This window comes from Desmodus rotundus, chromosome 1 (genome assembly GCF_022682495.2).
Source record: "Desmodus rotundus isolate HL8 chromosome 1, HLdesRot8A.1, whole genome shotgun sequence".
NCBI classification, from domain to species: domain Eukaryota; kingdom Metazoa; phylum Chordata; class Mammalia; order Chiroptera; family Phyllostomidae; genus Desmodus; species Desmodus rotundus.
The window spans coordinates 51638037-51881829 of record NC_071387.1 but is presented as its reverse complement, the minus strand read 5'-3'; the positions used below and the strand labels follow the sequence as shown (position 1 = coordinate 51881829).

The 243793-nt window shown below is 41.6% G+C and overlaps 1 protein-coding gene and 2 pseudogenes across 3 annotated transcripts; 2 read left to right on the top strand and 1 right to left on the bottom strand.

Moving 5' to 3' along the window:
- Positions 1-1315: 1315 nt before the first annotated feature.
- Positions 1316-219239, top strand: LOC112299563 (histone-arginine methyltransferase CARM1). 3 transcript variants are annotated; one of them, XM_053924192.1, is made up of 13 exons: positions 1316-1713; positions 73293-73418; positions 112649-112755; positions 113614-113718; positions 134750-134860; positions 174720-174897; positions 180569-180659; positions 198881-198962; positions 200074-200159; positions 202652-202741; positions 204549-204686; positions 214950-215039; positions 218600-219239. In XM_053924192.1, the coding sequence occupies exons 1-13, from the start codon at positions 1518-1520 to the stop codon at positions 218607-218609; spliced, it is 1410 nt and encodes a 469-aa protein (XP_053780167.1). In that variant the 5' UTR covers positions 1316-1517; the 3' UTR covers positions 218610-219239. The 3 variants fall into 3 exon arrangements, with proteins under 3 accessions (XP_053780167.1, XP_053780172.1, XP_053780175.1); XM_053924197.1 differs by lacking the exon at positions 218600-219239 and having other exon boundaries at positions 214950-215043; XM_053924200.1 differs by lacking the exons at positions 214950-215039; positions 218600-219239 and having other exon boundaries at positions 202657-202741.
- LOC112299799 (large ribosomal subunit protein eL22 pseudogene) lies at positions 207172-207561 on the bottom strand (annotated as a pseudogene).
- A 1859-nt stretch (positions 219240-221098) lies between the features above and the next one.
- LOC128781528 (small ribosomal subunit protein uS10-like) lies at positions 221099-222151 on the top strand (annotated as a pseudogene).
- The last annotated feature ends 21642 nt before the right edge of the window (positions 222152-243793 follow it).

The window sequence follows — 243793 nt, the reverse complement described above, 5'->3', positions numbered from 1 at the left end:
TGCATGGACTTACTCTCCTATCTGCTCTGTTTAGAGGACTTATGCCTCTTGTAAATGGTGACTTTGGGGGAGTTAACCTTTGTGCCTTAGTTTCCTCATCAGTGAAAATGAGGGTAATAACAGTGTCTCCCACAGGGAAGGGGAAGAGTAAATGAATTAATGTATGTAGTGTGCTTAGACCAGTGCCAGGCATGGAGTGAGCACTCCGTGTGACAGACATTGTCCCCCCAGCTGCCTCCGCCCTTTGGTTATCTGCTCATCCCTCATTCAGATGATGGGAGTTTGGCAAGGCTTGCAGTCTCCCCATCCAAGGCACAAGTCGGGTAGATCTATCGCAGCAAGCCGGTCATCGTCGAATGACCCGAGCTGCCTTGTAGTTAGTTAGAGAAGGAGCCTTGCCTTTGCCGCCAGGTTGAATATCAGCGCTGCTCCCAGCACGTGACTAAGGCCCGTCTGTAAGTTGGAGACAAAACCATCTGGTCAACTTTAACTGAGTCTCTAAATATAGGCATGAACAAAGCTTGGACTTCCCAGTGTTTTAGTGAATCATGATATTTTGAGTTTTTGCTCAGGTTAGTCTAAGGTGAGTTTCTGTTCTATGCATTAATGTGGGGTGGGGGGACTGCCATTTTTTTATTGTTGTTTAAGTAATGGAACTCCAGATTTCTTGAGAGTATGGTGGGGACATGATATATACTGCCCCTTTATATATCTATGTGTATCCATAGATAATGGAATATTACTCGGCCATAAAAAGAATAAAATCATATCATTTGCAACCACACGGGAGATAAACAAGGTGTGACTTGGTTCCCCAGGGTTTCCAGCCTTCATCCCTTGACGCTGGAGCCAACTGCCCAGGGTGGGTAGCTGCTGGAGTTAGGCGTCAACCTTAGGACAAGGGTCCCTGGCCCTCCGACCCTCTTCTAGGGAAATGCTCACAGCCCAGCAACAAGTTTTCAATGCCAAGTGAGTGAAGATGCAAGCGAACATTCGTCACTCATACCCAGCGAGTTTCCCGAACCCTGGGATTCCCCATTACCTCCCTACTGCTGTCGGGACCCTGTCAGTGAGGAAAGAACGCGGCACTTGGGCCCGTCGCGCCTAAGCGGGCGCCAGTGGCCCCAAAACCTCCACTGGTTTTCGGAGAGCCCGGCCAAGGCCGGTTCCAAACAGACGCCCGGGCGGGCTGAGCGATCCCGGCGAACAGCAGGTGTCACCCTTCTGCTTCCAAACCCTAACTGCCTCCAGGTGCGCCGCGCGCTCTCCAAACTTGAGTGTTCTCAGCTGCGTCCGGGCGGAGTGGCTGCGCCCACGTGCGCGTCCGCCGCGCGCTCCCGCGCCCCGGGGTGGGGTGGGTTGAGCCGGGCGGGGGTGCTGCAGGTGTCCGAGGGGCCGCGGGCGTCTCCCTGGGCGAACTCGCAGGGGAGGTGAGGAAGGTGGCCAGCCCCGCCAAGTCCCTCCCCTCCCGCGGCAGTTTCTCGGGGCGGCCCGGGCGCGCTCGAGGCGCGCGCACCATGGCCGCGGCCCCCGCCCCGGCCCCGGCCCCGGCCCCGGCCCCCGCCCCCACCCGCCGGCGCTACCGCGTGCAGCTGCGCTTCCTGACCGAGGAGCAGCTCTTCGCCCCCGGGCCGCTCCTGCCCCCCACCCCGACGTCGCTGCTGCTGGAGGTGCAACCAGCAGGGGAGGAGGCGGACGCCACGGTGACTGACGGTGAAGTACTGGGCGCCACCCGCCCGCGCGAGTCCCGCGCCGGAGTTGCGGCCCGTGGGCGCGCGGGGAGAGGGTGCGGCGGGCTGGAAGGGAAGTGCGAGGGAGGGCGGTGAGGGCTCCGCGCGGGTGTGCACCCGGACAGCGGGCTCAGGGCACCGCGGGGCGACCGCCCTGTCCCGGAAAGGCCCGGTCGGTACAGTCGAGCCCTTATTGCTCTCAGAGAATTTGGGCGCCGCGGGGAGCGGGCCCTGGAGAAGAACTAGGCTGGGCGGTAAGTTAGAGGTGTCAGAAGCTGGGTCCTGAGAAGGGAGGCGGGAGTTGCCCTCTCTGGGAACTCCTTCGCGGGCAGAGTAGGACAGGAACAGATGTCCCCTTACGTCCAGGCCTGCCGCACCTGGAGTTTCTGAGAGCGGAGTTGGAAATGTAGGGAGCGCCAGTGGAGGGGGGCGGGGTGTGTCCCTGCCCGAGCGGCTGTCGCAGCCGGTGTGGCGTCTGCTAGGCACTACTTTTTGGTTCAAACGCTGCTCTTCACCAAGGACGTGCAAGTGCAGTCAATCACCTGGGTTCCTGCAGCTGCAGGGACCTGAAAGGGCTGCTTCTGGTTTTCGTAGGGTCTCAGGCCTTCCTGAGACTTCAAGGAAATCTACAGAACCCGGCCCCAGAAAACGCACTTACTTGCGCGCTGACCCTGCATACAAATAGGAGGGCTTCACCCCTCCTCCCCGCAGCTTCTAACTCGGTTGTGGTTAAGTGTAGGCATCAGAGCCGGAGGCAGCTGCAAGACTCCAAAGACTCCTGGGGTTTCTTTTCACCCTAAATTATAAGATGTCAAGTTCAAAGTCCTCTGCACTGTGGTGTGGTTCCACTGGGAATTTCAAATAACTCACACGTCCCGTCTAAGGCCCCTCGGTGACTACCGGAATACAGATTCGCTGCTGCATCTCCAAGGCCTTAGAGCAGAGGCACACAGTAGGCACTCAATAAGTGCTGGGGAATGAAAGAAACCCTGGGGATGCGTCTTCTCCCTTTACGTTAATCTGGGATGGGGAGGTTTGGGTATTTAAAGAAGAAGGATTAAATACCATTTGACTAATGTCTTAGGAAGCTTGAGGCTTGGCAAGGGATCAAAAGGCTGACTCAGCAATTCACTGACTTCCCTTTTAGATGAAGAAAGAAAAAAGAGTAGCTTTCAGTGTTTCTCCTGGGAATTCCGAAACACCAGCTGCCAAAAAAAGAGTCCAGTTTGCCTCTTATGGTAATTTTGTTTAGTCCGTAGCCAGGCACAGAGAGAAACAAAAGTGCAGACTTGAGATTTACACATTACTTGGTGTCCTATGAATTTCTTTCCTGCAAATGTGTGTTAAGAAATATCCTAGGGTCAAGGTAACTGAAGACGCAGACTCCAATGCATTACCCATTGGCTGGCCTATGAGGATACAATTATCTTACAGACAGGAACAAGCTTCCCCTCAATGCAGTAAATTGAGTCTAGCGATGACCTCTGTGGAATGTGTTAAGTCAGACTAAGGGAAATGGAAAGAATAATTAAAGTTAAGGCAGGTAGTCATTGTCAGCAGATTTTAACTAAATTCCTTGGAAAATTTACTAATAAGCAGACGCCTCACTCCCTTAACAAGTTGGGCCCTAAAATGTGTTCTGTATATGATCACCGTTATTGGAGCTTGCTACTCTTCTATGGAGAGGTTTTGGAGAGAGATTATTCTGGAGTTTGTTTTGTATTTTTTAGTAGCTCATTTTATTCTGTGACCAATTAGACCCCTGCAGATGGTGGCCAGGCAGAGCGAGCTTAAAAACAAATTCTAATAAACTGGTAGAAGAAAGATTCTGCTGTACACAAATGTTGGAGATTTAGTAGCAGAATTTTGAATGGGGAGGATATCTCCCGGAATGAAGATTGGCCCAAATTCCCTAACGGGCTTTGAGAATGGGTCTGAGTGTGCACCTTTAGAAAGGTACAGTTTCGTAGCTCGCATGTGCAACCAGTTGGTAGATAAGTGTATTGTGGAGTGACACTGCCTGGGTTCAGACCCTGGCGCTGTGTCTTACTAGCTGTGCTGCATTTAGCAAACTACTCACCCTATTTAAGCTTTGGCTTTTTTCATCTGTAAAATAGGGATGATAATACATGTCCCATTGTTAAATAAAATAATACGTACATCATGCTTGGTACAACGCTGGGCATATATTAAAAGGCTAAGTATTCAATATTATTATTTATATTATATTTATGTTCTGCCCCCCAAAACATTTTCCTTAGGCTGTTCTGAGGAATAGCTCGGCTGTAGTTTTGTGAAGATATTTCAAAGAAGACAAATTAAATCTTGGAGAAATTGAATAATCTTGCAGATTTCCAATCTCAATAGCTTGTGTAAAGAATGGCGCAGAACCAGACAAATCAATCTATTCCCTTTCGAGCCTCCAGTGTTGACAATGATTTTATGACTGGAACACACCAGGCCATCCACCAAGCCATGCACTCCAGCTGGTGAACTTGGGGAAGACATTCATTCGTTCATTCCTTTTCTTACATAGTTCTTGAGTCCTTATCCTACCAGGAGCCTGCCTGAGAGAATGTTTGATTCATCCTCCTGTCCCAGAGCTTTCCATAATACCTGGTCACACAAGGCATCGAGAAAGGTTTCCTGAGTGAATCGTGATCTAAATCCAGAATTTTTAAATCTTACTAAAGTCCAACTTAAAATACTGCGCATGGAGGGTGATCTTCAGTTGCCCCCCGATGACTGAGACACTGACTTGACTTACAGTCCAGAGGCATGTCTTACCTACAGCACGTTAATTGAAAATTTGAGGTGCAGTATGGTCAACAGTCAGGAGGTGACTGCTGTTGGCCAGCCAGCGTATTCCTCACAGTTTCTAAGAGGAGGGGGCACACCACACTTGGGCGGGCGCATGATGAGAAGCTCCAGAGTTGCTCAGGAGGCAGAGAGAGACAGCGGGATTGGGGGCAGGAATGGGCAGGGCTCGATGAGCAGGTTTAGATGGGCTAGTGTAGATAATACCCGTCGGCTCTGGGGTGTAGGGGCTGTGCCTGGTCACGTGGTGGCTAGGGCTGTGGATAGTAGCCCTGGAGTATGAGCCAGTCAAGCTGGTGGTTGAATGTGAGCTCTGGATTGGTTGGTATTTGAAAAGTGTGCTTGCAGGTGAGTTGTTTACTGTCTCTAGGAATTGGCTCACTGGGGAGGGACAGTCTCTCCAGGGGCAGCCAGGCCCCAAACGTCAAAGCATCAGAATACAGAAAATAAAAGATGTGGTTAATACAAGGGAGAATTAGAGTGCAGGGGACTAGTAAGTGGATAGGGTGGGTGGGAGTGGATGTCCGCTAGGCTCAGAGAGTGTCTGCAGGTGCGAAGGGCCTGCAGATAAGGACTTGAGTTCAGCTGATGGGAAAAAGTACATATATGTTGTTTTCATGCCTCAAGTGTGTGAAAGAACTGGAAAATGAAGGGGAAACAAAAGACGGGTGGGGCGTGGGTCTGCTTTTCACCTCTCTCTCTAGCTCTCCATCAGCCCGTGCTGGGGGAGTCGAGAGCTGTGACTGCATCACACGAAGGCTAAGGGTGGCGTGGATCTCCAGGAGAGAAAAGAGAACATGCTTCCCTTTTTCAGTTTAGAATTGCCTTTTACTTAATCTGTAAGAGTTAGGAAAATATATAAATAAGCCACATAAATAATCAGGTAAAAAAATGCAGTGGTTTTGTCTCTGAGATATTGTAAAAGGGTTCTAGGTTGGGTGTTTTGTTGTTGTTGTTGTTCCCTAGTAGTTGCTCATCTCATTAGAGGTGGAAAAAAAGAACAGAGGCAAAGGCAGAGAAAAACATCCTTTGTATCACATGGGAGTTTTAACCTTCCTTCATTAAATTCTGTGAAAACAATTATTAAGTTGAGAGCCAAGGACAGAATCCTGAAGTCAGTCACCTACATACCACATAAGCATTCATTACGTTTCGTTCAACAAATCTTTAGTGAACATGTATCTGTGCGGTCTAATCACTGTGCAAATGATGAGTCAGTTGGACAAAGACCCATCTTTATGGCCCTAATATTTTAATTGGGGGAAGACAATAGCCAAAGACACAGCAAGATAATTAATTTCAGATTGAGATAAATGTTTTGAAGAAAATGAAGAGAAGGAAAAAAAATTGAGACAGACAGGGAAGCCAATTTAGATAGTGTGGTCAGTGAAGGTCTCTCCAAGGAAGTAATATTTGATCTGAGGCAGGAAGAATGAAAGGAGCCAGCTCAGCAAAGAGCTGGGGGAAAAGTGTTACTGGCAGAAAGAAGGACAGTGAGCAGGCGCTGAGGCCAGACGGGAGGAGGCGGAGTGTTTGAGATGGCCAGTAGAGCTGATGCTTGTTAAGAGAGATGGGAGGTAATGTGAGTTAAAGTTAGCATCCCAGTTATTGGAGCATAACAAGCTACCTCTAAACCCTGTGGCTTAAAATAACTATTGTGTAGTGCTCCCAGCCTCTGTGGATTAGGAACCAGGCTGGGCTTGGCTAGGTGATTCTTTCACTCCTTGTGGCCCTGGCTGAGGGTTCTCATTGGCACTCAGCTGGTGGCCAGCTTGGTCTGGGAGAGCCAAGAAGGCTTCCTTCACCTGAGCTGGTATCTGGGCAGGTGTGATGGCTAATTTTTTGTGTCAATTTGGGTGGGCCCTGTGCCCAGATATTGGTTCAAATATTATCTTGAATGTTTCTGTGAAGGTGTTTTTGGGTGAGATTACTTAAATTGATGACTCTGAGTAAAGCATGTTACCCTCCAGAATGTGGGTGGGCCTCAGCTAATTAGTTGAAGGTGCTAATAGAACCAAGACTGATCTTCCCTGAGCAAGAATGAATTCCGCCAGCAGGACTTGAACCGCAGCACTGGCTCTTCCCTGATCTTCCCCCTGCCAGCCTAGCCTGCAGATTTTGAACTTGCCAGTCTCCACAGTTGTGGGAGTCCATTCCTTGAAATATATCACTTTCTTTCTATATGCACACATCTTCTGGGTTCTGTTTCTCTGGAGAGCCTCAACAAATAGAATAGAGTGACTCACTGTAGAGGCAACATGTAGTGTCTCCATGTGGCTGGGCTTCCTCCTGCATCTATGGGTTCCCTCGCCCCGTAGACTTCTTCCCTGGAGACTCATGCTTCCAAGTGGGAGTTTTCTGGCAGGTAAAGCAGAAGCTGCATTACTTTTAGTGACCCATCTGTGAGAATCAGTTGACATCACCTGTGTCATACTCTGTTGGTCAAAGCAGTTACAAGCCTGCCCAGGTTCAAGGGGAGAGGATGTAGACTTCACCTCTACATGGGAGGAGTGCCAAAGTAATTGAGGACAATGTATTCAAATTCGATGAACCAGGTCATGTGAGATACAATATTCTCTCTCTTTCTCCCTCTTTCTCCCTCCCCAACCCCCTTGTCTGCCTTTCTCTCTCTCTGGTTTTGGAGGGGCTATACTAACAGTCCTCTTTATCATAATCACTGAAAAGCTGATCAGAGAGCATGAACCTTCACGTATACCACGATAAACTCCCTAATTCTTTCCTCCTAAGTGAGCTTGTCCCCTACTCCAAAGGGAAGGGGAAAACCACACACATCGTGGCCTACCACTGTGGCAGCGCAGCGCTGAAAACACCGTCTCTGCAGGCAGGCAGACCAGGAGGCAAGAGGGCAGGTGGCGGGGCCGGGCAGGCTCCTGTCTTTCTCCCAAAATCCTCAGTCAGAGATCCTTGGATGGGGCGAGTGAGGTGAGGAGAGAGGCTGGAATTGTCCTGGGACACAGAATGTCTCAATGCGGCATGAATAGCTTTTGTGCTGGGACATTCTTCATTGCGAGAGATATTGCAGAGTGGTGAACACCCTGGTCCTCTCCCAGGAAATGCCAGCAACCCCCGCTCTTGTGCCCCAGTTTCTGTGACAATGAAGAACAACTTTCATGCATGCTAGCAAAACACCTTTCATTTGGACACAGGAGGGGGGAAAAATGCAGAATCCTTCTCCTGATGCTCCTCCCCCATCCCTGCTGCCCAATCACAGACTTGGAATACTGTCAGGCTTCTCCATCTAAACCATCTGAAAATCCCTACCCAGATCTTCGGCAAGGTGATCCCTCCCCTCACCTGCAGCCTTCTGCTTCTGTTCACAGTCCAAGCCCACCCTGCTACCATTTAATCCCAGCAACTACTTAGATATTGTTACACTGAAGAGTTGTTAAAGCATGTGAAATACAGTCAGAATCCTGCCAGCCAACTTCTTTCTTTCATTGTTATTTTACCAGGAGCAACATTTTCATGATTCCGTTATTAGCTTTCCAAGAAATATATATAATGCAACTAAACTGAGACTTTCAGCTGGACCTGGTTTTGTGTCCTGGCATTCTGGGGCATGTCAGTGAGCAGAAAGCGTTCCCTTCCTCTACCAGGCTGTAATGGCACCGCGAACGGACAACAAGTGGAAAACCACCCAAGGCCCTTGTGCATCTGAGTCTAAAGACACCAGACGTGAAGACAGATGAAAAGACTTGTTTTCCTGGTCAAAGACCCTTTACGATCCCTTTCTCCCCCCCCTCCCCCCCGCCCTGTTTCAATAGTGGTACTAAGTTGGGGTCTGTAAGCAGCTGATGAAGACACCTGTTCAGAGACAGGCAGTCCGCTGATGCTTACAAGTCAGCGCCGCTGGGAAGAAGAGGCATGTGGATGTTGGGAGTAAACTGCAGATAGCATCGCTGTCCCCTCATTTTAAGAGTTAGTACTCGAAACAAAGAGGTTATCGAGCAAGGAAAGGAAATAGCACTGACATCATATTTGTACTTTGTGTTGTGACTGGCCACTGGATATTTGAAATAATTACTTTAAAAGCTAAGCCTTATCACCATGTACCGGATTAGAGCCTCCCCTGATGACGAAAATCCCTCTCCACTCCTTCCTCCCTCCCTGGGGCTGGCAGACTGAGCACTTTCACCCCTGGCGGTTTGAAAGGGAATTGTGGAGTGAGTACTTCTGTCCTCGATATCCCATCTTCTCAGGATCTTCCTCCCTCATAAATTCCTAGTGCTGGGGTCTTTTTTCACACTCCAAAATTCCTTTTCTTTCTAGCCTGTGTTTCAACCTGAAGAATTTCCAATAAAAGCCTTTTCCCAGTGCATCACTGTTTTAATAAGAGACAAATCCTTGTCTCAGAGGAATGAATGACTTTAGATTCTTGAATAAGGTCTTTTTATTTCCAGGTCGGAGACATCACAGGGTATCCCAGATCACTTTCTGATTATTATTTTTACCTCTTTTTTTTTAACCTAAGCTACTCTTTCTTTGTAGGTGCTAGACACATTATCTCTAGCCTCAGAAATATCAGAAGTATCAAAGTTAGTTTATTGGTTCATTTCATCTCAGACATATTGTCCTCAAAACTCCCCACTTTCCGTGATTCCCATCTAGTGTTTACTGCCCAGTCTTTAACCCTGCTAAAGCTGGACTTCTAGCCACAGGTCCAGAGTTGCAGTTTCCTATAGAATAAGGAGACATGTGCTTATTGTTTGGAGAGAGCTGGATCCTTCAGGGAGCTTAGAAACTGTAGTGAGAGGGCAGAGAGACTTGACAGTATGGCTTTTGGCTTATTTTAGACAGATTTGAGGTTTCTGAATTCCAGGCCAGCCATCTATGTAACATTGTATGACTTTTCCGTTGTTGTTGTTATTTGCTTCTCACCATTTTAATCTGCTTTATGATTAGGCTGCTGAGGTGATTGGATCAACCAGATCAGTTCCCCCATTTATTAGCTTTGTGGCCTTGGGCAAGTTTACTCAATCTGCTTGAACCTGAGTTTTCTCTCCTGGAGGCTGAAGTAATTTATACCTCATAAAATTATGCAAAAAATAAACAGAATGATGAAACATTAAAAACCTCAAAATGACTTCTATTAGTTTTCAAAGGATAAAAAGTCAAAATTATCAAATAAAACTAATCCAAAAACATTTTACAAACAATTGGAAAGCAAAACTGCCACTTTTACGGAGCTGGCATTTGAGTGCCATTCGGAAAGCGTCCGAAGACTTTGTCTGTGCTGGACTTGCCACAGGACTGGGTGCGAAGAGTGTATTTTGTGATTCTGACAGATTCACATTTGCAATATGACGTCAGGTCCTGGCTGCCGGTTTGTTGGTGGTCACATTCGGTTCCTCAGCACCTAGGCCTCTCCAGCTTGTTTCATCAAAACCGGCAAGAGAGAGTCTGACAGCAAAATGAGAGTCTCAGTCTTATGAGCGTGCCTTTGTTATAGCTGTTGGTCACTCAGCTAGTCCACACTTGGGGGGAGAGGAGTACGTACTGGCAGGAATACTTGGCTCACTGAGGGTGGTCTCAGAGTCTGCCTGCCACAAGGAACGAGCAGAACAAAGTCGCCACGTTTAAAGGGCATATCTTCCAGTACCACTGAGCAAGCATCAGCATTTTTGTCTGTGCTGGGCTTCCCTTAGGCCAGTCTGAGAAAAAAATACACCTGTAGTTTTACAGGTGTATTACCGGTACAGGTGCATTTTTTTCCTTTACACCTGTACAGGTGTAGTTTTTCCTTTACACCTGTACAGGTGTAGTTTTTTCTTTACACCTGTACAGGTGTAGTTTTTTCTGTACATCATATTTGTAAAAAAAAATACAGATATATGTTTTTCAAATTGCTAAAAATACAAATTGCTAAACACCACGTGAAGAATTTTTCTTTCTCAGATTAGTTATCAGATACAGTCTTGGCCCGAAACTCTCAGGGAGTCTGCAGTCAAATTGCAGAACTAAAACATGGATAGAAAAGCATATGACCTCTCTCAGCAGCTCCGCACTGATCACGGAAACAAAGTGAGCTCCAGTGTGCTTTTGGCTACTGGAGCCTTTGCTCTGCTTTGGATGGCCGGATGGAAGAGGCCGCTGTTTATGAAGAAGACAAATCCCATTGCAGTAACTTCTGTTTAATTTTTAGGCAGCTTTCCTTAATCATGACTTCATTCCTTTGTCTTTGGGGCTTAGCTAGCTTTTCTTCTTTGTGGGGAAGAGATGCACTGAAGATAAATTTTGCCTTGTGTTTATGTTCTTATTAAGTACTTTTATTAAGTCACTAATGGGAGCCAGAGTGAGCTGCTGTTTCAAATGCTAGCAATTAAAGTGATGTTTTATAGAGTGAAATAAAGAAGTTAGTACAAGATGGGAAAGGAAAAAGAAAGAAGGAAGGAAGGGAAGTGGAAAGGAAGCTGGACCCTTACTGTGGATTTTTCGCCTCTTCCCAGATAAGCAACTGGCACACTCCTTGGACATTGTTGTTTTCGGTACAGTCCATGTTTTAGGGCTTTAATTCAGTGCCCAAAACATGTTTTACAAGCCTTGACATTGACCCAGTCGTATTTGCCATATATGTTTAGGTGCTCCTATGTTGGGTCCATAAATGGATACGAGACTTACATTCTCTTGTTGGATTGATCCCTTTAACATTATGCAATGTCCTACTTTGTCTCTGACTATATAGCCTTTGTTTTAAAGTCCGTTTTGTCTGACATAAGTATCACTACCCACATTCTCAATGTGGCTGACTCTGTAACATCAACCCCTCTGCTGAGGAACCTTTCCTTGGCGCTGTTAATGTGCTCTTCCTTCTTCTGGGAATGCTATTCCATGCCCGCATCTTCATCTCAGCCTTTCGTATCGTCGGGTCCTTCATACCCTCTACAATGTTCCAAGTTTGCAAGTCACGTTTCAGAAAGGACTTTTCATCGTGGAAGCACAGCCTGTCCTCCTGCGCCCACTGCCGTGGTGTTGGCCCTCTTGCCTTCAGAGCAATGATCACAACCTGCAATGAGAAATTTTTTAAAAATTATTTACTCTTGGTTAAGGTTGAAGTTGGGATCACAGGCTAGAAATCATAAGAGTATTTCATGAGACACCTTCAGAGGAGGGGAAGAGGTTGAACCAAATTTACTTTCAGCTTGTGTGTGCCTTTTATTCTGAATTGGGTCTCTTGTATGGAGCACATATGTAGGTCTTGTTATCTTATCCATTCAGCTACCCTATGTCTTGAAACACCATTTTATATCTTTTTCTATGAATTGTCTGTTAATGTCTTTTGCACATTTTTACTGAACATTAGTCTTTTCTCCTCATTTTTAAGATTCCCTTATATATTAAGGATATTAACATTTTGTTATATATATGGCAAAATTTTCCCTGTTTGTCAGTTATGTTTTGAACTGTAAATGGTTTTTTCCTGCATTATATTTTATTAATAATTTTTTAATTTGCACCAGTATTTTGAGTTCCAAATATGTTTTTCCCCATACAGGTAAAAGAAGAATCATGCATGTTATCTTCTGGTGCTCATATGATTTTATTTTTTATATTTAGGTTTCTGATCCATCTGGGTTTTATTCTTGTGTATGATGTGTGTGATCTAGTTTTATGTTTTCCAAATGGCTGACCAGTTGTCCCAGAATCACTCATCAAAAATTCATCTTTGCTCTGATGGTTTGAGAGGACATCTTTATATTATAGTTCCAGATACTCTTGGGTCTATTCCAGACTTTTATTCTGTTTCATTGACTTGTCATTATCTTCATGTTTGTTTTCTTTTATTCCTCACCTGAGGGTGTGTTTATTGATTTTAGAGAGAGAGAAAGGGAGAGAGAGAGAGAAATATCACATCAATGTGAGCAAGAAACATTAGTCAGTTGCCTCCCGTATGTGCCCCAACTGGGGGTATCAAACCCACAACCTAGCTGTGTGCCCTGACTGGGAGTCGAACCTGCAACCATTTAGAGCATGGGACTATGCTCCAACCAACTGAGCCACCTGGCTAGGGCTCTTCATGTTTTAATTACTGAGACTTGGTGGTAATTTTTGTTGGATGCTTAAGGGTGCTATTCCTGCATAGCTTTTTTTTTTTTTTTTAGTGGTCCTCTGGCTATGTATTGCCCCTATATAAACTCTCATATTAAGTCATCCAGTTCCACTTAAACAAAAAGTTTGTTGATACTCTTTGGGGTTGTGTTAACATTTTATAATAATTTAGAGTGACATCATTACAATGTGAGTTGTCCTTTCCAAGAACAGAGGAGGCAATCTTTAATGTAGTCACATATTTTTGTATCTTTCAGGAGTGTTTTAAAGATTGCCTTATTTAGTTTTTACAAATTTAATGTTGAATTTAAGTACTTACTCACCATTGTTGCTATGCAAATGGGGTTTCTCCCATCATATCCACAAACTAGTTATTGTTTCTGCATCTAAACACAAGCAATTCAATTCCATCATGTTAGTTCTATATTCTGCAAGTATACTGGATTCTCTTTATTACTGGAGAAAGTGTTACCATTGTTTCCCTATGGTTTTCTAGGTACATGATCATATTATCTGCAAACAGAAATTGCTTTCTTTTGCCAATTCTTATTCCTTTCATTGTCTTGGTTAATACTTCCAGGATGAGGTTGAATCATAATGGAGATAGAAGGCATATTTTATTTGTTCTTAATCTTAGTGGAAGTGCTTCTCGTATTTTCCCATTAAGTTGGATGCTTGCTTTAAGAATGAGTTACATATTTTTTATTAAGTTGAATTTTGTCCAAAGATTTTTTTAACACCTCTGGAGATATTCCTATAATGTTCTTCTCATTAGATCTGTTAATATAATGTATTATTTTTCTGGATTTCCTAATAGGGAAACAAACTTGCACTCCTTAAAAAATTGTTTATTCATGGTTTTTTAGATTTTTTTGTGATATTGGATTTTGTTTACTAATATTAAGTACTTTTGCATTAATATTCATAAGGGATATTGGTAATGACTTAATAATTATGCTCTCATTAGCTTACTTCCTTAGAAGAATGGTGATGCTCTGGAGTAAGTTACAGAGCACTGGGTCTGTCTGGTCGTCAAATGTGTAAGACGACCCTGCAGACCATCCAGGCCTGTGCTTCCGCGTGGGCAGCCCCCTCAACCTCCTCAATTTCTCTGGTGCAAACTGGCCCATCGAACCTTCTCTTTCAGTGAAGGGTTGTTTAAAGTCATAATTTAAATTATTAATTCTGTTCCTTGTTTTGTATATTCTTTCAGGGCCTCCATTTATATCTAACTGCATTATCTTTGCCTACATTTCATTTCAAACACTTTCTCTTTTATTTTTTATATTTCTTTTTAAAGCATTTATTCTCTTGGTATTCTGATTTTCTTCAATGCTCTTATTAACTTTTTGTTTGAATATTTTATTCCTTAGGGAGTTCTTATATTACTCTTCATTTCTTATATAATTTAAACTATTCCTTCTATGTTTTTCCTGAATTTAATCAACCCCTTGTTTTAGTCTGTTATTTTGTGTCCATTTCTGTTTTGGGTTTTAAAATTTCTCTTGCAAAGTGGTTTGGTTTGCTTTTCAAATCCCCAAATGCTCACTTGAGACTGTTTCATTCCTTTTCAGTTAGTGGAATTTTCATCAGCTGAATTAATTTGATTCTCGTTTCCAGCTATATTTTTATAGCAGTTATATATACATGAAAACTCTTCGTGCCTCGGCAGGTCCGTGCACAGGCCGGTGGCTGGCGGCGGTTTCAGGGGTGCCTAGTTCAAGAGTGCAGTCCGCTAGCGGGGCCGCCCGTGGGCCACTTCCTGGATGGCTCCGTTTAGTGCGGAACCAGGGCCCTCGGGGCGGGACTTGATCCTCGTTGTGTTCCTTCTTTTTCGTTTTTAATTTTGCCTTGTTTGACCACAAGTGTGCTTTTTAAAATTCCTCTTCAACGTGTGATTGGAAAGGATGCGTCTTTAGTTTAAACTCCTTGTCTTCTTAAGTGTTGTTACCTTTCCAAAATTGCCTCTTGACACAGTGTTTGCAGGACGTGTCTTCCCGGTGTTGAGTTTCCTGATGCACAGGACCAGTTTGTATCTCCCAGTATTTTCCCCCGATGGGGGACTTTCTCTTCACCGTGATAGTTTCAGGTCAGCACCGTGCCTGCCGCTAGTTCTTCCTGCTCTTTTCTACGCCATTTTTCAGGGATTGCCCATGTAATCCCCAAGGGTTTACAGTGGGAGGAGGGAGATAACATACATGGGTAGTTCATGTTTATTTTTGTAGTTGGAGGTATTTTGAACTTTAGACAGTAATTGCTTCTTATGCCGAAAGCATGAGTTTTAGTTCTTCTTGCTATTTTTGTTTGGGATGGTATTTGGGGAGAGTAGAATGTGTACCATCACCATTACCTCAACTGCCCAGAAAATTAAATGTTAAATAATATTGTGCCACCACATAAAACATTTCTAATGATGACCAACTGTGAGGGCCCCAATTTTCCACTCTTGTCATTCTCTAGGACAGGGGCTTCAAAGTCATTTTCACCGGGAGCCACATCAGCCTCGCGGTTGCCTTCAAAGGGCCGGATGTAATTTTAGGACCGTCTAAATGTAACTACTCCTTAACAGTTAAGCGAGAGCTCTGTGCTGTCCCTGGGTAGAAACAAGCTGCGCGGCCGGATAACACAAAGTGGAGGGCCGGATGCGGCCTGCGGGCCTTGTGTTCGCCACCTGTGTTCTAGCACATGGTGGACGTGTACTGTCATACCTGAAACGACACAGGAAGACTGAGAATGTCAGAATCACAGACGATGTAGGTGTGTTTGGAGGTCTGTCCAGCACCACCCACCCCAGCAGATAACTAGCTAAAGGTGGGAAAATGTGAGACGTAACGGCAAAGCAGAATGTGGGGCAGCAGTTCCATGTGCAGGGGTGTCCAGTGAAGGCTCGTGCTGAATGCTGTTATGAAGAGACGGACGTGGGTTCATGGTCCTTTCCAGCCTTCGCTGCTCCGCCTCTCAGGCCTCAGCTCCTCTGTGTTAGTTTCTTGTCTCTTGTTCTGTAAATACTGTGTTACTGGTTTCTTCAACAGAAATTTTACTCTATGAATTTAAGAGCTAGTGATCTCCAAAGAGATAATTGGGAGGAACGAGTTAAGAAGTGTTAAGGGCAAGAATGTACCTTTTCATGTACCGGAGGCTCTAGGTCCACCGACTTCTGGCAGCAGTCTCAGTTTCTCTGAGGTCAAATCGTCAAGAGCAGGAATCATATAAAATAATTGGTTATTTTTGATCCTGGTAAGCTGGTAAAATGGTACAGGCACAGAAAAGTACTCAATAGTCAATTATAAATGAATGAAAAACTATCAGAAATAATGAAAATGACTGTGGCATATCATAGTCTTGTCACTGGCTAATGACAAAACGTGCTGCTTTGGGATAGGTTTGTGCAAAGGCCACTGTTCTGCTTCAGGTGGCACCAAGCCCTACTGTTTTGGAATCTAAGCGACACGGAGAAAACTTTCTTCTCTAGCTTTCTGAGGAACTTTGTTAGTCAGACTTCAGGGCTGTGGGAAACGTGGGTGCTGTCCAAAGATTGCAGATACGTGTGGCCCTGAGTGAACTATACTAACCGACAGCATAACAACACATTTCAGAAAGAATTTGGGGAAAAAGTGTGTGAAAACTTAGAGGTGATCACATTAAACGATGCTTTGTTAGGGTGGACATCGCACCTTAGCTCACCAGCTTCCCTTCACTCGTCACATTTTACTATTTTAGAGTTCAGGCTCACACTCTTATTAGGAAGAATTCACTCCAAATGGAACAAAATTGGCTCATAATAGCCAGGAGAAACTTGATTAATTTTTGAGAAAGGTTACAAAAATTCTCTCACTGTAATAACAGTTGAGTAAAGCTGATATGGATTCTAGGTCCCTATTTTCCTTGGGAAAATTACACTTTCTGACCCAGAAGCTGCATGACTATACCCACTAGAACTAGAAATGCAGAAATGATTAAGACACAAGCCCTGACCTAACAAAGCTGTAAGTAAAGGACAATATCATAGCCTAGGGAAATGCAAAAAAGTAGAACTACTGAAATGCTTTCACACGAGATAATGTACTACCATTCTACACAGAACATCAAGGAATCAAATGTTTTATGAAACAAACAGATAAAGTCCTCTTGTAAATGAAAAAGGAAAAATCATGACTATTCCTGGGAGTCAAGGGACAAAAATTGTGTAAGTTAGCTAAGTGAGGGCATTCTGAATTTCTCTAAGGAGAGTGCAGCACAGCGCTGAAGTGGGCGCTGGGAGCCGAGCTCTGGCCTGGCTCTGGTGAGCACCAGGTAGGTGAGCCTGTCGATTCATTCCGCCACTCTGAACCATGGTCTCCTCTACCGCGCTTATTATCCTATAGAGTAGAACGTTAATATTCAGTGCCTGGAGTGGGCATGTGCTCTGCTCTTCTGAGAACGATGTCCCTAAATATCTAAAGAAAAAGAATTTGTATTCTGAAGGACTTGTCATCTGTGGAAACAGGATAAGAAATTTCCTTGTCTGAGGAAGGAAAAAATATGAAATCAGAAATAAGTCTCCCTGTGAGGAAAAACAGGCATTATCCAAAGGAAACTCATGAAGTAATTACACAGAACTTCCCCCCACCCCAAGCACAGAGAAGCATTATGAAGGTTCAGACACTAACCCCTCCCCCCATGACTGGGTTTGCATCTCAGCTCTGCTCTTTCCTCCAAATGTGTTGGGCCAGTCTCTAAATTGTGCCTCAATCTTTTCCCAAGTACTTACAGGGTATCTCACAGTCATTTGAAGTATTTACAAATACCTTAGGATCTACGGTATCATTAGCCGGACTTGGTCAGACTAAGAGCAGTACACACAGTTCAGATTCACTTTCCTCTTCCCTTTCTAAATACAGGTTTTCATTAACCTTTGATTTTTCTGAGACCCGAAATCGAAGGCATGGGTGTTCTCTCAAGCCTGTCAAGAGTGTATCCCCATGTCATAGTAGGGGACTTCAACACCCAACTGCCATCAACAGATAGACCTTCAGAAAGAAAATCAACAAGGGAACAGCAGCCTTAAATGACACATTATACCAGATGGGTTTAATTGATATTTTTAGAACATTTTATTCCAAAGCAGCAAAATACACATTCTTTTAAGTGCATACATGAAATATTTTCCAGGATAGACCTCATGTTAAATCACAAAAGAACTCTCAGTAAATTTTAGGAGATTGAAATCATATCCAGCACCTTCTCCACCACAATGGTACAAAACTAAAAATCAATTACAAGATAACAAACTGAAAAACCCACAGATGTGGGAAGCTAACTAACATGTTATTAAACAATGAATGGGTTCACAACAAGACCAAGGAAGAAATCAAAAGATATACATATGGAGACAAGTGAAAATAAAAACACAACAACCCCAAATCAAAGGGACACCACAAAAGTAGTCCTAAGGGGAAAATTCACAGCAATACAGTCCTACATCAAGAAACAAGAAAAATCTCAAATAAACAATCTAACCTTATACCTAAAGGAACTAGAAAAAAAAATAAAGTCCACAGTGAGTAGAAGAAGGAAATAATAAGGATCAAGAGGGAATAAAACAAAGTTTAAGAAATGCAAAAGCTCAACAAAACCAAGAACTTATTCTTCAAAAAATAAGCAAACTTAGTTAACCTTTAACCAGACTCATCAATAAAAAAAAAAGAGAGGACACAAATAAATAAAATCAGATGAAGAGAAGTGACAACTGACACTATAGAAATAGAAAAAAGGATTATAAGAAAATACTATAAACAATTATACACCAAGAAATTGGACAATCTGGACTGAATGGTTAAATTCTTAGAAACATACAATTTCCCAAAATGAAACAAGAAAAAACAGAAAATCTGAACAGACTGATTACTGTGAAATCAAAGCAGTAACCAAAAAAACTTCCGACAAAAGTCCTGGACCAGATGACTTCACAGGTGAATTTTACCAAACATTCAAAGAAGAACTAACACCTCTCCTTCTCAGACTATTCCAAAAATTTCAAGAGTAGGGAAGACTCTCAAGTTCATTTTACGAGGCCAACATTATCCTGGTCCAAAACCAGATAAAGACTAAGAAGGAAAATTATAGGCAAATTTTCCTGACAAACATAGAATAAAAATCCCTCAACGAAATATTAGTAAACCAAATTCAGCAATACATTAAAAAGATCATACACCATGACCAAGTGGGATTTATTCCTGGGATGCAAATTTGATATGCATCCCAAATTGTGATATACCACATAAACAAAATGAAAAATAAAAATTATGTGCTCAAATCAATAGATGCAGAGAAAGCTTTTGACAAAATCCAATACCCCTTTATGATAAAAATTCTCAGCAAAGTAAGAATAGAGGGAGCATTCCTCAACACAGCACAGGCCATATATGACAAACCCATAGCTAAAATCATACTCAATGGGGAAAAACTAAAAGCATTTTCCTTAAGGTTAGAAGGAAGACAGCAATGTCTACTTTCACCACTCTTATTCAACATGGCACTGGAAGGCCTAGCCAAAGCAATCAGACAAGCAAAAGAAGTACAAGCCATCCTAACTGGGAAGATGACATGATACTACATGTAGTGAGCGCAAAGATTCCACTAAAAACTGCTAGAACCAATAAATGAATTCAGCAAAATATCAGGATACAAAATATTCAGAAATCAGTTGCATTTTTATGCACCAATAATTAACTATCAGAAAGAGAGATTTTTAAAAATCCTATTTACAATTGCATCAAGAAAATACTTAAAAATAAATTGAACCAAAGAGGTAAAGACCTGCACTTGGAAAATTATAAGACATTGATGAAAGAAATTGAAGAAGATAACAGGTAAATGGAAACATATACCATATTCATAGATAGGAAATATTAACATCATTAAAATGTCCATAGTACTCAAAGCAATCTATAGATTTATCACAATCCCTATCAAAATACCAATGGCATTTCTCACAGAACTCGAACAAATAATCCAAAAATTTATATGAAACCACAAAAGATCCCACATAGCCACAGCAATCTTGAGAAAGAAGAACAAAGTTGGAGGTATCACACTACTTGATATCAAATTATATTACAAGGCTATAGTAATCCAACCAATATGGTACTGGTATAAAAACAGACACATAGATCAAAAGAATAGAGAGCCCCAAAATAAACCCATGTCCACATGATCAATCAGTGTATCACAGAGGAGGCAAGAATATACTGTGGGAAAGACAGTGTGTGCAGTAAGTGGTTCTGGGAATATTGGACAGATACATGCAAAAGAATGAAACTGGACCACCTTCCTAAACCTATATAAGGATCAACTGAAAATGGGTTAAAACTTAAATATTAGTCCTGAAACCATGGAACTCCTAGAAGAAAACATAGGCAGTAAACTTTGACATTTCTCTTAACAATATTTTCTCCTGATATATCTTCTAGGGCAAGGGAAACAAAAGAAAAAAATAAACAAATGGGACTACATCAAACTAAAAAGCTTTTGCATAGCAAAGGAAACTATCAACAAAATGAAAAGACAGCCTAAGGAATGGAAGAAGAAATTTGCCAATGATACATCTGATAAAGGGTTAATACCCAAAATTTATAAAGAACTCATACTACTCAACACCAAAAAATCCCCAAATAATCCAATTTAAAAAAATGGGCTGGGGACCTGAATAGACAGTTCTTCAAAGAGGACATACAGATGACCACTAGACATATGAAAAGATGCACCATGTCACTATTCATTAGAGAAATGCAAATTAAAACCACAATGAGATATCACCTCACACCGGTCAGAGTGGTTATCATCAATAAATCCACAAACAACATGTCAGCAATGATATGGAGTAAAGGGAATGCTCACACCCTGTTGGTGAGAATGTAAATGGGTACAGTAACTCCAGAAAACAGTGTGGGACTCCTCAAAATATTAAAAATGGAACTGCCTTATGACCCAGCAATTCTACCTCTGGTTATAAATCCAAAGGAACCCAAAACAATAATTCAAAATTATATATGCACCCCTGTGTTCATTGCAGCGTTATTTATAATGGTCAAGATATGAGAGCAACCCAAGTGCCCATCAATAGACAAGTGGGTAAAAAAGCAGTGGTACCCATATACAATGGAATAATACTTGGCCAAGAAAAAAACAGTGTGATGATTGCTGGGGAGACGGGGGTATAGGGGACTAAATGGTAATGGAAAATATGTAATAAAGAGTAAATAAAAAATAATACTGACGCAAACAGAAAAAGTAAAATACATAAATTTAAAAAAAGAATGAAGTCTTAGCATGTGTGACAGCATGGATGGACTTAGAGGATATTGTGCTAAGTGAAATAAGCCAGTCAGAGAAAGACAAATACCGTATAATTTCACTTATATGTGGAATCTAACGAATAAAATAAATTAACAAGCACAATATAAACAGACTTGTAGATACAGAAGACAAACTGATAGCTGCCGGATGGGAGAGGGGTTGGGGTGCTGGGTGAAAGAGGTGAAGGCATTAAGTACAAATGGACAGTTACAACATATTGCCAAGGATGTAGAGTACAGCACAGGGAACATAGTCAATCATACTGTGATAGCTGGCTGGTGCCAGGTGGGCACTGGACTTACTGGGGGATCACTTTGTAAGTTATATAAATGTCTAACCAATATGCTGTACACTTGAAACTGATATAACAGTATTAAAATGTCAATTATAATTGAAAATAAAATTAAAAGAGGAAGTTATATAAAATCATGACACTACTTTGTGCTACTTTATGAAAAACAAAAACTGAAAGGATAAGTAGCATGAATAATTTATTTTAAATGCAGTTTTAAAAATTGACCTAATTAGAAACAGAAACTCTAAACAGAACAATTATCACAGAGGAAAATGGGGCAAATATTTAAAGAGTTCCCCCAATAAAAGCAGCAGACCTGGGAGTTTCACGAGTAGTCCACCAAAATTCTTCTAAGTCAAAACATTATGAGTAGTTCAACTATTCCAGAGCAGAATGGTTGACATCTTTCAAATTTGTTTTATGAAACATTATTACTGATCCCCAAACTGATGATTTCATAGAAATGTATTAGTTATAAAAATTGCTAACCAATGTTGTTATGACTATTGATACAAAAACTTAAAATGAAAGTTACTTAACAGATTCCAACCGAGTATTTTAAAAACAACCAATTAGGTTTCATTCTTAGACTATTGAGAAACCATTAATTTGTTGTATTAATTGAGCTAAGGAGAGAACGAGTTGTATGATTTCCACAGATGTGGCGAAGACACTTGCCTGCTCCAGGGCGTCCTGCTATGCTGTCAGGCTCTGTGCCCAGTGCCCCCGGCGGGAGGTGGCGCCCCCAGGTGGCCTGCCCTGCTGTCAGCCTTGCTCCTGTGCACCCAGAGGAGGCCCATAGGAAGGAAAGAGTGGATGAGTGTGTAAGGACTCCATTTGTATCTGGGGCTTCCAGGGATTCTAAACTGTCATGTTACTTCACCTGTAGTCTTAAAAAACCCATTACTCTTTCAGTTGATTTTATTTCCTGCTTTTAATATTCCCCCAGTCTGCCAGGAGTAAAACAACTTGTCTCTCCCATCTCTCCTCAGACGGATTTGTCAACTTTTTAATTTCAGTTTGCATGGTTGCTTTGTAACCTCCACCTTAGGTTTTATAGAGAGAAATAGAATATTACAATGTTATAAGTATACACACACACACACACATATGTGTGCATATATGTCCATATATATAATTGGCTTGTGCATTTATGGAGGCTAAGAAGCCCCATCATCTTCGAACTTCAAGCTGGAGACCCAGGAGAACCAGGGCTGTATTCAGTCTGAGTGACTGTCTGAAACCCAGGAGTACAAAGTGCAGGAGAGGATCAATGTCCCAGATCAAGTAATCATTCAGGAAGGGCTGAATTCTTCCTTCCACTACCTTTTTATTTTATTCAGGTCCTCAAAGGATTGGATGATGCACACCACAGTGAGGAGGGCAAACGGCTTTGCTGATGCCACCAATTCCAATGCTAATTTCATCCAGACACACCCAGAAATAATGCTTAGCCAACTATCGGGACACCCCAGTCAAGCTGAAATGAAAACTTAACCATTGCTCACACACATGCATACTATATATAAATGGTGAGGGTTGGAGTGATGTTCTTTACCCTGGACTCGAGCTATGGTTTATTCATCAGTATAACAACAACTAATTGCGTATAACTCTCCTACCAACAGACTCATTATTGGCTGAAACTAGACATATCAAGTTACATTAATTGGAAGATTTTCTATTTTTTTCTTGTTTTCTATGTATAAAGAATTTCAATATTTACTCTTGGTTACTCCCTAGTGGTAGCATTTTGAAAACAACTGAGAGTATTTATTAGGAAATTATTTGACAGTATTTTGGGTCTGAAAGAGGAGCTCTAATTAATAAGCCAGTACACAGAACAGAAACAAATCCTTTGAAGACAAATAAATCTTGCCATACTAAAGACATATGAAGGAGAAATCATCAAGCTTTTTGTAAACAGAATACATTTCTGAGAATAGTTACTAACCTGAGATTTTCACCTCAGAGACTTCCTGAGGACAGCTAGGGCTTGCTTTGTGTTACCAGGGTTCTTGCTCCGTGTGAATATTGGGTTTAGGGAGAAGAACACAACACAAACCAAGTAGATGCAAAATTAAATGCCAAGCTGGACGATTGAAAAGTCCAGTCTTTTAAAAGTGCATACAGCCAACAAGACTGTTGAAATTCATGGTGCATCTTACTCTTAGTCTCTCCTACCCTCTATTCAATAATTGTTTCTCTGGGTTTCTGATTTTTGTCATTTATTTATTTATTTGAAATTATTAAAAAAAAAAAAAACTTTGCTTCTGATTTTGGTTCCTCTTAGCCATCGTTCTCATGTCTAATTTCGGCCTCACCTTCACCACTTCCCGCAGTTCTTGTTTCTCTGAGCGGGTCCGACAGTCAAGTGCTTCTGTGGGTGAACACCCCTCATGCAATCAAGCCCCATTCCATGGCCAATGTTCCAAATCAGCTCAGGACTTCTACGCTTCTGCCTTTCCCTCTGATAGTTCACATCTCTATTTCACGGTGGCTTTTTCTGGGCTAGTTTACCTTCATCTAGATCAGTCTTATACGTCCTCTTTCACTCAGCCTGATTGGTGTGTTGATTATCCAAACTATGTATGTGTATTATTACCCTTGTGTCGATGCAATCTGTGTTTGTCTCTGAGGAGGCATTAGTGGGTTATCTGCGGTATTGCTCTCTGTCCATTCCATTTCCTCAGCAGACTGTAAATTCAGCACAGGCAAGGTTGAAATTTAGCCCATTGCTTAACTCGAGAACAAAGCTCAATCTCGTGCTTCTTGGGAGGAAGCAGTAAAGCCTTGTATGATTCCGGTGCCCTCATTGTGAGCTATAATTAAGGTATACCCTCTAGTAGTCGTCTGGAAATGCTTGAGTCTAGACATACTAGGGATGATAATGAGTTGGATAAAAAGTGATTTTACTGAGTTTTTGAAAGATAATACACATGGCAAGCATCAATATTAACTATGCTTATTATCTTTTGTACAGTTTCCTTTGGGAATAAAAAAAAAGTATGTCCATAATTCTTTAACCACCGAGGACTCTTTGATCATCCACATTTATCACTGATGACATAGGTGACTGACACTTCTTTTAAGTCGAACAAATTAACTGTGACACTTGACACACTTTCAGAATGCTACCTCCTTCCTCGCTCTCAAGTCTGTTAGATCAGGCAGGCTGTCTTCTGAGTGGATAATATCTAATCAAACGTAGGTACTGCCTCCATTTTACTTCTTCCTCTTTTTCTTTCTAAGTTAAACTTACTCACCACCTAGAATTTTCACGATTTTTCTCTTTTCCTCACAGTTCTTGAATGATGAGGGTCTTAGTTTTTGGACTGCTGTAACGAAATGCCATAGAACAGTGGCATAGACACGATAGAAATTTATTTCTCACAGTTCTGGGGGCTGGAAGGAGTTCAGGGTGCCAGCACAGTCAGGGTCTGGTGAGAGCCCTCTCTGGGTTACAGAGGGCTGGCTTCCCATTGTATCCTCACGTGGCGGACAGAAGGGGGTCTCAATTGTCAGCCCCCAGTCCCATTCAGGAAGGCTCTGCCCGCATGTCCTCAGCAACTCCGAAAGGCCCTACATTCTTATTCCGTCATTTGGGCGTTCGAATTTCAACATGTGGATTTTGGGGAGACACAAACATTTATAAATGGCAACGTTATGCTTTTGAAACAACTAGATCTTAGGTTATGTGAAAATTTTGGCTGTATATAGCACATTAAACTTCAACTATTTTTGAAAAAAATTGCCTTAAAAATCAGTTTGGGTCAGCATCACCTGGTCCGTTTTCATTGGATAATCTAATTTTTTAAATCCTGGTGTTTTGTTTCTCTTAATCATGTCATACCAATTTGTACTTTAAAAGTTTTCTGTGTGAATCAAAAAGTGTTATTTAGCAAAGGCAATTATTTGATTACCTCCCCGGTGCTAGTCATAGCCTGGCATTTAATCTGGCTGAGGTCCGCAGACAGCAATTTGAACAATCAGGGTAGTTTTCTGTAATTGCCATAAATCATATCATTAAACATGGCAGACTTTCCCTCCCACAGATTTTTTTTTTCAGTAACAGTTAACTCCTGAACTCCGTGTGAAAGCCAGATTTCACTGTAGTCAAGTCAATTTCATAGTCAGCTGGCAGAATATAAAGACACTGTCTGTGTTGGAAAAACACGTATGTCCAAGAGCGAAGCTTAAAGAGGTCACTTTTACTTTAAGAGATGTAAGGCTCAAATGAATATGCCACACGCGGAGCCCATCTGAAAGAATAATTTGTGAAAGGATTATCTGCTACAAGGCTGTGTATTTCCTAATGGAGAAACAGACGGAGAGCAAGATGTGAGGCATACTTATATGGTTACATTTTGGTCATTTATATAAAACATAGCTGCTACTGTATTAAGGCTTCCTGTGATGAAAAAATATGAAAAGAGAAAATATTTTATTTTCTTTATTATTTGTTTGTTAATTTGCCAGAGACAGAGAGAGAGAGAGAGAGAGAGAGAGAGAGAGAGAGAGAGAGAGACCTGTTGTTCTACTTATTTACGTATTCGTTGGTTGGTTCTGGTCTGAGCCCTGACCGAGGATCAAACACAGCAACCTTGGTGTATCGGGACAATCCTCTAACCATCTGAGCTACCAGGCCAGGACCAGAGGAACTATTTTAAAAGAAACATATGTTGCCATTTTATGTAAGATCATTTTACAATATGTCCCTTTTAAATGCAAAAAATTAACAATGTTCAAGGCCCTCCTATCTTAAAACTTTTATCTTAATACCGCCCTGCCCAGCGCCTCCCATGCTCGCAAACACATCCCTGGTCTGCGCTGTCGGCTGCACTTCTCTCAGACACGCAGCCGGCGCTCAGCCTGCCGGCCTTCACTGGGCAGCAGAAAGCTCCGTGTTCTACCCTAACCACGTCAGTTCTGTCGAGCATGTGTTTTTCTCATTACCGTTGTTTTGACCATTTATATTTTGTTCCATCTCTCTAAGTCTCTTTTGCTTTGTCTATAAGTTCAATAAAATAGCATAGTATTATGATTATCTAAATTGTACTTAAAACGGTGCCAATTACTGATTAGGACTTACACTAATTTCATGTCTCTAAACCCTTGATAATCAAAGAATGTCCCGGACTTGTGCTTCTTTTAAATTTCTTTTGAGCTTTCTTCCCGTTTTTAAGTTACTCTTGGCTCCATTGCATGCTGTACCGGGCCCATGGAGGTAAACCCTCTGGGTCTCGCGTGGCTCAGACTGTTCTGTCCCCAGATTAGTTTCTGACTACGGGCTCTGCCGTTCTAGCTTCACGATGATGCCCTCAGACGCTCGGACGCATCGCCACAGTCTTCTGGTACTAGGTGTTGTGTCGAGGAGCCTGCTCTCAGTTTATCCTAGTTTTTTACGGGTAATCTATCTTTGTTTTCTGTGTAGTAGTTTTATCTTTCTTTCTATACATGGTATTTTGAAACATTATGAATCTTTAAAAAAATTCTTGTAAAATTTATCTTCTTTACCATTTGGTAGCATTTTACTTTTTTGGTTTTTATACCATTTTCACTATCCCCTCATTCCATTTCAGACATCTTTTTTTATTTCATTCCTTAATGACTTTCCTTATTATATAAATACAATATCTTTTTTCCTGTTAACTTTTTAAAAAGTTTCTGAACACAAAGCTATATTGAAAAGTGGGTTTGATGAATAACTAACACTCCCCAACTAGATTCAGCCATCGCTAACATTTGGTACAATATCCTTCGGAACCTCTATGTGTACATCAAACCTCCTAAAATATCCTCCTCTTTTTAGTGAATTATTCCTCTTTCTTCTGGTGTCAGTTGTTCTAATTATTTCTGTTGGACATTCTCTTTTGTGCCATTGGTTTTCCTTAGTTGTTTATATTTTATATTAGTTGTTTATATTAGTTTAAGTTTAAAAAAAAAACCACTAGATTGATTGGCAGGTAGGCTGACGTGAGTTTGCACTGGTTTGTGTTTCTTCCCATTTTGCTCAGTGAGTGCCCTGGTCACGGGCTCTGGGCAAGAGGGTGAGTGTGCCAATTGGCAGGCTTCGCCTTCAGTGCCGATTGCCAGAGGTACAGATGACTCCAGGACTTCAGTGTGGTTGTTACTGGGCAGAGTGATCTTTCCTTTTTTCCTCTGACGTGTCTGTTGTGTGATTCCAGAGTTATCATCAGCTTTGTTTGCTTGTCCGATACACTTCTACATATAGGACCATTGTAGAGTTAGAAGAAGGAACCTTGCTCTGCACAGATAGAAAGATATATTTAACAAGAGCGGGGCCTGGGTTTCAGCCCCAGGTAAATACCTTGCAGGGAACCTATGTGCAGCACACAGCCCACGCACCTGTATGTGATGGCCTTACCTATATCCAAGACCTACGAGCCTCCCCAGAGTGGAGTTCACTTTGGAAAGCTCTGTAAGGGTGAAGGGAGATAGACGGCAGGCTATAGTAGCCTTTCTAGTACCCACTCCAGTTCCCACCAATATACAATTTCTTCACCGCTGCCAGCAAATTTTTCCTAGTATTTATAAACGTAATGTTCTCACTTGTCCAACAGCAGGGGGAGGGGTGCGTGTGCAGCTTCAATCCTGAGGGAAATGACATGAATAGATCATGGAAGTCATGGGGGGGGGGCTGCTGGAGGGGAGGGACAAGGAAGGGCTAAAACAGAGATTCAGTGCTCATGTGTGAGGCAAGAGGTGCCAGGGTAAAAGTCGGGAGAGGGTACAGGGTTAGAGACGGTGTCTGCAGGTTCACCTCAATGGAGGTGAACTCTGAAGCCATGTTGTTAGCGAACTCCACGGGTTTGCCGCTTGGCTGTCTATTCAAGAATGAGATGGGGTTGCCATTAGGCAGTTTTATTTACTTGCAGCAGGTGAAGGAGGGTGTTCACATCCAGAGATCCATCTCCCTGAAGGGAGGCCTAGCCATTGCTCATATGCACTATTTAGTTAATTCCTAAATTAACTAAAGAGTTAATTTAGTGATTTCCTCATCAGAGTTGACTACACTTTCCTGGCTGGGTTCCTGTCAGGCTCATCTTGTTTACAACTGTATCTTCAACACACTGTGCTGCATTCTGACACTGAGCGAGAACTGCCCAGACCTCGAGACCCTTGTCCTGTCCAACAACGAGGGTGAAAGAAACTGAGGGGGTGGGTGCAGGAAGTACACCCTTGACAAACACACCAAGGGTGGGAAAGGCAAGAAGGATTTATGAAGTTAAGAGAAGAAACAATTTTAGGCAAGTAACAACAATTCCCACCTAAATTGCATTTAGCTCAGTGAGCAGCCTGGGTTGTATTTCGGTGGGAATTGTTGTTACTGTTGTTATAGTAGGTAGTTGGGAAGTCGGTATGCCATGTTATGTTATGTTTGTCCCGCATTTATAGCTTCAGAGTTTCTCCATTCGCCGTAGGTCAGAGTGAGAACTGTTATGCATGACTTGCACTCGCCTGCAGGGTCTGGCCACTGCTTGGCCTCCAGCTCCCCCACCAACCCTAGTGCTACTGTGTGCTCCTGCGTTTCCAAATCCTTTGTACGCTGTTTGTCCAACACCTTGCACACTGTTTTCTCTCGTGTCTATAACTGTAAACATAAGATTTTATCTAATTGTTTTTTATCAGCCTGAAAAATATGTTTGCCTCCTCTTAGCCTTAGCTAGAGATCTCGTTGCCACTAAACCCATTGCCATGGTGAGTTGATTTGTTCCTCCATCCTCTTCCCTCTGTATGTTGCCCTTAAATTATTATTGCATTTGTTCAATTGCTCTTAGAGAGCTATTTCCTTCCAGAATTGTCCTCATCATGACGTCCACATGACTGATACTTAACAGGGAGGCACTCAGTGATTGTCGGCTAAAAGGATAAATGAGGTCCACGCCCCACCCATTTCTAACCCTTCATTCTCTCACACACCCTCCTCCCTTTTGGCCCTCTTTTATATTAACAACTTTAATTCTTCAAACTCAGAAAAACCCATCTGAAAGTAAGTCAATCAGATTGAAAGACTTACCTTCTCAGAGGATACAATAGCAGTCTATTTATTCCTTTGTCCATTCAGTACACACCGTGTGTTCCAGGTACTGGCAGAAACACTGGGGGTGAACAAAAGCAGACCCAGTTTCCACCTTCTTAGAGCTCACTGTTTAGTGAGAGAAACTGACACTAATCACATGATTGTACAGACAAGCGTGATCATGTTCTCCAGAGGAAAATTCCGTGGCGCTGAGGGAACCTCTGGTGGGGCAGTAGGTAGTTGGGAAAGTCATGGAATACTGCTTCTGGGAAAGTGACTCCTGAGCTGAGATTGAAGAGCCATCCAGCAGGAGGAAACAGCACATGCAAAGACCCTGAGGCTAGCACAGGCACTAGAATGCATTAAAAGAGGCCAGCAGCCCTGGCCAGATGGCTCAGTTGGTTGGAGCCTTGTCCCATATGCCAAAAGACTACAGGTTCTATCCCCGGTCAGCGTACCTACCAGGGTTGCGGATTCAATCTCCGATCAGGGTTCACATAGGAGATAGCCAGTCGATGTTTCCCTCTCAGATTGATGTTTCTCTCTCACTCTAAAATTGATCGATATAGCCTCAAGTGAGGATTGAAAAGAAAAAAAAGAGGTCAGCAGGGCTGATAGTGAGGAGCGAAGGCGGCGAGCAGTCGGTATCGGCATCGGCACACTGTGTCCTCTGGGCCCTGCTCAGCAGCTTTTGCCAGGGACCAGGCTGCCTGAGTTTGCATCGTGCTCCAGCACTTACCTCCTGGGTGGCTCTAGAAAGTCTCTATGTCCCATTTTTCTATGTGTAACATGAAGATTCTATTAGTACCTATTTTAGGATTCAGTGCGTTAGTATGAACAGCATTGGAGCAGGGCTTATTAGCACATAGCACTGTGATAACTACCCGCGGTTGTTCTCTCTCTCCTAGGCACGTTACCGAGATGAGATGCATTGAGTACTTACTAAGTCATGAAGTCATAGGAATCATATACATGTGAAATATATATATATATATACACCTCTGATGACATATATATACACATCTATATATATAAGATACATAGATGGTCTATACAGACATATATTTTATATGTGTATATATGTGTATATATATCTGTTATCAGTATATGTCTTATATGTATCATCATTGGCATAAATTTATTTACATGCATATATATTTATCATTGTAGGTATTTATATGACTATACATATATGCACACACATACACACATATGTATGTGTGTTATTTCCATGGCTTTGTGTAAATGCTTTCTTGTATCTAATCCTACCCATTTTTATTTTGGTGATATGCCTGTGAAAGATATTTTATATTGAAAACTAGAGAGAGAAGGGAAATTGAAGGATTGTTTCTCTGATTTTCCCTTTAAAAACTGTAATTTTCAGACTTATGAAGGTTTTGATACAGTTAAAACCTCTGTGTAAAAGGATTGTTTATTCCTTTCCGTTTTTCACCCCTATTAAGAGCAGGGAGACCCTGTAGGTGGCATTTTCCTGTAAGCTGAGAAGCAGAGCGCTTCAAGCACCTGCATACATTGATCTAGCACGTCTTGACCCCTGAAGTCGAGGTAAGCGTGCAGTAGCAGAAATCTCGCTGATAAAAACTCCCTTTTTCAAGTCACTAACTGCTGCTAAGACATACTTACATAAAGGGTATAAAGGGATTTCATTTCAAGCATCATTGAGTTGTGTAGGTAAGGATTATACATAATTTGTTTCATTGGAAGTGTTATTTAAGTGGTCTTATTGATTTTCATTGGTGACCATATATAACTTGTAACATTACTTTCAATGATCATTTTGATAGCAATTGTGTTAAAATAGCAGCCAAAGCACAAATAGTAAAAAAGAGAGATTTCATTTAGAACTCCTTTTTTGCTGAGTTTTGTGCTATTTGGTGAAAGTGGAGCCTGTGTGTGTGTGTGTGTGTGTGTGTGTGTGTGTTCTACAAGGATCACCAAGTGTAGTGTCTTTGAGAAGATATTAGCTTCTGAATACATTTGGACCATGAAACAATGTTACTCTTTGTCTCCCTTTGTCATTGTTAATTAGGGAAAATTGCCAGACTCCCCAGTGGCAGCATGTCTAATTTAATAACCTGGGAATCTGATGCTTGAAAATATAATGAAGTGTACTAAATACCGTGGCCGTTTTATAATCACTGATACAAAACATATTGTAGCTAATATTTACTGATTAGAAAAGACTTTTATAAAGCACAAAATATAGGCAGATGAAAACTACAGCTCTATCTGCATAATTTAATATAATTACCCATCAGGAAATTGTTTTTGAGGATGGGCTGGCTAACAGGCCAGATTTTGAAGATGAATATCAGTCAACAATACCATGCTAGGTTTTTTTCTTAATTATGTAAAACACACACATACACACCCACACACACACACAAATAAATTCAGTGGAGGTCTTATTCTTTGAGAAAGTCTGTACCATTTGGTTTTCATCAGCGGCCTAAATGATTATCCTAACAGAACAGGCCATTTTGTTCGGTGTTTTGGTATCTTGTAAATACCGCCTGAGCCAATCAATATTTCTACTCACTTTAGCAAAGCCAGTCTCTCCCAGTATTTTTGTTATTTTAAAATATTACGTAGGTGGCATTGTGGAATAGGAGGACTTATTTGTACTGAATCCGCAGTTTAGTCTTACCTAGTTGTGTGACCTCAGAGAAAGATGGAATTTGGCAGGTGACTTGACCAGGGGATCTCAATTTCCTTATCTGAAAACACAGGTACGTTTATTATGGGGATTAAGTGAGATTTCACTGTAATGCATTTTACCTGACACGTCATAGGTAATCAGATAATGTTTTTTTCCCCTGCTACATTTCCTTCTGAGGAAGTAACCGTGGTGTGGGAGCAGTGACACATGAAGACTGGGCGTAACCCATGACTCTGAAGCAAAGACACCATTTGTCTGAGTGTATGTGCCCGTGTGCATGGGAGATGGTTAAGTGTGGCGATCCAGAACTTGGAGGTGGATGAATTCAAGCATGGGGGAGCTTCAGTCCTGGCTCTGTTCCTTATGGGTTTTGTGATTCTGGGGAGATTTCTTAATCTCTGGGAACTTTATTTTCCTGATCTGTAGACTGAGGACAGTAATAGTACCTAAGGGGTTAAACAGCAAAGGCTGAATACATGGAAGAACAGAGAAGCTTCATGCAATCAGGGACACGTGGGTGTTTTCCCGTGCCCTTGTCCTTCAGGTGTGCGTCTCTCAACGCTCACATCCTTGTGAAACCTCTTGCTTCACTGTTCTACCCCTTATTTGTGATGTTGACATCATCTAAAGTTTCCGTGCAGTAAAACGTGGATTTTTATTCCCCATTTAGCAACCAATTTGACTCTGCAGATATTGTAAGGATAGTTTTACTAGTTCGAATGGATTTGTGGTTGGTATTGGAATCAGATTTTCTTCCTGTTAATAGTAAATGGGTTGGAGAGAAGGCCGAAAGTAATGACACAGATTACTCCAAAGAATGAAGACGTACGTGTCTGCATAGTCTCTCCAACATTACAAATTTCGGGGTAGTTTCAGAGATTTGAGAAGATAGAGGCTCCAGCGTTTTGTGTGTTTCCAAACATGTTCACATTTTTTCCTCGGCATAGACCAAAGCCTCTGCTTGTGTCATTTGTTTCATACACTTTCCTCGATGAACATTTATTGAGCACTTAATAGGATACTAAGGTTTGGGTGTGATTTCCACACCTAACGTGTTCAAAGTTGGGGGTGGAGAACAGTGGGCACAGGCACAAATCATGCTGCAGTGCCCTGCGTTGGGTCAGTGTCAGAGGAGTGCAGAGGTGTTATGGGGATAGCAACAGGGGTTCCCCTGGCCTGGCCTGGGAAAGAAGGAAGGGAGAGTTCGAGGTGATGAATAGGGGTTGGGTCTCAATGACAGACGGTTCTACACTCCTAGGAGGTATTTAGAAAATGTAGACCGGGGGTGTCAAACTCATTTTCACCAGGGGGCCACATCAGCCTCTCAATTGCCTTCAAAGGGCCAAATATACACTAATTTTAGGACTGTATAAATGTAACTACTCCTTAACTAGGGGCAAGGAGCTCGGTGCTGCCGCCGGGTAGAAACAAGGTGCCAGGCCGGATAAAACAAGGTGGAGGGCCGGATTCGGCCCGCGGGCCTTGTGTTTGCCGCCTGTGCTGTAGAGGCATTTTTGCTCGTCACAGTGATTAGGGAGTGGCATTACTGGCCTTGAGTGAGTGAGGGCAGTAATGCTAATTGTCCTTCAATTTACAGGACAATCCCACATGGCAAAAATTTTCCTTTCCAATGTCAGTGGTGTCCTGGTTGAGCAACATTGAGGGCTGAGGGGAAACAAAGGGAGTGGTATTTCTGTCCTGTGTATTCTGTAGGGTGGGGGGAAAGATTTGCTTTGAATTTGCAGCAATTGTGAAAATAAAGGCAGTTAGAAAGCGAGAATAATTTTTTTTTCTGCTTGTTGCTTCTGTTGGAGTGACTTGAACTGGTTTTTCAGTGCCGCGACTTTCCCAAAGCCTAATTGTAATGATGCGTGTTGGCTTGAATACACTCTTGGAGAATTAGTCCACTTACAACACTATCAGAAGGATGAAAACCCCAGGAAAGAACATTTCCTGTTTTTATTTTTCTTTCCACAAACTGCCAAGTTAAGAAGGGGCCAACTATAAAACAGTAGTGACATTCTGAACCAGGAAATCTGTTTTTCTTTGCTTTGATACATTTTAAAATAAAATAGATTTGCTCAGACATCTAGAGCCATTAATAGAGTTGTCCATGGCTATGGCCTAAAGGAGAGAAGACAACAGAGAAATAATTGAGTTGTGTACAAGCAGGAGGAGGAGGAAAGGAGCCTCCGGCCCCAGGGTATAGCCCGTGTTCATGGAAGGTATAGCCCAATAATGAGAGGGCAGACAAGGAGCCACAGTATTTTGGCAGAAGTGGAAGTCCCATGATGATACATGCAGAGGTTCATACTCTGCTCTACTACATCCCAGCTGTCTGCAGAGGTGTCGTGCAGGTCAGAGTTGGGGACAGGATGGAGGAGGTAGACAAGTGGGAAGAGGAGGAAGGAGAGGTGGGGTCAGCCAGTCCCTCCCATGGCCTTTCGTTAGCTGTGTCTCTGGCTACGATGGAAATAAGAGCTCTGTGTAAGATTTCATTTTAAAAGAAGAATTATCCTTTTAAAACTATTTGAAAACCATGCATATTGAAAAGACCATTGGAATGCTCATTTCCATGTCAGCTAATCATTTCGAAATTAGGCTGCTGTGCAGGTTTGGTCAAGTGCCTGGGCCTCTCTGTGCTTCTTTTTTTTCCCTTCTCATCTGGGAAATGAGGAGTTCAGACGAAATTTCTATGTTTCTTCCAGCTTTAACAGTCTGTGAATTTTTGAATGTATTAATCGGTTTACTGTGCTGTCTGAAGGAGAATGATCTGGTAGCCTAAGTAAGGGCTCAGTCATAACTGCTGACAGAAGAAGCACACGGAAGACCTAGGAGAGTCTAGGTTTCTGATCTGAGAGTTACAAGAGCTGTGAAATGAAAATGAGGTTATTTCTGGAAATTCCGTTTCTTGCATTCACAGGTGCTAGTGGTGTCATTAAGGCAGAACATCTTGACAAAGAACAGGAACCCTAACTCATCGATTTACCCCATGTTCTAGTTCCAGTCCTTACCTGGGACAATGAGTGGGCCAGCCTTCCACTGGGTAGATGGGTTGGCTTTTCTGGAGTAACTAAATTTTTTATAATGGGATGGTCAGAAAAAGAGTCCTGTCAATTCATGAGAAATGCTTTTAGTTAGTTAGATATAGGTACTTGGAATATACATTTACTTTTTAAAGAATCCTTTGATTAAGCAATCCTCTCTTTATGGCTGTGCTTCCCATGCAAGGGTTTGGAAACATTGTTTAGCCTGGCTACTCTGACAGTCTGCTCCACTCATTTGTTTCCCATTTTCCTGTTAGCATTTTAAAAGTTGTGTTACTCATTTGACCTCCATTCATTTTAGGCATATCGCCCCGGCTGCAGGTTCAGGCTGCGTGTTAAGGAGCAGTCCCTCCAGGTTCTGCTGTCATCTCCTCTATTTGCCGGGGCAGGTCCCTTGGCCATTGCCCAGTAATTTAAAATGGTTTTGCAGGATTGCTGGGTTTTGGCTTGCTCTCTGCTTGTTTTGAAATGTACTGGCTGGCATTGTAGAAGTTTGTTCAAGATGATCTCTTCATTAAACAGAGAAATGAAATGTCCAAGGAGAAAAGCAGAGCCTAGCGCACCTTTATGCTGTGATTTCAAGCCCACACATTGGCATTTGATTTAAGCCTCACATCAACCCCATGAGGAAGGTGTTATTATTATCATCGTCACCGCCGTTATCATTGTTATCTCATAATTATAGCTGAGAAAATTGAGGCTTAGAGAAGTGAAATAACTTACCCCAAGACTTATAAGCCAATTTCTATTGCTTAGTAAATTTTCTTAGCTAACATCTATTTGGTGTTTGTAGAAATTATAAAGGTGTATGGCATATATTCTTCAGTCACACATGCACTTCTATAGTCTAACCTCCCAGAGATCTGTACTACTATAAATTGCAAGGAGAGTGCATAGCTTTTATTGGATTAATTCACACTCAGGCCTGATGAAATGTCTTAGACACCAGATGGAGTTTGAGTATTATCGTGTCAAAGCTTTGGGTTGGGCTGGCAAAGGAAGCACAGCCTGAGCCGCAGCCCCTTAACTACCGAGTGCACAGCCACTGAGGCCCCTCAGTTATGTTTTGTGATTCCGCAGGCGGTCGAGGACACTCCATCCAGTTCCCTTCTTTTGTTACACCTGAAAACAGCCCAGAAACCTGGAGTCGTTATTTCTTGCAGTGAGTGCTCACAGACCAACAGCGAGAGAAAAGGATTCATCAGACTTTGCTTGTCAGCCTTTCTATCAGAGGAGCGAGCGAAGTGGGTAGGTGGGTTCAAGTGATGTGGTTATCGGTACTGGTATGTTTCCATAGCCCAGCACGATGACTCCCTTTGGAACGTTGTCAGTATTTAACATTGCCCTGACGCGGAACTCTGCAGTGCTCAGGGTTGCCCGTATTCACAGGGACCCAGTAAAATAGCACATCGTGAAGGCGCTATTGCTGGTGTGTGCCAAGTTCACCTGGACTCTCTAAGGAGGTTTGCCACAAGTTTTTCCCTCTTTTGACATCATCAAACCTTATAAACAACCTGAAATTCTTATCAGAAGTAGGTAAGATAAATTATAAATGAATAATTTCCACAAACTGTGTACAGGGCTCAATACCTCCCTTCTAGTGCGTGCCTGTACTTCAGTTTATGCCAGCTTTTTGCATTTTCAACATATTGCTCAGTTGTTATTTTTTTAAAGATTTTATTCATTTTTAGACAGGGAGGGAGCAGAGAGGGAGAGACACGTCAATGTGTGGTTGCCTCTCGCGCGCCTCCTACTGGGGACCTGGCCCACAACCCAGGCATGTGCTCTGACTGGGAATCAAACCAGCGACCCTTTGGTTCACAGGCTGGCACTCAGTCCACTGAGCCACACCAGCCAGGGCCATCAGTTGTTATTTTTAATTTAAGTTCATATATGTGCTAATTGTCTCAAAGTTTTTTAAAGCACTGAGTAATGTTCATTTTCCAATATAAAGTTTTGCTATTTTTTGTCCCAGTGTTGAAGTACGATAAACTCATTATGTAAGGAAAAGAGGAAACTATAAAAAGGTGGAAGGCAGACAAAACCAAAATATTCCATAAGACAATCATCACTAAAACTTTGTGTTTCTATGTGTCCTTAAGTATTTTTATACATATTTGTTTTTATAATGTATATAAAATTGGTGCTCCGGTTTTTCATTAATCATAACAGTAATTTTCCATGCTGAAAAATAAGATCCTTTCCAAATGCCATTCTAAGCACAATAAGTCTATGGTTTTGTACTAAGAACTTTGCAACATGATTTTCAGCTATAAAATAAGGAAGAGAAGGGTTATAAATATTTTTAAGGTCATAGAGTTTCAGCCAATAGCCTATTTCATAATGATGAGATAGGAGGAGCTGTAAGCACAGTGCAGGCACCACCAGACAGGGTGGCCAGCAGCCTGTGAGCTGTGTCAGCGCCCGCTGTGGCCCCTGCCACGTGAGGCATTAACCTCTCCAAGTAGGAGTCTGAGAGTGTCCTGGCGGTGTTGGGGCAGCAGCTCCTGACCAGCCCAGAAGGCCGTACCAACAGGCTGGCAGAAAATTCGTTCTGCCTTTCCTTCTAGAGTCAGGGCCAGGACAAGGACACCTGCTATAACAATGATTATTCTGGGAAATGCTAACAAATACAGTGACAAGTGTCAAAAGTAAAAAAAAGAAAAACAAAATTTATAGATGATTTAGTTGTCTATCTAGAAAAACTCAGGAGAATCGACACAAAAATTAATATTATCAAGAGTTAAATGACCAAATTAAAAATGAATATAAAAAAATTAATGTTACCACAAATCCTCAATTTTTAAACATAATACTACTTTCAAATATTTTCACCTGAACATCTCTCTATAAGTACAATGAAACTTCTTTTGTCCCCAGATATTCTAATGTGAAAATTTTATATCGTGAGTGAATTCCATAAACCTCAAACTTAGATTTGATCAGTAATGTTTGCCTGTACTTGCTGTGTCACACATCTATTCACTAATCTCTCCATTCATGAATCCACATTTGTGTTTTTGACACATTTCAAAATCATCTGTAGATGTCAGTATATTTCATCCTAAATACCTCAGTGTGCATACTATAAAGTTCAGTATTTCTTTACCCTTACTTTCTCTGTTAGTAAATTTTACATAAAATTCAGCATGCCTACTATAAAGTTCAATATTTCTTTACTATTTGTTGGTAAAATTTACATAAAATAAAATGTATAAATTTTACACGTACTATTTGAGTTTTGACAAAATCTTCCACCCATGTAACCCAATCCCGATCAAGCTAGAGAGCATTACCATCACCCTAGAAAGCTGCTCAGCCTTGCACCTGTCCCTCCTCCCAGAGGCAACCACTGTTCTGCTACATTGCCCCTTGAATTAGTTTTGCCTGTCTTCTACGTGGAATCGCGCTGTGTGTACTCTCTTGTGTAAAGCTTCTTTTACTCAACATAATATTTTCGAGATTCATCCATGCTTTTTTGAGTATCAGTACTTTGTTCCTTTTTGTTGTTGGATCATATTCTAATATAGTGAATATTAATATACCTCAGTTTGTTTATGTATTTTAATTGATTTCCAGTTTCTGGCTATAAATAAATAAGTAAATAAATCTGTAAATATTCTTATACATGAAATGGCTTTTGATGGACATTTATTTATCATGCAGAACTATGTAGGACTGGAGATTCAGGGTCATAGAGTGGGTATTTGTTGAGTCTTACAAGAAACTGCCAGGCTTGTTCTAAACGGATTGTACCACTTTGCATTCCCCCCAGAGATGCCTGAGAGATCTGGAGGCCTCACGTGTTCACCGAAAGTGCATCAGTCTTCTTAATTTCAGCCATTCTGGCATGTTTTAGGAGCGTCTCCTTGTGGTTTTAATTTAATTCTCCTGATGACTACTGATGTTGAGAACTTTTTCAGGCACTTTTTGCTATACATATTTTCTTTTCAGAATTATCTTTTTAAGTTTTTTGCCTGTTTTGGAGGAAGTTGTTTTTTTATGATCGAGTTGTGGGAGTACTCTTTAAATCCTGGGTACCAGTATATTACCAAGTGTATGTTTTGAGAATGTTTTCTTCTGGTCTGTGTCTTGCCTACTCACACTTTAGACCATTAAGTGTGATGTTTTTGAGGTGGTTTTGTAGATGCACTGTATCAGATTTAGAGGTTTTTTCTATTCCCAGTTTGCTGAGAGTTTTTCTAGTCAGCGATTATTGGATCACTCCCATTTCTGTTGTTGTTGTTCATTGAAACGTTGCAGCATTAATGTGGTGAATTGCAGGGATTGAATTTTCAGCAGTAAACCAGCCTGACATGCCTGGAAACCCTACTTGGTCATGACACCCTGTCCCTTTTTCATACTGCTGTTTCAGTTTGCTTTTATTTGGTTAACAAAATTTGCATCTGTGTTCATAAGGGAAAATGATCCATAATTTTCTGTACCTTTGCTTCTTTGTCAGAGTTATTTTGAATAAGCATGACAGTTATGTTGCCCTCAAAAATTATTTACAAGGTATTCCTGTTTCCTTTATATTCTGAAAGAATTTTGTGAGTTTGATGTTATTTTTTTCTTTAGAGGCTTGGCATCAAATTCAGCAAGAAGACCATCCAAGCCTGTGAGGATGAAGTGTTCTTTCAGGTTTTTAATAACAAATATAAGTTCTTTACTGTATGTAGGGCATTCAGATTTTTTATTTCTTCTTGTGTTAGATTTGGTTAGTTGTATTTTTTGACATATATCTTCACTTAATCTAAATGTTGAATTTGGGAGTTTTAAAAATAGATAGTAATTGTGATTTATTTTCATTTTACTTCATTGTGGTCAGATAACATAGTCAATATAATTTATGCCTTTCAGAATTTTCTAGATTTCATTTATGGTCCACGATATGGTTATATTGGCGACAGTACTTTGTGTACTCGGAAAGAATGCATATTCAGCAGTTTGGGGGGGTGTGTTCTATAAATATCAATTGTGTCAAGGTGATTGATAGTGATGTTCATATCACCTATGCTTTTACTGATTTTTTTGTCTATTCTGTCAATTTTTACTTCATCTATTTTGAAACTCTCTTACTAGGCACATACACTTTTATTATTATTTGTCTTCCTGATGACATGACCCTGTTACATTATGAAATTTTTCTATCTCTAGTAATATCTTTTTGCTGAAATACACTTTATCTATTGGTATACCTTATCCACACTTATGCTTACTGATTGCATATATATGTATGAATTTTTATTTCTATTTACTTATTTATTTTAAAAATCGATTTACCCCAACATATCTGTATCTTTATATTTAAAGCATTCAATTCTGATAATCTCTGTTTCTTAGGGTATATAGTCCATTAACATTTAATGTAATCGTTGATATGATTGCATAGATGTTTGTCGTTTATTGTTTCTTTGTCCCCTCTGTAGTTTGTTCCTCTGTTCCTTCTTTCTTGCCTTCTTTTGGATTATTTAAATATTTTTAAGAAATCCATTAAATATATCTTTTTGCAGTTTTGGGGGTAGATTTAGGAATTATAATATGTTTTAAGTTTTCACAGTCTACTTAGAATTATTATTGTACCACTTATATAAAATGTAGAAAATTTGCAGCCATACCGTTTTATTTACTTTCCTATTGTTTACATTATATTTGTCATATGTATCACATATCCATATCTTAAAAACCTTAGAACACAGTGCTATAAATCTTATTTTAAATTATCATGGCTATTTTAAGCAATTAAGAGAGAAATGATATTTTTATTAAAACACATATATACCATTTCTGAGGTTTAGCCTATTTTATAGCCTAACAACAAAGTCTTATAGTTTTCCATTGTCTGAAAATATCTTAATTTTCCTTTCTTTTTTGGAGGATATTTTCTCTGGATATAGAATTTTAGGTTAGTGGCTATATTTTTTGTTCCTTTCAGTATATTAAAGATGTCCTACTCTGTTTGAATTCTATTGTTGTAGACAGAAGTCACTGATAATTCAAACTTCTGTTCCCCTGAATGTTATGTGTCATTTTTCTCTGGCTATTTTCAAGATTTTTTTGTATATTTGCTTTTCAAAAGGTTAACTAGGCCATTTTTGAAGTTTATTTTGTATTGCTGAACTTTTTATATCTAGAACATTGTCTGCTGACAAATTTGGGAAAAATTCCCTCATTGTTTTTAAAAATATCTTCTCTGCTCTATTCTCTCTCTCTCCTCCTTCTGATACTTAAATTACACAGATGCTAGATCTTTTCCTATTTTTTCCTATTTACCGACAGTTTATTGAGAATTTTTTCATAATTTGTAAAATACTTTTCATATTGGATCATTTTTATCCATTTACAAGTTTGCTGATTGTTTTTCTCATTCTATTATCTGTAAGATCTTAATTTCAAATATTTTATTTTTAGAATTTTCTTTGCTGTTTTTATAGTTTCTATTGCTGTAAATTCTTCCCATCTTTTAACGCATTATAATGATATATCCTGTTATTTTCTTGAGCATATATAAGGAGCTGCTTTAAAATTTTTCTGCTCTGAAAGCAGGGCTAGAGCTGAGCAAACAGCATTGTTCCCTCTCTGACCCCTCCCCCACATAGAGCACCACAACGCAAGGAAGTGGGTTGCCCCACCCTGGTGAACACCTAAGTTTCCACCCATTACAACATAACAGGTGCACCGAAACAAAGAAATATGGCCCAAATGAAGGAACCAGATAAAACTTAAAAAATAGAACTAAGCAACAAAGAGATAGCCAACCTATCAGATGCAGAGTTCAAAACCCTTGTAATCAGGATGCTCACAGAAATGGTTCAGTATGGTTGCAAAATAGAGGAAGAAGTGAAGGCTATACAAAGTGGAATAAAGAAAAATATATAGGGAACCAATAGTGACGGGAAGGAAACCAGGACTCAAATCAATGATTTGGAGCAGAAGGAAGAAATAAACATCCAACCAGAACAGAATGAAGAAACAAGAATTCAAAAATACGAGCAGAGGCTTAGGAACCTCCGGGACAACTTTAAATGTTCCAAAATCCGAATCATATGGGTGCCAGAAGGAGAAGAGGAAGAATAAGAAATTGAAAACTTATTTGAAAACATAATGAAGGAGAACTTACCTAGTCTGGCAAAGGAAATAATCTGGATTGCCAGGAAGTCCAGGAAGCTCAGAGAGTCCCAAAGAAATTGGACCCAAGGAAGCATACACCAAGGCACATCATAATTATATTACCCAAGATAAAAGATAAGGAGAGAATCTTAAAAGCAGCAAGAGAAAAGGAGACAGTTACCTACAAAGGAGTTCCCATTAGACTGTCAGCTGCTTTCTCAAAAGAAACCTTACAGGCCAGAAGGGGCTGAAAAGAAGTATTCCAAGTCATGAAAGGTAAGGACCTGCATCCAAGATTACTCTATTCAGGAAAGCTATCATTTGGAAATGGAAGGGCAGATAAAGTGCTTCTTAGATAAGGTCAAGTTAAAGGAGTTCATCATAACCAAGCCCCTATTATATGAAATGTTAAAGGGACTTATCTAAGAAAAAGAAGATGATGAAAACTATGAACAGTAAAATGACAACAAACTCACAACTACCAACAACTGAACCTAAAAAACAAACTAAGCAAATAACTAGAACAGGACCAGAATCACAGAAATGGAGATCACATGGAGGGTTATCAGCAGGGAGCTGAAGGAGGGAGAATGGAGGAAAAGGTACAGGGAATAAGAAACATAGTGGTAGGTTCAAAATAGACAGGAGGAGGTTAAAAATTGTGTAGGAAATGGAGAAGCTAAAGAACTTATATGTATGACCCATGGACATGAACTGGGGTGTGGGGGGTGGATGCTGGTGGGAGGGGTAGTGCAAAGTGGAGGGGATTAAAAGAGAAAAAAATGGGACAACTGTAATATAATAAAATATACTTTAAAAAATAAAATAAAATTTGGTCTGCTAATTCCTCATCTAGACAATCTTGGGAACATTCTCTGCTGAGTGTTTTTTCTTGGTGAGCAGATTACTTTTTTCTATTTGTAAATTTGTAACTGTATTGTGTACATTGTAAGAGTTATATTGTAGAGCTTCTGATTTTTGTAGTATTGTTTCAAAAAAATTTTTTTTTCTTAAGCAAGGAGGTATCTTGGTTAGATGCACACTTCTGATTTTTGTTTGGAAGCCTAAATCTCAGTTTAGTTCATTTTGCTTCAACTAAACTGTTTAGCGCTTGTCCTCTGTGTGTGTGTGATTTAGCTGTCAGCAGGTATTTGTACAGTCTGTTCACAGAATCGGTTCTCCTTCTCCGGCTGTCTTCTTTCTGGGATTATCCCCTCACTATGTAGCAGCTGTGGTTACCCTAAATTGTGTTCTCTTCTTATTCAATCCAGACTGACTACTTTTTTGTGCTTTCAAAGTTTTGCTCACCCTGCGTGGCACAGATTGGGGGTTTCTCTCAGGCTAGAAACTCCGAAAAGTAGAGAAGGAACACAATGCCATTCCTTTCTTCCAAGGGTCAACTCCTGTCTGGTTTTTGCCTTCTTTTGAAGAAGGTTTTTTATATTGAATTTATTGGGGTGACATTTGTTCACAAGACCATACAGTTTGAAGTGTACAACTCAACGAAACATCATCTGCACGCTGTGTCATGTGCCCATAACCCCAAGCAAAGTCTGTCTCTGTTCCCATTCCCCCGCCCTTTGCCCACCTCCACTGTCCCCCAACTGTCCTTTCCCTCTGGCTGTCGCCACACTGGTGTCTGTGTCTGTGTTATGTATATATATTTTTACAGCTATTATTTAGAATGGAAGGGTAGATAAAGTGCTTTCCAGACAAGGTAAAACTAAAGGAGCTAATCACGACCAAGCCATTATTATATAAAATGTTAAAGGGAAATATATAAGAAAAAGAAAAAGAACAAAACTATGAACATTAAAATGGTAATAAATTCATAACTATCAACAAGTGAATCTGAAAAAATAAACTAAAGTAAACAATCCGAACAGGAACAGAATCATAGATATGGAGATCACATGGAGGGCTATCAGCTGGGTATGGGAAGGGGGAGAATGGGGGACAAGGTGCAGGGATTAAGAAGTACAAATTGGTAGGTACAAAATAGACAGGGGGATGTTAAGAACAGTATAGGAAATAGAGAAGCCAAAGAACTTATATGCATGACCCATGGACATGAACTAAGAGGGGATTGCTGGAGGCAATGGGGGTACCAGGTGGGAGGGGATAAAGGGAGAACAATTGGGACAAATGTAATAGCATAATCAATAAAATATATTTAAGAATAATAAATATTTTTTAAAGACTGGTATACGTAATTCAATGGATACAATATAACACCTGTACACAGTGGTGATAATGTCCTATCAACACTACAACCTAAGAAAAGATATACATTTGTACTTCTGATAGTAGTTGATTAAGCTCCTGTAGAACTGGCCCTACCCATCTGGATGAACGTGGCTTCTTTAAATCCTTGGTTGTTGGACTTCCATACAGCTCGGTTTTCTGATGTTCTGGGTGGTATTTGTTTTGAAATTTAGTAATTTTTGCCGTAGTTGTGCAAGGAGGTGAGGCATGTTTACCTATGCCTCCATCTTGACCGGAAGTCTGTACCAGTCTTTACAAGTTCAATCTAATTTATTCAACGCTCCTTAAACATGGAAAACTAAGCAGAAGTATCCTAGGAGTGGTGGAAAAGGATGACGCTTACTTCCTGGACTTTCATCGTCATGCTTCTCTTAGTGACATGTTAATCCTAATGTATGTCTCATGTTTGGTAGGCCTTGGTCCTAGACTTCTTCCTGTAGTACACAAATGTATTTTCATATTTTGTTTGCTCTTAATTACATAGTTTGTTGTGAACAGTTGTATGCACTGATATGGCAGCCAGAATTAAAGCCTATGACAATGAAAAGGAGTGAGAAGCCGTTAGCTCGCTGAGGGGTCAAATACATGACCTGGGTCTCAGTAATATCGTGGTGTAACTAACAGGTGTTTTTTTTACTATGGAAATCCCACCCTCATTCTAGTTTTCATCTGTAGCATAGCACTCATAATAAGGATAATCATAATTGTCGCTGACATTTGTTGAATGCTAACAAAATAGCATGCCTTGTGCAAGGGCTTGTGCAGAGAGGTTGAGTGATGTACCAAGTGACCCTCAGAGAGGGGTACAGCTGAGGCTTGAACTCACAAAGTTTGCCTTTAAAGCCTATGATCTTAATTGTTTACTAATCATAGTCAGCACGTGCTCTGCAACCTCTAATTCCTCTCGCACATATCATCGGACTGTATAGTTCATTCTGTATCTTTCCTGAGGGCAACATCTTTGTCTTTTCCATCCTTCTATTTAGGGTAGATAACAGTGACTTGCACGTAGCGGGTGGTCAGTAAATGTGTGCTGACCTGAGTTGCTCGTGTTCCATTGTTGCAGTCTGTCTGGTCTGCTGTTGTAATCTCTCACTGCACTTGTATTTTCCCTTTGTAATGTTTTTTATATCAAGGTGCATTATTCTTTATAAGATTGCTCATCTCTCCAACTATATCATGTATATTTTATAAATACATATGAGATAAGTAGATTCCAGGCATTTAACATATTTAACATGTTGTATTACATATTTATTTATTCATTCATTATATTTTTAGTTCTATTATGTGGCAGACCTGTGCTAGACTCTGGGGATACAAATATGAAAAAAAAGGCAAATTCCCAAACTAGAATTAATAACTATGCCTCTACTCACTGTATTTCTAATACGTCTTTTCTCTAATTTTGTTTTTCATCTTGAATTCAGTGTCCTTTGTCTAGATTATGTTTAGCCCATATAAATCTAATCTGAAAAAACTGTTATACTACTATTTTGTCAAGCAGTGTTTGTTCTCAGTGAATTCTGGAGAATACGGTGGCAGTGGCCGGCTGGTGGTCACTGGCACGGATCACTGAGCATCAGGAGACATGTCAGCACTTCACGTTTAATGCTCGGACTTCAGGACAGCCCTGCTGAGTCTTTAGATGGCAGCTGATTGTCCCTTCTTTGGATGGGCTCTAACAGGAGACGGTGCTCTAGCTGGCTGTGTGTCATATGCTCACACACATCGAAAGACCAATAACCTCTGCGTGAAGCCTGTGATGGGGTTACAGAGGGAGGAATGAAAGACCTTGCTAGTGAGCACGAGGCTGTCTGTAACTGTGTTTGCTCGGTGCACACATTTCACACCCTTTACTCCCAATGCGCCACCCGGCACTTCTGCTGGCAGGTGTTGGCTTTTTTATTTGAAAATATTGGTGGGTCTCCACTCTGGGGGAGGACTGGTCCTAAGGGCATGAACTCCCTGCCTCTCCTAACCTACTCTGAGCATGAGCTGGGCATGTATCTGAGCCACAAGCTTTCAGGTGAAGAAGAGACACAGAGCTCGTGGTACAAAGTCATTGGCATCAAGGGGAGGCATTCTCTGGGCTGCAGGTGATCGCACACATTTGGCAGGGGACGAACAGCATGTAGTACAGAATGTATTTGATATATACATCCAGTAAAGGTGTCTTATCTGGAAGATGTAAGGAACTGCTACAAATCAATGAGAAAAAGAGAAACATATCAATAGACAAATGGGCAAAAGCTTAAATAGGTTTTTTACAAAAGAAGGTATCCAAATGACTAATAAATGTAAGAAAAAGCCCTTATCCCTTAGGAGCGGACCCTTACCCAACTTGGGAAGGGTCCTTATCCAAAAGGGAAGGACCATCCCCTCCCCTTCCCTTCCCTTCTTCACAGTTTAGATACTTGGAGTCAGTCGAGCAAAAGAGAAGTACTAGAATAGGTGGGCAAAGGATAGGTACTTAACATAGAAAATTGTGGAAATTATTTAATGCAGAGGGAGCTGTAACTAACTCTTAAGTAGTTTGTCATGAACAGAAGAGACCATACTTAATGAAGAAGAAGGTAAAGACTAATAACAATAGCTAATATGATTTAAGCACTAAGTCTCGGAAACTGTTTGTGATGTTGTATATATAACAACTCTTACACCTTCCCAACAACCTATATTGTAGTTACTCTTATCACCTTTACACAGGTGAGGATACTGAGGCCAGAGGGATTAAATAATTTGTCCAGGTACCAGTATATGGTAATTGGTACAGCCAGGATATGAACTCTTAACTCCTGTAGTTCTTAAATAAGAAATAAGAGTTTAGACAAAGAAATCTTGGAGGCCCCATACAAATGAATTTGAAATCAGTTTTATATATAGTGTGGGCAAAAGTAGGGTTAGGTTGTTCACATGGAAAATAGTACAATAATTAGTAAGTAATAATACAAGAATAAACTCTGTTCATGTACTCACAACTATAAACCTACTTTTGCCCCGCCCTCTGTTATGGAGGTCCTTAAGAAAGTTTCAAGGGTGGGGGTAGTGGGGTGACAAAAAATGTGTGTTGGAAAATTCACTCAGTATCCATGGGGAGAATAAATATTACCAGGCAATTTCAGAGGCAGGAATATCAGCTATTTATCTGTTCCCTATTTAATTACAAGTAGGAAATGATGGCGAAAAGGGTAAGAATATGAACTTGCCAATATCAAGGCAAGGGCAGCAAACATAGGGTGCTGTGCTGTGTACGCGCGCAGGCTGGACCACAGGCTTGGTTCTAAGCCACCAACACGAATGTGAAAATACAATCAAGTCACAATCTCCATAAAATACCTGCTGAAGACAGAGGAAGAGGAGGAGGTATAGAAGGAAGGATGAATATATGATATACATCTTTCTGATTTGGCTTAATATATAGAGGTAGACATTAGAATGTCAAGTTTGGGAGATAATATTTTATAAATATTATTACTCTTAACTCATATTTTCATAGATATTGGGGAATACAGAGTTCAAAACAGTTTCTGAATAAGCTCCTTTTGTGCAGCCATTGATGTAGCCAGTTGAGTGAAGAGTCATATGCTTTAACTATCAGCTGAGCAAGGCATGCAGTTGATGTTCTCTTAAAATGTTGCATGCCTGGATAGAACTGGCCTGTCTCCTCAGCCTGTTCCATTGCTCACCTGCGCACTCATGCACACATGCTCTGCTTGGGAGTGAACTGCAGGGCAAGGGTTGAGAGTAGAGACCCAGAGGCAGGATCAATGTTATTGTAAGGAAAAAATTTCCATCTGTGCTAACAGAGGCAATACGTTCAGACCAAGCAAGACCAAGAGGTCTACTCCATATAGCATGACCACGTAAAGTTTAGTCTGGAAAAATTATTAAAGCAGGTGCAACCAAATATCCACGACAGTCACAACTCATTAAAACGTCCAAAAGGCCACGTTTGAGCAGGACAGCCTCCTGGTGTGTCTCTCAGATTAATTGTTTGTGAAATGTAAACCAAAGTGACTGAAGTGATGTGCTACATGGAGTTATTTGACAAAGACCAAGTGGTAGTTTATCTGAAGCTTTTTGTGGTGGCACTGTTTACACAGTAGGATCGATTTCTTCTGAGGGCTTACCTTGCTTATAATTAGAAAAGAAACCGTGAAACAGTACGCCCAGCTACTTCAAAAGGATTATCTGATCATTAAAGGACAAGTTTAAAAGAGCATGATTTAAAATTTTGAAAAGAAATAGGTTAAGAGAAACTTTATTTATGAAAAAGTATTCATGGAGATAATTCCTTAGATCCCTTATTTTCTCAGTTGCTGAATGAGGGGAATTTGACAGACATCAGAAACCAGGGTCTGCACTGAGAGTAAGCAGCTTTTCATCTATAAAGATTCCCTGCCTCTGGAGGCAAAGAACAAGGACAGGGGAACAGCAGAAGTCACAGACAGTCTTGCACATACCCATTTAGACTTCCCCGGATGTGATAAAGAGTCTGATGTAGTCTGAAGTGGACTGAGTACTTCCCTTCTGACCCGCCCTTCTACTCTCTTTCTTGTTTGGGGGTAGACCCACCCGAGAAACCCTGGTGTGCAATTTTATCAAGAAACCAACATATGGTTTGGAAAGCATTTCCAAAAGTAAGAAAGGTTATACTTCTGGAGAAAAACAATTTTAAATACCACTTTTGGGGGCTGGACTCGGTCAGTTAGAACACTTTTATCAAATGCTTAAGAAACAGATAATTCCAATGTTATTAAAACTGATCCAGAGTTAGAGTATTTTGGTCAATTTCTTAAGGTATGATGTTTATTTTCAGTAGGTTGGCATGCCTCTGATAGTCAAACATGGCCAAAAGGGCAAAGCAGCCAGAGATGCATCTTCTGAAGGAGAAAAATGTGAGAATATACTAAATTCTTAACAAATTAAGTACAGTAGCTAATTAGAACATAATTAACAATATCCAAGTCAGATTATCAATGAAATTTAGGAATAGTTTAACAGAATACATATGAATAAAATCTTTCACTTAGCATTTTAATAGAATAAAGAAGAGTAAAATATAAATAGATGCTAAAAATTAATTGAATGAATTTAAGCTTCATCTATGATAAAATATTAGTAAACTTAGTAATATTAGTAAAAATATTAGTTATTTTTAAAAACTTCCTTAATATAGTAAAGAATTTTTTATAACATAAATCTATAACATATTTCATATTAAATAGTCATGCTTCCCTGGCCAGTTTGGCTCAGTTGGTTGGGCATCGTCCTGCAAAAGGTTGCTGGGTCAATTCCTGGTCAGGGGACATACCTGAGTTGTGGGTTTGGTCCCTGGTCGGGACAGGTATGGAAGGCAACCAATCGATGTTTCTCTCTCCCTTTTTCTCTCCCTTTCTATCCCTTTTTCTCTCCCTCTTTCTCTCCCTTTCTTCCCCTCTAAGTAAGTAAGTAAATAAATAAATAGCCATGCTATAAAGATTTTAATTTAATATTAAAAAATGTGACATAGTTGCCTACTCCCATTCTGTTTAGTCCATTGTATCAATGTTGTTTTGGTCACTAAAATAAGGGTGTTTTTTTTTAAAGGAAATTATAAAGTTATCATTGTTTTGAAATGCTAGATTATTTACCTAGAATCAACTGAAAATGCTATTAGGTATAATAATAAAGTTTGGTAAAGTTACCAGATATAGGGGGAAAATGTTCCAAATATTTTAATGGAGTGCTTATAATATTCTAGGACATAAATAATAAATAAAACCATTAAGCAGTATAAAGCTATGTGGAGAATGAAAATAGGGTTATGTGACACGGAATCATTGAAAGACTAAGGGTGAATGGTGGGGAGGTGCATTATTAGGAGGTGATGTTTACACTGATACTTGAATGAGGAAAAGGAGCCAGTCATGAAGAAAAGCACTTCTCACCTACGGAACTGAGCTAATAAACTTGTGTTGCTTCAAACTGCAAGGCTGTGGTAATGTGTTTGCCAGCAGTGGATAAGTAATACATAAGGGGTGTCAGGGGCCTGCAAGAGAAGAGGAGCCATTAACGATCTGCCAGTTTTCTGTCATAAAAGGTGAGGGGAACTTCAGATCCAAGATTAAGGTTATGAAGTAAAAGACCAGGGGTCCAGTATAGGGGTTTTGGAGGCCAAGGAATTATGGGATACAGGGTCAGATAAATGAATGACTTCAGAGGCTTAAAATTATAGTATTGTATGAGGTTAATGAAAGTGTGAGGTATAATGGAATAAGTCTGAATGTGAGGAAAGTTAGCAACCAGCTGGGAGGTCAGGGGCCACTGGGTCATTGTTCTCTTCTGCAGTCCCAGGCGGGTGGCAGCGAAGAAGTGGGTAAAGTCTTCCTGGAGAACTGTTCTCTTAGTGACTGGAACTATGAAGTGTAGAGTCTTAGTCTTTCTGGAGAGTTTGATGTAGGGGGTTGGGAGAGAAGTGATCTTACTGGAAGCAGGAGGCTAGGAACAGCCTCTTCCTTGTAGAGAGTGTATGGAGAGACACAATAGACTGAAAAACTTAGCCCGTAGTATAATTATAATGTATGTGCTTGGCCTTAGTTTATAAAGCACAGAAAGTAAGTCTTCCAGGTGGTAACCTGAATCTCTTTGCTTTCAGTGTTGTAACTTTTCAAACTGCTGCTTAAAATCCTTGGTGACCATAGCTAACATCATACTTCATAGTGAAATACTGAAAATTTTGTCCCTAAGAACACGACAGGGATGTTCACTTTCACCAGTTCCGTACAACATTGTACTGGAGCTTCTGTCCAGGGAATTTGGATAAGAAAATGAAATCAAAGGCTCCAGATGGAAAAGAAAGAAGTGAAAATATTTCTATATGTATATTAAAAATTTGAAGGGACACACACATTAAAAACACAGAGCTATAGGTAGTTCAAGGTTGCAGTATATAAGATCAGCACAACCAAGTCAGTTGTATTTCTATATACAAAACAATCTGAGGATAATATTTTAAAATTCCAAATTGTTTGAATGAAATACTTAGGAACAAATTTAACAAAAGAAATGTGAGATTTGCACATTGAAAACTAAAAAACATTGTTGAAAGAAATTAGACAAATGGAGAGCTATCCTGTGTTCATAGATTGGAAGACTCCACATTATTAAGATGATATTGGAAGACTAAATATTATTTAGATGACAAAACTTGCCAATTTTATCAACAGAGTCAGTGAAATATCTATCAAAAATCCAACTGCCTTTATTGCAGAAATGAACAAGCTGTTTCTAAAATATGTATGGAAACGCAGAAGACCCAGAATAGACAAAAACAGTCTTGCAAAAGAAGAACAAAGTTGAAAGACTCATACTTCTCAATTTCAAAACTTAGTATAAACCTATAGTAATCAAGACAGAATGGTACTGGCATAAAAACAGATATTTAGATCAATGGACCTAGAATTGAGAGTTCAGAAATAAACCCCATACGTTTATGGTAATTGATCTTCGGCAAGGGTGTCAACTCAATTAAATGAGGAAAAATAGGTTTTTCAGCAAATAGTACTAGGACAACTGGATAGCTACTGTGAGGAAAAGAAAAAGAATTTGGACCCTTCACCATGTACAAAAACTAACTCAAAATATATGACAGGGTAAGACTGAAAGCTGTACACCTCTTAGAAGAAAACACGGGCTTCAACCGTGAATTAGGCAATGGTTTCTTAGGTGTGATACTTTAAAGTACAAAATACAAGTCACTACGGAAAAAACAGGTAAATTGGACTTGATCAAAATTTAAAAACTGTATGCATCAAAGAATATTATTTTAAGAAGTGAAAAGAACAGAGAGAATGGGAGAAAATACAGGCAAAAGATTTGCATGGACATTTGACGCGGATCCCGGCCAGCAGGATCCTGTGTTGTGGCAGCAATAGACAAATACACACGGGCTACAGAAATCCTGTGGAGAAAAAGGGACGGTGCAGCCACTCTCCAAGTGAGAGAGGGCATGAGGGCCAGAGAGAGCCCAAGAGAGAGTCGACCCCTGCCTGGACAGGCTTTTATTGCTTTTCTGGGCACATTACATCGAGGATGGTCCTCATTTACTATGCACAGGTTCACTGTAGGTGATTACCTTTTACAGACAACCAAGGACAGAATGCTGCTAATTACTTCAAAGAGAAGGATGTTACAGATCAAGGGGGAAAGTGGATGAACCCGTTACACTCCATACTTGGGAGGTTTAGCACAGACTTTAGGAGGTTAAAGATACTCAGTAAACATTTGCTGCCTCAATCCAGGGTGAGGGAGTTTTAGCAAAAGCAAGTCTCATAGCAGCCTAGGTACAATGCAGGCCTGATTCCCCACGGGAGAATCTGTCCGTGGGCGTGTGTCCTGCCTGCCGAACCTTGCACCCACTGGCTTTTCCAAGTGGGAACTGGGCTCCATTTCCCACGCATGGAACAGTTCCCTATAGACATTTCTGTAAGGAAGATATAAGATAGCAAATAAGGACATGAAAAGATATTAACAATCCTTAGTCATAAGGGAAATACAAATCAAAAGCACGGCAAGATACCGACTTCACACCCATTAGGATGGCAAAATAATAATAGAATAAAACCGATAATAACTATTATTTGAGAAGATGTGGATAAATTGGAAACCTCATGCATTGCTGGTAGAAATGTAATATGGTGCACCTGTGGTAGAAAACAGACAGTTTCTCAAAAGGTTAAACATAGAGTTACTAAATGACATAACAATTCCACTCCTAGATATATCCCAAGAAAATTAAAAGCATATTGTAAAACAAAAATTGTATAAGAATGTCTGTAGCAGCACTGTTCGTGATAACAAAACAATGGAAATAACCCAATGGACGAGCAGATGTGCTGATGAATGCGTAAATAGTGGCTTATCCACACATTGGAATATATTCAGTCATAAAAGGAATGAAGTACTAATTCTAGGATGGATGTACCTTGAACATATTACGCGATTCCATTTATTTGAGTCCGGAATAGGCAAATGCACAGAGAGACAGAAAGTAAATTAGTGGTTAGCAGGGGCTACAAGGAGGGATTGGGGGGTAACTGGTAATGGGTATACGCTTTCTTGTGAGGATGACAGAACGTTCTGGATTTAGTGGTGATGTACAACCTTATGAAGTAAAAATACCACTGAATTGTACATTCTAAAATGGCGAATTTTATGGCATGTAAATTACATCTTAAAAAATTCCAGGCTTATTATCATGATGTGCTGAAGATTATAGTTTTAATGACCTGAATGCATATGAACTCCCGTGTAGCAAGCTTGAATGTGTGCTAGAGACAGGTTCTCGTCAAGCCGGTGGACCCGGGAGCATTTTTGAAACTCAGAAGTGGTGCACAGGCATGACTTCTGATCGTTCTGCCATGAACCCGCTTGGCTTTGTAAATTTGTTATGCTTTTTAGAGGCGGTGGCAGCAGAGTTCCTAGGGCCTGTGTCTTAGTCTCACGGGTGCTGGGAGTCAGGGGCTGCACGTATTTGTGGAGATCAGCTGTGGTGGAAGGCGGGTGGTCCTGGAGCCAGCAGCCACTGTAGTAGCGTTACATTCTCCCATTTCTGAGCCTGGCAGAGATGGTAGCTGGGAGGATCATTTGGGAGGGGTTGTTGTGGGGATCATTCCTTAAAGATCAGCCTAGAAGCTTCGTACAAAGCCCTTCCAATGCTTTCCTGAGCCCCTGTTTCTTTGAATCAATGTCTTTTTTCTCTAATCTAGCCAGAATAATTTCTGTTCCTTCATTTCTAGCCTGATGGCTGACCATGGGGTATGCTGCTCCTGCCAGACACTTACCCTGCTTTTTCATGCCTCTGTGCCTCTGTACCTGCTGTCACTTCTGCCTGGGCCGTGTCATTCTCACTTCTCTGTCTAGTCGTTTCCAAAGCCTCCCTCACTGCCGGGAAGTGTCATCATCTGGAAGAATCATCTCCGGGAGGTCTCTTGGGACTTACCTCCCCGCCCCTCCATGTCTAACACCATGCTATGCTCTGCTCATAAGTTGAGACTGTGAGCACCCGGAGGGCTGAACCTTGTCACACTCTCTTACCCTTTCACTTAGCACCAGTGCTTGCTTTTCAGAATTAGATGTATGCATTTGAACATTCCTAGTATTTGTGTGTGTGAATGTGTTTGTAACATATAAGGACTAAAGACCAGCTTGAGAAAGAAGAGTACTGTAATTATACATAAGGGAAAAGATAATAAATTGGGGCTCTCCTGTAGGTCCTTGATGGAGTTCAGTTATTCTTTAATTTAAGTTACTTCTTCAGTGTAATTTAAGGGCCCATTAAATAAATATTTTTCACACAACTCTGAATATAGTGAAATTAGGGCATACTTTAATCTACTTATACAAATGGTAGGGTCTACCACCTAAGTTAAAAAATTCCTGAGGTATGATCATTGAGTAGTAAACACATTCCAAGTTACTACAGATATATAGTATATTTTTATAAACATATGGACATATATTTTGGGGAAAATATTTCAAGTGTTGCAGATCTACAGTCTGAAGGCTTGTCCTGTTTGATGTCGCAGTGATGGAAACTTTAGATTAGAAATACAGCAGAGGGCCCCGGCTGTGTGGCTCAGTTGGAGTGTCATCGTCCTGTGCACCAAAAGGTTGTGGGTTCGATCCCTAGTCAGGGCACATACCTAGGTTGTGAGTTCCATCCTCCGTTGGGATGCATACAGAAGCAACTGATCAATGTTTCTCTGTCTCTTGTCTTTCTCTGTCTCTCTCAAGTCAATAAATATATCCTTGAGTAGGATTAAAAAAATAAATATGGCAGAGCAAAAAAATGAGAGGGAAATTTTTGGCCTATTTGAGAGTGTGGCCTTAGTCTGTGAGTGGTTGGTCACTCAGGGTCCCTCATCTATACATACCCATCAAGTTCTGGATTTATCAAAGAATGAAATAAAGATTGAGTTTTTTGAAAAAGGCAGATGCACAGACAACCGTGTAGTGAGAGCCAGAGGGTCCGGAGGGTGGGGAGAGAGTGGAGGTGAGCAAAATGGGGGGAAATGGGGACAGCAAGATAATAAGAAAGGCAGATGGCAAAGTTCGGAAAGCTCAGTATTCAAAATACGGCATGGTATTTTAAAATAATAGTGAATTGGGAAGAGATGCATAAATACCATACTATTTATGAAATTACACTAATTTCTTTGGAAACCTATGTGAATTTTTAAGGAAATGTGGGAAGACAGGCACACTTCTCACTCTTTGTGCTACACTTACTGGGTTCATTGTCAAATGCATTCCAGTAATTCCCTAGACTGCAATTTCATTTTGGTCCTATACATGCAGAAGATTCCTTTTATGTGCCTTTCAATTCAATAAAATATTAAGTAATTATTACCACTTCAAGGCATATGAGAGATATGCGATGTTTCTCTCCTTTTTTGTAAAAATAACTTTTACTTTCTTCTATTATTAAAAAGCATAGCTTTTTATTAATAGATATTAGTTACTGGGAAATCAAAAAAATGGAGATAAGCAAGAAGATAACCTGTAATTTTACCTACCAGAAAAAAATACTGTTATAGCTTTTAGACACTTTTCTAAGTGTATAATTTTTCCTTATAAAATTAGCATTGTACAAAACATTTTATTCTTTTAGAATACAAGAGGAATAGCTATCCATGTTAACATTATTTTTGGCAGTTTCACGATGTCTCTTTATGTGGATTACCGTGACCTATTTAATTAATCCCCTATTGCTTGACATTTAAAATTTTCCAATTTTTCAAAAGTACAAGCAGTACTGTGATGAATAGAAATGTAATTAAATCTTTTCACACAACCTTTATTATATTCTAAGGATAAACTTGCCAAACTGAAATTACTGGGTCAGAGGGCATGATAATTGTAAAAGCTTTGATATATTGGGTTGGCCAAAAAGTCTGTTTAGTTTTTCTGTAAAATAAAAGACACATTTTTCATTTTCACTAATGACTTCATTGATTTAGATATTTTGAGTATGTCAGCTCTCTCCTGCTATTGTCTTCTGGTGGGTAGAGGCTGCTAAACATCTTCCAATGCATAAGACAGCCCCATAGCAAAGAATTATTTGGCCACAATGTCAATAGTACCAAGAAACTTCACAAACCTCTTCTGACATATTTGATCAGTCACAGCACCTTCTCCATACACTGCACAAATCTTTTTTTTTTTTTTTGCATTTTGGTTGCATTCTTACCTTTCTTGAAATTATAAAGCATGATATACCCAAAATGTTGCATATCTTCTTCTATCCTTAATATTAAAATGACTGCACAAAAATTCACCAATTTTGATGTTTTTAAATGCACACCGGTACGACAGCTGCCACAATGCAGTCTAACAAAATTGTTTTGAGTGATGTTAAAGACAACTAAGCACTATTAGAGCCATCGTCGGAAAAAACTAAATGAACTTTTTGGCCAACCCAATATATTACCAAATTGCCCATCCAGAAATACTATCATTTACATTTTCATCATACAAGTGTTATTTCTCTGTATTTTAACCCACATTCACTAAAAACATTGAAAAATATCCTCACAAATTTAATAGATAAAAATTTGATTAATCTGTTGTTATATATCACAGCATATTTCCAGTTTGTAATTTGCCTTAAATTTGTGAGCTTTTAAAGAATAGATTTTCAGATGTATTTGGTTTTTGCCCTCACGGCTTCTGTCTCATGCAGTATCATGTAGTATCATGCTTGGGAAATGTATACAAATGTTCTTCAGGCCAAGTTTCCGTAGCAGTTTACCTTTATTTTATTCTATTACTTTACTGTTTCACTTTTTGACAAAAAATCTTCAACCTACCAATCATTTTGGGGGGAAGAGTAAGTCATAGATATACAACTGTTTTTATTCCTCAAGTGTTGACTCAATACTCTCAACACCTTCATTGCACAAACCATTCTGTCCCCACTTGTGCTTTCTAAAGTTAAAAAGTAATTCAGGTGCTTAAAAATCTGCCTTGTGTTCTATAAAACACACGCTGATCTAAACATTTAAGAATCTTTCTATGACTGCAGTAAAAATGCAGGCTTTGTGTCATATAGAGTTTTTAATACCTTTTATAAAAGAATTCTTGGTTCCTTTATCAAGTGAAGGAGTGGGGCAAAATTATTAAATGACTGACAGTGAGGGCTTCTTAGCAATCTTGTTACCCTTTCTTTAAGCCTAAATTTCTTGGAAAATTCTAGGCAAGATCTGGTGCATTAAACAGCATTAGAAAAATATTTTCTTTATTTAAAAAAATTTATTGTATTTTTTCCATTAGTACTTAACCCCCTTATACCCACCTCCTCCCTGCAATTACCACACTGTTGTCCATGTCCCTGAGTCCTTTTTCCTTTCTGCTTGATCCCTCACCACCCATTTCCCCCCACCCAATAACTGTCATCTGTTCTCCATCTGTGAATGTCTCTGTCTTGCTTGGTAGTTCAGTTTGTTCATTAGATTCCACGTATAAGTGAAATCATATGGTATTTGTCTTTCTCTGACTGGTTTATTTCACTTAGCATAATGTTCTCCAGGTCCATCCATGCTGTGACAAAGGGTAAAATTTTCTTCTTTTTTATGGCCGAGTAGTATTCCGTTGTGTAAATGTTCTAGTTGTTTTATCCACTCATTTACGGATGGACACTTGGATTGCTTCCATATCTTGGCGATCGTAAATAATGCTGCAGTGAACATAGGGGCGCTTATGTCCTTGTGAATTAGTGTTTTGGGTTCCTTCAGATATATTCCCAGAAGTGGGATTGCTGGGTCAAAATGCAGATCCAGTTTTAATTTTTTGAGGTATCTCCATACTGCTTTCCACAGTGGCTGCACCAGGCTGCATTCCCACCAACAGTGTGCAAGGGTTCCCTTTTTTCACATCCTTGCCAGCACTTGTTGTTTGTTGATTTATTGATGATGGCCATTCTGACAGGTGTGAGATGGTATCTCATTGTGGTTTTAATTTAATTTAGGACATTGCTGGTAGCAATATTTTATCTGATATATTTCCTCAGGCAAGGGAAACAAAAGAAAAAAAATAAACAAATGGAACTACATCAAACTAAAAAGATTTTTCACAGCAAAGGAAATCATCAACAAAATAAAAAAGACAACCCATGGAATGGGAGGACATACTCACCAATACATCTGATAAGGGCTTAATATCCAAAATCTATAAAGAACTTACAAAACTCAACACCAAAAACAAACAAACAAGTAATCCAATTAAAGAAATGGTCAAAGGACCCGAAGAGATTCTTCTCCAAAGAGACATACAGATGGTGAATAGTCATATGAAAAGATACTCAGCATCACTAATCATCAGAGAAAAATGCTTTCTAGTTGCTCCCTAATTGTAAAAGAATATTTAAAATATTCTACATTTTAAAATTCTAGATGGCTTATCTGTCTCCTTAGTAACAATTTTGAAAAATAGAACACTAACTGCTTTTTTGCCCTTCTTAAAAAATTAATACTGCTAAGGAAAACTGGAAATGTCTCCTAAAATCACTGATTATGATGAAAACTGGAGTAACAGCTGAATTCACTCAATAACTGATTAGATCTCTCTCGTTTTTACCTGCGCAATATCGCAGTCTCTAAGAAACGTGCATTTGCGGCGTCACCGAACACAGCACGCAAATATCTTCCATTTGACTAGACAGTGTGCGATAATTTTCAAAGGTTTTTCTGTTTATTCTCTTTGCTAACATTTGAAATTGCTAGTATTTTAAGTTTAGGCCAATCTGGTAGATGAATATGAAGTGGAATCTCATTTTGGTTTTAATTATATTTCCCTAATTAAGGTTCAGCTTTAAAAAAATGTTTATTGGTCATTCCTCTTGTGTAAAATGCCAATTAAAGTCCCGTGCTGATTTTTAAAAAAAGAAATATGTATTTGGTCGTTCAGAAGAGCAACATTTAGTTCCCTCAAATATTTGGTCTTTATCCACAGTGTCTGGCTCACAGCTCCCCAAATCCTTAGAATTTCCTGAATATTGAGAGTGAAAGTGTCTTTCATGATAGTAGTGAGGTGGCTTTGGAATGCACTTAAGGATGGAGGCTGGTTGCCAATGGAGTCCACCTAGAGGATTGGGACTTTCAGTCTCACCCCTTAACCTCTGGGGAGAGCCGAGGGGCCAAGGGTTAAATTAATTACCAATGGCCAAGGAAAATCAGTCATGCCTGTGTAATGAATGCTCCATAAAACCCCCAAAAGAAAGAGTTTGGGGAACTTCTGGTTTGGTGAACACATGAAGGTGCTGGGAGAGTGGTGTGCCTGGAAGCTTCTTGCCACTTTTCCATACCTCTCCTTGTATCTCTTCCATTGGCTGTCCCTGAGTTGTATCCTTTAACATGAACTAGTAATCTATGAAGAAAAAATGCTTCTCTGAATTCTGTGAGCTGCTCTAGTAAGTTAGTAAAACCCAAGGAAAGGGTCGTGGGCACCTCTCATCTGTAGCCAGAAGGGCAACCTGGACTTGTTTCTGGCATCTGAAGTGGGGGCTGGGGGCAGTCCTGTCAGACTGAACCCTCAACCTGTGGGATCTAATGCCATCTCTGGGTAAATGGTGGCACAATTGAGCTGAATTCTCGAACAACCTGCTGATGTCTAGAGAATTGCTTGCAGGTGTGGAGACCTCCCCACCCCCGCCCTGATACCTACACACGTTGGAATTAGTACCAGGAATTTAGTTTAACCTCTATGTACACAAAACAGCAAATGTATTAAATTATCTATTTCTCAAAGATAACTGAAGCGATTATTAAGCTTAATTTAGTGTTAGAAAATTCCTTTGGAATGGGATAGAGATTTAGTCAATAATCGAATGGTTTTAATAGTATTTTGAGGTCTTGTGTTCAGATTTAGGGATTAAAATTTTTTGTTGTTGTTGTTCAAGTGGCGTTGTCTCCATTTTTCCTGCTCCACCCATCCCTGTCCCACCCATCCCCACCTCCCACCCTCGATCCTACCCCCTTTGACTTTGCCCATCTGTCCTTCATTCAGGTTCCTTGACCACCCTTCCCCTATTTTCCCCCATCACCCTTCTCTCCCCTCTTTTTCAAATAGCAAAGGTGCTGAAAATGGAGGCACATGTGTGAAAAGGGACGACTGAACAGGAAAAAATATGAGAAGGAAATGTGTACTATGACACAAAAGATAGGATGGGCGTCCCCGCTTTTGCATGGTTAGAGCGGTCCTTCTCAGACTTGTTTGTGTGAGTCATCCTGGGATCTTCATCAGATGCAGGAGTCTACATACTCTGATTCAGCACCGGGTAGGCCTGAATCAGCATTGCTGACAGGCCTCAGGTGAGGCCAAGGCTGCCGATCCAGGAGGCACACACACGTTGAACAGGAATAATTTAGAGGAATATGACTTTGACTTCTTTTCAGGCTCTACAATTCTAGGCTTAACTAAGTAAGGGATTCCTCATTTACTTGGTAAAGAGACACTTTGGGCTTCGTTTTTTCAAGTATGTTTCTATTTCAGTATGCAAATCGTCCACACTAACAACCAGAATCTTGACCTCAAGTAAATTAGTTACCCCTGAAGGTAATAAGGATGGTGATAGCATGTGCTCAGGGTTTTGCAGGCCGAAATAATAGAACTACACCATAGCCAGTGGGACTTCGCTAATGCTGGACATGAAAACGTTGTTACAAGGGATGCGAGAGAGACTTGTGCAATCTCGTCCACTGGGTACAGAGACCAGTCACCGTGGAGTCTGTGCAGTAACCCGTCCAAGCCACACACGAGCTGCTTCTGGTTTGCGGAGAGTTTCTGCTTTGCCTGACCGTCTTTCGGTCCGTTCTAGGCACAAGAGGCTATGTAAGTGTGAATGTGTGTGTGTAAACTGGCAGATTATCTAAGGCTTTTTTAATGTGGTTTAAGGCAAATATAACCAGTTATGAAGAAATTCCAACTTCCAGTTTTCTACTTGCAAGGAGGTTAATGGAAGATGTTGAAGTCTAGTCCCAGACCTACTTATTAACTAACTGTATGGTCTTGAACAAATCACTTTACAGCCTGGGCTTCAGGTACCCATGTATGAAATGAGTGACCTGGGTAAGACGACCTCTAGTGTCTTTCAGGTCAATGATGTCATCCTAAGAGCTTGGTATAAAATCTAAACTTGGGCTTTGAACCTTTTATTTCCATGAGTAATTAATACATTTCATATGCGAGGCCCAGAGGGTCAGCTTTCTAAATGAAAAATACTTGCTTTATTGCTGATTTTGAAAAGTGTTTATAATGGGCCAACCTTCTTCCTCTTGGCACTTGTCAGTGTAGTAACCACTCCTATCGGGTTGATTTGTCTTTCACTGTCCGGCTGCCTCAGTGATTTCTCTTTGATTTGGGATACGGAAGTTTCACCACAATATACCTCAATACAAAATTTCTTTTTCTTTATCCTGATGGTAACTCATGCTTCTAGTATACGAGGATTCATATTTTATGTAAGTTTTAGCATGTTCTTATCCATTGTATTTTCAAGTATTATTTATCCCCTAGTCTCTCTCTTCTCATAGAACTCTTCCTAGATATATATTAGTTCTTCTCATTATATTATCTGTCTCGTAACTGATTTCATGTTTTCTGCCTCTGTGTCTTTTCCTGGGGCACTTTATAAGATTGCCTGTGGTGTATTTTCTTTTCATTAAATCTTTATTCAGCTGTTTTTAAACTCATCTATTATTTTAGTTTTTTTAATTTCTAAAATTTCTATTGGGGTCTATTGCAAACCCGCCCATGTTTTCTTCATCTTTACTGTTCTTTCCTTATTGTGTCCACTTTCCCATGTACCTCTTTCATTATTTAAAAGACACGTTACACTAGCAACAAATACTCCGAACAGGAAATAAATGATCCCATTAAAAAATGTTTAATTCGTACACATTTTTCTTTGGATGTACACTTAAGCCTTCTCTATTCTAATATTTGAGAAATACTTTCCTATGCCCTGGCTTATTTTGAAATTCGCTATTTATTCTTGAAAAAGTTTTTATTTGGGTATGAAATGTTAAGTAGGGATCTGTGTTAGTTAGGATTCGATTCAGCTGCGCACAACAGGAGACTCCCAAATGACCCTGTCTTTAAAAAATGGAAGTATACTTTGCCCTCACATAAAAGGAACTCAGCAGTTTCCAGTCCAGAGTTGGCTCCAGGAAACTTTCAGGAGCCTAGCTTCAGTTCAACTCACTGCTCTGTCACCTATCTAACTCCACTCATACAAATCGTTACAAAACGGCCCCGGTATCACATCTGTAGAAAAAGGATAAACTAAATTTTTTCAAGTTCTTCTTTTGTATCACTTGTTTAAAAAGCAGTCCTCTGCACATTGACTTGAAATGCTATCTTTAGCAAATACTAAATACTTAGATAACTTTATTTCTGAGGTTTTTCCTCCCATAAACCCATCTTTTTGTTTAGTGTTATATCAGAACTACACAGCTTTCATTTTGAACCTTTAATTTCTGGCAATACTGTATGTGGCTATTTATTTACTGCTATCCGTCCCCACCATAAAGAAAGGAAACCCATGGCTCTCTTCGTCATTTACTTTTCTTGGAGAGAATTTAGAATCCCAGGTTAATTTCCACTCCACATACACATACACAACATTAAAAATCTTGGAATTACAGGCAACTTCTAGACTTTGCATTTATTTGTCTTCTACACACCTCAGCTTTTGTAGTTCTGTTCATATGGTCTGGCCCTTCACATTTCTTGCTAAATTTATTTCTAATGGTTTTATAATTTTGTTGCTATTTAAAATAGACTTATACATTTAACAATTGTCGGGGGAGGGCTGCTACTTAGAACAACTATTTGGTCATTTTATTTTGTAACCAGTTTCCTTTCTCAACTCTCTAATTAGCGTTAAGTTTTAAGTTGATTCTCTTGATTCTTTCAAATCCACAATCAAACCACCTCCTTTCTAATGTTTATTTTCATGCTTGACTACATTGGCTAGAACTCTGAGAACAATGTCAATTAATAGAGCTTTGTGCAAACTCTTTGGTTGGTCTTATTTGTATCTTTAAATTAATTTCAAACTTAAGCCCAATATTGACTTTTTGTTCAATGCAAATATTCCTTATTGTAATAAAGATTTACCCCAGATTGCTAAAAGTATTTTAGTGAAAGCTTTTCTTTTCCCCCCTGCTCTTTTCTTCCGCATTGATAAAATGTATTACATATTTTCCTTCAATATGTTACTACAATATGCATATTAATGACTAGAGGAGTTGCTGTGTGGGACCTAGAGTCAGACTGAGTGGGTTCCAATCGTATTTCTACCTTATACGAGCTTTGTAACTGTGGCACTGTTCTGCTTGCTATCTCAGTCACCCACCTGGGAAGTGTGGGTTAGAGTAATACCTCAGGGTTGTTTCGAAGACTGGATCTTAATGCATATGAAGTTCTCAGAACAGTGCCAAATAAATGGTAAGTGTAAGCAACAGCATCGTTATTTTTGTAGCGTTTGGGTTAACCTTATATTGTCGTATTATGCTATTATTTTATTTATTATAATATGAATAAAATCATAGTTATAGAAAGAATAAATAATATTCCTAAGGAGATAAAACTAGTAAATGTTCTACCCAAGATTTCAACCTAGGTCACCTCCTTCTTCCTTCCCTACTCATAATGGAATTCAATATTCATTTTGGGAGTGTCATTGCCAAGTTTATTATTGTATTACATTGGCTTTGTAAATGATTTAGGCAGTGTTCCATCTTTTCCTCTGTTCTGGACCAGTGTTAAGTAGCATAGAAACGACCTGTTCCTCAAGTGTTTGATAAAATATTACCTGGAGGCCATCTGGGCTCCGTAATTATTTCAGAAGAAATTCTACAGTGCTTCAAAATTATTCTCAGAGCCAAGTCAGAGTCTTGATCTATACTTAGGGAATATTTAGTGAATATGTATTTAGAGAATATGTACTTAGAGAATATGTATTGTGCGTAAGGGATTTAGTGAATATGTATGGTGTGTAAGGGATTGTGCTGGGGAGTATTGGGTAAAAAGACAGGAATAAGGCATCTGAAAGAGTTTACAAGCTGGTTAAGAGGCACATAGAGGTTCAAAAAGATCAGGTAAACAATATATGACAAGAAATTAAGATAAAGAAAAATGTGGAAAATAAATAAAAACAAAAAACTAAACAAAAATGAAAACTAAAAAGAAATTAAGATAATGAAAGAAGGCTATGCTTAATCAGTTCTTGGAAAGGGTAATTCTTGAGGGCTGGAGTGATCCCATACCCCTTACGGAGCAGGTGTGGTTTGAAGTAGGCTAAGCGTAGCTAAGATTAAGTAGTAAGAGAAGGGGAGATGAACACCTGATCACTTTGAAAGCAGGATTTCAGCGCTCATACACTGAGAAATTTTGAAATACCTTTGTCCTTTTCTCCTTCCCCTTTACTTGTCATAGGGAGCAACATAACACAGAGCAATGAGAATAGACTTTGGAGCAATCCAGGTGGAGGTGAACTTAAGCAAATCGCCCAGGGACTCTGAGCCTCAGCTTTCCCATTGATAGAATGCGCATGAGGGTCCCCACCTCATGCTGTGGCAGTGTGGAACAAATGAGATAAAAATGTGAAAAACGCTCAACAAGGGTAGCTGGCTGCTCAGTTGCCCCATTTCTCTTTGTGTTTCAGGCCACTATTGTCAGTCAAAATGGCAATATGAATTGCAGCAAGTGGAAGGCTTTTAAAATCCCTACTCTAATCGCACTATGCAGATTAATGCATTAATACTCATTATTCTACCTACAAACCATGTGGGACTACGTACTCCTCATTTCCAGATCTACCATATTCATTCATGACATGTTCATTCACTAGCCTTTTACACGTGCTATTCCTGTTGCTTGGAATGACCTCTTCCCCTTATTTCCTTTCTATGTGGAAAGCTCTTATTTTTCTTACAAGGCTCGAGTCCAGTGTAATGCCTCCTATGAGGGATGTCCCAGGCAGAATGAGTTGCTTGTGTCTCTAGGGTGCCACTGCGTTTCAACAGACCCCTTCTCCTTGCACTGCAAGCTCTCTGAAGGCTGTGACTACAGTTTCTTTTTGCATCTTTTTCTATTGCCAACCAACAGTGACTGGCTTATAGCAGATGCTCATAAATGTTAGCTGCATGTGCACATATGAATGAATCCCCAGACCGAGGCTTGCAGACATCTGGCTCCACCATATCAGCTGCAGGGGAAAAACACAAATGAATCTCTAGAACAGCTCTTGACAGCCAAGTTGTTATTTCATACTCTTTCATTGGAAGCTCATGCTTTTTTTGTTGTTATAGCTGGTGAAACCACATCAGAACAATTATCTCCAACTGAGTGAATTCAAGAGGATAGTTTATAATCTCTAGAAACCACAAGGAGAAAGCTGGTGATCTGAGAAAACTCTACCCAGAAAGAACGTAGATGCCACAATATTTAGTTTCCCTAAAGAAACATTCACAGTGAAATTAAGTTTAAATCTGAGAGGAGAAGCTTATTTAGGGAGTGTGAAGAACTTTACATTCTTATGGAGAAATAAGAAAGTGAACTTTTTCTTGACCTCATATCATAATTGGAAAAACATTTTATAAACCAGAAGATCTAAACACCATTTGTCAGAGTTGAAAAAAAATCAGCTAAAAATACCAAGAGTTTGATTGTCAGGTTGACATCCGTAATGCTCTGAGACTTCACTCTCTTTGTTTCGTGCGGTTTAGGAAGTGATCTGGACCTCAGTGGCGGCATTACCTCAGCTTAATTCAGCAAGCGTTATCAGTCATAATCTGTGTGCTGAGCGCTGCGGCGGAAACAGTGGACAGACGTTTGGCAGAAAGAGTTGAGACTTAAAAAGAAAAAGATCTCCTTTTCCTAGAATTCCTAGTAACCATGGGCTCTCTATCCCCTGGTCACTTTCCTATCTTGAGAAACTCCCAGGGGAGCTGAAGCATTACTCAGACAAGCATTGCAAATAAATTTGAGAGAACAGTATGTTCCTAGAAAAGCTGTGAGGGAAGTGACATACTCTTTCATTAAAGGCAGAATGAAATGTTACTTCCTTCTGATTTGAGAATATTGGTCACAGAGGTGTTTAAAATTTCATTATGGAGTTGGTTTCAGTGTTTATTTGTTCTTCTTTCTGCTATGATCATGTGTAGATAGAAGGATGTGGAGTAAAAGAGAAAATGTTAAAATTTTTAAAGCTGATTCAGAGGCTCGAAAGATGAGCAAAATTTGTCCTTTTCATTTTTAACAGTGAATATGGTGGACGGGCCTTCTGTGTAAGTACTGGAATGATGCCGATGGTGGTTTTAGTCACATTGACTATTCGTGGTCCCTGCTGGGCACCGGTCCTCCCGGGGAATCAGAGATAAGAAGGACACACTGGCCATGGACAGTCTGACACCTTCCCAAGTGCACAAGAATGGGGTGCCAGTGAGAAAACAAGCTAAGTACTGTGAGAGAGGAACGAAGGCTGGGTTTAGTGAAGTGAGGGAGACAACACATGTCGGTTGTGGGGCGATCAGGAAGGGTGCCATTTGGAAGGCACATTAATAAATTAGGTAATGTTGGTGGCAGAAGGGGAGCTTTATCACTTCAGAAGTCCTGATATTTTATTTCACATCTCTACTGACACCAGAATTCTGTCCTTTTTGGAGAGCAGCTGGTAGTCAGTTTGGCTGGAGTATGGTATATGTTTAGGGAGTTAGGGGTTAGCTGGGCAGAAGCGGGAATGGCACCTGAGGGGCTCCCAGTTCCGTGCAGGAGAGTCTGTACTTTAATATTCAGGGGGGGAATCTTTGAAGGTTTGAGCAGAGCGTTGCAACCACTGCACATGTGCTTCATTAATTGAAATCTGGCGGCTTGGAATAGTGTGAACTCATTTTCAATTGCAGGAGCAGATAGCAGAGGAGAGATTGTCACAGTTGTCTGGTTAAGACGTAGTGAAAGCATAGAATGAGCAAGGTCAAGAGATTCAGGTGAAGAGTTCTTAGACTCAACAACAAAAAATGATTCATAGAAAGAAAAATTGATAGATTGGATGTCATCAAAATTTAAAACGTTTGCTCCATAAATTTCTCATAAGAGAAAAAGAAAGACAAACTAGAGAATGGGAGAAAATATTTGCAAACCACGTATTTGACAAAATACCAGTATCTACAATACACGAAGAACTCTTAAAGCTCAATAGTAAAAAACAAGAACAGTCCAATTTGAAAATGAGTAAAAGGCATAACAGTCACTGTGAAGAGGATATACAGATGGTAAATAAGCACATAAAAAGATGTTCAGCATCATTAGCCATCAGGGAAGTGCAAATAGAAGCCGCAATGAGATATCACTGCACAACTATAAGAATGTCTAAGGAAGAAAATGGTGACAACCCAAATGTTGTCAATGATGTGGGGGAAAATGGCTTGTTTGTCCATTGCTGATGGGAATGTCAGATGGAACAGAATTGGGTAGTTTCTTATGAAACTATACGTGGTCTGTCCAGAAAAAATCCAGCCATTGTTAATATAGTGAGAACTGTGCAACATTGATGTAACCTGACAGCCAAGGAGAATGAACTGGAATGCACATGTGTGAACAATGACAACTTCACTGTACTAGTCACTGGGGGCGGTAGATGTCATTGAGTGAGCGTGTGGACTGTGTGGTCATCACATTCAAAATAACTGAGCAAATAGAACAATGAATCTGCATCAAATTTTGTATTAACCTTGAACATTCCTCTGTCGAAACTATGTGGATGATTCAGAAGGTCGCAGCTATGGGCAACTTGTGATTGACAGCTTGATTGATTATGCTATTACAGTTGTCCCAATTTTCCCCCTTTTGCCCCGCTCCACCCAGCACCCCCCAACTCCCTCAGTGATCCCCACACCGTTGTTCATGTCCATGGGTCATGTGTATGTGGTTTTGCCACTCCATTTCCTTTACTGTACTTTACATCCCCATGGCTGTTCTATATCTATTTGTACTTCTTAATCCCCTCATCTCTTCACCTGTTCCCCTACACCCTCCTCCCACCTAGCATCCATCAAAATGTTCTCTGTATCAATAATTTTGTCTCTGTTCTTTTTGTTTGCTTAGTTTGTTTTTTAGATTCAATTGTTTATGGTTATGTATTTATTGCCATTTTATTGTTCATAGGTTTTATCTTCGTTTTCTTAAATAAATCCCTTTAACATTTCCTATAATAACAGTTTAATTCTTTTTGTCTAGGAAGCTCTTTATGTGCCCTTTGATTCCAAATGGTAGCTTTGCTGGTTAGAACAATCTTGGTTGTAGGTCCCTGTTTTTCATGAGTGAATATTCTTGCCAACCCTTCTATCCTGCAAAGTTTCTTTTGAGAAATCAGCCGACAGTCTTATGGGAACTCCCCCATAGATAACTAACTTCTTTTCTCTTGCTGCTTTTAAGGGTATCTCTTCATCTTTAACATTTGGCATTTTAATTATGAAGTGTTGGAGTGGGTCTCTTTGCATCCATCTTGTTTGGGACTCTGTGCTTCCTGGATGTACATATCTATTTCCTTCTCCAAATCAGGGAAATTTTCTTTCATAATTTTTTCAAATAGATTTCCAATTTCTTGCTCTTTTCTCCTTCTGGCACCCCTCTGATGCAAATGTTGGAATGCTTGAAGTTGTCCCAGAGGCTGCTAATACTATCCTTGTTTTTTTGGATTCTTTTTATTTCTTGTTGTTCTGATTGGTTGGGTTTTTTTTGTTTTTTGGTTTTTTTTTTGCTTCCTTATGTTCCAAATTATTTATTTGATTCTTGGCTTTATTCACTCTACTGTTGTTTCCCTGAAAATTGTTCTTTATTTCAATTAGTGTATCCTTCATTTCTGACTGGATCTTTTTTATGCTATTGAGGTCCTCACTAAGTTCCTTGAACATTTTTATAACCAGTGTTTTGAACTCTGCATCTGATAGGTTGCTTATCTCCATTTCGTTTAGTTCTTTTTCTGGAGTTTTGATCTGTTCTTTTATTTGGGCCATGTTTGTTTCCTCATTTTGGCATTCTCCCTGTGTTTCTTTGTATATATTAGGTAGAGCTACTTTGACTCCATGTCTTGGTAGTGTGGCTTAATGTAGTATGTGTCCTGTAGGGCCCACTGCCACAGCCACCCCTATCATGCAAGCTGGGTACTCAAGGTGTGCCATTTGTGCTGGCTGAGTACACCCTCCTCTTGTAGTTGAGCCTTGGTTTCTATTGGCAGGTCAATGGGAAGGATTTACCCAGGCCAGTCAGCTGCAAGGATTGGCTGTGACCACTGAACACCAACCTCCACCCTCTGTGGAGGATCAGCTGTGCAGGGGCAGGGTGGTGGTTTGACATGGTCTGTAGCTGTCCACTCAGCTGTCCTGTCAATTCCCTGCACAGGCCCTGGGGTTTCCTGGGTGGTCCAGGCAAAGGTCAGCCCCCACCTGGGTTCTGCCTGGGGCCACCCTGCCTGAGGTATAGAGCAATCTGAGATGGTTGCTACTTGTGCTGGCCTCGGAGATTCCCAGGCAAAGCTAACCTGTGAATCTAGGCTGGCTACTGTTAGTGCTGGGCCTGGGGCCACTTAGCAAGAGGAATGAGGGCTTGGGGCTCACTGAGATCAGCTGTTGCTTGTTTGAGAGGATTTAGGAAGTTGTGAAGCATGAGCCAAGACCAGCCATTCATATGGAAAAGCCACTATTAATAGCTGTAAGTTGGGTGGGATGGAGTCTCAGGAGATCCCTGGTGGGGCAAACAGTGTGAGCCAGGGTGACGGAGTCTCAGATATGTCACCTACTTGCTGGCTCTGTGGCTTTGTTGGGGGAGAGCTCAGAAAAGGGACAGTGGCCTCTGCCAGCCTTTTGATCTGGTAGAAAGCTGTCCCCAAGCTCTCGCCTTGATGCCAAACACTTAAGTTCTTCCCTGTCACTGGTGCCTTTCAAGCTGCTCCCCTGGTGCTGGACCTCAGAAGAAATGAGTCAGAATAAGTCCTTGGGACTCTAGAAGTTTCTTCTACCAACTCAATCCCCACTGGTTTTTGCCGCCAGAGGTTGTTGGGATGTATCTTCCTGGCACTGGAACTCTGGGCTGGGGGGCCTGGTGTGGGGCTGGGACTCCTTGCTCCTGAGATATCCCTCCCGAATTTCTACCCACCACATCCAGATGTGGGACCAGCCCATTCCTCATCTGTGCCCCTCCTACCAATCTGGATGAATGTGGTTTCTTTAATTCCATAGTTGTCAAACTTCTATGCAACTTGATTTCTGACGATACTGAGTGTTGGTTATATAATTTAGTTCTAATTTTAATGTGGTTGTGCAAGGAGGCGAGCCGTGTTTATCTATGCTGCCATCTTGGTGTGTATCTTTTTAAACAGCTTTCTACAAAGATAAACACAATATTAAATTGCTAAAATGATATACCTGCTGTCCTGCAACCTGAATACAGAGGTAACATGTTTAACAAATAAGTGATGGACATTTTCTAGCCACAGTAAACACCTCTAAGATGCACATCCTTGAATATACATCCATTCACACTTTATCAATAAAGTGCACTTACAAGAATTTGTTATGCATAGAATGTCTAGCAAAGAGTACATAGATTTAAAATTTTAAGCCATATGAACAGAATACATTTCAGGAATATACAAATTTACATTCCCAGTAATGATCACTCATTGTTTTCTTACAGCCTTTACAATATTTGATATTGTCAACATATATTTTTCTAAATTTGCTGTTGGCATTTTCTAGTTGTCTATTGCCTAATGACCCCTCTTACTAAGTTTTTAATAGAAATACTTATCTTTTAGAGCTAATTTTATATTGGGGATATTAAGTTGTTATGTATGTTGAGAACCTTTTCCTAGCTTATCACTGCTTTATAATTTTATTTCAAGCATTAAGAATTTTTTTGCCATAGGTATATTCTAACATTTGAAGCAGTTACCAGTGTTTTCTGGACACTATGGCATACTTAAAAAGACTTTCGCCATCATATTTAAACAGGATAGGGAGGGGACAAACAAAAGAGGATGCAAGAGTAGGCATTTTGCAATTTATGAAAGTAGGAAAAAAAAACAACTCAATTTATACCCAAATTAAATCACAACCAAACAAACATTAACAAAGGAAAAAGTCTGAACCTATCCGGTTAAGGAGAATTGAGTCATATAAATTTTGAAATATTTTATCTATTCTGGGGTGGATGCTATCAATACAGGGAGCTATGCTTTCACTGTTTCAAAAAATATTTAAGTACTAGGGATTCTGCTAGGTTTTGGCTCAGAGAAAAAAAGATAATGAACCCAAAAATAAAGTAAAATTGCCGCTGCTCACAAACAACTCACAGAGTATAATAGTCGTGTTTGTACAAGGAACTTAGGAAGATTGGATTCTTCATTCTATCTTATCCTACTTCAAAATCATAAGAAAAACAATTGGTAAGTGCTAAAAATCCCAATTTCTTGAAAAAATATTTCTTGTGATTTTAAGAAAACATAGCCCCGGCCTCGCTTCTTCTGCATCTGTATTCACGACCGCCTCCATGCAAGGAGCCACCGATGCCTTTGAGACAGAGACTGGCTGCAATAGCAACCTGTAATCGGGTTTTGTGCCAGGAAAGTGTTTTCAAAACATCTGCACTATGTAACCAGCCAAGACATTTCATGAAAAGTATCTGTGAATGCCTCCATCAGGAGGTACTCATTCATGTGAAGTAATGGTTGAAAACATTTGAAAATATTTGATCATCTTAACTCTGTGTGTGTGTGTTGAATGTGTGTGCACAAATGTGCATATGCTTACATGCAACACTGGAACTTTATATACAGTTGTGTTTTTAATTATAAGTTAATCCATTTACTGCCGCTGATTTTTGTAAGGAAGAATGGAAGACAAAGGTAGGGGCTAAGATCTGCTTGTTAATGAGAAATAATAATTTACTTCTCTTATTAAGTCTGTTATTGTAATAAGATTTTTTCAATTATCTAAATTTTATTTTTGATTTTAACAAAAAGTCTATGAAATTAGCATCAATATTTTTATTTTACATAATGAAAAAAATGTGACTCTGTGTGATTAGGTGATTAAAGATCCTCAGTTAGTAAATATCAAAGATGAAAAGATTAAGGCAAAACTCAAGGTCATTGCTTTTTGCACCACACTGCAGCAACGCCAGGGCTAACAGCATTCGTGAGTTAGTAACCAATCACCTATGGATGAATCCAATGAGACCCCAGCAAATCACCACGGGCCCTTCTTGCAGACTCCAAGCTCCCTTTTTGTTCACAGTTGCCTCAGCACATACAGTAGGAGCAACATGGGGTTTGGAGTAAAATTCAACCCTGGGTTTGAATTCCAGCTCAGCCCCTTATTAGCTGTGCATGTTTGGACCTAACTCTGCCTTGTCTTCACCTAGGAACATTGGCAGTGGTAATGCTTGCCATTGAGATTTTTATGGTATCTCTGGCACATAGTAAATGCTCAAGAATCACCCACAATGGCATTACCTGGACTCTCCTAGGATGGCATCAAGAGATACAAAATGATTTGGGGAATGTAGGGTTATGGGTAATGGAGCCCTGGACGTAAAGGCAAAAGCCAGTAAGTGCCCATTTTGAGAGGTGTTAACCCACCTTCAAAGAATTGGTATTCGGCTATAGTTATATTCACCTCTTTTTATCTCTGATCCTCATATTCCCATATGTCCCAGGAGGGATTGTATTAAGAGAAGAAATGGGGGGTGGGGTGGGGGGCTGAGAACATGAGAGAAATGTAGGAATGGCATTGGTGAACCTTTTTGCAATGCTTAAAATGGATTTTCCTAATTCTTTTTTTCCCACCTTTTATAGCTGATGGCGTCTGTGTCTTTAAATGCTTACTCAACAGAGACACCGAATGTTGCCGTGTGGGGAAGGAGTCCATCCTGATTACTCTGGGCTACAACAGTGCTCTGCTGAAGTTTGAGTCTCACGCTGGTAAGTTTTGTCATGACCCCCGTCTTCTCTGAAAGTGAATCTCCTGATTCATTGACTTCTCACTGTTACTGATTGGTTGGCTTTGGGCAGCATATTTCCTGATGTGAATTGTCATGATTGAAATGATGATTTAAAACTGATTCTGGTGCTTACTTGATGCCAAGGCTAGGGAATACTAAGCCTTTTCCTAGACTATGAGTACGTCCTTATCCTTAGCCCCCCTTTTAGTCCTCCATCCAGAGCCGCGGGAGAGGCCACCGAGTATTGTCCAGGTCTTCACCACTGTTGTTGACTCTCCTTGGAGATGAGGTTGTTTGCAGAAATGTGAATTTTGGTTTCAGTGTCAATCAGAATGACCTCATCCTTGTCTTTGGGTCTTTGAATCACTTGCTGAACATTTTTATATTCTGGACAACAAATGCCAAGCAACAGGGAGGTAAACTAAAGTGTAACTAGAACCATTGTAAGAAAGGACTACAAGGCGCTCTGGAAGGTTTCCAGCCTGATAAGGATGATTAGGACTGATAATGCCGCGGGTCTGCCTTCGATGCTCAGTTGTCATTTCTTTAACTTAGATATAAATTGTTCCATCTTATGTTAATACAGTCAATGAAAAGTGTTAGCAATGGTACCTATTCTCCTCTGGGTAGTTAGGATGTCCAAAATTGTTTCATTATGGTAACCACGTGAGGTAAAAGAAGTTAACATGGTTTCTTGTTTCCAGACTGACTCAGAGTCAGCCAGAATGTGGAAGCTGTTTTATCATACACCTATTCATCTATCACTCCATCTTATTTTCATGGTGCATTTCAGAGTCAGTTATAATATCCAGCACATTTCACCCCCTTATATAATACTTCAATCTGCAGATCATTAACTAGGCCTTATATTATGTTTACGCTTTTCAGTCTTTCTATTGTGGTTAAATTTATGTGCATTAAAGTACCCAAATCCTCGAGAATGCCAGCATTTTAACAGTTACCTTATGCCCTTTCCTAGTTACTACTTATTCTCATCCTTCCCGAAATAATCACTGTTTTTATTTTTTCCCTTTTATGAATTAGCTTTGTATTTTCTAGAACTTCCTGTAAATGAAATTATTCAGTATATACTCTAACCCATGTTGTTGTAGATATCAGTATTTCTTTTTTATTGCTAAGCAATAGTCACAGTTTGTCCATTCTCATTCTGATAGACATTGAAACTCTCCACATTTGGGCTATGAGCGATGAAGCTGCTATAAACATTCTTGTACCAATCTTTTTTTCCAAAGTGATTGTACCTTTTTACACTCTCATCAGTAATGGACAAGAGTTCTGGTTGTACCACATCTTTGCCAACACATGGTCTTTCAGTCTTCAGTTTCTACCACGCTGATGGTTTCCTCCTATCTCATAGTGTTTTTAATTAAAATTTTGCTGATGACTGGTGATGTTAAGCACTTTTTCATGTGCTTAGGAATTAAAATCGGTTGGCTGTTACTAATTGGTTGTTTATCTGTGGAGTTGTTGTTTTCTATGTATGAGACAGCTGTGTTTCAGGTAGATCATTTATGGATGTCACTGTCTGGTTTGTAGCTTTCTTATTTACTCCCATAGTGATATCTTACGTTAAGCGGTTTTAAAATTGGATGAAGTCCAGTTTACCATTTTTACCTTTTTGTTTATTGCATTCTGTGTCCTGAGAACACTTTGCCCACCCTCAAATAGCAAATTATTTTTTCCTACATTTCCTTCTAGAAGTTTTATAGCTTTGTATTTTTGGAATATAATCCATCGTATTTTTATATGGTATGAGGTATGGGGCTAAAGGTTATTTTTAGACCATATGAATAAACAGTTATTCTAGCAGTGTTTGTTGAAAAGACTTTTGCAAGTCACATGACTGTCTGTAGACTTAGTCTGTGTTGGAGCTCTCTACTCTGTCCATTGATTATCCCTGTGCCAATCACATGGCCTGAATTACCTTTAAGGTAATAATTGAAGTCTGACAGTTTGTCTTCCAACTTGGTTCTTCTTTGTCAAGGTTGTTCTGGATATTTTTGATCCTTTGCATTTCCATATAACTTTTATAATTAAATCATCAATTTCTACAAAAGTGCTTGGTCTATTTATGCTTGAGATCGATCAATTTGGTGAGAATTGTCATTTTAACACTATGAAGACTTACAATCATTGGTGAGCTGAAGACAGTGCGTACTGCATTTCAAGAGGCCCTTATTAAAGTTCCAGGAATTTGGTAGCTTGAAATTAATGAGCTTGAGAGAATTTACGACACAGAATTTGCAAACTTCATAAACAGGGATCTCTCTTGTTTTGCGGGGGCAACCAATTGTTAAATTTTTGCCAACATCCCCTAGCTTCCAGTTCAGGAATAGAGTATTTCTCTCCATTTATTTAGGTCTTTGATTTTTCCACAGAAATGTTTTATAGTATTCAGTGTGGAAGTCATACACAATTTTTGACAAATTTATTCCTCGATGTTTTGTTTTTGAACCTATTATAAATAAAATTTTGAAAACACACCATTGCCTGCCACAATATATAATAGTTTTCAATATTAATCTTGGATACTACAGTCCTTTAAATTCCCTCACTCGTTCCGTAGTTATAGTTTAGATGCCTCAGCACTTTCTACACTTTAAAGAAGGTGTCACCTACAAACAGAGACAGCTTTGATTCTTATCTTTGTGTGCCTTTTATGTTTTTCTTGACTTTTTGAAATTCTTATGACATTCTCCTGATTATAGGGGAAAGTCACCATTCAGTGTGATGCTTGTTGTCTGTGTTTTGTGGGCGCCCTTTATCAGATTGGGGAAGTTTACCTCTTAGGTTGCTGGATGTGTTTTATCATAATTGGGCATTAAATTTTCTTACTTTTCTGGCTTTATTGAAATTGTCGTATTCTATGAATTTGGTGAAATGCTTATGAAATAGTTTGTGTAGAACTGGTATTATTTCTCCACTAAATGTTTGATGGAATTCACCCATGAATCATTAAGGCTTGAAGTTTTATCGATGGGAATAATAATACAGATATAGGAATCTTCAGATTTTCTTTCTTGTGTCAGTCTTCTATTTTACATTCTTTCACAGAATTTTTTCATTTCATCTAAGATGTCAGATTTAGTGGCATTTTTTTCATAATTTGCATGTCTCTTAATTTTGCAGTACTGTAATAATATCTCCTGTTTCTATTTTAATATTGTTTTTGATGTCTTCTCTTTTCTTTCTTGATCAGCCTAGTCAGAGGTTTATCAATTTTATCAGTCTTTTCAATGTTTGGTTGCACCATTTTCTCTATTGTTTATCTGTTTTCCATTTCACTGATTTCTTTAGGAAATGGAAAATTGGGGCGGGAGGAACCATGTAATGGGACATAACTAAGCTAAGAACAAGATGCTATTTTTACTTTGTATTATAACCATTTAACCTCTTGTCTCATCTAACACACCATCCACTTGAGGAAGAATTTAATTGGATCATCTTACTGATGAGAAAACTGAGATTTCAAGAAAATCAGTTACTTTTTCAAGGTACTATGACTGATATGAACTGATGAAGGATTCAAGTCCACAGCTAACTGGCTCCTCCCATGCCACCACACATCCTCCCCGATGAGACAGGTTTAGTTTTAAGAAAGAAAAAGCCAGTGAAAGAACAAGGAGTGGCTGTGCAGTATAAAGAGGAATAGAAAACCTTCCTTCTTATGTGTTCACACATAGAACACTTAGTGTTCAAAAAAGTCACGATGATTAACTAAATAGAATGTGTATTTCCACAGTGTCCATGTTTCAAGCCTAGGGTACTGTTCAGAGTTGGTACCTAGAGACTAAACAGATCTGAGAATTTTACTTTTTAGAGACTTTCAAATTGGACTGCCTTCTTTTTCTGAAAAAAACCTTTCTTTGAGTCTTTAAATTACAGTGCAGTAGACAAAGTCCAAAGATAATGGGATACATTTCACTCCCTCTCACAACCAGTGGCCTCGCACTCACTACCTGTACTGCTTCCAGCCGTCTCCTTGGGAGAATCTCAAATAGCCTGGATGGTCATGAAGCCCAGAACCAACACGGCTCTTTCAGTGTTGGGGTCAATGACTGGAGTCTATTGATCCGGCACGAAGGCCCTGTAAGTAACATCTGATGCCTTCTCTGACAAGGAGAGTGAACTGACCCTGTTCATTACATTCCTTGATGCAGAGGTGTTGCCCTCAATGATGAAATGTGGATTCAAATGACTAAGGTTCTACTTAATTGTTTATACCAATCAAAAAAGCAAGAAGGAAAATTTCTAAGTGGGGAGATTATAGGTGGACTAATTCTGATATAATTCTTTAACGGTTCAGTGTATAACCTGTGTTTCAGGAATATACACAAACACTTTGGCCCATCTTGCTTTAGAACCCTGGCTATAATTTATTAGTTTCATTTGTTCTGTAGGAAGAAAAAAATAATCAATACCAAGAATTTCAGTCTTGAGAATTTTCCCAAGAGTGCCTTAAAACTCCTTGCTATTCTGGAGTTCATGTGTCTTTTGATTTCTGCTAAGAGTAAATCCCAGCACCAAATGGATTAGAAGTACAGATTTTTGCAAATTAATGGTTCTCCTTAGTTTACTTTAATAATAGTTTTCAAAACCAATGACTACCCCTGGGGGACTGGGGTAGTCTGATTGCCCGTCTGATTTTCCTGGCCCTAGTCACCGAACAGGCCGAGCAGCTGATCCCTCCTTCTGGGTCTGTCAAGGCAGGTTGGGATGTGAAGGACCGGAGTCCACAGCTGCAGGCAAGTAGTGTGGCAAGTGAGGAACGAGCTGGCTGTGACTCAGTGGGTCCCAGATGGCCCAGTTCCCAGGTGGTAATGGGATCTTAATTGTCATTTGTCAGCCTGGGTGTTGACAGAAAGCTGTCTAGTGGTGTCACTGTCCATCAGACACGTTTGTTAAATTTTTGAGATGTGCTCTGCTTGGATAAGAGGATGAGGCCTTTGAAATGTGAGGCTGCTGTTTTACATTTAGAAGTGAACAGCTGCCAATTATCTGTAACTTGGGTAAGAAAGAAAACCCAACTTTATGGGGGAGTTTACCTGTCGTGATAATTAGGCATCGCTAGGAAAGGAGTGATCAAATATCCAAATATACCTATGAGGAATATTTCTTTCCTCCTTTCCTTCTTCAGAATTGTGACTCAGTGCTTTCCAAGCCTGATTTGGTTACCAGTCAAATAATCTCCAGTAATCTCGAAGGCCACTGTGAAATCCAGTACATTAATATTCATTGTATTTTAGAAGCAGCGGGGATATTTCATAATGACAGATGTCAACAGAGAAAAAACTACTAATTAAATGAACTTCATATCTATGACATACTCACTATGAATGTAGTAGATATATGCAAGGTTTACTTCCTGTTCATTCATTCTTCAAATATTTATTGAGAGTCTGTTATGTGCCATGCACTTATTTATGTGATGAAGATGTAGTACTGAATAAACAGAAGTCTTTACAAATATATGGTAAACACTTTAACAGGACACAGAAAATTAATGAATGAACATATATAGTGAGTTGTGTGTGAGAAGTGCTGAAAAGAAAAATACACCAGGGGAAGAGGCAGAGAATGGCTGGGGGTTGTGTGTATACTCTTTGTGGGTACTTTCTGAGGGAAAGCCTCACTGATTCAACATTTGATTATAAAATAGAAGTGGAGAAGGGAAAGAGCTGTGTATGTCAAGGCTACGGTGGTCCAGACAGTGGAACAGAGCCACCAAGGCCCCAAGGCAGGATGTGTTTGAAGAATGGCACTAAGAACAGAGGGCCTAGACGAAGTGAATTCAGAAGGACAACAATGAGAGCAGGGAACTGGAGGGCCCCATCAGGTGAGACCACGGTTAACATCCTGCTCTATTCTGAGGGAGACTGAAAGCATCAAGCAGTGGCCTAGCTTTGTCTGAGCATTATTGAATTTTTATATATTTTTAAAGGTATGTATTTATACCTTCTCTAGTAATTCTCACAGCGGCCCTGTGAGGTTGGTGTATCATTACTGTTTATCCCTATTTTTAAGCAAAGACACTAAGGCTCATAGATTTGAAGGAAATTGCCCCAGGGACGAAAAAGGAAATGTAAGGCCGGTGTTCTTTCAACAGCTCCCAAACTGCCCCTTCACTCTTCATTGGTTGACATTTAATCTAGAAAACGCAACTCATATCATTAACTAGATGATAGCACAGTGTGGAAAGTCACCTGTTATCAACTTTTCACTAATGGAGAAAAAGACGTAAAGATACTGGTGGACCATATTCTGGGAGTTTATGAAGCATGGGAAAATTTTTTTTTCTTCTTTCTTTTGAAAAACATTTCCAATTTAGGAGTTTCATGAACATAACTGAGCACTTCTGGATACCTTTTAAACAGATTCATTAATGGACAATATTTTGTCACACCTGATGTGTTTATCTGTGCATGTGTGTACCTATGTAAACATAACTTTCATTTTATTTCTGAAACCATCTGGGAATAATTTGCATATAGCCTACCCCTCTACTCCTTAGTACTTCACAGGCATAAGCCATAAATAAGAATATTGTCTTTGGTAAGCATAGGAGGTTGACCCAGTTCAGGAATTTGACGTCCATGCAATATTTATACTGTCCCAGTAAGGCCTCTTATAGCATCTTCTTCCCTCTTGCACTACATCGGTCTACATGTCACATGTTTAGTTGTCTGTCTTCTAGACTCCTTCAGTTTGGAAGAGTTCCTCGCCCCTTTTCTTCCTTTGATGACGTGGGGGTATTTGGAGGATGGGGATCAGTTATTTTTTAGAATATTCCCCAATCGGGGCTTTTCTTATGTTTCCTTAGGAAAAGGTTCAGGTTATGCATCCCCACTCAGAAAACCACCTGCCTGGTATTGTGCCCTTCTCAGGGTGTCACCTCAGGAAGCAGTGAGGGCTATCTACCCCTTGTTGGTAGTGTGAATTTTGAACACCAGCTCAAGATATTTTCTGTTTTTTCCACTGTAAAGTTACTGTGCTTTCCCTGTTAGAAATAGACAGGAAGGAATCTGGGTGAAGGTACTTTGGTCTCATGCGCACATCCCATTTTTTAATCACACAGCCCGAGTTTAGTATATATTTATTACCCATTGCTTTGGATATGAAGTTGACTTTTTTAGTCCTGCAGTCTTACTAAGTCACTTAGTTTGTGTAGGTTTCTTTTATAGATCCCTAGGATTTCCTACATCAATGACCATACCATCTGTGATTTGAGACCGTTTTCCTTTTTCCTTTATCACCTGTCTGTTTTTGTTTCCTGCTTACCGCACCGGCTGGGCCCTCCAGTGCAGGGATGCAGAGAAGAAGTGAGAGTGGGAGTCCTTGCTTCCTCATGATCTCAGGAGAAGTATTCAGTTTTCACCAGTAGTTGTGGGTATTTTTATTGATGTCCTTTATCAGGTTGAGGGAAGTCCACTATATTCCTAATTTGCTAATAGTTTCTACCTTAAATTATGTTTCAATCCAAGGTAGAAACTATATATGAATCAATGAAAATGATTGTCACTTTTATTTTTAGTTTGTTAATATGATAAATTAAACTGATTGATTTTTGAACGTTGAAACAACCTTGAATTTCCGAGTTAAATCTTTTTGTCATGATGTATGACCCTTTTTGTATAGTGCTAAATTAGATTTGCTAGAATTTTATGAAGAATTTTGTGTCTGTGTTTCTTAGACATTGCTTCATAGTTTTCTTAAAATCTTTGTCTGATTTGGGTATCAGAGTAATAACAGTCTTACAAACTCGGAGCATGTTCCCTAACCTTTTGTTTTTGTGAATTCTTTGCATAGAATTTGGCATCATTTCTTCTTTAAACATTTGTTAAAATTAAAAATCAAACACAAATAGACCTTGAGTTTTTTTGTGAGAAGATTTTAAGTACAAAGTGAATTTATTTAATACATATCAATCTATTTAGTGTATCTTCTGTTTATTGAATGAGCTTTAATTGTTTGTCTTGTATGGAATTTGTTCATTCATCTAGGTTGTCAAACTTCTTCCTATTAAGTCATTCGTAGTATTCCTTTATATCAGTATGATCTGTAATATGTTTTTTCTTTCACTTCTTGTATTGATAATATGTGTTTTTTATTAATCTACCTAGAGGCTTATCAACTTTATTGATCCTCTCAATGAGACAGCTTTTCAGTTCATTCATTTTTCTCTATTTTGTCCATTTTCCATCTTACTGATTTTTGCTTTGGTCTTTATTTTCTTCCTTCTCATTACTTTGATTCTCTGATCACTCTTTTCTCCTTAACTTCTTAAGGTACACACTTAAGTCATTAAGTTGAGTCCTTTCTTTTTCTAATATATGCATTTACTGCTATGTATTTCTTTCTGTATGCTCTTCTAGCTGCATCCCATAAATTTGGTATATTGTATTTTCCTTGTCCTATAATTCAAAATAATTTGTATTGTTATTTGTTCTTTGGCCTATGAGTTGTTTTGATCCATATATTCTTTAGAATTATATTGTTTGATTTTCAAACATTTGGAGATTCCAGGTCACTTTCTGTATTTTTGTTGAACTCTTCTGTGATATGAATGAAATGTGGTTTGTATAATATCAGTGGTTTCAAATTTGTCGGAGTTTGTTTTATGACTCCCGGTCTGGCGTACTTTGGTGAACGTTGCATGTGGCCTTCAAACGAATATGTCTTCCGTTCTTATGGAGTGGACTGTTCCCTCAATATCAGTTAGGTCAAGTTGAGTGATCTTCAATGATTCCTGGTCTACTTATTTATCAGTTAGTGAGAGAAGAGATTTGGAGTTACAACTATAACTGGATTTGTCTGTTATAATTGTTTATGACCCTTTACAATATGAAAGTTGATATTCTATTGAGTATATGTGAGGTTATGCTTCAGATAATGACTCAAGAAAGCAAAATGTAAAAATCCAAGTTTCTAGGAGCTGTTTTTCCATTCTTTTATGAGGAAAACTCATACTTCATTTAAACCCAGCTGGAGCAAGCCTGCTCCATGCCTCCCTACTCTCAGTATTTATTACAGTAACCGTATTCTCTGGTCCCTGTTTCCTGCTGATCACGTGCACAATATATCTGCATAATACTGAAATATTTATGGTTGAAATGACATTATGTCTAGGATTTGCTTTAGAATGTCTAGCCAAGGAGACAAAATATATTTGGCAGTAGAAATGAATCAAGATTGACTAGAATCTTAGTAAGTTTTGAATCTTAATGACAGAAATCTTTATATCAATCTATGTACTTTATATACATTTGAAAATCTTCATACTAAAAGTTTTTTAAAAATAGGTGGAAAAGTCCATATGATATCAAGAGCTACGAACGTTTCTCCAGGAAACAAATCTCATTTACCTGTAAGTTAGTCTACCCGCTGGTCGTCTGAGGTGCATTGATCCAGAGTCTGGAAGCTGCATGGAAATGCTCTCGTAAAATACAGTAGCTGTGGCGGGAAGCTGAGGTGACGGAACAACAGAACCGGAGAGTTTTTATAATTGGGTTTTACTGAATTTGGCTGATAGCTCTTGGAAAGACAGAACAAGATTATTTAATGAAGGACAGTGAGAGCTCAAATTACTATTTACATTCTCCCCTTCACCCCCCTGTTCTTCTTTAAAGTGCTTTCCAATGCTTTATCTCATTGGAGGGTGTCAAAGGAACATATCATATAACAGGTTAACACAAAAGAAAATGTTTAAATGTTTTTAAAATATTTAAATTTATTTACTCATAAAAATTGTCAGTGCACTGTGTCGGTGTTGCTGTAGGGAAGTAGGTGGGCACCATGTGCACCCCTGCAGAGCATAGGTTGTAACACCCTGTAGTGGGCACTTCGGCAAGACGTTGAAAAATTAAAGTGGGCCCATTATTTGATCTCATTTCTAGTAACTTAACCTACAAACATCCTCATAAACAGGAGAAATGAAATTCAATAAAATATTAACACTGATTCATTGTTTGTAACAGCAAAATACTGAAAACCACCAAAATGGTGATTTGGAATACCATGCAGATGTTTTTTAAAAATCTCTGCTTATTTTGAAAAGTGCTTCTAGATGTACTATTCAATTAAAAGTTTTAAAATGTGAGGCATTATTTGTACCATCTGTCAGTCAGTTAAAAATATTTATTTGGTGTTCAAAACCCTCAACACTTAAGGTACTGCACTGGGTGCTAGGCATACATTTCCTCTCATGCATTTTCTATTTTTTGACCACTTTGTTACCAGGCAAGAGCCTCCCTCCCCCAATCTTCGCACCTTCTCTTCGCAAGAGAAGACTCCCCGTGGTTCCCAACTAACCACAGGTAGTGATGTCCCCAAACTACTTCGGTCCATGTCATCTTAGGATATGTTAGTGTATCCTTATGGAGTCATGCACAGTACAGGAAGAGGCAATAGGCTATATTAAACCCATCTTGGGGAGGGGAACTCTCTGGAAAGAATTTATTGATGAGCCAACATGTTGGTTTGCCCATTTAAAAAACTGCCAGATCTACTGAGATGTGTTGCCAATGGCAATCTTACATCAAAATTGAGTTAAAATCTCTTCTAGGAGCATGAAATACAGAAACCACTCTACTGAAGTAACTTGCAGGCGGCACGTGTTCAGACCAGTTTTCAAATTTCACAATGTAGCTGAAGCGTAATACTCAACCTCTTTATAAACAAGTAGTGTTATGGAGTATAACAGCCGAATTCAGCAGCGAGAATAGTAACATGGGGAGAGATTTCTCTGAGGAAAAAATTTAAGATGTCGAAACATTTTCTCCAATAGTTTGTGTGCTAATGCAACATATTCCCAGCAACTCACAGATGCAATAGTGGTGCCTGCAGTTCGTGCAGGACACTGCCCATCACACGGATGTGTGGGCGAGGGGAGGGGGCAAAGTGGTGCCTCCGGGAGTCCCCGGAATGAGGAACTGAAGCAATATTTGCTTGGTAATGCCTATAGTTCTTCTAATATCTTGGTCATCCCCTTTCACTGTGCGGGGGCCAGAAATTGGTTAACCTTTTAGCATTTCTACAACCCACACCTATATATAGGTACTGCTTAGTGTTTAAGGATTCTCTTCACATCAAGCTGAGTCTCCTTTTTCTTTTAAATTCTCACACAACTTAGGCCTGGGTTTTCCAACAATGACACCACTGACATTTTAGGCTGGGTGATTCTTTGTTGAGGGAAGCTGTCCTAGGCACGCTGCAGGGTGCTTAGCAGCCTCCCTGGCCCCCACTCACTGGATGCCAACAGCACACCCTTCCCCAGTTGTGACAACCAGGTGTCTTTAGACATTGCCAAACCTTCCTTGGGGGGAGCAAAATCACCCCTGGTTGAGAACACTAACTTGCAAACCTCTTGAGGTTTCTGTGGATTTGACTCTGGAAATAAGGATGGAGATCAAGGTTCACCAAATAAATAAGCTGCATTCTGTTGTTGTTCTTTTTTTTTTTTTTTTTAATTTCCATCACTTGTTTGACCAAGAACCACGGTGTGCAAGCTTAGGGCCAGAGGACTGAATTTACCAGGAGGTGAATTACAGTTGGCCTACAGAGCGATTTTGTCTTTAAATTAGGCTTGAAGGCTTTTAGACTAGGTCTGTACTCTCCACTCCAGGTTCTTCTTACCCATCCCCTCTGCTTTCTGAAGACCCACACAGCTGGCCTGCTTCCCCTGTGGATGTAGCCTGTCTGGCCCATGAGGTATCCGAGTGTGCCCCCTCTCTCCAGAGGAGACCTTGGAGGAAGGGCGAGGACTGCTGTGTGCTCTTGGGGCACACTACAGAGCCACCGAAGACCACTTAACACTTGGCCTGAACTAGGAAAAAAACAAAACCAAAATTCTTCCTTAAGACAGGAAGTTATCCTGATATACTGATTCTGTTAGAAAATAAGACAATTTACTGCCCTTTGCTAAAGAATTGTAGTAAATAAGTCTGTGGTGCTTCTGATGAGTAATGTAGCTCCAGGGTTGTGCAGCTCACGTTCCACGCGAGCGTCCACGCAGTCTTACACGTTCACGTTAAGTAAGGTCTGTATTTCATGGGAAAAGCTAGGTTTAGCCTTCACGGGGAGTTTCGTGAAATTTGATCAGATTTCATAGAACAGGTCATCGAGAGAATGGGGAAGATCACAGTGAGAGGAAGATCACTCTCAGCTTCTGTTCCCCGTGGTCGAAGGAAAATAACCGGCTCTTTCTAGTAGGCGTTTTCCAACTCAGACCCTATCCTAAAACAGTCTGGGGGGTGGGAAGGGTGAGACTCAAGAAGGGGTGGCGGAGCAGGAGAAGGCAGTGAAAACAGAAGAGACTGTTAGGTGGTGGTGACGGCAAGGGAGACACGGGAGTTTCTGCGGCTGCTAGGACCGCCCTGCCCACGCAGAAGTGATCCTGGGAGACCGTTCTTTCTAGGCCTGAAAGCTATTTCTCTCATTACTGACTAACGTTACCTAGCCAGGGTTCTTAAGCGAGATGATTCCTTCATTTTTATGTTCTTAATTCAATATTCATTTATTGCCTTTTATCTTTTCTTCATCTTTTTAAATGTATTCATACAGTAAGTGTTTTTTGAGCACTTAATATGAGCTTGCAATATTTAAAAACCCCTCCTCTCATGGAGAGACCATCTTCTAAATGTAATAACTATGGGTGGGGTTTGTCCAGAAAGTATCCAGCCATGCACTATGGTAAATAGAGACATCTATTGAAGAAGATACAAGATACATAAAACATTGTACATAGGACAATGATGCCTCAGTCCCCTTCAAAGTTATTCCCTCCTTGAGGAAACCTGGTTCACTGGTAGTGGTTTGAATCAAGTCATCAGCAACTGCAGCATGATGTTCCTCCTGCTCTGTGATCAGAAGTTGCGGAATAAATTTTGCAACGGCATGTTTCATGCCAAGATCTGTGTCAAAATCTCAGACACAGTAGTTTTTGGAGTCCCCAGATCAGCTGGTAGTTCTCGCACTGTCAGTCACCGATCTCTGTTGATTGTGGCCCACACACCTTCAACGCTCACAGGTGTTCTGCTTGCTGCAGGCCTTCCAGAACGTGGATCACTTTCAGCAGATTCTCAACCATCTTTGAAGCGTGTGTGCCACACTTTTATTTGTGCTGCACTCATTGCTTCATCCCCCAAAGTCTTCTGAATCATCCGAGTAGTTTCCACAGAGGGATGTTCCAGCTTAACACGAAATTCGACACAGATTCATTGCTCTGCTTGCTTAGTCATTTTGAATGTGGCAGCCACACAGTATACATGCCCACTCAATGGCATCTACCACCCCCACTGACTAGTACAGTGAAGTCGTCACTGTTCACACATGCTCATTCCAGTCCACTCTCCTTGGCTGCCAGGTTATGTCGATGTCGCACAAGCCATTCTTGTTATATTAACAGTGGCTGGACATTTGCGAGACAGATCTCGGTTGAGTGCCAGATGGGTGCTCAACTTGTCGTGGGGATCATTTCATAAGGTTTATAAATGTTGAATCGCTGTTATATGCCTGAAACTAGTATCATTTTTTAAAAAAACATATTCTAATTTTTGATAAATCCAACAGTGTTAAGAGTATATCATTTTACTAAAACCTTAACAAAATTGGATATTGTAGGTTTTACTAGTTCAGTTGTTTTAAAACAGAAAAAAATCAGTGAATCATTTCTATTTGCATTTCTTTGCTTTCTATCCATGTGAAACCAAGGGGGATTTTGTTAGTATCCCAGAGTTTTATCTCGGGACATTGGGTGGCATCATATCTCTGCCATTGTGAGAGCATCTACTCTGGCAGTGGCTGTCTTCAGAGCTGCTCACAGATACGCCTTCTGCTTGTCCTTGCAGCTGTATAATAGGGTTCCACTTCCCTACTCCCTTGGAGTTAGGTGTGGACACATGACTTGCTTTGGGCAATAATGTAAGTGAGAACAATGTGTCATTGTAGCCTGAAGGCTTTACAAGCCAGCATGGGACTCACCATGTTGCTGTTTTCTTGCAGCCACAGTCCTGGGCACTTTCTAGCCAGGGCCCTTTGGTGAGAATAACATGAAGCAGGGCCCTGCACTGAGCTATAGTGAACGTGTAGCAAAAATGAGAAGTAATGTGGTTCTAAGCTATTGAGACTTGGTGATTGGGTGTTAGGAAGCATAACCTGCCTGTCCCATCTGCTTCCGCAGTGTGACCCGTCTGCCTGACCTCGTTGCTGTGCCGGCATACCAGTGCGTAGGGCTTCTTCAGCACCACAGAACACACAGCAGACCTCACAGTCAAGTGCTTTTCCAAACAAGGAAAGAGTGTGGTCGTATTTATGTATAATCCATTCAATTCCAGGCAACAAAGTGGGTGACAACACTGTGCCATCTGCCAGCCCAAATTATTTTTGTCATCTCAGATTAAAAATTGTTCTAATATTCAGCAGGGAAATGACTTAATGCAGGTAGGCTTTGGGCAACATTTTAAAAATCGCTTTTCCTCCACGACAGACCCATAAAAGCTAATAAAAAAAACCCCTAACATTTATTGATCATTCATTATGCTTCTGGGGTTGTACCAAGACAATCTCCTTTATTTCTCCTTGCTATGTGATGAGGTCAGTGAGGCTCAGGGTGAATGTCACTTGTAAGGCCGTTCAGTAGTTAGTAGCAGCACTAGGATTTGAACCAGGTTCTGCAGGGCTGTGCTTCAGCCACTACACAAGGGCTGCATTCTTTCGTCAAAGACTTTCTCTATGCCCCCAAGCGGCTACGTTTTGATTCTGCCAGGCCCTCATCCTTCATTTTATCACCTTTCCATCTTACCTGCTTTTGCCATATTCTGATCAGAGGTCTTTTTCCTATCCATGATACTTAGCAAAGAGTCACTGCAGGCTCAAGACACGAAAATCAGCGATACATAGTTGCCTCCCTCTAGCAACTTATACTCTAAAGCAGTAATTTTCAACCCCCCCTTTTTTATCTCATGAAACACATAAACTAATTACTAAAATTCTTTGGCACACCCCAAAATCTATTTTTTGCCAATCTAACCAAAAAAAAAAAAAAAAAAAGGTATCATTTTGATTCCTTCACACTGGACAACTATTGTTGTGTTGGCTGTTTTCTTTTTTTAATTTGACATCTAAGGGAAAAGAGGTCAGTGCCCCTGACTAAGTAGTCAGGTATCACATGTTTTAAAAATTCTTGTGGCGCACCAGTTCAAAATTGCTGCTCTAGAGCAGGACCCACCAATAGAAATACAGTGTAAGTCACAAAGCAATTCACATATGGTAATTTTTTTAAAAAAATAAGTTTTTCTATTTTTTAATTAAAAATACATATAACATAAAATTCACCATCTCAATCACTTTTTAGGCTTACAGTCCGATGGCATTAAGGATGTTCCTGTTGTTGAGCAGCCACCACCAGAGCTCTTTCCACACATGGAATTGTGAGGGGTCTAATAAACACATTTTAAAGCCAAAATAAACAGATTAAATTAATTTTAATAGTATAGTTTAACCCAGTAAATCCAAACTGTTATCAGTTAAACATGAAACAGTGTAGAAAATTATTGAGCTGTCTTACATTCTTTTCTGTACCGTGTTTTTGAGACATCTGGACGTGGACTCGCCACGTGTCAAGGGCTCCCCCGCCCTCTGTGGCTAGCAACTGTCGTGTTGCACAGACGGGTCTGTGGGGAAAGGTAAGGCCACAGACCAATTGTTTCCAGGCAGTAGGGAGAAGATGGGAGGACCTGTCTATGGGACACTGGAAAAACAGCCACGGGTCACTTAGCTTAACCTGGAGTTCTGGGGAGGCTTCCAGAAGAAGACACCTGGGTTGGGCAAAGAAGAGTGAAAAAGACTAGATCCAAGGTATGGAGGTGGGCCATGCCAGGAACTGCTGCCGGTTCGCTGCGGCGAGCGCAAAGGGCAAGGCAGTGGGAAGTGGAAGGAGATGCAGCTTGTCAGGCACAGTGGGGCCCAGTCATGATGGGCCTTGTATGGGAAGCCAAAGAGTGTGGACCTTATTTGCATGACTCTGCAGTTTTACAATATCCGCTCGTGTACATTAAGTCACTTGGGAGCAACATCATCAGCCCTGGAGGTTAGCACTTGTGTCCAAGACTGCTAATTGCCTCCTCATTCTATGAGCTCCTTGTTCTGCATTATCAGAAGTCCTATATTATTAGGAGTGGCAATAAGGGTAGCTAAACTGTGCACCTCCCAGGCAGTTTTACTAATAAAGATGACAGCTGAAGTTGTTGTATAGGATTTTTGGGAAATCTCCTTAACAGGGGCTGATTCAGATTAAGTATGCCATTTATCCATTGCCCCTTTCAGATTCTTGCTGCTTGGAGTATAGAAATAATTGCTGGAGCTGCGGCAGTCTCTTTGTGACTGTGAGATACCCTGAGGATGCCAAGTGTGCTCTGAGCACCTCAGAGGAGAAGGGTACATGGTTCCTGTGTCCATACGACTGTGGAACTGCTGTACCAGCGCTGGTCTGCCTAGTTCAGGACTTGTTTTATGTGAAAGGAAATAAGTCACACTCATGTAAGTCACTATTATTTGGGGTCATTTTGTTATATGCAAACAAACCTAATGTTGAATCATACAGGATACATAACCCATCAATTAACTCTTCAAGTTATTTTGCAAAGGAGTTTACCAAGGATCTGAAAAAGTAAGTGACCTGATAAGGTTCATGCCGGGGGTTAGTGGTGTCAGAGACAAAACTCAAGCTGGGGGATTTATTTATTCTATCACTGTTTTTCAAGGATGTGGTTTCTGCTACCTCCCCCTTTCACACTGCACATTTCAGGGTAGCCATCAGGGCGGACAGTGACTGTGGAGTCCAGGTTACAGTTACTGACAACCTGTATGGAGTATCTGGTAACAACCGATGTGATGACCACTTTGCCCCGGCCTCTTCGTGGTCCTTGGTGTCCTTTGCCTTGACCATCTGGCAGGAGGCCCAGAAAACATATGGGCAAGCAGTTACCATCTCCTCCCCTCTTTTGAGCGCACCCCCACCCCGGGGCTAGTTTCTTGCCCTTAGGGTTCCCTCTGGCTGCTTCCACTGGGTCGTTCTGGCTATGCTAACAGAAAGCTCAACCAGGCCTTCTCGACCTGTGCGTACAGGATTGTGCAGGCATCTGGCTTGCCCCCTCCCTCTCTGCTCTGTGCCTCTTGGCTATGTCACTGTTCAATTAGCATCCCTAGCACAGGGTGGTGATACTCAAATCTGTCAATTCTGCAACTTGTTGGCATCTCCACAGAGAGCTCAGCAGGAGAGGAGGTTGCTGACTCAAGGCTTAATGGGATTTTCTTATCATCTGAAGAGCTCAGTCATCCATAAGATCCTTATTACTTACAAGTTGGCCAAATCAATCAATGGTTTATTGAGCATCCTCAGTGACCTTCAGGTCTACCTCCTCTGCCAGCAAATGGACTGGAGCCAAGAGTCTTGTGCCTGCCTCCCTCGTCCCAGGTATGGCCAGGTTGCGGCCAGGGCCTTCAGAGAGGGAGGTGCTTTCCGGCTGACCTGATCCTCATCGCGCCACGATTTCTCTCACCTTGGGTGCCAGTCTGCCTGCACAGCTGGGCACAGAAAAGTGTCTGCTGCTCGGCTATGTATCTGGAGATGGGGTGAATAAACTTTTCTCTCAAAGGCCAGCCAGTAAATATTTTCAGTTTTATGAGCCGTACGGCCTTTGTCCTGAGTAGGCAGCTCTGACACTGTGGCAGGGAGGCGGGCAGAGACAACAGCTGAAAGCCTGAGTGTGGCTGTGCTCCAGCAAAGCTGAATTTCGGGGCACTGAAGTTAGAATGTCATACAATTTTCATTTGTTGAAATACTATTCTTGCTTTGATTTTTAAAAACTATATGGAAATGTAAAAACTGTTCTTAGCTTATAGACTGAACAAAAATAGTTTGCCAACCCCTGATCTAGAGGCAAGGTTATATGGTAGTTAAAAACCCAAGGGTTTTTTTTTGGGGGGTGGGGCATAAGTCCTGGTGTTGTCACCAGTCAGCTGTGTAACTTAACCGTAGTTACTTCATCTTTCTAAGTTCCGTTTCCTTGTCGTGGAGATAATTCCGGTGTGTACTGCAGAGGACGCAGCTGGATTAAATGAGATACTGGATCTCCTGTAGGGAGCAGCCCAGCACACTGTTCAGGGTCTGTGGTGTGCCTGGTGCCGGGCCGGTCACTACAGGAGACCCGCAAACGAACCAGACACAGCTGCACTGTCCAGGAGCCTGGAGTCCAGCGGGGAGATGCCGCACAAGGCGCAGTGACCATAGCTGCAGGAGAGGCACGGCAGGGACAGTTTGTCATCGTGATGTTTGCAGTGCTGCTTCTGGGGCTTTGGAATGCTCAGGGCATTTGCTCAAAGGAAGAGCAGCCCCCTGGGACTGCCGTGGTGAGGCCAGGCCCTGCACCTCTGTGAGTCTCCTGCCACCTGCAGTGGCTCTGCGGCACTGGGCGTCCTCTCCCCATCCCCCTCACAGTGCCTCTGCTCTTCCCTCTTCTCAAGGCCTCAGCAGCCACAGAGGCAGAGCTGCCACTTTTTATCTTTGTAATGTGACCCAGCTGACCAATGGCCAGTATCACCTTGTTGCTGAGTTTCTGTTAAATGGAAGTTATTCTAATTCAACGTGCACAATTTGGCAATAAGTCATTTGCAAGCAAGGTACGATACATGGTAATTGACACTCGCTTGTGTTTGCATTACTGTAACTTCCACTTAAAAACCAATCTTATCCTTACCTCTTTGTAAGATTACTTGTTCTGCCCAATTTGGCCCCCAAGTAGAATCTTAACTGGGCTTCTCACCTGGGGACCACCTAGGCTATATTCCTATCCTTGGTTATGGAATTTCTTTAACTCAGGCCTTAAAGACAGAAGATAACAAAGCAACTCACTGTGCATAACTGGAAGCCTTCATATGGTTTTAATGGCATGTACTTTTCTAAATTGTTTTCTTTTATGTAATGTAGAAATCACAGACACACATCTGAAACTATTATAATAAATAGGGATAGTCAGCTGACTGGACCTCCAGAAAGAGGAGGTAGATTCCTTAGCAACAGCGGTGATCCTTTTCAGTTTGCTTCCTGAAGCCTTTAGGAATTGACCTCACCTGTGAATCCTTTTGTGTCCCACGCTGCTCATATCCTGTGCTGTTCTGTGCCAAGTTGATTTCTCATGCTCTTGAGTCAGGTATTTTATGCCAATGGCAGAACTTTCTCTGTAATTTGACTGCAGTTACTGAATTTCAAGCTTTTAAAGTAGTGATCTTCCCATTCTTCCTTTTTGCAAACCCTTTAGGAAGATCCTTTTCTTCCAATACACTTCAAAACACCTGCTGCAGCTGCTAGTTACTTTGGGCATTATTGTACTTCTCTCATTTTTGCAGCTACTGTTTCTTTCTGCTCTGTCCACTCCTTGATTTGCCTTCTGCTCTGACAGCAGGAAGGGTTTTCGAGGTTATTCTAGAATTCTGAAGTATGAAAGGAACTTGCAAGTTGAGTACGGCGCGGAGGGCTTACCTGTGCAGGGCTACTGTGCAAAACAATTCCAGACAACACCGTTCTCTTCACAGTCCATGTAAGTGTTTTGTGCAGCGCACAGCCTGCAGGGTGGTACTCAGCTCCGCTGGCTCCATGGACAGGACCCACTGAGCTATGGTGCATACTTTGTCTGATACTGCCTTTTTAGGGAGGGGTTGGGCGGGTGGAGGTGAAGGAGGAGGAGGAACGGAGAGTAACGGCACTTTTGTAGAGCTTCTTTTGTGCTAGGCACTCTTGAAAGCACTTTACATGTATTAACACTTAATCCCTAAATAGGAGATTTTTCCTTACGCACTGTAGTCGAGACTGGCTCCTACAATGCTTCAGACCCTGCCCTGGACAATGCAGAACAGGCCAGAAACAGGCTTCCTTCCCTCATGCAGGTTGCAACCTAATGAATTTTGATGGTACTGATAAAAAAGTCAACTATGATATTCATGGCAGGACCAAAGCAAAGAAAATTGCTAAATTGTCATCAGACCCTCCTCAGAAAGTCCACACAGGCTGCCTGTTGCATGAGATGACCAATCCAAGTTCACAATTAACATTACATCACCAAATGGCGCTTCCGATGAGCTCTAATTTTTCTCTGTAAGGCCTTATCTCTGCCCCTGACACTGGAAAACCAGGCAGCTTCCAGGCCTGCACAGACTCAAAAACCTCCCTGCTGGGAGCTTTGCTTCAGGCCACTACCCTCCCCCTCCCTGCCTGTCCAGACTCCTGTGACCTCTGGCCCACCTGTCACATCTCCAAGCACAGGCTTCCCTGAGGAGTGAGTACACACCACTCTGTCTCCTTGGATTTGGGGTGCAAGTTATCCTCCATCAGTTTACATGTAAGAGCACGTTGCCTTGTAGGTGTGTGTGCGTGTGGCCACCTAGTCCTTGAGGGTGGGAGTCGATTTCTCATTTTGGTTGTAATTCCCCCCACGGCCCCGTTCCATGCATAGGGCCCACAAGTGACAAATAGATGCTTTTCACTTAATTTTTTCAAAGAAACACAGATTCAGAATCCATTTATTTACACAAATATAGCAGTAAATAATATGATAAAAATGAAAACTTCCTGTATTTGATACAGCACTTTCCTGTAATGTTTTTTACATTTGGAATTTTTGATATAATTATTTTAAATGTTAGCACGTTTGTTTTTTTCTCTTAAAATTACAGGATTCCTCATTAAGATTTTTGCCAGAATTGAATCAACAGGTTAACAATCTATATTTCAAAAGAAAACTGCTTTCAGATAATTTTCCCCATAAATACTTACCCGTATTTTGCTGTGTATAATGTGCACCCATGTTTTTGGCCCAAACTTTCAGGAAAAATCTTTTGTTTTAAATTTTTAATTCAACTTCTTTACTTGTAATCAGATTTGTTTTTTGTGTTATAAAGGAATTTTAGCTTTTATTTTTGAACATACTATGGTACAAGAAATTTTATGTAACAAATAAGTACAAAACATAAGAACAGATACAAGGTATTTCAAATACTACCCATGTATAATGTGCGTCCTTCTTTTTCCCTCAAAAATTTGGGCAAAAAAGTGTGCATTATGTACAGCAAAGTTGGGTAAGTTGTGGTGAGCTCTGTTGTTACCTTTACTGGTGTTCTGTCCAGTGTGCCATCAGCACCACACTGTCAGCCTGAAGAACTCCCTTTAGCATTTCTTACGGGACAAGTCTGCTAGCTATAAATTCCCTGAGCTTTCGTTTATCTGGAACTGTCTTAATCCCACCTTAAGTTTTTGGGTTTTTTTAAAATTTCTGGACTCTTATTTTTATTTTTTATCGTTCAAGTACAGTTGTCTCCATTTTCCCCACTTTGCTCCCCCCACCCCAGCCATCCCCACCTCCCACCCTCAATCCAAAGCCAAATAGATGCTTTTTAATAAGGAGCTGACTCACTGCCAGCACTCTGGCGCCCTTGGCTCAGGTTGTTCTGACTCATGCAGCCTTCCAAGAAAAGCTGGCTTTCCTGTCTTCCTTCCCTAGTGCTGGTGTGAATTTCAATGCCAGACCTTCAAAGAAAAACCCGGAAAGGGCCATCCTACCCTTCTATAATTGTGAAAAAACAGATCCCCGGTGGAGGGGAGCCCTAGGGACTGCTTAGATAAAATTCACACCTACGTCTACTCATTTTCCTTTAGTAAAATAAGATCGCTTCCAACCTGCGCTAACACTGAATACTTACCGTATTTTATGTATGGGGGGTGGGCAAAAGCAGGTTAACAGTTGTTCATATGGAAACAGACATTCAGGTTATGATTATTACAATCACTTTATTAATTCTGTTTCACATACTCACAACTGTAGACCTACTTTTGCTCACCCCTGTATATGTATATTTATTTATTCAACAATCCTAGGAGTAGATGTTATCATTTTCACTTTACAAAGGACAAAATAGAGACAAAGAGAGGATAAGTAACCTGTCCAAGGTCACAGAAGTAGAAAATGGTAGAGTCAGAATTGAAAGCCAGATATGCTACTTTGAGTCTGAGCTCTTGGCCTTTGCACAATATACTTTTACACCAGAGATTTTCAGCCTGTGTGCTGCCTAGGGCAGAAGGGACGCTGTGGTCCAAGGTAGGGCCTCTGCCCTCTGCTGGAAGATGCTGGTGTCAGCAGTCCAGCCACTGCTGCTGCAGCTGCAGTGGTGGGGGAGGAAGCAGCATGGCCGTGTGTGGGGGGGTGTTGCATGGGGGGCCACTCATAGCCGGGGCTGTGGAGAAGCAGAGCAGCAGCTACGAGATCATGGTGGTGGGGGCGTAGAGTGAGGCAAGACAGCTCTGCTGCAGGTGTTTGCCCCCTGTATTTGGGAACTACACTGCGAGCTTTGCGATAGTCGAGCACTGCACTGAGCTCAATATGTGGGACACTTCAGGTTCCTCTTACTGTGATAACGTTCGGTCCATGGCCTATCCTGATTCAGATGCTGTATTCATCTGCTTTGATCTTAGCCAAGTAGAAACACTGCACAGTGTCCTTAAGAAGTGGCAAGGTGATACTCACAAGTTTTGCCCCAATGCCAAGGTTGTGCTGGTTGGCTATAAACGGGGGGCCAACCTGGCCGTACTGAGGGAGCTGTCCAAGCAGCGGCTTATCCCTGTTACACATGAGCAGGGTGCTGCACTGGCCAAGCAGATAGGGGCTGTGCTCTACGTGCGTGCTCCCCCTGCTCCTCCGGACGTAGCATCAGGGATGTCTTCCAGGTGGCCACAGCAGCCTCCCTTGGCTGTGGACATAGGTAGCTGTTCCATACTGACTCATGCCAGGAACTGCAGCAGTCCACTCAGCTGGCAGAACGGGGGATAGATAAGGCAAGATACACAATGATGGAGTCAAGAGTTGCAACTTAATGTGAGGAACCTGGGCAGGGCGGAGTGTCAGCGGGGAGGGGTGGTAAAGGGTAAAATTGTTCCTCTGCCTGCGCTCTGGCTTCCTGAGCTGACTTTGGCTGGGACTTCAGGGCAGGCTGAGTGAGCACTACTCCTAGGCAGGAAACCCAGAGGCAGAGGGTACCACTATTCCTCACATCTTCATCACCCTCCTCTCCACCAGAAGCTGAGGGAGCTAGCAGGGCAGGCAGCTGGGCCGGGAGCTGGGATAGGGCGGAGGGGTTGGGGAAGCTGGCATCAACCAGTGACCTGGGTTGAATATAAGTATATGAAGGCTGCCTTCTCTCCCTGCTCCAGTCCCCATATCCTGGTCCCGGCTTCCTTCCCTAAGGAAAAAATCCATTCTATGACCTCTTCTCCTCTCCTCTCACTTCCACAGCTATTCTCACTTATCCTAACCTCCAGGTAACATACACTAAATTAAAAAGCAAGTTGAGAAGCCCCTCCCCACTTATGCCTACCAGTCCCAGGCCCTCCTTCTCTTCCCCCAACATCCCCAAATAAAGCCCATGTTCATGGAAAACAGATGTAAAACATGCAATAGCTGACTATTTGGTCAGAGGCGCTGACCTCTTTTCCCTCAGATTGTCAAATAAAAAATGACAACAGCCAAAACAATAATAACCATATGGTGTGAGTGAATCAAAATTATACCTATTTTTAGTCAGATCAGCAAAGTACGTATTTTTTGGTGTGCTGCAGAATTTTACTAGTTAGTTTATGTGCGCCCTGAGGTAAAGGTTGAAAATTGCCAATATAATGTATAGTTCAAGTCCTATGTTTTCTTATTGGTTGTCTGGGTGACCTGTCCATTGTTGATGGTGGAGTATTGAAGTCCACTACTATTACTGTATTGTTGTCTATTTCTCCCTGCAGATTCCCTATTATTTGCTTAATGTGTTTAGATGCTACAATGTTGGGTGCATACAATGACCTTCGTTGCCTGTTTTCACAGTTTTTGACTTAAAGCCTATTTTGTCTTATGTAAGTTTAGCTGCTCCTGCTCTCTTTTGGTTTCCAGTTGAACAGCTGTCTCATTACTTTGATCCTATGTGTGTCCTCAAAGGTGAAGCCGGTCCCTTGTAAGTAGCATCACACTCAGGTTTTGGTTTTGTTACCCTTCCATCCACTCCGTGCCTTCGGTTGGAGAATTTGGTCCACTTACGTTTAGGATAATTATCGATAGGCAGGCACTTACTGGTGCCCTCCCATTCGTTGTGTGTGGCTTGTTTCGTAGTTCCACTGTTCCTTTCTTCCCTTGATGCTGTGAACTGATGATATTCCATAGTGGAATACTTTGATTACCTTCTCTTTATCCTTTGTGAATATTCGGTAGGTTTTGCTTTATAGTTACCATGAGGCTTACATAAAACAGTTTATAAATATAACATTCTGTTTTACACTGATAAAAGCTTAATTTCTGTCACACAAAAACTGTACCTTCTTTCTCCTCCCCTATAGTCAGTTTTAGTTTGATGTCCATTTACCTCTTTTTTTGTCGTGTACTTGTTAACAAATGATTGTAACTCTAGTGCATTTTAATGCTCTTGTCCTTTAACCCTTATACTAGAGTTAAGTGGTTAACACACCACCATATTACGGTATGAAGGTATTCTGAATTGACTGTGTACTTATCTTCACCAGCATGTTGTATTTTTTATATATTTCATGTTACTAAGTAGTATCCTTTCATTTTATACTGATGAATTGCTTTCAGCATTTCTTGAAAGGCATGTTTAGTGGGGATAAACTCCCTCAGCTTTGGTTTGTCTGGGAAAGCCTTTATCTTGTCTTCATTTCTGAAGGATGACTTTGCCAGATAGTGGGGATCTTGGTTGGTAGCAGTTTTTTTTCTCTCAGCTCATTGGCTATATTGTCCCACTCTCTCGGCCTATAAGTTCTCTGCTGAGAAATCTGCTGATGCTGTAATGGGGGTTTTCTTGCAAGTTGTAAGCTGCTTTTCTCTTGCTGCTTTTAAAATTCTCTGTATTTGATTTTTTTTTACAGTGTGTCTTGGACAGAATTTCCTTAAGTTGAGATCGTTTGGTGACCTGTGAACTTCATGAACTTGATACTCAAATTTCTCTCTACATGAGGGAAATCTCATCCATTATTTCTTTAAATAAGCTTTCTGCCAACCCCTTTATTCCTTCTGCAACTGCAATAATTTGCAAATTGTTTTTTTAATGGAATCCTAGTATTCAGATATGCTTAGTTTATTCTTTTCCCTTTGTTTCCTAACTCACGTTCTTTCTTTTGCTTAGTCTATTCTGCTGTTGATGTTCTCTATTGCATTTTTTTTCATTTCATTCATTTTTTAGCTCCATACTTTCTATGTGACTCTTTTTTATGATTTCCATCTCTGACAATCTTCTTATTTTGTTGATGTATTATTTTCTTTATTTTGTTAAATTGTCTTTGTATTTTCTTATACCTCATCAAGTTTCCTGAAAACAGCTATTTTGAATTACGTACGGGGTACGTCACAGATCTCCATGTTCTTGTGATTGGTCACTAGGAGATTATTGTAATTCTTTAGTGATGTCATGTTTTCTTGATTTTTCATGTTCCTGGACATTATGTGTTGTGTCTTCCAACTGAAGTAGCATCATTTCGTACAGTCCTTACTAACTGGGGGCGTTTTACCTTCCATCAGCCCTGCTAATGATTCTGAGGCTGTCTCAGACCATCTATGAATACACCTGACCATGTTTCTTGCCCCCCTCTTGTGGCAGAATTCTTAAGCTTAAACTCCCTTTTTTTGATCCTGCAATGCACCAAGCTGAGTGCTTACAGACTCCCTTTGTTCTCCTAAAGGTGGTACTAAAGCTTAACCTTGTGGTTTCTCCCTGGCCCACAAATTTGGGCCAGTTCTCTGGATGTGCTCGTTAGCTGCCTGTTGTCACTGCCACCTTCGGGAACTTGCGCAGAGAGCTGGCCACAGGGTGGAAATGTGTGTGGAAGAGGTGCATGGAGCACCGGGGATGTCTGTAGGCTATTTGGAGAGATCGGTGGGCAAATGTATTACCAGTGGCTTATGGACAGACTTCTTGATGGAGTCCATGAGACAGTAAGATGTGTGTCCCTTTAATGCTCTCCAAGAGTCCTGTCAGGCGCTCTCCCCGTCTCTTCCCATCCCCCAAGTCATGCTGCTCCTGCTTCACTACTCTGAATGTGGTGAGAGAGAAATGAGCCTCTTTGGCAGTGTCCTGGATAGCTGGGGAAGCCAGGTGCTCACTTACATGCTCTCATTTTTTCCATGGTAGCAATCAAAGGCTGAGGAGACCTCCCTTGTCCTTAAGCTGTGTTGGCTGGAGGGGGGAGTAATGCAGGTAAAGTCAAACTGTTCTTATTATCCTCTCTCATGCATCCAAATCTGTACCTTTTTGCTCCAGCCATGTGCTGGCACTTCTGTGCTGGAAACCTGGACTTTCACAAAGACTCTGTCATCCATGGGTGATTTCTAGGACAGCGTTTTCCAGGGGTTCCTGGACCATGGCTCAGAGGGGCTGGAGCTGGGTCATGGGCCACTGCAGGGTCCACAGCTGTGACCAGGATCTGTATGTCCACTACCCTCCTGGGTCACTTGATGTATGGTGCTGGTCCCACAGCTCTCACAGAGGCACTGTTGTCCATGGATGGACACCAAATGATTATTACTGGTGGTGGGGGTGGGGGAGGCGGTACACTAATGAGCAATGTCTCATTCAGCTGTGATGTTCAGATCACTCTAAACTTGATGTTCCTGTTGTTTTACTGTGATAAATCACACAGTATAAAATAGACAGTTACTTGGTTTATAAGAATAGCGAGGAGTCAGCTAGAGTAATTTTTTATAATTTGGCTAAATTTTGCCAACCTAGAATAATAACTAGTGTTAAAAGAAACATCTCCAAAGAAAATTCTGTAGTTATACCCACAGAATCCATTTCTGTCATGAATTCATAACATTTGGAATCAAAAATATTTCCCTGTCTAGCCAATCTTTCTGGCTTCCGCTAAGTCATTTCTCTGTTACTTACGTTACATTGATGTGCTACATGTTAATTTTATCTCTGCTCCTTTTCTTCCCAGCCATCCTTGATTAGTATAGACAGCATCTTCCAAAGTAGAACATGCCACTCAAGGATTTCCTATGTTTTAGAATTCCCCACTTTCTGGAGTATAGATCCTGGTATTGGAATGAACACTGGCCTTGCTAATTTGACCCAGAGGAAACTATGTCTGTAGCTCTTCTTCATGTGTACAGTGGAGATCATCACACCTCTTGGCAGCAGGGATTGAATTTAGTGAGACCATAAATGTGAAAATACTATCAAATGGAGCAGTTCGTCAATGTGTGCTTGCTTTTTAACCATGGCTGAGACTGGTAGCAGGAAGCGTCCCTCTTCTCGGCTCCTGATTGCTCTCTTGTGTTTCTCTTCCCTCACGCTCTGTCCCCAGCCTCCTCCTCTTCACTTTGGTTCCTGGGCAGCTGCTCCTGTGAAGACAGTGCAGCTCCCATCTGCTTCCAGCATATGGGACCAACACTGTTGCTTCCAAAGTTCTTGTATTTGCTGTTCAGAGCAGGGTTGGTTATTGTGTAGAAAGTGAGGCAGAAAATTGCCGAATGATTTAACCAGTGTTTGTCTTCCTATAAAATGATGGAATTAATAGATCAATCTTTTTATCTATCATTCATCCGTGCATGCATGTGCCAACATTTTCCACTGAGAATTTTAGTTTCCACACCCATTTATACAAGTCCAGGGGAAATACAGAAAGCACAGAAGACCAAGGCCAAGAGGAAATTAAAACACAAATCTGCCTATTATAAGACCCACACATATTACTTCCAAACCATAATTTTGGCTCTGAGTGTCTTGGCACCCAAGCAAAGGAGGAAACACTATTGATCTACAGATTTCCCAATGTCCGTAAGGGAACAGTGGCAAGTGAGCAGAATATGTCAAGCAAAGCTTCTTTTGGCATTTAGATCTGAAGAAAAATTTTCAAGTGGCTTCCAAATAAGATTTGGAATATCCTCCATACCAGAGCATCAGGGTTCTAAACTCAACACTCACTCTAGAGCTGAGTGCAGTTAAAGCTTCAGGTAAGCCACACATATAAAAAGAACTGCTGGTTGTAGTTATGAAAACATTTTTGATAACCACTATCCTTGGATTTAATTGTCCTGGTTTTAGGTCTGTGTTATCCACCATTCCGTATGAGAATAGTGCGGATGGATGTCAACCAGGAGGCATTCATTCAGCTATTGCTAAATCCATGGTTGCTTGTAATTGAAGTAGATGGTCGGGTCCGTTTGCTGGGGGATGATGGTAATGCAGTGCAGTGCTGTGGGCACGCTTCCTGATTGGAATTGGTCTTCACCTGTAGATGTCACACTCCTGAGGGCCCTAGGTCACCCACAATTACAGGGGAAGGTTAGGGGCATGGGTGGGCTAGTAAAAACTCACCTTCACAGATGAAATAGCACTGTAGGTCAGTCCACAGTAACCTTATCCATATGAAAAGAGGTTGTTTGGGAATGGCAGTGACTAATCCATAGGATTTTATCTAACAGCTCTAGACTCTGAACCTGCCCTGATGAGTGTCTGCACAAAATGGGCAAATAAAGGAGGTGCCATGAAACTCCACAACTACTCCCATAAGCTTAAGGTGAAACAATTGATGAAAAAGATAGCGTGATAAAGTGTGTTTGACTCTCATTTAGCTTTTATGATTTCGTTGTGCTTACAAATAGAAGGGAAGTAATGGATATTTTACATTGCAGACTTCCTGTCCACTGAGTTTTGTAATTGATCCTTGGGGACATGGGCACACAGACTCAAATGCCTGCAGTGTCCAGGCAGGTCATGAAAATGCATAAAGTGAGCTGATCACAAATAAAAGAGAAGAGGACAGCTGTGGGGAACTGGAGATGTGGTATTCATTCAAAAGGTGGCATCGGCCAGCTGCCCTCACGCTGATGATTGCCACAGAGAAATTCAGACCCAGGGAGATGGCTGCACAATTTTAGCCAGAAATTCACATTTTCTATGAGCTGTTTCTGATTTTTAAGACACACGATGGTCAAATTTTAAAATGCCTGGGGGCTGGATGCAGTCTCCGCTCAGTCATTTTGCACCTAGCGGACCAGCTATCCAAGCGTGAGAGAGAAAACGAGAGAAGAACAGGGCTAGGAAGACACATGCACATCCATGTCCTTAGACAGTTATGCATTCATGTTGTCGAACAAACTACAGGAGGTATATTTTGATTTCTTAAAAATTAAGATAAGACTATTAGTTTCTTATAAGACAGAAAAACTATGTAGTTCTTATAGTTAAATCCATGTTTGACCGGGAAGAGAGCTAGATCTTAAAAGTGCATTGCAAAACAAAGAACCTACTTGTCCTCTGAACTGAATTTTTTTGTGTGACTTGAAATCTCAAGTCAGCCCAGGTACAAAGTCCTGTCTTTCTTTTGCCTTGCACCAGGTAGAGAATTTCCCCACTGAATTTATGGGTAATTTTGTCTTACTTGTTTTCAGTTAATATACAAAGAGAAAGCCCAGAGAGATTTCTTTGTCTACCAATTATGCTAAATTTTCACTTGGCAAAATGAAGTGCCCAAACATTGTATACTCAAGCTACAGGCTGCTACTTCAATTTTTTAAATTTTATGTCAGGTTATACTGATGCTTATAGAAAGTTAGGGTATGTTTTGAGAATGCAGCGAGTAGGGCATAGATAGCCATAAAAATGTTGATTTAAGTTATTAAACATCATTTTAAAAACTGTGTAAATCTAATCAGATTGGGAATGTGCCACCTTTTTGGTGTTCACCTGTGCTGCTTTGCTTGCTGGGAGGCGTGCTAAGGCCTTGGAAGCCACGAAAACCAATTGAATAGTGGATTATGCTGCCACATAAATAAATTAGTCCCTCTGTGAATATATGTTAAATGCTCCAGAAGGTGCATTCTGACCTCACTTAGTGAACTGAGATACCATTTGTCTTTCTCCAAGTCTGGTGACCTTCCGGTGATTAGGTGGCTTTGTGGAATTCAATTTTGATCCTAAGTAATGTAAACATAGGAGGCTCTTCACTGTAATAGGTTTAAAACAACGGTAGAGATGAGCCAAATGGCAAATTGGCAGATTCACCTCTAGAATAAAGTATAATGTAGGTTAAAACACACATATACACTTGAAATGAGTACAACATAAAAATTGTTAGTAAAGCCAAAAATCAAACCAAATCAAAACAAAACAAAAAGAACTTCTCAGTAAACTGCCAATGACTCAGAAAAAATTGTTGCAAAGGGAGGGGGGGGATTTCTGTTCTAGCCAAGGCTATCTATACAAAGTTTGTAGCTCAAGTCCAAAAGGGGAAGTTACTGTAAGGGCATGTCTAGTGGCATTTGAGGCAGAAGAGCAGAGTCCTGAACGATTGAGGGGAAGCAGGTATCCCTTGAACTATCTCCCTCATCTGCATCTTCTTGTCTCATCCTGTCTCTCAGGCCCTTCTTCTCCTTGTGTTTAACCCAGGATGGCCACCTCCCCTGAGACTGCATTTCCTTATAGTTAGGATGACTCAATTATTTATCATCCAAATCAGGACTCTTTTTGAGTGTGAAATGGAATATGACCAATAATTTCTCCAAGATACAGGCCTAAGTTGGGCAAAATAAGTTGTAGATTCACACCTTCTCCACTCCACCCACTTTTGAGCCCTAGAGCTGCTGTCTGTTTATTAGTGTCTGGGTTTCCTGCTTCAGGCTGAGCTATCTCCTCTGAAGAGTAGCTCACCCTTAACCAATCTGCTGGGTGGAATATGGGATCCAGTAGTGGAAACAGGGCACCAGGAGCTGTGAGCAAGACTCAGGGAGTGTGGACAGGAAAATAAAGCTGGTAACTCTGGCAATGTCATATGTTCAACATGGTATACAACCAGAAATGTCGGGTCAGTTGCTCTGTAGTGATCTTCCACAACAGCAGTCTGCAAAACCAGTGTCTAGGCTAGCCCAGGCTCAGAGATTGCAGAAGCCAAGAATCTAAATTTCTACTTTCCATGGCTCACTGTCCCTGAAGCACAGATTTTCTAACTCCTACTTTCCCTGTTTCACCTTAGTCCATACCTCTTTTTCAGTGGTGGTCACCTGTGGTTTGGCCTGTCGTTAATATACTTCCCTTGCTTCAGATAACAGGAGCTCAGTTTATCTTTGGGTTTAGATAGGGCCAACTCAAGTCTTATTAACTGGCACTGATCTCTGGCTATAGCAACTGATACGGAGATGGTTCTTTAATTTAACCTGGTTCCATGAGACTCAGTCTGGGGCTCTTGTTGGAATATTTTGGAAGTCCTGAGCTTGCCGAGCTAGTAGAAAGGCAGTTCTGGAGATGATGATGGTCATCTAGTCCTGTGAGGGGGATGCCTGCCTGAACGTGAAGCTAAAACAGAAATAGGGAGCAAGAAAGAGGGACATAGAGAGAAATAGTAATAGTGAAAGAGAAAAGGGGGGGAGAGAGAGAAGGGAAGGGAAAAGAAGGGAAAAGAGAAGGGGAAGTGAGGGAAGGGAAGGGGATTGGGGAGAGATAAGAAGAGAGGAGAGAAGAAAATATTAATATCATTCAAACTCCTGGACACAAGCATTCTTGAAAATAAAATTTTAATCCTGGATTTTTCAGTTTTGTGAGCCATCAAGTTCCTATCTCAGTTAAACTTAGTTGAGTTTCCACCACTTGCCAACAACCGTTTTCACTGATACCCTTTCTTTAGAATCTGGTTTCTGCTCTGGCTCAGTCAGTTATTCCACTGGCCAAGGCTGACCCCTGACGCTTCTGCTTATTGGAGACTGCACAGCTTTTAGATCGCGTGCTTCCACATTGACGGGTGATGTGTCAGGGCAAGTGCACTAAGATCCCGCAGGGATCAGAGACCTGGCTCAGCATTCAAACATGCGAACAATCTGTCCTTTCATGAATGGTGAAGCTCGCTCTTTTACTAATGTTTAGGTCACTGCTGGTCATCTCAGTAAGTGTTTGACTGGTTTTGAAGACGTGCGTAGAAATTGCTTTTGAAATTTGACAAGATCCGTGGCCCAGTTGTTTTGCATAAAATTCTTGACACTTAGAGATGTGACAAATACACAACATACTTCCCTGTAGTCTTTCCCAGTGCTTCGTGCCGATGCAATGATTTTCAACCGGTGCGCCACAAGAACTTTGAAAACCTGCAATACCTGACTATTTAGTCAGGGGCACTGACCGCTTTTCCCTTAGGTTTTCATATACAAAAATGACCACAGCCAACACAACAATAGCTATCTCGTGTGAATGAATCAAAATCACACCTATTTTTTTGGCCAGATCAGCAAAAAGATATATTTTTTGGTGTGCTGCAGAATATTAGTAATTAGTTTATGTGTGCCAGGACATGAGAAAGGTTAAAAATTGCTGTACTAATGTTTTGGTTGCACAAAAGTAGTGTTAGGTAAGTGTTAATATAGATTGCAAATTATAGGTTTGGTTGCTAATTGTAAGGCTTCAAGAGAAGAGAAAAGCCAAATAATACATTGAATTTCTTAGCGCTTATAAGTACCTTTGTTTTCAGAGGGGTTGATTTGGCAATTGCTTTCAAGGAATGAAGACAAATTCTTTTTTTAAAAAAAAGGATCTAAAAGCAATAAAGGAGACATTAGCTTGCAGTTTGGAGAAGCAGTCCATTTTTCTAGTTTTCTCACGTATGCAATAGAAATACAGTGTCTCATAATAATGCCATCTATCTCTGGTGGGCGCTCAGAGAATCTGCCTCATTGCTACATCCTTTTACTACTTTCCTAGGTTAACCTGCTTACACGAGGCCCTTCTTAGGACCACCCTTGTGTTTATTTTTACTCAGCAGCAGAGTTCTTGCAAGTATTTATGGTTAAAATGTATTCATTTTTCTCTCCTGCTTCACCCCCCACCACCTGAAACTGAGATGCCTTTCTCTGGGAATGTGGGCGTGTATACACGTACCGTATATCTGTACAGAAAATTTCCTAAAATCCAGTTTGTAGTTGCCCCACTTTGCGAGTTGGGATGAAGAAGGTATGGAAACTTTCTTGTGCAAATATTATGTTCCTCTTTGTTAAGAGAGACAAAAGCATAGTAGTATTGCAATTTAGGAGTTCAGATGGTGAATAGATTTTGACTTAACATGGATTGTAGACAAAAGATAGTTTGGTTCTGCCAGTGATACCTAACTAGAAGAAATTTTTGATTAATTAAATGTCTCTAAAAGATAGAGCAACTGAGACCAAAAAGTTAAGTTCACCTCTGATTAGGGAATAAATGAGTCAATGAGAAAAATAAACCATCAATTCTAAGATAATCACTTTGGGAGAACTGGACCAGCCAGGAGGTGAGATTCAAAAGGGATACCAAAATAATAATAATAATTAATAATAATAATAATAGGAAGACAGAAAAGGGGAAAAAAGAGTGTTTTCATCCTATCATTCATTCAATGATATTTATTGGATACTTACTATGTGCCAAATATCGTATTAAGCACTAAAATTTAGTGGTGAGTACATCTATTGACCTTCATAGACTCTACATTTTTACTGGGTAAGACAAAAAATAAACATGCAGACAAATTAAACAGTAATTACTATGCCACGTGATGTGCAGAGAGCTCATAAAGGGCGGTGGAGACAAGGCCATCACAGCTGCTGGCACCACATTCATCCTGCAGGAACGATGCCCTAGGGTGCTGCCCTGTGTCTCCAGCCCCAACTGGGCAGGAGACAGGGGAATAAATGCAATCCATCCTTAGCTATGTCCATTCTAAGGGCAAAGCACCTGGATCACAAAACCAAAGGAAAGAGAACTGAACGGGGCATGTGGTCAACGTTGTTCTTCTTTTTGTATACTAACTGTAGGAAAATAGCTAGCTCCCTTAGGTGCCCAGTGAAAAGAGCTTTGGCAAACTTGAGCTGATAGACTGGAGAGAATTAAAATAGGCTGTCTATAAATTATTCAGGATAGCCCAAAAGCAGTTAGTTCTGCAACAATGTCCAGAGTTTTTCCTCCCTCCCTTCCTTCCTCCTTCCCTTCCTCCCTCTCTTCCGCCCTCCCTCCCTTCCTTCCTTCCTATTCAACATCATTCATTCTCTATTAGTTTCAGATGTACAGCATAGTGGTTAGGCAATCATATGAAACACTAATCATAAAGAACCTGTGCACCCCTATGTTTATAGCAGCATTATTTACAATAGCCAAAGTCTGGAAACAGCCCAAGTGCCCATCAGTAGATGAGTGGATAAAAAAGATGTGGTACATTTGCACAATGGAATACTACTCAGCTGTAAAAAAAGAAGGAACTCTTACCCTTTGCAACAGCGTGGATGGACCTAGAGAATATTAGGCTAAGTGAAATAAGCCAGTAAGAGAAAGACAAGTACCACATGATTTCACTTATATGTAGAATGCAATGAACAAAGTAAACTGACAGACAAATAGAACCAGATTCATGGATGCATGGAACAAACTGGCAGGTCTTGGGCGGGGACAGATTGGAAGGGATCAGCCGAAGAACACATATCCATATCCCATGGACACAGGCAACAGTGTGATGTATTATTACTTTTGAAAATTCTACACCATGAGTATCACATTGTCAGTTGTGGATTTTCTGGTATAATTTTGGGACATGTGGCCAGAACAGCTGAGGCAGGCAGGCAGGCAGATATTACCCTTTCTTGGCACAGAAAGGTGCTAGTATCTAGGTAAATAATTTTTTTTTTTTTGTAAAGCACCACAGACTGTATCACTTGTAAATAGAAGCTACTTAAGAGAAGCAAGCAAACAAAAACAGATCTCTTCAATATGGTCTTTTTTAAGAAAAACAAATGGTATGTCTCAAGAGTCTTTACTGATCCCCGAATATAACTACATGGTACATGGTAAAATTGAGAAGTAATGGTTCATCAAGAAGAAACCTAAGTCAACACTGAGGATCAAAAGGAATAATTATGGCCTCAGCATGGAACCACCTTGAGCTTGGTTAATATCTGTATGGTAAAGAAGATTATATCTGTGTATTTATGGAGAAAATTCAAAGACTATTTTTTCTTCTAGGATTTTTATGCTTTCGAGTCTTACATTTAAGTCTTTCATCCATTTTGAGTTTATTCTTGTATATAGCATAAGAAGGGTGTTCAGTTTCTTTTTTTTTTGCACATATCTGTCTAATTTTCCCAACACCATTTATTGAATAGACTGTCTTTTTAAACATATTTTACTTATTTTTAGACAGAGGGGAAGGGAGGGAGAAAAAGAGGGAAACATCAATGTGTGGTTGTCTCTCAAGCACCTCCCACTTGGGACCTGTCCCGCAACCAAGGCATGTGTCCTGACTGGGAATCAAACCTGTGACCCTTTGGTTATCAGTCCAGCACTCAACCCATGGAGCCGTACCAGCCAGGGATGAATAGACTGTCTTTACCCCATTGCATGTTCCTGCTTTCTTTGTGAAATATTAACCATAAAAATCTTAGAAGGAAACATAGGCAGTAAAATCTCAGACATTTCTTGTAGCCATATTTTTTTCGGATATATCTCCTCAGGCAAGGGAAACAAAAGAAAAAATAAACAAATGGGACTACATCAAACTAAAATGTTTTTGTACAGCAAAGGAAACCATCAACAAAATGAAAAGATGCCCCACTTAATGGGAGAACATATTCATCAATGATATATCTGATAAGTGGTTAATATTCATAATTCACAAAGAACTTATAAAACTCAACACCAAAAACACAATCCAATTAAAAATTGGGCAAAGGACCTGAATAGACACTTCGCCAAAGAGGACATACAGATGGCTGATAGACATATGAAAAGATACTTCACATCACAAATCATCAGAGAAATGCAAATTAAAACCATAGTGAAATAGCACCTGTCAGAATGGCCATCATCAATAAATCAACAAACAAGTGTTGGTGAGGATGTAGAGAAAAGGGAACCCTCATGCCCTGTCGGTGGGAATGCAGATTGGTTCAGACATTATAGAAAGCAGTATGGAGCTTCCTCAAAAAATTAAAAATGGAACTGCCTTTTGACCAAGCAACCCCACTTCTGAGAATATATCCAAAGAAACTCAAAACACTAATTTGAAAGAATGTTCGCACCCCTATGTTCATTGCAGCATTAATTATGTTAGCCAAGATTTAGAAGCAGCCCAAGTTCCCATCAGTAGATGAGTGGATAAAAAAGCTGTGGTACATTTACACAATGGAATACTACTCAGCTGTAAAAAAAAGGAATCTTACCTTTTGTGACAGCATGGATGGATGTAGAGAGTATTAGGTTAAGTGGAACAAGCCAGTCAGAGAAATACAAGTACCATATGATTTCAGTTATATGTGGAATCTAGTGAACAAAATAAACTAAAAAACAAAATAGAAACAGATTCATAGATACAGAGAACAGACTGGCAGCTGTCAGAGGAGAGAGGGGTTGGGGGCTGGATGAATGAGGCGAAAGGAATAAGCAAAAACAACCCCCAAACTCACAGACACAGACATAGACACTTTCCTTATTGTGATTTCCGGAGGGAAAGAGGGGTGGGGGGAGGTAGGAGAGGTTAAATGGGTGGATAATGGTGATGGAAGGAGACTTGACTTGGGGTGGTGAACACATGTTATAATATACAGATGATGTATCATGGAATTGTACCCCTCAAACCTATATAATTTTATTAACCAATGTCACCCCAATAAATTCATTAAGAAAAAAGGACTATTGGTTGAACAAGTGAATTTACTATAGGCTTTGAAACCCAAACAGTGAGTCAAAGGGCTCACTGACCGGTGGCAGAGCCCTGCAGGCGGCCTCTGGGTGCTCAGAGGGAGTTGGAAAGGTGTTGGGACACCAGAGCTGCTTAATGTTATCCAATATTGTTTTTCTAGTATGTCTGAGAATTTTATTTTATTTAACTTTATTTTATTTTCTTTTTTGGTGAAAACATCTAAGTTCTCTCTTAGCAAACATCAGTTATAGTACAGTTTTAGCACCTACAGTCACCATGTTATGTGTTAGCATCTCAGACAGACCTCACTCGTCTCAGAGCTGAACGTGTGCATGCCTTTACCACCGTCTCCCTCCTTCCCCTGGCCCGGCTCCTGGCGACCGCTCTTCCATTCTCTGTTCCTGGGAGTCTGGCATTAAAACGTACATCCGTTAACAATGAGGTCAAGGAGAGACAACTCAATGACTTGGAAAGTTATTCATAGAATTTAAATAAAAAGATATGGTTGTAAAATAATATGCAATTTTATAAAGAAGAGAAATCTTTACACACACACATATCACACCTCAAAAGAACATACCGAAATGTTAATAATAATTAGTAGCTTCGTAGTAGGATTAGTAGTAGGATTTTTCTTTTCTTTTTTTATTTGTTGAATTTTGTAACTTTTTAATATTTTTCATGTGTTGGTTTTATAATTATTTTTAAATCATTATTTACATTCTTTCCTTTATAAGGACATAATTGTAAAAGGTAAAGAACTGACAGAAAATTTCATAATGGAGATAAATATAAAGAACCATTCTATTTTTGTGAAAGAGAGATCCATCCATATGGGGACACTAGCTAAATAAGGGTTTATAAATTGGAATGAGCTGTATAATGTAGTGAAACATTGATTGTTCGGAATACGTTTTATCTAATCCTGATTTATATTTCCACCAAGATTCCCTCCCTTTATGCATCTCCAAGTTTCTTTAGTGTAGATGGCATTCCCTTGAGCAAAAGGAGCTGTGTTAGGTATGTTTACTTAGTTATTCTCCAAAAAGGTGTGTTTTAACTGCCCCCACATGGAATAGCTCCAGAGCTTCACAGGGCTGCCTCACCAACTGGAAACAGTTTCACCAAATTCATTAGTCATTTCTCCAAATTTACATTTTAGACCTTTTATTGGGTGGCTGCTCTGTAAGCACCATGTTTTGAAGAGATAAATAAGATAAGTAAGGCTGGAGCCCCTAAATCATGCCCTAGAAGTGTGATACAGATAGGTGGGCATTTTTAAGATTGAGAAATTCAGGAAAATATGAAAGCCAATGGTAAGCTGAGAGGATGAGATCAGAGCGAAGGTTGCCATCCCTCGCCAACACGGAGACTGACTCTGGGGGCTTTCGATGAAACAGACATGCCTTGTCCCACTGCCACAGCATTGAATTAACAGATGTGGGATGAAGGCTCAGCATCCAGATTTTGAAAATTCTTCCCAGGTGATTCTGATTCATAGCCAAGTGTGGAGGCCCACTGTTTTATAGCAACTAATTCTGCCCGTGGAACGAGGAAATGCTGGTTGAACTGCATCTTGGAGGATAATTAGGAATTTGATGTCAAAAGGTAACCTAAATGGATTCCAAGTCCAGAAGCCAGGCCAGGACCAGGTTGCTATGGGACTGTGTCAGTGCCTCAGCACGACAGATGCGTGGAGGGTTGCTCACGGTGAGCAGAGAGTGCTGGGCATCAGGGACCCAGTGTGGGCTGTGGGACCTGGTCACAACTCCAGGTGGAGACAGAAGAGGCCACAGGCAGGGAGTGCCACAGGGCAGGATTTGAGAGACATTTTTATGGCAGAAGTCACCAAATTTGACAACTGTACATGCTGTGTTATCTATTAGTAACATCACTTCTGAGTTTTTTTTGAGCCTTCACTTTTACATTTTTTCCTGAAATAGAAAGTATCCCCTTGTATTCACATATCCCAGCTATTTTAACTTTCCTCTATATGCCTAGAGAATACTGTGGAAAAATAACAACCCCGTCACTATGTAATAGAATGAGATTTCATATACATGTTCATTTACATTCACATATATTTTGTATTCACATATACATCCTTTTTTGTGTTATCAGTAATCGCCTTCCCCAGGGCACATACTGAGAATAAGCCTGGAAGCTCTGGGAGCACAGTGGCGGGGAGAATTCTGTGAGCCCGTCGCTGTCTATGTTCCATTATGCTCTCTTGACATTTGTGGATGGAAATATGTCTGACAAGTGTAAATAAGGGTGTCACACCCTGGAGTAGTAGCCATTTCCACCTTGCCATTCCTTACCATGCGTGTGTTCAGAGATGAACGTGCTGTTATAATCTTCCAATATTTTCTCAGTTGGAATTTTGTAGAGTGCAGTGGTGAGTTCTGTGGTTTCCAAGGTGTAGACACATATTTCCTTCTTTCTCCTTGCAGAATTCAGCGCATTTTCAAAAACCTTGAAGAGATGCCGGGATGAAAAAAAGAAATACTCAGTGTTTAGCCAGAGGACAGAAGAGGCATCTGCCACACAATACTTCCAGGTCAGGGGAGTTGCCCCAAGCGGAATTGACTTGTTCAAGGTGACGCACACCTGTGAATACACCTAAGCAGCGTGGTGGGTGGAGAGGAGATGATTGATACTGCATTGCAGTGGTTCTGAAAGTATAGCCCCTGGGCAGTGACAGTACCGTCACCTGGATTAGAAGACCCACTCTGTCACCTACCGAGTTGTCAGGACTTGGGCAAGTTTCTGGATGTTTTTGAGCCTCAGTTTCCTCAGCCAAGGAACATAATTCATCCGATTGTTGTGATGATTTAATCTGAGGTTAGGATGTATGTGAAGCACTTAGAGTGGTGCCTGGCAATAGAAACTAACAAATGATGGCAGTTACAAAGAAGACATACTCGCTGTCACTGCTCATGGACCTGGGTGCACCACTTCCCCGACCCCGCTGGCCTCATGGGGTTATCACCATCACTACCTTGGGGCCCACCCCACCCTCAACCAGCAGTTCTTTCCAAGAGCTGTTTTTCTCTCTCGGCTGATGGGACTCATTGGCACCATCCATTTTGGCCCTAGCCCCTTTCTCTTATCTCTATTTTTGATCTGTGATCTTCCATAACGTCGGCTTTGGGAAGGGCACGCATGCACTTACCTGGTCAAAATCTAGGCCTCAGACTGTTGTCTGGAGTGGCTGGCAGAAGCCTGGAATCTACTTAGAGTTCTAAGCCTCAGAAATAGGGCCAGCAAGGACGGTCACCGCCTCTGTCAGAGCCTCAGCTTCCCTGGGGGTCAGGCTAAGCTCGCCTGGCCCAGGGTGGCTGTAAGAACCAGGTGCTCTTGAAGGTGCTGCCCTGTGGGTTGTTCACTCTCTCTCTCTGTTCTCTTTTCCTTTCAGTTTTATGGCTGCATTTCCCAGCAGCAGAACATGATGCAAGATTTTGTGAGGACAGCCACCTACCACAGAGCCATCCTCCAGAACCACACTGACTTTAGAGATAAGGTAACAATGACAGCAGGTGATCAATCTCTTATTAGTGGTTATTTACTGTGTTAAGAAGTCTTGTGTCAAAAACTAGAATCAAAATTAAGCTTTCATAGAATTCCCATATGACCCATAAATTCCACTCCTAACTATATACCCCCCCAAATTGAAAGCAGGTATGCAAACAACTGTTTGTACATGAATGTTAAGCAACACCACTCACAATAGCCCCAAAGTGGAGATAGCCCACATGCTCATCAACTTATAAATAGAAAAATAAAACATGGTATTGCCATACAACAGAGTGTTATGAATGTTACTTTTATTCCCACTACCCATAAAAAAGGAACGTAACGCTGATACACGCTTCAACGCGGACGCACCGTGAAAACATGCTAAGTGAAGAAACCAGTTACAAAAGCTCGGATGATTCCATCTATAGGAAACATCCAGAATAAGCAAACCCATAGAGAGACAGCAGACTAGTGGTTCCCAGAGGTTTGGGGATGGAGAAATCGGGAGTGGCTGCAGAGTGGGTACAGGGCTACCTTCTGGGGTGACGAAAATGTCTTGAACTTGATAGAGATGATGGATGCACAACGTAGTGAATGTGCCAAACACCACTGAACTGTGCCCTTTAAAATGGTTCATGGCTAATTGCATGCTATGTGAATTTTCCCTCAGTCAAGGAATTAAGCTTTGAGTGAAACCCTGGAGACTGTATGCACTGTGCTTGGGCGCACAGAACAGGCTAAGAGCTTTATTGCTACATAAGGACTAGCTCTTAGTTTATCACTTTACTTCATTTTTTTCATAGATTTCACAAGTCCCTGCATTTATTTCCTTCACAAAATGGATCTGAATGAAGAATGATTGTGAGCACGTTATATAAGTGTTGTTCATTATTCTTCTACCTGTTAAGCAGACCAAGTGTTCAAAATACTATGCAGTTCATCTTAAAGATTAGAGTATTGTTCAGTGGAATCAGCAGTCATGGAATTTAGTTTCATACTTTCCCCGTGTGTGGTCTTGGGCAAAACGCTACATTTCTCTGATCCTCACACCCTAGTCCACTGCCATAGGAATTGTAGATCTGTGGCCTTTGGGACTGCAGTATTAATTCCCCAGGAAGGGTGTGTGGAGCATTGAAATACTGATGCAAATGACTCATGCCTCCCTGTGTCCACGTCCATTTGCAAAGTTGTGTAGCTGCTGCTTTCATCAAGAAATAGTCTAATTTCCCCCCTATCTCTGTGCTGTTCTTGCGATGAACTTTAATCAGTAGAATATGACAGAGGTGACATTGGGTGAATTTCAGCCTAGGCCTTTAATGAGCCTTGTGGCTTCCAGTCTCGCCCACTTGGAACACTGAGACCACCCTTCTGTGAGGAAGCCCCGGCCAGCCTCCCGAGGCTGAGAGGGCACAAGGAGGACTGCGGCCGTCCAGGCAATGGCCAGCACCAGCGCCAGACCTATGAGTAAGGCCATCTTGGGCCTCCCAGCCCAACCACCCCTCCAGCCAAATGCAGAAACATGAATTGGTCCAAGCGAGACCAGAATGGGGAGAAATAGTAAATTGTTTCCAGTTTAAGCCACTTCATTGTGATGGGTTTGTGATGCTGCACTAGCTGAGTAAAGCAGAGATGATGAGTGAAAAGTCGTGACCAATGGGCCTCCGGTTGATTTGCCTGCAGCTTTCTTTCCTCTGCCATCTCCATTCTACTATTAAGCCCATCAGAAATTTTTTTATTTTGATTATTGTACTTTTCAATTCCAAGTTTCCGTTTGGCTCTTCTTTGTGTCACGTGTTTCTTGACTGACACTTTTCTACTTTTCCATTGATTTCAGCAGTGTTCATGATTGCTAGTTGGAGCTTTTTTTTCTTTTTATAATAGTTGCTTAAATGTTTTTGTCAGATAATTCTAATGTCTGTGTCACTGCTGTGTTGGTTTCAGTTGACGATCTTTTCCAGGGAATTGAGATTTTCCTGATTATTAACGTGCCAAGAAATTTTAGATTGCATTCTGCAGATTTTCAATATTATGTTGTGGGACTCGAGGTCTTGATTAAAGCCTATGGATGATGTTGATATTTTTCTTTAAGTATTCATTCAACCCGATTGGGTTCAGGTTGTGAGTTCCGTGCCACTCGTTGGTCTTCTGAGGCCCCTGGTTCTTACCTCAGCTCAGTTTTCAAAGCCTTAGCAGTGCTGTTTGCGTCTGTCCCATGTGCACATCACCCAGTGGTCAGTCCGGCACCTAGGCAGAGTTCTCAGTTCTGGTTTGCTCACTGGGAAAAAGCCATGCATGTATAAGTTGCGGATAAACCAAGGAATTTATGGATACAAACCCCCCCCGCAACAAACCCTTTATGGGGTGGAGGAACTTCCTTCCTCTCCATGATCTCCCTGGTATTTTTTGGTTCCCTGGGGACACTTTTCAGTCTCTGGGCCAAAGAGCTCACTCTGCCATGCACTTCTGTGAGTTTGCTTACATATTGGCCAAAAAGAGAGAGAGGGGACAAAGAGAGAATAAAAGCAATGGGGGTTAGTCCCAGCCTTTGGGAATGATGGCAGCATTGGCTGCAGACGAAGGTTGCCCTCTCTAGTAATTTTGGCTCCTGAAGACTGATGTGACTACCACAGTATTGCTGGGGGCTGGGACATCGAGGAGGAAAGGGCAGGGGAAGGGGAGGAAAGCATGGGTGGGGAGGAAAAAAAACCCGGGCGTTTCCACACTCTGTCTGAGCATTAGGGTTTCCCTTTCTGGATGTTGGAGCCAGAACTAGAAGGCATCTCCCGGAGCTCTCTTGTCTGCACACTGGTGCCTGTTTTTGGTGTGTGGAGTCCAGGCCCTGAGTTGGGCGTCAGGGGATATGATTCAGTAGTATTTCCTATTCTGGTCTTCTTTCCCAATCTACCTGCTACTGTTCACTTTTCAGTCTTTAGGTAACTGCTTCATGTGTTCTCACCAGGTTTTGCAGCTGTACTCAGTGGGAAAGACAGGGTGAAGTGGCTCTCTACAACTTACCCAGGACGGGACATTTCCTAGAAGACAAATCTGGGTACTTAGGTGGGGTGAGGGTGACAGTAAGAGACAAAGGCAAGACAAAAATGGCCGTATTTGGCTAAAGGGTCTTATATGTCTTGTCATTTGTCTGGAGGTGCCAGGACCCTTGCTTTGCCAGGGGGCTTATGTCTGTTGAACAGTTAAGGAAGGTAACATTTCCTAATGAGGAGAGAGGAGAAAAACTTGTTTCTTTTGATACCTTCCCTGTTACTCAAGATTGTTAGTAAGCAGTCTAATTGACCTAAGACAGGTTTCTTGCCAATTAAAAAATAAAAATTCAACCTGAGCTATTAATCCATGGCTTAAGGATGATTTCAGGAGGTAATATTTTTATTTACAGAAACTTCCCTCCTTCTGAATTTGTTTAGTTTGAATCTATAATGTATTTTCTATTATCTATAATATATTTTCTATATTATTTATAATCTGATTTTAATTTTGGTTATAGCTTTTAAAGATGGCTCCCCAAACTACTGATCATACTAATTTGCATTAGGTGACTCTTTCTCAGAATTTCACACGCACTGTGTTACTTGACCACTTTATTTGTGTATCTTTTCATCTCCATAAATGAAGATATTGGACCAGGTCTTCCTTAAGTCCACTTCCAGCTCTAACCTTGTTTGATTCTATAAAATACCCCTTTTCTGCCAGTCTGAAATGGGCTTATCTGCCTGTGAAATAAAACAGGCACCCATCTGCTGGGGTTTATGAAGGTGATGATTAATCACATGGTTGATAATTAATTATATCCCTTTCTCCCTCTGAGTTCTGAACTGATTTAGAAGTAGACACAGATGTCAGGTAGAAATCATAATGCCAGCTTTATTGTTGGAAATGCTGTTCAGAATACAGTGTTTGGACCTGTGTCCAAATAGAGATCCTTACTTTGTTTTTCCTCCAAAATAAAATTTTCTACCCACTAAACAGCTGGTCTCCCCAGACTAGTCCAGACCCTGCCCAGCAAGCCTCCACACAGGGGACTCCAGAGTTCATGCTTGAGTAGGGAGTGGGCAGGCTGGCCACTACTGAGCACCGGGCTAGACAGGCTTAGCCCTGTGTCTCAGTCAGATGGGTCACCTCTGTCATGAGGAAAGAAGGAAGAGGTGATGGCTGTTCTTACTTCCATACTTCCCACTCCTGGGTGTCAATGTCCCCTCCCCTCTGAAAACTGGAAGGGCACATTGTCCTGGTTTTAGTGTCTCTGGAATCCCCTCAGCCCCAGACAAACCAGGATGGCTGGTCACCCTAACTCCAAATCTACCACAACTCCAGATCCTTAAAAATCCTTTTTTGTTAGCTTAATTATACTAAAGACCATTCTGAATAACCTGTGTCCGTGGATAGTGTCCATGGAGGACACTATCTTTTCACTAAACCCCTGTATTCTTTCCCATTGAGACTGCTGACCTAGAAGGGAATGATTAATACCAGTGGCTATTATTTATTGAGAAACTCAGTATATGCAAGCACCATGCTAAGAGCTTTCCATACATTGTTTCTGTCTTAGTCAATTCAGGCTGATATAACAAAAATAGTACGGACTGGGTGCTGTAAACAACATTTATTTCTCATAGTCCACGATCAATGTGCCTGTGGAACTGGTGTCTGTTTCCGGCTCATGGATTGCAGCCTTATTGCTGCATCTTCACAGGGCTGAGGGATAGAGGAAGCAAGCTCTTTCCTGTCTCTTTTTATAAGGGTACTGATCCCATCACAAGGGCTCCACTCCTGAGACCTAATTACCTCCCAAAGGCCACATCTTCAAATACCATCACATTGGGGATTAGAATTTTGGAGGGCACAAACATTCAGCCTATACCAGTTTCCTTTCATCTTCATTACAGCTGCATTACTAATATTTTTACTGTTTTAAAGATGAGGGAACTGTGGCCTGGGAATGTTGATAACTTAGGTACTTGATTTAGTACAACTAGTAAATGAAAGGCCAGGATTTGAATCCAGTTAGTCTTACATTAGAGCCCACACACATAACTTCTGAATGGTACTGTGGGAAAGCTGGCTAAAATTACCAAGGGAGACTTTGGTTTCTTTGGGTTTAAGGATGGGGTGAAAACATTGTGGTTTCTTAAACCTCCTTGTGTATGCATGAGGCAGCATTGCCCAGTGGTTATGTTCATTAGTTCCGGAGCCGGGATGCTGAGTTGAAGCTCCAGCTTTGCTACTTTCCATGCACCTGCCTTAGACCTTTACCCTGTTTGCCTTGCAATCTTGCGCAGGTTGTCTACCATCTCTGGGCTTCAATTTCCTTATCTATTGAAGCAGCTACTTCCTAGAGTCCTTGCAAGGTCAAGTTGATTCTGTGCATATGAAGTGCTCGAATACAAGTTCAGTACATAGCAGCAAGTATTATTATTACTGCTGATTTGGACGTGGTGCTGTAGTTTCCACCCCTGCTACCATTTTAAACCTTTCAAATTTTGATTTTTGCATTCTGCCTTTTCCATGCAGTATTAATGAAAACCCTTTGTTGGACAGACCACTGCTGGCTGAGAATTCCATTTGGAATCCATTCAAGAAACTGACCCTGCTGGAACCCATCCCATTCCCCTCCTCAGAGTTTCTGTTAATTGCCATCTGGCTATTTTTAGTTTCTCCAAGTGTGTGCTGGGTACAAGCAAGGGAGGTCTGTCCTGCTGAGGGTGTGGGGCTGTGTGAGCTGTAGGGCTTTAATCTGGAAATGTTTTGACACTTCATTTGTCAGGGCACCAGTTGCTGGAAACTTGTGAAAATAAGCAGGAGCTGGGAGTTAGTTTTTGGTTTTGCTTTGTTTTTTTGTTGTTTTTTTTTTAAGTCAGTGTTTTCAGAGGAGAGAATCCCCAGTCGCAACACCTGCTTAGTGCATCCAAATGTTGGCTTAGGCAGGAGGGGTTCAGGGATTTGAAGCCTTCAAATAAAACAAATAACAGCAACAAACATGCAAAGCAACCTGTTCAGATTGTCAGCTGATATTCAGATTTGCAGAGCCTGGGCTTAAGGCTCTCCCAATGTGAGCTTCTTTTGGACTTAACTGCCATCGGTTTGGTCAAAGGCCATTGAGTTCATTCTAATCCTGCTGTGAAATTCTCCTCCCACTTTAAAACACTGCACACTTTGGGTTAACCTGGCACACCAATGGGGCCTGACCTTAATCATTGGCGGGAATAAAGGCTGCAGCACAGACCTTCCATGTAGTCCTGTCTGCACGTGATGAAGTAGCTTTTGCTTCCTTACATTTTTTTAACCTCTTTAATGAAGTATGAATGACATTCAAAAAGGTCTACATATTTAATGTACACAACTCAATGAGTTTGGAGACAAGTATACATCTGCGAAATCACCACCACATTCTTATCCATCACTCCCAAAAGTTTCCTCCTGCCATTTATTATTATTATTATTATTATTATTTTTATTATTATTATTATTATGTGATAAAAACAACATAAGATATACCTTCTTAGGAGATTAAGTATGCAATACAGTATTGTTAACTCTAGGAACTATACTCTGCCATAGATCTCTAGGAATTAAGAATTACATTATTCATCTTGCCTAATGGAAACTTTGTACCCTGTGACTAATACTTTCCTGTCTCCCCCTTCCCCCAGTCCCTGGAAGCCACGTTCTACTCTCTGCTTCTGTGAGTTTGACTATTTTAAGTACCTCATCTAGGTGGAATCCTGTTGTTTTTGTCCTTTGTGTCTGGCTTATTTCACTTCGATAATGTCCTCCAGGCTCGTCCATGGTGTCACAAGTGGCAGGATCTCCTTTTGTAAGGCAGAATAATATTTTATGGTGTGATATGCCACATTCTCTTTATCCCTTCTTTCCATTCTTTGAATTCTCCACTTCTCACTCCTAAGCATCATTGTTAACTGTAGGGGGGCTCCACTGGCAGAGACCTTCCTCCCCCCCATCTGCCACCGATGAGAATAAGTCTACCAAGACATGATCTGTTTGGGGAGGAAAGGTGGCAGATCTCTCAAAGGAGAAGGGCCAGGAGCCTATTGTTCCTCAATAGGCTTTTATTGGGTTTAATTTGCATAGGAATACAGGGCATATACATAAAGCTCAATCATTGTCAGGCAGTAATGATCAAACAATAGATAACAAACAAAGAACTATGAGGGCTTATTCTGAGTCAGGGTCAGTTAGCTAAGGGTTATAAAACTTTGGGGAACAAACTCATTTCATGTTTGGACCTTTATCATTTAAATTGAGGGTGTTAGCAAAGTAGGTTCCATAGGATTTTACGCATTCTTTCTGAGGCCTGATCCCTGGGGAACCGCCCTCTCCAACACAGGGCCGCACCCACCTTCGGGCATTGTTTCAGGATTAAGGCATTGTGTCAGGCTTAAATCAGGGACTGGGAAGTAAGGCAGCCAAGAGATTAGGAGACTTCTTGCCTACAGAATGAGGACTCAGACTATGTCAAAGCCGAGGGGCGAGGGTCTATCACCCCCTTTGTCTATAGCCCCCCCCAAGTCCTTCCCTGAGGGCCCCTTTGTGACCGTGCCTGTCTTAGGTCGCCTCTTCTTTGAGGAATCTTACCTGTCATTGGCTAACAAGTCATCTGCTGGGGGCCAACCAGGGTGAAGTAAAAGGGGACAGAGGCGTTGCCCCTACCAGAGAGATAAGCTTTGTCTCCTTAATGGCTTATGGTCCCAAGGTCTTTTTACTCAGCCTCAGCCATAGGGGACTACAGCTTCTGAAACCAGGCAGGGCGGTTCCCAACAGTTAATCTGGTGACAGAACCCTAGTTCAGAGCTGTGTAGGGAAGAGGGAAGAAAAGAAACTACTCTCCACTCTTGCTTAGGTCCTTTGCATTTCCTATCTCCGTTAATCTCATTTAATCTTCGCGTGTTAGACAGCTGGTTTAGAAACCAACTCTGCTAATTTGATTTTTTAAAAAGATTTAAAAGGAAAAAAAAAAAATTTCCTAAAAGGATAGAGGAACACTGAGGAACTAGGCTTAGAAGCTGCCAAAGCAGAAAGAATTTCTAAACTCATGCTGCAGAATTGACCTCAGGAAGGCAGCAGTGCTGCCTGGTGCACCGCCGTCCCAGTGCTGCCTCGGGCGCTGGCCTCAGCACCTCCCTCTGTCTCAGCACCTCCCTCTGGTGTGCTGCAATCTGGCGGTAGCTGTGACCTCACCCGAGTGAATTCTGCGCTGCCCCAGTCCTCACTCTCTGAGCTTCTCGTACAACGTGCATCTTGTTGGCAGAGCCTCAGTCATGCCTGTGCTTTAGCTGTGAGGGTGCTGGAAGGAAGCGTCAGGCACCTCAGCTTCCCCAGCTGGAGGCTGCTGCTGCCTCGCAGGCGGACATTCCCCAAACGTAGGGAGGGGTCAAATGCAGAGTGGTACAAAAAATTACATGTGCTTGATGGTCTAGCATTATTAGTAAAGCGACCAGATCTACATCATTTTAATTAACTCGCTTTACTGTTCACATCTACTGAGTGGTAGATCTATATGCAAACTCAGGTCTGTTTGTGTCAAAGCCTATACTGCAGGGTGATTTGGGGAGCAACAGAAAGCCATTATGATAATCAAACTGGTATTTTATTTATCTATGTGATTTTTGGAATGTGTATGGGGTGGGATTCATGATAATGAAAAACAGTCTCCTGCAGAAATATGTCTGTATATACTTGACTCTTGAACAGCACAAATTTGCATTGCCAGGTCCCCTTATATGCAGATCTTATGTAGCCAGCCATCTGTATCACTGGGTTTTGCATCCATAGTTGGGAATTTTTGTATGCAGAGGGCCAACTGTATGCATTGTTCTACATCATTTTATATAAGGAACTTGAATATTCATGGATTTTGGTATCTGCAGGTGGTCCTGGAACCAATCCCCCACAGATACTGAGGGAGGACTATTTATTTATTGAAAAAAAATGAGTATATCTGTGTGCATGTGTGTTTTTATGGTTTCATTTTCCATGTGATTTGGGTTTGGGAAGCTGCTTTAGTTTCGTAGGACTGCCATAACAAACTACCGCAACCTGCGTAGTATAGAGCTGAAGTGTGTCGTCCCACAGGTCTGGAGGCCAGAGTCAGAAATCAAGGTGGCGGCAGCCTCTGAAGGCTCTAGGGAAGGTCCTTCCTTGCCTCTCTTACCATCTTTGGTTGCTAGGAGTCCTTGGTGTTCCTTGACTTGTAGATGCATCACTTCAATCTCTGCATCCGTTGTCACATGGCATTCTTCCCATGTGTCTGTGTCTCTGTGTATGACTTTCTCTCTCCTTATGATGACACCAGTCATATTGGATTTAGGGTCCACCATAATCCAATATGATATCTTAACTTCATATATCCATAAAAGACCCTGTTTCCAAATAAATTCATATTCACAGGTTCTGGGAAGACATGAATTTTGGAGGACACAGTTAAACCCAGGACAGAGGACAGGGCTCATGTTAGGACCTGTATCATAAGAACTCACCCCTGGGATTAATTCTCTGTAATAGAGGTTGAAGAGAGAGAGATAGGAAATGAATTTGTTTTAACTGATCTCTTTGGCTTCTTAGCCCTAAGAGGGCCTCTACATGTATTTCCTGGTTGTGAATATGAAGCAGATGGCATGTCTGTGCCAGGGTTCTCCTGAACTTGAATAGACTCTGCTCCTGAAAGTGTACTGGAGGAAGATAACAGAGTTGGCAGAGAAAAATGATTTCATTTGGTATGAAAACGAAGTGCAGCTTTCAAGGAGAGCCAAGAAGATTGAATAAACAATGATCATAGACTGCTTTTAGGGTATTTGGGAAAGAGAGAACTGAGGCTTTAAAGCAATACATGAATTTCTAGTCAAGATATCTGTACTGAAAATCCCAATCTGCGGCTTTCAAGTTGATGACACGTGACCTTAATCTTTTTGAAGTTATTTTTAAGTTGAGATAAGAACACTTAACACTTGGTGGCTGGAAGAGTTCAGTGAGCTGCCATACGAAGAGTCTCAGGACGGCGTCAGGATGCTGTGGGCCCAGCTGGGGAACCTGAATCGGAAGTCGTTGGCACTGCATGGATGTGGCTGACCTGGGCTTGTTGGGATAAACTAGGTTATGCTGCTGTAACAATCAGCCCTTAGATTTCAGTGATCTAAACCAGCAGATCTTTATTCCTTGCCTACGGTCCACATCTCTTGTGGGTTAGCAAAGGGCTGTGCTCTCATTCTCACTCCAGGATCCAGGCTGAAGGAACAGCGTCCTTGTGACACATACTAGTTCCTGTTGCAGAGACAAGGAGAGAGGGGCAAATGTTCCTCCTGAAAGTGACCCATGTCACTAATGACCATTTTACATGGGCTAAAACAAGACATGTGACCACTGCTAATTTCAAAGGGGCAAGGGAGTGCAATTCTACTCTGTACCCATAAGGAGAACCAGAAGTATTTGTTAAATGGCACTAATGACTATCATAACAGATGGCACTTTTGCAAAATCATTAAAGAAGGGACAGATTGCTAAGGTGATATTCTCAGCTCATCATCTGTGCATGGGAGAGAACCAGGAACACGAGAGGGGGTTGAAGGATTAATATTTCACTGACAGGGTTTATTGGGTAACTTACTCGTAACTTCTGCCTGGTACATTGGCTACCCCCTAAATGCGAGGCATTTTAGAAAGTTCCTAGGGTTGCATTTCTGAACCTTTCACATTGCTTCTGAGACAGCACTGTGCAGGATCAACTACTGACTTTGCAAAGGCTATAAAGAAGGCTCTATACAACTAACTTTTGAAGTAGATGACTTTTTTTTTAATATTGCTTGCCAGGATAAGAACGTATGTAGATAAAGAAGATAAAGTCAGTGAGAATGGTTAAATTGGACAAAACAATCAAAGAATAAGCAGTTCAAAGTACTACACTAGAGCCTGTTTTTTTTCTGGCAATGAACCAGGAATTGCGTTCCAGGGAACTCAGAGCTTGCACCCAAATCCTCTTTTCATTTACTTTCCTCAGTCTGAGGCATCAACACCATCACTCAGCTTCAGAGTGGTGGGGTAGAAGTTCTGGAAACCCGGAAAAGACAGAATCCCAGAAAGCTGTCAATCAATATGGTGAATTGTATATAGCTGCCACCATTTCTAGGTTCCCTAAATCACAGATAAAAACAGGAGAAAGGGAAAGGGGCACGAGGCAGGGAAGGAAGGGACAGTACGTGTCGGCACGGCAATCACCGAACCGGCCGCATTTGTGAAAACTGTTCCATGTCACAGAACATCTACAAAAAGGCCATATGAAGCCACTCCATCTTCAGATAGTTCGTCCAGGGGAAGAAAGGAGAACAAGTCATCCTTTGGCTGCCACTTCCCCTTGGTCCAAGGTGTTGGCTCCCTTGCTGCTCTAGGGTGCACACGCACGAGTGCCACATGGGTTCTGTAGCGTGGCCACAGCAGCACCAAGGAACTCTGTGGTAGGGGGCGAGGCACAAAATGCACGTGGCATGGGCGAGGTGAGCACTGTTTTTTTGTGCCATGAGGAACTAGAGGAAGGCCCTGCAGCAGACTCCTTGGACAGTAGTGACCGTAGCAGCAGCCGGGGCAGCAATGAAACTCAGCTCCAGTCTTGAAAGGTCAGCACAGGCGATTTCTAGCGCCACTCTGGCCAGAGAGCAAGGCAAGTGTTCCATTGTGGCGCGACACAAAAACTGAATGCATGTGCAGTAGTCGCCCCTTCTCCACGGTTTTGCTTTCTGAGGCTTCAGTCACACACAGTCAACTGGGGTCCAAAAACATTAATGGAAAGTTCCAGAAATAAAGAGTTCATACGTTGTAAATTGCACTGTGTTCTGACCAGCATGATAAAATCCCGTGCCATTCTGCTCTGTCCTGCCCACGATTTCACTCACCCCTTTGTCCAGCACATCCCTGCAGTGTATGTTCCCGCCTGTTAAGTCACTTAGTGACTGTCTAGGTTATCCGAATGTCACGATACCACAGTGCTTGTGTTCAAGTAATCCTTATTTCACTTAACAATGGCCCCAAATTAATTCACATATTTTATTACAGTATATTGTTATAACTGTTCTATTTTGGTTTTGTTGTTAATTACATAATTGTACCTAATATGTAGATTAAATTTTATCATAAGTATGTATGTATAGGAAAAACACACACACACAAATATATATATGGTTCAGTATTATTAGAGGCATCCATATGTTCAGAGGGTCCTAGAATGCACCCCCTGTGGATGATGTAGTATAAACATCATCCAAGCCAGGAACCTGGGTCGGGGGTGGGGGGTGGTGGACAGTCTAGACTTTCTTTCCTTTCCAGTCTTCAAATTCTTTAGCATCTGCTAACTCAGCATCTTTACTTTTCCATTTCCCTCTGTTCCACACTAATTCTTAGTTCTCTTTCTTACTGTATCTTTCCTAGAATATTGCAAAAGTTTTCCAATTAGTTTCTCCACTTACAACAGTTAAGATATCTTTGGCTTCAAGTAGGAGAAAATTCCCACTCAAATTAGCTAACACAGTTGGAGACAGTGTGACAAGGAGGTGTTATAATCCAATTACTCTGAGCATCAAGTCCAAATTTAACCATGTTCAGGAAAGAAGAGGCATCTTCTCTCTGTATCTGTATCAGAAGGGAGGAAATCTTTGCCAGTGGCCCACCTGCAGACTTCCCTTCAGGTCTCGTTAGCAGCACTGTGTCACACACCCAAGTGTAAAGCCATCACTGGCCAGAAGAATGGAACCATCTATGATTGCCCTAGACCAATCCGATCCCCTTGTTAGGACTGGAGGTGGATAACCACATGGAGGAGGGTAAATTCTCAATAAAATTGAGGTTCTGGTAGAAAAGAGGAAGGGTCTGATGTTGGTTGGGAACCACCCGCATCTGCTCTGCTACCTCTGATCTTGTGCCCTCCGACCTAGGGTCCGTCACCAGAATGCTGCTGCTGGAATGTGACTATGCAAAAATTATAGTGTTTAAAACTTTTTCATGATCCCTGTTTGCTTCAGGATCAAGTCTTAGTAGTTCTTAGCCTTCTGTACGAGACCATCTATGATCAAGCATCTGCCACTTTCTCCAGTTTTTGCTCTTGCCATGTTCATGTCTCAGCCACACTCCTACCTCCCCCTTTAAAGCACACATCACGCTCCCACAGAACTTTCCTGTCTTCCTGCTAGGACTGGCTCTGTCCTTCTTGGCTGCCTTTTTTCACATGGATCCCTCTTCCTGGAGCTCCTGCCCCGCCCGTCATTCAGATGGTGCCTCACTGATTCCCCTTTCAATTTTCACTACCCAGGACACCTCAGATCTTTCCAGAACCTTCGGTAGAGTAAAGCATCCTCCTTCGTACTCTAAATGTGCGCTCTGTATAACCCTAACGTTGCCCCTGCACATGCTGTTGTACTGCTTTCTCACATGCGTCTTTCTCCGTACCAGACAGGAGTAGGCTGCATTCATCTTTGTGTTCCTTGAACCTAGCAGCGCTTGGCAAAATGGGTAAACAGCAGATGCTTAGTAGATGTCTGATGAATGAATGGTGAGCCTACGGGTGTAGAGCTGAGTGACCTAGTCTGAGTCTATTGGCAGCCTTTGAAGATGAGGTAAACTCAGAGTGATCAACACACATTGTATTTTCCCATAATACAGGAGGACAGGAGTTGGAGAACTGGGAGAAGAGTGGTTCAAAGATTGGTGATGGGTTTACTTGTCCTCTGCCAGAAGACCAGGCAGAGTGAAACAGGGGTGCTCATGAGCAAGAATTCTCATTATTGAAATACAGGCAGCCCTTTGGTTGAAAGCAAGGTTCACTGCACAGCAGATGTAGAGTTCTGTCTTATGTGGAGCTGTCTCTGCAGAATTTTCCTGCCATAATTAAACTACTAATTATCTGAATTAGATGCAAATCTAAGGTACAAAATCCATAAAGAGATCTCTTCTGCAGCCCTTGAGATGGTTTGGAATTTTTCTTCTCTAATAAAATCCAGAGTTAGAGTTGTGATGGGCTGCAAAGGCTGTATGCGCCGTGCTTATTCTGTTACTGCCTAGAAGTTGTTCAGTCAATGGTTTGAGCATTGGAAGGGTTGGCTGTGGTCCATGGGAATAGTCAGCCCCTTCCAGGTAGCAACGATGGTGAAAGTGCGTGACACTGTGCAGGGCATGGGATGCATGTAACTTTGGGGTACGTCTAAACCTTCTGTGCGTCTACAGATGTAATCAGATGATGGCTGGCAGAAGCAGCGATGGCAGTGGAAGTGCCCAGGTGGGTAGGACACAGAATTTAGGAGTAGAAAGCACACAAAAATGGCAGTGGGGGTATTGCAATTCAGAGCAGCCATTGACATGCTCAGGAAAATAAAGGAAAAATCAATAAATAATAACTGGCGTAACTGGAGGAATTGATTGTGAGATAATCAGGACCTTCATATTGAAAGAAAATTATGAAAATGCTGGAGTGAAAAAGGTATTATGACCAATATTGCTATAGCATGAACAGTACAAAGAATAACTTAGAACTGAAGATGAGGGGAAAGTGGCTAAGAGCATAGGTTTGAAATAGATACATTTGTTTTTATCTCGTCTCTGCAATTTATTAAGTATAGGACTTTAACTCCATCTTATTCTCAGCCTCTTTATCTACAACACAGAGGACACGTCCGTGTCCACATTATAGACTTGTCCCCACAAGTGAATAAGTCAATGCCTACGAACTACTAAACAGGCACAGCACATAATAAGTATAAAACAAATGGTACGTAATGACTTTATTTTTACTCTATTATCCAAGGATTGTTTTTTGTTTCACACTTTCATAAGGATCTGGATATTCCTTATTAATTTTAAGCTGGTAAACCCAATTAAATAGCTTTGAACCCGCTTGGAACCTTTTTAGCCCTGTCCAAACATTTTGAGGATTTCTTTGCCCAGGAAACAACAAGAGCATGTAATTAAAATCATCTGTACAAGTGAAATGATGATCGTAACACTGAAAATTTTTAAACTTTACTTACAAATAAATTCATAGAACTTTTGGCCACTGATACATGGACCAGTTGTTGACTTTTCCCTATTAGTCCTGGCAGGGATTTCGCACCATTTTCTGGCATTCCCCCATGTAAGCCCCAAATTAATCATGTCTGCAGTTACTGCCTCTGCATCCCCGGGCAGCTGAGGATGAATTCTCTCTCTAGAGGAACATTGTGCACAGAACTCACTGGATTGTAATACGGTAAATGGCAATGTCAAGAGTAAGTTATACTTTGAAGGATGCTTAAGATCCCTAAATTGGCATAGATGGGCTATGCTGGTAGAAGGTGCTTTCTCAGGGAGGTAACAGATTTGCGCCATATTTTCTAGACCGTGACTCTGTTCCCCATTTGGGGTACTGAAACACATTATTATTTGTTTGTTCAACAAAGATTTAGAGGGTATCTCTATTATGTGTCAGACCCCATATTATATCATAGATTCAATGATGAGAAACAGATGGTGGTCTATCCCTTAATAAAACTCACAATCCAGAGGAGGATACAGGTATTAATCAAGTAATCAGCCCTTGAATGAAACAGTATGACTGTGGTGAGTGTTATGAAGGAAGAGTATAAGGAAGTGGTGATAATGAAGCACCAACAGGAGGACTTACCCGGGAGAGGAGCAAAGATTAGGGAAGTCTTCCCTGATGAGGAACTGTCTGGGGTCTGAAGGATGAGTTGGTATACTAGCCAGGGGGCCTGCAAGGAGAGAGGTGGTATACCTGGCACAGTGGTTTAGGAAAGTTAAATAATGGGACTATTTACAAAGATGTGGCTAGAGGTAAGGGAATGAACATGGGGTGGCGAGACACCCTGGCACTAGCAAGAGTGGGTATCTGTTACCACCATTAGGCCTAAAGGGGCAAAGGGTAGGGTGGTTACTGGAAGCCTGAGAGAATGGTCATAGCTCTAAGAGATGGAGGCCCAACAAGAGCTGTGACTTTGGGGCGGGGGGGGGGGTGCACAACCAATCTGTGGAGATCCAGGAAGGAAGAAGCCAGGAGAATAAATCATGTGACCTCACTGTCCTCCCTCCTTCTGGCCTCCTGTTGTCTTTTCTCTTGACTGATCCCAACTAGAGCCCAATGGCAGGGAAGCCCAGTGGTACAGTCTATGTAGGTCAGACTCTTGACAAAGAGCAGGATGGAGAAGATTAGACAAGAGGTTTGGTGGAACTAATTGAGGAAATCTAGACAATGGGTATTGAGTAGGTTAAATTTTTTTTTAAATCATCATAGTCTGATACCATAGTATAGTGGGGAGCACCCCAGGCAAAGAGAACACATGTGCTAGGATCCCACATCAGAAAGGAGCACAGAACCTTCCCAGATGGCCACTGTCAGGGCAGAAGGCTGCCTCGGATCATTAGAGGAGGAACCCAAGGGACATGCTTGGGTTGGAGTCAAGGAGGAAAGACAGAGATCAGGAAGAGAGCCGGGGTAGAAAGTGTCAGGTCTGTGAAGGGACTTGAAGGCCAAGAAATAAATAGGCCAGGAAGCAGAAGAGAAGGTTGGGTGAAACTGTTCAGGATATAAGGCAAGGGCATCCCGAGCACATCCTGTTTGGGTGCTAGCTTTGGGGTGCAAGAACGCTCCCAGAGTCCAAATGGCTGGCAAAAGTTATAAGCCTTTTCCATAGGCATTTCAAGGTAATCTTGGAAGTAGGAAACTGCCATATTGAGCCATCCCATTCAGTCATTTAGTCAGCAGATATTTATTAATGCTTTTTATGTTTCCAGTGCACTGGGTATTAGGAGATCAGTGATGTGATTCTTGTCTTTGAAGATCTCAAAGGCTAAGCAGGGAAGATAAATGTGTAAAGAAATATTTGTGATATCCTATCATAAGTGCTACTAAAGAGCTACATCCCAGGTGTGAGAGAGCCCAGTGTAGACTGACTGGGGACGTGAGGTAAAGCACCCCCGAGATTTGATGTCTGAGCTGGGTCTTCAGTTCTCCAGGTAGAAAAATGAGAAGTATTCACCCAAGGGAAATATATTTGTCAGTATATGCCAGCTACTGAAACAAATGATTCCTAAATCTCAGTGTTTAACATAATAAAGTTTAAGTCTTTTTTGTGTTACGTCCAGTGTGTTCTGAGTAGCTCTTCCCAAAGTGTTGACACAGGGATTCAGGCTTTTTTCAAATCCAACAGGTGATTTCCAATGCCCAGCAGAGAGCGTGGGGAAGGTTCCCAAAACCCTCAACCACCTTGGTCCAGATGTGACACTCATAAGTTCCCCTCACATTCCTTTGGCCAGAACTAGTCACATGGCCGTATGTAGATGCAGGGGGGTGGGACATGTAGTCCCAGCTGGGCAACTGCATCCCAAGAACTCTACTCTAAGAGAGCATGAAGCTTTTGGTAAGCTGTTAGCTGCCTCTACCATGGGGGATTGCACGTGCCGGAGCCTGGAATCAGCGAAAGGGACACAGTTGCTGAGCCTAGAGAGCATGGGGAGGAAGGAAGAAGAGAATTACAGAAAAAGAGGCCAAAATAGTCAGTTGTTGCTGGATTTCTCAGGCCCAAGGATGACAAACCAAAGAACCCTGGACCTTCTCCACCTACATGGAACCACTGGAGGTGGTTACCCAGGGCGTGATACGATTAGATTTACGTATCTTCACAGTTTACCCTTCTCTCTCTCTTCTCTCTCTTTCTCTACCCCCACCACCACTCCCTCCCCACCACTCCCTACACAAAAAGTGAGCCATGATGGTGCAGATTGTTGAGCACTGGTTTTTCACTCCATCTCTGCTACTTACCAGCCTTGTTGCCTTGGGCTGAAAACAGTCTCTCTAGGGCTCAGTTTTCTTATCAACAAATGGGGACTCAACTGTGTGCTCTCCATCCCAGGGAGGCATGAAGATCAAACAGAGTCAGCGGACTGTCCTTTGGAAACTAAACTGCTTTGCAGTTTCAAGGGGATTTTATTACTCGCTTTTGCCTCTGCCGGAGGGGAGATAATTTTCCCTAGGGCGAGAATGTATAACATCATGTCTGCCAAGGTCCTCACACATACCCAGTTCTGTGCTGGTCTACAAACGGTACAATAAAAAATGGGCTCAATATAATCTTCTGTGAGGACAAGAAAATACAACTAGAGGTAGCTTCAAGGCTTCCTTTGATGTCATGCAAGAAAGCGTAACACAATTTTCTGTGCTAATGTTCTCTTACCTCCCAGTCTTGGAAACGCCAGCTGGAAAGGGCTGAGGTGGTATATCTCCATTAAAGCCTTAATGCTTGCTTTGGTCAATGGTTTTTCACCAGAGAATTTATTCTCAGCCTTCCACAGCTTTGCTTCCATTATTGCATGGCTTACATAGAGAAGGCAAAATGTCCCTCCTCCTCTTGACCCTCTCCCACCAGCCTAGACTGAACATTCACTTATTACCTTTTTAAATATACACACAGGCTGGAAGTAGCTGGCCTCATCTCGATAATACTAGCAAAAGATCAGATTATTTTTCAGGGCTTATGCCTTGAAAAAGGTTCTGAAAAGAAAAACAAATAGGGTTAATTTGGCTTGAAATTAGATAGACGTAAAGTATTTGGAAATTGCCTCGGTTTGTTATTTTTTACCTGTAGATAACATCTAAGTCTATGAAAGCATCTTTCTACCTAATGAACTAATTTGCCAAAAGCTGAACCATATCAGGCTCCCTCCCATCTCTGTCCCTTTTGTCTTTTACCCCATTCCCTTTCTCCTATGTCTCTGGCCTGGCGGTAAATATTTCTTTGGTTTTTAGTCTGTAGGATCAAGAGAACTGAAAAACAGCTGCTCTAAGTTGTGCCTCATGATACCCAAATGAAAGGGACCAAGAGCTCCATTCACCCATTCTAGGGAACCATCACCAGACCACGCAGGTGCAATGTCTGCTAGCTCTTAATTTTATATCCATGTTTTTTGTATTGAACATGGAATCTGAGGTGTTATATTTTTAATTGAAGAAGGCTCTGGAAAGGTTTTTCTGGATGCATCTTTTTTGACGGTCATGGATTATGACCTCCAACTTAACAGCTCCCACTCCCTAAATAGCACTCATGGGTGTTCTTGCAAGGGACCAGGGTTCATGTGAAGATGATGCATTTCCTAGGGAGGATGAGGAGAAGTGAATATTGGTATTTCTAAAAGTATAGACAGCCTGAGAGCAAATTCTGGAGACTGGGTGACATTTAAATTGGTAATGCTCCTAATTACCCAAACCCTAGGAAACCATATGGAATACAGTCACAGCTCTAGAATTAATATAAGTGAGCACTGTGAACCCATTACTAACAGCATGTTCTCTTAGAATAACGGCACAGGATCTGTGTCAGCACAGTGTGGCGCTGCAGTTAACACACACGTGCACGTACACACATCCTCTTGAGATTTCCTGATTTTTGGAAAATTTTTCCTGCTATCAAAATTTAAAAAAAAAAACCACCTTTTCTAAGTTTTCCTACAAAAAATAGTATTTCGCCTCCTTGTCAAACATTGCCTAGTGGTATTCTGTGTTAAAATGTCATATTTACATTTTTAATGTTGGTAAAACAATTCCTGCATTGAAATCCTTAACATCAAATCCTTATTAAGCTAATTAATGATGCTTTTTAGCAAATAGATTCTTTTTGCAAATGTAGAAGTCTTGAGGGAAGTAAGTATAAAGAGCCTCACATGACACTAAAAGCAGTCCTTTGAATTATCAAACCTCCCAAGCCTCAGGGGCACAACCACCTTCGTGTTGGTCTTCTTGGTTATCTTCACCGTTTGGGTTCTCACCCTCCTAAACAGTTTGGAGAAAAACAAATGAGGTAATTAACTGCTCAGTAGATTAGGTCATTCATTACTTCTACTGTGAAATACTTTGTAACCTAATTATTTTATGTTAGCATAAGCATCCCCATTCATTACAAAATGCCGATCAATAAACAAGCTAAAAAAGAAAAGCACGTCATATTTATAAAGATGAACTTAAGTAAGCGGTGTACGATTTCATAGAACAGGAGCTTGGAAGGCATAAATATCCAGATTCAACTCTTCGCTCCCGCACTTGCCGCTAGGTGTGACCTTGGGCTGGTTCTTCAGGGTCTCTGACTTTCAGTTCCACTTGTCTGTAAAGTGGGCATCGTAACGCTATCTACTCCTATGTTTATTGTAAGGAATTACAGCCACACTAAATGGCTTGCTCAAAGCTAGTTGTAAAAGATGCTAAGAATAGCAGTCACTGATGAGACAGAAATGCAATAACCTGAAATTTCAATGATCAGACAAGGCCACGGCGTCATCCGTGTTTGGGGATAGGGGCCCAGTGTGTACTCTGCACCTCTTGCCTGTCAGCATGTAGGTGCAAGTGAATCATGGTTTCCTTGATGTAGCCCCAGGTCTGAGCACAGAGAATAAAGGAAAAGTTTCTGTAGATTCTGTCCACTGCCTTGATGGCCTCCACATAAACCTCCCCAACTTTGTGGAGGGGGTCTGGGGAAAAACACACACGTCACTTTAGGATTTTTAGAGGTGTTATTTTCAGTTATTTCTGAAAAGTTTATATATGTATACAATTTAATATATAATGATATATATAATTCTAAAAATTATTTGAGACAGTGTTCACTTTGTTCATGGACTGATTAGGTAAGCAAGCTCATTCATGTCACTCTGCTTTTCTTGGCCCTAACCATCCTAAAAGCAATCCATGCTCCTAGAAAACTATAATAATAATAGCAGCAATTTGAAAAACACCAAGTATGTGCCACATGCTTTGTATACACTTCATATTACTTAATCCCTGCAGCAAACCTTAAGAAGTGGATATTAATAACCCTGTTTAACATATGAGAAAAAGGAGTCTCTCAGATTCCTGACTTGGCTGAGGTAAGACTACTTGTAAATATCAAAGCTAACGCTAAGTCTGATCCCAGTGCTAAGGTTGGCGTGGTGCCCACAGCCAAGTGCCTGTTTGTGTTCTCACCCTGTTTTGCATTCTCCTCTCCTTCCAGGTCGTTCTAGATGTTGGTTGTGGATCAGGAATCCTGTCGTTCTTTGCTGTACAGGCTGGAGCGAGGAGAGTCTATGCAGTTGAAGCCAGCTCCGTAGCCCAATATGCTGAGGTGAGTGATGTTTCCACGGCAGCTCCTCACTAGGTCTTCGGTAAGCTTCAGGGGACTTGGTGATGGACTCTTCCAAGTAGGTAATGCAGGAGAGTTTTTTAATACCAGTTTGATTTTTTTTTTCCTATTAAGACATTACTGGTGAAAGAGTCCCACCTCGTTCTAGTAATTAATAAGAAAACAATTATTTAAAAAATTTCACGAATTCAAAACCATGACACAACTTTCTCCCCATTGACCAGGTTATAGGTGGGCCTGAGGGAGATGAATGTTTTCTTACCTTTAATGACCTGCCAAGGGGAGGAGCCAGACCTCCCTGGAACTAGGTTTATTTTTTTCTTAAGTGCTGTACAAACAATAGCTGCACCACTCACTTTAAAGTGTACGTTTGCTTTCAGGGGCTATTGCTACATGGTTGAGCACAGACGTCTCTGCTTCAAGGAGCTGTTTCGAATTTTAGGTTCTAACTGGAGGACAGGGGATGATTTGTTTTAAATATAGTGCTCTATTATCATTACAAAATATGTAAGAGAGAATTACAAAGAAAAATACAAAGAGAGAATTAGTCCAAGTCAAGCGTCGGGTAATAACGGATTTTGGTAGCATTTGGATGTAATAGTAACCCAATCAAGCTGGTGCGTTTGGATGTGTATGTCCTCAGGTGAACAGGGTGATGGGCTTGTCACTCACTTGTGAAGGAGGCCTGGGTTTTAATGAGGGATAGTATGACAGAGAGGGGAAAGCTGGGCTTCTGCTTCTGCTGAACCTCTGGTAGCCCTGAGTGGTGTTTGGTTTGGGTTGAGGAAGCAGGGAGAGACCGAGGCAAGTAGCCCAGTAGGCGCGCCGGAAGGAAAGACCGCCAGGGCCTCACGGCTGGCATGTCATCATGCTCATTTTCCTTCTTCCAGCAAGTCTTGGATAAAAATTGTTTTGGTCATTTGCTGCTTTGACGATTTTGAAAAGCCACTTTTATTAAATAGTGGGTGTACACAAAATAATGTTTGTTGAATATGTGCAGTGTAAAGAATAACAGTACAATAAATGTGTGCACACACCTCTTTTAAGAAACAGGCTGTTGGCACTTCCGGGAAAGGTCCACGTGTCTCTGCCTGATCATTTCTCCTTCCTGCCCTAAAGAGAGGTAACTTCTATTTTGAATTTGTGTTTATCATTTTTTTGTTACTTATAGTTTTACCACATATGTTTCTGTCTCTAAAAACAAACACTTATGAACTTTCCGAAAATGGAATCATAATATATGTGTTCTTCTGCAATTGACTTTTTTTAACCCAACATTATGTTCTTGAGGTTCATTTGGTCAGTGCATACAGCTGTTCTTTATTCCTCTTCAGTGCGGGTAGCGTTATGCTGTATGCAACGCTGCCAGCGGTTGGTTCCCTGTGCTGCTGGCAGACTTTAGATGGCTTGCGTTCTAAAAGTGTTGTTATTATGAGTCCACTTGCCCCGCCGCTTCTTTGCTGGAGTTTCTCAGCACATACGCAGCAGCACAGTTGTTGGGCCATGGGGCAGGCTTGCCTTCAGTTCTGCTCTATTATGCGACATTGTTTTCCAGAGTGGTTGTATCAATTTTCCCTCCCTCCAGAAGGAAATGAGAATGCCATTGTCAGGCAGCTTTGCTAGCACTTGATATTGTCAGGCTTTGGATTTTGCCGATCCGTATTTATGACAGGATATTGGTGGTTTTAATTGGTACTCCCGCGTACTAATGACTGAGCGTCTTCGCAAAGTGTTTTGCGCATTTCTCCTGGGTATACCTGTTCAAGTTTTTTACAGCTTTCCTCTGGATTGTTTTTCTGATCTGAATTCATTTGTAGGGATGATTTATATATTTGGATGTTAATCCTATGTAGTTTTACGTGTGGAAAATACCCTCTCCCAGTTTGTGCCCCGCCTTTGCTCTCTCTGTGGTCCTAGTAAACTGTAAATATGGAATTCTAAATAAAAGAGAAGAGAATATAAACTTATATAGAGTAACCCCCCAGATAAAAATGCCTCCTAGATTTTAATAGATCTTAAAATGCATTCGTAAAGATGAGGAGCTGAGTGCAGAACTCTGTCTCGGGTGCTGCTTATTCATTTAATCATGTTGCATTCTGTGGCACCCGTGATTCTGTTTGTTGGGGAATCTAGGAGAAGCAGCACGATTAAGGTCACTTCTGTGTTCCGAGAGCTTCTGTTATGGAAAGAATCTGACCTTGTGGCTCACATCAGACATTTCCCGTTCCCTCCTCCCCCCAAAAGAGAGTGGCATGATTTGGGGATTTTCTTTTTTTCATATAGTTTGTTTTCTCATACAAATTAATGTGGTCTGTGACACATTAGATATTTATTTTCAAAACTATAAAAATCTAATACTCTCGACTGTAGTATTTTAAGGGAAGAGAGGAAGAAGTTAACTAGAGATGTTCTTGCATTCCCTAGCCTTTATCCTGTCTCCATCCCCAGCAAAAACTCTCAGTAATCACCAGCACGCCATGGGAGGAGCCATGATGGAACTTCCTGTGCGATTGGTTTCTCCTAGAGCATACTCATCCTGATTAAACACATCGGCAGGATGGTGCAGAGTGGGGCTCCCCTCATGGACACTTTTTCCCAGGGTGCAGCCGCTATATAATTATAAAGGCCTCTAGCAGGAAGCCAATGCAGAGAAGAAAAGAGAACTAACATAACATTTAAAACTCTTAAAAGTATTTAAAACTTCTTAAACTGTTAAACTATCTAAAACTTGGAAATAATTTCAAACTTACAGATAAGTTATAAAAATAAAAAATATTTCAAAGGCTACCCAAACTCTCTCTACCTGGATCCACCTGTTGTTCACACGTTACCCCACTTGCTTTATTGTTCACTCTTGCTCCCCTATCACCACACACACACATGTTAATATATTTCCATATGTGTAAGAAGTGACAGAGACACACACACATATTTTTCTGAGTCAGTTATATACAGTATAATCCTTTATTCTTAAACAGTCCAGTGTGTTTGTCCTAAGAATGAGGCTATTCTCTTATGCAACCAAAAAAGGACCTATTTTAAGGTGAAAAAGAAGCTGTACAACGACTTGTCCACCAATCAAAAGGTGTTGGGGAGGCCCCGGCGTGAGCAGAGAGACTATTGCCGCGGGCATTGAGGCGAGAAGACCCTATACCTAACTGCTTGTGTAGTATTTCCAGAAAGACTTGGTTTTTTAAAGCTTTAAAAATCAATGTCCTGTTGAATTCCAAAGCACCATAGTGTGGTTTTGTCTTTGGTTTTAGCTTCTGTAGAGGATGTTTGTGTTGCTGTGTCTTTCTTTTCTGTGTACAGATGGGGGTGGGTTGGGAGCAGGGGCAGCTTTCCAAATGCTGTGGGGACTGCAAGGCGTCCTTGAAATTCTTGCTGGTAAGTTTCTTTCGCCCGGGAGGCCTTCCCTGGATGTAGCCCCAAGGACAAGCTAGTTAAAAATGCATTCAGCACCAAGGATGATTACAGTCTTCTGAAAGTGCGAATTTAATGACAGCCTGGCCCCTCTTGATGAAAACTGGGGCCTGCGCCATGCCCCTCGCTGCTGCCGTGGGCGTCACGAGGTGCCCCCTGAGGGCTAAGGCCCTTCCATACCGGTGTTGACGATCTGTACCAGCTCTTGGTTTCTGCTTCTCACACTGACACTCGTCTGTACAATTTGTGGGTGGCAAAATGCGAGTGTGAACAGCCCACAAAAGAGATTCACTCTAAGAATAGGCTTTTATAGCAGCTCAGCATACAGTGCATGGTGCTCCTTTCGACCTTTTCATTATTTGGTAATTGAAGCAGCAGACATTTAATTCTTCCCTCTGGAGTCTTCATTAAATTGCTTGGAAAGGATAAAATTGCAACAAGAAAGAAAAATGTACAAATTTAACTACCATTGCCTATCCCTGGATTCTTCTTCTCACAAGAGACTTCTGGGCTTTAAGTAAACAGAATAGTTTCAAATTGTGTGGGATTCGATTTTGGTTGCATTCGGCGGCTCAGCCTGATTTGGTGAGGGCCAGCCCTCAGATGACAAGATGGTGTGAGTGACTCTTTGTCTGGAGGGCATGCACATGCAGTCATTTTTGCAAAATGGTCATGAACTTGCCCAGCTACAGCCATGTGCTCTCACCCTCGGCCCCATCTGACATTTCTGAGTCAGTAATAAGAGATCATCTTTGTCCAAGGAACAGGGCAGAACGAAAGGTCTTCCATGGGCCCCAGCTGGGAGCCGGTGCATGTCAAAATGGCAGCTGTCTCCTGCTCTTTTTTCTTTTTCCTGTATATGAAGCACAGAGCTAAAGCCCCAGAGCATACGGACCAAATGGGGGGTGGGGGAGGCATTAATTAAACTTATATACATATACAGGCATGGAGGGGGTACTCCTCGATTTAAAATCGTACCCGAATACATGTTCTGTCTCCCCATCTAGATGATAAACTCCTCGGAGAGCCAGGAAAATGAAAGAGTAGGAGGGTGAACAATCATGAGTAGATTTATGTGTTGTAATCAGCTTAAACTGACAGTAAAACTCTCTGGCACTTAGATTTAACAATGTTCATAATCATTTGGGGGCTAATTAGGCTGTACTCGTACACAGCTCCTATATATGCCTCATTAGCATGATTTTTGAGGAGTCAGACCAAGTACTTTTGGGTCATGGTAGAAGTAAAGGCAAGTGGAATTGGATCTAAGGTGACACTGCCTTTCTGGACCCACTGGGGTCATAATCGAGGGGTGGCTGTCCAATGTAAGAGCCACTAGACACAGGTGGCTATATATATATATATATATAAATTAATTTTAAAAGCAGTCAATTCCTTAGGCACACTGGCTGTGTGTCAGGTTCTCAGTAGCCCCACATAGTTCATGGCTACTGGCCTGGACAGTGCAGGTATGGAACGCAGAACACGTCCCTCATTGCAGAACGTTCTCGTGGGCAGCATTGATGGAGAGAACACAGATGGCCAAACTTCACTTTGCTGGCCTATGATGTCCAGGCTGACCACTGTGTTCACGGCCAGGTTGGGTCTGGCTTGACATTAAGTGAGGCCGCAGTCCCAGCCCCTCTTGCTGTGGGCATTGTTTATCCTTTCCTTATTGATGTGTAAGATCCAAGATCTGTCACAGAGCAGGTTCCCCAGGAAACAGACTCTAATACAGGGATTTGCATGCAGGAAGTTTAATGCAGAGGGCTCTCAGAAACCTGCCCTGGGGGGAAGTGAAGGAGCAAGACAGGACTGGGCAGAGGAAGGGGTTGAGTCACAATGTAGTTGTAATAAAGGGCTCAGCCCATTCCACAGGGAGTTCCTGGGCTGGGGGAACACTTCTGAGTTGAACTACTTTAAGGCAAGTGTCTATATGTTTTACATTTTTTGATGTGTGCTCCCTCAGGAAGGGATGTGACTTTGGTAAGGTGGTGCTCTTGGGCAGAGGGAAGTTTCAGAACAAGACTCAGCTGAGAGCCATCATCTGCCAACATTCCCAGCAGCTGGGAGAGCAAGTGCCTCGGTCCTGAAGGCAGTGTGTTACTGGCTGATTTTTCTAATGAAGGGAGATTTGGTATGGTATGCCACAGCAAGCACTGCGAGTTCAAGATGTAGGGCTCTAACCTTGGGCTACTGACAGGAAGCTGATGGAAAATAAAGGTAAAGATACTAATAGTAAGTCAAGGGAGAGAGTTGAAGTGATGGAACACATTGGATGGTACGGAAAGCTTAGGCGAGGCCACAGGGTGATTGTTACGTGTGCTTTCAGTAGGAGCAGAAACTTCCTAGAAACTAAGTGCATCGATGTTCTCTGTATAATTCTAAGTCCTGAGAGGACACGGGGCGCATATAAGACATCTCTTCCCTCAGGTAGTTTAGCACCCAGTTGGGTTTCCAACAAGTGAAATCCTCGACATAAGACAGTGAATGTTAAGGGCACATGGAAGGCAGAGATGAGAAGTGCTGCTGCAAGGAGCAGTTGCCGTCGGCTGGGCGGGTTTGGGAGGCCTCAGAGAAGACGGGCGACATGCTGAAGGATGAGAAGAAGTGAGGTGCTCTTTTCATTTTTCACCTCTTAATGCCGACAATGAGATTTTTGAAAACCCTTGGGTCCTCATGGGGTTCCTCACCTCAAATGTGTTGATAATCTCTGCACAGATGCTTTGAAGGCCAATGTTTAGAAAGGCACCTGTAATTTTTCATCTTGAATGCTAGAAAGAGCATAATGTTTGAAGTTTTCTAATATCAATTTATTCTGATTTCAACTCTGAGCCGGGGGTTTCCTCCAGTTTCTTTAGTGTCTGCAGTAGCTAACTTCTACTTCCTTCTCTGTCATAGACACCAAATGCCTCCTTCACTGCCACCAAATGGGAAGTCCACCCGGCTCATCAGTACCTTTTATATTTACCCTGACAATGAAGTTCAAAGGCGGCAATGAGGACTCTGTTCAGGAAGCAATAATAGGCATGTTTTCATAACTGAAGTTTTACAGTTTAGGGTGCGTTTCCACATCCGTAAACGCATACATCTTAAGGAAGCGTCTGTGAGGTGCTTGGAGCAGATGCTGTGGTTCCCATATTACAGACGAGGGGGAGCTGCAGAGCAGTTAAATCATGAAGAGGGGACGTGACCTGTGTGTGAGATACAAGGCCTCGCCGCCACCCCCTCTGGAACACGCAGATGAGCAGGGGCTAGTGGTTCCTTTGGAGGTGAGGAGACAATGTTTGACTACAAACTGGAGCGTCTACCCCTATAGATAGTCCGTCCAGGGTCCAGGAGAAAAACTGTCTTACTCTTCTCAATAAGTCTACTGTGAAACATGTAACAGGCAGACAAATCTGCCATATAAGAAGTAAATCCTCCTTCGTTGGAAATATCAGCTAGTAACACACATAACAACAGAGGGGCAGTTTAAAATAGTCCACATGAAATGCCCTCAAACCCCACCCAAGGAATAAGAACCCTTTCTAGAGCTGGATTTGTGATTGACAGGGATGGAAGACAACTTGGGAGAGAATATCCATGCCTCCTCTTCTCGCTCAACACTCACTTCCTGTAGGGTAGGCCCTGACTACCTTTGCCAGGAGTAGAATTGAGGGTGCAAGTCCAGACACTGTGCCGTTGTCTTGATTTACAGCCTAATGGCCCTGACAAGTGTATTAGTTTCCTACTGATGCTGCAATGAAGTAACACAAACTTAGTGGCTTAATACAAATGTGTTACCTTACAGGTGGGGGGAGGTAAGAAATCTGACATTGGTCTAGTAAAATTAAAAATCAAGGTGTCAGAAAACTGTGTTCTTTCTGGAGACTTTAGAGGAGAATTTGTTCCTTTCTTTTATTCACCTTTAGGGGATGCCCAGATTTCTCGGCTAGTGACTGCATCACCCTGACTTCTGTTTCCATCATCCCGTTTTTTCTCACTCTTACCCACCTGCCTCCCTCTCACAAAGATCCGTGTGATTATATTGGGCCCACCAGGATAATCCAGGATGATTCCAGCATCCTTAATGTAATCACACCTTCAAAATCCTTGTGCTGTGTAAGGTAACATGTTCACAGTCTCCAGGGGTAAGGATGTGGAGATCTTTGGGGGTTCATCATTCTGTCTGCATTGTAGATTATAATGGTCCCTCATGAAGATAGTCTGAGGATTAAATAAGAAAATCCATAAAAGATTGGCACGGTGCCTGACACTCTACCTAGTGTTATTCGTGTCACTGAGGTTATCGTCAATGTAATTCTGGGCCTCATTTTACCTCTGTGCGAATCAGCTGAATGATAGCAGGGAAGTGGGATCACCCGGCAACAGCGGAAACATGGGACCAGCTGTAGTACATTTTTTCAAGAGCATGTTGTTTAAATAGCATTTTACGTTGTTCTTTATTACTTCCTTTTTTAAAATGAAGCAAAACATTTCAAGATGTAGAGGTTCTGCACAGGTCTCACCTCTTCTCAAGGGTCCGGCAGGCTGGGCAGGTCAGTGTGTTGAGCAGCCTCAGATACTCAGTTTGCAGAAGAAATTCATAACTATTCTTAAGGCCTTTCCCTAGTAGGTTCTTCCTTTACTGACCTGAATCTACTAAGTCCTCCTCAGATGACCTCGATATTGGTGACTCTTTGGGGGGAATACAAGTTCTTCGGCCTCAGAGAATAACACAGCAGCTCTCAAACGAGGAGGCATCAGGATCCCTTGCTGGGCTTCGGTAACAGTTTCTGATTCCGTAGTTGTGGGACATGGACTGAGAATTTGCATTTCTAATAAGCTTGGGTGATGCTGATGCTTTTGATTAGGGGACCGCACCCTGAGTACCACTGGAATTATGTGACATCAGAAATGAAACAGTCCCTAAAAGGGAGTATCCACAGTGTTTTTGGAAGACGCACCAAAGAAACCTTTCAGGGACTGAAAGAGGGGAAGGAGTTTGAACAGCAACATTGAGCCTACCTGCCCCAAGCCCCCTGAAGTGAGAGCAGCATCACCTTTTTAAAGCTCGACTGAGGTATAATTTGTATTTAAAAGTTGTGAACAGTTAATGTATATATATTGAAGAGTTTGGCCGTATAAATACACCCATGAAACCATCACTACAACCAAGGTACCAACCATATCTGTCACCTCCCCAAATTTCCTTGTGTTTTTATGCTTTTGTTTGTATGTTTGTTTGTTTTAATAAGAACACTCTTAACATGTTTTAAAGTATAAAATACTGAATTGTTTATTACAGATGCTACATTGTACAGACAACCTTTAGGGCTCATTCATCTTGCATAACAAAAGTGTTATGCCCGTGACAAACAATTGTCCACTTCCCACTCCCCTGGCTCCGGTCACCCAACATTCTGTGCCGTCTCTATGAGTTTGACTGTGTTAGATGCTTCATGTAAGGGGAATCATGCAGTATTTATCCTTCTGCAATTGGCTTATTTCATTGAGCGTTATGTCTACATTCATGTCACAAAGGCTGAATAATATTCTGTCGTATATATGTACCATATTTTCTTTTTCAATATCTTGGCTGCTGTGAATAATGATGTAATGAACATAGGGGTACAGGTATCTTCAAAATCCTGATTTCGCCTCTTCTGGATATATACTCAGAAGTGGGATTGCTGGATCATGTGGTAGTTCTATTTTTAATTTTTGTGGGAAATTCACGCTGTTTTCCACAGTGGATGCACCATTCTGTGTTCCTGCTAGCAGTTTATAAGGGCTCCAATTACTCCAAATCCTCACCAACACTTACCTTTTGGCTTTTTTTTTTTTTTTTTCTTCAAAATAGCCATCCTAACAAGTGTGAGGTGATATCTCATTGTGGTTTTGATCTATGTTTTCCTGATGGTTAGAAGAGCAACAGCCTTTGTATCTGTTTCACTTATTGGGCTTCTGAATCAACTTTTCTTTGAAGAAGGATCTGGAAACCAAAACAACAAAAACAACAACAACAAAAACCCTTTTTGCAACTGATGTCCAATCTCTTCAGTTGACAGAGGTGACTTAGAGAAGGTAAGGGATTTGCCCAAATCACAGTTGTCTTTCACCTGAGGGATGCTGTCCTCACTTCCAACATTAATGTGCTTGTCATCTCGATATTTAAATCATAATTCCAGCAACTCCTTATCTCACTTTGCAGCTTCCACAATCTCCTCTCCTTAACTGAAAGCCTTAACTCACAGCCACTCGTCTTCTTGTTCCTCTCTTTTCCCCAGCAGCCCCATTGTGCACAGCAGTTTTTGCCCCCTGTTTAAGGGCCAATTTGATTCTGGGCATTAGAAGAGAAAAGCAGCATGTTTGCAAAAAGTGCTTATTGACCTAAAGCATTTTTCTGCCCTGGAAGCTACACATTTTAGGGGAATTGTGATTAGGCCACACATTTTCCTGGCAAGCAGAGCAGGGAAGTTGACACAGTCTGTAATTTAAATCCACCTGAATAAGAAGGCCATCGTGTGAACTCTTCCAGGGAATGAAGCAGAAAAGCATTCAGATGCTTGATTACTAATCATTGCTAACAGTGTCTTGATGCCTTAGAACTCAATAAATTTGCTTCACATTCACCCCCCAACAACCCCACTTTACTTTTCTCAGCCAGTTCCAGGTAGCTCAAGAGTCTGGCCCTGGAAGAAGCCCCACAAGAGAGAAAAGAAACAAGATCGGTGTTTGGCTGTGTGAGATTCTTCAAGACCAGACGAATGTCTGAAGAGCAAAAAGTTCACTCAAATCAACAGGTTGGCTTCCCCACACAATGCTTAGTAATCACTTTGACTCCTTATTTTCCACGGAATTGATGAATCCACTTTCGCTCTGGGCAAATGATACAGCTGTCATGTAGCCTCAGATTGGTGTCCAATCTTGCTCTTTTCATCTACCGTCGCTGAGGAAATGATAACTGGTTCTGCCACCCGGGTTACTTTTTAATGATCTGAAAGACCGCAAGGAGCCAGCATTTCTTTTGTGCAGTTCCTCATTCAACAACCTAATAGCTGTCTGAAAAGAGCTTTCTTGAAAAGCAAGGAAAGTTTGCTCTTCTCAGGCAGAAGCAGTAATCCCGCACGATTCTCTGATTAAACTATCACACTGTGCATATTACTGGGCGCCTGACCTGCTTGAAATGGACTTACTGCTGAGGTTCCTCAGTATCTGCACTGCTGCTTTCCTGCCAACACACCGCAAAATGACAGATGAGTATCCCACACTTTAGAGTGAATGGCAAGTAAAGTGCCCAAGAAACTGCTGGGGCCCAGCCACCTCCTGGGGCAATGCTGGAAGGGGGAGCATGTTTTTCTTTAGGGTCACCCTCTGTGCAAATGAACTTCAGTCACAGGTGAAACCAAAGCTAGCACCACGGGTGACCCAGTGCTGGAGCGAAAACATGCAGCACAGTGTCCCCTCCGCCCCAGCAGACTGGCAGCCTCTCTACCAGGCACCAAACTCAGAGGTGAAAGCAGGAAATGGTTCTCTTTCCTTTCTGAATTCTTATTAAAAACAGAATATTTTAAACCTCAAAACCTCCATAATGTATCTAAGAAAGCAACTTCCTAGGCTTTGGAGTGGCCAGGGCGTACAGCAGGGACCCAGTCATTACCGTGTATAGGTATCTGCGAGGGTCTGGTTGTGTATGGTGATTGGTGAACATTTTTATCAATCCCACCAACATACACATATGGATTTGTTTTGGAAATGATTGTATGTACTACAGTACTCACGCATTACATGTTATAAACATACTCCAAAGTGAAAATGATGAAATACTACTATACGAAGTCTGTCCATAAAAAGTCCAGCCATTGTTAAAATAATGAGACAAGGTTGTGGTGACATTAGTGTAACCTGGCATTCAAGGAGGATCGACTGGAGTGTGAAATGCATGAGCAATGACAACCTCACTGTACTAGTCAGTGGGGGTGGTAGGTGCCATTGAGTGAGCATGTGTACTGTGTGGCTGTTGCATTCTAAATGACTAAGTGAGTAGAAAAATGAATCTGCATCAAATTTTGCATTAAACTTCAACATTCCTCTGCAGAAACTATTTGAATCATTCAGAGGGCTTTCGGGGACGATGCAATGAGAGCAGCACAAATAACATTGTAGCACAAATAACAGTGTAGCACACACGCTTCAAAGATGGTCAAGAATCTGCCAAAAGTGATCCAGGTTCTAGAAGGCCTGGAAAAAGCAGAACACCTGAGAATGTTGAACATGTACAGGCCACAATCAATAATGATCAGTGACTGACAGTGGGAGAACTGGAAGCTGATCTGGGGATTCTGAAAACTACTGTGTCCGAGATTTTGACTCAGGATCTTGGCATAAAACGTGTTGGGGCAAAATTTGTTCCTTGGCTTCTGCTAGCAGAGCAGAAGGAACATTGTGCTGCAGTCACTAATAACTTGATTCAAACCACTACCAATGAACCAGATTTCCTCAAGAAGGTCATAACCAGAGATGCTTTGTGGGTCTACTCGTATGGCTGTGACCCTGAAATGAAGGCCTCGTCGTCCCAATGGAAGTCGCCTGGTTCTACACACCCAAAGAAGGCATGGCAAAGTCACAGCAAGATTAAGACCATGTTAACTGTGTTTTTTCATTGGGAAGGTGTTGTCCATCACTACTACACCCCTCCAGGCCAAACAGTTAAGGAGTACTACCTCAATGTTCTTATCAGTTGAGAGATGTAATTCCGATGAAAATGGCCATAGATACGGGCAACTGATGATTGGCAGTTTCATCAGAACAGTGTGCCTCCTCGTGCATCACATTTTGTGCAGAGTTTTTTGGTGAAACATCAAATCACCCAGGTGACTCAGCTCCACTACAGCCCAGATTTGGTGCCCTGTGACTTCTGGCTTTTCCCAAAACTAAAATCACCTTTGAAAGGGAAGAGATTTCAGACTGTCAGTGAGATTCAGAAAACTATGATGCAGCAGCTGATGACAATTCCAACAAAGGATTTTGCAGAGAGTTTTGAACAGTGGAAGAGACACTGGGAGAACTGTGTGAGGTACCATGGTGCCTGTTTTGAAGGGGACTGAGGCCCCATTGTCCTGTGTACAATGTTTCTTGTAGATTGTATCTTCTTCAATGACTGTCTCTATTTTTCATATTACATGGCTGGATATTTTATAGACAGACCTCATACACCCACAAATAGCTAAAACTTAAAAGGCTAACAGAAAAGCCTCATACCTTGTTGGCGGGAATAACAAATGACACGAGGACTTTCGAAAACAGTCGGGCCATTTCTCACAATATTAAACATGCACTCTGCCTATGACCCAACAATTCCACTCCTTGGCATTTACCTAAGGGAGATGAAAATATAAGTTTGCACAGAGATCTCTACGTGAAAATATGGAAGCAACCTGCATGTACATCAACAGATGAAAGGACAAACCAATTGTGTGTCCGAACAATAGAATACTATTAAGCAATAAAAATGAATAAACTACTTATGCACATAATTGTGGATGAATCACAAAGACATTATGTTAAGTAAAAACCCAGATACAAAAGAGCATATAAATTTATTTGTATGAAATTCTAAAACAGGAAAAACTAACCCATAGTGACAGAAAGCCGATCAGTGGTTGTCTGAGGCTGGGTGGTGGTAAGTGGGGTACAGGGGGGTCAGGACTGACTGTAAAGAGGCATGAAGAAAATTTGGGGGTAATACATATTTTCTATATTTTGATTGTGATGGTGGTTACATGGGTATATATATATTTATTAAAATACATTAAACATACATTTGAAATTAGTGTATTCATTATATGTAAATTTTTCAAACATTGAGTAAACATGCTTTTTATTTATTTTTTTAATCCTCACCCAAGGACATGCTTATTGATCTTAGAGAGGAAGGGAGGGGGAGAGAGAAGGAGAGAAACATCAATGCCAGAAACATGTATCGGTTGCCTCATGTAGGTGCCACCACCAGGGATCAAACCCACAACCTAGGCGTGTGCCCCTACTGGGAATCGAACCAGCAACCTTTTGGTTTACAGGATGACCCTCCAACCAACTGAGCCACACTGACCAGGGCTAAAGGTGCTTATTAAAACAAAACTCAACTTCTGTTCACTTTTGTAGTCTTGTCTGTGCAAGAAGGGACACCCAGAAAAAACTGAAATTATCTTCTGGAGGGTGGGCCCCTTTTAATACAGGCCTCCCCTGCTAGGTTGGTGTTCTGGGAACCCATCTGTATCAGTGCTACAGCTGGCGTTGTTGTGAGAGGCTGTGTTTGGCTTCAGTGAATTTTTTTGGAAGATTCTTTCAACTTGTTTGCCCATTTCCTGGTGGGTGATTTATGATCACACCTGCCCACACCACACCAAGTGTTCAGCAGTTTTTGACCAAAAACAGCTTGACCCCCATGCCCCACCCTCCCTGTTCACCTAATCTCACTCCAAGTGATTTGTTTTTGTTTTCCCGGATGAGAAAAGTCCTCAAAGGGAAAATGTTTTGCCGATGTGGAAGAGGTAAAACAAAACGGCAGAAGCACTAAAAGACACCAAAATTGATTAGTTCAAAAATGGCTTTGAGCAGTGGAAAAAAGTCTTGATTTATGTATTGCATCAAATGGAGAGTACTTTCAAGGTGACTGAAGTTTAAACATGTAAGAATAAACACACATTTTTAAATAACTAACTTCCGGGCTTTTTTCGGTTACCCCTCTTACAGGAAACAGAAATAAAATTATTGAAAAGGAAGGAAAGGATGAGATAAGTATGAAAATCAATAATATTTTAAAGTATACATATTTCATTAATGATACACAAAAACTTGTAGAATTATGTGATTTAAAATATTTAGTATTTGGAGACAATGTGATTGAAGGGTCTAGTTCTATGTTGAATTTATTCTGATGTTTGGTTATGAGCGATTTTGCCGGTGGAGTGAAAACATTAAAAAATATGTAAATTCAAATGGAAGAAAGGCAAAATGGGTAGAGCTAAATCACAATACTCATTTTTTAACCAATCTATGAAATTAGTTAATACATTTCTTTTATTTTTCTCATGTCAATCAGAAGGTCTTACAAACTAATTAGAAGGTGTCGCATTTTTACAGTTTTAAGAATGGGTTTTTAATTACTAAAATTCTTCATTTGGAAAAATTAGAATATTATGTTTCCAAGTTTTTTAAATTTTGCAGATATGAGACATTTATGTCATTTTCAGAAATAAAATCTTGTATCAATGAAATATTCCAAACAACCATTTCACAATGTTCTTCCCATAGCAAGAGTTAAAAAAAAAAAAAAAGAACCACTTCTCAAACTGTTTTACCTACAATCTTATCTGCATAAGATTATCTTCTAAACTGAAGAATGTTGTGTTTAAAATTCTGAGACAGTGATCTCCATAAATTACCTGTCACTGTGAGGAACTTGGGAATGGGAGACTAGACCCAGCCTGTTGAGCTTCAAACTTTTTTTTCCAGGCAAATCAGATCTGAATTTAACAATGATGCACATGACTATATGGGAGCAGCCAAAAGTCATTTCTATTTCAATGCAGAAGGCATTAGATAATTTGTGAAGTAAATTCATCTCCTTAATTATGTTTGCTTACACTGACCATAAAATGAGTGGCTTGTATCTCTGGGCATAGTATGGACTGACCTTCAGAGAAGGTGCTCGAAAGTGAGACACCAATACACATGGTTTTAATGACGACTACGGATACCCTACAAAGAATGTAATTCATGTAAGGACAATAAAAGACCTTCTAGTTCAAAAAAATGAAAAGGAAAATAGTATGTCTCTCATTCATTACTGAAAGTCATCTTTACTTTGGAAGGGCAAATTGAGTTTAATGTTTTCAAAGTGCTTGCTAGATAGAGTAGTTCTGACAACTACTTGTCATTACAGAAAATTTTATCAAATTACCAGTCTTGTCTTTAACAAGAAAATTTCATGATTCATCTGTAAGTGAGCCAACTCCTCCAAATACTTTGCTGTGAAATAACCAGTGAAAGCTCATTGCTGTTAAGATTTTTGAGGACATTCCCATGTTATTACAAATTTGTAAACAGTCTATTGTCTCTTAGAGGCCTTTTTAAAACATAAAATGTTCACATTGATGACATCCCATAGCACCATTTTAAGGCCAACTACTTGTCTGTAATACCGTGCTGATGTGTGATGCTGTGAATGAATTGCATGCATGGGACTATCTCTGAAACGTCCTCTTTATGTGCATTTTAGAAATTCCCACCAAAGTAACTTCCACTGGTGGTACACAGTTTCCCATGAAACACTGACATTGTTAAAGATCACGATTCTTCTCCAGTGTCTTGCTTCAGCTGGCTCTGAGAAAATCAGTTGTTCTGGTACCTATTATTCAAACAGAATCTAGAATATAGCATCTCATACTAGGAACATTTGCCTGTAATACAAAATGGATGTAGCAAACCTTCTACCTAGCCTGTTGTTTTTTTCTGAATGGTTTCATAAAATCATCAGTAATGTTTTCTTTGCATTATCAATAATATTTGCTAATAGATGCATGCATATTAGTGTTTTGCTATATTATTTCCATGTATTATTTCAGTCATTTCTACCACAGCAGAAAGAACAAGTATTTCTCATTGACAAATGGCTTTTATCCTTTGTTATTATGCAAGGAACCTCAAAAGTGGCTTATACTTTAACTGGAACATAATCAATAGAAGAGAAAAGCAAACAAAATATAACCAGTGACATTGAAGTTAAGAACAATCTAACAATAGCCAGAGGGGAGTGGGGAGAAGGGTTTTCAGGAACTACTATAAAGGACACATGGACAAAACCAAAGGGGAGGGTGGAGGTGAGGGAGGGAGGTGGGTTTGGCTGGGGTGAGGTGGAGGGGTGGGGAGAAAATGCAGACAACTAATTGAACAACAATAAAATAATTAAAAACAACAAAAAAAGGGACTTATATAGAGAGAAATTTGGGGAAACTTTATGCAGAACTAGGTCAAATAATGCATGCCTTTAAACAGTACTCAAAATTTGTTTTTTAAAGTTTGGCTTCCTATCTCAGATGATAAGCTGTTTAAATGTGTAACCTGTCTGCATACTTTTCACTAGCACCGTATATAACCTTGAGCTGAGCTTTGTTGTAAATGATGTGTCGTGTAAATATATATTTCAATAAGTTTCCTTAGCAATTTTGAATTTGGAAGCTGTCTTGTGTGAATTAAATACCTGTGTTTTTTGCATCGAAATGAACCTGACAAGAGCTAATAGCCAGAGGGTCAGGTCTGCCATTGAATTGTTTGCTTGTTTTTTGTGTTAGGACTATACGGACATCTCTTGGATGCCTTAACCCTAAAGAGGGTGATAGGATGCTAAGTAAGAAGAAAATGGGTGACTGTAGCTCTTCAGTTTACTCCCTCCCAACACACCTTTGCTGCCAGGCACGTGACTGGCAACAGCACGTGGATGCTAAGAGTGTCGGCTCTGGAACCGGTGTCTGGGTGAAAGCCCGGCAGTCCCTTTTACGAGCTGTATGGTCTTGCCCAGGCTACTTGTACTTTCTGCACTTTGGTTTCCTCATCTGTAAAATGGGGATATTATTAGTACATCCGATTATCGATTCCTTTCCCTCTTTGTCCATATTTTGGGCTGGCTAAGAAGTTCATTTGGTTTTTATTCTGTAAGATGGCTCTAGTAGCACTTAGTTGTCTTTAATTTCATTTGAAACATTTTTGTTAGATTGTATTGTGACAACTGTCATATCAGCGTGCATTTAAAAGAAGCTTATCAAAGTTGGTGAGCTTTTGTGTGGCCATTTTAATATTAAGGATGAAAGAAAATACACAATTTCAGCATATTATGCTTTATTATTTCAAGAAAGGTAAAAATGCAACTGAAAGACACAAAAAAGATTTGTACAGTGTATGGAGAAGGTGCTGTGACTGACTGAATACATCAAAAGTGGTTTGTGCAGTTTTGTGGTAGAGATTTCTTGCTGGGTAAAGCTCCACGGTCGGTCAGACCAGTTGAAGTTGATAGGGATCAAATTGAGACATTAATTAAGAACAATCAATGTTATACCATATAGAAGATAGCAACATATTCAAAATATCCAAATCAGTAAACTTATTGGTAAAAATGAAAAAAGGTGTCTTTTATGGAAAAAAACACATGAGCTTTTTGGCTAACCCAATAACATGTCTACCTTCAAAATCTAGAATCCATCCACCCTTCCAGGCAAAGCTATCTTTTACCTAGAATAGCAGAGTAGCCTCCTAATTCTCCTTCTTGCTTCTACTCTTGTCCCTCCTCTTCTGTTCTCCATGTAGCAGCTGGAGGAATTCTTTAAAAGTGTGAGTCAGAACCTGGCACTTGTTCACTGAAACTCCCCAGTAGCTCCCACTCCACTCTGAATTAAATCCACAGTCTGTGACGTGTCCTGCAAGACCCTTCACCCTGGCCTCCCACTCCCTCTGTGAGCACCTTTCCCACCAGGCTTCGCCCTCCCTCCGCTCAAGCCTCTCCAGTCTTGTCCCTTTTCTCAAAAACAGCAGGCGCGCTTCTGCCTCATGGCCTTGGCTCCAGCTGTTCCCAGGCAGCCACAGGGCTGGCGCTCACTCCATTGGGCTCTCTTCAATGTTACCTTGGAACAGAGGTCTTCCCTGATCACTCAGTCTGAAGTAGCACCTCCCTGCGTGTCATTTTCTATTACTTGACCTGCTTTATCTTTACTGGTGGCACTTTGATACTTAACGTATTTCAAATCAGTAACCTGCTTGTTTGTCTGCTACCACTAGTCCCGTGGTTCTCAGCCTGGGGCGATTTTACCTCCAGGGGGACATGTGGCAATGCCTGGAGACATTTTTGATTGTCACACTGGTGGTAAGGGGTAGAGAGGTCTGAAATGCTGCTAAGCACCTAAAATGCCCAGGAGAGACCCTGCCACAACAAAAAATTATCTGGCCCGAAATGTCAGTATGTGTTGCTGAGGTAAGAAACCCTGCTGTCGACTGTAAGTGGCATGCGTGCAGGGACCTGGCCTATTGTCCCCATGGTCCCCAGTGTTTACAACCAGCCTGGCACATAGGAGGTGCATAATCCTGTCTAATGAGTAAATGAATACAAATGGGAGTGTGGCGAAGCCTTTAGCATAGTGTCTGCGATAGGAACCATTCCCCTCAACAGCAAGCAGATGTTTATTGAGCTTTGCAGTTGCCAGGCACTGTGCTAACTTCTGATGGGGTGACAGCAGGGTGGCGGGGAGCAAGACATCCTGGGGCTCTGCTCCCTTTAAGGTGACCTTTATGTGGACGTGAATTTTAGCTGTTCTCGTTAATGATTGTCATTGTTTATTTTTTAATTTAATTTACATTTTTTAGAGGAAGAGAGAGACAGGGAGGCAGGGAGGAAAACATCAGTACAAGAGAAACGTCAATTGATATACTCCGGAACACACCCCATCAGGGGATGGAACCTGCAACTTAGGCACGTGCCCTAACCGAGAATTGAACCCACAACCTTTTGGTTTATGTGACGACGCTCCAACTAACTGAGCCACACCAGCCAGGGCGATTGTCATTGTTTATTATCAGTCATCCTGGCACTTGCTGTGAGACCGTGGTTTCTTGTTTGTTTGGGTTTTTAATGATGTGGTATTGATTTTTCAGAGATGCTCTGGAAAACTTGGAAATTTTAGGTTTGCTAGAAGCAGCCTGGCAGAGTATAAATAAGAGCTACACAATTGGGAATCGAACAGCCTACATTGCTGTTTGGGCTGTAGCACCTGTGTAGGTGTCTGTCTGGACAGGCAAGGTTTTTAGCAAGGCTGCAGGAACAAAGACTCCGACTCCTCAGGCCTAACGACTACACATGGCCTGTTCTTTTGCTCACATGCACGTCCGTGGATGTGGCTTATTTGATTGACTAAAGCAAGTCGCACGACCAAGTCTCTTCCCCCATATGAATGAAACACGGGGAAGGAAGAGAATATGTACGGGCAATAGGGAAGACAGGTAAGTTTCTTCAATTTCAAAAATCAGTCCAACTTTGTAAATTTATTAGTCAGGCTTTGGTTGCAAATCACAATAGGATAAGTCACAATGGCTTAAGAGAAAGAGAATTTATTGGCTCGCGTAACCAGGTAGCTGAGAGGAGTGACTACTGATCCCAAATGAGGTGCACTCACTCGCTCCCTCCCTCTCCCTCCTTCCGTCCCTCTCTCCCTTCCCATCTCTTTGCCCACCCTCACCGTGGCCCACCTCTCTCTGTGTTGGATTTATTTTCCTACTGTAGACAGCCCATCCCCATGGGGAAGGGGTGACCACTGACAGCCCCTGAATAACATCCTTTCACATCCGTGAGTGAGAAAACAAGTGACCTTCTCCAAGTCTAGAGGAAAGGGGGAGCGATGATGGCCTCAACGTGGATCACATCCCACGTCTATGGCCAGGGTGGGGCAGCTGGCTGTACCTGGCAGCCTCACAGCAGCCCCACCTGATCAGAATAGGGGAGTAAGAACTTCCCAGAATTACCCAGGAGGAGCAGGTCCTGCGCAGGTGAAATCAATCCTGGGCTCCAACACATATCTGCCTCAGTCTAAATAAGATAAAGTATATGAAAGCCTTTTGTAAACTGTAGAGCATTGTCCAAATGCTAATTGCTGTTATTATTCCTTTCAAGTTGAATAAAAGCCCCATTATTTACTAGGGTAAATCAATGCTGGTGGAAGGCTGGTATTGTTCTGCACACTTACTTAGGTGAAAGTAAAGTTGCAATAAATAGGCGAGAGGTTACCAGCAAATTGAGTGAGTCAATGACAAAAACGGGTTAGTATTAAACCTTGAATGAAGTTGCACCTGCAGGTCAGCTATAGAGTGATAAATGTGAAAGTTCTGCAGTATGCATTTTCTGAGTGCTGCCATGTCCCTGGCTTGATGGTAGGGGCTATTCTAGGAGAATAAGGCATAGCCCCTCTCTTGAAGAATTCTCTTTTCTCTAGAAGAACTGTAACCAGATCCCAATAGCTCAAAATATGCAGATTATGTCAAGGAAGGATCAGGACAAATTGACTGAATTTTTCACTTTTCCTCCTGATGCCTTGACAGCCTGCTTCTCAGGCGTACTGAATGATGTTTAATTTAATTCATGTGCTCGAGGCAGCACGCTCTGCGTTGCAGCTGTGCACAGTTTGTTTGAAAGGGCTTTCTCACCAAGGCCAAAGGCAGGCAGCACATTGCCGTGACACCTTGATGAATGCATCCTTTGGGAAGGAAGCGCCCTTCTAATGAAGTCACAAAAGAAATCTTCATATATGCATCCTTGGAAGCCCATCGGAGTGCATGGGTAAGTGCAGCAAAGTACTTCCAAATGACCCTGTTGAAGGTAAATGAGGCCAATGCTAGGCAGAGTTTTTAAGTCTGACTACTGTGTCTCCAAGGAGCATTCCTATAGCCATCTCCTGGTGCACGAATACATGTGCATGCACACACATAGGCATGCACACACGTGTGCACACTGTATCCATCTCTGTTGTGAACCCTACTCCTACTTCCAGCACCCAATGCCTCCTACTTTTCTAGTCAAAACAGGAAAGATATTTGTCACTTTCCCTTGTTGAGTCAGCTGGGTTACTTTTGCATTACTGATTTTTACCTTCTCAATAGGCACTGCATTTTAGGCCTTGAATTCTAACTGTGGTGAATGACAACTTCTGAGAAAATGAGTGCCTGTTGGGGGGAAGGGTGAGGTGTCTGGAATCACACCTCACCGTATTGTGACAACAGTCCTGATGGAGAAATCTGGTTCAGTCTTTATAGCGAGACTAGGGAACAGTGATACGAGATTCGTGTCTTCACGAGCCTCCCACTTCCCAAAGCCTTAAGTGGCTGGGGAATTGGTCCCAGAGCTGGTATCACAAGGCCCGGTCTCTTGGTCTTGACTCCATTCCAGGAGCCAGAGCTGCATCAGAGATAGTGAGAGTTCACTGACAGCATCTTTCCTTTTTCCTTTATCAACCTTGTATTAGTTTGCTAGGGCTGCCATGGCAAAGTACCACAGATTGGTTGGTCTAAACAACAGAAACTTATTTTCTCAAAGTTCTGGAGGCCAGTCATCCAAGATCAAGTTGCCAGCAGGGTTGGGTTCTTCTGAGGCCTCGCTCCTTGGCTTGCAGATGGTGTGTCTCCCTGTCTTCGCATGGTCTTTGCTCTGTTTGCGTCTGTGTCAGGAAGAGGGTCTGTGTGTTCGATTTAGAGCCCAGCCTAAGGATAGCATTTTAATTTAATTACCTCTTTAAAGATCTTATCTCCACCTTCTGAGATACTAAGGGACTAGGACTTCTTTTTGGGTTGTCCCAAAGTTCATTTGGTTTTTTCCTTACGGTGGCTCTAGTAGCTCTTAATTGTCTTTAACTTAATTCAAACACAATTTTGCTGGATTATATTGCGACAGCTGTCATATCAGCGTGCATTTAAAAAACTTATCACAATTTGTGAATATTTCTGCAGCCATTTTAATTTTGAAGATGGAAGAAAATATGCAGTATTTTCAGCATATTATGCTTTATTATTTCAAGAAAGGTAAACACGCAACTAAAACACACAAAAAAGATTTGTGCAGTGTATAGAGAAGGTGCTGTGACTGATCGAACCTGTCAGAACTGGTTTGCAAAGTTTCTTGGTGGAGATTTCTAGCTGGACGATGCTCCACAGTCAGTCAGGTAGACCATTTGCAGTTGATAGTGATCAAATTGAGACATTAATTGAGAACAATCAACATTATGCCAGGTGGGAGATAGCCAACATATACTGAAAATATCCAAAGCAATAAAATTATTGGTGAAAAATGTGGTTTTTATTTTGTGGAAAAAACCAAATGGACCTTTTGGCCATCCCAATGTGAATTTTGGAGGCACACAATCAGCCCATAACTACATACCCCCTGCCCTGTATCCTGACTGATGGTCTGGCTACCCCACTTCCCTTAACTGCCTAATCCAGGGCAGGCCTGGCTGACCCAGGTCCCCTATTGCCAGATGGGTGGAGCCAGAGACAACTAAATGGTTTCCCTCCCCCCAAGCCAAAGAGACAAAGCCAAGAAGCCCTTGGAGCAGGGGGTGAGAAGCTTGGCGGGGTTGAGGTGGTCTTCAGAAGCTGAGGTTTAGATTTGAGGAATCAGGGAGCCAGGGAGGGCACAAATGAGGAATGATAAATCAGAGTGGCGACAAGGGGCCCTCCGGGCCAGCCACAGACTTAGCAGGCTCTCGCCCATGGCTGCTTACAAGAAGTCTGTGGCATGAGAACTTGAGACAGAATGGGCATTAACCCAGCCTTGCATAGGGCTTTCTCTTCCTTGCCTTGTTGATTCATAATTCTTTGACATTACACACATTGCTTTCTCTACTCAAAATCTCCTCTGCCACAGCATTAACCTGGTAGCTCCTGCATGACCATCTAGATTTTACTAACATGTCACTTCTGATGAAAATCCTCCCCAACTCGGTGCATTTTAATTTAGCTGTTCAGAGATCCAACCAGATTACTAAATTCCATGAGAACAGTGACACACCTCGTACTTTTTGTGTCCCCGCAGTTGCAAATTCTCAGCAAATGCTTACTCAGTGAATGTTTTGAATTAGGTTGCTCTCAGTCTGTCTTTGAACTCACTTGGCTTATGTATCCCTTCTGTGCCCCTCATTCTGTCTTACACGTAGGGAAGTCTACAGTGCGCTCAGTGCTTTGAGACGTTTAAGCAGGTTAATGAAATGGTTGAGGATGCAGACTCTGGTGCCAGGCTACTTGGGTTTGAAGTCCTGCTTTATTGGCTAGGTGGCCATGTTAGTTTGCTAGGGCTGCTGTGGCACAGTACCCCAAACTGGGTGGCTTAACAAATGTGTCGTCTCCCAGTTCAGGAGGCTAGAAACCTGAGATCGGGTGTTGTCAGGGTTGGTTTCTTCTGAGGGCGGTGAGCAAGGGTCCTAGCTTCTGGTGGTTTGCAGGAATCCTTGTCATTCCTTGGCTTCTGTTGCATCACCCTGATCTCTGCCTCCATCTTCACCTGGTGTTCTCTCTGTGCACATGTCTGTGTCCAATTTCCCGTTTTTACAGGGAGACCAGTCATATTGGATTAGGGGCCCACCCTACTGCAATATGACTTCAACCTGACTAGCTTCATCTGCAGTGACTCTATTTCCAGAGGTCACATTCTGAGCTACTGGGGACTGGTGCTTCAGCTATATTAATTGTATGGGAAGGGGGACACATTCAACCCATAACAGTGACCCTTGGCCAATTACATAGTTTCGGTTTCCAAGTTAGTAAAATAGAATAAAAATATAGTCTTCCTTGTAGGGGTGTGTGATTAAGTGAATTAATACTTGTAAAGCACTTAAAATAGTGCATGGTACCTGTAAGCCCTGCCTCAGTTCTGGCCACGTGTGTCTATCTCCTTCTCTCACCTGCAGTGGTGGGGACTCTGCCTGGCCACACTTCTAATGGTGTCCCATCATATATAGTACAACACAGGGTGGAGCACTTTGTACCTGATATGGAATCTTCACACTGAGTTCATTAAACCAAACATAAATGAGGGTAGTCCTGGCTGGAGCTGAAAGTCTATCTGGACTTGTGTGATTTGGTACATTTGGTAGATGACACTTTATCATGCCATTGGCATAGTTGGTCCCAAAGGCTTGTCCTGGGAGGGATTAGAAAACCCTGCTCTTTCTTGGTCTGATCCTGGGGTTTCCTCCTTTCTTAGAAAGGCTTAGGGCATTTGGTGTTACACATACAAATGCCATCTCACCTCCAGGTATAGAGAGACCGTCCAGCTCGAGCGTCTTACCTTTAGTTACTGGCATAACTGAATGCCGCAGCTCTGTGCTGCTCTGCTCGGTTGTGATATTATCAGTGCAAGGCGGGAAAAAGAAGGGAAGAGCTATGTGATATTTCTTCCTCAGAGTCCTGGGTGGGCCATCTGGCAATCTTTAAATCTAGGTGCCAGATTGAATAACATGCTTTGGGTGACTTTATAAATGTATTATTCAGGGGAGATGTTGTTTTAACCTCTGCTTCACACCACTTCCTAGCTGGTGGAAATCTTTTCTCTCCTTTGCTTGAAAATTGTGTGGAACAGAGCCCAGTAGAGACTAATAAATCAGCACAAGGATTTCTCAGCTGGTCTGTATAGCACCTAATGATGGAAAAGGTAGATCATTTATTCTGCATGAAGCCAGGACAAGAAAATGATGTGCAAGTGTCATTCAGCAAATATGAGGCGCAGACTGGGGTCTGACTGAGACAACAACTCAGATCTTCCTCTTACGGCAGCAACGGTGGCGGTCACGTCCATGGGGGAGTCCAAGTGCTGGGGAGAGAAAATGCTGGTGTGGAGCACAGTGAGTTCAGCTTCTAGCCTTGACTGGGTTGCTTATTAGTTCCTTGAAATTGATAAATCACATTACTTTCTGGGGTCTCAGTTTCCTCTTTTGCACAATGAGGTTGTTGAATTATGACTGTAATCTTTCTGAGGTCCTTTCTCTGCTTTCACTTCCTCCCTCACATTTCATAAACCTGTAGACCCAGAGTCTTCTGACACCAGGCTAAGTGGTAACAATCACTTTAGTTTCTGACAACCAACCCTTTCATTACTCTCCTGGAGCTCAGTGCCAATATTCGCGTATTCTGAATTGCATTGTCTCAAACAAGTTCAAAGCTTGGATAGGAGCCTGAGCCTGTATTACAAGTGAATCAAAGGAAAAAAAGGGACGCGTGAGGTCGACTCTTTTTTAACACTGAGCAATTATCTGAGTGGCTTAGCAAAGAAGGGGCCCCACCTGTAAGATGGAAGACTGTTCACTATCATTGTGCATGTATGTTACAGGAAAACTGTGTCTCTACTCACACCACTTCCGACCCCAAATGTGTGGGCTTCTCTTTCTCCCTGTACCAACCAATCTTCCAATTCTCCGGGCCCCAACTGGGCATCATATAATTTATTTCAATTCTGACACTAATTACCTGGAATTAGTGCCAAATTACACAGACTTGAGGGCTCAGCCCCATAAGGACTGCCCTTAGCTGCAGACACCAGTCTGCGCACCACATGCAGACATGTGACGGGTCCCCAGGGCACCCACACTTCTGTCCATCTTGGCTGCTAAGTCAGGGATTCCCACAAACCCAGTCAATTTCAATAATTTACTAGGAGAGTTCACAAAACTCAGGGAAACATCTATCTGTGTTTATTGATTTATCATAAAGGATATTATAAGGATACAGATGAACAGCCAAAAGAAGAGGTTAATAGGGAAAAGTGCTGAAGGGTCCCACCCACAGGAGCTTCTCTCCCTGTGGAGTCGGTGCGTGCTACCCTCCCAGCACGTGGATGCCTTCACCAACCCGCCAGCTCTCTGAACCCCATTTAGGGGTTTTTATGAAGGTTTCACTATGTAGATATGAGGGATTATTAACTCAATCTCCAGCCCCTCTGCCCTCTCCAGAGAATACAAATGGGGCTAAAGTTCCCAGTTTCTAATCCTGGCTTGATCTCCCTGCTGACCAGCCCCCATTCTGCAGCTATCCAGGAGCCAACAAGGAGTCATCTCATTAGGACAAAAGATGCTTCTGTCACTCAGGAAATTGAAAGGGATTTAGGAGCAGTGTAGATGATGCTCCTATCACCTCTATCATTCAGGAAATTACAAGGGTTTTAGGAGCTCTGTATCAGAAACAGGGACAGAGGCTAAATATATGTATTTCTTATTATGTCACATTAGTGTCTTTGTGAAGTCTTGGAATAGAACAGAAATAGAGAGAAGGAAATATAAAGAGTGAAAAGCATCTCTGAGCCTCACCTTTAACTCAGTGCTTCTCAGCAGGAGGATAGAGGTTATTGATAATTGACAGAAACAGATGAAGGGTCTCCCAGAAATATGTCAGTGGGTCACTAGCTGAAAGATCTTGCTGGAACATTCTGAAGGAGTAACAACTCAGTTAAGGCACCAACTGGCTGGGGATGATTTTTTTTTTTTTTTTTTCAAGCTTAACTTACGCAGTGTGCTGTTTGGGATCATGTTGGAAGAAAGAGGCTTTGCAAGGGTGGAGTGAAATGATTCACTCTGCCCAGATTGTCAGTGGCTATTTCTCTGAAGCAAGAGGGAATGTGGATGTGAAAGAAGTTCTGAAACCTCCAGTCTTCCTAAACAATCCCTGTAAGAAGAGAGGTGGGGTGCAGAAGGAGGAAGAACACACATCAAGACCCAGATTCTAAGAGTCTAGTCTCTGGTTTCTAAGAATCGAGTAAATGTGCTTTCGTTCAACCTAGGTTCTCATGAAAGTCCCCATGTTTTCATTCTCTAAGTTCCTAATTACGTTCATTTGGTAATGAAGGTCTGCGTGAGCTCATACGTTTTGTTAGATCAGCTTTGGTTGTCATAAATTCTTCCATCCATGCATAATGCTGCTGGCTTGACCTTTCAGAGCAGCTTTCTTAGACTAGGTATGGTTGTTCTTAGGAAGGACTGGAAAAAACTTTTCAGAATGCCTTGGCTACATTTTTACAACATATGCATTTTATCAGCCCTCCCTACAGAGGAGCGATTCTATTTATTCATCTGCTGTCTCTTCAAAGCTCTGCCGAGTGGGCTGCAGACCAGGCCACTAGATATTCCCAAGTCACTGGTTGCTCTCAAAGCCAACGATGGGCTAATTAGCTGAATTTCACATTTGAAGAAAAACCATCTGAGAATATGAAACATTTGGATTGGTAAAATTGAGACAGTTTTTATCTCACATAACATTTGGTGGAAAATAAATCCAAATAACCCTAATTCCTTCATATTTAAATGGTTAAAATATCACTTTGTCAGAATTATTTTATAGACACACAAATTTTTGTCAACAAAGCTCCTCACTTTGATTTGGCCTATAACCTGTTTACTTGTATTATTTTTCTAACTTCAAAATCAACAAAATCAAGCAAATAGTTTGTCAGCCATTAATATATATTGAAAACTCTAACTTCAAATAATCCTTTGGTATAAGTTTTAAAATCACTTTTGCTATTAAAAAACCTCAATTTATACAACAGTTTCTTTAGTGACTAATTGCTCTAAAGAAACAATAAGCTTGATAGAATTATGTAATCATTTTGAATTTCAGTTTTTATATCAATAAAGTTGAAATAAAAATGTCTCTCTTATAGTGTTGTGGAGTAGATATGAGACAAATGGGACACAGTTTGTGAAAGGTAAAGGTCTCTATTACTGATTTTACTAAAAGCAAAGCAACTGAATTACAATCACATGAACATGTAATTATATGACCTAAGTTTAACTGTAGTTATGTAGGCACATGACTGCATGCTGTTGATATATCTACCCAGAGGAGGCAAATCAAAATTAAATTTTGTATTGCTATACTATTGTTTAGCATTCTTATAGAGCCCATAATTACACTGGACACTCATAGCCCTCTACACCCTGAAGATTGCTCACGAGTAGGAAAAAATTCTTCAATGGAAAATTTCTCATTTGTATAAAGGGAGGTGTAGGCAGACGAGGAGACTCTTCATCCTCCCACACAGTCCTCTAGCACGCATGCTCCCTCGGAGCCCACAGTAACCCAAGTGTAAATAGCAACGGGTGGAAATTGATCTGAGTTCTCAAACTACACGGTTCTGTTATGACTGTTATGGTTGAGAGGCTCCGTGGGCTTAACAAGACACCCAAAGATTTTTAATTTAACTTTTTTCAGTTACACTTGACAGTCAATATTATTTTCATGAGTTTTAGGTGTATAGCATAGTGGCTAGACATTTATATAATTTATGATGTAATCCCCCTGATAGTCTAGTACCCACCTGGTACCACACATAGGTACCACAGTAGTATTGACTGTACTCCCTCTGCTGTACCTTACAACCCTGTGACTATTTTGTAAGTGCCAATTTGTACTTCTTAACCCCTTCACCCTTTTCACTCGTTTCTCCAACCCCCACCCCATCTGGCAACCATCAGTTTGTTCGCTGTATCTGTCAGTCTGTTTCTGTTTTATTATTTCATTTATGTTGTTCTTTAGATTCCACAGAAAAGTGAAGTTGTATGGTATTAAGAAACCCACATTTATCTGCTAGTTCATCTCCACATACCAGAAAACTCAAATCAACACTGACTTAAACACACAAGAGCTTTCCTATCTCATGTAAAAGAAGTCTGTTGGGTGGCGGCTCCACAAAATATGTAGAGCCCCACGCTCTTTGCATCTTCCTTCTACCTGTCCTGGTGTGTGTCTTATCTCCTGAAGGTCGCCCTAGTATCCAAGCTGTCTGCTGTAGCTTCAACCACAGATTCATGTTCTAGGCAATCGGATGAAGAAAGGAAGGACTCAAAAATGCCTTTCCCTAGCCGTGACCGGTGTGGTTCTGTTGGTTGTACATCATCCCACAAAGTGAAAGGTCACCAGTTTGATTCCCAATCAGGGCACATGCCTGGGTTGAGGGTTTGTATGAGAGGCAACCAATAGGTCTTTCTCTTTCTCCTTTCCCCTCTCTCTAAAAATAAATTTTAAAAATCTTTTTCAAAAATGTCTTTCCCTAGCTTTTTCTCCTTATTTTAAGGAACCTTCCTGGAAGTCCCTTCCTGGCAATTCACACTTACATTTCATAGGCCAAACTTAGCCACACGTAGCTTCAAAAGAGGCTGGGAGTTACAGTATTTCAGTCTGTGCATTGTTGCCCTCAGTAATTGAGGTATTTTATTAGTAAGATAAAAAGGTAAAAGTGGATTTGTATAAGCAATTAACAGTTGCCACACAAAGTTTAAATTTTGGGGGGCTTTCTGGGGAAAAGAGAAAGGAAAACCTTTGGTTAAGGAGAATTGCTGCCTGGTCACCTGACCAACTGTCTTCATCCACACTCTCCCTCTTACTAGAAACCGATCACTAATAGCCTGGATCTCTGACCACTGGGGAAAAAGAAAAAAGGAATGATAGCTAGCATCTATTATGCTCTTGCTACTTGCCAAGCCATGTATAATCACATTACATGCATGATCTCATTAAGTTTCAGAGCAACCCTAGAAGTGCTAGTATTATTCTTATTTTCCTTATATGGAAACTGAGGCTTGAGATTAGTTTTACAAAGGTTACTAAGAAGCAGAGAAGCAGAGACTTGAACTAAGATCTGTCGTATCAGAAGCAAATACTCATAACGAACATGCGGTATGGCAGTCCCTAATCTCTTTGGCACCAGAGACCAGTTTCCTGGAAAATGGCAGGGCTGAGGGGTACCGAGTGGACAGGAGGTGGAGCTCGGGAGCTTTGCTCACCCTCTGTGGATGAGGGGCAGAGTTTTGCTCACTGGACCACTGTGAAGGGGGGTGCAGGGAGATAGGAGGCGGAGCTCAGCAGAGCTTCACTTGCAGTTGGGTTCCTAACAGGCCGCGGACCCTATTTGTCCACAGCCCTGGGGTTGGGGACCCCAGCTATACCACACCACACCTAGAAGAGAAGGAACAAGGAAGAGGAGAGTTCATGAAAATGTTACAGAATAAATCATGTCTCGGAACTAAAGTGAAAAAATGATATATTAAAATATATGTGACTCATACAAATATTAAATAAACATGCGTGTAATACTTTATTTAATTTATCAGTGGGCAAACCAGGAAGATGTTGAACCTCAACAAAGGAGAATTCAGAGAACCATATTCATATAGGCAAGGAAAAAAGTTACACATAGATGCAAGACTGGCCTATCCACAGGGCAATCATCAAGTGCATTCCACCAGATGCAATTTCTTCTTATTTCTAAGGACAAGAATTACTGGCATCATTATCAGTTTTTCTTACAGAGTTGTAAAATAACTCTAAGGCACTGAAGGGCAAAGATAACCTGGAAGGGAATGCTAGACAGGACACTCAATAACCTTTTTGTTCATTTTAAAACCTCATAATCTAAAATGTTTTTCTGACACACCAAAACTACCCTTTCGCCATTGCCAGATATGCCAGCATTTAGAGAGACCTAAAAAATACCCCCCAAATTCCTTTTAACCAATTCCCTTTTATTTACCTGCTATCAGAGGACCAGCAAAGAGTTTGGAAAGGCAAAGAATGATCTTTTCTCTTTGAACTACGCCTGTGTGTTGGTAATAACTTTCCAAACTAAGATGGAAAGTGAACCATGGGCTGCCATGTCACCATTGGTGAGGAAATTAACAAAGACTTCTTGGGTGCCTTCAGTGTGCCGGATACTCTGCTAGCTGAGCATAGCAGACGTGGCATCTGCTGTCAGATACAGTTCGAAAGAGAACACTTACCTACCAATGGAGGGCAAACGTGCTGGCTGACAGGATGTACAAGGGTGCAACCCTGCTGCCCCCACCCCCCAGCTGTGAATCTCTTCTATACACATTACAGTATTTCTTAGTACCTGCTGTGTGTATAACTTGGTCAAAGCATCCTTTCTAAGTCTAGACAGCTTGTCTGCTTCCTTGATGCTCTTCCCCAGTTTTTGAGCATTCTGGAAGATCATCAAAAGGAAACAACTATGTCTATTAAAGTTGTCAGGATGGTTTTTGTTGTTGTTGTTTGTTTGTTGTTTTTTTGCTTGTAGCCAAACTATAGGATTGGCAGCACTTCCCTCACAAAAACTTCATGTGACTTCCTTCTGTCACCTTCGGAGATTCTGCAAGTGATAAAGGGGCATATAATTACTCAGTACAAAGGAGCTTCTGGACTCCTCCAACTCTGTCCTTAAGTCGTCCCACAGAGAAACGAGGAGATAAGTCCCTTTCTTTGAGTCTGTCCCTTCCTCCTTTCCCGTCCCTCCGTGTCTTTCTTCCTCCTCTCTATCATTCTCTTTTTCACTCTGCATGTTGTCCTCTTTGCCCTGCCAAATGGTTCTTACTTGCACAGGCTTTTTTGTGCTCCCATCTCCGGCAGGTTCCTCCAGGGGCCCATTTGCTCTTTCAGAGCAGCAGCTTTCAGAAGGCTGTGTTTTTTCACACTGATAATTAAGCACCGGTGGCCCTAGAGGGGCCACGTGCACTGCTCAGTGCTGTGATCACCTTGATTACAGGTGGGGGACCGGGGTGCACTGAGGAGAGGGGCAACGGGAGAGAGACAGTGCTGTGGGCGTTTCCTCTTTAGATCCTTCTCAGAAAGGAGTCAAGCCATAATGCTGCTATCACCAATAATACTTATGAACTAAACTTGTTGAAACACATTCACAAATACAGTTGCTTTTGTCCACGTCTGTCCCTGCTTAGCAGCATGTCCTTAGTTGGACACTGACCTTCCTAGGACTCAGTTTTCTGAATTATAAAATGATGGGTTCAGAACAGGTAGTGAGCAAAGAACTTTAGCTTAAATCTTCTGTGTAAGGAAATTAAAGCCAATGAACTTTTTAACAGTAAGCTTAATATTGCTTTTTTAAATGTTGAGCAGATGTTCAGAATTGCTCATTCAGGAATGGGGCAGAAGAGACATATCAAAGAAAGATTGGTAAGGTTTGAATGGAACTAATAGCTTTGGGAAGTATTGTAATTATAACAATTGAATCTTCCCATTATATAGGAATGATTTATCCTTCGATTTTTTGTGTGTTCTTTTCACTTTCTCTCTTCAATGTCCTATAATTTTGAGAGGACAGGTCTTTCACGACTTTGCTTATTCGAATTGACAAGCACTTATTTCTTTTCCACGCAATTGTAAATAGGATTGCTTTCTTTACTTCTTTTTCATTGTGTATTAGTGTTATGAATATGACAGATTTCTGTATATTCAGTTTGTATTTTGTTTTGTAATGAATTATGTTATTAATTCTATTAATTTTGTTGAATTCTTTTTTGGGGGGGTCTTTTTCCATTTTTTAAAATTTTATTATCATTCAAGTACAGTTTTCTGCCTTTGACTCTCACCTCTCTCCCCAATCCCAGCCATCCCCACCTCCCTCCCCTGATTCCACCCCCTTAGTTTTGTCCATTTGTCCTTTATAGTTCCTGAAAACCCTTCACCCTTCTCCCCGCCATTATCCCCTCCAACCTCCCCTCTGATTACTGTCCATTTGTTCTTAATTTCAATGTCTTGGGTTATATTTTGCTTTCTTGTTTGATTTGTTGATTAGGTCCCACTTAAAGGTGAGATCATATGGTATTTGTCTCTCACCGCCTGGCTCTAACATGAACAACTAATCTATGACTGAGAAGGTAAAAATATACACTGAGGAGTTGACAGATTTTCAAAAAATTGGTCTTGGAAAAATAAAATTTATACATGCAATAAAAAAAAGAAAAGAAAAGAAAGATTGGTTAGGTATCCTGCCGTTTGAGGGACTGACTGCTCATTGGCTACATTTTTTTCTTTTATACTAAAGTCAAAACTGGACATGAGGAAGCAGAATCGAGCAGTTTAGGAAGGTCTAAAGTAAAATGTAATCATGCCCAGTTCGGGCCCTATCACATTTCCGAGTGAACCTCTCTGAACTTTTGTTTTTTAAGTTCCTCAGCTGATTGCCGTCATAAGCTTATATCATCACACACATATTTCTGTGTCCTTAATTAGCTACTGTGGGTGTGCTGTTGGCTCCCAGTAGAATTAATAGAGGAGGAACTATCATCCTCAGATGCACCTCCCAGTTTTGTTTGGTTATATTATTCCTAGATTATCAAGGTTGAGAATACTATGCCTTTAATGGATTGTCTGTAGCTTCCTTCTGAAAATTTAACCCCCAAAGTCAAATTAAGTATGATGGTCATATGAATATCTTTCCCTATCGAACCCAGTAGTTTCACTGGAGCCATAGAAAAGGAACTGTCACCCTACGTCACTGACCTCTTACTACTCCAAGAAGAATGTTATCTGTAACAAAAGTGGATAAAGTTTTAATTTCTTTTCAGATTTCTTCACTTCTCATTTATATTCAGCTTGCTACCCTTCCTTCCATTCATGTTGTGCTTTTTGTTATCTTTTCCTCTTGACTGGTTCCTTGTATTTTTTTTCACTTGTGACACAATTAAAACTCCTTTGAGGCTTTCTATGTCTGCAAATGTTTTCTATTCCCTCACACTTTTCAGATCTGGGCCTGGGTGTAAAATTGTAGGCTGAAAGTCATTTTCCCTCAGAACTTACTTTATAGCCTGCCAATGTCCTATGTTGCTGATGAAAATTCAGTATCAGTATAATTCTTGTGTATCTGAAACAAATTATGATTCTTTTAACTTTGAAAGCTTTGGGTATTTATTTTTTATTCCCAGAGTTGTCAAATGTTGCCGTGCTGTATCTAGATTTGGATGAATTTTTTAAGCTATTCACCCTACTTTATACTCAGTAGGCTCTTTCAATCAAAAGACTGGTCTCTTTCTTGAGTTCTGGAATTTTTTTATTCTATTTATTTAACTATTATGTTCATATCCACTTGATTATTATTTTGTACTTTTCAGTCTCTTCAAGTTTGCTCTATGTTCTCAGATTTCCTCAGCTTTATCTTACAGATCACTATCTTTGTCTTAAGTTTTGGCAATTCACCAACTGTATTATTTTCAGATAATTTTATTCTTAATTTTATAGCAGCCTATTCTTGTTTTATGGGCAAAAAAAAAATTCTCCTACTCTCTAAGGATAGTACTTAAAAAACAGTTATCTTCTGGGGTTATTTATTCATATTTTTTTAATCATCAGTTTTTTCTTGTATACTATTTATTTCCCTCCAATGTATGGTGATCCTTGCTTGCTCATTCTTAGCTGATCAATAAAGAACTAGGTTGCTTAGTATGGATAGCTGGTGGGTCTGTGTTCTCAACAGGCCTCTTTCCTAAGAGGGAGAGCAGACCAAAGCTTTTGCCCAAGTGGGGAGGATGTGTTGACAGGTAAGCTTCCTGTAAAATACAAGCACATGGAGCTCACTGGTAGCCTGGGAGCCTGCACTACTGCCAAAATAAAAATTTTATCCTAGGAATGTCACTTTGGATGGCATTGACTCATAACTTTCTTTGCTCAGAGTCTGCAATTGGAATCCAATTACCCCAAGTTCTTCCCTGTTTCCCTTTCTGTCTTCAGGATCCACACTAGAATCCTACTAAGATGTATCACAAAAGGCAATGCTAAGAACTTTAACTAGGGACAAAGCCCAGTGATGTCAGACTCATAGAGTCCGTGTATCTAAAGGTGGGGGCAGGGGTGGGGAGGCCATACTAGCCTGCAAGATAGTTCCAGAGGCTACTGTTGCTCTTGGCATTTTCTCCCAAACAGCCTTACAGGAAACGTGCTTTAGCTCTGATATTTAGAGGTTCAGAATGCTGTGTTCTGTTTTCTCCGTTAATCCAATCCAAACTACTTCCTGTCTTCTAAAATTTCCTCAAAATTTCTGCTCCCTGCTACCTCTTTTTTTAATTAAATTTATTGGGGTGACATTGGTTCATAAAATTATATAGGTTTCAAGTGTACAATTCTATGATACATCATCTGTATATTACATTGTGTGTTTAACACCCAAAGTCAAATCTTCTGGCAGCATATATTTGACCCCCTTTACCCCGTACTAACCCTCCACCTCTCCTTCCCTCTGGTGACCACCACACTGTGGTCTGTCTGTGTTTTTTTTGTTTATCTTGTTTGTTGCTTTCAGTTTTATATCCCATATATGAGTGAAATCATATGGTTCTTGGCTTTTTCTGTCTGACTTATTTTACTTAGAATGATATTCTCAAGATCCATCTATGTTAACACAAATGGCAGTATTTCATCTTTTCTATGGCCTAGTATTCCATTGTATGTATAAACTACATCTTCTTGAGCCAATCATCTCTCAAAGGACACTTTGTTTCCATGTCTTGGCCCCATGAATAATGCTGCAATGAACACGGGGACACATATATCTTTGCAAATAAATGTTTTCAAATTTCTCAGGTAGATGCCCAGAACGGGGGTTGCTGGGTCATATGGTAACTCTATTAATTTTTGAGGAACCTCCATACTGTTTTCCATAGAAGCTGTACCAGTTTACATTCCCACCAGCAGTGTATAGGGATTCCTTTTTCTCTAACGTCTCCACCTCTTATTCCCTGTCTTGTAGATAATAGCCATCCTAACAGATGTGAGGTAGTATCTTATTGTATTTTTTAAAATTTATTTTTATTGTATTTTTCCATTACCATTTATTTCCCTTATACCCCTCCCCTCCGCAGTCACCACACTGTTGCTCCATGAGTCCTTTTTCCTTTTTCTCAGTCCCTCCATCCCCTACCCACCTTCCACAAAAGCTGTCAGTCTGCTCTCTATCTATGAGCCTGTCTCTCTTTTTCTTGTTACTTCAGCTTATTCATTAGATTCTACATATGATTGAAATCATATAGTATTTGTCTTTCTCTAGCTGGCTTATTTCACTTAGCATAATGTTCTATAGGTCCATCCATGTTGTCTCAGAGGGTAAAATTTTCTTCTTTTTTATGACTGAGTAATGTTCCGTTGTGTAAATGTCCTATGGTTGTTTTATCCACTCATCTACTAATGGATATTTGGGCTGCTTCCATATTTTAGTGATTGTAAATAACACTGGAAAGAACATAGGCATGTTTATATTCTTTCAAATTAGTGTATCCAGTTTCTTTGGATAAATTCCTAGAAGTGGAATCACTGGGTCAAACCCACCGCCCGCATTGTACTCCACAGGCAATAAATATGAGCATTCCCCTTAAGTTCAGTGACAAGACAGGCATGTCTGCTTTCACCTGTTTTATTCCACATAGTACTGGAAGTTCTAGCCATAGCAATCAGACAAGAAGTAAAAGGCATCCAGATTGGGAAGGAAGAAGTAAAACTGTTTATTTGCAGATGTCGTGATACTGTACATACAGAACCCTAAAGATTCCACCAAGAAACTGCTGGAACTAGTAAATGACTTCAGTCAAGTAGCGGGATACAAAATTAATATCCAGAAATCAGTTGCATTTTTATATGCCAATAATGAACTGTCAGAAAGGGAAATTAAGAAAACAGTCCTATTCACAATTGTTTCAGAAGAATAAAATACCTAGGAATAAATCTAACCAAGGATGTTAAAGACTTGTACTCAGATAATTATAAGACATCGAAGAAAGAAATTGAAGAAATCTCAGTTCTATTGTTTTGTTATCTTTAAATTCTTATTCTACTTAAATGATGTTCTTTGACTTATATATTCCTTTGTACTTTCTAATTTGATTTGATCCTTGAAATAACACTATGGAATAGGTACTATTCTTCCTCTTATTTTATAAGTGAAAAAATGGACTTCCAAGAAATTGTGTGTCTTGGCCACAGTCTTGTAGCTAGTAAGTAGAGGATTCACGACCAGCACCCAAGTCTTTTACCTTCAAACAATTGCTCTTTCCACTGCTTTGAGATAAAACATAATTAAATGCTATATTGTGTAGTACAGCCTGTAAAACTGATTAAGCTTCCAAACTGAACAGGCATAAATAAACAACACGAATTTAATGCACGTAACTCTTTGAAAAACCTCCGAAATGAGATGAGGATGGCAGAGCAGCAGGTGAAACTACACTGATCTGTGCTAGAAGTTACCGTGGTAGAAGGACGACTGCTGCTGCCGCCACCTGAAGTGTGAGTGTGCGTGGGCGTTCGTGGGTATTTTAAGCAACTGATGACAAGTGACAGGACTATTGAAACAGGCTTTTGAAACCCAGTGTAATAACAAGGAAGCAGAATCAAAACAAGAATAGATGTGATAGTTTACTTGTACCTCGATGGTATCTGGGGAGAAGAGCCTTTGTTTGGAATTTCTCTCTGTCCTCAACTCCCTCTGTCCTGAAGGGCCAGGTCACACAGTAAAAATCCATGTAACAGTGACTGTGGTGGGTGACGAGCCTTCTGCAGGAAGGGCCCGTTACAGCACTTGGAGGGACACACTGGAGTTCACGTTGTCCTGGAAAGGAGAGCTCTACTGCGTCGCAGTTTTGGAAGAAAGGTGTATGAAGGGACGTAAATGATCTGCACCAAGAATGTTGTAAACCCAAGATGAAGGGAGGCAGCAAGGCTGACTCAAAAAATATTGTATGTTGGTATCTGGAATTAGCTGCGCTTGTGTCTTCAAGCTCTTCTTGGTTGAGTTGATATCCTGTTTTCAACTATCTTTGTCAAGAAATTGTATTCAAACCTAGGATTATCAAATAACTATTTTAATTGCTTCCTCCAGGTTGATCTGTAGGAGATAAATAAATTGTTTAATTTTAAAAAGCCCTGCAAAGTATTCAAATAAGCTTGGATGTGTTTGATTTAACCAGGCCAACTGGTCTAAAACAAATTACAGAAAAAAGATTATTTTATATTAATTAATATATAATGACAAAATATTATCTATTGTTTTAAGCAGGGATACACTAAAATGCCTGCTGGAAAATCTGCCTCGCCTTCATCTGGATTATGAGAATACAAGTGGTTTTTATTTTCATATTTTTTCTCATCTACATTTCTTTTTTAGTGAACAATATTTGTAATAAAAACAACATGACAACAATTATAACGTTAATGCTTAACCCTTAATAAGCTTTATCTTGTGTTAGCCTCACGCAAGCCTATGAAGTAGGCACTACTGTTATTATTTTCAGTGTGTAAATGCTATTTTTAAATTCCTGATTTGAAGCTATTAGGGACCAGACAAGTTGGTGCAGGCAGAGAGGAAAAAGTGGAAATGAGTCATATCTGAAAGGCAGAAACATGAGAACACAGTAGCTAATTGTCTCTGGGAAACAACCGTGTGTGCCTCCAGGATACTGAGGATTACAGTATTAGTGACAGAAACGGAATCAAGGAGGTCTCAGTTTATATACAGATTCAAACGATATTTAGAGAAATGGTTAGTTTTCAGGAAGAATGTGAGTTTGGCTCTTTACTTGTTCATATTGAGGAGATGAGAAAGCACATTGGTAGAAATGTTTGGCCCCAGCTCCGGTGAGAGAGGAACCTAAAGACGTCCTGTAGACGGTCATCCACATGGAGCCATAGTCTGAGGCACGGAGCTGAATGGACACTCCTGAGAAGAGGATGTACAGAGAAAAGCAGGACACCAAAGGCTTTGACCTTCAAGTCTTGTCTCTATACGACCCCATGAACTTGACTAACATGTGGAATGATGATAGACTGCAATTCTGAGGCCTTGTGCATGGATATATATTGACAAAGGATGACATTTTCAAATAGTTTCCTTAGAGATTACTTGATTTCTTGTTTAGAAAGTAAGAGTAGAAAAGACACTTAAGAAGCTTACAGGGCACATGTTGGTGAGCAGCACCCTAGCAGATAGAATTTGTGGTGAAAGATACTCTAGCTGTGTGGAGAAGTGATCAGAAATTGAGAATGGAATCATGACAGATATAGGGTACACTGTATTTAGGATGAGGGAAGGGATCAAGTTAGGAAAATACAAAATGGAAGGTCTCTGACTGTGTATAAATATAATGAGTAAAGATGTAAGAGTCTTAGGGTCTCAGAGAACCCCAACTTAACAAGGAATGTGCTGTGTATCATGCTGGAATATGTAAGATGTTTACTAGGAAACATTTCTTTCAGGCACTAGAAGGACGTAAATGTCAATGCGATCGCCTTGTCCTATTTGGCACTAAGAAGACCTGTATTAGAAATATAATAAATACATTTCTCTTCAAGTCCCCTCTTTTAAGTGAGTTCAAAGTTATTCAATGAAACAGGACATCAAAGAAAAATGACTACGTAACTGTAAAATGTACTTCTAAAGACAGGTTAATGCACATGGTATTATTTTCGGAGTCGAAAGATTAAGGGATAATTTAATGAGGATCAAGATCATTAATTAGGGCAAGGTTATTGTACAGAACTTTTTGGCATCTTTATTGCGGGCAGAAAAATGGGAAAGAAGCTGAAATCATCAGAAAGAGCAATCTCCCAAAAAGTACCTGTATGTATACAAGGTGGGGAAAATGTAGGTTTACAGGTGTGAGTACAGAAAATACAGTTTATTCTTGTATTATTATTTATTAATTATTGTATTGTTTATTTGTCTTATAACTGTAAACCTGCTTTTGCACCCCCCATGTATATATGCAGACACAGACCACACATACTTACACACACAAACATACAGTATTTGTTTGTATAAAAGTGTGGAAGGGTATACACCAAATTATTAATAGTTATTATTTGTATGTGGTACAATTACAGCTGCTTTTACTTGTCCCACATCTGAATCTTCTAATTTATCTATATGTGACATGAAATGTTTGTGTAGTAAGAAGAAAACTGTTTACAGTGTTTATAGAAACAGGTACGTCACTTCCCTCTCAGCCCTGTGACACTGCCAACCCCTTACCTGCAGAACTCACGGATGCCGTGTGACAAGAATAGCGGTACTCTCTTTTATTCTTTTCAGATGTTAGTGAGAAATAATCACCTTTCAGACAAGATCATTGTTCTGCCAGGGAAAATTGAAGAAATCTCACTTCCTGAGACTGTAGATGTGATTATTTCTGAACCAATGGGATACATGCTGTTCAATGAAAGGATGCTGGAGAGTTACCTTCATTCCAAAAAATGGCTGAAAGCAAATGGTGAGTTGGCTGATCCTGGTTTAGAAAACAAGCTAATGTTTTAAAATTTGCCATTTTTTCCCTTCATGTTTAATTATTGACAGAAACAGGGAGAGAACATTTCTGTTACACCAATTCTTTGAATTTCTCATCTTATTCCATAATGAATGAGATAGTCTCCAACCATAAAGACATGATGGTGCCTGACCATGTGGCCCAGCGAGTTGGGCAGCATCCCACAGAGTGAAAGGTGGCTAGTTTGGTTCCCAGTCAGGGCACGTGCCCAGGTTGCAGGGTCAGGCCCTGGCTGGGGCATGTACGATCAATGTTTCTCTCTCACATTGATGTTTCTCTCCCTCTCTTTCTCCCTCCCTTCCCCTCTCTCTAAAAGTTAATAAAGTAAAATCTTAAAAGACATGGTGGCTGTGTGTGGCACAGTATTCAGTGTTGTATGAGCACCAGTTCAGAGTTGTGTATTTTTGTCCTGGTTCTGTTGCTCTCCTCCTTAAGGAACTTGGCCTAATATTTGACCTTTTGACTTTGATTTCCTCATCTATAATATTAAAAATAATCTCTAAAGCCCTCTCAGATGTTGGCCTTCTATAGTGTAATAAACTCTCTGGGGTTTGCTGCTTGTTTCTGACTTACCCTTTTTCTACTCTTTGTCTTTTCCCCTATCATCACTGAATATAATCAAGATAAAAATATAAAGTCTAGTAATTTTTGTGCCTACCAGTTGTCTGCATGTGCTAGTCAGTTTGCATGAATTATTTTATGAAAACCTTACAAAGTGTGAGTGATGGAGGTTTTTAACTTATCTGGAGAGTTATTGCTGAGGTTCTCCATGATTTTGCATTCCTTCCCTAGGAGACATTTGACAACATCTAGAGACATTTGGGTTCCAAGGCTTGGGGAGGGGGTTCTACCAGCACTAGCGGGAAAAGCCATGGGGATGCTGCTAAACATCCTTCCATGCACACGACAGCCTCTGTGCTTCAAAGAGGTATCCAGCCTCAACTGTCAGTAGTGCCAAGACTGAGGCCTGGCTTAGGGGAATAGACCTGAAAAGACCTGGCACAATGAGGAAAGCAACTTAGCAAGGACACACCTTTAATAAGTGACATAAAGACCCATACGTATACTGTCTACAAAAGACTCACTTCAGATCGAAAGACGCACACAGACAAAGTAAAGGATGGAAAGATATTTCATGAAAATGGAAACAAACAAACAAACAAAACCTGGAGTAGCAATACTTATACCGGACAAAATAGACTTTAAAACAAAAACCATATTACGAGAGACAAAGAAGGACCCAGCAATTCTTTTTTTGGGAATTTACCCAAAGAAACCCAAAATACTAAGTTGAAAAGACAGATATATCCATATGTTCGTTGCAGCGTCATTCACTATAGCCAAGGTATGGAAACAACCTAAGTGTCCACCAGTGGGTGATGGATAAGGAGATGGTGCACATATGCAATGGAATATGACTCAGCCATAGAAAAAAAGTGAAATCTTGCCATCTGCAAAAACACAGAGGGACCCAGGGGTATTGTGCTGAGTGAAATAAGTCAGACAAAGGAAGACAAATGCCATATGATTTCACTTATATGTGGCATCTATAAAACAAAATAAATGAACAAGCATAACAGAAACAGACTCATGCACACAGAGAACACTTTGACATTGCCAGAGGGGAGCAGGGTTAAAGGATGGGTGAAAAGGTGAAGGGATTAGGAAGTACAAATTGTACTTACAGAACAGTCGTGCGAGTGTAGAGTACAGCATAGGGAGTAGAGTCAATAATACAGGGCAAACTCCATTCTCGAACTTAATTCGTTCCAGAAAATTGTTTGAGAAGTGATTTGAAAACTGAATCACCTTTGTCTGTTGCCTGAGAGACGTGTGACTGATCACACAGGTATCAGCATGAAGGGGTTTTTGGGTAGAGAATTGAGAACTGAAGTGAACTAGTGGGTCAAGACCCCAATTGTTTGAGGACCAAGACATTCAAGAACTGAGGTTTAAGAACTAGATTTATTGAGCTGATAACTTAGTAAGTTATGTAATGTCTAATCACTGAGTTGCATACCTGAGACTAATATAATATTGTATGTCAACTGTAACTGAAAAAAAATTATTTAAAGTCAAAAAGTGACAGAGCAGCAATCTCACCCCAGGTCGGTCTGGCCTGCATCCCACACTCACAGCCCCTGTGCATGCACTGACTTCCCACTCTTCCCCGGAGAGGGTGGGCCCATTCTAACAGCTCCTGTTTCTCAGTTAAGGTGGAGGAGGTAACTGGCCAATCTTAACAGTTGTATCCCTCATGAGAGTCGCAGCTTCTTACCTTAATTGTATTTACTTTAAATTACCAGTGTCGTGGCACCCTACCTGGGTGTCCAATGAAGACAAAATGGGAAATAAAAGTGCAGCTCATATTAACCAAGTGACACAGTATATGAGTATCGATAAAGCTTGAGACTTACCTATAATTTCGTACATGTTTTCAGAATGTAGGGATTCAGAAATATGCACTGAAAAACCTCATGTCAACAATAAACAAACATACTTAGGCAAAATGCACCTGATGGCAAGAACTTCATTGGTGTTCCTGTCGCCAAACAGTCTGGACGATCCTGGAAGCCTTGTGTTCAAGCAATAAAACCGAACTGTGGGAGATGAAGGGAAGAAGTGAAGCTACTTAGGTTCCCTCCTCAGTGCCCCCCAGGAGGAATTTTAGTACTTCTTCTGGCATTTTTCTAATGGTGAGGTGCTTCCACGTGGTGAGATTTTGCACCTAGTTAATTAACGTGCATCTCGTTGAGCCTAAGTGGCATATTTCCCCAGATGACTGCAATGGATCTGAAATTTTATATTGGGCTATGTACCTTTAACTAGACAAGTGGAAATAAATACTGATTTTATCAGCTTTCTACCCTGCGTACTCCTGAGGGAAGGATGATTGATTTTTTTTCTAATTATTTTTATTTTCCATGGAAAGAAGACATAGTTTACAATATCCAATAGTAATAAAAGGCTTATAATGAAAAAATAGGCACCCTCTGCCTCATCTCCTCCTGTCCTGAGACTGCTCCCCAAAGGCTATCCCTTTGAACTCTATTCTTTTATTTATTTACCTGCGTGTTTATTATTTACCTGCGTGTTTCTATATAAAGTTGTCCTATTGCTATTCTAATCATTCTGTGGTTGAGGAGTTAGCTTCCCTACATAGCAGTGCTCTCCCTTCTCGACACACCCTCCCCACCCCCAATCCTCTCAATATGTTTATGCAGGTCCTCAATCCCTTATCCTAACCCTTGGGGCCAAATATGTTTCAGAATTCAAAAGCTGGAGGACTTTAGAAAGGTAACACACTCATATACCATGTATTATGGAACATCTCCAGTTGCATGTGAGGCAAGACTCCATAATGAACCACATTATATGTACTTCCACAGCAAAAATATGAATACGGTCATCAAGAAAGATAAATAGGGACTATTAATAGACTAGCAGCAGTTCAGGTCAGGTTTTGTCATCAGGTGATGTTGCAAACTTACAAAAATCTGTCGCTTTGCAGAGCAGAGCTTCTTAGATTTCAGAATTTAATGTAAAGAAATATGGACCTAGATTATTATTTGGTTAAATCAATAATCAATGTTTATTATGAAAATATAAATATTGTTCAGTGCTGAATCAGGTGATATAATATGTACATATGATTATATATTTTCTCGTGAAACCTTTTGCTCTTTCTGGAGTTCATTGTCTTGTTTTTTCATTAGCATAGTTTTTCCATATACTCATAACTAATTTTTTCTGTGTTCCAATGGGTCGGACAGATCCTATCAGTGTTTAGTCTGTGGAGGCCTCCCTCCTCTGACCCTCTCTTCTCTGCTAGTCCCACTGCATGGCTACCACTCTTTGCCTCTCTCTCTCCATTCCTGTGTCTTCCTCTTTCTTGGTTCACGCCATCACTTCAGCAAAGAATATTGTCTAACAGGTGCTGGAGAAAGGAAGCTTGAGAAGTTGCTTTTTATTGAATCCATGGATTATTATATTGCTGGGTAGAGTATTTTAAATTAAGCACAGTTTTTTTACTCAGTATTTTTAAGACATCTTTTTTTCTGGTTTTTGGTTTCTAATATTACTATTGAGAAGTCCAGTGCCATCCTGACTCCTGATGCTTTAAAATGACATGGTTTTCCTCTGTGGACATTTTTAGTATCTTGTCTTCATTTCTAATCTCCTTCACATAAAACTTTTAAAATTTTTGTGATGGACATGTAGTGAGTGTGTTGAATCAAAAGACATTCTCTTTAACTTTTGGAATATTGTTTTATATTTTACCTTTGATGATTTCCTCTTCTCCATTTTACTTGATATCTTTGAATCCCTATTAGACTTAGGCTCAGAACATCCTTCTCTGGAACTTCCCAAGTTTACCCAAATAGTGACGCTTATTACTTTTCTAAGGTTTTTTAATATCCTTCTATCTTGAAATTGAAAAATCACCAAGCAGTCATTATTGTTTTGACACTGATGTGTGAGATTTAGATTGTGACATATGAATGATCTTACAATCATGCTTTTTCTGTGACTACCGCTGAAAATACCCTAAATAAAACAATCTGTTCTTTTTTGATAGACTTTGAGTTAAAGTATGGGGCCACTGACGATTGAGTGAGATTCCATCCCTGGATTTTGTCCTTTTGCTTTTTAGCCCTGAGATTGTGTCTGAGGCACTCCAGTTTCCCTGTTCCTTATTTTTTTCTCATTTACAAAGTAGGTATAAATAATAAAACCCACTTTATATTGTTAAGAGGATTAAATGAATTAGTACATAGAAAGCTCAGGAAAAAAAGTTCATGGCAAAGTTAACAAAATCAAGAAATTTTTGGTATTATTACTTTTTACTTTAATCAGTTTCTTAGGCGATCCTTATTTGTGAAATGTGGTTAATAGTTTATCTGTCTTTTATGTGCAGTTTAATAATGACAATGAAAAAGGGTCTCCCTAAAATGACAAGAATGATAATGATGGTCACCAAGTCTGCCTGCTCAGAAAGGCCTGATTTCAGGCCCGCTAGTCTAAGTGTTTGTTGGCCGGCCGAAGAATCTGCCTTTGCCCCGGTGACTGGAGACGTGGTGAACGAAACACAGGTGTGGGTGTACCTCCATGGAGAGTGGCGAGCCTCTGCATGAGCACAGATTCTAATAGCGCTTAAAAAGAGAGGCAGTATGATTATGTGTGGACAAGTCTGAGAAGGGAAATAATAATACAATAGAATGATGAAATGTTGATTATTTTCAAAGCCAAGTTGTTTTTACAATAAATGAGAAAAAGAAATAAAGGAAGTGCCCGGGATTTCAAGCAGAGGCATACAGGAACAAAGAAAGCCAATAAGTAGCTGGGAGGGCGCCTGTGCCAGGTCGCAGCTCACCTGGGACTCCCCAGGCTTTTACCATCACAAAGCTCTGGGACTTGCTTTGGTGTCGTTTTATATCCCCTCTGGTCTCCTGCCTAATTTTCGTATCCTTGCTGTGAGAAAGAATTGTATTTTAGCCTGTTGTGTGATAACTGAAATAGGTGAAAGAAGGAAACCGGTCAAGTGGTGGGTCAGTGGGCCGGCCAATCAGAAGGTAGGAGGAGTCAACGTTTGGGTCTGTTGTCTTTTGCTCATTAGGAATGCTGTTCCCGACGTTCAGCGACATCCACTTGGCCCCCTTTTCTGATGACCAGCTCTACATGGAACACTACTCCAGAGCCAACTTTTGGTAATGTTCTGTCTTATTTTCCCTTTCCTTCAGAGTTAAACAGTTTCTAAAATGACTGACATTCGAGGTCACATGCTGGGGGCAAGGGCTACTCTCTATATTGTAGAATGTTTAGCAGGATCTGTGGTCTGTACCTACTAGATGCCATCAGCACCTTCCCCACAGTGTGACAACCAAAATGTGCCCAGACATTGCCAAATGTCCCCGCAGGGGCAAAATCCCTCCCCACTGAGAACTAGAATGGACAAACCAGGGAAGAGCTTACACAGCATGAACACCGGAAAGACTGCCCTGAGGCTAACATGACAGCATCTTCCCCACTGTGGGCTGTACCTCCGTTGCCACTTCTCAGCATCCATTTCTTTGGCTCAGGGCTATGGCTTCTGTTAGAACTTGCCTTTGTCAGAGAACATGTCAATCAATATACCTCAATGTAAATGAGCTGATCAAAAAATGTTTGAGGGTTTTCCTAATTGACTGTTGGCTTTTGGGCAGTTCACTTCACCCTCTAAGACTTGGTTTTTTATTTGTAAAATGAGAACTAACACAAAACCCCTGCCCCTTCTAAACCACCATCTCTTCTGGCATTCTTTTTCTTTTTTTTTTTGGTTCTTTATTTTTTTTAATTTTTAATTTTTTATTGTTTTCCAAGTACAGTTGTCTCCATTTTCCCCCATCCCTTACCTGCCCCACCCCACCCACCCCCACCTGCCACCCTCAATCCTTTGGCTCAAATCCACCTTTGGCATTGTCCATGGGTCCCTTATACATGTTCCTTGATGACCCTTTCCCTACTTTACCCCATTATCCCCCTTCCCCCTCCTCTCTGGTTACCATCGATCTGTTCTTTATTCTAATGTCTCTGTTTTTTATTTTGCTTGCTTGCTTGTTTTGTTGATCAGGTTCCACTTAAAGGTGAGATCATATGGTAGTTGTCCCTCACTGCCTGGCTTATTTCACTTAGCATAATGCTCTCCAGTTCCACTCATGCTGTAGCAAAGGGTAGGAGTTCCTCCTTTCTGCTGCGTAGTATTCCATTGTGTAAATGTACCATACTTTTTTGATCCATTCATTTACTGATGGGCACTTAGGTTGCTTCCAGCGCTTGGCTATTGTAAATTGTGCTTCTATGAATATTGATGTGCGTAAGTTCTTTTGAATTGGTGTTTCATGATTTTTAGGGTATAATCCCAGTAGTGGAGTTGCTGTGTCAAAAGGCATTCTTCTGAGAACTGGTTTTTATGAGAAAAAGGAAGAAGAATGATGATATTGGACCCATGGGAGGTAGAAACAGAACAGATATCATCCTTGTGGGAATGTTGTATATGGAGGAGGGAGCACAGGCCTCTGCTGGCAGATGGATGAGGATGGATGCTAAAATGCATGCTCTGAGTTCTAGTTGAGGTATGCAGAACCCCTCCCACAGAAAGAGCCAAAGTTCATTTCCCACATTTTCTCTTTGTAATTCTATCCTTTGGTGAAGGGGAAGCAAATAGGAGGTGCTTTGGTTTCCTGGATTACAGAATTCTATGAGGGTCAAAGGGCTAAGATTTTTCTTCTTCTTATAGCATTCTATGGCTTCTGCTCAATCTGTAATTCTGAAACTTTAAACCAGAGGCTTTCCAGTGGGGATGAATGGCCTAGTGGTGTGTGGAGGGCAATGAGATGGGGAAGACCTTAATTATGATTATTGTCCTGTAAGGTCATGCCTGCCCTAAATGTTTATGTTTTAAATGTCTCCTGATTTAGTGGAGAAGTTGGAGACTTAGGGATTCAGATAAAAGAGTGGACTGGACTTGTGGGGGAGGTTGGTTGCCTGGGCATTGCCTGTGTGGCCTTCTAGCTGTGCCATCTGCAGGCAGCTTACTACCGTGAGAATATTAATGATCACCGTGGACTGGTAGGCTCCCTGTCAGCATACAAACATGCTGCTATATATTCTATCTAAAAAGAAAATAAAAACAAAGCTGTTTTTATATCTCATTCCCCCAGTCAGCCACCATCCATCTCTCTAAATCCCTTTGCAGCAAGATTCCTCAAAGGGGTTGTCTGCACTCAAACACCTCCGACTGCCACCTTCAGTGTCTCTCAAGACATCCCACGAAAACCATTCTTATCAAGGGCACCAGTGCCCTGACCTCCACCTTGCTAAACCCAGTGATTGGCGTTCACTTCTCAGCTTATGTAACCTACCAGCATTGGAGCAGCATTGGAGCAGAATTTGGAACACTATTTGCCCCACGTTTCTTCTGCCTCACTGGTCACTTTCTCAACCCTCCTCTGGTTGTTACCTGTCTTGCTAACCTCTGGTGTTGGAGTTCCCTGGACACAGTCTCTGAACCTCTTCTCTGTCTGTAGTTACTCCCGTGGTGAGTTCACCCATTCCCAAAGCTCACATACCAGCTGTATACTGATGATGCCTAAGTGTATCTCTCTAGCTCAGACATGTCCAGAGAGCTCCAAATTTTTCCATGGCCAACTTCCTCCTGGAAATCTCCTGTTGGACAGACTTACCATGTTCAAAACTGAACTCCCAACCTCCCCCACGCCCATCCCAAACCTGCTCTGCTCAGTCTTTCCACCTCAGTTGCTGACAAGTTTAGCCTCCCAGGCACCAGGGCTCCAAACCTTGAAGGCTTCTCTTCTGTACCTGATATATAAACCATCAAGAAATTGTTTGTTCTGCTTTCAAAATATATCCAGAACCTGACCAATTCTCAAAATATTCACTGTTCTCCCTTGATCCCAACACTATTATCTAATCTCAGTTATTGCAACAGCTTCTTAACACATTTTTCCCAACATTTCCAAAACCTTCCGGTGGTTTTGGCCCAGTCTGGCTCTTCCTTTCCTACTGCCATGTTCAATCAGCTCCATCCACACAGGTATCCTGCTGCTCCCCAGACATGCCCCCACCTAAGGGCCTTTGCATTTGCTGACCTGTCCATCTGGAATACTTTCCCCTCAGTATTCACATGGCTACTTCCTTCACCTCCATAAAGTCTTTGTTAAATGCCACCTTCTCAATAACACTTACCCTGACCACCTGATTTCAAATGCCAACCATCCCACCTCCAATCTCGTATTTTCTGCTCTTTTTTCCTCTAGCACTTATCACCTCCTAAGAGATATGTAATTTCTTTATTCATCATTGTTTATCTTTGTATCCCTCCTGATGGAATGTCAGCAACTACAAGAGCCAGAATTCTATCAGTTTTCACTGCCTCCCCAGAGCCCAGAACAGGGCCTCCCACACGGTAGGCCTTCAATAAATGTTTATTTACTGAATGAGTAAGATTTCAGTAATTTCAAGCATGTACAGAAATAATTACTATGAAAATTTTAACTGATATCTTTTGAATTTTTCTGTTCTTTTTCATACCATACATTAGAATCATACCATACAAAAATTAGAATCATACCATAAATACCATTTTAGAACTTTTCTTGTTTTTCTTATTTTGACAATACCTTGTTGACATTTTCTCATATCTTTTAGACATTCTTTTGTTGAGGAGCATATTTTGTGGCTCTCTCATAACTTACCGACTCAAGCTCCAGTGTTGGATATTAAATTACTTTAATTACTATTTTAACCACAGAAATTCTACAAGCAATAACACTAAGGTATTTTTTCTATATTCTATGAGAATATAGAACTTTATAGAGTTCTATATCCTAAATTCTATAAGAAACAATGCTATAAAGTAAGTAGCTTATTATGGAAATCTTGGTGTGCGTTCTGATTATTTCCTTACAATAAATTGCTAGACGCAGAATCACTGGACCAAAAGGTGTGAAGAAGGAACTTTAAAAAATTGTTCTTATATATTGCCAAATTGCCCTGTGGAAAAGTTTTACCAATTAACACTTCTACCAGTGGTATATGAGAATGTCTGCTGAGTCTTGCCCATACGGGATATGTTTTTTTTTTTTAAATGCCAATTTGATTTGCAGAAAAATGGTGGCCAGTTTATTTTTAATCTTTACTTCTTTGATAGCTGGTGCATTTGAATTATTTTATTTTTAGTCAATCAACACAAAAATATTTTTAAAAACATATCGTTATCAAAATTGACAGCCTTTGCTTTCTTCCTAATTTGCTTGCCTCTCTAGAGTGGCTTTTGCATTAGACTCCTAGCATGTGGGCCTTTTGTTGCATTGATCCAGGGAACAGGTGGTGAAAGCTCGCGTGATTTCTGTAAGAAGAGGCAAACAAGTAGAAATGCTGGCTGAGAGGAAGGAGGGGGATAAAAAAAAAAAAAGAAAGAAATGAGTTTGGGTATATTCTGGGGGAGTGAGCTGAGAGACTGAAGAACAATTAACAGGCTACATAAATAAGATTCTCAGATATTCAGGCATAATCAGTGTTCAGTCCTCACCTGACTTTCCTACCAACAACATGGACACCATTGGCTCTTCTCTTCTGGAGCCTAAACCTGGTTGTCCTTCTCCCGTCCTGGCCCCACCTTCTCAGTCTCCGCCCCCTCACGGTCCACATCTTTAACATTGGACAGACTCCACATCAGTTCTTTGATGGCTTCCTCTTTCTGTCTGCACTCACTTCCTGACTGATCTCATTCAGTCTCCTGGCTGTCAATATTGTCTCTAGGCTGACAACTCCTAGAGTTAGAACTCCAGCCAGGATCTCTCCCTGGAAACATACACTGTGGATGTCCATCTGGCTGTTAACAAGTCTGCTCGGATGTCTGTCGGGTATTTTAAATTTAACATGTCCAAAGGCAATCTGCTGATCTTCATCACCACCCCCTGCCCACCCCTGCAAAATAAAACAAGCAAAACTAAAAACACTGCTTCTGCGACAGTCTTGCAATAGTCTCCCAGCTCAGTTCTTCTTTTCAAACAACTGAAATGATCTTAACGATACATAGTTCAGACCATATTCTTCTTCAGCTCAAAACCCTCCAGTGGCTTCCCGTTATATGCACAGCGAAAGCCAAAGTTCTCAGAACGGATGCTAAGACTCTGTGTGATCTAGTCCCCCTGTTGCCCCTCTGACGTCATCTCCTGCTACTTGCTCTGTTATTCTCTCCACTTGGCCTGGATGGCTGGTCTCCTTGCTTCCTCTTGAACATGCCCGACCTGCTCCCACCTCGGTGCCATTCCCTCTGCCTGATGGCCCTGTGGCTGCTCTCTCCTCCTTCAGGTCTTAGCTCACATGTCATCTTCCCAGGGAGACTGTCTAGCAATTAGAAATTGTCATCTTTTCCCTCCTGCATACTCTCATCCCACTTCTCACTTCATTCTCCTCTGTGGCACTTGTTAGGATCTTACATGTTATATGTTTTTACTTATTTTATTTATTGTCTGTTTCCCCCAAGAGACTACACATTCCAAAAAAGTGGCTGTTTAGGTTACGGCTCTGTCCCCGTTATCTAACATAGCTAATAGTCGCTGTTCAATACATTATTGTTAACTAGAAGGTAAGTATTAATTTATAAGAATTCTTTGTAAAGGATATTAAGACTTGTACTTTCTTGAAAATTTTTAATTTGCTTGATAATCTTTGTGATGGTTTTTGTCACAAAAGAAGTGAAAGTTTTTTATGTAGCTAGATCCACCTATATTTTCTTTAAACTTTCTTTTTTACCCCTTTATTTGGGAAAGGACTTCTCTACCCTGAGTCTGGTATTAATTTCCTTCTGCTTCTTTCATGTTTCGCTTTTTCCGTTTAACATTTTAAAATTTACATTTAACTCTAAAATTCATTTTAGTTTAAGTATGTGGTAAGCATATAACTTTCTCCTTTCTAAAGAACCAATGATGGGGTTCTCTCTTAGTAGACAAGATGACTACATTCTGATGCTAGTAGTAGCCACTTACAAAAATGATTTTCGTACTTGATTAAGATTTCCTGGCCCTTATTAATTAAGATCCTGAAAAGTATCTCCTGAGAGCAAGGCTCAGTCATGAAGAATTATCCGTCTCAGCTATAAAACTGCTTTATGTGTTAGGTACTACTGGCATTATTGAAAATAATTGGTTCAGGGGTTGTAACCAAAGCCTTTAAATAAAATTTTAAATGGATTCTCATATAAAAGAATATATATTCATAGGATCAATTAAGAGAAATAACCAAATATTCTCAAGTAGTTTAAGAATATTTATTACAGTTATTACAGTTACAGAACATAAAAGCTTGGGCAAACAGGCAGCAGTTAAATGCTGGATGAATCAGACTCCGGAGCCAGACTGAACTGTGCTTAATTCTTGGTTCTGTCAGTTACTAACTGTAAAACCTTAGCCAATTCAATTCAATTTATCTGAGACACAGTTTCCTTATTTATAAATTAAAGGTAACAGTATTACCTACCTGGGGACGGGGAGTCTCAGCCCCAGGGCAGTGTGCGGGTTCTGCCAGATGCTTCAGGTACCTACCCCACCTGTACAGCCAGGGACTGCAGCAATAACCACAGGAGGGGCATCCCAAATGTTCATTTACTGCCTGTCCTCCGCCAGCCCTCACTAACCAGAGGCACCCTACATTCCCTGGTTTCAATATCAGTTCACCCTTTTAATCTAACATTGTTTTAAAAATCGAGATACTCTTTCTCTAACATAGCGGCTTTGTCACAGAAACCCAGGCCCCTGTGGAAAAGGATTGGGGCGTATTGGCCACAGGTGCTTGTGGTGGTGCAGCGGAGTCCTGCCAGGGAGTGGGCCTCCATTCTGGTCATGGGCCAGTGGTCTCTGGAGCCATAAGCCAGATCTGGAGATTAGATCTGCAGATTGGGTGAGGGACCCACTCTTTCCCTGTGACAGCTGATTACCAGCCTGTTCACCAGCTAGCAAGTTGTTGTTGTTGCTGCTGCTGTTGTTGTACAAGTTGAGTGCTGTCCTAGAGACTACATTTCCTTCACCCCTTGGATAACACTAGGATCCACTAGGTTGGCCAAAAAGACCATTAAGTTTTTTCTGCAAAATAAAAGACACACTTTTCACTTTCACCAATAACTTTATTGATTTGGATATTTTGAGTATGTCAGCTCTCTACTGCTATTGACTTCTAATGGGCAGAGGCCAGGGGTGCTGCTAAACATCTTACAATGCATAAGACAGCCCCACAATAAAGGAATATTTGTCCAAAATGTCAACAGTACCAAGAAACTTCACAAACCACTTTTGACATATTTGATCAGCCACAGCACCTTCTCCATGCACTGCACAAATCTTTTTTTTGTGTTTCAGTTGTGTTTTCACCTTTCTTGAAATAATAAAGCACAACACACTGAAAATGTTGTGTATTTTCATCCGTCTTCAGTATTAAAATGGCTGCACAAAATTTCACCAATTTTGAGAAGACTTTTTAAGGTTGACATGACAGCTGTCACAATATATAATCTAACAAAATTGTTTCAAATGAAGTTAAAGACAACTAGGCGCTATGAGAGCCATCATACAGAAAGAACTAAACAAACTTTTTGTCCAACTTGATATTAGCAACCAGCACAGATCTCTGCGGGTCAGGGTGCCCTGACTGCCACTGTAGCCTTGCTGTCCAACACAGTAATTGCGACATTCCTGCCTATGACAGTTCATTCCTGTGTTATTGCTTCTGACGTTCTGAAATTCCATCCAAATTGTGCTCACTGGGAGCACAACTTAACAGCAACACCACCTGTTATTGATCTACTGAGGACAACCACCCCAAGCATCTCAGAAACGCCACTGCTCTCTCACTGATTTTTTCCCTGGTTACCTTTATAAAAGGAGGGTTTCCTGGGCTTTGCCTAAGAACATAGTCAGGTGGAACGGTCTTAAGTGTTGCACAGTAAATTCCTCTCCTATTTCCACCTCTCCAAGCCTCCTGCTCCTTTCCTCGGTACTGTGCTGCAGAAGTTCTGGAATCTCTGTCTCATTGACAGGCCATCACAATGACCACGCTTCAAAGCGACTTCCCAGCAGACCAGTAGGACGTGGTGTCTTTCTAGGGCATTGAATCCTGTGAGCGCCCCATGTACCTAACCTGACTTACAGTCTACCCTAGTCCGTTCCCATATATATTTTCCTGGTTCCCAGCGGAAAACATGAACCACCTTCTGCAATTTCTTAGGTGTGTAAGTTATCTTCTCCTGGAATAGGGATTGTACTTACTGCTCAGGCTGTGCCGGAGTCGTCAGCCTGGCAACAGAAGATCTGGTGCCGTTACCAGAAGAAGAGCACCTATTTGCTGGGAGAGCAAACAAGAGACGTCTACCACAGTTGTCTTGACTGATTCACACTCTTCCTTTCGATACAGGCTTCCATTGGCCCAATTCCTGGGCAAGCCAGTTATGTCTAGACTCACGTTGGCATACCTAGGAAATACTCCATGGATTCCTTTACAGAATCACAGGCTTTCTCTCACTTCTTACAAAAGAGGCACAGTCTGAAGTTTGGTTTCTTTTAAGGCCTGTGCATTCATTTCCTCCTCTCCTTTATACTAAAAAACATATTTTTACAAATACAAAATGTATATAAATATAGCACATGTAAAATATAAGCTGCATAATGAGCTGGGCATCTTTATAAATACCACTTCACACAGTGATATATCTGCATTCTGTCGATGCAGAAAAGGTTCAGAAACAACCAAGCCTTAAGTCCTATGTAAAAAATTGAATAAAGATGCAATTTGTTCCTAGACATATATCCTTCTATCAGGCACTCCCACCAGGCCCTTCCAACCACCCTCTTATGCTGTGTTCTCATCATCGTGTTTGACTTAGTGGACATTCTTGGATCCTTGGTTTGGGCTTGTAGTTCTTAGGGTAACATACGTCTCTCATGAGTGTGGCATACCCTTGGTGGGTAATTTTGGTGGAGTGCAGTATGTGAAGATACCCCAAAGTTACTTAATTGTCAAACAGCAGAATAGGGTTTTCCCTCCCTCTTTATCTCCTTCCTTCCTTTTCTTTCTTTTTTGGACTTTTTAAAGGAAGGAAGCTTATAATAGGGATGAGTGAATTTTTTTGTTAGAATGAAGAAGCAAAGATTTTTATTAAAGTAAAATATCTGAGTTATACTATGAGAGAGTGTGTTCATATTAGCAAGAGAAAAGAGCGTTTGTGTAGAGAAGCTCTCTTCTATTGAATCTAGAAGAGCAGTGCTACCTTCTGCAAGAGAACCTAAGGCTCTGTCACCCTCCTAAGACGGATCCTGGACACTGGTGGGGAGAGGACCTGTGTGGAAGGGGAAGAGGGACAAAAGACCAAGGTGAGTTAGAGGAGAGACAACAAGAACAAAAGAGACCGGAGGGGGGAGTTCTCCTGCATGCTTCCCCAAGCTAGGCTATACAGGGAGAATGTGCAGAAGTTAATGTGATGGTAAGTGGATTCTTTCTGCACTCTGGGTATGTTTAGGCATAGCTAATAGTAAGATGGTTTTACTTCTGGACTGTATTTGCAGGGCTCTACAGATGTTGCATGTATTAAGAAGAAGGAGGGGAGGGGAGGGGGAGTATGCTTGAAACTTGGAAGTCAGAACAAAATAAAAATCTGCCTTATGCACTCATAAAGGAGTCATAAGTTAACTCAGAAAATAAAACCCATAGATGATGAAAACAATGGAACTGATCCCCAGCTTGCAAGTCAACAGATTCATTTCCTAATCCATCCCCCTGCCAGTGCATCTTAGGAGACCCAGAGAGACGCCAGCTCCCATCTGCTTTAATTATTTTATGATGCATTCCAGAAGAGGATTTGAGATTTCTAAGAATTAGAAAAATGGTCCAGCCAGAAAGTTTGTAAAACCCAGGCAGTGGGCTCTGTGCCCACAACTCTCCGTCTGCCTAAAGAATGGTGCCCATTTGCACCACACTGGTCATGGCTGCTGGGTTTTAATTGGCACTGAACACACAAAGCAAATGATACAGCCTGGGCCCCCTGAGAGCTGTGGTTGTATGCAAAGGATAGAAAGCTGTTCTCAACCTCAGCCACAGCCAGGTGGAGGGCTGTCTTTGCTCTTGGGGTTTTCTCTTCCACCTATTTGGCCAGGATTCTAGAACAGCTCAGTTAGTAGTATTCAACCCTGATTGCACATTAGAATTACCTGTTGAACTTTGGAAACAAACAAGCGACCGGGGCTATACCCCCAGATCAAATAATTCACCACTTGGCAGGGGGTGGGGGGCAGACGGGATGCAGTCCAGGCACCAGCACTTTAAAAAACCTTTATAGGGGATTCTAAAGGAAGGACAAGGTTGAGTCCTTCCTTCTGGACTCTGTGGGAAATTGTCTTCCTGTCTTCCTCTGCCTCTACCTGACCCTCCCCTCTTTCTCTTTTTTATCTCTCTTCCTCTCACTCCTCTCTTTCCCCTTTCCCTCTCTCTCCATCCCTCTCCTCTTTCCCTCCACTAAAAACTTTGTGACAATGACTTATTTCCCCCAAGAACATGTCCATTGCCTTTGAAATACTGAAAAGATTGTTTAAATGTACAGTGTTCTGTTTCTAAGCATTTTCTAGGATTACAGGAGCGTGTTTTCAATGTGTGTTTATGTAATGATATGCAGCACTGTCTTCTGCCTTACCTGTGGGCCAGCTTGGCTCCGGCCCCTGGTGGAAGGAAAAGATTAAGAAACAAGTAATGAATCTGAAGAAACTTAGGGGAATAATTTTCCATTTCTCCATTATTCTTGTTGGCACCTGTGCCTACATATAGGGCCATATAGGACACCAGTTTCTGAATTCATTCATTAAAGATTATAGATAGATAAAGAGAGAGAGAGAGAGATTTTCAGTCCTAACAGTATATAAGGTCCCATTCCAAGTGCTAAATATACACTGATGAAAAAGAAAATACTTCTGAGATCCAAAATGGTGACAGAGTAACTGGCAGCTCTGTCCACTTGTTCCCAGAAACCGACAGAACTAGCAGTCAAAACACAGAGCAGAGAGCGAGTGAGAGCATCTGTGAATAAGCTCGTATGCGGACGAGAATGCAGGGAGTGTGTGGCAGTGGGCAAGAACCGGCCCTCCTGCAGGGCATCCAGGAGCCGGCAGCCCAGGCTTTCTAAGTGAGCCAGCTGCACAGAGTCTGGGTGGAGGCACACCAGCTCAGTAGCCATGATCGACCAGAAGGGAGAGAGAAGACCTGGGAGGTGTGGGCCCCAGAAACAGCACTGAGGGAGCAGGCCTGCCTGAGGCTGACAAGCTCTGGAGGGAGTGGGGTCAGCATGCCGCCACTGCCCTGTGTTATAATATAGCTGCAAGGCTCTTCCCAGCGCCATCTGGGAAAGGTCCAGAGAGAAACTATCTAAAACTCTCTGAGGCTGTGAAAGGCAGTGGCCAACCCTGACCGTGAGAGACTGTGTGATTTGGGGGGATGGGGGATGCATGGAGAACATGCTCCCCAGGGACTGGTGCTATAGCATGGAGACCACACAGAAACTCTTTTGAAAGGGGAGCTGAGGTATCACCTGGACTCAGCAGGAACCGGGCTCACACACCTGTATGCTGGCACAGCAGCTTCGCTAACCAGAAACTTAAAGGGGTAGAGTACACTAAAGGAACAGTAGCAGCTCGCAAGCAGGGGGCTCTCCAGAGTAGAGAATTTGGGCCTGAACCCCCTGCAAGAGAGCGGCAGGCTTGGGATTGGAACTCAGGAGCTGAATGCCTCAGATTTGCTGAGTCCAGCCAGATCCCCTCACAGACAGGTGAGCCCAACCCCACCGGATTACAGGCTGTGAAGGTCAGTGAGTCCAGGCTCAGGAGTATCCTCCTGTGTACATTTCCACAGGGGAAAGAAGAAAATGCTCTGCCAGACACTACATGCTACATGGTTCCTCGGGCCCTGATCTACTAAACCCAGGAGAGCAAAGAGAATAGAGACAGGTGCAACAAGGTGCTATCTTCTCTCCTGCATAGCTTCTTAACGTTCATTTCATATCCTTCAAGTTTGGGCCTAGTATGTCACCAGGTTTTATATTACAGTATATTTCAAATCTCATATTTTGCTCTTCCTCCTACTCCATTTTACCTTCTTCCTTCCTCTTCTTAGTTTTGTCATAAATTCTATTTTTCTCTCTTGCCACAACTTGTTTCTATTCTGCACTTATACTGTTATTCCCCCCTCCACCCTCTCAAAAATATTTGTAATTGTCATTAGTCATCTCACATTCTTTTTCCCATTCTTAAAATATATTCTCTTTCCATCATTATCAATCTTTGCTCATTGGTTTTGGATAAGGTGGTGGTTGTTTTATTTCTTCAGTCTTATTTCTAGATAGTCACTATTTTTGTATTTCAAATCTCTAATTTTACTGTTCCCCTCTCCTAGTCCATTTTGTCTGCCTCCTGCCCTTTCTTATTTTTCATTTTAAATATGAAGTTTCCACTTCCTCAGCCTGGTTTTCATTCCTCACTCAGTATTCCTTCTCCCTCTATCCTTTCAAAATAACTTTGCTTTCCTTTAAACAGCTCTTAAACTTTTCCTTTTTCCCTCTTATTTCCATCCCACCTGTATAAATCTTTGCTTATCTGTTGTTGCTATTGTTGTGGTGGATCTTTTTCTCTGATTGGGTCCTTATTATTTTATATATATATTCTTTGTTGGTGGTGGCATTGTTTCTTTTCTCTCACTAGATATATATTTTTCAATTTCAGTTTAAATCTAATACTATACACTTCCCTTCTCTTACTCCATTCCACCTTCCCTTTTTTATTTACAATGTAAATTTTATTTTATTTCTCTCTTCACCTTATCTCTGTTCCCTACACTTATTATTGCTCCTCTCTCTACCCTTGCAAAATCACTTTTCTTGCAGTTAATAACCTCATATTTATTGTTCCTTTCTTATAATAGTCTTAATCTTTTTACTCCTTTACTAATATTGGCTCATGTGCTTTCGATACTGTGGTTGTGAGTGGGGGCTATTTTGCAGTTGTGGGTTTGTTTCCTGGGCTGTTTGGCTCTGTTCTGGCAGCACCTGTACAACAGTATACAAGACGTGGTGGGTGGAGTGACTCTGAGTCAGCCAGGTGGGGGGAAGGACCCACCAAAGAATGACCCAGCGGCCAAAACCCAATTACAACCAGAGAGCCCACATAAGCTGCATAAAGGGAAGCCCAAGAGCGTTAAGCTCAGGAGATCGAGGAGACTGCACCACTGAGTCCCACAGGTCTCCTGCCACAGAAGACAAGGAGTCTAAGCAGATCAAACTATTATACAGAAAAAAACAAGAATCACCTAAAATGGGGAAACAATGAAACAACACCCAATTGAAAGGAAAGGAGGAATCCCCAGAAAGACTGCTACACAAAATTGAGGTAACCAAACTATCAGAAATAGATTTCAAAATAATGGTTATAAAGATGTTCAAGGAGCTCAGTGAGAACTACAAAGAAAACCTCCAGGGAAGCTACAAGGAACTTACTGCAAACTACACCAGGATGAAAAAGGACATAGAAACGATCAATAAGAGACAGGAAGACATGAAAAATACAATATCTGAAATGAAGAACACAGTAGAAGGAATTAAAAGCAGGTTAGATGAAGCAGAGGGTCAAATCAGTGAGCTGAAGAACAAGGTAGAAAAAAATTCCTAGACAGAGCAACAAAATGAAAAAAGACTCAAAAAGAATGAAGAGGGGTTAAGGGGGCTGCAGGACAACATGAAACATAATAATATGTGTATAATAGGGATACCAGAAGGAGAAGAAGAAAAGTAAGGAATAGAAAACCTGTTTGAAAAGTAATGACAGAAAACTTCCCTACTTGATACGAGAAAAAGTCATGCAAGTCCAGGAAGCACAGAGGGTCCCGATCAAGATGAACCCAAAGAGGCCCACTCCAAGACACATCATAATTAAAATGGCAAAATTCAAAGACAAAGAGAGAATCTTAAAGGCAGTAAGGGAGAAACAGTAATATATAAGGGAGCTCTGATGAGGTTATTGGCTGACTTTTTAACAGAAGCACTATAAGACAGAAGGGAATGGCAAGAAATATTCCAAGTAATGAAAAGCAAAGGCCTGCAACCAAGACTACTGTACCCAGCAAAGCTCTCATTTAAAATGGAGGACTAAGCCCTAGCTGGTGTAGCTCAGTGGATTGAGTACAGGCCTGTGAACCAAAGGGTTGCGGTTCAATTCCCAGTCAGGGCACATGCCTGGGATGCAGGCCAGGTCCCCAGTAGGGAGTACGTAAGAGGCAACCACACATTGAGTTTCTCTCCCTCTCTTTCTCCTTCCCTTCCCCTCTCTCTGAAAATAAATAAATAAAATCTTTTAAAAATTATATAAAATGGACTAAAGAGTTTACCAGAAAAAAAGAAGGCTAAATGAATACATCTCCATCAAACCAGCATTATAAGACATGTTAAAGGGATTGCTTTAAAAAAATGAAAAAGAGAGAGGAATAGAGGACAAAGGGAAGAAATGGCAATGAATAAGTACCTATCAATAATAACCTTAAATGTAAATGGATTAAATGCTCCAATCAAAAATAAGATTGGAAAAGAAAACATAACCTGCATATTTGCTGTCTACAAGAGACCTCAGAACAAAAGATCTACACAGACTGAAAGTGAAAGGATGGGAAAAAAATTCCAAGCAAATGGACATGAAAAAAAAAAGCCAGGGTAGCAATACAATCAGACAAAATAGATTTCAAAACACAGTCCATAAAAAGAGACAGAAATGGACACTTCATAATACTAAGGGAAGAATCCATCAAGAAGATATAAACGTTATAAACATACATGCATACATATATGCATAGGAGCACCCAAATATGTGAGGAAAGTCTGAAGACTTCAAGAAAGATATAGACAGCAACATGTTTATAGTAGGGGATTTTAACACCCCATTGTCAACAATGGATAGATCTTTCAAACAAAGAATCAACCAGAATACTGTGGTACTGAACAACACTCTAGATCAAATGGACTTAATGGATATATACAGAACCTTTCATCCCAAAGAGGCAAAATATACATTCTTTTCAAATGCACATGGAACATTTTCAAAGACAGACCACAGGGTAGGACACAAAACAGGCCTCAACAAATTCAAGAAAATTGAAAACATATCAAGCATTTTCTCAGATCTCAATGGCCTGAAACTAGAAACCAACCTGAAGGAAAAAACTCAAAAACACTCAAATTCATGGAGACTGAATAACATACTCTTAAACAATGAGTGGGTCAACAATGAGATCAAAGAAGAAATCAAAAAGTCTCTGGAAACAAATGAAAATGAACACACAACAGCAAAGGCAGTCCTGAGAAGGAAATTTATAGCAATACAGGCCTACCTAAAAAAGAGAAAAATTTCAAATAAACAACTTAACCCTACATCTACAAGAACTAGAAGAACAACAACAAACAAAGCCCAGAGAAAGTAGAAGAAAATAAACAAGATCAGAGCAGATTTAAATGATATAGAGACTAAAAGGACAATTCAAAGGATCAATAAATCCAAGAGCTGGTTCTTTGAAAAGATAAACAAAATTGGCAAGTGTTTAACTAGAGACTCATCAATAAAAAATGAAAGATGACCCAAATAAATAAAATCAGAAATGAAAGAGGAGAAATTACAACCAATACCACAGAAATACAACAGATTGTCAGAAAGTGCTATGAACAACTATATATCAAGAAATTTGACAATCTGGGTGAAATGGAAAAGTTTCTATGAACAAATAATCATCCAAAACTGATTCAAGAAGAAGCAGAAAGCCTGAATAGATCAATAACGGCTAGTGAAATTTAAGCAATAATCAAAAAACTCCCAGCACACAAAAGCCCTGGACCAGACAGCTTCACAGGTGAATTTACCAAAGATTTGGGGAAAAGCTAACTCCTATCCTTCTCAAACTCTTCCAAAAAATTCAAGAAGAGGAAAGACTCCCGAACTCTTTTTTAAGAGGTCATTATTATCCTAATCCCCAAAACAGGTGAAGACACAACAAAGAAAGAAAACCACAGGCCAATATTGCTGATGAATATAGATGCTAAAGTCCTCAACAAAATATTGGCAAACCTGATCCAGCAATACATTTAAAAGATCATATGCCACAATCAAGTGTGATTCATCACTGTTCATAGCAGCACAATTTACAATAGCCAAATTCTGGAAACAACCTAAAGGCCCATCAGTAAATGAGTGGATCAAAAAACTATGGTACATTTACACAAGGGAATACTATGCAGCAGAAAGAAAGAACTCCTACCCTTTGTGACAGTGTGGACGGAACTGGAGAGCATTATGCTTAGTGAAATAAGCCAGGTGGCAAAACCCAATGAACAAAGTGGGACCCAATGAACAAAACAAACAAATGAGTAAAATAGAACCAGAAACATGGAAATAAGAAACAAACTGACAGTGAGCAGAGGAGAGCGGGGAGAGGGATAAGAGGAGAGAGAAGGGGAAGGGTCTAGTCAAGGAACACGTATAAAGGACCCATGGACAAAGACAATGGGGTTGGGGTTGACTGTGGGAGCAGTGGGTGGACAGGGCAAGGGAGAGCAACAGGGAGAAAATTGGGACAACTGTAATCGAACAGCAATAAAAAAAAATACTTCTGCTTTTAGTTGGGTAACACTTGAATATTTTAACACAGGGTTTTATATTTTAAATGGAAATATTTGATCTGGTTCATAAAGACTGAGTCGGAATTAACAGGGTGAAAGAAGGAAAGGGGTGTTCTAGGTAGAAGGGAAAACAAGCGAAGGCTCAGCGATGAGAAACAGGACAAGCCCTTCAGGATCTAAAAGCAGCGTGGTGGGGCTTGTGTTTCACTTGGAGCTTGAGGACTGACTCTTGGCTTCACATTATTATGCTTCCCTGCCTCTCATAGGTGTATCTGAGACTTTGCCTCCTGATTTAGAGCCTTACTTTGGCTGGTCCTTCCATCAAAATCTAACTGCACCACAGTTTTTTAATGTTTATTTTGTGTTTTATTTGTTTTTGTCTCTCTCTCTTCTTCATGTTGGTGAGCATGGGATTGGGGGAGGATGGAGACTTGATGAATTAAATTCCCATCTGACTCGCAGGCTATATAATACAAACCCTTAGATGCACATCTTTTCATTCTCAGGATAGAGGCCTTCAGTCTTTAGTGGTGAGGCCCCAAGCCTTTCTGAAGTTGGGCCTGGGAATTTGAATTTTTAACAAGCTCCTCCAAGTAATCCTGTGGTACAGTCAGAGTGGGAGCCATGGCCCTCGTGCCCAGTGCTGACCTGAAGTGAAGTTCAGAGAATGATAGTCAGCACTCACCCAGCAGTAACAAAATGCCAAGCACTGCTCACAGGGCTTTACTTGTAGTAACTCATTTCATCATAGAGACCCTACAAACTGAGCATTTCATTATTTCCATTTTAGAAATAAGGAAGCTAGGACAGAGTCCACGTGCCTTGCCCAAGGCACACGGCTACTCAGTGGCAGAGTCTGAACAAAGCTAGTCTTAATCCAGGTGCTAGATCTCTTCCCTAAATAGCCAAGACCATTTGGCAATGTGACAAAGAGTACTGCCGTGCTCCCGTGCCAGGGGTGTGCCGGTGAATGCTTCACAGCCAGCTCACTGAAGGCAGGAGGCAGGATTTGTAGCACTTGCTGGTGTCTATGAGCCAGATGTCGCTGACCACAGAACTGAGAAGAAATGTGCACAGTGGGCTGTGACGATCCAGCTGCAGTTCACCACCAGACACAGCCATCCCTCACTTGTGACTGCCAGTGTCGGCCACGACAGCAAATGCCATCATGCAGGTGCAGGCCAGTGGCTGCAGAAGAACAGAGGAGGGAAATGTGTATTCTGAAACCACAGGAGTGTCTAGAGGCTTTGATCTAAAATTGTGCTCTGCGTTAGGATCATGAGAGGGCCCACGGATTGTATTTTGGGACTTTGACATGTCACAGATCCATCAGCCACCTTGGGGCATGAAGTCAAGGATAGAAGCCCAAAGGCCTTTCTGCCCCCAAATATCCTTCTCAGTGGTCTCCCCAGAAGTAATTTCCTTTACCTCAGCTACCTCCTCCCTTCTCTCTAGTCCAAGTACAGGTCAAGTACAAGTCTGCAGATTCTTAGAAAGCATTTTCTTCTCTCCCACTCCCTACTGCCCAGTTGGAATCCGGTCAGTAGGAAGACCTTCACGTGTTCTCGTACTTGTCCCAGGGCTAACTGAGAGGACCTGTGGGGAGCTTTGCACATCACCTCTGTGCTGGGCTTGGGGACTCGGGTGAGGGACAAGATGCACGGTGATTCTTTGTGCTGCCTATTTCAGGTACCAGCAGTGCTTCTATGGGGTCAACCTGTCCAGTCTCCGAGGTGCTGCAGTGGATGAGTACTTCAGACAGCCAATAGTCGTAAGTGCATCCTCTACAGGCTTTCTCCCCCTGTGTTTATCTGTTGACTCACTCACTCACTCACTCACGAGCGTGGAATACACTGTGCTCCCAGGCTCTGTGCTAAGCCATCACAGAAGAGCACTGTGTTTTCAAGTATCTAGCTCTACTCTCCCAATCAATTAAGAAAACTCTCAGATTGATACTGTTGAAAGCAAGGAGATTTGAGGACTGCCTTTCAATAAATAACTTCTAATTCTCCTACTGCTCAGCCCCACCCCCTGCACACACTCAGCCCTCATACTTTTTCAATACTTCACATCCTTTCATTGATTCTGGTGGTCCAAGGCATAATTGAAGAGGAAACATCGTAAATAAATAGCTTAGAAGAAAAGCTTTGCTGTTGAACAGATTTGGGTTTCAATTGTGGCCCCTAGCTGTGTAACCTAGGACAACTTGAAGTTTGGATCGTCTGAAACTCAGTTGTAAGTGGAAGGAAAGCCAACTCTAATGGGTTAAGCTAAAATGGAATTACTGGCCCTCAGGAATTGCAAAGCTTAGAGATAGAGCTTTCTTCAGGGACCTGTTGTAGAAGTTCAGACAATGTCACTGGAGTCCGATTTTTCTATCCTCATCACTTACCTCCATTTTCTCTGATTGAACTCTGTTCTAGGGAAGATCCCCACTCAGAGAAGTAAGGTGGCTGCAGAAACTCCAGGCTTAGGTTTTTACATCTCTAAGTCCTGAAGAAGAGCCTGCCTTTTTCTGATAACTTGGGCAAAAGCCCCAGAATGAGTTTAGATAAGAACTTGATTGTCCAGTGAACTTAGTTCCCATAGAACTTCTTGGAATATGGAGAAGAGGTAAATTCTGAATGGTCAAAAACTGCCGAATGCCTGCTCCAGAGAATCTGTGAAAATTGACATAACCTAGTGAACCACAAAATACTTACTTGGCATATAGTAACCACTAAATAAATGTTAACTTGCATTATTAATTCTCATTGTGCTCATGCCTCCTACATTCCTGCTCTTACTGACTTAAAATTTCAGGAAGAAAGCTAAACTGCAGTCTTGCTTGAGTTCAGTCTGTCCTGACAGAAAGATAATATCTTTGGTTTTTTTTTCCCAAGGACACTTTTGACATTAGGATTTTGATGGCTCGATCAGTCAAGTACACGGTAAATTTTATGGATGCAGAAGAGGCAGATCTCCACAGGTTTGTACCACTCACTGTTGCTCTGGATTTTTAAATCTCCCTGCCTCTCCCAGCCCCAAAACTTTAGTGCAGAGATTTGCTGCTCACACAGGGAAGACACGTTAGTTATGAGTCACACACAGTGATGGTACATTAGCACTAGTTTCAGTTATTGCAAAATAAGGATAATGATGCCTCCTTGATAGGATTATTTTAAGAATTGAATGAGAAAAATTAAACAGTTATAGCTTGTACTTATGCAACTAGACACTGTTCTGAGCCTTCAATATATGACTCATTTAATTCTCACAGCCATCCTATGCAAATGGCATTATTGTTATGTCCATTTTATCAATGACAGATATGAGGCAGAGTGGAACAATAAATTACGTAAGGTCACAGAATTAATGTGTCATTAGAGCTAGGATTGGAACTGTTCAGAAAGCTCCAGAGTCTGGGCTCTTTAACCACTCACCCAGGCCAGTGCCCATGATAGTGACAAGAAGAGCTACAGTTGGTTGAGTGCTTACTATATGCTAGGTACTGTGCTATATATTTTATAGACACTGGCTCATTTTGCTCAATAAATGTTAGTTTTTGCCCTCTTTCCCTCCACTTAAAGAGGCTGTGCACTGAAGACTCGTTTCTCAGATGGTAATACGAATCCTCTTTAAGCAATCTTTCACTAGTATTTTGTCCTTTTCTCTCTGAGAAGATCGATATTCTAATTTTTTTTTTCTGGGTAAGAAATTCAAGACCCAGCCAGGTAATAATTTGCTTAGACTAATGAGGAAGCAGAGTCAGATTTTATAAAATGCAGCTGACTGACTCAATGCATCATCTATTTTGAGATCACACAGGACAAAGGGGGTCAGTCAGAATAGGTCAGAACATGCTGCAGTAACAAAAAAAAATCCTTTAGTGGCTTATAATAGCTCAGGTGTCTTTCTCCCCTACACTGTTTAGCCAATGTGCACCAGTTTTAGCTCTGCCAGCATCCCCCACCCTAGCGGTCAGGCTGGTGCCACCCTGTGTTTGCAGTGATGCCAGTTACTGAGGAAAAGGAAGGAGCATGGCACAGTATGTCCTGGAAATAAAAGTTCATGCCTGGAAACAACACATCTCACTTCTGTTCACATTTATTGGTCAAAGTAAATCACAAGACCATACCTGAACTCAAGTGAGTGGATAAATGCAACCGTACTGTATGCTTGGAGCAAGAAAACTGGTGTGTGGGGACACCTGTAATAAATCCCACAGGTCCAGACAAAAATGGGCTTCAGTGGGCTTCATTTACTGCTCTGGGCTACTCCCTGTGTCCCAAGGACATTTTTTGAAAACTCTGTGTTGGTTTTCCTGAGATGTCATCTATTCATTTGTGCACCGATTCAACAAATGTGTATTGAGATCCTACTGCATGCCTGCTACTGTGCTGGTGATGCACAGGCACAAAACGTAATTTTTTAAAGTCTACTCTTGAGGAGCTCATTGTCCATTTAGAGGAATGCCAAAAACAGGAGGTAGTAATTACAATGCAATACCAACAAATTCAATGTGATAAGTACAGTGGAAACCTCTAGAAATGTGCTGACTGGTGCAGAGTCGAAGAAGTTAGCCCTTTGGGGACAGCACAAATGCAAATAATGTACAAGTTCCTTTGAAAATTTCTAGAGCACTCACTAAAGTAAGTCTCCTTGGAGCGATACAGCCCAGCAATGGGCCCATAATATCACCTTTTAATTGCAAAACACTTTAAAGTTTGCAAAACACTCTAAAGCACTCACATACACCTTTTTTCTCACTTGACATTCACAAGAACTTGTGAGGAGAGTAGGAGAGATACTTTGTCACCTTCAGCAAGTGAAAAGACTGAGGTTCCGAGAATTTAAGTGCCTTTCCAAGGTTCCACAACTAAAGCAGATCCAGCATCTAGATTTTGTTGTATCTTTTCCAATATTCTTTCTATTCCCGTTAATTCTGCATTTGGCGTAAACCAAGGCCACTTCTGCATGACTCTTGCTGTAGCCTGCTGGGAAGTTAAATTGCCTCCCTGAAAAAATAAATGAACGATGGCAATGACCTTCTGAGCTGGATGTTTCCCCCTTGTGATCCACTTCATTTTCTGGAGGCCTGAACAGCCTTTCCATTTGAAGAGTTGTGTAGGGGAGCTGCCACAGCCCATGTTTTGGCTTCTTGAAGGATGGTTGTCACCTGTGTCCTGGGTTGTCCCCCTCTTCAGTAGGCAGGCCCAGCTCCAGATGCTCCACTCACCCAGTGGTGTTCTGGGTCATTGCAGCAGTGATGTGTTGCTTGCAGAATTTTGTCAAGGAGGAACAGTCTCAAATGTGCAGCATCACCCAAGCATTAATCACACTGAGAGAATCTTGCTGCCAAAGCAGAAGCACTTAAGAGGAAAAGAAAATATTCTGTGAATGTTCCCACTCATTTCACAGGTGTATCTAGGATGTGTGTCAACAAGAAAATCTTCCCTCTTTCTTTTTGTTTCCTTGCAGAGTAGAAATCCCCTTTGTGTTTCAGATGACACAGTCGGGCCTCATCCACGGCCTGGCGTTCTGGTTTGACGTGGCCTTTGTCGGATCTGTGTATGTATCACCCCCTTCTTCGCCTGCTCTGTCCCGTGCTGTTCTGTACTATTGTAATTATAACTTTAACATTTTTTAAATTAATTTTAACAGTAACAATACTGGTTTCTATGCATTTCAAGAAAATAAGCACTGATATTAATGTGGCTTTTAGATGGTAGGGTGACGTGACAGTGCCACTGTTTTTCGTGGTGTCACACCAACTCTGGCTAACGTAGAGGAGTGAGAGAGGGTCTGCGCTTTATCAGCCCTCTGGCTTTTTTCCAGAATAGAAGGGGAGGGGCAACCCCTGCCTTGACGTCCATCACTCCTGACTACAGAACCTCTGGTGCCTGGGTTAATGCCTCGAGTCATACTTTCTCCCGTTCACAGCCTTCAGTTTCACAGCCTAGAACCCTTTTTTAATGACCAGGCAGGCTGGCGTATGCATGCTAATTGCAACATCAGGTAACTTGTCCATTCCTGCATTCCTTTTCCCTCTTGCAAAGGTTTGAAAGTTTCAGGGCTTTAAAAGGAGAGAAAGACCACCTATAAGTTGACTGGTAAGGTTTGGGGTTGCTCGTAAAGGCTTTGCCACTCTCACGTCCCCAAATCTTTGCTCTCCTAACCTCCCTGCTCTCTTCCCGGCTTAGCAAAGAGGTTTGATCTGAGTCACATGACCAGGCAAGAGGAAAATTTTGCAGTACTTTCTCCTCCACTCCTTATACAAATACCCAGGCTTGTCTCTGCACCTGCTGGGAAAGAAGTGCCCACAGGTCGGTGATAGAGCTCAGGTGTTTTGGAGGTTGGGGGTGGGGTGGGGGGAAGAGGGGATCCCTGGAAGCCTTGTCTGGGCTGACAGAGAGAAAATGATATGCAAGTCATTCCTACACCACATAAGCATGTTTGTGCAAAGAATCCATACATTTTTCCCCTCAGGCTTTCCCCCAGTATGTTCCAAGGAAATGAATTTGTTCCTTCAAAGGTTAAAGAGATCAGTGTAAAGTGGCCTGCTTCCAGGGAGAGCTTTCTTTGAAGTTAAATGCGTTATCTTAAAAAGCTGTGGAAAATTTGCATTCTACTCCATAATGTAGATGAGTATATTTTGATATAAAAGTGGTTTCTATTACTTAGTAAATTATATAAAATTTCCTCCCACATCTTCAGACTTACTGTGCACATTCCTCCCTGAAGCCGACAACCACTGCCTCACTCTGGGGCAGGAGAGCTCAGCATTCACAGCACAGCAAGGTGCTCTCCCTTCTTCACTTGCAACAAAGAGCCTCCATCTAAACACGCCCACGCGCACAGGCATGCGCAGGGCGTCTGAGCTGGAAGGGCGGGGGAGGCCATGGGCCCCAGTAGTTTTTCTTGCTTCTGGAAGCTTCATCGAGACCCCTGAACAGGTTGGCCTGAGACAATAAGAGGGCAGATTTCAAACTTCTCAAACAAATCAGTTCCCAATTTAACTCTGTCACTGGGCTTCTCACGAACTTTGATTCAGAAATACAGGTTGACAGAGTGGCCAAGCCAATGGGTGGGAAGCCTGGCTCTCCAGTTGCCCTCTGTGTGACATTGGCAAGTCCTTTAACCTCTCTGGGCTTACTCCATAGGGTTGTTCTATAGATTTAATGACCTAATATACATAAAGTTCTAGGTACAGTACCTAGCACTTAATAACTGCTCAATAAATTGAACTGTCATTACTTTAAAAGGGTTCCATGAGTCAAAACCAATGAAAATTATTCATCAACCTAAGTCGCCAGTCTGAGACATTAACACAGGCCTGGAACGTAACTGGAGTTCAACTCTTTTTCTTGCCCTGCAGGGTCACGGTTTGGCTGTCAACAGCGCCCACCGAGCCTCTGACTCACTGGTACCAGGTGCGGTGCCTTCTTCAGACTCCTCTCTTTGCCAAGGAAGGAGAAACCCTCTCAGGGAAAGTGCTGTTTGTGGCCAATAAACGGTAAGCAGGAGAGTACAGCGTGATCCCACCTCTGCTTATCACGCACTGCTGCATGGGGGCAGGAGGAAGCTGGCAGGCCCTGGGGCTCCTGAGACACAGACAGCACACTTTCCAAAGGCCTGGCTGAGCTTGCACAGGTACCCTTGGCCACAAAGCTGGCAGGGCAGGTGTCACCTTAGCACTGAGTGTGGCAAGGAAGAGGAGTTTCGGGTAACTCAAGGACAGTGTTGTCCACCTGACCGAGGAGGAAAGAAGGAAATCCATCAGCTCGTGGGAGCTCTTGCCAAAGGCTTGAATTACCAGGCACTTTATATCCCATGCCAGCTTCCTGGCCTTACTTACAGCGGTCCAGCCACTCACCCCCAAATTTAGTGCAATAAAATCAATCTGCGTTGCAGGAGCGGTGTGTGGTGTGTGTCGGGCAGAACTGGCTGCTTCCCTCTGCTAATGGATTTCATGAGGTCTCTGCAGTCAATTACTTTGATTTATCTCATTTTTAAAACACTCTATTTTCTTTTGCCTTGTTGGAGCTTCTCCTGGGTACGTTAGAGGAGGGCGGGATAGCAGAGTAGGTCAAGGACTCTCAAGATATTAAGGGTACTCAGAGGTCATCTCATTCAACTTTCTTCCCTCCCTACCTCCCACTCTTCCTTGGGCCTGTGCTTGCACACCCCAGTGACAGAAAGCTCACCACCTCACAAATCAACCCTTCCTTTTTTAAAAGTCTTTATTTCTTTAATTACAAAAACCTAACATGTTCCTATGTAAATCAAAACTACAAACGCGTCTAGAGTCCACCTATACTCTCACCATTCACCCCACTCCCCAAAGGTGACCCCTTGTTCATGTTCTCTCAGGCAGTTTTCTGTGCATTTTCCAACAAATAACATCACTGTGGGTTTGTTGTTTTACAAGGAGATTACACTGGGAGCCTGAAGCTGAAGGTTTCACTTAGTAGCAACTCCTGAATCTGTACAGATAGATTTCTTTTGTTCTTTTGATAGATGAATAGTAGTCTAGTGCATGGATATACCATGATGTTTTTTAGGACTTCCTGATTTAGGTTACTTTTTTTTTTGCTATTGCAAGAAGAGTCTGACTAAACATCCTTGAACATGTAGCTTGCACAGTGACATGAATATGTCTAAATGAGATGCCTAGAAATGTAGAAATAGAAATACTGGCTCCAAGAGTATGTACATGTTACAGTCTGGTAAATATCACCTTTCAAAATCTACTTTGAAATATTTCACTAAACTAAATATAGGACAACATATGTGTTCTGATAAGTGCTGGGCGCAGAGTGACAGTGGCCACTGAAGTTTTGAGAATATACTTACAATAATGTAAATAAATTGCAATTAAGTTTTAGGGGCCATTTTACTTTACTGTTTAGTCAATTAAAACTAAAAAAATGTGTATTTTTCTATGATGTAGTTTTAAGTTAGATTAGTGTACAGGTGATTTTTGTCAGCTTTGGTTCAAGTTTTTGTGTTTATTCCACCCGTGCACTTATCATGCTGTTTTAGATCCTTACTAGAGCTAAGGGATTATTTCATTTATTTGTAAAAATTCTCTTGTGTGTCATATTAGTAAGTCCTACCATTTTGTGTTATTTGCAAATTTAGTAGGCAAATTTTTATTCAAAACTTATTAAGCAGAAAGAGGCCAAGGAGGTACTCTTTCTCCAACATTTACATAGCCTCACCTACACCCCTTGAATGTGGTCATGGAAGGGGCTCAGAATCTACCCACCTGTACTCACACCCAGCCACATGCTTCCATCCATTGCAGAAATAACTATGATACAACCTTTGTTGAATGTGATCTCAAGATAAGCTGAATACCTGGATTCGCTCTCATGGCCAAGTCCAGTAACCTTGCCCAAAAAGGGAAATGAAGCTAACTGAACAGACTTCTTGTTAGTTTTTAGTGAAACTTATTTTTCCCTGCTTTTATACCTAAATGGCAACATTCTACATCTGTTTTCTACATCTCAATTTTCTCACTTAATAACACATCTCCAAGACAGTTCCATAGGAGCACATGGAGATGTTCCCTTCTCTTCCTTGACCTTTCCGTGTGCCAAGGCATCATGTATCTGATGCGTGTGTTATATCTGTTGGTACATTTTTGCTACTCTTTTTCTACCCGTTTCTAACAATATCTTTGTATTAACATTGTGGTTGTTCATCACACAATTGAAGGGACACTTCTGGACAGTAATTTGCAAGAAAGACGTTCCTGTGGTGGGGAAGGATGTGGTCGTCTTCATGCTGTGTGTTTCTCACTCACTCTCCTCCTGTGCGGCCGCAGAGTGCGTCTTTAGGTCATTCCACACGACCCAGTCCCAAAAGCATTGCTGCCCGAGTCTTACTCCCCCCTCTTCCTGCACAAGATGTTAAGAACAAGGAATAAAGCTTTTCCTTTTGGGTTCCCAAGTTTTGTTCAAGAATTCATACAAAATGTGCCACATAAATGAGTTTTAATCCTCATCTGCCTTCTCTTCTTCATCCTGGTTAATCTGGAAGGAACACAGTTTGCGACTCTCTCTGCTGTTAGTAACTATGTGCAACCGGTCACAGAGATTCTTCTTGTTCAAATATTTTTGGTGCGATGTTTCACATACAGTACCTTTTGGAAACAGGCGCCTCAGAAGTTACAGTGATCTTGCTGTTGCTTCTTTCAGTGGTTAAACCCCTCCACCGAGATTCTCAGCTTTTCTATTCACACTGATGCTCTCCTGAAGAAACAGCTTAAAATTGGCAGCATCCCTGACTCTGTCTTCTACAGGGTGGGTGCCGTCAAGGGTAAGCTTCAGAACCTGCTTTTCTTTTTTGCCCCCCTTTGCCACCAGCTTTTTCACAGGCGCCATGGCAGCAGCAGAGGCAGAAAAGGAGGAATAAAGCTTTTGCATTTTAGAAAATGCCCTTTGCTTTGGGTTTGTTATTGCAAGCATTTTCTGAGCTGTGCTGTCCCTGGGCTCTCCTGTCCCTCTTTGCAGGTTTGTGGGTTTTTTCGCGTGGCTTACAACCACCCGCTAGTGCTCCTGCAGCACTCGCACAGAAGGTGGAGACAGCAGAGCACATCTTCCCCCTGATTTTACAGAAAATGAAGCCCGCGGTCCACAGGATTTTTCTCCTCTCCTTGCTTTTTGGATGAATTCCAGGAAGAAAGTGGAAAATGCTGATTTATGCCATGTTCTTCATGGAAGTTACCACGTTCTTCTAAAATTCTTATAAGCCATCTGCTTAATGACCAGTTCTAAAAAAAAAAAAAAAGTGCTCAGTAGCAGTACCCAACATCTGCCTGGAGTTTCGGGCTTTGCCGTTTCTGCTTTGTGCAAAGCAGTATAACAATCTTTTGCTTTCAAATATTTATATTTTAAAGTACCTTAGGGTGTAATTAGGTAAATAAATTTAAATCACCTCATTCTTTCATTACCTTTTTCTAACATATCTTGGGTTACATTGTTAGCAATCCACCCTTTTCGCCTTCGTTTCCCTAACAGGTGAGAAGGGAGCAAACCATTTACCTCGCACACCTGCCTGTGCCTCCCGGGGCTCCTGTAGCCCTCCGGGCGTGGCAGCACTGTTGTGTTGCTGCTGTTTGCCTATGTGTGGGCTTCCCAAACCTCAGAATAAGACACCCCGAGTCTTATTCTGTGGTGTATCCCTCTTCACTTCATACAACACATTCCAGAGGCTTTGCAGTGTCGTGGAATGACTTCCAGAGTGAAGGACTCATAAACTCATGATCCCTGTCTTATTAAGAATTTAGTCCGGTGCAATTGAAAGAAGACCCTAAAAGTTCATGGGTGTGCACTACTTTGCAGGAGGAAGGGAGGGGTGGAGGAAGGGAGGGAGGAAGTTCTTTATCGTACCAGAGAAAATGAGGCCCAGTCTTGGAGCCTCTCATGTATCCGGTTCTGTATAGTCTCTAGGACTAGCCGCCCCCTCCCCGTCCCAGTTTCCTGACCTCATCACCTGCAAAGTAGAAGTTATAATAATTATCTCAGGAGGCTTTTGCAAATATTACAGAAGAGAAAATAGTATAGTAAGTAACACATAGTAGGTCCACAGTAAATCTTAGTTCCATTTATCTCCTCTTCCCTTATTCTCCTTTTGACTCTCATTGTAACTCATCAGATTTTTCATTTCACAGTTACTGTTTTCCTTGGTATTTTCTACAGACCCCAGCACTTCCTGAATGCCAGTGCTTTCACACTGTTTTTTCAGTAAGGTGCTATGCTTTGTTCCGCCCTGGATAGAATCTCCCCTCCCTTACTGTCCAAGTAATCTAAACTCTGACCTCCCGGGAGAACTCTCACTGCAGCCACACAGGTGTGACAATGACTGACCTTTTCTTCCCCACCAGGACCATTTATGATTGTATTGTTAGCATTTTATTTTTGACGGCCTCCCATCATTCTTGAGCTGTCACTCATTTTATTGCTGTGGACAATAAAATGGAACCTATCTTTTTTATGAACTTCATGAAATTTATATCTCTAAAGGTCACAGATGTGGCCTCCAAAGCTTTTTGATCAGGTGCACTTATGAGTAAGAACACTTCATGTGTGTGCCTCCCAAGTACATTAATATTTCTTTTAATTATGTGTATGTTCTACAATAATAATAATAATACACAGCACCAAACTAAGCTCTCTCTATATGTAGAGAAATAGATATACAAGGCCTGTCAAAAAGATATCCCGCCATGTAATGTGAAAAATGGAGACATTCATTGAAGAAGATACAAGATACAAAAAACATTGTACATAGGACAGTGACACCTCAGTCCCCTTCAAAGCAGGCACATTGGGACCTCACACAGTTCTCCCAATCACCATCAGCAGCCCCGTCACATTTTCCTGAATTTCATCGATAGTCTGAAATCTCTTCCCTTTCAGAGGTGATTTTAGTTCTGGAAAAAGCTAGAAGTCACAGGGCACCAAATCTGGGCTGTAGGGGCCTGAGTCACTGCGGTGATTTGATGTTTTGCCAAAAAACTCTGCATGAGATGTGATGCATGAGTGGGCGCATTGTTGTGATGAAGCTGCCAATCACCAGTTGCCCGTAGCTGCAGCCTCCTGAATCATCCCAATAGTTTCTGCAGAGGAATGTTCAAGCTTAATGCAAAATTGGATGCAGATTTGTTGCTGTACTCGCTCAGTCATTTTGAATGTGATGGCCACACAGCACATTTGCTTACTCAGTGGCATCTACCACCCCCACTGACTAGCACAGTGAAGTCGTCATTATTCATGCATGCGCATTCCAGTCCACTCTCCTTGGCTGCCAGGTTGTATCAATGCCGTGCCAACCATTCTCATTACATTAGCAATGGCTGGACTTCTCCTGGGCAGACCTCATCATATATACATATATAATGTAAATATATACATACACATACATAGACATACATAGACATGTCTCTACACACATAGAAACTCATATAATTATGTAAGACATACAAAACTAGAAATAAGAAAGAATGAATTGAAAATTAAACATAAGCTGAGGCACTTGTCCTGTGCCAAAATGTTTGGAAACATAATTTATAGGTTTTGGATCACTATGAAGGACTGCTATACCCAGGTTTGCCAGAGGATTTGTTTTGCAGAGTCTGATGAGCTTTGTGGTTTATAGAACTGCAAGAAATACTGATGAAAGAATTAAAGCTTTTAGCCCTGACTGGTGTGGTGCGGTGGGTTGGGCGTTGGTCCGCAGACTAAAAGGTCACTGGTTTGATTCTGGGTCAGGGCACACGCCTGGGTTGTGGGCCAGGTCTCCAGCGGGGGGTGTGTGAGAGGCAACTGATTGATGTTTATCTCACACATCCATGTCTCCCTCTCACTCTTTCTCCTTCCCTTCTTCTCTCTTTAAAAATAAATAAATCTAAAAAAAAGAAGAATTAAAGCTTTTGGAAGCTTTTGGAAGCTTCAAGTGCTGCCCCTAACGGTTATCACTGAACTGCTCTACCTTGGACCTCACCTAAGAGAGCTATGTGTTTGGACAGCTGCTTCAGAAGGATGATTGCGCACAGCAAGGCACAATGAATAATAGTGTGTGTTGGTGTGGTTTTAAGTGACATTTCTGTATTCTACAACGTTACTGAGAATCTCTTATCTCTGACTCATGTGCCCATCACATGATTAGTATTACTTAGAAATGTTGTGCCACACTATTTAAGGTACAAGGAGAATCTCATCTTTGCAAAACCTGAGAAACTGTGTGAACATAACAGATATCTTAACTCTTAGCTGGTGATTAGAATCCAGCATCTACCTAGTAAATTCACTATGTTCGATACATATGTGGTAAACAACCGTATGAGTTTCCTAGGGGTGATATAACAAATGACCACAAACCAGGTGACTTAAAACAACAGAAATTTATTTGCCTACACTTCTAGAGCCTGGAAGTCTGCAACCAAAGTGTCAGCAGGGCCACGTCCCCTCTGCAGGCTCCAGGGAAGAAGCTTTGCTGTGATTTTCAGCTTCTGATGGTGCCCAGCAACCCTTGCTGTTCCTTATAGCTGCACCATTCCGGTCTCTGCCTGTCTTCACTCAGCCCTCTTTCCTGTGTTCTCTTATGGGGCACCGATTATTCATTTGGGGCCCACCCTCACCCAGCAGGACCTCCTTTAAACTTCATTACCCTATTTCCAAAGACCGTAATGCAAAGACCCTATTTCCAAATTAGACCATATTAACAGGCAACAGGGATTAGGACATTAACACATATTTTGGCAGGATGCGATTCAATCCATGATAACAACTCACTGAAAAAATGAAAATGTTCATATTTTCTTTCACACCCAGCATATTGTCCTAGGTCCTCTCGGGGCACACTCAAACCTCCTTGGAGATTACCAGCCCAGGGTCTGTGCTTGCAACTTGGGTTCTCATTCTGTCCTTTATCTATCAGTACATCTGCACACGACTTGGGCTATTATATTCCCCACTCTCCCTGCCACTTCTGTCTCTCCATCCCATGCTTCTCTGATGGGCAGCCCAAAGCTGTCTCCCTATTGCACCTTCTCTTTTCTCTTAGATGAAATGATCAGGAATAACTACATTTTCCAGAAATATGTCCTGTGCATGTTGTTCTCAACTTTTTGATTCTTCCTAAATATTACAAAAGACATGTTGGTATACAAAGGGATGATTTTGTGTTCAGACATTGAGCTAAGTTATATCCCCACTTATGTCACCTGCTCTGTCTCCATAAGATTTAAAATGGCAAAGAACTGGGGGTTTTGTTTGTTTTTAATACACGTTGCCAAATAACAGCTTCAAAGAATTGATAGTTATTTAAGGTCCTGTAGTCGGTCTTAGAAGATTATCCATTATTAGTTGTTTATTATTGCACATTAGTTTCTGGGTCTGCAGTTGGCCCCCTAATATCTTTGCACTAGCTTGATGCTGCTTCTGGGATAGAAAAGTGCATTTATCCCTCAAATTTTAGGTGAGGGCACATTTTTGCTTGTTTTGTGAATCATAACAAATCAGTGAACCTAACCATCCCCTGTTCTACTCTCTGACCACCCCGAGCTCCCCAACCCCTGCCACCATGGAAGGGCTTTGAGAAAAATCTGAGCTTTTCACTGGGCCGTGACATGATGTGACCTGACTTGAAGCTCTTTTCCCTTCCATCAGGGAAGATGGGACTTAGATCATGGGTAAAGAAGAGGAGTGGGTTGTGAAAAGTGACTGTCAAGCAACAATGTCATCATGCCTAGTATTCTGAAAAAGAGCCTTGCTAAAGACCCTATGGCAGGAACCCACTGACAGTTCCCCCCCACCACCACGGGAACCATTCAGTTCTTGGTTGTGATGGATCTGACCCACACCGGCATCCATAAACACACACATTTGCGTTTACCTCGGAGTACTCAGTGTCTGCTCCAGGTTATACGGTAATTGCTTCAAATATTGTTAAGGTGTCTTTCATTTGGCAAAATGTGTACGAGGTCTGTCCGGGAAAAGTCCAGCCACTGTTAATATAATGAGAACAGTTTGCGCAACATCTATGTAACCTGACAGCCAAGGAGAGTGGACTGGAATGCGCATGTGTGAACAATGATGACTTCACTGTACTAGTCAGTGGGGGTGGTAGATGCTGTTGAGTGAGCATGTGTACTGTGTGGCCATCACATTCAAAATGACTGAGTGAGTAGAGCAATGAATCTGCATCCAGTTTTGCATTAAGTTTGAACATTCCTCCTCGGAACCTATGCGGGTAATTCAGGAGACCACAGCTAAGGTGATTGGTAGCTTTATCACAACACGCCTCCTCATGCATCACATCTCATACAGAGTTTTTTGGCAAAATGTCAAATCACCCAGGTGACTTAGGCCCCCCACCCCCGAACCCCCCGGCCATGGCCCAGATTTGGAGGCCTGTGACTTTTTGCTTTCTCAAAAACTAAAATCGCCTTTGGAAGGAAAGAGATTTCAGACTGTTGATAAGATTCAGGAAAATACGACAGGGCTGTTGTTGAAGGCAACTGGGAGAACCATGTGAGGTCCCAAGGTGCCTACTTTGAAGAGGACTGGGGCATCATTATCCTCTGTACAGTGTTTTTGTATCTTCTTCAGTGAATATCTCTGTTTTTCGTAGCTCATGGCTGGAAACCTTCTGGACAGACCTTGTAGGCATGCCCCTCCCTGACTTCTTTACCAGGCTGATCTCTCAGCTTTTCTGTGTCTCCTAAGGATCTCCTTGTCTCAATGCCTAGTTCACCTCAAATCTGCCATCACGTATCACAGCAAGAACCACTAAATGTAGGCCTCTTGCCAGAGACATTGTAAAAGAAGTGCTGATTCAGTTAGGTGAATTGAAATACGATCAAAGGACATAATTGTTTTGCTTTGTTTTTTATGCCTGGTTGTGTTTCCCTCCTATTTTGTTTGGCCCCAGTAAAACCTAAATCTTGAGTTACTGGTTACACAGGATCTGACATCATATTTAAGCCTACTCACGCCACTACTGGCAATGACAACGTGGGGCTGTCAATGGAGGATTTTATATCAGTCACTAATTTCTGGAATTGAAAGAGAAGCTAAGTAATTAAGGAAATTTAAAACAATGGGTAATATTTTTAACCTCAAACATTTAGATATTAAGAATTGGAAAAGGTGTAATGAAATTAACACTGTCATACTTTGCCAGTAAGGAAGTAATTGGAAACATTTCCATAATAGGTGTTGGAAACCTTAAATACATCTATGTGCTTTAGCCTGGGGAGTCTGTCTGAGAATTACTGTCAAGTAAGTGGTCATAGATGGGACACAGAGATGTATTACAAGCATGTCCTATGCAGCGGAATGTCTGTCCTAAAACTAGAAATGTGCTACTGTAAGTAATAGGTTATTATACAAATATAAATATGTAGCAATGGGGAGTCATTAAATAAATCATGCTGTATCCCTATAAAGCTATCGACAAACACATCTTCAAGAATTATAGAATAACTGCTTGCTAGTGTTAAATAGATTAAGGAGATACAAAGGTACTTTAAGCATCATTTTTTGGTAAAAAAAATTTACATGTATAAGTACATAGAAGGGAAGTACTCTGTAATGCTAGTTGAATCTTTGTCTATTGGCATTCTGCATTATTTTTATTTCTTTTTTCTTCTAATTTTTTATAGTGAATATGTAACACATAATCAGAAGAGATACATATATTCTTGAGAATGAGTAATAAAAATCCCACAAATGTGTCCTTTCAAGATTAATCACCAAGCATATCACATTATTTGTTCTTAGCTAGTTCCTCTTTCTGTAATCACATGAGCCCTCATCTAGGGCCTCTTAAAATCAATCACATTTGTTAACTGGTTTACATCTGTTCAGTATTTTAACTTAAGCCATCTTTTCATGATTCAGGTTGTTTTGGTACATCAGTGGTGACCCATAGAGTGTAGCTGATACTTACAGGCATTCCTGTCATTGACATTGGTAAAGCTTTTTCCCCCCCCAAAATATCACTTTGACCATTGACAAAGGTACTATTACCTTTGTAATTTTTAGATCAAGAAATGACGGCTATTAAACTTCCCTAACCACAAACAATGCCTATAATTGCATCTACTAATATTAATAGCATCTAAATCAACACACTCAGACATGTAGAAGATAAATGTGTACGCTTAAAACCCTCATGAAGTAGGTGTGCGCAGAAGATGCCCTGAATGTGTGTGAGTAGCTGACCAGCAATGTGAGAAGATGTGTTTGTGGTCTTCGCCCTACAGACAGAGCTACGACATCCAGATCGCGGCGCTGGTAAACCAGACGGGCTTCAGATCTGGGAACATCCTTGACTTAAAGAACCCTTTCTTTAGGTAAGAATGTTTTCATCCATTTACAGCTGTGCATACAAAATCGTAACTCACCCTATGACCAGATAAAGAGATTCAGAAATAGTTCCATCTTTCCTAAGAGGAGGAAACATATCTACTCTTCCTCTTTGAGGAGACTTGGACCCTGATATAGAGTTGAATACGTTATGTAGTATTAAACAAAATTCAATGTATAACAATCTGGTCCTGAAACAAAGAACCCTGGAGAGTCCCATAGCATGAAATCTCGTTCAGATGAGCGGTAACAAGCTGTAGGACCTCAGGCAAAGTCACTTGTCTGCATTTGGTTTTCTCACCTGAAGGCTGCACGTCTAAAACATGAGTCCATTGAAAGTATATATTTGAGACTGTTTTGAGGCCATGTGAGTCAGGACATGCTTCTCCAGAAGGCACACAGACTGGGTCTGGCACAGAGAACTTGCCTCAATGGGATGGATACAACAAATGTTTCTGGAAAAACTCCCAATCTTCTACCTATTCTGTATGAGGTAGTTAAAATCCACACACAAAATGAGCCACACAAAGAAAACCACTGGATGCTGTTACTCTTCACCTCTTTACAAAAAAGAGGCTTTTCCCTCATATCATAATGTCCCCTGAGGCTTTTATTCAAAGCATTATGTCTCTATAGCCTTGAAAAGCCTGAAAAGAAAACTCCGGAAACTGAACCAAGAGTTCTTTGGCAGAGATGGGAGAATGAAATTGTGACCTTGAAGCAGGGGAGGAGAAAAACAGGCCTCGCCGCAGTTTTGTGTGGTGCGTGCCAGTTGTTACACATGGTACAAATCTTCGAAATCCATCGCCAGTTAGGTGTGTGGATCTCATGTTTAATTCTGAGGGCAGGGAGGAGTCCTCGTGCCCATCCCTGCTCCGCACAGTCCTGCCACGTACAGCAAAGGGACGCAGGTTTGGGCCTGACCACTCACTAGTACTGGTTAACCTGCCGAGGCCTCAGTTTTCTCATCCGTAAATGGGATAGACAACACGGCGTCACCGGGAGACTGCGGGAATCTCCCTACCCTGCCCCAGCGCTCGACAGTTCATACAAGTAGCGCTCAATAATTGTGCGTTTCCTCCTTTCTTTCTCCCTTTTCTTCCTTCCCTCTGCTCTCCAACTCTCTCAATGAGGTAAATAATGATTTATAGTTCATCCCAAACAGAATCATTTGGATTTTGGAAAAGAAAGTAGATTTTTGGAGGGCTTTGGAAAATTCACCTTTTGAATGCAAGAACCATGTAAACTAGTAACACTTGAACCCCACTTCCAGTTCATCTTACAAGAACAAGGTTTTTACCAAAAACCTCCTAGAGAAGGCTCTGTGCTTGGCCTTGGCCAGCCCCTGCTTTGGATGAAGGCAGAAACACTGGCCACGAGGGCAGAGGGAGAGCTTGTCAGAGCCAGACCGGGACACCCAGACGGCCGTGGCCCTGCCAGCACAGGCGTGCTATTGTTGAAGGGAGGCGGGTGCTTTGCTCTTTCCCATTTTCTCTCACTCAGAAGCAAGTCTGAGTGACATAGTTAATTAAGCAGATGAGGGTACTTTAAAACGTGACTCCCTGAAAAAGATAAACAGAGTAATATCAACCTGATTTCAAGACTTCATATATAGCTGCTGTAATCAAGGAAGGGTGGTATGGATTGATGGAAAGGTGACATGTAGACAAATGGATTGGCATAGAGGTCGCGAATAGACCCAACTGTCTATGCCGATTGATTTTTCAGCGAAGTTGAAAAGGCAGTTCACTGGGGAAGTGAAAGTCTTTCAAAACTGGCGCTGCAGTGATTGGGTATCAGCGTGCAACAAAAAGTGAACTTTCATCCACAGTTCACACCATCTATAAAAATTAGCTCAAAAATCACAGATTGAAATGTAAAACCTAAAATATGTAATACTTTTAGGAAGAAAAAAAACTTTATGACCTTGACTTGACAAAGATTTCTCAGATATGACACCAAAAACACAATTTATGCAAAGAGAAAAATGATAAATTGTACTTTATCAAAATCGAATACTTATGATCTTTGAAATGCACATTTTAAGGAAGTGAAAAGATGAGTCACAAACTGGGTAAAAATATTTGGAAATCACATATCTGAAAGAAAAGAAACTAGTATCCAGAATATAAAAAGAATTAGTAACATAATATTAAAAACAAAAGCCTGATAATACAGAAACAATTTTTAAAGCGCAAAAGATTTGACCACTTTATCAAAAAAATATAATAGCAAATAAGTACATGAGAAGATGGTCAACACCATTAGTCATCAGGGAAACCCAGGGTGAAACCACAGTGACATACTCCTGCACACCTAGCCGAATGGCTAAAGTAAAGGTTCCGACAATTCCCACAAACGCCCGGGACGAGGCAGAGCTGCTGGGCCCCTCAGTCATGGCCGCAGGAATGCGAGGCGGCACAGCCTCTTCAGAAAGCATGTTTACAGTTTCTTCCACAGTTAAATGTTCACTTACTGTGCGACCCAGCCATCCCACGCCTAGGTATTTATACAAATGAAATGAAAACTACATTTGAATGTTTATTGCAGCTCTCTTTGTGCTACTGAAAAAATGGAATCGACTAGAATGTCTTTCAACTGGAAAATGAATAAGCAAACTGGTCCGTCTATACAGTTGACCAATTTTCAGTAATGAAAACGAATGATACATGTAACAATACAAATGAGTCTCAAGTACATTATGCTGGGTGAAAGAAGCCAAACTCAAAAGGCTACAGACTACATGATTCCATTTATTTGACATTCTGGCAAAGGCAACAAACACTCTTGATACAGAAAACAGATCAGAGCCAGGGTTGGGAGAAAGGTTAACTACTGTCTAAAGCGGGACAGGAATTCTTCACACGATGGAATTTCTCTGAATTTCATTGTACTGGTGGTGGTACATGGCTGCATGCATTTGTCAAAACTCTTGGAACTGTACACTGAAAAGGGTTAAATTTACTGTATGTAAAAAACGTTTTCAATAATATAAAAGTTACCCCCAAAAAGGACTACATAAAGGGATAACAGGAAACTAACAGAGTGATAATGCTAGCTGGTGGCAAGGCCAGGGATGGGAGGTGGGGGTATTTGTGGCGAGAGGGCTGGGCGGCCTCTCCACAGAGGGCTTAGCTGAGCGGAGACCTAGATGGCAGGAAGGAACTGGCAGGGGCACACGTGCAAGCAGAGCCTCCTGGGAGAGAACAGTGAGGGCAAAGTGAGCCTATGGAATAGCAAGAAGAGAGAGAAGTCACTGCATATTAGCCTTTGCTACAAACCTATAAAAAGAAAAAGTTCTTTCAGTGAACAGAAATCTAGATCATCATCTCAGATCTGAATTTAGGCTATGCATAATCAAACTTACTAAATATAGTGGGTAAATATAGATCTAAGGCTGCCCATAAAAACTTCAGGGAAGGGGATGGAAGTAGGGGGAGGGGAGAGCAGGGAAGGAGAGGACATGAACACGTGGCCTGCTTGTAGCTTTGGATCTGGGTAGAACTCAATCACTTTTGGTGTCATGGAATCACCTTCTCTGTTTCAGGTTTGCATAGAAGATCGATAAGTAAGATGAAGGCCTGAGAAGTCCCTCAACATTCAAGTTCATGTTTCACGTTTCAAACATGTATTCCGAATTTTACAAGAATATTAGGTTTATTTAAATTTCTTTTTTTTTTTCTAACTCAAAAATGTGCATCCTAAAATTGTTGACAAGTCTATTTCTTGGAGCTTCTTAGACTGGCTTTTTATAGCTTTTTGCATGTAGTTGGAGAACAATTTTTTTAATTTGTGGTTTCCCTTTATTTTTGTTCTAATAAAGCCATCAGCATTGCTTCAGTTTCTGAAGTATTTACAAAAGAATGTTAACGCTACCTCATGTTTATATGTATGCATATGTACGTGACATAGACCATGTTGGAAGTGATCTTCTATTTGCAATTTTAATCTATTTTTGCAAATCTTTTCAACAAATCAATAGCTAGTTTCTGGCTCAGCAGTGTGTTAAAAAATCTTTGCCTTATTCATGTAATGGAATAATATGATGTCAGGAATGCTCTTCACTGGCCATGTTTGATGACTCTGTACATAGTTAAGAAAGTACAGATGGAACCTTTGTCAGTTCTCTGAGGTTTACAATAAAGTGTTCAGTGTGAGGGACCGGTGGGGCCTCTCCTTTACTTTAAGACATTTGTTATATGTCATATGTCAAATGGTGATGAAAGATGATCTTTCCAAAGAGCAACTTTTCCCCTGGCCTTAAACACCCTTATAAAAATGGGATGTCACATCAGCACGACAATCTAACGAAGCCTAACAGGCAACTTGCTCACTCTGTCAGGGGAAGTGGGATAAACAACACCCACGTATTCTCATCAGTCAGGCAGTCAGTCACCCACAGCTTTCAGCTTTCCACTCTGGCACTGTCCCTCATCGGGCCACTCAGTTGGAGATTGTCTCCCTCGTCTGTCCGTTCCAAGAGTCTCACAGCACTTCAAGGCTAGTACACCCTCACCAGCACACTCCCTGCCGCCTTCCCTACTCACACCACCTACTTTTGATGAATCTCCTGTCCCTCCCTTTACCTAATCCTTTCTTGCAGCATTTTACCACTTCATACCCTAAACTTACACATTATCTTTCTCTTAAGTAAATTTTTTGTGGGTTGGATCTAAGTCCAATTCATTTTTTAATTTCCCACAGTGCCTAAGAGTTTGCCTAAGGCATCAGAAGTGTTCAGTAAATGTACACTGATTAAATAAATTTATCCTGAAGTTAAGAGTAATTGGAATTTTGGAATCAGGTCTGACAATGTTTTAATTGCCTTTCAAGCATGGTAGGCAGAAACTGTGTAAACCCTGGGTTGCAGAGACACACTCTGGCCCTTACGCCTGTCTGTACCCACACCCGGGCAGACATGCATAATCAGTCCCAGCGCTCTTTCCAGCTGCACCCCGACTTGGCTCACGGTCCTCTCAGCCCCGTGCCCTAGGAAGCCATTATCAGTCTATGGAAGTGGGCATAAGAGATGAAACCTATGACTTGTAAGGAGTCAAAAAATTGATATTATTTCCCAATCTCTGAGCAATCCCAAAGATCTGTAATGTTTATGAACTTTTAATTAGCCCCATGACTTTGGTGGTGGTTCAGAGATCAGGAAAAGAGCTTGGCTGAGCTCCAGAAAGAGTATTGAATAACCGCCCCCCCCTTCATGGAGGAAAGGGATTAGGGTGGGCTTCTTTAACCAGCTCCTGCAAGTCTTCCCCAAACTCATACAGTTAACACTATTTTGAAGTCCAAGGCCAGGAGAGAATTCAAAAAGCAGTATTTTCATCACATGCCAAAATCTGAGGACAGAGAGGGCTGGCCGACCAAGACCCCTTCAATCGTCTGTTGGGCATCACCCCTCAGCCGCCTCAGTGTGACGTTGGGCTCCCCTCCTCAGAGGGCACGCCTGGGTTCCCACCTCTGAGTAGGGGAGACCTCAGCCTCTAGACAAAGGCTCTTCAAGTTTTTTGTTGTAATCAGCCATCTTAAACAAACAAGGAATAAAAGACCCCAATGTAACCAGCACGAAGAGAAGAAAGTGAAGAACGATCTTGGTTCCCATCCACACTGGACAGGTGTCTTTTTGTCGTCACTCAGAGGCTGTGTTCCATAAAACTTATTTTTCTTCCTCTTCACCTTTTCTTTTGGAAATTTGTGTGTGCTTAGTAAATGTTGCTAAAAATGATCTAAGATAATATGGGGTAGGTTTTATTTTAATGGAGGAATTTCATAGCTTATTCCAGTCCTGTGTCTCTAGAATTACTGAGAATCAAAGGACATTCCTTACTAAGTGCAAGTTGGTCGTGTTTGGTGGGGGAAATCATACTACCATGTATTTTCACATTTGAAAGTTACCTTGAAGCGAGTCCCCTGAGAAGATTTTTAAGAGTAGATTCTAAATTTAGGGAAATCTTGGAAACCTCCGTTTTCATGAAACCATCCCACCGTAACTAAGACCAGCACCTCAGAGAGTGGCAGCAAGCTGATCGGGGGGCTGATGGCAGGGGCTGTGGCTGAGGCAGCCTGCCTCTCGGGACAGGCAGCCGGGACACCCAGGTACTTTGAAGTCACGCAGACTGAGGAGAAATGGGACATACACCAGGAAGATTCTGTAGAGGTTAAATCGTGCCTTTCATTGCCAGTAACCAAAGACCGTGACTGAAAATACTTTAAACAAAACGAAGAAGCATTATATCACAGAACGAGACGTCCAGAGGTAGAGGGACTCCAGGACTGATGAGTCAGCGGCTCGGGGATGTCCGCCAGGCCGGATGTTCTCTCCTTTTGCTCTGCCATCCTCCCTCATAGCCCAGCCCCCGTGGAAGCCACAAGACTCTCATCCAGACACACCAACGTCCAGAGTCATAAAAACAGGCCATCACTTCTGCTGTCTTCTCTTTACAAATTAGGACGAGGATAGTAAACACTTATATAACACTTATTGTGTGCCAGGCACTGTTCTAAGTGGTTTACAAATACAGTAAGTCCTCACTTACTATTGTCCATAGGTCCTTGGAACTGCAACCAACCAACATCTAAGGAAACCAATTTTACCATGGCTAATTGACATAAACAGGAGTTAAGGTTTTTAAGGAAGACGCGGTTGCAGCTGCAGCTAAGGGCTGTCCAGCCCGCTCTTGCTCCTGACTCACTGCTGTGCGCTCTCGCCCAGGAACAAGTTGGTCGGGAAGCCAGCTGCACCAGTGGCTTTTAAAGATACCAGAAAGACACCCCTGGAACCAGAGGTGGTGATTCACCGAATTAGAATTACTCCAACCAGCTACAGTGTAAAAAGTCTTTGGAGAAGGTGTATGCTGATTTGATTAGAGGCACAAAGGAAAACCAATCTCAGAGTGAAAGGACCATTTCAGATGCCTACCAGACTCGAAGAATCACTACAAGAGAAACTCCCTGCGGGGAGGGTTCTGAGACTTGGGATCTCTTGCAGAGGATTTACGAGCCACTCTGGCTCACAGCCCTGTCTGAGATTGTTAAGCAGATTACTTCCATCAGTGTTGAGCCAGGAGGAGTCCAGGTTGCAGATGCTTAAATCAACCTTTTTAGTAAATTGAGTATCAGTTCTTTAAAAAAAAAAAGTTAAGTGCATACAACATCTCATCAACGTTGTAATAAAACGACATTGAACTAAAGGATGTTATTTGAGGACCTGCTGTATTAACTAATTTTGATCCTTTCAATAATGCTATTAGGTATGTATTATCATTGACCCCATTTAACAGATGAGGAAATTGGGGCAGAAAGTTTAAGTAACTTTCCTAATGACATAAGCTAATGAGTGGTGAAGCCGGGGGTTAAACCCGGCAGTCCCCTCCAGCGTCTGTGCCCACAGCCACAAGCTCACTCAACCTTCCAAAAGCACCCAGAGACTTGCCGTCTTGCTCCATTGGCCAAACTAGTCACATTCCCCTCTAAACTAATCACTGACGAGAGACATGAAATTATCACAAAGAAGCTGAACCAGACAATCTTTATGACTGAACTGGAGGTCGACTCATCTTTCCCAAATGATAAAAAGTAGTTCTGTTCCCAAAGAAAAGAAATGGACGTAAGGCCAGGAATAGGCAATACCTGCTTTGAAGGACCTCTTTACTAATTAATTCCATCTCTTCTGCCTTCACAAGATAAGAGAGCATGCTACACCATAGCCCTCCACGCATGTATTTCTGCCTCCCCCCACTTGCTTGCAAGCACTCCGAAGACAGAAGCAAGTCTGCATGCTCCCCACAGGGCCTGGCATAGGGCCTTGCAAATAGAAAGTGTTCGAGAAAAATGTTTGTTCATTGTAATTGAATTTTCATTCTCCAGTCTACTTAATTGGAGAGGTCAACAGTTGGCCATCCTCAAGACAGGCAGATAATGCATTTTCACATTGATCTAGCAATCAAATGAAGTTGAGAAACTTCCTTGCCATGCAAAATAGCATGAAATCATACATTAACACAGGTCAATGCAAAAGCCCGAACTTATTAAATTGTTAGTGTCTTGAACTCAAAACCTTTGGAGGTAACATTAATGTCACATTTTTATTATGACTTGACATTTCCATTATATTTAAAGAAACACATCAGAGAGCCATAAGACAAAGCAGGCTACATAATTCATACCACACTGTGCAAAAATCAACTCAATTCTAGATCAGCTATTACTGAAAGTGATATAGCACAGTGGTTAAGGGTGTGGGCTCTTTAGACATGTCTGGGTTCAAATCCTGGTTCTGTCAGTTAACAAGATAATATGGATTTGAGCCAGTCATATGCTTTTCCTAAGCTCCAGTTTCTTCATCTGCTAAAAGGAAGTAATAGTAATAGTGTTTTTGTGAGGGTTGAGTGAAATCATACATATGAGGCACTTAACACGGTGCCTGGATCATTAAATGTAGCTGTTATTATATTACCTTATCATAGAAAATGGGTTCTTAGCATCTCCCAGCTCCATGTTTACATCCTTTTTAAAACTGCTGTGCTCCCAGTTTTAAGAGAGAGAGAGAGGTACGTGCCTGGTCAACCCCATCTACCAGTCTCTCTGCCCTGTGCAACCCATAATTCTTTGGGGCAGAAGGGGTGACTGTTTATTCCTTTTTCTACCGCATAGCCTTATCCTTTGGGCAGCAGCCTCAATAGCTAGCTGTCCAGCAGGGAGCAGCATCTTACCTACAGAAGGAACTCTTGGCTGAGCCCCTTATATATGAAAGGAATTTAGAAAAATCCATGTTCTGTTTATAGCCTAATTTTAAACACACTGTCTCACTACAGAAATCACCTCATTCATTTATTCGCTCCTTCATTCATTTACCTTCTCTTGCCCCAGGTCAAAAAGCCTCCACAAAGGAAGACCTAAAGAATGATGAAGGAAAGGAAGAAAGTACGGGAAAGAAAGAAACAAAAAAATTAGTTTAATACTTGTAGTATATTATCTCCATTGAAAACAGAATTTATCATTGTTATAATCATGTAATAAGTAATTTATAAAAATTCCTCTTATTTGTACCTTGTCAAAAAACATGTAATTTGAGGAACACAACAAAACAGTTATAACTCAGAAGCCCCAGAGGCTGCTGGCACTGGTCCCTGGGTATTAGGGAATACCTCGAACCTGGAGTGAAAGAATGCACTCATCAAAACAAAAACTCTAGGGCCCCGTGCTTTCAAAAACGGAGGGGCTAGCACCTTCCAGGAAGAAGAGGATCACTTTCCTAGACCCCTTGAAGTTAGGCATGGCCTGGGGGCTCTCTAGGCCTACGCCCTGTGAGTAGAAGCAATGCATGTAGAAGCATTTAAGAGATGATGTGAGATTCTCCATGTCTGTTCTTCCTCCTCCCTCCGTTGTGTGGAAGTCCTGCAAAGATGACGTGTCATTACACAGTAAAGTTGCCTTCAGCCTGAATCAATCTATCAGTCTCTGATATCTGAGAACTCCCATGTTGACCTATGTTATACGTGCAGTTTGAGCAAAAAACAGCCTTTGTTGCTTTACCACTGAGCTTTGGGAGTATTTCTCATTGCAGAATTACTGAGCTTGTTCTAACTAGTAACAGTGTCATCCTAGGCACTGAGGCCATGTAAATAAACAAGCTGGACAGAGTTGTCCTTTTTTATATTATAGCAGAAGGGATACAAACAGGAAACGTGAGCAAGTATCTAAAATATTCAAATATGCAGAGAGTCTGAAGAATATAATACTGGGGCATGGAATGCGTCCTGCCCTGGAGGTTGCCACTCAGGCAGCAGCGCTCAGACAAGGCTCGCTGAAGACCGGGAGAAGAGGACTCAGGCCAACACAACTGCAGTTCGAGGGGGTGAAGCAGAGGGGTGATGTGGCTGGATTTATCCTGTACACTGTTTTATTCTGGTTGCTTTTGATATGCAGACTGTGTGTGGGCAAGAATGGAAAGAGAAAAATCCTGATATAATAGAACAAATGACAGATGGGATGTCAGGGCGAGACTTCAGTAGTGAAGATGCTGAGAAGGGACCAGATTCAGGGCCTGTTTTGGAGATAGTAGTAACAGAACTTGTTGTTAGATTGGCTGTCAGGAGAAGAGGCAAACAATCAAGGTCAACTCCCAGGTTTTTGGTCTGAGCAACTTGGTACTTTTAGCAAGCTGGAGAAGACACAGAGAGGAGCAGGCTTAGGGGGAGGTGGTGAACATCAAAAGTTCTGTTCTGAACATGTTGGGTTTGAGATGGCCCCTGGATGTCAGAGTGGAACTATCTAGCAGGCAGATGCATGCATCTGGAACCTGGAAGAGCTGTCTGGAGATAGGGGTTGGAGACTCACAGAGCATGCAGGTGGTAGTTAAAGCACAAACACGGATGAGGTCCCTTAGAGGACAGTATAGAGAAGAGAGCCAAGAGCAGAGAATGCAAACAGTTAGAAGTTGGAGAGAGCGGAAGGGACCAGCAGGAGATACTGACCAGTCTGCCCAGTAAGGTCAGAGGAATATGGTGATGTGGAACAAAAGAATTTGCTTCAGGGGGAGGGGTGTGTGTCAAATGTGCCTATGAGGGCAGATGTGATGGAAAGGAGATTTGACCACTAAAGTAAGTAACATGGAAGTTACTGATGTCCCAGGTAAGAGCCATTGTAGGGGTGAAGAGTGAAGGTAATAATGACAAAGTGGAGGAAATCTATCCAGACAGCTCTTCCCAGGGGTTTTGATGTGAACAATGGCAGAAACATGGGGCATGAGCTGGGCCCCTGTCTATGAATCTCTGCCTTGACCACACGTATCACACCTCATACCCTCCAGCTGTGTGTGGGCACCAGCCTTTTCCTGAGTCTCAGCCCCTCATCTGGGAACATACAACCGTCTGCCAGACTACCCTGAGGACAGATGTCTACCTACCAGAATCTCCATTTCAAGCCAGAGTAAACCACATACCCAAGAGAGACATGGACAAAAAGAGAAAGAAGAGAAGTGTTCACAGAACCAGAAATGGCCTGTATACTTGATGGCAGCCATTGACCGTGCTCGGCACCCCCAAACCAGGGTCACTGGTGAAATGAGTGGTGACGGAAAGAAAGTCAGACTGCACAGTATCAGCAACTATAAGCGGGGTGACAGATGGTCACAGCGCTGGGGATTGACAAAATTTAATCTTTGAATTGTCAATACATTCACCCGAGGACATATTTATTGGTTTTAGAGAGAGGGGAAGGGGAGATACAGAGAGCAAGAGAGAGACATTGAAGCGAGAGAGAAACATTGATTGGTTGCCTCCCCTACAGGCCTTGACCAGGGATCAAACCCACAACCTAGGTATGTGCCCTGACCGAGGATTGAACCCACAACACTTTGGTGTACAGGAAGATGCTCCAACCAATTGAGCCACCCAGCCAGGGTACTCAGTTCAAAATTTTCAAAGTATACGGGATGTACAATGAAGTCTCCATCCTGGCCCCCAGGCTTCCAGTTCATGTCCTCAAAGTAAACTAGTGTTTCTTGTCCATTCCTCCACACGCACGTGCCCACGCACATGCATTCTTCTCCCCACCTTTTGGAGCAAGTGGTGCTGTACCCCACATACTGTTCTGCAGCTGCAAAGCTGGGGCATGGTGGAGAGAAGTCGATATTTGCAACTTCACCTAATGAATTTATCATGAGTTCATGATAAATATTTTTAGGAATGCAGTTCTTATTAGGTGGTGGGCATGATAAGTGGAGTCTAAATTGGGTTCTCATGTATCTGGGGCAGGGTCTGTTGAGTGGGGTGGACCTGTGAGGAGGTGGAAGATGCCTAGGGGAACAAAAGTAGGAAATGTGACATCTTAGCATTTTTATGCAATTTCCCAAGGACTGTCATGGAGTTTTGCCCTCGCTGATGGGTTTGCTCACCATCGCCCCATCCCCTTCAGCACTTTTGGGAAGTCTCTGCCTTCCTGCCAGTGCACCCACAGGGGTTCTTGGCTCTCTCTGAAGTCAGTCAGCCGCCAAGATCACCACCTGTCCCCCATCAAAACTGGCCTTGTACTGCAAATGCATCCCTCTTGGCTGACCATCCTTGCAATGCCTCCATCCGGGCTTACTGTGTAACCAGGTCCCCATGCTCCTGGTTTGATGTCCCACCAGCAGCCGCATGTGTGAACCCCTCTCCTAGCAGGGGGCATGTGCTTCTTGAATGTGAACCAATTCTAATGTAAAAAAAATAGGACCTAGTTTTTTAAATTGCCATCTGACATGCCAAGTGAAGTGCAGCTCATTTTCAAATGATTCCCAGCTGTCATAATAGCGCTGTGCCGGAATGGCTCAGTCATCACAGAAGCAAGGAGGGCAATTTTATCTCATATTTGACCTGATAACAGGAATTGTGATTAGAAATCAACTCGAGATACTTAACACAGCTACTTACAATCACATCAATTAACATTTGTACATTGCTTTACTATTTTTAAAGCTCTTTTACGCTCACTGTCATAATACGGCAGGGATGGCGGCTCTGAGGAGAGAACAGAACGGAATTCTTTTACTGCCTCAGCTGTGAGACAGGAAGGAAACAGACAGGTTCTCACAAAAGGGAATATCAAAAGAAGACCCCAGTGCTAAGCACAAAAGAATGAGCACTAACAGTGCCAGACTAGAGGTGCTGAAAGGAAAATGTTGCCAATTCAAGAGAGACACGGTCCGTGGAAGGAGGGTCAAGGCAGACGCAGGTCCCCCCCACAAGGCATTCAAGACTGGGGGGTGGTGGAACAGCAGTGTGATCAGGCTAGGTTGTTTGTTCTTTCATTTAATACATAGGTAACGCATAGCTTTGCATTCAAATATCACAACAGCAGAGAAACCAAAAGAAAGGAGCAACGTAAGTTAGGCTTCTCTGTCTAGCCTCTCTTCTGGCTACGTTCTTGGAGAGAGCTGCCCGCTACTCGTCTCCATCGACACCCCGACTCTGCTGCTGCTTTCCCTTTCCCCCTGAAAAGTACTGTACTTACCAGTTCCCTGTCCAACCTGCTCCTTCTCCAGGGGTTTCAGAATGAACCTTTCTACCTGTTGATGACTCAGTAAGGACTTAATGAGTGATAACTGCATCTCCTGAAGGGTTGGTACCCAGAGCTATCTTTCATCCCAGAGGCTGCTATGCAGTGTATCCAATACATGCGGGAAGAATTTGGCTCGATGATGGACTGGCAGTGAAGGCTAAGCAAAGTCATGATCTGCCACATCCAGTGACTTTGATCTGGACGGGGACAGATCCTTGTGTTTCCACTCCCCCCAACCCCCTCCATGGGCTTACTGGGTTCCCTCACATTCAGTAGGTACTCAATGCATGTTTACTGAATGAAAGTTCTCTTCTTTAGAGTGTGATGACGCTCTGCCACTGAACTGATTCAATAGGCTTTGTTGCACATGAAATCCTGCATGAAGCCTTTGTCCTGGTGAGAAAGGGAGAGCTAAATCATTGAAAAGACCGATTCTCCACCTTGGGAGTAAGTGTATGGGGATGTGTGAGGGTTAATGGCATGGCCGAAATGTGAGGAGGCCGGGCGTGGGGGCACACTCGGCATTATTACTTTATTTGCGGCCTGTGGGACGCTCCCAGCGTATGACCCTTCTCCGCAGAAGCTACCAGTTAGACTTCTTTCTTCTCTGACAGCTCTCTTCTCAGGGCTCCTCTCCCTCCAGAAGCCTTCTCCACCTTATCACAGTGCTACGCGCAGGCCTCAAGTAAAAATTGATCTAAATCCTTGAAGAAAGCCGGACTCAGGCCATCCCGGCAGGGCACAGGTGGAGGTGAGCTCTCTGGAACGACCGCCAGGGAGGGACAAGAGAATGAAAAAGCATGGAAAGTTGCTGGTGAGAGGAATACTGGACTAGCATTTCGGGAATATACTTGAGGAGCTTTTTTCCTGTAAAGTTCTAATAGTGCCAAGCCTGCAGTTACCCCAAACCCCGTCCTTGCCCAGAGATGAGGAGAGGAACAGGGATGGGACACAGTGGGCAGGAGAGGTGAATGAGTGCAAAGAGAATTTGTGTTAGGAGAAAAGACAGGGAACTTGTCAGTGGAAAGAGGTGGCTGTTACAGAATACCTGTCCAACATCTATCCATCCATCCATTCACGCTCTCCTCTACCCCTCCACTCATCTTTCATCCGTTTTGCCTTTTGAAGGGAATTAAGTTAGCTTCTAAGGATAAATTGTATATGATGATATAGTATAAACTGTAATTATGTAGAATAATGTAGAAATACAAGGATAGGGATAAAATGGAGCCGAGAGTGGGGCTGAGCACACACACTTGCTGGTCTGTGTCACTGTGCCTCTCTAAGGGACTGTCTCTGGCAGCGAGGAACAGTGACACACACAACCGAAGTGAGCATCCTGCTAGCCCTGGGTGTCTGGCCTGTGACATGTCTTCCTCTCCAATTACGCATCTGTGGTTGTGTCCTGCTTATACTCTGCAGGCCCAGTTGGACTTTGTGGGTGGCCCTGATATGTGGGGTTGGGGAAGCAGGGCTAAATGGGTGTGTTTGTGAGGACGGGATATGCTAAAACCCAAATGCAAATTGCCCCACTTGCATAAGGCAAAATAACAGAATCCACCCAACTATGGAACATATCTTGTCAGAAGTTATAAAACAACATTAATTTTTCACAGCTCAAAAAAATAGCAAATTTTAAAATCATTTTTTGACTTAAGGGGAAAAAATAGGGTTTTAAAATGTGTTGATAGGGCCTATCCGATTCTTTTCTTATCTGACATCTCCCTCTACTGACAGGGCCTTCTCTCCCTTTTCCCTTAGAACCCAGCAGGGAAGTCCTTTGAAAGTGACAGGCCTATGAAATGCCTTTGAGTCCTTGCTCACAGATTGGAGCAGGACCAGGGGGAAGATCATAGGTTCTGTTTGGGACTTGGGGAATTGGAACCTTCCAAGTTCAGTCCGCAGTAGGATGCACGTGTCTGGAGCTCAGAAGAGAGACCTCAAAGAGAGAGGTGGCAGCATTGTCAGTGGGAGCAGAAGAAAGAAGAGAGGAGGAGGAGGGGAAAGCCCTGACCTTGAGTCTCTCAGACGTAAAGGTCAGGCAGATGGGTAGGAACAGAACAACCTAAATTCAGTCATTCGTTTCTCTGAAGGCCTTTTGACAGCACTTCCTACTGGGGGCCACCCATCCTTAGCTTGTAAAATCCGATGTTGGCAAACTCCTTCATAGTCAAGAATTGTTTGACAGCATTTAGCATTAGAGTTATTTTGTATGATGAGCTAGAATCTGCTTTCTACAGTTTCCATTTTTAAAAAACCATTCCGCTTTTCTATGTGATGTAGACTCTGTCACCTCTCATGTTTACCCAGGAAATGCTTCCCCATGAGAATCCTATTCAACAAATATGGCTAAATCGGTCCATGACCCGATTCCAGACCTATTCCTTCCTCCCTCTCCCCCCATCCCACTGTAATTCCTTGAGGGCAAAGACTCTGTCTTATGCTATAGCCTCCCTCCCCAGCCTCCAGCCTATTCAACATTTCAGGGAGGCTTTCTATGTAGCAAGTGCCTCATGTGCGTGATCTCTTTAGACATTGCATCAATTCAATAGCTGGGCCTTATTATTTCCTCCATTTACAGATGGGGAAACTGAGGGTCAGGGAGACATGTGGCTCTCACAGAGCCACACAGCAAGTATGCCATGGAGTCTGGCTTGGAATCCATGTCTCTCTGCTGTCAAAGGTTGGGCACATAAATCAATGTGATTCTACCTGTTTTCTCCCCAGAGAGCATCTGGCAGAGAGAAAGACCACAGTGGGGTCCACTGGACTGAATCAAATTGTTGTAATACCTAATTGAAAATTGGGAATTGTGGGGTCATGGAGCTTAGAGATAAAACGTGTAAGACAGCCTCTGGCCTCGTTTTTTCCCCAGTCAACACTGCTGACTCCTTCGTACCTCAGCATCAGCTTCTATGAAGCAGCTCTCCCTGCCAGCTTTATTCCGTCAGCTCGCAGTCCCAAAAGTGACTCCTGTCTGACTCCACATGAGACACAGGCTCCCTCCAGCCTCCTCCACTAAGCACTCCAACCACAGGGCTCCTGTTGTCCCAAAGGTTTGGTCAGTACTTCCAGCTCCCAGGCTCCTGCTGGCCACATCTGGGATGTCATTGGCTCCCCACTAACCAGCTCTGTGACCTTAGGCCAGTGGCTTAACCTCTTTGAGTCTCAAGTTTCTTATCTTTAAAAACGGAATGAGTACTTCAGTATATGTTGTGAGTTTAACATAAGATGTGAGTTAAATGTCAAGTACAGTGCCTGCCCGACACCACATCTACTCAAAAGTAGTAGCTATTATCAGTCTGGGGTGGGAGATTGAAAAATCTGTGCTCTTGTGGAAAAGATGGATGATTAGGGGAAACAGAGGCAGCAAATGGAGAGAGGAGTTATGCAGGCAGCAGTGCAAATAAAATGCAATGTCATGGAAGCCAGGAAAGAGAGAGTGTTATCCTCAGTTCCTAGTTCCGAGTGGACATCCCAGAGGTTCTGGCTTGCATTTGGCAAAGAGATAGGGGACTTTCAAGACTTGTTTCTATGGAGAAATAAGGATAGAGACAAATGGCAGAGAAATGGAGCAATGTCTTAAGGAAATAAAGGCAATTATAGATGACTATTTGAAGCTTGGCAGGAAAAGAAAGTAGAGGAGAGGGACAGCAATGAGTTTGTGTCAAAGAGATGATTTATAAATGCCCACTGAATCAATGACTGAGTGAAGATACTTCGAGTCTCATTAAATGATTTTGATAATGTTGACATTATTGGGTTTGTGGCATCTACACACCTTTTTTGTAATAGTGGTGGGACATAAATTGGGACAATTAGACATTTTCAGCCCTCCCCCCATAGACCCACATCTTTACCTACAGCATTAGATGAAAACCCTTTCACCCACTACTGACTGTGACTCGTGACTCTCCAAACAGCCATACTCTGAGCGTCCTCCAGTTATCTGAGATTTGAAATACAGTATCAGTCTGAGAAGACCCAGGAATATCAGTCGTGGTTGGAAGCTGATCATCAAGGACTTGAAGTTGTATAAATATGGGTCTGAGAATTTAAATCCATTCAGAAGCATCTCCTGAGATTCTTATGCTTAAATTGACTAAGGCTGGATGGACACCCATTTACCTGTTCCCCTCAGCCTACGACCTGGATTGAGACCCCGCCCCCAAGTCTGTGAGTGCTTTTGGCTAGTCAGAAATAGCCTCAACTGTGCGAGGGTAGATGGTGAGTGCATTTACTTACACGTTAGCGTGCCTGAGAATCCCCTGGGGAGCTCGCCAAAATGCCGATTCTGCCGAAATTAATCTGGGCAGAATCTGAGATTAATCCGAGATTCTCTGTTTCTAACGAGGCCCCGCCCCCCCCCCCCCCCCCGCCCCCGCAGTGGTACTGATGCTTACCCTGCTGGGCACCGGTGTGAGGGCCCTTACTTTGAGTGGTGGGGCTCTGGCGTGTCTGACACTGGTTTGCCCACACTCGCCACTGTGACATTTGGTGGGCACCGGAGACGGTCTTGGTGTCCATTCTGTTCTAGGGCCGGTCGCCTGCCCTTCCTAACCCCCCGCCCCCCCACCAACTCCTACCAGGAAAATCAATAAATAGAAATTCAGTAACAACAGTTGTTTAGAATCCTGAATTCACAGCTTAAAGGTATTTTTTCTCTGCTTTTGGGGAGAAATGTTCTTTCTTCACGTTGGATCCCATAATTCTTAATTTCTTTGACCTTAATGGTTTGGCACAAACCCGCTCTTGTTGATGTGGTATTTCCTCTGTGGATAAACTTTCTGGCTTTGGAAAAAGCCTCCTTTTGTGAGGCACTTTTAACCTGCAGGATTTCCATTTAGCTTAATTGTTATATTTACGAGTTGAGATGGGAGCCTAGAGGGCTTGGGCCACAGCATCTTTTGTATAAATTGTAAAAAATGAAATGAGCTGTTTTCGCAGCTATGTGCCCTTCAGTCATGGGGCGCTATAAAAAGGCTCATCATTTACAGGCGGCACCAGCCCAGGCAGATCAAGGGGCGTAATGCAGCCCCAGCCATTTTGAAAAACACAACTTGGGGTTTTCAAAGCCCAATTATTCAGGAGGTTGGCCATTGCTAATTCATGTTTAACCCTTTCTGGGCTTTCACTCCCTCTCTGTGTTGAGGAATAGCCTCTCAGCTCCTCCTGAGTCACCTCCTAAGGTTAAGCCTGGGAGCTTTCTCCTGAGGTTAGGTCAACTGGTGAACTCAGAGGTGCTGGCTATTCCCGGCCAGCTGCCTCCAACCACAATCCCAGCTGCAGGCTGTCACTTTAGGTCACTTCTGAAGCCTAGCATGCTTTCAAGTCAAGTGTGGGAATTGATTCTTATTGGTTTTATGTATCTATGGTTAATGGCTTACAGATTTTTACATAGTCTGGTCCTCCTAGGCATGTCTGTTAGGCCTCTATTAGGGTTAAGAAAGGACAGAGAAGGTCAAAGGACCTGGGACAGATGCATATGACTTTCCTCCAAGCCAGACTGAGAAGGGTTTCCTTAACAAGAGTTCTTCTGATGTCCTGAAGGCTCGAGAGACAAAGAGGGACCTTTTGTTGGATACGGGAGGCATTTGGCCTCTGAGCTCAGGACGCATGTTTCGTAGGACGGGCAGGTGAAATCAGAGTAGCACAAATGCCCTATTGGGAGGAGCTGGTGAACATCAGGTACAGGTGAGCCAGCTGCCCTTGGAGTTTTAGTTCCTGCCAAGGGGGCTATTGTGGGTTGAATGGTGATCCTGTGACCTTATCTGGAAAAGGATCTTTGCAGATATAATTAAGGATCTCTAGATGAGATCTTCCTGGATTATGAGTGGACCCTAAATTCAATGACAAGTGTCCTTACAAGAAGAGAGAGAACATACACAGGGGAAAGGCAATGCGAAGGTGTAGGCAGAGTGGGACGGTGCGAGCCAAGGAGAGCCCACGATTGCCGGAAGTCACCAGAAACTGAGGGGAGGCTCAGAGCCTCCAAGAGGAACCAGTCTGGCTGACAGCTTTATTTTGAACTTTTTCCCTCTAGCACTGTGAGAAAATGCATTTCTGTTGTTTTAAGCTGCCAAGTAAGTAATATTTTCTTAAGACAGCCTTAGGAAACTAATATTATATGACTAACTACACAGTCTGTTGACTCCCTCCTCCTAAACCAACCCTGGAAAAACTCTAGAACCAAGAAGAAACATGGATTCTAGAAACCAGAGATTAAAAAAAAAAAAAAAGTGAGCTGTCCCTGAGGAGGCTGAAGGTTGTCTCGTTCGGCTGGAGGACAGTTGGCTGTGGCCAGAAGGGTGACCTGAGGCAACAGTGGAAGAGAAGTCGGGGAAAGCCTGTCAAATTCTGCACTAGCCCCTCCTCCAGGTGACTTAGAGAACCCCCTGCCTGACCCTTCAGATTTGCTGTGCTGGCGTCGCACGGACTCAGGCACCAAAGGCTTGTGGGCAGGGTGTTGAATGAGAGGAGTGCGGGGCTGGGCAGGCTCTGAGCATCCATTCCTCTCCTCCTCCTCCAATCCCAGAGCTACGTGCCCGCAACCCAGGGCGGAAACTGCTCCTCCCCGTGCTGCTTCTCCCCAACTTTTTAAAGATGCCCTCCTGCCCCGGGGAGTTGCCTAGTAAGATGGCAGCAAATCGTGGCGCTGTGGGGCCTGCGCTCCACTGCGGGCTAGTCCTTCCCTCCTCTTCTCTGGCTCGTCTGAACTCCCACCGGCGAGCCCCGCTGCCCCCACCCACAGCAGGACCACTGTGACAGGGATCTGAAATGAGCACAGAAGTGCCTGTGATATGGGGCGTCAGATACAGGAAACAAGAAATTGACAAAGAACCAGGTGAAAACTAGGATATTCTAGAGACTCTAACAGATGGAATAAATGATAGGGCAGGTATAGCCGAAGAATGAAGCAGTGAATTAGAAGATTGGCTTATAACAACTAGAGAAAATGGGCTGGTAAATTTAATGTATAAAGAACCTGTGTAAATTGAACATAAAACCCCTTAACACTCCAACTTGTTAACATGCAAAAGACATGAGCAAAAATTATCAATAGAAATAGAAAAGGCCAATAAACATGAAAAAAAAATCCAAACCCACTAGAAATAAAATAAGTGTAAAAGAAAGCAGTGAAATACTGTGGTAATCCCAAATTGGAAAAGATATAAAGCAACTACAGCGATCCATTTGGAAAGTCTTTAATGAGTGTTTAAATAGAAACATTGGGAAAGTTATGGGCTTTGTCATTGACACAGGTTTTAGTGTACCACCTAAAACTGGGGCTTGGTAGAAAACTTTGAAGAGAGAGCATGAGTACACTGGGTACCTAGAGAGATGAGGCCAGGTATGGCCAGGGAGGGGCAGAGTGGTAGGTACACCCATAGATTGCTGGCTCACAGCTTCTCTAGAGAACAAATGTAAAACAAGAATCAAGATCCTTTGACCTCCTCATAATCCAGAGATCTGTACAAGGACATGGGTGAATGTTTGTGACACCCATTGACTTGCAGCCTCTGCTCTGTCAGGAGAAATTTCCTTCACCTCCTCTCCTCTCTTCTTCCTCTCAAAGGCAAAGTCTCTCCCTCCTCTCAATCCGGGACTTATAGTGACCAGTTCCTATCATTCAGACTTTGCTAAACCACAAGAAGAGTGGTTGCCTTGTGGAAGCCCCCTTGGATGATAAAGTACCAACCTTGAGGGTACAAGCCGTGGCCCAGGTGATGAGCTTAAAGAAGGAGGGTGCCTGAGTTCCTGGTGGCAGTGAGTTGCCATACCAGCCTCGTACTGCCTACCTCTGGATCTTTTTTCATATCAAAACAATATTCCCTTCATCAGTTTAAGCCACACAGATCAGGCTTCTGATTACCAGCAGTCAAATGTGATTTAAAGCTAAAGGCTTTGAGCTTAGTGAGCTCTATTCACTAGCACACTTGCCTTAAATTTCTCTTTGGTTGCAAGCATTTGTGTGAGACTGCTATCCATTTCCTGAAATTCTATGCAACTTTCATTAATCATTGAGTAGTTTATTTTCTAGTTCAATTTTTCAAATCTAGTTGTTCTGTGGCAACTCTGGAACAGGTGGTTGATGACCCATGAAGAGTTCTTGTTCAAGTAATTCACAAGAGTGAGCAGATGTTAAAAGGGCTTTAACTGTTAAAATGGAAAGAACATCTGTAAAATGTATTGTACAGATAGATGAGGCCAAACATTCCAAGGGGTGAGGAAGGGTTGGGGGAAGAGAAGGAGGTGAGGGGACCAACCAAATGGCTGGCATGTGTGAAGAAGGTGAAGGCACTGTGGCACTCTGGCATTCTGCTGTTTTATATCTTCATGTTTAAAATTAAATGAAATTTAAAGTTAGTGTGAATGATCGATTGGGGTCATTTGTAAATGAGATGTTAAAACATTAAGGAGAATTCATCTCTAGTCTCTTTCCCACCCTATTAATGTAGAAAGATTATTTTTTACTGAAAAAAATACAAGTCAGGGTAGTTCTTTTATAACTCAAATTCAAGACTAAAAGAAAGTAAGAATTACATGAGTAGTATGTTGCCATAAAATAGATTTGGATGAAAATACTTCCTAGGAGCAAGCAATAGAAAGAGGGAGGAGGGAAAGAAATGAAGCTCAGTGCAAAGCAAAGGGCAAAGATTAGGCAAGATACACTTGAAGAAGAAGATTTGAGAACTTTATCATGTATCAAGGCTAATTATAGTGCTATAGACATTAAGACAGTGAGGTAGTGGTACAAGGACAGACAAGTAGACAATGGTAGAAAATTGAAAACCCAGATACAGATTCACACATAAATGATCACTAAAAATATTCACTAAAGAACCGCCAAAGTCATAGGCGAAGGATGTCCTTTTTAATAAATGGTGCTAACAATAGATATCCTTAAGTGAAGAAGGAAGGAAGGAGGGGTAGGTCTTGATTCCTACTTCAAACCACACCCAAAAGTTATCTCTAGGGGACTGAAGATCTAAATGTAAAAGGCAACACGCTAAGTCTTTTAGAAGACAATGTAGTAGAATATCTTCATAATCTCAGAGTATAAAAACATTAAACAGAACACAGAAAGCACTATTGAAGGAACATATTAATAAGTTGTACTACATTAAAATTAAAACTTTTTATCAAAGGATACCATTAAAGAATGAAAATGCAAACCATGGAGTGAAAAAAGATAATTTGCAACACATGTAAATAACACATAAATTTATCCAGGATATGTGAAAAATTCCTACATAAAACAAGAAAACAATAATTCCGTAGAAAACATGAGTGAAAGACATAGGCACTGAAGAAATGAGGGAATCCAAGTAAAAATGTGCTTAATGGTCGACTTCCAGTCAAGATGGTGGCACGGGCAGACATGGCTCACCTCTTTGCATCTAAATTACAACTAAAATATAGAACAACCATCACTCAGAACCATCAGAAATCAAGATGAATGGAAGTCTGACAACTACGGAATTAAAGAAACCACATCCATCCAGACTGAGCCAGCAAGCTGGTGCCATGTCTGAGACTCCATCAACCTGGCTAACACTGTTTGATCCACCTTGGAGGTCCCCAGAGACTCCACCCTACCCAAATTATAGGCCCACCCAAGCTCCTTTTCCATATGAATGGCTGGTCATGGCTCATGCTTCATAACTTCCTAAATCCTCTCAACCAAGCAAGAGCTGGCCTCAGTAAGCCCCAGGCCTGGCACTAGCAGCCTAGATTCACAGGTTGGCTTTCCAGAACCTCCAAGTCCAGAACAAGTAGCAGCCATCTCAGATTGCTTTACAGCTCAGACAGTGTGGCCCTGGGCAAAACACAGGTGGGGGCCAACCTTGGCCTGCATCACCTGGGAAACCCAAGGGCCAGTACACCCAGTGCACAGCTACAGACTACACCAGAGCACCACCACCCTGCCCCTGCACAATTGATCCTCCACTGATGGTGGAGAGTTGTGGTAAGTGGTCACAGCCAATCCTTACAGCTCACTGGCCTGGGTAAATCCCTCCCATTGATTTGCCAAGAGCAACCATGGCTCAACTACAAGAGGAGGGTGTACTCCACTCACTCACAGGGTGCACCTTCAGTACCCAGCTTGGGTGATAGGGGAGGCTGTGTCACTGGACCCTACAGGACACCTACTACATTAGGCCACCCTACCAAAACACAAAGTCAAAGCCTAATACATAGAAACAAACTAAAGGAGGCTGCCTAAATGAGGAGACAAAGAAACATGGCACAAATGAAAGAACAGTTTTGAACTCCAGAAAGAAAGCTAAATGAAATGGAGATAAGCAAGCTATCAGATGCAGAATTCAAAACATTGGTTATAAGATGCTCAAAGAACTTAGTAAGGACCTTGACAGCATAAAAAAGATCCAGTCAGAAATGAAGGATACACTAATTGAAATAAAGAACAATTTACAGGGAAACAACATTAGAGTGAATGAAGCCAAGGATCATATCAATGATTTGGAACATAAGGAAGCAACCCCCCCCCACACACACACACACACAAAACAATCAATCAAGACAACAAGAAGAAAAAACAATCCAAGAAAATGAGGAGAATATAAGCAGCCTCTGGGACAACTTCAAGCATTCCAACATGCACATCAGAGGGGAGCCAGAAGGAGAAAAGAAAGAGCAAGAAATTGGAAATCTATTTGAAAAAATTATGAATGAAAATGTCCCTAATTTGGAGAAGGAAATAGATATGCACATCCAGGAAGCACAGAGAGTCCCAAACAAGATGAGAGGCCCACTCCAACACGTCATGATTAAAATGTCAAAGGTTAAAGATAAAGAGATACTCTTAAAAGCAGCAAGAGGAAAAAAGTTAGTTACAGGGGAGTTCCCATAAGACTGTCAGCTGATTTCTCAAAAGAAACTTTGCAGGATAGAAGGGATTGGCAAGAAGTATTCAAAGTCATGAAAAATAGGAACCTATATCCAAGATTGCTCTACCCAGCAAAGCTATCATTTAGAATTGAAGGGCAGATAAAGAGCTTCCCAGACAAGAAAAACTAAAGGAGTTCATCATCACCAAACCAGTCTTATATGAGATGTTAAAGGGACTTATTTAAGAAAAAGAAGATCAAAACTATGAACAATAAAATGACAAAAAATACATATCTATCAACAATTAAATCTAAAAAACAAACTAAGAAAACAAGAGGAACAGAGACAGAATCATGGACACAGCATTTTGATGGTTGCCAGATGGGATGGGGGTGTAGGGGAATGGGTGAAGAGATGAGGGGATTAAGAAATACAAATAGGTAGTTACAGAATAGCCATGGGGCTGTACAGTACAGTATAGGAGATGGAGTAGCCAAAGAACCTATATGCATGATCCATGAACATGAACAATGGTGTGGGGGATTTCCTGAGAGAGTGGGGGTGCTGGGTGGAGGGGGCAAAGGTGGAAAATTCAGGACAACTGTAAGAGCATAATCAATAAAATATAATTTTTTAAAAATGTGCTCACCTTCAGTAATACAAAGGGGAGTAAAAATCAAAGCCACAGTGAGATGTCACCACACGTTGTCTAGATGGGCCACATTCGAAAGGCCTGGCAATGTCAAATGTTGGTGATACGTGGAGCACTGGGATCTCACGTGCATTGTCGGTGGGGACACAAATGTGTGTATTTGCACAGGAAAGCAGTGTGGCGCTGTCTGGTGAAGTGTTAGATACACATTTCTCCTCATCTAGCACACTTCCTCCTAGACAGGCACCCTATACACGTCTGAGTGGGCACGTGAGGAGACATGTAAAGAGTATCAGAGCAACATTATTCACAGTAGCGCAAGATGAGACAAAGTGACCTTCGGAGTATAATTGATACATAAACTGAAATTTCTATATAATGGCATTCCAGATAGGAACAAAAACCGATGAAAAAGAGCTACAAACAACAATATGGATACTTTTTTTTTAATGTTGGGCAAGGGAAGGTATTTGTCTATTTGGGCTGCTATTACAAAATGTCGTAAGACTAGGGGGCTCATAAACAACAGAAATATATTTTTCACAGTCTTGGAGGCTCGAAGTCCAAGGGTGCCAGCACAGTCTGGTTTGGTTAGTGTCCCCCTGCTGGGTTTTTCTCATGTCCTCACATGGTAGAGAACAGAGCAGAGAGGAAGGAAGCTCTGTCTGACTTTACAAAGGCACTAATCCCATTCAGGTGGGATGCTCCGACACACCTCATCTAACCCTGATTACCTTCCAAAGGCCCCACCTCCTCACACCACAGCGCGGCAGAGTGGGGTTTCAACATACGAGTTTTGGGGGACATACTTCAGTCTATAACAATTCCGTAGAATTTCATTTTTATAAAAGTCAAAAATGACGAGAGTTAGGACATGATTTTGAGAGATGAACACTTTGGCGGTAGATGCAAAGAAAACCAAGGAAGCGATTAACGTAAAAGGGGTGAGAAAGGGAATGTGTTCAGGACGTTTAGGGTGCTGGAAATTATTTCTTGACACAAACGGCTGTTGCTCAGATGGTCGCTTTACACTAATTCGTTAAGCTGCACGTTTCTGTTTCCTGCGTGTTTGTACGTGTGTAGTTTTTTTTTCCCAAGTGAAGTTTAAACACAGGAAAGGGAAAAAAAAACCTGAAGAGACTCAGTTCGGACAGATCCGTGAATCAGGGAAGATTAGCGAGCGGGTAAATGGCCTCTTCAGACAATGCACGTGGCACTTGTGGATATTTGTGGACCGGTTTTGTAAATACATTGTGTTTTCACCACGAGTTTCTCCTGGGCAGTAATGATTCAGTGATTATGCATGGGAAGAATATTTGATTTTCACAAAAATTGTATTTCATATAAAATATTCAACTTATGTCAAGTTTTCTTTGCATGAGGGGACATGAATAAGAATGTTCAGAACAGCAGCATTCAACCAAGCAAAAAAAAAAAAAAAAAAAAAAACCCTGGGAAAGGTGTCCATCAAAATGAAATAGATAAATTGTGCTATATTCTGGTGATACTCAGCCATAAAAGAAAAGCTACAGATAACAGTCTGGATTAGTCACTCTTTTTTTTCTTTAATGTTGATCAAAAAGAAGACAAATAATAAAGGACATGTTTTCTATTAACTCATTTTTACGAAGTTGAAAGGCATGTGAAATCCAAACTATAGTGCTTAGAAGCGCACACATACATGGTAAGAGAGTGAAGAAAAGCCAGGAAATGATGAGCATAAAAGACAGTAGGGGGTGGGGGTGGAGCTGGGGTGGGGGTGGAGCTGGCGTGGGGGTGGAGCTGGCATGGGGGTGGAGCTGGCGTGGGGGTGGAGCTGGCGTGGGGGTGGAGCTGACATGCCCTAACACCATTCCAGACTCACGGGGGAGATGAGCCTCAAAGAATCTCACTGCCTAAAGGTGCTGAGCAATTACTTTCTAGAATCATAGCATCCCAGGATTAGAAAGAACCTTAAAGATCACTAAGATAAGTAGATCTCTAAGTTTTTTAAATTTCAATTTTCATCATTTCAAGACACTTAGAGATTTCAGTTAAGGGCTGTCAAACTTTTTACTTTGCCAAGTAAGGTATATTTAAAAACCTATTATTATCTCTCATTACCATTAAATCATAAAAGAAATGGCATTTCACCCTTACAATGTAAGAAGTAAAAAAGATATCAGAATAAACGATAGTCCTTTAAATGGAATAAATTAAGATTTATGAACCATGTTGCTCGTCTCCTTCTAGGGACTTAGTAAAAGACAAAAACTTGTAGTGGACTGTCACCAGTCCCTAGACTGGCATACAGTGACCCTTGACCTCATCTACCTTTCATCTCACGCTGTAGCCATTTCCCCCAAATCTGTGAAAGTTGTCGCTAGAGCCTATCTTCTGGGGAATGAGAACTCCCTTCTAATGCCATCTCTTCATCATTGAACATCAGCAACTGTTTGGACGTTCTTCTGTGTGTTAAACCTAATTCCAGTTCTTTGACTTTCACTTATTGGTTCTGGACCAGCAAATGCACATACTGTGTAGGACGTTCAGTTTTCTACTTGTCAGCCTCCAGGTTTCAGCAGCACACTATTCCCCCTGACACACACTCCACGACCCCTGCTCCTCCTCGTGTTTAAACATCCCAAGTCTTTTGTATATATATGAAGTTCTGTCCGGAAAAAGTCTCACCATTGTTAACATAACGAGAATGGTTTGTGCAACATCGATGTAACCTGGCATCCAAGGAGAGTGGACTGGAATGTACATGTGTGAACAATGATGACTTCACTGTACTATCAGAGGGGGTGGTAGACACCATTGAGTGAGCTTGTGTACTCTGTAGCTGTCTCATTCAAAATGACTGAGCAAGCAGAGCAACAAATCTGCATCAGATTTTGTGTGAAGCTTGAACATTCCCCCACAGAAACTATTCAGATGATTCAGAAGGCCGCAGCTATGCAACTGGTGATGGGCAGCTTCCTCACGACAACATGCCCACTCCTACATCACATCTTGTGCAAGGTTTTTTTGTGAAACGTCTAATCACCCAGGTGACTCAGGCCCCCTACAGCCCAGATTTGGTGCCTGTGATGTCTGGCTTTTTCCAAACCTAAAATCACCTTTGAAAGGGAAGAGATTTTAGATTGTCATTGAGATTAAGGAAAATACAACAGGGCAGCTGATGGTGATTGGGAGAATTGTGTGAGGTCCCAAGGTGCCTACTTTGAAGGGGACTGAGGCGTCATTGTCCTGTGTACAGTGTTTCTTGTATCTTGTATCTTCTTCAATAAATGTCTCTGTTTTTCATAGTACATGGCTGTGTACTTTCTGGACAGACCTTGTCACTCTGCTTATAGTGTTCCACTTTGTCTACATCCACTTAAAAAAAATATGGTATTCCAAACTGAGTACAAGCTTCCAAGTGGCCTGTCAGCCCAGTGGAGAGTAGACCCATCATCTCTCTTATTCTAACGTTATGTTTCTCCACCCAATACAGCCTAAAATTTCCCACATCACCCCTCTGATTCTTATTAACTCATCTGGTGAAAATAAGTTCAAATTCCAGTGTGACTGTAGAAACTGGTTGGTCATAGAAAGATAGGTTAGCAAAGCTTACGATTTGACAAAATATGAGAGTGGCCAATTATTTATTTTTTAAATGCTCAAAATGTACCTAATTTGTGGTTAGTCTGCATATCTCCACATGTCCAAAAATATACCACCAGCGAGGAGGAGGACCCTGGATGTTTTTCAGAGGAGTCTCGGCTTGCCCGTCCAGGGATGAAACTCTGCACCATCAGTCCTTGCTGACTGCTCACTGGCTCCACCTACTGGCATTAGGGTCTCTTGCAGCTTCTCTCATTCTCTGGAACTGAGACTCAGCTCTCCCATATGCAGTTTACAGAATTTTTCTCCCTTCTTAGAAAATCTAAGTGATGTAAACTTCCTACTCACAGTCTTCTGTAACCCATGTGATGCATGAAGTTACAAAAGTCCCACCAGCAGCAGCTTGGTGTATCAGTAGACAATACCTTGGTTTGCCTGGGCCAAGACACATGAAGATAAAATGACTAAATATCTCTACCCATCCTGTGCCTAATGAGAAAGTAAAACAATTTACAAAGAAATTAAATTATTAATAAAATTACCAACTTTAATTTGTACTATTAAAAGATTGTGTACACACACACATACACACACACAGGG

What these genes read in the sequence shown, in the direction of transcription:
- LOC112299563 (XM_053924192.1), top strand. Translation starts at nt 1,518, where the DNA reads ATGGCCGCGGCCCCCGCCCCGGCCCCGGCCCCGGCCCCGGCCCCCGCC. An exon ending in ACTTCAGACAGCCAATAGTC is followed by an intron (nt 198,963 to 200,073) that starts GTAAGTGCATCC and finishes TTTTTTCCCAAG; the next exon opens with GACACTTTTGACATTAGGAT. An exon ending in GAAGAGGCAGATCTCCACAG is followed by an intron (nt 200,160 to 202,651) that starts GTTTGTACCACT and finishes GTTTCCTTGCAG; the next exon opens with AGTAGAAATCCCCTTTGTGT.